The 279709-nt window shown below is 43.4% G+C and overlaps 1 protein-coding gene, 1 long non-coding RNA gene and 1 pseudogene across 6 annotated transcripts; 1 reads left to right on the top strand and 2 right to left on the bottom strand.

The window, feature by feature from the left end:
• Positions 1–57091: 57091 nt before the first annotated feature.
• Positions 57092–239418, bottom strand: KCTD1 (potassium channel tetramerization domain containing 1). 3 transcript variants are annotated; one of them, XM_030876453.2, is made up of 5 exons: positions 144363–146494; positions 101233–101411; positions 78381–78525; positions 62189–62494; positions 57092–58056 (listed from the first exon to the last, which is right to left on the bottom strand). In XM_030876453.2, exons 1-5 carry the CDS (start codon positions 146169–146171, stop codon positions 57898–57900), a joined length of 2598 nt encoding a protein of 865 aa, XP_030732313.1. In that variant the 5' UTR covers positions 146172–146494; the 3' UTR covers positions 57092–57897. The 3 variants fall into 3 exon arrangements, with proteins under 3 accessions (XP_030732313.1, XP_060166451.1, XP_030732315.1); XM_060310468.1 differs by lacking the exon at positions 144363–146494 and adding an exon at positions 239302–239418 and having other exon boundaries at positions 57115–58056; XM_030876455.3 differs by lacking the exon at positions 144363–146494 and adding an exon at positions 146520–147335 and having other exon boundaries at positions 57115–58056.
• Positions 237464–277912, top strand: LOC132598341 (uncharacterized). 3 transcript variants are annotated; one of them, XR_009566394.1, is made up of 10 exons: positions 237464–237750; positions 258905–258982; positions 259967–260329; positions 265918–266026; positions 266950–267172; positions 267623–267676; positions 268732–268900; positions 269515–269680; positions 272841–272973; positions 275785–277912. It is a non-coding gene; the product is annotated as an uncharacterized lncRNA (long non-coding RNA). The 3 variants fall into 3 exon arrangements; XR_009566395.1 differs by lacking the exon at positions 269515–269680; XR_009566396.1 differs by lacking the exons at positions 258905–258982; positions 259967–260329.
• LOC115863630 (S-adenosylmethionine decarboxylase proenzyme pseudogene) lies at positions 263479–264482 on the bottom strand (annotated as a pseudogene).
• Positions 277913–279709: the final 1797 nt, after the last annotated feature.

The raw sequence follows: 279709 nt of genomic DNA, 5'->3' as shown, positions 1-279709 counted from the left end.
AAGCTTCTCTTGCCCATCAAGGTTTTCTTACAAAGGTATTCTTTTTCAAAATTTATCCTTAATATACATTTTTAAACTTTGTTTAAAAATCCTAAAGTATATCTTACACACAAAAGAACAAACACAGTGGACCCAAGGTATTCTTCCACTCAGTTTGCAAAATGATGGCCTTGGGGCCGATTTGATCTCTAAATGTGATCTCTGTAACTCACATGGTGCTGCCAATAGTTTAATTCACAAAAATCTATATTTCCACTTCTTTTGAAAAATTAGAAGATCTGGAGTCACTAGGTGTACCGTTTGTGTGACAGTCTGCTGGAGCCGACCAGTGGCTGTCCACTTCAGATGTGGGAGCGTAAGTTCACCTTCCCTTGCCTGATCCCTTTAAGCACTGAAGTGTGAGACTCTGCCTTCAATGTTGATCTTAAGTGATGAACACTAAAAGGGGAAAGTGCCAGAAATTCTCCATCTATTTACTGTTTTTTAAGCAATTTTATTGAGGCATGTTTTACATATAAAATTCACAATTTTATCCATTTAATTTTAATATGACCGATGGAACTTTTAAATTGTTTCCTCCTGAATATCTGTAAGATTCTTCTCCTCTTAAAAGAAGCAAAGTTTAACATTCTTGTAAAGCCTATATTTCTTTTTCTTTTTCTTTTTATTGAATGAAAGATTCTTTAAATTCTCTAGCGCTTTAGTGCTTTACAATTTTCAAAAGTTTCACACACATGATTTCATATAATCCCATACTAACCCTTTTTTCCCTACTCCTGTAATGCCCCTCCCTCCTTCCCTCTCCCCACTGGTAACCACTAGTTTGTTCTCTATATCTATGAGTCTGCTTCTTTTTTGTTTTATTCACTAGTTTGTTGTATTTTTTAGATTCCACATATAAGTAATATAATACAAGTATTTGTCTGACTTATTTCACTTAGCGCAATGCCCTCCAAGTCCATCCATGTTACTGCAAATGGCAAAATTTCATTCTTTTTTATGGCTGAGTGGTATTCTGGGGTGTGTGTGTGTGTGTGTGTGTGTGTGTGTGTGTGTGTGTACCACATCTTCTTTATCCATTCATTTGTTGATGGAAATTTAGGTTTTTTCCATACTTGACAATTGTAAATAATGCTGCTATGAACATTGGGGTGCATGTATCTTTTAAAATTTGTGTTTTTGTTTTTTTTGGATATATACCCAGGAGTGGAATTGCTGGGTCAAATGGTAGTTCTAGTTATAGTGTTTGGAGAAGCCTCTATACTTTTTTCCACAGTGGCTGCACCAATTTATTGGGTTGGCCAAAGAGTACTTTCGGTTTCTAAGTAAAAATAAAAGACACATTTTTCATTTTCACCAAGAACTTTATTGAACAACATATTCACCCTTTTGCTCCACTACCTTCTGCCATTTTTCAGGCAAGTTCAAAATTCCACCTTCCCCAAACCTTTTATCTTTTTGAGCAAAGAACTGTTCCAGGTGCTTTTTACAGTCTTCCAGGGAATTAAAATTTTTTCCATTAAGAGAATTCTGTAACGACCTAAATAAATGGAAATCCGAAGGTGCAACGTCTGGTGAATACGGCGGATGAATCAGAACTTCCCAGATAAGCTGTAACACTTCTTGCCTGGTCATCAAAGAAACGCGGTCTTGCGTTATCCTGATGGAAGATTATGCATTTTCTTTTGACTAATTCTGGATGCTTTTCATCAAATGCTGCTTTCAGTTGGTCTAATTGGGAGCAGTACTTGTCGGAATTAATCGTTTGGTTTTCCGGAAGGAGCTCATAATAGAGGACTCCCTTCCAATTCCACCATATTCACGACATCACCTTCTTTGGATGAAGACCGGCCTTTGGTGTGTTTGGTGGTTCATTTCGCTTGCCCCTCAATCTCTTCCATTCCACATTATTGTACAGTATCCACTTTTCATCACCTGTCGCAATTTGTTTTAAAAATGGAACGTCTTCACTACGTTTAAGTAGAGAATTGCATGCAGAAATACGGTTGAGGTTTTTTTCACTTAACTTACATAGAACCCAAACATCAAAGCGATTAACATAACCAAGCTGGTGCAAATGATTTTCAATGCTTGATTTGGATATTTTGAGTGTGTCGACTATCTCCCGCGTGGTGTAATGTTGATTGTTCTCAGTTAATATCTCGATTTGATCGCTGTCAACTGGTCTGCCCAACCATGGAGCATCATCCAGCGAGAAATCTCCAGCACAAAACTTCGCAAACCACTTTTGACATGTTTGATCAGTCACAGCACCTTCTCCATATACTGCACAAATCATTTTTTTGCATTTCGGTTGCATTTTTACCTTTCTTGAAATAATAAAGCATAATATGCCGAAAATGTTGCTTTTTTTCTTCCATCTTCAATATTAAAATGCCTACACAAAAATTCGCTAATTTTGATGTCATTTTTTAAATGCACTGATATGACAGCTGTCACATACAGTCTAACAAAATTGTTTTGAATGAAGTTAAAGACAACTAAGTGCTACTAGAGCCATCTTATGAAAAACCAAATGAACCTTTTGGCCAACCCAATACATTCCCACCAACAGTGTACGAGGGGTCCCTTTTCTCCACATCCTCGCCAACATTTGTTACTTGTGGGGTTTTTGTTTCTTTGTTTTGTTTTTTGGATGATGGCCATTCTGACAGGTGTAAAATGATATCTCATTGTGGTTTTGGTTTGCATTTCCGTGATAACTAGTGATGTTGAGCATCTTTTCATATGCCTGTTGGCCATCTGCATTTCCTCTTTAGAAAAATGTCTGTTCAGTTCTTCTGCCCATTTTTTTTAATCAGTTTTTTTTTTTTGATGTTGAGTTGTATGAGTTGTTTATATATGTTGGATATTAACCCCTTACTGGCCATATCATTTGCAAGTATCTTCTCCCATTCAATAGGTTGTCTTTTCATTTTGTCAGTGGTTTCCTTTGCTGTGTAAAAGGTTTTAAGTTTAATTAGGTCCTATTTGTTTATTTTTACTTTTGTTTCCTTTGCTTTAGGAAACAGATCCAAAAAATATTGCTGCAATTTATGTCAAAGGGTGTTCTGCCTCTGTTTTCATCTAGGAGTTTCCTCTATGTATTCAGCCTTACATTTAGGTCTTTAATCCATTTTGAATTTATTTTTGTATATGATGCTAGAGAATTTCTAATTTCATTCTTTTACAAGTAACTCTCCAGTTTTCCCAGCACCATTTATTGAAGAGACTATCTTTTCTCCATTGTATATTCTTGCTTCCTTTTTCATGAATTAATTAACCATAGCATTGGGTTTATTTCTGGGATTTCTATCCTGTTCCATTGATCTAAGTGTCCGTTTTTGTGCCAGTACCATACTGTTTTAATTACTGCAGGTTTTTAGTATAGTCTGAAGTCAGGGAGCATGATTCCTCCAGCTCTGTTATTCTTTCTCAAGATTGTTTTGGCTACTTGGGGTTTTTTGTGTTTCCGTACAAATTTTAAAATTACCTGCTCTAGTTCTGTGAAAAATGCCATTGGTATTTTGATAGGGATTGCATTGAATCTGCAGATTCAATGCCTTGGGTAGTATGGTCATTTTAACAATATTAATTCTTCCAATCCAAGAACATGGTATATCTTTCCATCTGTTGGTGTTGTCTTCAGTTTCTTTCATCAGTGTCTTAAAGATTTCCAAGTACAGGTCTTTTACCTCCTCAGATAGGTTTATTCCTAGGTATTTTATTCTTTTTGATGCAGTGGTAAATGGGATTGTTTCCTTAATTTCTGTTTCTGATAGTTCATTGTTAGTGTATAGAAATGCAACAGATTTCTGTATATTAATTGTGTATCCTGCAACTTTATGGAATTCATTGATGAGCTCTAATTTTCTGGTAGCATCTTTAGGATTTTCATGTCATCTGAGAAAAGTGATACTTTTACTTCTTCCTTTCCAGTTTGGATTCCTGTTATTTCTTTTTCTATTCTGATTCTGTGGCTAGGACTTCCAAAATTTTGTTGAATAAGAGTTAAAGCCTATATTTCTTGAAATCTGATTTGAGGTAAATTTTGTCTCATTAAAATTTTGGCAAAAGTTTATTTAGAATTAAAACCATTTATATTAGTTAATGTCATAGTTGCAGCAAAAAACCCACAAGCAATATTAGGACATATTCTTCAGAAAAATAAGAAACCAAGATCTCAGGGGGATTAAGTTGGACTTTATACCTAGTTGTACAATGAACCAACTAAATGTTTATGACACTTTAACCTCAGCAAGCCTCAGTGATTCTACAGGAAATAAAAGTATAATATATCCTATGTTTATATATGACCTAGTAGCAGTTTTTACCTTGTTGTTTTTAGCGTTATTTTCAGATACTTTCATATGCCTTGCTGCCCTGAAACAATTTTTTTTTTTTAACATTTAGGCACAGTTTACATCTGATATCAACTTCTTTTTCTCTGACTTTTTGACAACCTCTTGGTATTTTCACATGCATTTTAGCTGTATGGCATTGGTGCAATTACGTTTTTACCGAAGTTATTCCATCAGTTAGAAATTGTTCCAAGTAGAATATATTTGCCATAATTTTCTTTGGGAAACTTTGAGAGACTGCTGTGCATGCAAGAAACCTGAAGTGTTGGGCACTGTGTACTTGGACACTGACTGGTTGGGTGAGAGGAACAGATAATGTTAACAGTTACATGTTTAGAATTTGTGTAGACTTTGCACATTGAATATTTGTGGGAAGAAAATACTTCCAAGGAACTCACTTGAAGACTTTTGACTTTGTTGGTAAAACACGATGAGAGCAATTTTAATGGCAGCTCTTCTCCTTTCAAATAATAAGGTCAGTTTGATATCTTTCTAAGTTCTCTTATAGGCGGTACTGAGGCAATGTCGCCCTGGCTGACATTTTGTCAACATCTCAGTCTTGCCTCTTACCAGTTGTGTGACCTTGGGTAAACTATTTAATCTCTCTGCCTTTGTTTCCTCATCGGCAAATAAGAGTACCTACCGGTGAGGTAGTTGTGAGAATTTAATGAATTCTTAGAACAGTGTGTCACATGTAGTAAACACTATATTTGTTAGTAACGGTGGTTGTCACGGCTGTATCAATTATGAAAGGCATAGTTCTACCTCCCACCCACCTCCAGTACTAGATTGTATTGATAAAAGTCACTAGTTGAATGCATGAACCTAGTATCTTATTTTAAATAGAATAATCTAAGCTCATGCAAAAGTCTAATGTATTGCATTGAGGATTGGAGGATGGGAGGCTAGAAGGAGAAAAGTATGATACTATAGTGGAGCCATTAAGCAGAGTAATTCTTATGTCCCTGGCTTTGCCTATTAAGTTTCTTGTAGGGTTGGAAGCAGTAATGAAGCTGTGCCGTTATTTTAAAATTTTTAATTGAAACTATTACAGATATTGTGAACAATCAAATCACGTAACAGGGCATACCAAAGTAATTCTACTCACAGACCTCCTGAGGTCCTGTGCTCCCCTCCCTAGATTCACCCACTTTTACCAGTTTCATATATCTCTTAACAGACATAGTTTGTATACATATAAGCACATAGTTGTAGGTTCCCCCTTTATTTGCATATGGGAGCATACTGATCTATCCCTTGCCATTCTCACGGTTTCATTATTCTTAATTCAATTTATACTGTGTCCCAGGCCAGGGGTCCTAGTAGAATCTTCCTGTAAATCTTTGGGAAAACAACACTGAATTTTTCCTTGAGGGATTTAGTCTCAGATTTTCTTACTGTTTTGTAAATTTTCTTATTTCACTAGAAGAATTCAGTCATACCTGAGTGTGTGTCAACAATGTTCCTCTACCAAACAGGCATCATGGAAAGCAACAAGGGGAGTAGAGGTTTCCTCTGGGAGGAAGTGGAGAGAGGGAAAGAGGAAAAATCATTTAAAGTAAGAACTGAGTATTCTAGTTGTAATTATAAAGTTTCACTGACAGAACCCTCCCACCGTGAACACTAGCATTGGAAGCCAACCTGAATTGAGGATCACTCCAACCTCTTTTTTGTAAGATTGATATTCTTCATTTAAATGTAATAAGTAGATCATAATAGGGATGATCTAAATTTGGGGTTCCTGAGAATGATCCATGAAGGAATGCCTGATACCAAAATATTCATTTGGCAAATTTGTAAAAATTTTCTGCACTATGGGGAACAAAGATGCATAAGACACAGTCCATGGCCTGGAGGGGTTTTCTAGTCAGAGAGATGGACTCTAGACACATAAACACAAAGTAGCATATACTCCTCCTAAAGAGAGGTGTAAATAGCAGTTTCTTGTAGGTGCCTTTAGAAAAAAAGATGTCACTTCCAAATGGAACAATCGTATTCAATTTCTCACAGAAGAGATAGAATTTGACCTGTGCAATGAAAGGAATGGATAAGATTTTTTCAAGTCATATGTTTTAAGGCCTTCTAAGGCAAAAGGTTGGGAAGCAAAAAAAAAAAAAAAGGATAGAGTACTTTTAGGGAAGTAAATATCTAGATCTAGTTTGGCTGATTATGAAAGTCATGTAAGGGAGAAATGGAAAATAATTTTGGAAATTAAGATAGCGGCAACTAATATTTACAGTGTCCAGAATTCATAGATACAAAAGAATATAAGTTCCCTACCTTTGTCTTCTAGATAAGTTATTTATAATTTTTATTTCAAAGTGATTATAGAAAAAGAGAGTGGTAAGAGTTCCCTGAAACCAACCCCCTACCCACCCAAAAGATTTTCCCTTGATTATAACAATGATATATTCACACTGTATAAAATTTGGAAAATAAAAGACTATAAGGAAAATGAAAAATATAATAATATTTGGTGCATTTCTTTCTATCCTGTTTTTTCTGTGCTAAATCTGTAGATAGATGTTTTAGATCATGAAGTTGATCCAGCTTTGTATCCTTACCTACACACCATCGGAGACACTAGGGAAAATGAGAAGAAACACAGCTAGGAGAATAAAACATCACTTTTTTGAGTTCTGTCTTTTCAAAGTGATGTTGAGGCCACGTTTCTGGTGCCCTCATATAGCATATGGATTTGTTTAAAACAATTTCAGTCTGCTGCACTTCAGGGTGAACTGAGAGTACCTTTTATGTCTCATCATTACTTGCATTGGGCCTCTACATGAGAAGGTAATGTGGAGGAAGAATTGCCATAATTCTCTGTAAACTATTGAGCAGATTCAAAGCTAGTGTAGGAATGTTATCCATGAAGTTTAGGCTATAGGACTGATAACTTTCCTATTTGTAATCTTAATGGAAGCTCTGCCTGAAGATGAGGGGAAGGTAAGGATTTGCTGGTTGGCTTCTTGACGAAATCTCATGCCTTCGGTTTTCATGTCCCTAAAAAGAAGTGTGAAGTTGTGCCAGCTGGTCGTCAAGAAACCTTTAAACTTTCAGATGGTATGAGTATCTCACTGGGTGCTTCCTGGGAGTTTTAATTGCTATCAAAGTAGACAGTGGGTGCCTCTGCAGCTGAGGAGAGCAATTGAATAAATGGTGCCTCATGCCCTTTGCGTGTCTTCTGCCATTATCAAAAAGTGTAAGTTGTGCATGGTGCTGGGCCAGACCCCAATCAAAGAACAATCCAAGCATCCTTCTTGAGGTGTATCGAGCTAGATGAATTTCCCACGGCTTCCAAAACAAATTGCCGCAACTGGGCTGCTTAAAACACAGTTAAATTCTCTCACGGTTCTGGAGGCCAGAAGTCTGAAATCAAGGTGTCAGCAGGGCCAAGCTGCTTCCAGAGGCTCTGGGGAGAACCTTCTTTGCCTTGCCAGCTTCTGGTAGCTTTTAATGGCCTTGACTGTGACAGCAGAACTCCAGTGTCTGCTTCCATCTTCACATGGTCTTCTCTGCATCTTCTGTGTCCTCTCCTCTTCTTATAAGAACACCAGGCATTGAATTCAGAGCCCACTCTAATCCAGTATGACCTCATCTTGACCCTCAACTAACATCTACAAAGACCCTATTTCCAAATAGGGTTCCATTCTGAGGTTCCAAGTGAACATGTATTAGGTAGGGGGACACTGTCCACCCCACTATAGGAGCATACTGTATATGATTATATATTCCTGATACTTTATTTTTTACCTCTGACTTCAAAAGTAGTCAAAAACTTAATGGTTGTTAAAATGTAAAGGGGTTGATTTTATATGTCCCTAAATGGGTATCTTAGAATCTTGTGGTCTGTCAAGATACCTGTCCTCCACTTCTCCCCGCTTCTCTCCTCTTTCAGCTCAGAAGTTCCTAGTAGGTGGCTCTGTTCTGAGAAATGTGTCTTTGATGTGGTTTAGACTGTGCCATCCTGGTGTTTACAGAAGTATATTCAAGTGACTCTGTCTTCAAAAGCCTTTTGAGATTCTGAATGCTATGTACATGTTGACTGTTCTTAAGGAAATTCTCCACACTATGAGCAAATCATAAGTTTATTTCTAACAAGCGTCAAGTATCAGAATTTTTTTATAGAAGTGAACCCAGGTCCTCTCTGCAAGAACGTCAAGAGAGTATAGGCGTACCTCATTTAATTGTGCTTTGCTTTACAAATTGAAGGTTTGTGACAACCCTGTGTCGAACAAGTCTATTGGCACCATTTTTCCAGCAGCATTTCCTCACTTCATGTCTGTGTGTCACAGTTTGTTCAATATCTTGCAATATTTCAAACCCTCCACCAGCAAAAAGATTATGACTCGCTGAAGGCTCAGATGACAGTTAGCATTTTTTAGCAATTAAGTATTTTTAAATAAAGGTATGTACATTGGGTTTTTTTTTGTTTTTTTGCGGTACGCGGGCCTCTCACTGTTGTGACCCCTCCCATTGCGGAGCACAGGCTCCGGACGCACAGGCCCAGCGGCCATGGCTCACGGGCCCCGCTGCTCCGCAGCACGTGGAATCCTCCCAGAGCGGGGCACAAACCCGCGTCCCCTGCATCGGCAGGCGGACTCCCAACCACTGCGCCACCAGGGAGGCCCCTACATTGTTTTTTTAGACATAATGCTATTGTATACTTAATAGACTACAGTATAGTGTAAACATAAGTTTTATATGGACTGGGAAACCAAACAATTTGTGTGACTTACTTTATTGTGATATTTGCTTTATTGCAGTGGTCTGGAACCAAACCCACAATATCTCCAGGGTATGCCTGTCTAGTCCTGAAATGAGAATGTGCCAATATATGGAAAATGTCAGTAACTGTTCCTTTCACAATCTGCTTCCCAAGTGCCAACTGTGGACCCAGTCCCATTAAATCAATCAAGTCAGTTGATTTGACACTGGCAGTCTCACTTTTGAGGTGGGAATCTGTATTATTGGAAAAGGAAAGGAAGAAGCAAAGCCCAGAATTACTGGGGAGAGATGCATCACTGAGGAGACTTAGAAATTAGAGAAACATCAAGAATAGTTTTATTGATTTCATCACAGATGCCACCATCAGGCATTAGCCTCTGGACCTGGGAGTTGATAGCAAGTTCTAAATCTAGAGTGCCTAACAGGCAGTTCAGGTTTTTATCAGATTTCTTTTGCAATAGAATATTGAAAAGATCCTAACTAACTTTTTAAAGAATGTGTATTTTGCCTACTGCAGCTTTCAAAGGCCATCCTCTGTCTCCTTCTTATGGATTTACTGAATAACTAGGCAAACAGTTGGCAGGGGTTTGGGGAAAAGGCCCTTAGATGACGTCTGCATATATTCTAAGCAGAATCCCACAGAAAAGTCTTATCGAGTGCAGTCTGTAAAGGTCAAAAAACAGCAGGCTGTGCCTAAAATGCTAACATAGGCTCAATCATCTACCAGATTCTCAAACTTGTTTTCATGACATAGTCTGTAGTTATCTCAAGGGAGGACTCAGATCTCAGGTTCCCCAGATTAAGTTTTAATCCATCTGTTTGATAGATGCAGAGGCAGATGCAGAGGCAGGCATGGGGATAAGGAGAGAAAGACATCAAATCAAGCAAAATGATAGGATGTTGCATCTTCTCTCTGGTTACATCTGTTTCAGTGTTACTGAGAGATGTCAATTGCTGAGATGCAGGCTAGGTCACAAAGATGAGTGTCTGCAGAACAAGAGGTAATGTGGTCTAGTCTACCACAATTGAGTACAAATCCACTTAGAATCAAGCCACTTACTTGCAGCCCAAGGTTCTTGATATTTCTAAGGCTATCGGAAGGTTAGCTAGTCCAACATTCCACTAATAAAGGAATTCCCTTCAGCATCCCTGAGGCCTAGGTCCTCTACTTGAATAGCTTCATTGATGGGGACCTTACTATCTTATCATGGAATTCATATTTGAACTATTATTTCTTTGTTTGGTCTTGGTTTGATTTGAAATCTGCTTTCCTATAATTTAACATTTGGGGCCTACATTTGTTCTCCGAAGTTACATAATAACACAGGTTTGTTGAGCACTGACTCTGTAACGGAGACTGGACCAAGCTAAGCATTCTACCGGCGCTGTCTAAATCATCACTCTCACAGTCAGAAAGTGGCTGGCTGTGCACTAAACCCGTTTCCTCCTGGGCACGCGGCTAGACCATGTTTTGAGTCTCCCTGTTGTTGAAAGTGGCCTTGTGCCTGAGGTGTGGCCAATGACATGTAGGCAGAAGTGATGTGTGACATGTCAGAGCTGGCTCATGACAGCCTGCCATGTATGACTTGCGTGCTCTTTCCCTTTCCACAGAGGCCCTGAAAGGCTCGTGAAGATGGCCGAGCCACCAGATGGAAGGAGCTGTGGTCACTGAATGATGGCTTGGAGCAAAACTGCCTGCTAATCAATGACACCCATTTTGGAATATGCACAAGTGAGAAATAAACATCTAATGTGTAAATCACTAATATGACGTAACTACCGTAGTAGCTAATTGCTAATAGCTATATATGTAATATAACTATGCTATACATATTATGATGTGTAATATAACTATAGCAGCTAAATCAACTAACCCAGATAGCTACTGCTACTATTATTTCTATCTTACAGATAACACACCGGTGCCTTAAGAGAGTAGACAATTTAGTGGAAGTCACAGAGAAAGTCGTAGAGTTGGAGGTCTAACTCCAGAGCCTACACTGTTGATCCTTACACTGAGCTGGGGGGTTGTTGTGTCTTGTTTTGTTTTTGTTTGTTTTTTAATGCTTCAGAGCTCATCTCTGTCCCATGTGACAGCACTTTAAATATCTAGGGATAGCTACCGGTGTCCTTTCCTACACTTGGTATTCCCTTCTGTCAGCTGAAGCGTCCTAGTCCTTTCCATTCTCCCCACATAGATTCCAGATGTCTCAGAATTTTCATTGTTCTCTTGGTCACATTCTACTCTGCTAAAGGCCACATTAAAACTTGGTTTCCTGTGCTAAATGCAACACAGCAGAAGGGGCTGGGGGCATCGGAGGAGAGCGGGCCCATTCGTACGCTGGAAGTCAGATGGTGGTCGTGTGAACTTGTGGCTGACTAATCACCCCAGGGCTTTTTCACCCTCGCTACTCAGAGAGTAGCCAGTGGACCACAACATCGTCTTCACCTAGGAACTTGTTAGGAAAGCAGGAGCTGAAGCCCGCACTCCAGACCTACTGAATCAGAACCTGCATTTTAGCAAGATCCCCAGGTGACTCCTGTGCTCCCTGCAGTTTGAGAAGCACTTGTCTCTCAATTGCCTCTATCAGCCTAAAGAGAAAACATTGCTATGTTCTGCTTGCTTCATTTTGTTAGTTTTGGCCTGTTATGATCATTTAAATTTGATTCTGTCACTCAGTGAGCACATCTGAGTTCAAGTGACTCAGTCAACTCTGCAAGCCATTATCCTGCTCAGCCTTGCATCACCCACGTTTCATCAGCATGCCTTCTGTGTTCATTCAGTTTGTGCATGAATGTGTTGAACAAGACAGGGCTGCTAGGAAATAATGAAGCACGTTTCTGTCTCCACCATCAGTCTGTTAATCAGCACTGACACTGCTCTGGCCGCCCGGGGTCGTATCTGACTGACGGTGCCGCTGCAGGACCCCCAGGGTCTTCACGAGCAGCTCCGGCAGACTCGCTCCCTCGTATGCACCACCCAGCGCGTGCTGGACCAGCCTGGCAGGCACCTCAAAGAACATGATGATGGTTTGGAAGGTCTTCACCTGCTAGCAGATTCCTAACCCCCAGCACTTCAGAATGTGGCTGTATTTCGAGATAGGGTCTTGGAAGAGGTAGTTACAATGAGTTCATTCAGGTGGCCCTAATCCAATGTGACTGGTGTCCTTATAAGAAGGGAAGATTGGGACACAGGCACAGGTGCAGAGGGAAGATCATGTGAGGACGCAGCAGGTAGGCAGTCACCTGCAAGCCAAGGAGAGAGGCCTCAGAAGATCCCAACCCTGCCAACACCTTGATCTCTGGGCTCCAGAATCATGAGAAAATATTCTGTTGTCTAAGCCCCCCAGTTTGTGGTTCTTTGTTACGGCTGCCTTGAGCAATCTACCACCCCATCCCCTCCCCTCTTCTGCCACTGCGTTTTGGTAGAATTGATCATTGGCTCTGGTAAGATGATCTGAGGTGGTACCTTTCTGTGTGTGTGAGAAACGTGGGCATAAAGGATGCTACCTTTAAAATGCCTCAGGGCTGTTTGCTCCAGTAACGTCCTGGGTGAAGTAAAGGATTGACTCAAAGGGCAAAATCACTTCTAGGGTTACAAGGTACAGAGGAATGTTCAAGGTGTCTGCATTCATGGGCTTTAATCAAAGCTTACTGGGAATCCCAGAATACAACACCCCTGAGGTGAAGCTTCTGGGAGAATGAAAAAGTCATCACCATACAGCACGAACTCCAGCAGCCCTGTCATCTTGTCCCCTCGACATCAGAATCCCTTTCTCTTGACTGTGGTGCTTCTGACGTTAGTGCCTCAGCTGCTCAATCCCTGCTTCTCCTGCTAACTTTTCTGCTACTGCTTTTGTTCTCTGTTGAGTGCTTTCTCCCTGCACATTTTTACATCTGGGCACAAATCTCTGTGTGTCACATTCAAACCTCCCAAGAGAGAAGAAGTGCTTAGATAGATTAACTGTTCTTCCTTTTGGATATTCATACATTTTGGATAATGATTTTGTGCTAAACTGTCTCACAGGTGACTGACTGGCTGGCCTGTAGATAGTTGCTCTGGGGTCAGGGGCTAGTCCCTGGGTGTAATGTCACAGGTGTAAAGCAAGACAAGATCCCATTCGAGGAAGCGCCCTCGGCAGTGTTGTTTACTGGAAGACGTTAGCATAGCGGGCACGCCCTTGCTACTCAGAGTGCGGTCCATGGACCAGCAGCATGGGCATCACCAGGAGCTTGGTAGATGAGGAACCTTGACTCCACCCCAGCGCTGCTCAACCAGAATTTGCATTTTAACAAGATGCCCAGGGGATTTGGATGTGTGTTATAAGTTTGAGGACTGCTCTACCAAGCCCTGCCCCCACTGATTTTTGGTAAATTTGAACTTTTCTGAATATTAGCCTTGCTTAAAACTGCATACCCGTGTGGGTCAGATCAGATCCTAGGAGTTTTAAAGCTGTGCTGAGCCTTAGCCATGCAGTCAGATTTCAGGATGAGAAGTTGAAGACCAGAGAGATTAGTTTTGCCTAAGAGCACAGCACTAGAATGCATTTAATTATGCACAATTGTGTGGGAACACTGGTAATATAAAAAAAAATTATTTTCTTATGCAACCCAGCAATACTGAGTCAGTTTCTGAGCCAGATAAACGTAAGAACTGGGCCTAAACTTATTAAAGCAATGGACGAATTAGCTGGCTGCATACATGAACTGCATTCAGAGGGGTTAGTGCCGTGGAGGGTTGAAGAGAAGTTGGAAGGATTGTCTGCCAAAGAGATACACCACCGTGCTTCCAGTTACAGGGGCCAGCACTTGGCTTGGAGAATTACTCTATCTGGTCTTACCCTCTTAGGAGAGATTATTAAAGTCTATCCCATTTCTAAGCAAATTCTCCCACATCTTTTATATTTTAAATTTCCATTTTGATTCTCATCAGAATGCCTTTGGCCCACACACATTTTTCATCTAAACAGACACCATGATAATAAAAGCACTTGCAGTAGTGGCACTGGTAGAAATAATAATTAGTACAGCATTTTAGATCTGTATGAATGAGCTATGTATGTCACACGGGTATCTAAAAAAATGTGCCATTGCAAATCTTGAAGGTTTTCCCTGATGAATTTTCCATTTGATCCATAAATTGATCTTATAGTTTAAAATACTCTTCTTAGGTTTTGTAGTGGTCACTGCTCATTCAATATTTAGCTACAGAATATCCCCTTTGCAGAGCTTTTGAGGGGGTGGAATTATATACATGAACACTCAAAGGAATGTTAGAGAGCCTGGAACTGGCATCTCGTTTTACAGGTGAGGAGAATAATGTCCATAAATGGTCAGTGGCAAAGCAGAAACGGGCGCCCAGGGGGACAGAGGTTTGAATTATCCAACAGATCGGTAGGGTGTCCCGTGTGGCTGTGAGCTTGGTCTTGGGAGCCTGAGAGCCTGATATTTGGGCATTTGCTTGGGCCGCCTGGCAAAATACTTACCCCCGTTCCCCAGCGACAGGTCTTAGCTGTGGTTCTTGCTTCCAGGTATATAGGTGTCTTGGTTGTGAGTTGGATATACTCCAATGCACTCAACCATTTTCCCTCAATGTGTAGGACTGCTGCTTTTGTCTATGGATTTCTTGCAATCATCGGTTTTGCCATGCATCCAACAGACATATATTTGGTGCCTACTGTGTACCAGGCACTGCATCTCATGCAGTGGGATTCCAGGATGAAGAAGACACGCTCCCTGCCCTGGGAGCTCCCTGCATAGAGTAAGCAAGATATCTGGGAGGCAGGTGGATGGAACACAGTGTGGTGAGGGTGAAAGATGAACCAAGTGCAGTGGGAGGGTTTTCATTCTTGTTTGCATCAACTCTATTTCTTTCACTTTCTGCCTTTTCTTTCAGTTTCTCTTCCTTCTTGAAAATGACTAAATATCAAATAGCTTAAGGATAGTAATACCTGGTTTTATTTTATCACACGTCCATTGTACCCAAGCACTGTGATGGGTACACAGAGGTGAACTATGTCGGTGACAGGTGACACACTTGTCACCAAATAGCTGCATGGGGTGTGCTAAGTGCTGGGACGGGGGGCGTGCAAGGCCCCTCCGGGTACAGGAGGAGGGCCTTCTCTGGGAGGGAGTTGGGAAAGTTTACACTGAAACTTGAAGAAGAAATAGGAGTTGCCTAGACTCCTAGGAAGAAGATTGTTCAGGCAAAAGGCAGAGGTCCATGACGTGTCTATATCTGGGGACTCGTTTGTTTACTGAGGCTGGAGCATGTACAGAATGACAGCTTCTACAAGCCAGCTCAGGAGGACAGGAGTCCACCCTCCAATAGTGGCACAGGACACACATCCCAGACTCCCCTGACTCTGGAGCCCTTTAAATGATAACACATTGACGGTACCCACACAGGCTTCCTGAGAGGTAAGGCCAGCTTGAATTTAAGCATGCGAGGCCCTCAGCTTTCGCATAGTCTCCCTTTTGCTCACCATTCACACCCACACGCCAGCGCCTCCGTCCTTGGGCTTTGGCCTTTCACACGTGGCCGGACTGGTGATGAAGCATCTCGTGGCGGCAGGCACCATTACGGAGAGAACAGCCAAGGGCTGGCTGGCTTGCTGCCCAGCTGCCTGAGCCCCTGCCTGGTCGGACCCTGGAGCGTCTTTCTGGGGGCTCCTCGGCCCACTCCCACCCTCTCCTTCTCCGTGGTGGGATTGGTGGGAGTGGGTTAGGACACAGGTCCAGGCTGTCTGCAGACGGCCTCATGTGGGACTGGTCCACTGAGGCGCCATGTGACTTGTGTTGTGGTAACAAGCAGAAGAGGTGCCCCTTCACTGCAGCCTCGGTTCTGGAAAACCCCAGGTCTGGTTAGAGGTTGGAAGGTTGAGGGAAGACTTGTGGGCCCTGGCAGCACTGGGTGGGCCCAGCACCAGCAGGGGTCCCCTCCCCAGGCACTGGCACCTGGGAGCTTCTTAGCTGCCTGCCAGGTAGTCTGAGCCTGGGGGAGGGGGTGCCTATAGAAGCCATAATTAGGGATTTTACTGTCTGTTTTTAGCTCCTCTGGAATGGAAATTCTGGAAGTCAGCAGGAGCCAAACTGGCTGGGCAGGGCCGGGCAGTGGTTCTCCTGACTGTTGATGGCAGCACAGGCCACCTCTGAGTCACAGGCACGGTGAGAGGGCTTAGGTGGGTCCTCTGGGCGCAGAACCCTCGTAAGTCATTGGAAGCCACAGCCGGCAGGTAGCTTGTGCCATGTAGATCATGGACTCTGGTTAAGCACTTTCAAACGTGTTCTGTAATAGAGACCCCGGCTGCGGCTCCTCTCCTGCTGTCGCCCCTTCTCCTCCTCTGGTCGGTGGTCGTGTGGTGTCCCAGCCATTTCTCCCCCACAGGGTTGGACGCCATCTCTCCGGCTGGAAAACCGAGAAGAGAAGATCAGTGTTTCTTCCCTTATCATCCCTCTGTTGTCCTGGGAGCGAAGCCTCTGGCTGCACAATCAAGATGGGTCGACCTGTCTTACTTCCAGACCCTTCTGTCCCTAGCCAGAGCCCCGGGTTTCCCACTCGGGCACCAACTAAAGGCCTGTTAACCAACCATGGGCTCCCTGGTCATTTTATTTTTTGTGGGGTGGGAAGACTAGATTACTGCCTAGAAGCCTAGTCTGTCCATTGTAGGAAGGGCTCTCAGAGAAGAAATCCCTTCCAAATACCACGTAGGCGGCTGACTGAGCCCCAAGGGAGTTACGTGGCGTCAGGTGTGCATTTATGGGTATGAGGGGCGAGGGAGATGATTATCCTGAGACTCGGGCAGCCCCGCTGGTGTGGCCGTCACCATCCAGGCTGGAGGATGGGCCAGGGGATGTTACCTTGGGGGTGGATGCCAGGCGGATGGGCTCACAGACCCCATGTCAGAGGCCGCGGCTCCACACGGCTCAGAAGCACGGAGGTCAGGAGGATAAAGATGCTTGTTCTGCACCTCAGTGTGGGACAGGAGGCTGGCAGTGTCCCTGGGACACACTCCTGGGAGGGTCTCCAAGTAGAGCATCCAGTCAAAGGGCAGAAGGAGGGTCACTGCGACAATCAGTGCCATGTCTCCCACTCAAAATTGGGATGGGTGGTTTGACACGGAGTTCCTGCAGCTGCTCTCTCCACAGTGTGAGAACCTGAGCGTCCCCACAGGGTCTGCCTCCAGGTCAAGTTCATGCTGCATTTCCTGGCTGCCCATGTTTCTCACAACTCACCCACCTGGATGGCGGAGGGGTCAGAGGGAGGAGAGCCAAATGGGTTATTTATGGTGGGAAAGAGGAAGAACAGGGGGGCAGGCAGATCTGCCTCCCAAGCCCTCAGTGACCAAGCAGCCTGTGCTTCTGGACACCTTCCTGCCCTCTCCGGCCTCTGTGGGTCCGTCTGTGCCAGGGGAGATGCCTACCTTGCAGGATCATTGGATGTCTCAATATGCAGATGCCCAGGGCCAGCCTGGGATGTGTGAGACGCCTAGTAAATGAAAAGGTAAGCGAACAAACAGACTTCCTACTAAAATCTGACACCCTGTAGATATTTCCTTCTGACCCAGGACAGCCTCAGCATCAATAATTGCAGCTTTCGGGAAGTTTGATGGAAAAGAATTTGTGACACCCTCCCTGGCAGGAAGCATGGAGTTTGGAAATGTGTCTTTGCACCGAGATCAGAAAGTGTGTGCGGTTCAGAAAGAACTGCACGGGGAGGGGCGGGGGGGGTGGTGTCGACTCTGCGCTGCCCCTCTGCAAGCTTCCCGTGTCTACTGCCAAACCTCTTCAGGGTCGAAATAAGCGAGATCGAGTGCGATATATGAAGCAGAACCATGGGAGTGTCTTTTCATCCTGGACTGAACAATTTCAAACTTTCATCTGATGTTTTTTCAGGGCAGGGGTGGGGAAGGGTCTTAACTCTTAATAAAAAATCAGACGTCAGCATCTCCTGTAGAGCCAAGGCCTCGGGTACTGGACCTGGAGCCTTTGAGCTCCGAGAGTTCATTGTAAACATCAGTGTGGCCAAAACCCACAGTTGAGTGCTGTTTCTGGAAAGTGAGTGGAAGGATGATTTTTTTTTTTTTAATTCAGCAAATAACATGGCTTCTCTCTGTATCTTTACTTATTACGGGCTCTGGCTTTACCAAGCCGGTCAATCTCTTTTATAGATAAATATGTACCCGTTTTATTAAAACAAAAGCCTCTTAAATGCAGATGGTATGCTTCCTGTTTGCTAGTCCTCGCAGATTCCTTGTTGCAACCGAAGCGGGCGTGTTACTTTGATAGTCGTATGAAATAACCTTAACTTTGCCTGGGGATATTTATAACAAAACATGCAGAATTATTGCACCATAAAGCCTGCTTCACTGATTCTTGCTGATTAAAAACTTTTTTTTTTTAAGACTAATGTAATAAAAACCAAAGACCCAACAGCTGGAGCTCTGAGCACAGCCCAACTGGAGCCAGCGGCTCCCCCTCCGCCTTTGATTCAAACCCTGTGCCTGGGAAGCCAGGCCAGCACGGTGGCCCCTTCCCAGAGGCGCGTCATGCATCACCAACCTTCCCGCCCCAAGTCCAGGCGAGGAATGAATGGCCTGGGCCTGGGAGGGACGGGCTTGTCTTTCTGCCACGCTGAAGGCCAGCGCCAAGTTTTGCTTCAGGAAAAACTAAGGCAGAGCAATCCCTGGTATTAAGCAAGGCCGTTGTACCTCCCCTGTGCCCTGGCAGACAGGCCCAATAGGACAGAGGCATTTTTAACTGATGGTAGGACCTTGCAAGGATAAGAAGTTGGCAGGAACTGACACAACCCTTTCTTCCTCTTTCCAAGGTGTCCATTTACTGGGTACATCCTCAAGGGCACTATGAAATCAGATCCAGTGGGGTTTTTCTCCCCTTGGCTGTTGGCCAGAATCAAACTGGTCTCATCAGACTCTGAGTGTAGATGCTACGTGCGTTAATTGGTGCGTTCAGCGTTAATCCTCACTTTCTTTGGGGACTACAAGAAGCTTTCCCATAACCTCTCCCATTGGGTGCCTGTCTTTGGGGCCCGAACCACCACCATCACACTCTTCTCTTTTCTCACTTTCCCTCATCCTTCTTCAACCCCTCCCTGGCCACCTATGCATTCACACATGCATAATTCTTAATCCCTCAGAGTCAGAGGTTTCCCTGAAGCTAGCTCAGGTGGAAAACCTGGGCTTTTGCTTTTTTAAAAAGGCATTTGCTTATTTTTGAGGGCTGACTGAAGAGAATTACAACACATTCCTCTGAAGTCCAACTGTCTGGAAGCTGGGGCCCAACAGGGATCTCTGTCCTGTAGTGGCACCTCTGGCCACCAATCGCCAATCCTGGGGGACCTTCGCTGTTTTTAATGAGACGGAATAGAATAAAAAGACTCGATTTAGGGAACACCCATGTGCCCAACCCTCACCCTAAATAAAAGGCTCTTGCCTGTGGTGTGTCCTGTGGGCTCTCTTTGATCCATCTCCTTCTCTCTCCCCCAGAAGTGATCAATCATCCTGAGGTGTGTGTTCACCATTCCCTTGCTTTTCTTTACGTTTTCATGTATATTGAGTATCTCTAACTAGAATATTCAGTTTGCATGTTTCCGGACTTTACATGATAGAATAATATTCTTCTGCAGATTCTTTCCGGCAACATCAGTCTCCCAAGAAGCATCCTTTTGGCTGCGGCTGTGAAATTGTTCAGTGTCGCCGCTCACTGAGTCCCATCGTATGGTGATATTGATTCCAAAGGACGTTTAGGTTGTTTTCACTATTTCAGACTTTCCTGCTGTGCTATGTACATTCTAGATATGTCTCCTTGTTCGAGACTTGCTCTGGAAGTAAAATGACTGGTTCTAGAATGTGTACATCTTCAGTTTTCCAAAAGTGGCTAGGTCAGTTTCCATTCTGCTCCAGTGTAGTAAGTGTACCATTTGTTTCCTTACCAACACTTGATATTGTTTTTTATCTTTGCCAGTTCAGTGAGCAGAAAATGACGGCTCACCGTTGTTTCAATTTGAATTCCCCTGTTGGTTAATGAGGATGGGTGTCTTTTAATTATGCCAATTAGCCATTGTGAAGCACCTATTGAACTATTTTGCCTGTTTTTCTTAATGGATTTCCAGGTGTTCTTTATATGTTTTGGATGTCCATCCTCAGTCAGTTATGTGTTGTGCAAATATATACTCCCAATTTTGGCTTATCATTTCACTGTCTTTGTGGTGTCTTTTGATGAACAGAAGTTATTAATTTTAACATAGTTAAGTTCTTCAATCTTTCCCATTAGAATTTGCATAACTGTGTCTGGTTTTAGGAATCCTTTTCAACTACATTCAAGTTCATAAGGATAGTCTCCTAAATTGTCTTTTAAAAGTTTAATAGTTTTATCTTTTGCATTTAGCACTTTAGTCCACCTGAAATTCTTTTTTTTTTTTAATGGTGTGAGTTCAGGGTCCAGTTAAAATTTTCCCTTCATATGGATACAGCATTATTCCACCAATTTATTGAATAGTCCATCCTTTCCATTGATCTATAATGCACCAAATTCATATCAATATTGGTCTCTTTGAGGCTCTCAGTTCTGTTGATCAGTTTGTTTCTCTCCAGTACCACACTGTTTTATGCACTATGGCTTTGAACAAATATCGATACCTTGTGATGTTAGTTCCACACTCCTCCTCCCCCATTCTTCTTCAACAGTGTCTTGGCTGCTATGCTGTCTTGTCCATGTAACTTTTAGACTCAGCTCATCAAGGTCCACAAAAGCTCTATTGGTATTTGACTGGATATGAACTAAATCTGTAGATGAGTTTGTGAAAAATTGGTATCTTCGTTGATTAAAAGATTTTGATACTACTCTAAACTGTGTTTTTAAAACAAACTTTCTAGCATTTTTTTGTTGATAGATGAAAATGAAATTGATCTTTGTATGCTGATTTTATACCCATCCAGCACCTTTGATAAAATTTCATCAATACTTATACTCTTTCTGATAGATTTTTTTTTTTTTTTTTTTTTTGTGGTACGCGGGCCTCTCACTGTTGTGACCTCTCCCGTTGCGGAGCACAGGCTCCGGACGCGCAGGCTCAGCTTCCATGGCTCACGGGCCTAGCCACTCCGTGACATGTGGGATCTTCCCAGACCGGGGCATGAACCCATGTCCCCTGCATCAGCAGGCGGACTCTCAACCACTGCGCCATCAGGGAAGCCCTCTGATAGATTTTCTAGGGTTGTTTTTGAAGACAATTGTATCATCTGCAAATAACGACAGATTTGCTTTTTCCTTTGCAGTCTTTACCATTCTTACTTCTTTTTCTTGCCCTCCTCTATTGGGTTGAATCTCCAGTACAAAATGGATTAGAAGTAGTGAGAGCGGACACATTTGTCTTGTACCCGATATTAAAAGAAATATAGACGATGTTTTACCATATGATGATGTCTGTAAAGTGATGTCTAGGCTGAAGAAGTTCCTTTATGTACTTAGATTACTAAGAGTTTTTTGTTTTTTTTAAATCATGAGTAGTACTTTAACAACTACCTTTCTTTTTACTTTGAGAAGATGACTATTCTCCTTTAATCTGTTAATGGAGTAAATTATATTAACTGATTTTCTAATATTTATGACCAACTAGGTCATAAATGATTTTATACAGTACTGGAATTTGTTAGTGTTTCTGTTTATCTCTTGTTGCATAACAAACTACTTCAAAACTTAGTTGATTAAAACAATATTCATTTTATTTTATTCATAATTTTGCAGATCAGAAATTTGGACAGGACTCAGCTCAGGGATTTTCCTGCTTCATATGGACTCCTTGAGGTCACTTGGTGGATTTAAGCTGGCAGATGGGCTGGTTTGGTGGGTCCAAAACAACCTCATTCATGTGTTTGGTGCTTTGACAGAAATGGCTGAAAAACTGGACTCATCTGTGACTGTCAATCACAGTGCTCTCATGTTGCCTTTCCACCTGGCATTCTCACGGTAGTCTTACTCCTTACATGGCTGCTCAGGGCTTCCCAGAGGAAGTTTCTAAGAGACTAAGGCAGAAGGCGGTCATGCAGTGGCACATCTACCACATTCTATTGATGAAGCACTTTTCTAGAAGAAAAGGGAAGGAATTAGACTCTACCTCTGAATGGGAGAAGTCACACAAAAAAGTGCAGTCATCTTTAATCTGCCGTCGTTAGCTAGCCGTTTACTATTTTTACATCTATATTTCATAAGTGAGATTGTAACTTTCTGCTACTGTCCTTGTCTGCTTTTGATACCAAAGTTCTGCCAGCCTCATTAAAATGAAATGGTGAGTCATACCTACTTTTCTCTATCTTAACATAATTTCAAACTAGTTTCATTTCTTGAATGTTGGTAGAACTTGCTGGTAAAATCATCTGAGCCTGGTGTTTCCTTTTTGAAAGATTTTCAACTATTATTTCAATTTATTTAATGTTTAAAGGACTATTTGAGTTTTCTATTTTTTCTTGAGTCAGTTATATAAAATTATACTTACCTAGTAATTTGTCCATTTCATGTACATTTCCAAGTTTATTGGTATTAAATCGTTGTAATGTCTGCAGCATCTATAATTATGTCTCATTTTTAATTTCTGATATTGTTATCTGTGACTGCCCCTTTTCTTGATTAATCCTGCCAGAAATGTATCCATTTTATTAGTTTTGTCCAAAAACAACTTTTGGCTCTGTTGATTCTCTCTATATTTTTGTCTTCTATTTCATTAATTTCTCATCTTTATATTCTTCATCTTTCTTTGGGTTCATTCTATCTTTTTCTATCTTCTTAAGTTGTACGCTTAGCTCATTAATTCTATTATAAATTGTTTTCCTTAGCTTCTTTGAATCACTGGTTATAAGCATATTTTAAAATTTCCAACCATTAGGAAGTTATCTTTTTGTTATTGCTTTCTCATTTAACTGCATTGTAATCAGAGAATGTGGTCTGTGTGATATCAATGCTCTAAAATCCATAGAGACATTTTTTGACTCAGTGTGTTATCACTGAAAATAACTTACATTCTATAGTTGTTTGGTATAGTTCTCTTTAAATATATGTTAGATCAATCTTATGGTGCTGTTCCAGTCTTCTATATTTGTACGTGTTTTTTGCTTTTTTGTTTTATTTGTTGTTGCTTTGTTTTGCTTTGTATTCTTTTTTTTTTTTTTTTTTTTTGTGGTACGCGGGCCTCTCACTGTTATGGCCTCTCCTGTTGCAGAGCACAGGCTCCGGACACGCAGGCTCAGTGGCCATGGCTCACGGGCCCAGCCGCTCCGCGGCATGTGGGATCTTCCCGGACCGGGGCACGAACCCGTGTCCCCTGCATCAGCAGGCGGACTCTCAACCACTGCACCACGAGGGAAGCCCTGCTTTGTATTCTTGATGTTTCAATTACTGGGACAGGTATGATAAATTTTCCTACCATAAGAGTGGATTTACTTATTTCCCCTTGTAATTGTGTATATTTTTTCTTTTATGTATTTAGAAGCTATATTTTTAGGTTACACATGTTTAAAGTTGCTCTATTTTCCCAGTAAACTGAAACTTGTATCACTGTATAATGATTCTATTTATTCCTAGTGGCGCTTCTTACCTTCATGTCTATTTTGTCTACTCTAAATTTAGGTACACCAGCTTTTTGATTAGCATTTGCCTGGAATATCATTTTCAGTTCTTTTTACTTTCACCTTTTATGTTTCTATGTGTTACCTATAAATAGCATATAGACAGATTTATTTAACTGAAACTTTGTCAATTTGTATTGATTGTGATTACTGATATATTTGCCATTTTATCAAAAGCTTTCTATTTGTCTTGCCTTCTTTGTTTCTTTTTCTCTCCTTACTTGCCTTCTTTTATCTTTTTAATATTTATTTTCTTATTTTAACGTTTTATTACAGAAAGTTTTAAACACATACAAAAATGGAAAAACCATCTCTCAGCTTCACCAAATGAATTTTTTCTCTCCTCTATATTTTCCCCACAACCCAGCATTGGATTGTTTTTAAGCAAAACAAAGCCATCATATAATTTCATTCATACATTCTTCAGTGTGTATCTATAATATTTAAGAGGTCTTTTATAAAACAAAACCACATTACCATTATTACATCTTAAAAAATAGTAACTCTTTAATATCATTAAATATCCAGTTAGTGTTCAAATTTTCCTAATTGTCTCACATACACAATTTTTTTTTTTTTTACTGTTGTATTGGTTTGCTTAAATTGGATCCACTAAGGCCCACCCATTTCTTTCTTTTTTTAGAGTAAAAATTATTTTTCTTATCTCCTTTTCCCCCTTACTAGCTTAAAAATTATATAATTTTTTCCCATTTTTTCTTACTATTCTAGAAATTCTAACATCAAAGTTAATCAGTATTTTCTCCCTCTTTCTGAACAATACATGATTTGAGGGATAGTTTAACTCCTATCAAAAAACCCCTCCTCTAATCTCAGACTATATGCTATAAGGTTTTGTATTTTGATCCACTAATTCTCTCTTCAATTGTATCCAATCTGCTGTTAAACTCAACTACTGAGTTTCATGTTATAATTATCATTTTCATTTCTTGGGTTTTTTGGTTCTTTTTCATATAGTCTCTTGTCTTTACTCATATTTAAAATTCCTTATTTTATCTTTTAAATCATATATTCTTTATCTGATAATTCCATGGGTCTGATTCTTCTTCTTATTATTATTTTTTTTAAATCCTGCTTGTACCCACTCATGCTTTGTTTCCTTATATATTTTGTGATTCTTGACTGTGAGCTGATACCTGTGGGAATTATTTGAGGTTTGGTTGATGAGTTTCTCTTGGGAAGATTTGTGTTTGCCTCTTTCAGGCATCTGGGGCACCTCCTGTCATAAATATCTTTAAACTAAATATTCAACTTGAAGTTTTTCCTTCTTCCTCAGTTCTAGGTTCACAGAGGCAAATTCTTTGCACCCCCTTGGAGGAGGGAATAGATGAGTTTATTTCTCAGTTCACTCTTACAGGAAAGATATAACCCAGTGAGTCTCTAACTTTATGTAGGGGGTGTTCTATTAGACTCCTCACCTTGATTGGGCCCTATTTCCTTCACCCAGCAAGGCTGTGAAAAACAAAATTCAAGTTCACTGTTGCAGCAAATGTCATCAAGGTAAAAGCTGGCTTTAGAAGTCTACACATCTCTCTGGTTTTTCACTTTCACTTAATTTTCAGTCTCTTGCCATTTTTCTGGCCAAACTCAACAATGCTTTTTATAGATCAGCATTGTTAATCGCTTTCCGTAAGAGGGTAGGCCAGTGTATCTCTTCCATGCTTCCAGAAGTAAAAGTCCTCCCAACAGTTACTATTCCAGTTCCTATTCCCAGAGAGCTGACTTTTGTTAGACAAAGTTTTGGGAGTTTCTAACTTCAGTAGAACAAGCCCACCTGGCTGCTTTGCAGTCTGTGTCTCCATCTCTTTCAGATGCACCCGTTTCTTCTTGACCTTGACCCCTGATCCTCTGCTTTCAGAGGCTCCTCTGCTTGCCAACCTTACAAAGTACAGTGAGACCATCTAGTATGAGTACTCTTGTACTCCCTCCTTTCTGCTAGTATGAGTACTCTTGTACTCCCTCCTTTCTGCTTTCCAATACCTCTTTATCTTATTTTTCCTCCCTACTTATTCTTTCCTTAAGTCCCATTTAGAGAATTTTTCCTCTTTCCAGGGCTACCTCCTCTGTCCTTGTTCTGAACACCGTCTTTGCATCTGGAATTCCTCCTTCTCACACACTTCCTCTGCATCTTTGTCAGTCATATTATTGCTCATGTTCTGAGGCTGAATATGGTACTTTCTATTCTGTGATACCTGTTGAGCTGTCCCTTTCCTTTTCATCCCAAATTTCCTCTCTGAACCTCAAATAACACTATATTGCTAAATGAACACAGGGCTCACACTGCCATGCAATAATTCTATTTGTTTAACTGTCATCTCTCCTACTAAACTGTGGGCTCCTTAGAGAAAGCACTGTTTTTCATTTTATCCTTATTATTTCTTACTGTCCTGAACACAATACTTTGCATATAAATGGCTCCTTGTCACTTAACAAATGAATCCCTTCTTGCCTTCTCTAGAAATCAGCTTTTCCAGTGATCTCTTTTCCTTACTCACTCTCCATCTTCACTAGATTCCTCCCTTCTCTAGTCAGACACACTCAAGTATCTGACTTGGAGGGGAAAAAAATCTCCTCCCTTGGTCCTGTGTTCCCTTTTTTATCTTTTCCCTTCCAAGTATCTTAAACATGTGGTCTATGACTTCTGTCTTCTTTCTTTGCCCTGAGTCTTTTTTTAACCATCTATAATCTGACCTCCACCCTTACCTATCTACTGAGATTACGCTCTTAAAAAGGAAAGCTTTCCTTCTATCACCACATCCTTCCCTCAGCTTTGTGTACCGATTCTGAGCACTCCTGCTGGGAAAGTGTCCCTTCCCTAGGGTGGCCCTGCAATGCCTTGTGCTCCCCCTGCCCCGTGACCTGTGACCTCTCCACCCAAGCCTCTCTCAGCCCGCAGCCTTCCTCTCTGTACTGGGAGGTCCCCTGCCTTCGTGACTTTAGCCTTAATTAATGCGGCTGCTTTTCACATCTTGATTCTGCATCTAATCTCTTCTAAATATAAAATCTTGTATCCCTAAATTCCTTCCAGACATTTCATTTACTGTCCTGATGCTCAAGATGCCTCTCTTTTCTAAATTTTTTACATTCATCTCTTCCATCACCTCCTGGGTCACTTAGGTTCAAAAATCTCAATTTAGTAATGGTCCCTCCCACTTTCTTACTCTTCTCCCCCTTGGCTCCTATCACAACATCTCTGTCCCCTCCAGTTGCTGTTACTCTGGTTTAGGATCTCTCACTCTGGACCAGTGTGCCAGGCTCTGCTATTGGCCTCTTTCATTTCTCAGCCATCTTGCCTACTATTCCAGAAGTTCCCGCCCCCGTCCCGGGATATGATGGAGGGCTCTCGAAAAAGAGTATGAATTTTGGAATCAGACAAACCAGAATCTGAACCCCAACTCCACTCATACTGGCTGGGGAATGTCAGTTTCCTCAACTGCTGTGAAAGTTGGAATTTAGTATTAAGGGAAACGATATAATAAAGTTACCTTCCATACTAAAAAAAAATTTTTTAACAGATGAATAAGCAGTTTCAGAGCAGTTAAGTAACTTTCTCAAGGTCACAGTTTATAAAGCAGAGCATAGCCTACCTATAAAGAGATTTTCACACATCTCACAGGTCAAGGTGAATATTAGCCTTTAATTGCCTTATATTAATGAGTCCATATTCCCAACATCTAGAAACAAATTCTGGACTCATCTGGTTCTTCAGGATCCAAGAGAAGACACTGACTGTGACAGGGCTGGAGCAGGTCAACACTGATGTCAGGGGCCGAGACCGGGGGTAGAAGACCAGGCTGTGTGGGGTTAGTGTGGAGGCCAGCACGTGGACACTGGGAGGAGGGCACAGTGAGGGGAGAGGAGATCATGACCAAAGGACCCCTGCCCAGCACAACTGTCACTGGAAAATGAGAAAGGATATGGAGCTCATTGTGTATTTTTATGATGTTCAGTAAATTTAATCCTTTTCTGCCTAGGGCGATTCACTCTTTATAGGGGTCCTAGGGATTTGGCCAATTGTGAGAATGTCTGGAGATATTAAAGCTCATTTTATGAGGTTGGCAGCCATGACTTTCAAACCATAAATTTCATCCTTTAAAACAATGAGAATGACTGCTTTGAAAAAGTCCATTTGATGGTGGAAAGTACAGTCATAGAAAACACAAAGACAAAACTCAGGATCCCCACCTCTGTCTCAGGCCTGGCTGGGACTTGGGTCAGCTGTCTGGGCCATGTGAGGGGCTGGACCTCCCCCGCCCCCTGCTACTCCCCCCACCCCCCGAGCCTCTGTGATGGATGCTGTGATGGAGCCAGGAAAACACCCAGGAGCGTGTACTCAGAAAGAAGGGGGAGCAAAGGAAAGGGAAGGCCCTTCAGTCCACGACAACCTCCCCTGGCTTGGCTGCCTGGGGTCGTGTGTCTGGTTTCTTCAACATGGCGGTAGCGTGGACTCAACTTGCTTGTCCCCTCCTGTGTCCGGGAGCTGTGTCTTCTCCCTTTGCTCACGTCCCTAGAGCAATGGCTTGAGGGAGCCATTCCCTCAGAACTCCGCGAATAAAAGCGTTTTGTGGTGAGTTCTGTTTTGGAAAGGATGCATGTTATTCTCTCCTTCTGGAGGTTCAATGACCACCAGCAGTTGGAATTAACTCTTCTTTAGCGAATAGCCTTCAGGGCCAGGTGACAGTTCTTGGGGTGTTCCCAGGGCCCAAGTCATGCTCTGTAGGAGTTACAGAAACTCTCACCTCTCTGCAGATTTCCACCCTGTCCGTGCTTTTTGGTGGTTGCTCCCTGGCGAGCTGGCGGGCACACTGTGGAAGAGAGGGCAGAGTCTCCTTCCAACCTGCTCACAACCAAGAGCTCCTGGTTGTTCATTTCTGAAACCCCCTTAAGTGATTTGCTTCCCCATTCACTCCTCTCTCTGACAGAAGGAGGAAATCCACTTTTCTGCACTGATGGATACTCTGTTGTTAGTTTAAAACGTAAAGTACGGTTTAGGGATGGAAAAACTTGAAGCTGTGTACTGGGGAGCAGCTTGCGTTGTTATGGCAACTAAAGCCATCAGCTGGCGTGCACTGGGCATGGGGAGCAGGGGTGGGGCTAAGCTCAGGAGCATCACGGGGAGTCCCACCCATGGCCATTACCAGAGGTCAAAGGCCACAGATAAAATCCAGGGCAGTGGGTTCACAGGGGGAAACTTGTGCCTCTGGGTGGGCATCCCACAGGGGTTATTACGAGGGCAGTGAAGACAGTAATTTTATGAAAAATCAGCCTTCCGTCCAGACCGTTTCTAACAGCTTGACCATTCTCAACCCTCCAGATTGAGGATATTTGCTTTAGGTAACTAAAGCAAACTTCTGTTGGGCAGAAGTCACAGCAGTCAACATTTATTAGACTCTCACTGTGTGCGGATGTGTCCATCTCCCCACTTCATACTCGTGGCACCACTGGGACTTGTGGCAGCAGAGTATTTTTATGCTCATTTTACAGATGAGGAAAGTGAGGCTTAGCAGGGCCGGGTCACATCCTCCGTGAAGCTGGGTAGGAAGCCCAGGCTCCCACTCCGTGTGTTCCACTTCAGGGTACAGCTTGGAGTCTTCTTGGAAACCTCCTCACATTCCAGGCAGAAATTCAAGGACCAGAGAAATAAGAACCTAAAAAAAAAATCACATCTATATTTGAAAGTTTGTTGCTTCATGTGCCGTCCACTTGGAGAGGGTCTGGGTCTCTTCTCAGCAGGGAGTGCACAGGTAGAGCCTTCTCTCCACAGGGCTCCCTCCTGTGGGACATGGAGTCTGACTGTGAACCTGGACAGGATTCAAGATCCTTTGGGGCCTCGCCTTGAAGGATGAGCCCAGGGCTTGGGGGAAAAGGGCTGTGAGGCTCCCCAAAGGAGGGTCCTCCCTGGCCCTTTAAAAACACGATTTCTTCTCTCCAACTCTACCTTCTCCTAGAGATATAGTGAGAGAAATTCTTAGGGAATCTCAGAGAAATTTGACTGGCTTTGATGTAAAATATGTGGAAGGAGACAGACCACTGTTGCCAGAACTTAAACCTTAGGTGTCGCTGCCCTGTTTTCGAGGCATTGCTGGCTCCTGACCCCAGCAGCAAGTTGCATGCCAGCCACAGGGGCAGCCCTGATGATTTACTCCAGCTGTCCCTCTCTGGAGAAGAGAGATTCTCAAAAACTTGTCTCTGAAATGTTTCTATTAGTTGAATAATTTGTGTATTTAATGGCATATAACATTTTAAAAATCTCATAAAAGATTAAAAATTATATTTTAAAATTTTCTATTTGAAGAAAAACTACAGGCACACCTTGGAGATATTACAGGCTTGGTTCCACACCACCACAATAATGCAACTATTGCAATAAAGCAAGTCACACAATTTTTTTGGTTTCCCAGTGTGCAAAAAGTTATGATTACACTACACTGTAGTCTATTAAGTGTGCAATAGCATTGTCTAAAAAAATGTACATATCTTAATTTTAAAATACTTTATTGCTAAAAAATGGGGACTATCATCTGACAGCACAGGGTTGCCACAAACCTTCAATTTGTAAAACAAAAATACCTGTGAAGTACAATAAAGTGAAACCTAATAAAATGAAGGTGTGCCTGTAAAATAGCATATTGCAAAGACAGACGAGTGCAAGGTTTTCCTGGCCGAGACTGGGAACTGCCAGCTGTTGGGTCTGGATTCATTCCCTAAGCCGTACCCACAGCCAGCTTCCCACGGCTGCAGCCTGGGCGGTCACATGGGGCCTGCGCTCAGGACCCTGGACTTGGTACAATGCTCTTTTGCTGCTGTCTTGAAATTGCGAACACTCTTTAACCAAGAGGGCCCCACATCTTCATTTTGCACTGCGCCCCTAATTATGTGGCCGGGCCTGCCTCACTGGTTCCTCATCCACGCAGAATGAGGTGTGCGCCTATAAGCTCTCAGGCCCGGCCCCGCACCCCTCCCAGGCCTCCATCTGTTCTCTGCTCGGAGGTCAGGGTGGCTCTTCCCAGCCTCAGGCCCCTCAGCGCTCCCCGCACAGGCTCTCGCTTTGCTGGGCTGACCCTGACCTGGGAGGCCTCCCTCACCTCCTCAGGTGTCCGCTCCTGCCTCTTCCCTCGTCAAGCATCCCCCCTGCCTGCCACTGGTCCAGCTCGAGTGCTCACATCTCTGTGCAGTCATCCACTACACCCACTGTGTTACACTCACATCCTGCGTGTCTGCCCCTTCCACCCCGTGAGCCCCTCCAGGAGGGCACTGGGCCCAGCCCTTCCCACTCCAAATGTCAGATGTAATGTCGGATGAATTGTTCAATGGATGACCCTCAAGTTGCCTGGCAACAGGGTCTCTGGGACCAAGGTGGGAGGGCTGTGCACAGTCTCGACTTGCCCCCTGTCTCCAGATCCTGGGCACCAGCACTCCCATCACCTCCTTGAACAGCCCAAGTCTATGTTCAGACCTCCTAGTACCCCCACCTGACTTGTCCCTCACCCTCCAAGGCTCCTTTCATGGCCAGTAGAAAGATAGATGTCTCCTCTCCTGGAGCACAGGCATGGGGCACCATGCCGGGAGAATACAGCACCCAAGCACTGGCTGCCCCTTCTCCCTGTGTGTTCCAGCCTCTGCCCCAATGACCAGTGCTATTCCCTGTGTCCATTAGCATGACCAAGGTAAAGCAGTGTTCCCAAGGTCACACAGCCAGCAAGGGGCTGAGATGGGACTTAAGCCAGGCTGAGTGATTCTAGAACCTGTGTGCTAACCCACTGTTTTCTACTTAAGCACTGTTTCTTCATCAAAAACAGCCTAAATAAACTTTGCTTTTTCACCAGGTTTCTGGGAAGGTCAAATGAGTTAATATATGCAAAAGCACTTTATAAGTTAAAAGTGCTATGCTTCCTGGTTTAATACCACCACCCCCAACTCACTCACCCCTCTTCATCCTCACATTCTTTAGTCAACAGTTGGTTTTGTTGTCTTGATCTGGGGCAGGAACGATTTCTGAAAAGCAAAGTTACTGCCATGTGCAAGGTCAAAGCTCTTTAGGTGGCTGCATTTCAGGTTGGTGTGGTGATGGGAAGAGAGAAGGCTGATATCAGGATGTCTGATTTCTAATCTTGGCAATGTCATTGTCCTTATTTTCCACCTTTAAAGGTGGGCACCATCCTTTCATTCTTGAACACTCTACTGTAACCAGGCTCTGCCAGACACTGGGGCAAAGGAAAAAAGTCTCAATTCTGCCCTTCAAGAGGTTCAGCATAGCCTTTCTGGCAACATTTGGACTGTGGTAGACCATACAGTTGTTTGCAATTATTTGCTGCCCTTCTTCTGAGAGTTTTGTTTTTCTCTACATCATTGACATTGGCTTGGGCGGATGGCTTCCACTGGCCAATGAGATGTGAGTGAAAGTGGCATTTGCCACTTGTGAGTCATTGCCTGTCTCCACCAGTCCTCTGGATCTTTTTTCTCTGCCACGAGACCAACTTGTTCCAGAGAGGGCTGCACCCTCAGCCTTGGTGCTAGAATGGAAGAAAACATGCAATTGACTTGTAGAAGGTGTGAAATGTGAGCTAGAAACATGTTGTTGTGTGACACAGATTTGGGGGGACATTTGTTATGCAGCGTAACCTAGAAAAAGCTGAGTGATACAAAAGGAAAGACGTGGGCTTTACTCTTCTGTTTCTTTGTTTCATCAGTTTGGTGATAAGAACAGTAATTCTTGTTCACTAAATTAATAGATTTTATGTATCTCAAAAACTTATTTCATTCATTTCTTGTCTTTAGAGCCTTGGAGTCCAGGACCCCAGGCAGCCAGGGGTCCAGGCAACCGGGACAGGCCAAATCCACAGAACTTCGCTACCCACTTCTCTATGGCCTTGGTGGCCCTTGGGTCCCAGGCTTCAATGTTTCTTTGCCACTCTTTCTGGTGAGTGATTGGTTTTTGTGTCAAAATTGCCCTGAGCTGCTTCCCTGCCCATGAGTGTAAGGCGGGATCCTGGGGTTATTTGGCATTCGTGTTGGGTCAGGACTTTACTTTGGAAAGAAACTCCCTATTAGACAGTCCTGAACTGGGTGCAGAAGATGGAACTGCCTGTCTACTTTCCTGGGCCCCCTCTCAGAGGGCACCCTGAGTCCCTTCTCTGTTTCATCTTCCTGTTTCTTTTGTTTGCTCATGGTTACTTTTTTTCTTTCCCATTGGATGGAACTGAAGGGACAGAGCCAGTTCCTTCAGAGTGTCAAACCTGGAAGACAGACAAACTTTTCTGGCACTGATGCTGAGTGCCTCTCACAGACTAACTTCCTGTATGATGACACTAGCCAAGGCCCGCCCTGCCTCCTGCCTTCCTTCCCTCTTTTCCTCCTTCCTTCCCTCTATCCTTCCCTCCTTTAATTCCTTCATCTTTTCTTTCATTTCTTTCTTCCAGCAAATAGTTATTGAGTCCCTATGATGTTGCAAGTCACTGCACCGGGCACTGGAGAGACTTCAGTGAATAAAACAGATCAAGAAGCTCCTCTCAAGATCCGGGGGAATGTATAGGGTGAGTGGGCAGGGAGGACAACCCAACCTGTCATTCTTTTATAGAGAAAGCTGCAGTATTGCTGTATTCTGATTATTTTTTCAGTTATTCTAAATGCAGACCTCTGGGTAGAGATGAGATGGACAGATAAGGAGATGAAGGAAGAACTGGTAACAGAAGGTCACTAGCAGTTTCTCCTGGAAAAATCTCTCTGTAGGTTTATCAGGCTGGGCCTTGGTGTCTTCTAAAGATTGGACTTAGGATGAGGATAAAAGATCATTAAGTCCAGTGCTCCCCAGAATTTCCACCAAGTGGCCCTAGGGGCAGAGCACCGTGAATCACTGTCCCTGAAGGAGACAAACTTACCGTGAAGCTGCCAGATTTACGAGAAATTTTTTTGAAATATCTTTTGTGACTTAAAAATGCATGTAATTTTTTTGCTTGCTTTTCATAACATAGCTGTTTGGTTTCATATAAAAATTACCCTCCCAAGACCGCATATTATATGATTCCACTTACATGAAATGCCCAGAATAGGCAAATCTGTGGGGACAGAAAGTGGGTTAGGGGTTGCCTAGGGCTGCCAGGGCTGGGGGAGATGGGAGGAAATGGCTGGAGGGTACAGGGCTTCTTTTTGGGGTGATGGAAATGATCTAAAATTGATTGTGTGATGGTTGCACAATCCATCAATATACTAAAAACCATTGAACTGTATGCTTTAAATGGCTGGATTGTATGTGATATGAATTATATCACATAAAGCTCTTAAAAACATAAAAAATTGTCCCTCACCATCTTCATGTAAAGTTGGCATTCCGGGAAGATAAGAAACTTGTAGCTTTTCACCAGTGGGCAAGCTGGGGTTAAGTGCACCCATTTGAGAAGTGAGATTCTGGTCCAACAGCATCAGTTTACAGATTTATAGAAGCCTGAGGAGGAGACATGACTTGCCCAAGGCCCCCAGAGTAGGGAGCAGAGCCAGGTTTCCGGAGTCCAAGTCTGGGACCACGGGGTAAGCCTCCAAATGTACTTTGCACTGAACTTCGCATTCATCTTGTTTCACTTCCCTACATCATTTACTTCCACGTCAGTTCAGCCACACGTGTTTCCCGGTCCATGTCATTAGCCCTCTTCTCTTGGCTTTCTCTGGCTTTCCACGTCCTGATGTTCCCCAAATAAGTGGCTATGCCTGTAGACCACTCACACCCACCTTCCTCAGGGGCTGGATGGGAGCGTCGGGTGGAGGAGGGGCCCCAGCCATTCTTGCCTTGGGCTCCACTGAGCCAAAGGCCAGCTCTGCCTTGGAGAAGCTGAGGGGAGTAAGATCCACTATCTGTGTAACCATGGAAGAACCAGTGGTACCTGGACGGAATCTCAGCCAGGACACTTTCATCCTAACCTGCCTGGCACTGGGCAAGCTGTGAATGTGAGCTGCTCTGATCAGATGTGAGGAGGGACCGTGTGGTAACCTGCAGCCCCCGTGGCCCAGCCCTCTCCAGATCACCCCACGCCCAGGGACCCACGTGCGTGTCCAGAGCAAGGCCCCCCTCTGCCAAGCTGGACCTTTTCAGGGAGGGGCAGCTCAGAGGGTCTCTGTAACCTTGGGGCTTCCCTTCTGTGTGCTTCTTGTATCCATTCTTTCATGAGATCTCTACAAAGGTCTTGTGGGGTGGGCAAGGCAGATATTATTTGCCTTAATTTTTCAGATGTGGAAACCAAGGCTCAAGAATGCACATTATTTGCCCAAGGTTTTTAAGCCAACAAATGAAGGAGCTGGGTCTGCTCCGGACTTCTAGGCCAGGCTATTCCACCATACCCTGAACCCAGATTAGCAGCAGCCATGGGGAATAGTGCACAAGACAGCCCATGGCCTCAAAGGACAGCGTGAGCCTTAATCATCAAACATTTGAAGACCACCTCCAGAATAGCTTCGTTTTAAATCCATGCCCAGGGTTGAAATTAGATAGAAAAGACATGAGAGACAGAAGTACCCAGAAGTATTTCCTAATAACTACCTCTCCCCTCCTCCGTTTCATGAATGCGACAGTTTGGGGGAATAAGCAGTCGTAGGCAGAGATGACAGTGTGAGATATTTCACCGAGGAGGGGTTTAACCACCATTTGTTCAGCAGAGGAGAGACTGACGCTGGAGATGACTCTAACAGGGAACTAGTCCTTACAGAGCCCAGTGAAGGAAACTTAGGAAGTTTGGGGTCTGGAGTTCTGGGGCCAGGCCGTCACACTCTCCCTGCCAGGTGAGATACCCCCTCCCCCCGATTGGAGTTCCAATGTCTTACTATCTTTTAATTAGATTCGTAAGGTTGAAAATTATCTGATTATCCAGTCCAGAATTTTTCAAGCACTTTAAAAAAGCCTTAGAATTCTTTTTTCCCAAAATAAATAAAAATGCATAAATCTGAGAAAAGCAGAGCTGAAAAACAGAAGCATCTTGGAGGGTGAGCTACCTCAAGCCCCATCCTCTAATAGTTCTGGTAGCCCTTCAGAATTCTAGAATTCCTCTGAAAACTACTGATTTAATCTCTTGTTTCACATATGGGGAGACTATCAGTAAATATAATAGTAGTCATCATGGTTATATTTTATTGAGTCTTACTGTGTACTCATCTTTTTATTCTCCCAATGGCCCCACAAGACAGGTGTTATTTTCTGAAATTATCAGAAAAGGAACTTGAGGACTCAGGACTTGTCCTAACTCAGGACAGTTAGGCAAGTTGCTTGGAGTCACCCAGAGAATGCATGGGGGACAGGAGACTTATGTCCAGGACTGCCTGGCTGCAAAGCCAGCACTGGGCCAAGTCCTCAAAAACACAGATTTCCCACTAGACCCAGACTCTGTAGGAACAAGACCTTAATGGAGACTTGACGTAGATTTGTTTTTCTACCCCCAAAAGTGCCAGCTTTCGTGATACCTACTTTGAACAGTGGAACGGCCCTGATGAGTGATCTTAGATGGGGTACGTGGCTTTTGGTGTCCTAAAGGAAGTATTGGCAGTTTGTCAGTGACTGAAAGTCAGACCAAGTTCCAAAAGTCACCTTGAAGCTGGGGCAGTAGGGGTGAGCTGCCTCCATCCCTGACACAGAATTATGTTGTCACTTGGAATGACTTCTACCTGGCAGTTGGCATTTGCACAAGGAACTTGGCATTGCAGAAGGCTAAGAACTTTGGAAGCATCTGGTCCAATGTCCTCATTTTACAGATTTAAAACCTGGGAGATGGAGTGGCAAAAAAGGAAGGGGAGGAGGAAGAGGAAAAGGAGATGGTCCAGGGAAGCCAGAGCCCCCAGCAATATGGCTGTCATGGGCTAAGAGCACCTGCATATGGGGAGAGCGCCAGTAACAGCAGCCGTGGTTCTTCCATCCAGCAACTACTGAATGAGAACCTATCACGTGCCAGGCACTGTTCCAGGGTATGGGATACATGTCTGAAGAAACATAGAGACCCCTGCCCTCGTGGAGCTCACAGCCCAGTGGGTAAGCCAGACGCTGTAAAGTCATCGCAATGGTGGCCTTCAGAGTGTGTTGACCACGCAACCCAGGAGTACAAAGTGTTTGATACTGTTCCTCCTCTGTAAGTTTATATATTTATAAATTATATACATGTGCATTTATACTATTCTATATTATGTGCATTTAAATCTATCCCTAAATAGAAAAATTTAAAGAATGAATTTGAATAGAAGTTCTAGTATTTTTTTCCCTCTCCCCAGTTGAATTGTAATAGGAATAGATTTGGAGCGTTTACTTTGGAGAATTCTGGACCAGCCACCCTATAAGCTGGGAAAGTTAGAAATTCTGAGCTCAATTTTTAGGTTATATTTATTCTGAGTTGCAGCCCTCTCTTATAATATCAGTACTTCATTCAACTTTTTTAAAAAATTGTGGCAAAATGTACATAACACAAAATGTACCATCTTAACCATTTTTACGTGTATAGTTCAGTGGCATTAAGCACATTCACACTGTTGTGCGACCATCACCACCATCCATCTCTAGAACCTTTTCATCTCCCCAAATTGAAACTCCACACCCATTAAGTATAACTCTCCATCCCCCGGGGGCCCTGGTACTCACCATTCTACTTTCTGCCTCCATAAATTTGATGACCCTAGGTCAATAATTATTTTTAAGCTCCTATGATGACTCAAGAGGTAGTTTGGCACGTGGGATTCAGTGGTGAGCAAAGCAAATGAGGTGTCCGCCCTCCAACCTCCAATAAAGTCTGCTTTAACTAACCTAACCTAGTACTGCTTTAGATCGGTGTCTTTGGCAAGGCCAGAAGGTGGGCTGTATCTAAGCATGTGGCCCACTGTGGTAGACAGGGCAGGTGGGCTGAGAAGGGGTGGGAGTGGTGAGGCTGGAATTGAGTGAGATGTGACAGTTGACCACCTGATAAAAGAGGAATACCTTCCCAAGGAATTCCTAAAAAATTGGGGGAGAGGTGGGGCTTCCTGTGTTGTGTAGGTTGAGGTTTGTATTTATCTTAATTGAATAACACAGGAAAGGTAATCCCAAAAGGCTGGTGGACATGAGAACATTCAGGTGTCATTTACTATCAGTAACCTTCAAATGACTCAGGCTTCAGGGCTTGGGACGATCAGGTTTCCAGGAGAGAGACCCGGAGAGGGATGCGGGCTATCCTCCCAGGGTGAAGCTTGGCTGGGTGGCTGAAAGCCTCCCATACTCTGCCCCTCTGCCTGCCTTTACCTTAGGATAAAATCATACATTTCCAATTACAGGGCTGGTCAAAAATCAATACAAAGTTGGGACAGAACAGATCATTTTTCTTACGGAAGTAACCGTTTTCATTAATTTTTCATTAGTGCTGCCTTTGTTTTGCTATCCATCACTGGTGGAGCCCTAGCCTGCATTTCAGCCAGTGTGCATGTTTCTTGGATTCAGGAGATAGTGGTTGATAAAGCCAGCAGGTTCCTGCCAGGATTACTGCCTGTGGAACCGGTTTACGTGACTATTCTAAGACCATTATGTTGGTTAAAATGTGCTTAAAAATACCAGGTTTCCACTCAGCAAAACTCAGTCCTAACTCTATCGTGGACATTCTGTCTATAGAATAAGGTTCAGCCTCTGTTGCATTTATTTTCAGGGGTGTATTTGTCAGTCTGTTCGTGGGCACTTTCGGCATTGATTTATGTGATGGGTCCATTTGGCTGGTGCACTTGGCTAAGGGCTGCCTTTGGGGCCTGGGGTCTTGGGTGGGGAGGGGGGAGGGCAGGGTCCTGTGTCTTTGCACATGGGCTTCCCCGGGCTTTCAATGCAGTTATTTTATTCTTCAACTCCTCCCTCATTTCCCCTAACCTCAGCCCGCCCCATCCTCTCAGAAACTTAAATATCTTCTCTATGAAGACTTTGCAACCCAGCACCTTAGCAGAATTGCTTGACCAGTAAATCTTATCCCCTCTCCTCTTAATGCTTTTCACGCTACAGTGTGTTGTCTATTCCCGTGGGCCTCCCCTAACCAACCTTGCATTACCCGAGGACGGGGCAGTGGCTTTTTATTTTTGGATTTTCAGCACCTAAGAGCACCTGGCCAATGGGAGGTGATTAATGAATGTTTATTAAATGAAAGAAATGACGGGAAGTCCTTCCTTGCTGTGTGTAAGCCAGGGTCAGAGCCCTCATTAGCAGTGGAGGTGAGGTAAGCCCTACACTCCCCCAATTGACTTATCCTATTGATGCTTAAAGAACTAAATGCTAATCCCAGCTCTGGCTAATTAGCTGTGGAACCATGAATAAGTCACTAACACTGGGTCCTTATCTATAAAGAGAGGATTCTCTTCCAGCCCTAACATCCTTAACCCCAAGAACCTCTGCCCTTGGAAAAGGATTCTCCCTGTGCTCACTCGTGCAGCTGAATGACACATAAGCCTCGGTTGCCAATCCCCGAGCTGGCCCCTGCCCAGGCCCTGGGCTGGCTCATTCTCCTTCTCAGCCCTTAGTGGCTTGTCTGGAACTAAGCCTGCATCTCTGGTTGTGAACCCAGCTCCTCAGCCTGCCCCCCAGCTTTGCTCCATCAGTTAGCTCTGGACCTTTTCCTATTTTCTAAAATGTATTTCAATATGACTAGATTTGGGATGACCACCCTCGCAAGAAACATTTTCATTACCCCAGAGAGTTCCTTCGAGCCCCTTTCTAGCCACTAGCCCTCACCCCTTTGCCTCCACCCTAGAGGTGACCACTATTCTAACTTCTATCACTGGAAACTAGTTTTGCCAGTTCTGGAACTTCACATACATGGAACCGTACAGTATGTATTCCTTTGGTTGCTCGATTTTTCATTCAACATAACTTTTTTTGAGATTCATTTGTGTTGTTGCATGTACCCATAGTTCATTCTTTTTGACTACTATATTTTGTTGTTTGAATAAATCACAATTTGTTTACCAACTCTCTCATTAGAAGACATTTGGATTGTTTCTGGTTTTGGACTTTTTGTGTTTTTAACTTCTTTTACGTTTAGCTGTTTTCCCTTAATTCCTAAATGTAATACAATCATTTTAAAAAATTCACTCCCACTTACATGTGACCTTGAGCAGGTTACTTAGGTTCTCTGAGCTACAGTTTCCTTCCTTATCTGTAAAATGGGATAATAATAGTATCTTTTTTATAAGATTTTTTTTCAGGTATTGTTTCGGGCAATAGTATCTTTTTCATAAAATTGTTTTGGGTATTTTTTTTTCCTTTCAAGGGTAAAAATTTTATTTTTGAGGAACTTCATACTGTACATTTTCAAAGAAAGTCATATAAGAAAGGAAAAAATGTTATCCTCCCCTCACCCTAGAAATAAATAAGAAGGGTATAAAATTTATTTTAAAACCATGATACTTGGAAGATTAGTACCAGAATCTAAAATGAAGAAAAAAGGGGAAAAAAGCATTTACTATATATTTCAGATTTCTTTGGTTGGGGTTCTTCCTTTGTGGTAGTAATATTTCTTCTTTCAATTCATATTACCAAAACAGTAAAAACCAGGAAAAATATATTTCATATATTCATATGAATATATACCCAAGTTATAATTATTAGGTTTATATACTGAAGCACTTAGGATACTGCCTGGAACATAATAAGCGCTGTATAAGTGTTTGCTATTATTTATATTATTAGTGAACTGCTGTGAGGATTAAATGGGTCATACTCTCTTCATAGAAACACATCTGTGATGCAAGAGTTACGCAAGGAGCATGGATTTTGAGCCTCATTCTTATCACTTACATCCCTTCTCATAAATATCATGTAAGATGTAAGCTCACTTGTAACCCTGGTATTAATTTTTTTTCACTGCAAGAATACGAGATGACATGCATAGATATGGTTCTCAAATATTCCAGCTGAAAAAATAGTAACACCCCAACCCGCTGAGCCTGTACCCTTTGCAAATACATCATTAGGAATTGCTGGTGTAGAAAATATTTCTCATAATTCTTGGTCTACAGAATGTAGAAAACAATAATTATATCAACTGGCTCGTGTTAAGGCATGCCATTTTAATAAAGTAAAAAGTTCAAAAAAGAAGAGGATCTGCGTATTTCACTCTGTCTTTTCCTTCTGGCTGCTGCCCTGGCTCTCTTTTCTTTCACAAGTTCTTAAAAAGAATAATGGACAGGGCTTCCCTGGTGGTGCAGTGGTTGAGAGTCTGCCTGCCAATGCAGGGGACGTGGGTTCGTGCCCCAGTCCGGGAAGATCCCACAGGTCGCGGAGCGGCTGGGTCCGTGAGCCATGGCTGCTGAGCCTGTGCGTCCGGAGCCTGTGCTCCGCAACGGGAGAGGCCACAACAGTGAGAGGCCCGTGTACCGCAAAAAAAAAAAAAAAAAAAAGAAGAAGAATGGACAATCACTGTCTTTACTTCCTCACCTGTGATTCCCTTCTCAGCCTGCCGTGGTCTGGTTCTGGATCCCAGTGCTCCACAATGTCTTTCTCTAGGGTCAGCAATGGCCTTGCAGTTGCCATAGCTGCTGGACCTCGCTCCAGCACTGGACATGCTCATTCTTTCTTTGAACTTCTTCCTCCACCCCAATTTCCCACCGCATCGTACACTGGTTTTCATTTTTCCTCTTGACTGTTCCTTCTGGGTCCTCTCCATGTGGGGACCATGCCCCCTCTCTACGCTCTCCCTGGGCATTGCGGGCGCTTTCTTGGCAGTCACCACGCCAAAGCCACGTGTTTAAGTGCAGCTTCTCCCCCTAGAGCCTACCCCTCCTGCCCCGAGTCTGGACATCTGGTTGCCCACAGACACCTCCCCGCCACATGCTCGAAACCAAACCCGACTGAGTGTCCTCTTTACCTGCCCTACAAACGCAAGCTTCTGCCTGGCCTCCATTGCCTCTTTCTCTTAAGGGCTCCCCAACCCTTAAGAGCCTGAGGTAGAAACTTTGGAATCATTCTTGATCCTTTTCTCTCCTTCACCACCCACATCTAATTGCTCATCAAGTTCTGTTGTTTCTACCTTGGAAATAGCTCATGAATTCACCCCCTCTTCTACCTTCCAATTGCTTTCATTTATCATAGCTCCACGAGACAGCTGGAATAATCTCCCAGTTGATTTCTCAGTCCCTGTCTGTTTCACTTCCTTCTCCATTCTGCCACCAGAAAATAGTATTTCTTAAAAATAAATCTAGTTGCATCACTCTTGGGCTTTAAAACGTCACGGATTCCTTGTTGCCTATGGCTGGTTCCCACACAGGGTGCCTGGCCCCAGGGTCACCTGGAGATAGATTCCTGGGGGCCCAGCCCAGAAATTCTGAGTCATTAGGTGAGGCCTGGATACCTGCAGTAAAAAGGAGCTCCTTTCCTAACTTCCCTAGGCGGGTCTGGAAGCTGTCTTCCCCGCACCTGCTCCTGCCCCACGGGGAATGTGCTATTCTTAGTACACTGGCGTCTTGCTTGTTCAAGCCTCTGTGCTTTGCAGCCTCTCTGCTCTGCTCGGGCTGTTGTCTCTGCCTAGAACACCCTCTGCTTGCCATTCACCCTCCCTTGTTTTCCTGGTGGGCTCAACCTACAGGCTTCCGTGAAGCCTTCTCTGACTTCCCTGGGATGAATGAGTTGTCCCCTCCTCCGTGTCCCCAGGGCAGTGTGCACACCCCCGTCAGGGCATCTATCAACCCTGCTGCTATATGAGCAGGCCACCTGCCTCTCTTGCTGGATGCATCTTCCTCAAAGGCAGGATGCCGTCTCCTTCTGCCTGTGTCCTTGGTGCCTAGCACAGTGCCTGGCACATCAGCCCCCTTTCCGGCTTGGCCAATGAGTGAAAGAATGAACGTCCCTTCCTCCTTCCCCTTTCCTACTTCAAGCACTGCTTGTTAGATGGCAGTGCTAATAGTTAGGAAAAACCCAATGTGAGTTTGTAAGTGTTGCTTTGGTTAGGACCTCCAGTTTCTCCAAGTCCATTTTGGTAAATTTTATTTCTCTTCTCTCTTTTCTTTCAGTAGCAGAAAATTAAGGAGAGATTGAGGAGGGGCAGCTTCTCAACTCTGCCACCTACCAAGGCTGTTTGATTTGGGTATCATGAGAGAACACCCCTCCCCTGCCCATGTCACTGTAAAGAACTTCCAGCCTGAAAAGCCCCACTGAGGTGGTTTCCCTAGTTGCTGGGCGGTAACATTTATTTCTTTAGCCAGCAGAGCACTGCCTTCTGTGGCCGGGGAGGCGGTGGGGACCGGGGGGTGTGGTCTCCCAACCTGGAGAAGGCAGCAACAGCAGGGGGGTCCGAGTCCTACTGAGGGTGACGTCTGGAAAAAGAAAAGCCGTCAGGAAAGACAGCTGACCCAAAGAATACTGATTAATGGACTGGCCTCATGCTGGAGAGAGAACTTGGATGGTGCTTCAGTTGGACAAGTACATCCGTGGCTTGGGGGGAAACAGGCCAGGATCACAGAATTCTCAGACCTCAGACTGGACAGAGAGTGAAGAGCTTCCTGGAGGACAGATGCAAGACTCCCACGGTACCTGAGAGGCGGGGATGAAGGACAGACACCAATTCCACGAAAGTTCACTGGGACTAATGCCAAGTTCTTCATTTGGTTACAAACGATCAACTGCTCAAGGGGTGTGGGATACCTGGCCTGATGGAAGTCAAGCTCAGGGTGGTGTCTGTTTCTTGGGCTGCACTAAGCTGGGGGTAGTGTTCACATGAAAATAACGCTGCTGGATCTGGTGAAGACAGTATGAAGGGTGGATTCAATGACTTTCATCAAACAGCGGAGGCCAGTGGACCAAGGTAAAGGTGATCCAGGTGACAAGAGCATGTTGCACCTGACCGTGGCGAGCTCCCCGTAACTGCGGCCACTTATACTTGTGCGGGGCTTCGCTGTTCCACATTCTCTTTCTTATTTGTTCCCCACACAGCCTTTGGGTATAGTTGAGACAGAGGATGATGTGCTCTTGTTAGAGCCAAAGAAACGGCACGGCTAAAGAAAGAGCATTTAAGCGACTGGCCCGAGGTCACACAGCTCACAAGTGGCAGAGCTAAGACTGGAAGCCAGGTGTTCTGGTTCCCAGTCTGATGGACTCCCTGAGTTTCCCATGATAAGGTGTTGAAGGAGAGGCTGGAAGATCATGGCAGGGGTGCCACGGAGGTGAGTCCTTCTGAGCCCTGGCTCTGAGTGTCTGTGATCACCAGGATGCCCTGTGCTGGACATCAGACTCTTCTGCAAACTGTGTTCATCACTGTGCAGATGATGGCAGGATGCAAGCAACTGACGCCCTTATGTCCCCCACCAGCCACCCGGCAAACACCAGCATGGCTGTGAGCAGAATGTTCGATGTTCGCTGCCTTTGCAGCACCATTTTCCAGTGAGTTATGTCACTTATTCAAAAGTATGATTTAATGAAATAGCTCCTTCTGCCTTTTGGAATCGTGGGTCTGGTATTAGGTCTTTACTTCAAGTGTTATTACTTCCAAATTAACTGCAAAATCAAGCTTTCATTATCTGTGACTTCCTAATTGGTGGGAGTGGCAAATCAGACAGACACACTTAGCGTAGGTTAGAAAGTGCTTGGCAATATGACAGCTACATGTAACGTGTGAGCCTTGATTGGTTCCAGAATCGCAAACCAAACAAAACAGTTCTAAAATAAATTATTGGGACAATTGGGGGAATTTGAATATTGACCCTGCACACGTGGATGTGTGCCTATGAGATATTATCCCATCAATGTTAAAGTTATTGAGAGTTATGTAGGAGTATGTTCTTTTTCTTAGGCGATTACATGCTGAAGAACTTAGGGTTAGATTGTCGTGATGGTTGCAATTTATCTTCAAATGGTTCATCAAAAACCATACACACAATGAGACCAGTGGGAAGAGCAGACATGGTAAAATGTTAACAACTGATGAATCTAAGAGGAGGGTATTATTTGTCCTATTGTTTCAACTTTTCTGTAGGTTTGAATATTTTCAAATGAAAGCTGAGGCAAGGGTGGATTAATATTGAAATTAAGGCAAATTTCAAGAAATACTTTTACTGTGTTGTAAGCCTAAAAACGAAAAGCTCCGGTGGTAAGTAGGCAAGTTGGGGCAAACCATGTTACCTCTTTTCTTTTCTTAGCAGTGTAAAGCCAGTAAACTACAGAATAAAACAAAGGCTGTTTTGTGTGGTAGATGAACTCATTTATCAGCTCATTCAGACTTGAGAGGCCGAGGGAAAGATCAGGCTTTTTTTTTTTTTGTCGGTAGGCAGGCCTCTCGCTGCCGTGGCCTCTCCCGCTGCGGACCACAGGCTCCGGACGCGCAGGCCCAGCGGCCATGGCCCACGGGCCCAGTCGCTCCGTGGCACGCAGGACCCCCCCCCCCGGACCCGGGCACGAACCGGCGCCCCCCACATCGGCAGGCGGACTCTCAACCACTGCGCCACCAGGGAAACCCGAGATCAGGCTCTTTAAGTCTCTTTTCTCCACCGCTATTCCATCACTCTGATTAACCCTATAGTTACTTCCTGATGCTTATAAGAAGAGGAGACAGCCCTACCTCCAACCAGTATAGCCAGGGTTCCAGCATGTTGCCGTACGTAAAGCGTCTTTGAAATACAAGCCATAATTATTTTTGTTTTTCTGGAAAACACTTTTAGTTTGAAAGATGTACAGAATTTAAGAATCTATTTTAAAAAATTAATTTTGAAAGTCAGATGAATTGCCAAAAAAAATAATGTTTTAAAAATTTTTTTTACAAAATATAAATTTTTTAACATAAAAGTATTGCTGTGAAGTGTTTGGGTTGCAAATGTGTAATTTGGAGGGTTATTAAACTTGTTAGAGATACTTTTATGGGCCCAGAAAAAATTTTACACAAGCCTCGCCCAACCTGTTTGTCAATCTGGTGTGCCTCTCGGAACTCTGAAGAGTCCATGGAACCTGGGCGTGACAGGTGGTCAGACCTGGCTGGAATCTGGGCTCCTTCATTGCTTTACTCTTTGCCTTATCCCTGTTATTTACTATAAGTGTCCTCTTGCTTTTTGTCCCTGATCGATCTGGCTAGGTTTATCAATGTTATTGATTTTCTCAAAGAAAACTTTTGATTTCATTGTTTTTCTCTATTGTTTTTTCTTTCTTTTTTTTGTTGATTTTTATTCTGATCTTTATTATTTTTGCTCTTCTGCTTACTTTGGATTTCATTTGCTCTTCATTTTCTAGTTTCTTAAGGTAGAAGCTTGGGTCATTCACTGGAAACCTTTCTTCTTTTCTCATATAGATGTTTAGTGATATAATTTTCCCCCTGAGTATTCTGCATTAGCAGAATCCCACACTTTTTGATATGTTGTATTTTCATTTTCATTCAGTTCAAATACTTTCTAATTGCCTTTTTGGTTTCTTCTTTGACTCATGGGTGGTTTAGAAATGTATTATTTAGTTTTCAAATATTTGGGAATTTTCTAGAGATCTTTCCGTTATTGATTTCTAATTGAATTCCATTATGGTTAGAGAACATCCTTAGTATGACTTAACTCATTTCTGATTTATGTTGTTAGGGTTGTTCAAGTTGTCTCCATTGTTACTAATATTCGGTCTATTTTCTCTATCAGTTCTTAAAAGATTTGTGTTGAAATCTTTTGTAGTAAGTATAATTTGCCTGTATCTCTCAGCAATTCTATCATTTTTTAGTTCCTATTCTATTCTACTCTAATGCTCTGTTATGTGCCAAAAAAAAAAAAAAAGGCTAGAAGTATGTCCTCTTGACCTCTTTATAATTATGAAATGACCTTTTTATCCCTGGTAATATTCTCTGCTCTGAAATCTTGTTTGCCTGATATTAATACAGTAACTCTAGCTTTCTTTTGATTGGTGTTAGTGTGGTATATTTTTTTCCCATCCTTTTACTTTTAACCTATTTCTTATTGAAAGTGGGGTTTCCTGTAGGCATCATATAGGTGGGTGATGTATTTTCATCCAATCTGACATTTGTCTCTTAACTGAGGTGTTAGGCCATTTATATTTAATGTGGTTCTTGATATGGCTTAATTCTAGTTGGGTGTTCCTTTTTACTTATTCCATTGCACTTTGTTTGCTTTTCTTCTTTTTTCTGACTTATTTTGGATAAAGTGAGTGTTTTTAATAATTTTATTTCATCCCTGTTGTCTTATCAGCTGTAACTCTTTGTTGCATTGATTCGTGGCTGTTTTAGTGTTTATATATAGTATCATTTTTCAGATATCACAATCTGCCTTCATGTGATATGATATCACTTGACAAGTAGTGAAGTGACATGAGAACCTTGTATTTCTCTCTTCCTTGTGCTATTGTCGTACATTTTACTTCTACATATGCTATAAATTTACAATACAGTGTTGTTATTTTTCCTTTACATGGTCGATTATCTTTTTAAAATATTTAAACAATAAAAAATAAAGCCTTTTGTGTTTACCCAGGTAGTTGTCATTGCCAGTGCTCTTCATTTTTTGTATAAATGCAGGTTTCCCTCTGGTATCATTTCCCTTCTGCCTGAAGGACTTCCTTCAACATTTTTTGTAGAGAGGTGTGCTGGTGATGAATTCTTTTAGCCTTTGTATGTCTGGAAAAGTCTTTAGTTTGCCATTGTTTTTGAAAGATAGTTTTACTAGGTATAGAAATCTAGGATGACAGATTATGTCTTTCAGTACTTTAAGGATGTTACTCCAATATCTTCTGGCTTGCATTGTTTCTGACAAGAAATTTGCTATCATCCTATCTTTCTTCTTCTGTTTATAATGTATCTTCATTCTCCCCTCATGGCTGCTTTTAAGATGTTTTTCTTTATCACTGTTTTTAAGCAATTTGTTTATGATGTACCTTGGTGTGTTTTTCCTCATATTTCTTTTCCTCAGAGTTCATTGAGCTCCTTGGATCTGTGGGTTGATAGTCATCTTCAAATTTGGAAAATATTCAGCCATTGTTTCTTCAAATACTTTTCAGTTTCTTTCCCCAAACTCCTTGAGAGAGACTCCAATTACATGTATATTAGGCTGACTGAAGTTGCCCCACAGCTCAGCAATGATCTGTTCATTTTGCTTTGGAAATCTGTGTTTCATTTTACATAGTTTCTATTACTATATCTTCAAGTTCACTAATTTTTTCTTCTCTAATGTATAATCTGCTATTAATTCTATCAGGTGTATTTTCCAGGCACTGGAATTTTTATTTCTAGAAATTTGACTCTGTTCTTTTTTATATTTCCCGTGTCACCAGTTAACATGTCATTCTTCACTTTAGCTCCTTGGACATATGGAATATAGTGTAATAGCTGTTTTAATGTCTTTGTCCACTGATTCTATCATCTTTGTCATTTCTAGGTTGATTTATATAGATTGATATTTCTTCTTACTATGGGTTGAATTTTCCTGCTCTTTTGCATGCCTGGTAATTTTTTATTAGATGCCAGATATTGTGAATTTTACCTTGTTGGCTGCTGGATATATTTGTATTCCTATAAATATTCTTGAACTTCGTTTTAGCATGAGGTTGAGTTACTTGGAAATAGTTTGATCCCTTTGGGATTTGCTTTTAAGCTTTGTTAGGTGAGATCAGAGCTATGTTTAGTTTATGGCTATTCTTTTCCTACCACTAAGGCATTCTGAGTATTCTAGACAATGCCCCGTTAATTATGAGGTTTTCCAGTCTGGTGGAAATAGGAACTATCGCTGGCCCTGTGTGAGCAATAGTTTTTCTAATCCTTCTACATAGTTCTTTGTCTAACCTTGGGCAGTTTCCTCAGCCACATGCACTGATCAGTACTCAGCTGAAGACTCCAGGAAGACCCTCTTCAGTTCTTTGGCCTTCTCTCTCTGTGTGCAGGTCTCGCCTCCCCATTACTCTGTTCTATAAACTCTAGATGTCTTGGCTTCCCTGGACTGCCAGCTCTGTCTCTCCAACTCAAGGAGACCACTGGCTTCTGCCTGAGTTACTTTTCCCCGTACCATGCCTGGGCAAATGTAGGGATCACCCTGGGGTTTTTTGTTTGTTTTTTTTTAAATTTGTTTACATTTTTGGCTGCATTGGGTCTTCGTTGCATTTGCATTTGGCTGCATTGGGTCTGCGTGTGGGCTTTCTCTAGTTGCAGCAAGCAGGGGCTACTCTTCATTGTGGTAAGCCGGCTTCTCATTGTGGTGGCTTCTCTTGTTGTGGAGCACGGGGTCTAGGCACGCGGGCTTCAGTAGTTGTGGCACGCAGGCTAGTTGTGGCTCACAGGCTCTAGAGTGCAGGCTCAGTAGCGTGGCCCACGGGCTTAGTTGCTCTGCAGCATGTGGGACCTTCCCAGACCAGGGCTTGAACCTGCATCCTCTGCACTGGCAAGCAGATTCTTAACCACTGCACCACTAGGGAAGTCTGATCACCCTGTGTGTTATCCACCTCTCAGACATCACTGTTCTCTGTTGCCTGATATCCAGTGTCTTGAAAACCACTGTTTCATATATTTGGTCCAGTTTTTTAGTTGTTTCATGTGGTAGAGTAAATCTGTTATTCCATACTGGTCAAATGTGGAAGTCCACCATAACTTTTAATTGGGCAAAATCCAAAGTACACATTTAAAAACCTACAGTGCTTGAGGGATTTAATATTACTAGTAATGGATTCCCTCTTGTATGCCTGTTCCTTTAAAAATAATTTACATTTAATCTAGTGCTTATGCGGATAAACAATCTCTCCAAGTGATGGGGTTCGTAACATGAAAACACAGACTCTGCCTTTTCTAGGAATAATAGACTTCATTTGTTTATTTCATCTGTCACAACAAATAATTTCTTTAGCACCCACTAGGTGTGACAGAAATAAGTCAGATTTCTCCCATTGACGATCTTAAGTTTGGCCATTCGATGTAGACATGTAAATAAATATTTCAGTATTATGTGATCAGCGCCATAGTAAAAGTACAAATAGGATGCTTTAGGACCATAAAGAAGGGTCGCCCAGCTGAAGGGCCCATGGGAATGTGGCAATAGGTAAAAGGACTCTTCAAGAATGAGGGGAAGGTGATTAAGCAAATAAGATGATAAATATCTTTCAAAGCAGGAAGACTTAAAACAATAAGACACATGGGGGAGCTAAAAGCTCCTGTATTTATGCAGGAGATGAGGCTGAGAGTTAGGTCGAGGAGAGCCTTGTATGCCATACTAAGGAAACAAGATGATTCTGAAAGCAATGAGGAAACATTGCTAGGCTTTTAACAGGGGAGTGAGAGGCTGCAAAGTGGAAGAAGCATTTGGGGGATGACACTCCCAATTCCTGGCAGAAAAACCAATTAAGATCTTATGGAAATAGTCCATGGAAGAGGAGTTGATAATATGACATTGAGAAGTGGTAGTAGGGATGGAGAGGAAGAGACTGATTTGAGAAATGTTTAGGAGATACTTTCTGTAGAACTTGGTGATCAACTAGAATGGAGAGGGCAGGAAATGGATGCCTGGTTTGGATAGAACAGAGTATCTTGAACTGAGATAAGAAATTTAAAAGGAGAAAGGACAGGGCTGGGGCTAAAATAAGTTCAGTTCTGGATAGTCAAAGGGAAACATTGTACAGACCCTACATCTGTCATTGCTATGACAGAATATATTGGAGTGATCTGATTACATCTTACTCACTTGCCTAACTAAAGTCGAATGGCAGGACCATAGCTTACTTGTCGCTGTGTCCTTGCAGCTGCCTACCCTGCTTGAAGCTCTGGAATAAGTTGGGCCTGAAGCATAGGTGATGGGGAAGCCATCAATGGATGAGATCACCCAGGGAGAGACAGGAGCCCAAGAAGAGCAGTGACACACAGAAGAAGATGTTCACACCTTGGGGTGAGAATTTGAGAAATGAGTGACCTGGCTTCACATTGCCATAGGGCTTTCCCATGGACCCCATGAAATACCACCTGCTTTGTCAGTGTTTTGGGTTTAGGTAAGTCATTTCCTTTGTATATTTTAAATATTAACACAAAAGCTTTTAGTGATTGTACGGACATATTTTGATCCATCACTTGACTATCTCTGCTTGGAAGAAAATATCTAAGGAGTGGGCAGGGGGATGAAGGATGGTTAATGCAGACTGGACAGAGGCAAAAAGCTACAGGAAGGAAGGATGTGGGGATGTGTATGTAGTTCCCCTGACTCTGGAGCTATGAGAAATAACTCTGATTTTGCAATTATGACGCCAGTAGGGAAAAGATTATATAGGTCAATGTTCTGTTATAGAAATACATCTACTCTGCTTAAAGTAAGAGCTATAACTGAATTATTTTCATGAATACGCAACCTACTTAACAGAACTCTGAATCTTCTGGTATTTATATATATTAAGAGACCACATATATGAGAATAAGACTATAGGGCAACAGTATTTTAAATAACACAATACCATTTCAAATACAGAGCAATAACGGATGCAAAACTGAAACATTAAGGCCCACCAGCAATCCATCTCCCATCATTTTCTCTTGCCAATCCAGTTGCCCATTATTGCTGACTAATAGGAAAACCAGTGGAGGGAATTCCCTGGCGGTCCCGTGGTTAGGACTCTGCGCTTTCACTGCCAAGGGCAGGGGGTTCAGTCACTGGTCAGGGAACCAAGATCCCGCAAGCCACTTGGTGTGGCCACAAAAACCAGTGGCATCAAATAGATGGCTCAAGCTGCCGATCTTTAAATGACCCTTTTGGGCCTCCTCCGTGTCCCTACTGATCTTGCTTCTTTTCCAACTAAGGTGAGGCTTCTGTGACAAAGATTTGGTTTTCAGCTTCCAGAACAGGCTTTCTGAGTCAAGTTCCAGAGCTTGAGTGGAATGCATAGCAAGCGTTGCTCTGGCTTTTGTAGTCATGTTAGTCAACAGTATAATTTCATACCTGTACTGTCTGTTCTGAATTCTGACAAGCACGATCTGATAGATTGTGAGGAGTGATGAAACACTGGGTTTCACCCTGAGACTGAGGGAGAAAGAGGAAGCTGAGGGGGTGGGGAGAGAGAGAATGAACTTGGAGTCATGGGAAGTACAGTCAGACTGAGCTCTCTGAATCTAGCATTTTTAAAGCATATGCAAAGGACTTTTGTGTTAAACTGGTTAGGGTTATAGATTCACATACCTCTTCAAACTCTGAAGGTTGAAAAATCATCATTTAAATTTCAAAGAAACTCACACAAATTAAAATATACGGGAAACGTCGGATTCCTGCACACCTGTAGTCAGCTATTTTTACACGTGGCAGATGCTGGGGTAATTCTCTCCTGTAAGGTTTCTGTTCATTGAAACCTCTGGTAGCTTGTTAAGAGGAGGTGAAGGGATTCTGTAGCTGATAGACTATTTCGGCAGGATCAGGTAGTTCTCTCCCTAATTAGGAAAGGGTGAGGGCCCTCAGGTTAAATTTCAGTTAAGTACTTCTCCACCCTCACTAACTCCATTGGAAGTATTCAATCTGGCCTTCAGATCAATGGAAGGGGCCAACTATTGTTTAACCAACATCAACGAAGTCATAAAAAGGCAAGTCACAAAAGCACCCGCAGAAGGTTCTCATCTACTATTCTTAGTCTAGGTTGAGGGACACAGTGATATCACCCAGTAATTTCCAACCTTGCCTGATCGAAATGTCACCTGTGATGGGCGTTGTTAAAACACAGCTTCCCGGGCTCTTCACTTGGAGACTGAGATTCAAGCATTGGTGGGGAGATGGTGGGGGGGCTGGGGAGAGGGACTGGAAACTGTAACTTTAACAAGTGCCTTTTGTGTGTCTTAAGAGCGGGCAAGTTGGGGGAGCTGGGACATAACCAATGTAAACTTTTATTGAGAAGAGTTGCTTGATGGTTACAAAGTCAGAGAAAACACTTCTCCTCAGGGCTTAGTAACTCCTACCCTAGAGCCAGTAAGCCAGCGACACTTTTGTCTAGTGCCTTTATGACGAACTTACTGAAGTTGCCAATGACAGAGAAAAATCATTTTTGCATGAATTAGAAAACCAGAAAGAGTTGAGTCCAAGGTATTCATCAAACGTGTGTGTGTGTGTGTGTGTGTGTGTGTGTGTGTGTGTGAACGTGTTGTTCCAAGTGTCTTGTGGAGTTTGGCACATTTTTTTTTTAACATATCAGTGTTCTCCTCTGTAAATTTGGGATAATAATGCCGACTTCCTTGAGTTTGTATGAGGACTGAAGAACATCTGTAAAACCCTGAGCACAGTGCCTGGCATGTAGAAAGCATGGAATGAAGGTAGCTTATAATCGCTATTGTTATTTATACACCAGGATTTAAATCTTTATGATCAAATGATATATGACTGAAAGCTTGCCTTAAATTTCCGTATTTCATAAAAGTCATGTTCTCACACAATTTAGTTCTGGTGCCATCGCTCATGAGTCTACCCAAATGGAATTTTTCTAGAATGTCTAAAACTGTTTTTATTATTTTCATAACTTTCAGAGCTACAGACTCTGCAGATGTCTTGCTTGGTCTGTACACTTGGGAAAAAAATGAGTTTATTCTAACATTCACAGCTAGAGATTTCACACAAAAATCTAGGTTTCCAGGTTTTCTAGAAAAGTGAGAAGTTGAAGGATACAGGCTCCTTGTTCTCCTGCTGGAGTACCTGCTGGAGTGGAGGAGGGGCTGCCCCTCTGAATGGGGCGCACGTGTTCCTGCTTGTCTGCTTCCTAATTTCTGTGACTCACCTGACCCTTGTAGGCATCTGAGTTTGTCACCCTGACACCCAAGGTGATGTCTTATTTTCTCATACATCTTTGAATTCTCAGCTCTTAACCTGGTTAGTAGTCATAAATGGATAAACTGGAGAAACAGCCACTTAACTGCCCCTCACACCGACACTGTTCCAGCCACTCCAGTCCGCAGACCCCGTAGGTGAATATCCACAGTACCTACCTCCTGTGATCCTCCAGAAGCTGCTGAATCAGGTCCACCCCCAAGCCTGGCACTCAAGATAGCCCCCAGTCCGCTGTCGTTTGCCGCCATGTTTCACATCCCAGTTAAGCCAGCTGCATCCACAGCATTCTCTGAGCCTGCTTCCTGCTTTCCCAGCTTGGAGCCTCCACCCTCCCTCTGCACCCCTTCCTTGGGAGAGCCTACCCCTCTTTCAGGTGCCACCTCCCCTGTGATGCTTTTCTAATTTCCCCAACCAGATGTGAACCTTATCATCTGGCGTTTCTACAATCGTTGGTTTGTAAAGGTGACGCCCACCCATAGTGCTTTGTACTGTGGTTAGCTGGGTACAGGCCCTAATTCTGCTGCTTGATGTGTGGGAACACCCCCCTCCCCCAGTACCCCATGGCAGAAACCACGTCACAATCCTCAGAGTATCACCAAAACCAAGAGCCCAATATACTGTGAGGGATGATCAAAATATTTAAATATAGGAATACATCTTCATTCTAAGGAGAAAATGCTGTTAACTAATCATCTACTTTCCTCATCATCCTACTACAACATGAAAACTTACTTTTTCTCAAATATTCTGTTTTGGGCCCTCCTTAGAAAGCTTAACTGAACATTAGCCTTTATCATATCATTTACTTGATGGCTTAATAGTTTCTTTAACTGAGAAACGGGGATAGTACAACCTCTAGTGTGGTCATAAGGATTCAGTGAGTTATGTGCAGGTGAAGTACTTAGCACAGTGCCTTGGGCAGAGCAAACATCAAGTGCATGGCGATTATTATTACTATGTGAAAACTCACCTAATATTTAGAAACCAGTTAAGAACTGGCTTTGCTTCATTCTACTTTTTCTAAAAATACTTCTTAGTAAAGAGCAGGTCAAAGATTATAGTTTGTGTGACTTAGACTAAAGAAATGTATTTCGCTCAAAAAAAAATGGTTATTTCAAATACCAAAGGTTCAGGCAACAGTAGCTTTTTTAAGAGTACACTTTTATAACCACCAAGGTAATGACTGATTCAGGAAAAGATTACCAATGAATGTTAAAACCATCAGGTGAAAGTGTGTTGAGGTACAGGGTATTTACAATCTCAAATTTCATCCCATAGATTGGTTATTAATTACAAAGGGACGAACTGCTTTTACATTGGAGAAATTTGGTGACTGTCACCTCAATTGAGTGGTCAGAATTACCGCCACCAAAGAAAAACCACAACTAACATGCAATAAGATCTACAATAACAAAAAATAAAAACAAAAAATACAAATAAAATTATCATCACTATTACGGGCCAAACAGACCCTTGTGATGTGATACAATGAGGAAATAACATCCCTATGCAGTATTCTTGCAAAAAAAGTTAACTTGACTCTACCAAGCAGATAAATCTAGATTGTGCAACAAACTCCAGAACAACTGACTCTTACTTTTCAAATAGACCAATGTCATGGAACACAGGAAAAGAAGGAAAGAAAGAAAAAGAAAAAATAAAAAGGGAAAATCTTTCTAAATTAGGGTCTAAAGACATTAATAATCAATGCAGCGCTGAGCCTTGATCCCATCCATCCTCTGTGGGGAAAATAAGCACAGCTATAAATATCCTTATTTGGACAACTGGTAAAGTATGGATAACCCTATATACTGGATAAACGTAGGGGAAAAAAATAAGATTGTAACTCAATTATATTTTGATTGACCAGCTCTTTCCTGAAGTACTTTGGTGTCTGGGAATCTATTCGTTGTAAGACCTAAAAACATGAACATAGGGCTTCCCTGGTGGCGCAGTGGTTGAGAGTCCGCCTGCCGATGCAGGGGACACGGGTTCGTGCCCCGGTCCGGGAGGATCCCACATGCCACGGAGTGGCTGGGCCCGTGAGCCATGGCCGCTGAGCCTGCGCGTCCAGAGCCTGTGCTCCTCAACGGGAGAGGCCACAACAGTGAGAGGCCCGTGTACAGCAAAAAGAAAAAAAAAAAAAAAAAAAGAACATAACATCTGACGTGTTTGCTCTGTTGAAATGGATTGGAGTTTCTGTAGAAAGAATGCACAACTGGGTTGTAGTTGTATAAATGGGCATAAGAGCTCAGAAGAGAACAAAGTACACATAATTCTGTGGAGTGTTTGATTGGGACAATACTAACTGCCCAGAGAGAGTGCTGGGTAAATGTTCACTGATGACAATAACCAACAGAAAGTCCCAAAGTGGGGCCCTTGCTTTATTGCTTTCAGGAAATTTTACCCACTGAGAATGGATTACCAGTAAAATCATAGAGCAATTTTGTTTTCCTTTCAGCAGACGCGGATGACCAGGCAGCCGGTGGGAGCAGCCCTGGCTGTCTCCATCTGATACAGTGGTGTGTATTAGTCGCCAATAAGGGGAAATTACACAACCACGTGAAAGCCTGGCTGGCAGTCATTAGAGTAATTCAGTGTTTGGGCTGCCTCTGTGTTTCAGGGGGGTGATTGGAGCCATTAACACCTTACCTGTAGTTTCAGAAGCCCCAAATATTTTTATTACTCGTGTCCTCAGGCATAGACTTTTTAATTTAAAAAAAGAAAGTTCAGGATGGAAATAGTGCATCACCACAGGAACATCTCTGCCTCAGAAACACATTATAGTTTACCTGTCAATCTTGTCATCATGCCAGGTTTATTTTGAGTGTCTGGAATGAGGAAGAGGAAGTAAGGAAGAAAGGTGGTGGCAGCACTGACAGAGGAGTCTTCAGAGTCACTAATACCCTGGAAAAGCTGAGGGCCTGATTCCAAAGTGGTACTGACATCTCTGGTTTCTCGCCTCTTTGGCTAATAAGAAAGTCATCATTCTGGCCCTGAGATTTTCCCCTACTTCTTCCAAAACCATTAATGCCTTACTTTTTGGATTTTTTTGGACAGGTGTTATGGTAGATTCAATTTGGCTACAACTTCTTTGGCACTCTCCCCTACAGGAGGTGTGTTTTTATCCCCTGCCCCTCCTTGAATCTGGGCTGGCTCTGTATCTGCTGAACTAACAGATTCCTGCAGAAGTGCATTGAGTAGCTCCAGGCCTGGCCTTCCGGGGGACCGTGTCTTCCTTCCTTCCTCTTGGAACCTAGCTCCCACGCTGGGAGATGCCCAAACCACATGAAGAGGCCCATGGCCAGTGGGGACTGGTGCCCCGGCCACGCCCCAGATGACATCACACGCAGGCCAATCCACACAAGAGGATCACAGAATCAAGAGAGAGAAGAAAATGTTGTAAGCTGCTAAGTTTGGGTGTGGTTCGCTCTGCAGCAAGAGAGAACTGAAATTTGTAAACTCACAGGAAGGAAGGTTTATCTTGCTAACCAATGCAGAATAACAAAGCACCCGACCTAACACTGAGCAGTAACAGAACTGTTCAGAAGGAGGGTCGACATCCTTATCCTTTAGTGGGTTTGGGTCTCAACAATGGCCTCAGCTTTTAGGCCTCTTTTTAATGTTTGACACAGAAAATTTTAAAATAGAAAAATTTCGTTTTAATACCGCCTCGCCCCAACACGTGTGTTTCACACAGACCTTATTTTTTAAACAGAGTTTATTGTATTTAATACATTATAAAATTTGAAAAATTGTAGGAAAGCAGCAGACTCAAACTGGAGCAACTCTAACAAGTAATAATTCTGGCCCCTTTGCAAAACTGATCGGTTTAAAAACAAAGTCATGTTCACATCTGTGAGGCGGACAAAAAAGTGTGACTTCTGTACAAACTACATTTAAAATTTCATGTCTAACGTCTTTCGAATGCAGTGTGCTCGTGAGAGTTGTTTTTGAAGTCCTGCCCAGTCCCCCGTCTAAAGAGAGACATGAAACTTCCATATGCAAAGAAATGGCGATTCTAAGTGTTCTTGTTTTTTTTAAAAAGGAAAAAGAAGGACAAAGGAAAAAGAAAGAATGGATGGCTGTTGGCAATGGAAACTGTAAGGAGATGCGTCCTCACTCGTGGCTTGTTTATTGGTCAGAGGCCTTGGGAGGCCCAGGACACTTCACGGCCATCACAGCACCAACTGTAGCTACCACCTTTTTTTCTTTTTTTGCATTTCCTACCTTTTGACATATATATATATATTTATATATTTTTTACACCTTGAGGATATCACTATTCCAATTGTTCCCATATGAATACAGGTGTGGTCTCTATTGGATATAAATGTGTCTTTTATTCAATTTTAGGTCCAGGACTTGGTTTGCTGTCCCAACTGCACATAAATGTCCCTTTCTTGTTTGCATTATTTGTTGTGTATGTTTTCTCCTTTTTGCATAAGAAATATGTCCACTTAGTCCAGAGGCTCTTGCTTTATCCGGATGACAGAGGGTCCACGGGGCGTCCGCCTCAGTTCCCGCCGCAGGACGTATTCGCTGAACTGAGATGAGTCCACTCCTCCCCCACAGGAGCCCACGATTTCAAATCCTCTTTGCTGCAACCTCTCAAGGACCTGTGAGGGACCGATACAAGCAGGCAGTTAGGGGTGAGCTAGGTCCTTTGGCCACATAAACAGCTCAAAGACTGTCCCCAAGTTTGAGATCATGTGCAGCTCTGGTTCATCTTATCCAGCCCTTAAATCTGTTTCTCTGCTTTCAAACAAAACTCTGGATTACAGGGCAGGAGGGAGCGAGCAAACGTTTTTAATACCTAAAATGTTCCTTCACACGCTAGCTTTACACATGCCAAGTTCATTTACTCATTACAACCACCTTGCATAATGGGTGGAGTTAGTCCATTTGACAGATGAGAAAACTGAGGCTCACTCCTAGTAAGTGATGGAATTGGGTTTCCAACTTAGGTCTCTTTGGCCTCAAATCCCATGTTTTTTGCAATGTGCAACTCCACCTTCTCTGCCGAAAGAGAGGGTTCACATTTCAAAGCTCATTGACCACTAACATATATTCGATGAGATGATAAAGACTATGGAGAGACAGTGATATTATCTGAATTTACTCCATCGGTGAATCAGCCTCAACTCATTCACTCTTGACTGGGCCATTGTTCAAATTTCCTGAAACTGAGTTAATATATTTCAGCTTGAAAGACTGATGCAATTTCAACAGCAGAAGAAATGGACTATTAAAGACAGTCGAGGTTTATCTACAGCTTTTCAAGTTTGTGGCTTTTGAAATAGTTCTATTGCCTTGAGTGTATCCAGGGAGGCAAGAATAAATGCAATGGTTGTATATGATCTGTATTAGAAAACATATCCAAAAATAAAGATGTTCTAAACTTCTCATCCAAACATAACCCATATAATCTCTGATTTTGAAATCAAATACCTAATGCCAGAAAGATCCCTGGGTTTGTCACTACTTGTCTGACACTCTTGAATGCAGGAAACATTTCCTGCAACTCTTAGATACGCAGAAATACAGGAAACTGATCTAGAGCATTCTGTTTATTTAGGAATCCAACAAATATTAGACTTGCAAATGTTCCCTGCCAGGATTCTGGATGTAATTAAATTATATCTACACCACCCTAAAGGCAAGATGACTCAATCATAACTTTAGAAAAAATGCCTGGCTCAAATTTTTAAAATTTTTGGAACAAAGTGAAATGTTACCAAATAACTCTCAAAAGGTAATTACAGTGAATCCTTACTATGTCTTTTTTTGAATTATTATTTTTTGGTTGGCTACTTTTGCATGTAATATAACCTATTTTGCAAAAAAGCTAACTAGATGAGATGGGAAAGCAAGAGTATGCATTCTAAAAATTAAAACCTCAAATGGTGGCAAATTTTTAAAAAAAAAAGTCCTTATGGGAACAAAATGAACACTCTTCCCTGCAGTGTCTACTTCTATACATAAATTCACAATGCATATGCACACCAGGCAGCAGAAGGACGCTATGAAGAAAACAATCTCTAAGTTCAGAATCAAGCACATTAAGATGTGCTTTGGTGGCAGGTGAGTAAAAAGGTGAACAGGGCTTCCCTGGTGGCGCAGCGGTTGAGAGTCCGCCTGCCGATGCAGGGGACGCGGGTTCGTGCCCCGGTCCGGGAAGATCCCACATGCCGCGGAGCGGCTGGGCCCGTGAGCCATGGCCGCTGAGCCTGCGCGTACCGGAGCCTGTGCTCCACAACTGGAGAGGCCACGACAGTGAGAGGCCGCAACAGTGAGAGGCCCGCATACCTCAAGAAACAAAAACAAAAACAAAAAGGTGAACAGCTCGCTCTCAGGAGATTTCCCCAGGAATGTAGCTTGTCAGCAAGAAGCACCCCAGCCTGCTTGGCCAAACCACTGCCTTGGAAAGGATTTTTTTTACCTTGATCAGGAGAGAAATTACAAAGGTAGAGGAAGCTGAAGAATAAAGAACTTAACTCATACCGTTTGTCTTTCAGTGTTGTTAGGTCGCTAAATTGCTAATATAAGGAAGTCCCTAAGCTTCCTCCCCAGAGGGTCTAATATGCATATGATAATTATTCAATATGATCCAATGTTACCTTGAAGATGGTAAAGCTTATTCCAGTGTAATGCAGATAGCTTATGCTTCTTGACCGTTCCTTTTTAAGCCACAACTCGTTAATAGCAAAGTTCCTTAAAGTTAGTGATCATTTGGGAATATTAAAATCACTTGGGTAGCTCTCAGGGCTCCTGTGCCTTATCCCAAAGCCTCTGAACGCCTAGAGGATGGTGCCTGCCCTCTAGATGGGGCAGGAGCTCGCATGGCCATGTCACATGACGAAGTTAATCCAGATGGAAATCCACATCTGATCAGACTCGAATGACTGGGAAACGTGTCAGGCTTGTGAATTTCTGATAGTTATTCAGTGGCCCTAGGGATGGGGCCCTAGAGAAGCAATGAAATGCTGTCTAGAGAGAGCTGGGGGAGGAGGGCAAAGGCTTTCAGGGCTCTAGAGGCTTTTCTAAATCGCTGAGGCCCCGCTCAGGAACTGCACAGGGCGGTCCAGGGTGCGACTCCGGGCCTGCACAGCCCAGGTGCCACCCGCTGCCTGCTGGGGTGTGTGCCTTCCTCTGGCATGCCCAGGGCTCAGTGTCTGCCAGTTTCCTGCTACTCTGCTCTCAGACACCTGATCACAAAACTTTAAAATGATAAATAGCTGTGAAACCATCCTCAAGAGGCAGAATGGTAGAGTGGGTGCTTCTAGTCTTGGAGTTTGGGGAGAGGTTTTGTTGGCTCAATACTGAATAAAGCCATGGACCCGTTCCAACTAAAAAGACAGAGAAAAGCCCCCAAACCCTGACTCCATTGACTTCAAATCGTTTTGAATCACACAGACCTGGAGTCAAGACCCAGGTGTGCTTCCTTTTTCTCATCAGCAAGACAGGGAATTTACAGTGCTTACCTGTTAGGGTTGGTGTAAGAAGACAAGCACGGACAACGCTTGGCCCAGGGCTGGCACGCGTCAGTTACGACGGTGACCACAATCACCATCATCTAAGGCACGTGGCCCCTCACACCTTGTCAACCAAACTTCTGAATTCTGCCCTTAAGTCTTCTTCTCCCATAAACTTCTCTATCTCAGAAAATACTAATTCCATTCACCCAGTTCCTCCATCAAAAATCTTAGTCATCTTTGCTTCTGTCCCACAACCCAGAGCCATTGTCAGAAAACCTTGTCAGCTCTACATTCAAGCTATTCAGGGCAGTCCAGTGGTTAGGACTCTGCGCTCTCACTGCCAAGGGCCCGGGGTTCAATCCCTGGACAGGGAACTAAGGTCCCCCAAGCTGTGCGGTGCCTCCAAAACAAAAAACAAACAAACAAAATTACTTTGGAACTTCCCTGCCAGTCCAGTGGCTAAGACTCCGTGCTGCCACTGCAGGGGGCACGGGTTCAATCCCTGGTCGGGGAACTAAAATCCCGCATGCCACGTAGTGTAGCCAAAAAAAAAAAAAAAAAAGATATTCAGAGTCGGAAACTTCTCAATTATTGCTTAGACCAGCTTTCTAACTGGTCCCCTTGCTCCCCCTGGTTTCCACCTGTTGCTGGAATATTCACTTTCAAATACGAGTTACAACGTGTCAGTCTCTTGCTCAAATGGCTTTCCATTTGACTCATACAAGCAAGGAAACCAAACCCCAAAGAAACGAAAACAAAGAATCCCAGAGCTCTTCCCACCCTCTGTGGGGCACTCCACCATCTGTCCCTGGGGGGACTCTGCACTACCCACCCCACCTTTACTCGCTTAAAGCCACGCTGGCTTTCCTGATACTCCTCAGTATGTCAAGCACGTGCTCCTACCCTGGGGGCTTCAGAACTCGCTGCTCCCCCTGCCAGGATACCCTGCCCTAGGCATCCTCTTCTCACTACCTGCCCATCATTTAGGTTGGTTATTGTTTGCACCCTCCCACCCCCATTCCCATAATATAATTCCCTCTTTTCCATGAAAAGAGGGCTCTTGTCTGTTTTCTTCCCTTCTGTATCTCCGGTGTTCATACCAGCACCTGGCACACAGTAGATGTTCAATAAATGTTTGTGGAATGACTGAATGACTGCTGTAGAGGGGTGAACAGTTTATGTCCCCCAACCATGTGAGGGGGTACCACATGAAGGCAAGATAACAGCATTAAGAGCAACATTCGATGCCACACAGTGTGTGACGACACTATACCTGGACTGAGTTGAGGTGACAGTAGCCATTCAGTGGAAATCTGATGACGTGTGTTGAGTCGTGATTCCAGCCTGCATTGACAGAGTTACACATCACGTCGCCGATCTCTGGAAACACTTCTTCTATCAAGGATTTGTCACCGCTGAGCGTGATCCTTTCTCCGAGGTCTGGGGCAACACGTACCACGAGGCACTCACAGGGCCTAGAAAAGCGACCGGTTTCTCTGTCCTGTTTCCATCTTTCCATCTCCAACAACATGGGCTGAAGCTGAAAATATTTTGCCTCTTCATATAACAAAGTGTAGTCCTGAAAAAAAAAAAAAAGGTATTTCACAGTGTAAAATGCAAACTTAAGGTGCCAAAAATGTCCACATATGAGAGGTGAATTTTTCACCCGTTACTTCAATAATCAAATCTGGGTGTAAATTTTTCACTTATATAACACTTTTGTACAGACTCAATTTGCATTCATTCATTCAGTGATTATAATAGAAGCTAAGGGTATTAAGGGGCAGGTGGGACCCTTCTAAGTGCTTTCATGAAATCCCCATAATTGCCCAGTGACTTGGGAACCATGTTTTATTCCCATTTTGCAGATGAGAAAACTAGGATGTGAAAGGATTCACCAAGACTTTTCTCTTTTTGTAGAAAAATGCCTTTGGGTGTTTACAGTTTGTGTCCGTGAGAATCCGCTTTATGGCCGCTGGATGGAACGCCTACATGGGTCGAGGCGGGGGAGGCATAGCTGTGCACCATTCACCAGGAGCCTGTGCTCCTTGTCAACTTCAGTGGCAGCTCCAGAACGTCTCACAGGAGGGGGAGGGGCAGGGCCATGGTGGAGGTGGGGCTGGAAAGCGGGTGGATGGGCACCTGGAGGGCACGCATGCTGTTTTTACCTAAACTTGCGGGATGGGTGATGGTTTGGGGGAGGCTGATGGAGGATGCACTGCCCTCCACCAGCCCTCAGTGCCCCCATCACAAAGTGAGAGAGGCAAACAAAGTGAGAGAGCCTCAGGCCTGGGCTCCTGAAAGACAGATGTGCAGGAAAAGAAACTAGTCCACTTCTGAAAACGCAGTCACCCAGTCTTCGGGCGTGGTTTCTTTTTCTCTTGTCTTAAAAGAAATCTATTAAAACACACACAAGCCACTGAATGGGAGGACAAAAGAGGATGACGGGGAGGCAGCAGCTTAGGAAGAATGTTATCAAGCAGGTCAATATTATGTCTAAATGTAGCTATGGCCACAATCATCTCCGGCTGTGAGGTACGTGGACACTTGTCCAGACACGCTGGTTGAGAACATTTTAATCAACCGACACGCATTTCGCCTTCCTTCCACGGGCTGGAGCTGGCAGGCGGTGCCCCGTGCCTGCAGGAGAGCCAATGCCTGAGCCCAGGGCTCGAGGGCCGCCAGAGGCCTCGGGATGGAGCATAGGAGGGCACGACTTCAGGAGAGCTGCTTTATTTGGCACTTTGCTTTTTCTTGCAAATCAACAGCTGGAACATTATTCAAGGCTTCCACAGAAAACAGAGTTGGAGGGGCAAGAAAGTATGAGTGGGTCCCTAGCTGGATCGTCTACCTTCCATGCTGAGAAACTCGGGCCAGGTGTAAGACATGACCTGGACGCTGGTCAGCAGAAGGGGCTGCTGCTTTACTCTGTCGTCTCCTAGCAACCCCATCACTACAGGAGCCTGGCTCCCTGCAGGAGAGCAGCCCACTGCTCCCATCATCTCATTTCACCTGCTTTGCCTCCTGTCTCACAGGAGATACTGCTCGGTTTGAGGTGTTGAGAACCAAGCTGCAGTGTGGTCGCTCTGAGGGCAGAACCGAGCCCCCAGACCAGCCCAGCCTGAGGGTAGGAGGGATGGAACTGCAGGTTCCTCCTGGTCAACCTGGGGACCCCACTACCGTGCCCTGGTCATCTTTGAAGTCCACCAACTGTGACATACTGACCTTAATATCTTACTCATCAAGATGACAGCTCTCAAGGAGATTTAAACAGTATTGAGAGTTACACAATACTACTGCTTTTTATTCTCCTGTGAGATTTAATTACAAATTTTAGCATGAAAAAGAATCTGGACTCCAGTGAAAAACATGCCATCAAGTCTTCAGATCTTAAAACTGCTCACAGCAGTCTTCTTGACCAACCTTGACCCTTGGAGTCATGGAGGAATCCTTTCTAATGTCACTGAGTAGTGATCATTCAGCCTCTGACTGCATGAATGCTTCCAGAGGTGGGAAGCTTACTATTTAACACGGCACAGTATTTACTTTGTTTGAAGCTGTGATTGTTGTAAATGTCTTTGTTAGAATGACCTGAATTTCCTGTAACTTCAACTTATTTGTTCTTAATTCTGCACTCTGGGGTTTCAGTGATCTTAATCTTTGACGTGTTAACCCTTCAAACATTTGAAGACAACTGTTATGTCTAAATATTATTCAGGCTGAAAATACCCAATCGTTTCAGCTCCCTTTCATTTGTTATGACTTCGAAGTTCTTCAACATCTAGTATGTACAGCTGACCCTTGAACAACACGGGTTTGAACTACACGGGTCCACTTACATGTGGACTTCTTTCACTAAATAGGTACCACAGTGCGACATGATCTGCAGTTGGTTGAATCCGCAGATGTGTAACTGCAGACACAGAGGGCCGATTAAATCATATGCAGATTTTCAACTGCGAGGAGGGTTGCCCCCCCAATCCTTGCATTGTTCATGGGTCAACTGTACTTGAATTTGTCAACATGCTGCCTCAAACCCAAACCAGAATGGAACCTAACATTTCAGATGTGATCTCATGAGTGCACTGCACCACCTTTGCTTGGCTGGACACTGTAACCGCTATGAATGCAGTCTGTATTAGTTCTCTGTTGCTGCTGTAATAATTAGCACAGGTTTAGTAGCTTAAAACAATATGAACTTATTCTCCTATAGTTCTGGGAATCAGAAGTCCAAGATGAATCACTAAGGCTGTTTGTTCTGGAAGCTCTAGGGGAGAATCCATTTCCTTGCCTTTTCCAGCTTCCAGAGGCTGCTTGCACCACTTGGCGTCCGGTCCTGCATCACTCCCCGCTCTGCTACCGTTGTCACATCTCCTCCTCTTACTCTGACCCTTTCCCCTCCTTCTTTCACTTGTAAGGATCCTTTGAGTATGTTGGGTCCACCTGGATTATCCAGGATAATCCCCCCATCTCAAGATCCTTCATCTAGTCACATCTGCAAAGTCCCTTTTGCTGTGTGAGGTGACACAGTTATAGCTTTCAGGAGTTAGGACATGGACGTCTTTGGGGGGCATTACTCTGCCCACCACACGGCATGAGGTCATATTAGCGAAAGCTGGCATCCCCACAGTCCCATTGCTCTATTCACATTCTGCTTGTTCAGCTTACAGTGAAATCCCTACACCTTTTCCACAAAGCTGCTATGGAGCTAGGTCTTCCTCATTCAGCTTTTGTGAAAATTTTTAAGTCCTCCATTATTTATCCCTCTTTAAATTACATACTGTAGGTTCTGAGTTCGTTCCAAGGTACTGAGAAAATTCAAATTCTTTCACCCATGTTCTCGGTCTCCCTCTCGTTTTTGTGTCATTTTGAACTGGGTGTCCTGTTTCTATGTGTGAATCATTTCTAAAAGTACTGAGAGGACAGGGCTACATACAGGGCTTTGTTCAGGCTGACAGTCAGCTAATAAATTAAGTCTCTGGATTGTGGCTGCCACCTGGTTATACAATCTGTAATCCAGCCCATAACTGTGGCATTTGTTAGATTCTTGTTGAAATACTGTGTGTTTGGGTGGGACTCCAGGGGAAAGGCTGGAGGTCTGGGAGGGGCTCCAAGTCACCATACTGCCAGCCAGTCCCCTTAACTGTTTAGGGCTCCAGTGTACTTACCTGTCAAGCGAGTGGAACCAATCGCATTCAAGTTGCTTCCAGCCCCGCTACTGTATGAGCCTGTGTCCGTGCAAACACCCTGATCTACCAGTTTGTCTACCATAACCCCGAAGTAATGAGACTAACAGGGCCTGGGTTACAAGTCCCCCCTACGCTGACTCTGACCTTCTCCTTCTTTCCTCTGAGTTCACAAAGCAAGTGTGTAATAATCCACTCTGAAGTCCGCCATGGACTGAGCCCCTCCCTACATAATGTTGTTCACAGCTATCATTAGCCGCTCTTGGAAGAAGAGGGGAACACTGGCCTTATCAGCCCTTTGGCCCTGCTCAGGGCGGCTCAAGGACCCTGCTAGTTAGGGGTCGGTAAAGTGAAGGATTAAAAGGGCTCTCCCGAAGGTCATCCTGCACCTGGGACGTCATCTCACAGGCCTAGCCTTGAACTACCTCAAGCTGCCAGGTGTTCTTTTACTGTCTCTTGACTATCCTGGCTCCACTTCTTCCTTTACCACCGCACCATCTGGTCTGCAGGACGGGGCCGCCGTCTGCGCTAGGGAGGGAGGGCTGGAGAACAGCTGAGCGCGTGCGCTTGGCGTGGCCATTGGCTCCCCACTCTGACTCGCCTCCCAGCATCGTCCTCCACCAGCCCGAGCACCAGAAGGGTCACCCTGTCACCATTTTCTGCACAGCTAAGCTCACGCTGGCTGTTCTTTTCATGGTAGGCTCCTTTACATCCGTCCTTCTCTGCTTCCTAACGCTCGCCTCCCGTCTCATCCGAGAACTCCCTACAGAACAGACTCAGTCTCCACGGCCACGCTCTCCAGAAGCCTCATCCTCCTTTCCTTCCTCAGTCAGGATCATATAATTTTACTGTCTACATTTCACGTTGTTTAGGGTTTATCCTGTTTCCTTTTAGGTTTTCTGGCCTTATGCTCATCTCTTCTGGTATCTCAATCTTTTGAAGTCTTTTTCCCTGAAGACTCAGTTCCTATCTGAAGACGCCCGCCTTCCTTTCATTGGCTTTTTACAAACTCTAGACGACCCAGCCTCTTGTTCCCAAGGGACGAGGTGGAAATGGGCAGGCGTTTACGGGGCTGAAGCAGGTTTGGCCCCAGTTCTTCTTTTGAAGGAAGTGAATCCAAAGCATCCGTGTCTGCTTTCAGCAAAGCAAGTCCAGAATGTTCTAGTAGCCATTACTCTTCTCTGCTCCCACGCTGACTTTACCTTCTCTCGTTAAGACAGCATCCACCCCATCTCTTGCTTAGCCTCATATTCAGTAAAAGGTTATTCACAGACGTATTATCCTGTTTAAATAATTTAACATCCTAGAATACATATTTTTAAAATAAAAAAGAATATTTTTTTTGAGATTTGCAATAATTCTGAGAGGCAGAAAGATCAAGATCTCATTTTACAGGTGAATACATTGGGCTTCCCTGAGACCTTGGAGAGAAGTACACGGAACAGGAAAGTAAATGTGCGTGGACTCCAAAAGGCAGATGGGCCGTTTTTCCAAAGCTCATTTCTTGATTAAATATTTGAATTCAGAAGACATTTTCCATACAGGGAGGAAAGTGATAAACACAGTGTATTGGTTTCCTACTGCTGCTGTCAGAAATTACCACAAATTTGGTGGTGTAAAACAGCACAAATTTATTCTCTTGCAGTTCTGGAGGTCAGAAGTCTGAAACGGGTCTCACAGGACAAAGACGGGGTATTGGCAGAGCTGCCTCTTTTTCTGGAGGTTCATGGGGAGAATCAGGTTCCTCGTGTTTTCCACCTTCCAGGGGCTGCCCACACATTCCTTGGCTCGTGGCTAACCATCACACCACTTCCTTCCTGATATCTTCTCTGACTCTGACCCTCCAGCCTTCCTCTTTCACTTCTAAGGACTCCCGTGGTTCTATTGGGTCCACCTGGGTTATCCTGGATACTCTCCCCATCTCCAAACCCTTAAACTTCATCACATCTGCAAGGTCCCTTTTGCCACGTAAGGTGACATTCACAGGTTCTGGGGATTGGGATGTGGACACCTTTGGGGGCCATTACTCAGCCTACCACACATGGCTTCTAGTTCCACAAAACCCTTGAAAGGCTTATTTCACGCTTAATGTACTTGAAGTTTCACAGGTCCTTCCATTCAAAAGGCAACTCAGCCACTCACTCATTCATTTTAAGACCTGTTTATGTGCAGCGGCCATGCTAGGTACCATGGGCACAAAGAGGGTTTTTCTACGAGGAATGCATCCAACTCCTCCCTGGAGCTCTAGAAGCTCTTCTCCCACCCGCGCTCGGGACAGAGGGTCCTGCTCCCGGGTCTCTCTGGCCATGCTTGGCTCCCCAGAAGGCAGGGTATGTATGTATCTGGGCACCTGCAAAGAGGAGGCGCCAAGAAAACGAGGGGAAATGAAAGGATTTTATATTTTACATTCCAACAGTAGCATCCATGTAGTGATCATAAACAGAAACAGATCCTTAGAAAACTTGGCTTTAAAAACGTGTTTTTTAGGGGGAGGTGGGCCATCACAGTTTTTTCAGTGTTTGAGGTTTGGGACCTCTAAGGTTCTTAATTTCCCTGGCTCTGTAACCCTCCTTTCCTCCCTCCTTTCCTTCCTTTTTTCCTTCCTTTCAATTTTCTTTTTTTAGAGCAGTTTTGTTCACAGCAAAACTGAGCAGAAGGTAGAGAGGTTTCCCATATGCCCCCTCCCCCCACCCATGCACAGCCTCCCTGGCTACCCATAGCCTCCACCAGACCGGTCCATTTGTTACAATCTATGAACTTACACTGACACATCATAACCGAAGTCCTCACGTTAGGGTTCACTAACACTGTGTGGGTTTGGACAACTGTCTGATGACATGTATCCAGCATTATAATATCATACAAGGTAGTTTCACTGCCCTAAAACTCCTCTGTGCTCCGCCTGGTCTGCTCTCCCCGTCCCCAAACCCCTTCCTTTTCTTCAAAGCCCAGGAGGACTGGCCCACTCACTCCTTTTGCCCTGCTACCACTTGGTACTTCCGGCCAGGAGTCTTCTTCCCTGTTCAGCACCATCTGAACACCATCTTCCAGCCCCTCCCGACCACTCCTTTTCCTGGGCCAAGGATGCCCAGCCCTGATGGCTACTGAAGGTAACGTGAGAGGTGGCAAGGTCCCTTCTCTACCCGGCCACTGTCTCCACCCCCCACCTCTCTGACTCTCCCAGAGAAAAGCTAAAGTGTCCACAGGTGACAATGACAGGGTGCCGATGGCAGATCCATGTGCATCTGGAAGCCACACCCTGGCGCCGCAAGTCACCGGGTCACGAGGCTGCAGGAGTTAGGGCTGCTGTGCAGGTGTGGCGAGGGCCAGGGCTGGGATGCTATCTGACAGGGTGCCGAGGGCAGAGCCCAAGGCAGATCCATGAGCATCTGGAAGCCACACCCTGGCGTGTGGCCAGGGCTGGGATGCTATCTGACATGGCGCTGGCTGCTACCTCTGGTTACTGCAGCTTATCCTGCCTCGGAGGGAGTGTCCTGGGGAGAGGGAGAGAAGTGGGCCTCGGCAGGCGTACCAGGAGCAACAATCCCTCAGCAGGGACGCAAACTCTAGGCGGCAGAGCTGAGACCGTGGGCGGGGCCGACATCCTGAGTGGGCACTCTCTCAGGTGCTAGGGAAGAAGAAACTTCCGGCGGGGGGGGGGGGGGGGAAGGTCTCCCCAGCTCAGCACTCTGCCTCCTCTGAGAAAGTTCGTTCCTCAGGAATGAGTACCTAGAAGACATGTCTGTGTTGCCGCAGCTGATTGGCTAAAGCACCAGCATCGGAGCCAAGTGGAGCCAATCAGATGGTCTCTCTGTGGAACCAAAAAAGGAGAGAGAGACCCTGGCATTGCTGGGGCAGAGCCAGGTTAAGGGCAGCAGTCTAGAAGCCCACAGACTCCCACAACCAAGGTCCTCAGAGCTGCCCTGGTGTTTCCACCCCTGAGAGAATGTTCCCACCAATTCTGTGAGATAAACGAGAATCCTTCCCGTAAATCCTTCCTTCCTCTTTTCCTTAAGCTAGGACATTTTGCAATGTCTGGAGACATTGTTGGTTCTATAACTGGGAGGGGTTGGGTGCTACTGGCAGGTAGTGGGTAGAGGCCAGGCATGCTACTCAACATCCGACAATGCATGGGACAGCCCTACCACAACCATCATGTGGCTCAAAACGTTAATACTGTGAGCCGAGAAACTCTGAGCGAGACAGGAATCATTTTTGTTGCAACTACAGGAACACAGAACGTACCCTGATTGAATGGTCACTCCTAGTATCATTAGTGGTGACTCAAACACATGTGTTTGCTAATGTGACGTAATATGAAGTACCCAACATCACTGGGGATGTATTCTCACCAAAATAGTTAACTTAACCCTATCAAGTCTTTAGATACAAGTTGCAGTTTACAGGAAATGAGAGGTTAGCGTAATGAGCTCACATGACAAAGCAACCAGACAAATCCAGATGGTGGGACATTGTGTAGGGCAAGTGGCCTGCTCTCTTCAGCAAGTCAGCATCATATAAAAAGGGACTATGCTAGATAATAAAAGGAAGGGACATAAAATAACTAGGTTCATCGAGGTCTCAGATCAGATACCAGCTTGGAAAAACCACACAGAAGGGACTTTCCTGGTGGCTCAGTGGATAAGAATCTGCCTGCCAATGCAGGGCACAGGGGTTCAATCCCTGGTCCGGGAAGAACCCCCATGCCGCAGAGCAACTAAGCCCGTGCACCGCAACTACTGAGCCTGTGCTCTACAGCCTGTGAGCCGCAACTACTGAGCCTGCATGTCACAACTACTGCAGTCCGCACGCCTAGAGCCTGTGCTCAACAAGAGAAGCCACCACAATGAGAAGCCTGCGCACTGCAATGAAGAGTAGCCCCCACTCACCACTAGAGAAAGCCTGCGCGCAGCAACAAACACCCAATGCAGCCAAAAATAAAATAAAAAATAAAGAATCCCTGGATCAAAAAAAAAAAAAAACACATAGAAAGGACATTCTGGGGGTCAACCAGGGAAATCTGAATATGGTTGCAGTATTAGAGGAAATAAAATTTTATTAAAATGGAAAGGTAGAGATATTGTCTGAAATAAGCATAGCAAAAAGACCCAGAAGCCTATGCACTAAAGTTTTAACATCGGCAATCTCTGAGTGGTGGGAATATACTGTTGAAACTTTTCTTTTTGCTTGTCTATTTTTCCAGGTTTCCTACAACGTACATATACTTCTTCTGAAATATTAAAAGGTTATCAGAAATAACTAATAGACTTTTGAACTTAAGCCAGGGAGAGGTAAGCTGGAGGCTGTCTGCTAGCAAATTTTTCTTTATCTAAGAAGGGGAGACATCTATCCAGAGACCACAAAAGATGTTAGCAACATGCAGGCACTTACCAAAGGGGTTCAGAATAGAAGCCTAGAGAGGGGTAATTTTGTGGTTCCCCATCAAAAAAGGAACCAAAGCTCTGGACTCCTGATGTGCTGGGAACTCCAACTGTGTGCATGCGTGTGTATATGGGTGTGTGCACCCACACACGCCCATGCATGCCTGGGAGTGAGCAGAAAATAGAGCAAGAGTGAACAAATCAGTATAATTAGGGGTGAGGGGAAATGAAGGGAAGTTTTATTATTATCCATAATAAAACACGGCAGAGAAGTTCTACAATCGCTTATCTAGAGAACAGATTCCAACGCCTTTCAGTGGGAGCAGCGCACAAGCAGCTGCCACTTAAGTGGTGTTCTGAAGTATGAAATTATCTAAATTGTTAAATGGGTATCTAGCTCAGACAGCACATTTGCAGAACGAGATTTTCAGGGTCGTAGGATGCTGTGATTTCAAGATTTCACGCATTTGCTCAACCCAGCATTAAATAGCTGGAGAGGGGAGCAGGTCATCAAGGAATGCTCTCCCTGCAAACCCAGTAAGAAAGATTCTCTCCACAAGCCAAATGCCGTGTCCCTTTTCCAAGGTCAGGAGATAAACTCTGCCAAGGAAGAAAGCACTATAGTGCTGCTCAGGGACGGGCAGACAGAGCCCATCTGTGTGCGCCCACGTTTGTGATTCGCACGGACTGCGGTGGATGCACCTCCATCATCACCTGTTCTTTGGCTGCTCTGCCAGGTTCCAGACTCCCTGTAATTTACAGCCTGTCTGTCACCCAGAGGTTCTGTGGGAAACATTGCAGGGCCCTGGGATATGTGAGTTTCATGTGACATGCTTTTTGTCTTTTTCCCCAAGTGTGGGCTACAGTTAAAACCTTAGGCAGTTAAAGGGTGTGTTCTGTGCTTAGAGTTGATGAACAGCAGGTCTTTCAGAGCTCTGGAATCCCAAGGGAGCACCAAAGGTACAGAGAAGCACCCATCCCAATCCTAGCCAGGGGTAGGGGGCTGGGGGTGGTGACTGGGTGAGTCCTCAAGGGATTGTCCTCTGGAATGGGCCACAGCTTATCTCCCATGCAGTTTTTCTCTCCCCAGCATCTAACCTGAATATTCTTGGAGGAAAAATAATGCCTGCCACATTTAAATGTGTTTAAAACACCTAGCTCTGTTTCTGGAACATACTGCAACTAAAAACAAATGGCTATTATCATTTTCTGACTGTAATTCCCCATAAATTGTTTTATATTCCCTGGAGTCTGCATCTCTTTTTTTTTCTTTCTTCTTTTTTTTTTTGCGGTACGCGGGCCTGTCACTGTTGTGGCCTCTCCCGTTGCGGAGCACAGGATCCGGATGCGTAGGCTCAGTGGCCATGGCTCACGGGCCCAGCCGCTCCGCGGCATGTGGGATCTTCCCGGACCAGGTCATGAACCCGTGTCCCCTACATCAGCAGGCGGACTCTCAACCACTGCACCACCAGGGAAGCCCTGCATCTCTTTTAATCATGGAAATTATAAGTTAATATATTACCCTGACAAGTAGCTTAGGATGATGATATTACATACATACATGTTTTATAATTTCCATTTAGTCCTATATGATTTTAAATGGAAGTGTAGTGCCTACTTATAGTTAGCTTCTGGTCTATGATTCTTTTGACCTTTTTCGGCTGTGTTTAAATTAATTAATACTAAGTAATTATTACGTGTCCAGCACACAATGTCCTCTAGAAAAATCTAAAAATGATCCTGTTTGTGAGACTCTTACAAAGTAGTTAAAGGGTCAGGATATACATACAAAATATCCAAAGTTCAAATATAAGGAAGTATATGACCAGGTATGAATGAGAATCTGGTTTGAATGTGAGACTCACTTCATTCATTTACTCATCCATCCGTGTATTCATTCACTTATGCCACAGATATTTACATGTTACTCTGTGCAGGGCTGAGCCAGTGTGACAGACACTGCTGGCTAGCTTCCCCAATAGCTGTGCCCAACCCCTTAGCCTTTGCCCATTTCTCTCACTGTAGAGGTTGAAAAAAAAAAATTCACTTTTTCAGCCTCTTTTGCAGCTAGGGGAGGCTCAGTTCTAGCCAATGAAGAGAACCTGGGAATCTTCTGACAAGGACAAAGTCTTGTGAGTTATAAGCCTTCTGTCCCCTTTTCCTGCCTTGAATGAGGATGTGATGCCTGGAGCTGTGGCAGTCACCTTAAGACCCTGAGGTGACAAGCCTGAGGCCAGAACGTCAACACTGAGGATGACAAAACAAAAAGAGAGAGTCCTGTCCTTGATACCATCACTGAGCAGATACCACTGCCAACAGCCATGGACCTCTGATTTCTTACGTGAGAAAAATAAATCTCCATTAGTTTAAGGTGCTGTTGATTGGCTATTTCAACACTTGTAGCTGAAAGCATTTGCTAACATACAGCTGGGTACATAGCGCTAAACAACAGAGACAAATAATTACAAATACACTGTGTGTGACCACGGAGAAGCAGGGATACAGGCAAATCTAAGCTAGAGTAGGCACACGATGGCTTAGTGATGAATATGATGAGCCCTAAGTGACAAATTAAGGCCAGGGAAAGAGCAGCAGACAGAGTGGGCTGCTCTGAAGGGGAACAAGAAGATGGTGTGGCACATGTGTAGGTTAAGAGCCGGGTGAGGTAGGCAGGGCCTTGTGCGCTCTGACGGGGATGTGCTGCTTTGCTCCATGAACAAGGAATGGGAAACTCCTGCAGAGTTTGAAGCAGGAGCAAGTCGCTATACACGATGTTTTTTTAAAAGTGTCCCTTGGTGAGGGATGGGGTGGGAGATGGAGGAGTGGGAGAGAGAGGAGGGCATAACTATAAAAGGGCAACAGGAGGGATCCTGGCCATGATGGAAATGTTCTGTACCTTGACTGTGACAATGCTGACATCCCAGTTGTGAGGTTATAGTATAATTTTGCAAGATGTTACACTGGGGGGAACTGGGTAACACAGGATCTCTCCATTATTTCTTACAGCTGCATGAGAACCCACCATGATCTCAAAATAAAAAGTTTAATGGAGGGCTTCCCTGGTGGCGCAGTGGTTGAGAGTCCGCCTGCCGATGCAGGGGACACGGGTTCGTGCCCCGGTCCGGGAAGATCCCACAGGCCGCGGAGCGGCTGGGCCCGTGAGCCATGGCCGCTGAGCCTGCGCGTCTGGAGCCTGTGCTCCGCAACGGGAGAGGCCACAACAGTGAGAGGCCCGCGTACCGCAAAAAAAAAAAAAAAAAGTTTAATGGAAATAAGTGTCTCCCGGTTTCAACATGGAGAGTGGATGAGAAGGGGTAAGGGTGGGAGACGGGACACCAATTTTGAAGGGACCCTGAGTCATCCAGAGAGTTGCCGGGCCTTGGACTAGGGAGGGGGGATGAGAGGGGTGAATTGATTCGAGAAGTATCCGGAGGGTACTCTAGGCAGAGCCACCGATGGATGGATGTGGGAGGGTAGGGCCTGGAGCAGGACGGTGGATTCTGGCATTTTCACTGAGATGGATAGGACGCAAGGGGAGAGGAGCGGGTTTCACGGTGCTGGCGGCGGGGAGGAGGCGGTGCCCCCCCGCCCCCCAGCTCCTGGGTGGGCAGCTCGTTTAAGGAGCCAGTGAACTATCCAGGTCACTGTTCTGAGTGGGCGTCTGGAAATGCAATCACCTTCAAATAGGACTAAAGGTGAAATTTCTCTCCTCCACCCACTTTCCCACTCCTAGTGCCTTCCTTCTAGGAAAACACCAGAGAGGAAGGAAACCTTGGCTCTCATTCTTTCAGCCCTTTCTCTACTCGCCGATTGCTCTCCCAGCCCTAACCCGGGAGCCAACGCCTGCCACCCGAGGCGCCGGGTCTGATGAGAGGCTGGGGTCCCAGCCGAAGCCCCGCCCACGCGCAGCAGGCCTCTCCCCCTCCCCCACTCCTTCCTTCCCTTCTGTGCCCAGTGCAGGACTCAGCCCCGCTTCGCATGTCCACGTAGGGCCTCTGCCTGCTTTCTAGAAGACTTCCCTCCGAGCTCCCGTCCGCTGCAGCTGGTGTGCGAAGCGGCCGGCTGTCAACTCTGCAGCTGGGGGTCCCTGCAGCGAGGGCCCCTCTGTCTAAACCCGTCGGCTCGCTCTGCCCTCGTGTCTAAGCAGGTGGGTCCCCAGCCCTAGACTGAGGGCTGCAGCCCGGAGAGTCCCCTGCGGCTTCTGCGGACGATGCTCGCAGATGAATGGCGTGGCACGAGGGGAAGGCAGGAAGGGGCAAGTAGAGAGAAGAGTGTATACGTTGAAGAGCATCCTTGAACACCGTCTAGGAAGGCGCCGTATTAGAGACTCGCAATACGTTTTCCTTCCTAAGTTGGAAGAGACCATCCTTGGTAAAGTTGCCGACTTTTGCATTTAGGAGCCACGTTGCACAAACCAACTTCCAATGTCTGTAAACCCTGGAATCCTGCTCAGCACTGTGAGAGGCCCGCTCTGAGAGGCCCCCGGGAACCCCCAACTGGCTGGGGAGCAACAGAGTCACAAGAGTTCCTCCGATTCATTCCAGGGTTGCGGGGAACTGCACACACTCGATACAGTTATTATTCTCTTATTTTTCTGCCAAATGTATATTGTTTTCATGTAAGAGAAATGCATACATGATATGACCCTTCTACACTCTCTTTTCCATATGGCTAGTCATCCTTGGCCCATACCCTACAGGTCAAAGCCCTGAAGGAGAGGATGGATGAGAGCCCCCCCCGAACCCCTATTAATTTGGGATCTATTCTTCTAGATCTTTTTCTATCTATTTACACATACATACCCATACGTTTTTACATAAATAGAAACATACTATACATATTCTGCAACTTAATGCTTTCACTGAAAAAAATCTTGGTGATTTTTTCCCCCATACATCAACTAATCCACAGTATGAATAGTGTGTAATATTTGTAACCATCTGCCATTGTTGAACATTTTTTGTGTCCAATTTTTACTATTACAAATATAATTATAATAAACATTCTGTGTACATATATTTTTGCATATTTATGTGTTACTTCTAGAAGATAAATTAATAGACATGGAATTGCTAAATGAAAACTAAATTAAAACTACCACTAAATTGTCCTCCAAAAATGTTTACTAGTTTTCACTCCCAACCACACTGTATGTTCCCCAATACTATCTATATATTACCAATTTTTTCATCTTTGCCAATCTGATGGATAAAAGGGGGTATCTCATTTAAGTTTTGTTTCTTTGATACTAGAGAGATTGAATATCTTTTCAAATGTTTATTGGCAATTTCTATTCTTTTCTTTGAGAAACTTTTGTTTACATTTTAAAATGTTTTCCATTGGGTTGTTTGAATGTTTCCTACAGATTTTTAGGAGCTCTTTTATGATGGATATTAATTTTTCGTTGCAAATATTTCAACTAGTCTGACACTTGTCTTTTATTTGTATATGGTGTCTTTAGTTCAACAATTTTTTTCTTTTTTTAAGGATGGCTTCTGGGTAGTAAGTCTTGCTTAAGTAGACTGCCTCATTGCCTGAAAATTATACTTTTGGAAATTCCTTTTTATTTTCTTCCAATACTTTTTATAGCTTTAATTTTTATGTTTATTCCTGGAATTTTGGTGACCTTATGACAGAGATAGGGCTCTGGCTTTACATTTTTTCCAAAGGTCTTAGTGCCAATTGTCTCACTGCCAATTACAGACTATTCCTTTCTTTTCCCACCGATTTGAAATACCACCTTTATAATATATCAAATTCCTACATACACACACATCTGTCTCCAAACCCTGTTTTTCTCCATTGATCTATGTGTATAATTTAGCCCTATCAGGATCACACTTTCTAATCACTGTAGCGCTATAGTATGTTGTGATGTCTGGTAGGACACATCCACTATTGCCCACCATTACTATCACCACCAAATATTTTTTAGCTCTTCTTAAGCATTCTTTTCTTCTACACAAACTTTATAAATGGGTCATGTTTCCTTTAAAAAAATTGTGACTTAAATGGGTTTGCACTGAATGTATAAGTTAATTTGGGCATAGCTGACATCTTTACAATATTGAAGCTTCCCAACCAGGAACAGAGAATGTCTCTTCATCTATTCAATTCTTGTTTTAAACTTGTATGTAGAGATTTGCAGTTTTCTTAATCAGGCTTTGCATATTTCTTAAGTTTATTCCTGGGTGTTATAATTTTTGTTGTTACTGTTAGTGGTACATTTTCCCATTACATTTTATAATTGGCTTTTGCTCTTCTATTGGTAAGCTATTGATTTTACTATATTGACCCTGAATGTGGATGCTTTAATGAGTTCTTTGTTAGTTGTAATAGTATTTAATTGATCCTTTAGAATCTTCTATTTAGAGAAGTATTAACAGTTGCAAAGATAACATTTTTGTATACACCCTTCTAATATTAACATTTTCTATTCGTTCTTGTCTAATTTCATTGCCTAGAGTTGCCAGCACCATGTAGGACTAACTTTAACACTTGTTAGTAACTTTAAAAGGGAACGCTTCTAAAATTTTACTGGTAAGTATAATTCTTCCTTTAAATTTCTGGGAGAAAAAGTCTTTATTAAGCTAAGGAGGTTTCCTTTTATTCTCTACCTAAGACTTGTCAGAAATAAGCTTTGAATTTAACCAACTTATTTTCAATCTATTAAAATGAGTTGTAATTCTATTCTTCACATAAAAGCTGTCCTCTTTCGGCCATGTAAAACTTTAATGACCATATACTCTATTTCATTAAGACAATACAACCATGTCAGAAACCTCTGATGCCATTAGAGTTGGTGTATGTTAAAGACGTAGAACTGGAAATATTTTTTGGAGCATATCAAAACAAAGCACGTATTTATGCTGTTGGTAATTTAATATGAATCCCTCACCTTGAAATCATCAGGAATGAGGAGTTTTGATGTTCGTAGAAAATTCAAGATATATCTGAACATCTGTCCATCTCTGTCAATGAAATAGTGCTGTTTGAGACTGTCCAAAACAATGGGCTCTGTACCATCAAAAAGTCTTCCGATTCTGTGATAGGAAAGAGGGAACAGTGAAGACAATTAGAATCAATTGTTCGGCCGCTAAGACTGAGAGCTACTGTTTTGTGTCACTGTCAAAGGTAGCACTTTTGAAGATGGCAGTCCGGGAAAATCACCCACTAAGTAGTTACGGCTCTCTGAGAAATACTGGCCCCTGCTTGATAAATATCTCAAGACCAGACAATTCAAAATAGTCTCAGCCTTTCTCAAGTAAATTCTATTATTCAATGTCTTTTACCTGTAAAGAAGATGTCCTGACATGGTGATTATGGCTAAGTGCTTTCATTGTAATGGAAGATCATGTCTTTCCCTCTGTGTTACTTAAAACAACCCTCTCTGCCATTATAATATATATATATATATATACATATATACACATATAAATGTATATATATAATTGCTCCAAAGCGTCTTTTAAACAGATTCTACAAAAAAAGCAATTTTGTTTTTAAGAAATCTGTTTTCTGAGCTTTCCCTACCCATGACTCCCAAATTTTCTAAAAATAAAGCAATGCCTATATGCTAACATCTACATTTAATTATAAAAAACAATAATTGAGAATATCACTCATCTAAGAGAATATGTTTTCCATTAACAATATGCAGTCTAGTTTCCTAGGTCTCAGCAAAAATCATCTGTAACAGCCAGGAATCGTTATAAAATATAAACATTTGACCACCCAAAAAGTATGACCTAGTGCTGAAACATAAGTGGCTATGGGTAATTTTTAAAAACAGGAATCTATAATATGTTTTTCCTCTTTACAGTAAACATTTGAAAAGTGTGCTACAGTTAAAGCATTTTGTATCCATTATCATTTATCTGTTTAAGGAAGGCTGAAACTATACACTTCAGTATATACTCAGTTAATAGAAAGCAGTCACATCTATAGTATGAACAGGTAGAGTGTTGGCTAATGACAAATAAATATCCTGTATCAGAAAATAGAATTTACACACTTGAAATCTCTTCCTTTGCCAAGAGGTGCATTTGATTTTCATGAACAGTGTAGGCAGGAAAATGGTTCCATTTTTTAAGAAAAGATTTTGTAGAACTCATGACAAGTCTCTCTCTGATTTGGAACACCACTTTATTGCTTTGATGATGATTTTGATTTGAAGATGATTTTGAAATTTTCTAATCTTATTGTTGAAATGGGACAGATGTAATGGTAAATCGACAATTCCATCCCTCTTAAAATACAACAAACCAACCAACAAATAGGAAAGCTGCTCCCTTCCCTCCCCAAAAAGAAAGACTTGTGAATCTGTTTCAATAACAATCTTTGAAAGATAATTAGAAAACTCATGTCCTACCTGAAGGTAGTAAGCGCAAAGAAGAAAGCAACTAATTAGTCAGATCGTATTTTTAAAACTCAATGTATTTCTCTCAACTACTATTTTCATCCAACTTTCCACGAACTGAAGGTGATCATCCAGGGTGTAGGTTACAACCATCCTGGGATTCTTGCACCACATGCTACCTTGTCATTCATTTCTCATAAACACATCAATCAAATGGTAGACTATAGAAAGAAGAGGCAGCGAAACTAAAACACATTTTGTCACGCATTTATACGGTTTCCAGGACAGTTTGGTGCAGGATGGGAAAGAATAAGACTTCTTTGCCTATGATGAAAACATTCTACTCTTCACTGTTAATGATAAATTTACAGTTGACAGGGGAAGAAAAGGGAACTATATTTATTAAGTGTTTTCCAGATAACTTACACTCACCTAAGCACTTTATGTATGCAACAAATCCATTATCCTCCTTTTAAGATGAAGAAATAGGCTCAAAATGATGAGTAACTTGCCCAACTAGTTAAGTAGCATTGGGGGATTTGGGCACAGTCTGTTTGATCTTAAAGGGGCCTCCCTACAATGATTGGAATGAAAAGAATTACCACTGCTGAATGAAAGCTTTCGGTCTAGAGTTTTCATTTCTACCTCACATTTGTTCAGCAAGAGTTTTATAATGAAATCCAAGCGTGTACACTGATTATTTTTGTGGCCTGAAGTAAATTAATATCAAAGATTACAAGTCACTTCACTAATGAGATGAAAAGTAAATATTTTATTCTTAAATAAATCCCAGGCTTTTAATTTTTAAATACTCAATTTCAAAATCTAGACTTGGAAGGTCGCCAGCACAGAATGAGTGATTAAATAAATCTTCACGGGCTTCCCTGGTGGCGCAGTGGTTGTAAGTCTGCCTGCCGATGCAGGGGGACATGGGCTTGTGCCCCGGTCCGGGAAGATCCCACATGCCGCGGAGCGGCTGGGCCCGTGAGCCATGGCCGCTGGGCCTGCGCGTCCGGAGCCTGTGCTCCGCAACGGGAGAGGCCACAACAGTGAGAGGCTCGCGTACCGCAATAAACAAACAAACAAACAAACAAACAAATAAATAAATAAATAACATAAATCTTCACGGAGTGAATGGGTAAAGCAGTGACTGAGTGAGGAGGGGAATGAGGCTCCGCCAGTTACTAGCTGTAATCTGGGTAAATCAACTTCTCTGCGTCTCCATTTCTTTTATAAAGGTACCCTTTTTCTCAGGGTTGATGAAAAATACAGAAAGAGTCATGGCACGCTCAAAAAGAACACAGCAAAAGCAAGTACCCCAAAGGAGCAAACGAAAACTACAATGTCTACGAAAACAGTTCTTAGAAGCCTGCGGGCACTGTAGGGAACAGGACTGAAGGAGTAAAAGGAAGAATCTTGGCTTAAGTGTACTGATACAGAGCTTTCCAAGACAGGAGAAACGTGTTGTGTAAGCGGCTTTTAGGATACCATCAAAACAAAACAAACAAAACCCACCTCCAGCAGACAGGGGAAACTGCGCATAGTTGCAATCAGAAGCGCCTTCAGATCTGACTTGGATGACGTAGGAAAAGAGGCAAAGGAAAGAGGAGGGAAATCTGAAAGGAGACCCAGCGCGGGTGGGGTGGGGGCGGGGGGGGGCAGGGAGGTGACTGCGACCTCTGGGCGAGGCAGTGGGAAAAATGGAGCCTGTAGGTGGAATCATTCAAGCCGAAAGGGGGTGAGAAGCTGGAAGGACTGGACTCCCCGCGTTAGATGAGAAACCCACCGAAGCCGCGGAACCTGCGTTGGTCCGGAACCTTCGCTTCGAGCTTGCGCCAGGCTGGGGAGGGCGCGCTCTGCGGACCAGAAGGTGGGAAGGGCGTGGCCTGAAATTGGTGGGAAAACCCTCCCGCCTTCTGCGCGGGGCGGAAGGAGCTGGAGAGGAGGAGGACGGCGGGATCGGGAAGGAAGAACCCGTGGCCACATGAATGCACATTCCTGGCTGCGGTGAAAGGCCCCTGGGAGAAGAAAGAGTCCCTGCGTTTGGGTCAACAAAGGTTTGAAGTAATAAAAAGAGACACTGCTGCAGATTTTTGCTAACTTTAAAAAGAGGAGGTTTTGAATTTGTGAAAACAATGCGGAAAGACAGGGTGGTGCCAGTGATCGTAAAATGGGGTCCTGGGTCTGTTTCGAGATTGAATGTGCTGTGGAAAAGCATTGTTTGGCTAAGCAAATAGAGGGGAACATCGACACAGGCTGTATTTCTTGTGGACATATGAATGGAGTTACAAATCAACTGCAGTGACTTGTAAACTCTGGTGCCTGAAAACTATGTGGAACTGATTACAGTTTGCTAACCTTGGAGAACATTCCTGTTTTTCAACTGACCAAGACCAAGCTTGCTACGGATGATGTACAGCTGCTTTTTTGTTTTTTAACACTCATTGAACCAAGTGGCAATGCAGGGAAAAACTTCCTTCCACAAGTTTATTTTTTTGACATGTATTTTTTAACATTCTACTTTGGACAGTTTCAAACTTTATGCCAAAGCAGAGAAAATAATATAATGAACCCCCATGTGTCCACCCAGCTTCTAAAGCTATCAATTCTTGTCCAGTCTTGTTTCACCTGTACCTCTATGCCTCCCTCTCCCCCTCTGGAGTTTCTAAGTAAATTGCAAACACACTTTTTTTTTTTTTTTTTTTTTTTTTTTTGCGGTACGCGGGCCTCTCACTGTTGTGGCCTCTCCCGTTGCGGAGCACAGGCTCCGGACGCGCAGGCTCAGCGGCCATGGCTCACGGGCCCAGCTGCTCCGCAGCATGTGGGATCTTCCCGGACCAGGGCACGAACCCGTGTCCCCTGAATCGGCAGGCGGACTCTCAACCACTGCGCCACCAGGGAAGCCCCCATACTATCATTTTTATCTGCAAATATTTCATTAATTAAAAGAATTATAAAGGTTCACTAAAAAAATGCATTAACAGATATTAAAATACATTCCTCTTTTTTGCTTTTTAGTATTAACTCTGTTGACTACTTTTGTTTATGGTGGAAATAATGCAGCCCAAATCTCCAAGGAAATTAAGCTCCTTTTGGTGGAAAGTTAGTCTGCTTCCTCACTGTGGCTCCCCCTCTCCCTGGCATTAAAGAATGGTCTTAAATAAAAGAGAATATAGGGATAGGACCTGACTTACCTGACTTAGTGTGAATCAATCACTGAGAATTTTTTCTTGTGTAGTCATTCATTTAGAGGACCTGGTTTCTCTAATTTACCGTGACTCAGTTCCTTAAGAATTTCTCTTTCCTTTTTTATTGTGTAGTCATTCAGTTATTCATCCATTCTTTCCACCAATATTCACTCAACCTGGCCATGTGAAATACAGGGGACGCAGTGGAGAATAAGCCACACTCTTGACTTTTGTGGAATTTAACAGTCTGTGGGGCTGGGAATTGCAGGTCAAGTGCAGTGTGATTGAGTGCGCCAGTGGGTATGCAGAGTGGGCTATGGCAGTACACAGGGAAGAAAAAGAAAGTCCACTGGAGAACCTGAATGATATGCAGAAGTTGGCCAAGTACAGGGGTGGGAGGTAAGGTTAGATAAGAAAGGAGAGGGGTAGGGAAGATACAAAGGCTTGAAGCTGGAAAAAAACAGACATGTGATTACTCTCCACTGGGGCCAACTGAAAAATGAGGCTGGGGCAGCAGAAATCAGCTTAAGTCAGATCACAAAGAGCTGTGTAAGCCAGGTCAAGGAGTTTGGATTTGGTTCTGAGGGCGATGGGGACTGATGTCAGGCTACGCTCTCAGCGATGTTAAGGAGAAGAGCTCCTTTAGAAGTGAGACAATCAAAACACTGAAATCACAGCTCCTCACAGATGCAGCTTGTAACTTATCCAAGTCCTGCCTCCTTTGCTTTGCTTTCGACTGTGTCATTTGTATAGAGCAGTGCTTCTTAACCCTGGCTGCACAATGGAATCACCTGGGGACCTTTTAAAAAATACAGATGCCCAGTGCCACATATTCTGATGTAATTATTGGTCGGGCTTGGGACCCAAGCATCTGCATCTCTTAAAAAGCTCCCCAAGGAAGTCTAATGAACAGCTGAGTTGAGAACCAGTGCAAAGGTGGATGAGCAGAGACACTAGAGAGGAGCAAGTCGACGTCGTCGACTGGAGATGCTCTCAGTTAGTCATTCTGTCACTCTGAACTGTCACAGCACTTTTTCTTAAATAGCCAACCACACTTTTAGAGGTGACAATCTCCAGGATGGCCTAGATCAACGTCCCGTTTTACAAATGGAGAAATGTAATGCTCTAGGATGCACAGGTGGCCAGACAGACAGCTGGCTGTAAACCCTCCATGCTGCCCCTGGGGGGATGGGCAGAAGACGGTCACATTGAAGCCCATGGAGGACACCCTCCCACGAGTCCACCAATCAGTAGCATGTTACTTTTCTTAAAAATCTGATTTACAGAGTACTTTTCTATTGAATAATTTTGTTTTCAGAAGCACTTGTGGCTTCATACTTTTTCATGTCTACTAACTCAAGTTAGTAGATTGCCAACCAATTTTCTGTCCTAATATATATACCTAAGGAAGATGGTGAATGAGGTAGAGGGCTGGGTGAAGGTGTGTGTGTTTGTGTTGTGCAGTTGCGTGTGCGTGTGTGTGTGTGTGTGTGTGTCTGTGTTTGTAGGTGTGGGTACACAAACGAGAGGTATGTGGGGAGCTGTCACTGTAGTGGAACCTGGACTCGGAACAGCAGGGAAGGAAGGAGATGGGGACAGAAAAGTCAGCATTGCAACCAGTGGGTCCCCTTCCCTCCTTTCTGCTGAGATGGGAGAGGAAGGATACAAAATGGGTGGAAGGGAAGAGAAGTGCTAGGTTGATATCTCAAACTTTTTGAAATGTGAGGGTTCAATGTTGTATTCTGTTTTTGCATATATATATATATTTAAATTTATATTTTTGGCTGCGTTGGGTCTTCGTTGCTGAGCGCGGGCCTTTCTCTAGTTGCGGCGAGCAGGGTCTTCTCTTGTTGCAGAGCATGGGCTCTAGGCGCGCACGCTCTAGGCGCATGCCGCGTAGTTGCAGCACGCAGGCTCAGTAGTTGTGGTGCATGGGCTTAGTTGCTCCGTGGCATGTGGGATCTTCCCGGACCAGGGATCGAGCCCGTGTCTGCTGCATTGGCAGGCGGATTCCTAACCACTGTGCCACCAGGGAAGTCCAAGCATATATTTTTAAATGTCCATAATAAAAAGTTTTTCTTAAAAAAAGGGGGAGATTGGGGCTTCCTGCAGGAGGCACCCCTGTGCTGGGTCTTCAGGATCACCAGGTATAAGGGGAAGGGCACAGGGCCTTGGAGAAGGGATTTCAGGCAAGAAAGAGCCTGTTGGGTGAGGTGGGCAACACCAACAAGTGAGAAGCATGTCTCTCAAAGGGTCAACCTGAGCAGAGCATGTGAGGCCACAAGAGCTTGGCCGTGGTGCCTTCAGTAATATCTCGGAAGCCCCTGGATGTTCAGCTCTGACTCACAGGCCTGGGTTGGAATCCTGGCTTTACCATCTTCAGGACCAAATCGGTTTGAGTTTTGATTTCTTCATCTGAGGAATGGGATAATACCCTGTCCAAAGAATTCTTACGAGGAATAAATGGATGTCTAATACGAGCTACATTTACCGAGTGCTCCACATGCAGGGCACAGTACTGAGCCTTCACAACAACTCTGCTAGGTAGACACCATCACCCTCGTTTTACAGGTGAAGACACTGCAGCCAGTCCACCAGCGCTGAGGCAGTGGGACTGCAGAGCCCAGCTCAGGGCCACTCCCTTACTGCCCAGTGGTCGCTCTGCCTCTCGGTTAAGCCTGGGCTCCGTAAATGTTGACAGATTTTCATCCTTTGGAGATGACATGCAATGCCCAAACAGAATCCGATGGTATATAAAATCCTGTTGTGCATCTTAAATCGGAAGACTTTTTATTTCTTTGGCTGTGCCCCCGGGCATTCGGGATCTTAGTTCCCATACCAGGGATCCAACTTGCGCCCCCTGTGGTGGAAGCACGGAGTCTTAACCACTGGACCACCAGGGAAGTCCCGGAAGACAACTTTTTACATCACCTGGTCCTGCTCTTTGGTTTGAGCAAGTGTCTGTTTTAAGATGATTTCTAGGGCAAAGGGCTACTTTTTAAGGTCAGTCCTGGATCAGAGCATCATGGTGTCCCATGGGAGCCCACTTTGGTATTTTCGGCTCCAGCGGTTTCTGTTTAGGCTTCCCCTTGCTTTCTCTGTGGGCAGGCAAGCCCGCACGTGTGCACCAGTCAGCCCCCCAGGTCACCCCCACTGCTCCCAACGGGCTGTTCTATATTTGGAGGTATTTGTGACACACTCCTTTTTTCTCTTGACTTAAAACTCTAGAATATGTTTTCCATTTTACAGTAATAATTACTATTCAGAGAAAACATGTTATAAAACGTTTTTTGAGTTTGTGTTAGGCATTCTGCTAAAAACTCTATGAATTATCTGCTTTAATCCTCACAGCAATGGTAGAGTATTTACAGGTGATACTTCGATGTTAGTGATGGAGAAACTGAGGCGCAGAGCCACCAGGTCACTGCTGAACTATGCAGCCTCCCGTCCTGGAAGAGGGAGGGCCAGCCCAGCCTCGACACTGTCTCCGACTCTCAGTGTCCGTCTGTCCCAGAACACTTGCTCCTTTCCCACTCAGACACCTCCTGCCAACCTTTCTGCATCCTGCAGCTGCACTCCAGTTTTCTTGTTTCCAGTTTCTTGTTACATAAGCAAACTCTTTTGCATGTGTTCCCGTTGAATTTAACTTATTTTTGAGTGACTGTTCTTATTCCTGGGATTCTGAGTTAGCCCTAGCTGTTGAAGGAGTGCCTTCCTATATGATGAAACATTCCTGACTCTTCCATTTGTGCCCTCAATCTCCCTCATAAATGGCATGAACTCAGCCCATCCCCGTGTGGCTGTGCTCTCCCAGCGGCCCCACTCTCTCCACCATACTTTGAGGCTATCAGTAAAAACAGGATGTGGAACGGAGCCTGTCCCTATTTCCTCTGGTATCTTACTATCCCAGGCTGTTGGGACTGGCTTACAGGACGTCACAGCAGTCCTTTCAAATAAAATCATCCTATTAATTATATGACACTCGGAGAGGGCTAGGGCGAACCCAGCTGTTTCTATTTTCAATTTAACAATTTTTTCCTACTTGTAATGGAGCCAGCAAAACAGAAGTTTACAGGGAAGTATTTACATATTTTGCTTAGTACCTAGAAGTGAAAAAACCAGAGGCTTCACACAGTGCTTAATATAAAAAGAAAGGACAAGAAAAATATAATTTACTTAAAGGCGAGGTAAATGCTTTTTGAAAACCTAACAGAAGATGTATGGAAGAAAGTAAGTGAATCTATACTGTCTCCTTTGTACCCCTATCCTGCTACACACACACACACACACACACACACACACACACACACGTCACTACCAACACCATTCAAGAGTCTTATGAGTATCATTCAAATACTCAGGAGTATTGAAAGGTGGTTGGATGAATGAAAATGAATTATTCTGTCACTGTATGACTTCAGAGTGACTAGGAGGCTTAAAAGCACTTTCAGAAACTAGGCTTTTGAGTTTGAGATGACGAAGACAAAGGGAGGAGATTTAGCCCCAGGACTGTGAGTTATACCTCCTTAGAAGAAGGAAAGAAAGTTGCTAATTGGACAAGAGTCATGTTTACAGGGCTTCAGAAGGATCTACACATTTGAAAGAATATAAAAAATGTCCACCCTACCCTTTTGTTGGAAACACCGTCTAATTGCCTCTTCAAACCACAATGCACGTTGTACCTGGTTGGCTTTGTACTCTGAGAAGCGTAAGATTTCGAATTGATGTCGCAAGATTATTTACATAGTCACCAAATCAAAAGTGACATGTGAAAAATATGAAGTTTGTATCAGCTCGTGATTCAAAGACAACATTCTCGGGTGTGTGGGGTTGAGAAATAAGGAAAGTGGCTGTTCACAGCACCTGCCTTTGGCTGTACCACGGTCAACGATGTGCTGTCACAGGTGTGTGTCTTGTGCAACCGTCCACGCCCTTCTGGGGCTCAGGCTTGGTTTACCACAGTTTAAGAATTTACCCAAAGGCATCAAGCCGACTCGCTGGGCGGTGGGTGTATCTATCGATGTTTCTTCCCGTCCCTTCCAACAAAAACCAGAACCAAGCCCTGAGCTGCAAAACATTTGAAGAAACAAAAGTATCCCAGCTAACGACAAGAATTTCTCATGTTTCTTCTTCCTTTCTGTGATCATATAGAGAACGGGACAGACTGCAGGAGTCATTTGATAACCATTTGCTTCCCCTATCTTTTGTTCACATAACTTTTCATTTGCAAGTCCTGAGTGAAAGTACACTAAAGCCAAATCTGCTTTTACAAATAACTACTCTCTCGAAGCTTTTGCGTCTACATAAAGGATTACAGATGGGTTCTTCAAGAGCCTGTCAGGACGTGTGTTTGGAAATACAGGCTGTGTCGTCACTGTTGGGTTTCTGTGATCGTCACAGATGTCTGCCAGCGTGGAGACCAGAGCTTCATTCACACTGATCATGGCTCCCCAGGTTTGCTTCGCTGTTATAACCTTTATTCTGGCCCATTTTAACGTGTCCAACAATTTTCTCTGAATTCCACCCTTCATGCCACCTTGTTCCTTCTGTAACGTATCATCAAAATGGTGATGTTGTGATGAAGTACCTCAAGTACCACTAAGATCATGAATCGGCAGGATACACTCAAAAGATCCTTCTTTTTTTCTTTGACATTAACTCTCTTGCACCGCTTTGAGACTAGAAGGGTTTTCATTTTTTAGGTAAGCTCTGAAGCTCTCAGGAACTTCTAAGCTGTTTTTTAAAAAAAAAAAAAAAAATCAAGTTTTGGAGGGGTGGCAGGCACCTAGCCAAGCCCTAATGAGGCTGGGTGGGAGTTACGGAGCACGTTCAGCTCAAATCATGGAAACAGGTCTGGGTGAGTTCAGATTCACCTCTCGGTTATGAAGCCCTCTGAACCTGGTGAGTTCCGCCACTGTTTGAAAGTGGTGGTTAGCTGTTACGCACAGTTGTAATTTACCTTCTGAATATGGGGAACACAATAAGAAAAGGTGCACAGGGGTAAAAATAATCATTACCACCAAAAAAGATAAACAGCGAGGTCATTACTAAGCAAATCGACACATGGCATTTATGTGGCAGCAGGAAGCCATTATCCAAGTGACTGTGTCATTTCTACTGACACTGAATCTTGATTAGATTCAGACAGTCCAGCAAAAAACTGTTATAATGGTGGGACTGAAGAAAGTTTTGGGGTTTTTTTTAACTTTTTTTTTTTGCAAATGGAATTGCCACCCAGTTGGAACTTCTGGGTGTCTGCCTTTGGAGTATGACCACATGAAATGCATATGCCTTGTAAGAGCACAACTGACTTCTCATCCCTCACCACCTCTCACATCCCTCATCCTCCCACCAGGACCACCCTGGGCACATTAGAAGCCACACGTCAAGCATTAGGCACCCACTTCAGCTTGCTATTTTGGAGACAAATCGTTGCTACTTTCTATCTCCAGGCACCTTGAGAGTAACCCTTCAGAAGCATAATATTGATAATTCATCAACTTGAGTCAATAAGTCCTGCATTTCTAATGAAAAGAAATGGCATTTTAATGGGTTATTTATATACTGATAATAGAACAAACTGGCAGACATGGCAGACGCAGTGAAACGGACTCTTCTAAGACCACAGCTCAAGTTTCAGCAGAGGGCATCTGGGTGTTCGGTGGACCCATAAGGGAGCCTTCAGTGTGACTTTCAGAGTTTTAAGTCCTCAGAGTTCACATGCAAATTATAACATCATGTGATTTTGTTTTGAATAAATGCTTCTCTTCAGAAATTAAGGGAGGGGAAGTTTATTTTCTGCATTGGCTTAATAAAAAAGACTCCCCCAACTTGAGAATAACTTGTGCATTGTTTTATTCCAGGCAAGAATACACACAGCATAGACACCTCGCTGTATCCTGCACAGAGAGATACAGAGAGATTTCATCTCTCTGCAGAGTAGACCATAGCGGTCTGGGAAGACGGAATTAAGAGCTATATGGTAGACACAAGCTCTGGGGTGTGATATTCGGCCCACAGAGCTCTCTACATAGCCAAAATGCGGTTTGTCTTTTGGAAATTCACCTAAAATTAACGTTGGTTCTCATTTGCCATAAAAAAGCTCTCAAACGAAGCCCTCAGCCAGAATCAGAGTTATGTGACCAACAGAAACTACAGGATTTAAGGAACCAACGTCACAGGAGATATGTGAGCTGGGCTGTGGAAAATAACACTGTCCATTTTAAGCCCTTCTACTGGACCTGTTCTCAAGAACACAGTAAAGTGGAACATATTTTTCACATATTAACCTTGTAGGAAATTACCAGAATCTTCTACGAAATACCTATGAATTAACTTTTTCGAACAAGTAAATAGAACATATAGTTTATTATCAAAGTACTTCTTGTATGATGAGGCAGGAAACATGAAAGTACAATAACGAACACAGGGCAAAAACAACGCTGGCGTTGCCCAGTGACACCATTTATCACGACAGATCAAAATGAGCACAGTCCGTATTATTGTCCCAAGTGCTGAGAATCCAGCCAGAAGCACTAAGAAAAGCCTCGCTCCAACACTGTGTCTCTAGCCACACCACCGCTGTCCCCGCCATGCTGCAGGGGGATGCATTGCTGCTTCACTGCCCTCCTCTGCAGATCTGTGGCCCAAACTCGGAGATGCAGGCGGATTACCTGGATGCCAATGAAAACTGCTCATTTCCCTCACATCCTGGGATACAGATGGCGGCCGGAGACAAGGAATCTGCATTCTTTCAAGCATCTGGAGATGATCCGAGGGGCTCAGGGAGGAGGGGCTCAGTTGGAGGAAAACATTCTGAAGGCAGGTGTCACCCTTCTGTTAATCTGGCTCATTGGTCTCTGGGTTGTGACTGGATTGATGTATTCCCTTCTCCTTACCTTTTCCCTTCAGCGTAATTAGCCTAGAAAATTCCTTTCTGGTCTCTCTCTGCCTTGAAGGAAAAAGGATGTTAATCTTTGCTGCCCAGATTGGACTAGGCTTGCCGTTACGATCTGACATCACTGTTAGCACCTGATGATTCAAAATGTTTGACCTTCACACTGCAGCAGCCCTGTGATGGCTGAGCTGCTCCAGGTCAGAACAAAACTCACTCAAGTCAACTAAGCAAAACTCATTCAACATTCGACCAATATTTATCAAGCATTGCCAGGCACAGTTCAAAGCACTGAAGACTACTGGTAGATGTATTATTTGTTTTAAAACTTAAAGCGTAAGCTTAGAGGGCATGTTTTAGAAATAAATTTAAAACTTTTTGAAAACAATTTTTCTGATTGGTGCAGGCACGTGTGTTTTGTGCAGTGGTGTGAACCTGCGATAGTTTGCTATATCGCGGGGCACTCGGGTCCGCTGCTCCAGTAGCAACGGGAAAGGGAGGAGGCCAGCAGAGAGGCGGTGACTAACACATCAGTGGACCTAGATGCCCCTAACCTGATTAGCAGCCCTACGTATCCTGGCACCCGGTAGACCACTCCTTCCCGTGGGCACAGCGTGCTGGGGCCGAAGCTGGTCACTGAATGTTGTGCCAATGATTTTCTCTTCACAGGTCAACCCAGTGGCCATAAGCAGGTGGCAAGATCACTGGTCCAAGGCCAACTTTGTCCCTTGCTGTGGGATGACTGTGTGCACTGGACATGGGGGCATGAAAAAAAGAGCTTCCTGAAACCCACAGGCAAATAAGAACAAGATTCATTTATCCCATTGCCCAGTCTAAGGCGGTGCTTTGCAGACTTTTTAAAGTCATGACACACATAGAAAATGATAGCACTGTATTTGTATGACACTGGACGGCAGGAGACCAGGCCGGGAGCTCCGGCACCACGGGGGTGGCAGGGCTCACACATGCCCCAGCACTGACCCAGAGTTAGGTGAAGGCCACCTGGAGAATAAAATAGCTTGAGATATTGTAGAAGAGCTGTCCCCTTGGCTAAAGCTCACCTTTAGAACACAGTTCCAGAAGGTGGGAAGATGGACTGCATAGCTGAACACGGGAAGCGTTAGCAAATCCCATGCCCAGGTCCAGACCAATGAAATCAGAAACTTTGTGGGAAGGACCAGGTTGTTTTTTGAATCCCAGTTGATTCTAACATGCCCCCAGGATTGAGAAGCATGGCTATAGAAGAATTAAAAAACCAAGGCCCTGGAGTCAGAGTGGGAGTTGGAATCCTGGCTCTTCCCCATTTGCCGAATAAGACTGAACACGTTGCTGAGCCTCGTAGAGCTGCGTGTTCTTATCTGCAACAGCGCCTCCTATAAATAGCTTATGGCGGCGCACGAATGATATAGGGAACGAGCCCAGTCCAGCTTTAAACGTAACTTTCTATTTTGAATAGCTTTATTCAATTACTTGAGCTTCATTGTTTTGAGGATCTGGCCTCTGGGTACAGAATCTTACCCAGTAATTAATCCATATATCAAGCAAACTTGTGAATGTCCCCTGTGCCAGGCCCGATACTAGGTACCAAGAACACAAGGATGAGAACTAAGTAAGAAAGAGTTTTTCAGGAAGAGGGTTTCTAGCTAAGCTGAGGCTGAGTTCTCGGCAAGTGAGAAGTTAATAAGAATCGAGAACGTGACTTACAGTCCTGTCCTGAGTTGTTTCACGCTGAATACCCAGTGTTACTGCTCTGCCATCAAAGGCACCAGCACCATGTGGGGGGCGCAAGGGGGCCCTCACCTTCCTGGTCTAAGGATCAGGCTAAGGGAGCCGCCGGCCTTGTTACTGTTTACCTCCAAGGGCCTTCTGCCCACATTTATTTTAACATCTGTTAACTCCCTACTTTGGTCAACACCAAATCTAACTTCAGTTACCACCGACTGCAAAATTACAGAAAATGTACCAGAAACAATATCACGGTTGGGACTTCCCTGGTGGCGCAATGGCTAAGAATCCACCTGTCAATGCAGGGGACACGGGCTCGATCCCTGGTCCAGGAAGATCCCACATGCCGCGGAGCAACTAAGCCCGCGAGCCACAACTACTGAGCCCGCATGCTGCAACTACTGTAGCCCGCGGGCCTAGAGCCCGTGCTCCACAACAAGAGAAACCACTGCAATGAGAAGCCTGCACACCGCAACGAAGAGTAGCCCCTGCTCGCAGCAACCAAGACCCAATGCAGCCAAATAAAGAAATAAATAAAATAAAAAGAAGTGACATTTGAACTGAGTTAATATCAAAAAAAATATCATGGTTAATATAACTAGCAAGGTGATCTGAAGATGATGGTCTGGGCTGGAGCTGTTCCACACCCATAGCCCAGACAGTAGACTTCACCCTGTACTTCCCTCCTGCTGAGATGAAGGGTGAACATATGTATTTGCCACACATCAGATAACAGGAGGTGAATCACAGAACTCAGAAGAGGCCGTTGATAAGGCGTGACCTGTGATACTGAAGCAACAACAATCTGCTTCTACATCAACTCTAAAATGTAAACTAGATTTTGTCTTGAAAATGTAGACGAACTAATAAAGATGTATCCTGAGGAAACAAACCATAGAATAAAATTATCTTTAGACTTAACACAGGAAGCAAACTACAACCCAAGGCTATTCATCCCGTTTTATTTTTCTTCCTACTTTACTTACTACCAACTCAAATATTGTTAATTGATTGTTTACTTGTTTATTGTCTGTCCTCTCCTGCCCCCAAGTAAACGACAAGAGAGCAAGGACTTTTGTTGGCCAGTGTACGCCCTGGTTGACAAGGAACACAGAATAAATCTGTAGAATGAGAAAAACGAACATGACAGGGAAAACTACAGGCCAGTACCTGTAACATGGCTGCATTTTTCTTTAAATGATTGTCGAAGATAAGACTTGATGAGCTAGATTACTTTAAAAGCTAGGCCCATGTTGTGCCCAAGTGGCAAAGAAAGTTTGCTGAATCTGCCAGCAGTGCAGCCTAAGTTACTGAAGCTGGACTTTCAACACTAAACAGAAAATCCAGTTTCATCGTTTTGAAAAAAAAAAAAATCTTTTGAAGCTGGTTTCATTTACTCTTTGCCTATATAAGTGAGGAGCGGTTTTGGAAAAGCATTATTGTAAGATGAAAAGAAGAAAGAGAGCAGAGGAAAACTTGTCCCTATAATCCTGGAGAAACTTTCCATTTTTCATTGGCCAAGTGCTTTTCCTCCTTTTAATCCCTCCGTAAACTAATTTTCTTTTTTTTTTTTTGGTTTTAAGATCAACCAGTCAGAACTGCTCACCATTAGACTGTCCTCATTGTATGCATTTCCACAGGCGTTTTCCCAGCAGCAGGGATACGTTCTCTTTTTCCATTTGTGCTGAGACTATATATGCCAGGTTGATGTCCACTCATCTAAAAACCCCCAATAACCTATTCTGTGATTTTTTTTTAAAACTTGAGATAGATACTGAATTATAAATCATGCTGATCTAAAGAGCAGGTCATAATAAAAAGCTTTGTATTCAGTGCCATGCAATCATTCTGAAAGAAAGTTCAGGGAACTGTTTGGCCAGCAAACAGGATGCATTAATTTGGGGGCATTTTTGTTGAGATCCTGAAGCGTGAGCCTGTGTGATGACAACGTGGGACGCACCACGTGTGTCTAGGGACCGTAGCGTGAACTGGAGCTGTGAAGTCAAAGCCAGAGCACAGAACCCCCAGCCCTGACACGGGATTACAGAAAACTCCCGGGGCTGGTGCACAGCAGTTACTCGGAAATCCAGACATTAGAATTCAATTGTCCTGAGCGTGCGGACCAACCCCTTAACGTTGCAAGTGCCCCACTTTTCCTTCAGTGCAGCTCCACGGAACCACCCTGGAATGGCCAGCACATCGGGGGTGAAGCCTGTCAAAACCAGATCTCTACTGGCAAGGCACACATGCCTGGCATCGCCATGCTGAAGCTCCAGATACACACACCCCTTGGGTGGCCATGGGTGTCGACCGCAACGTTGAAAGCTGAGTCTCTTGAGTTTTGCAATTACCTACATATGCCAGTGTGCTTAGTAACCGCTGCTATTTAGGAGAGACCAATTCAGCATAATCTCCTTGTGTCGGAGTTAACTCATGTACTTGGTTTAAAATATACAAAAGCTCTGTCAAGCAGGCAGATTGGATGGCTCAGGGGATTGTAACAGGAGACTGTGTCTTTCACCTCTAGGTTAGTAGCTCTTTTAGCTAAGATCCCTGCCTCACTGCCACCCCATAGGTGTGGTTAACCAGCAGTATCTGCCCACTTCTTGGTTTAAAAAGTCCACATCTGAATAACCATCAATATAACTGCTGTTAATATTGTTTTCATTCGAGGTGACAGTAAATGATGACACAGACCTAACTTTGAACTCAGACTTACGTCTTCTTTTAAAGTATAGAACATTTCTTTAATATCACACACACGTGTGGCTAAGAAGATATTTCACTGTCAACAGTAGGAGATTTTAAAGAGGCCATGTACTTTGGTACCAATATTACTTACTTACGACAAATTAGATACCTAGATTTTTTGTTACCAATGATGTTAGTGGGTACCTTGGATTTCTGAGTCAGATATGATCAGGTCTGTCCTTAAAATTTGGGGGGCTCAGGGCAAGAGTACAAGTGAGGTCCACCTCCCATATGTCTAGATATTTACAACTTAGAAATCAGGGTAACAAATTGTTAAATATCTTCTATCTTCTTTGTATATCTATTTAAAAATATATATATTTTTGGGTTTACTTATTTGATGTAAAATTATTGCAGGTCTGAACTGGGTGTTTTGTTTGGTGACGGCAATTCAAAATAGCAACCAAAATTGGAGACTTGTAGGCTCCCCTGAAAGGGAACAGTGTTTTTCACTGAGGTGGTGTGGCTCAGCCTCTGTCTCATAAACACTTCCAAAGAACTGTTTTGCATCTCACACGAAATGTTGGTAAAGACAGACCACACCACGGATGTATGCAGTACTTCAGTTAATTTGAAGCCTTTATGTCCAGTCCTGTTAGCTAAAAACAACTCAATAGGCTTCCCTGGTGGCGCAGTGGTTAAGAATCTGCCTGCCAAGGCAGGGGACACGGATTCAAGCCCCGGTCCGGGAAGATCCCACATGCCGTGGAGCAACTAAGCCCATGCACCACAACTACTGAGCCCACGTGCTGCAACTACTGAAGCCCGCTCGCCTACAGTCCATGCTCCGCAGCAAGAGAAGCCACCGCAATGAGAAGCCCGCGCACTGCAACGAAGAGTAGCCCCCGCTCGCCGCAACTGGAGAAAGCCCACGTGCAGCAATGAAGACCCAACGCAGCCAAAAAAATAAATGAAATAATAAATAAATTTATAAAAAAATAAAACCACCCAGTAATGGAAATGAATAACAACATAAGTAATTAACCTTGTTGTAAAATATAAAAGTCAACTTGCATATTGAATCCGTACTCAGGGTGTACAAGCCAAAGAAAAGAAAAAAATAGGGCATGTGGAGGCACAGACAGTGGAACCGGGTAACCTTGCTAATTAAAGAAATGAAGATCCAAATGTATTTTCTTTGGTGGAATGGCCATTATGATATAGCATGGGAGATTCATTAAGTAAGAGGCCTATGTTCAGTTGGAGGGACCATACAAAGCCATATGGTTAAAATCAGGACCTCTTAGGAAAATCGCAGCGTTTCCCGTTTCACTGGTCTGGGGCATTGCCTTTCATGGCCTTTTGATGCTTTGCAGGTGCTTCTAATGTTTAGCTGTGTGGTCCAAGGTACCACTTTCTGGGGACAACGTTCTAAAGGTAGCCTTTAGCCCAGAGGACAAGAAATAGAAACAGAATAAAAAATCACCCACAATATTTCAAAATGGAGTAAAGGCCCTTTGCAGGACCTTTGAAATTATAGAAGGACACTTTTAGGATCACTTGTTACAAACAACTTAGTACTTTTACACTACGAATCTCCCCCTGAAATCCTAGAAAAGAAAACCAAGGAAAAGACCCTTTTCCCCACTGGGCTACACCAAGGAAAGTGTGAGCGAGAGAGGAACCAGGGTGCTCCAAGAGGGAGAGGGGGCAGGGAGTGGTCCAGTAGGATGAGACGTATTCAAGACAACCAGAATCTAGAGAGCTCAACTTGGAATTACTTGGAATTCTATGGTCAGGGGCAACCTAATGTCCTACAATTTATCCCCAAAAGGTTGATATATATGAGAGATTTTCCCAGAAGCTGGAAGGAGCATCTGACATCTGCAGAAAAAGCATGAAGAACTATTTCTTCCCTATATCTTTGACTACTGAAAGTTGTGGATGGGTCCCATTAAACTGACTGCTGCTTTGAAATGAACATTTAATTTCTTTCCAAGCACCCCCCCGCCCCCTCCCAAATCCAAGAGGAAGCAAAGCAACACACGGTGGTCCATTCAACATCCACAGCATTGTTTTCCAGCCAGTGTCATCTGCTTTAGGTGTAAGCAACAGAAACATAAATTACTTGTAGGGCTTGTTTCCAAAAGTTTGGACATAGGCTTAAAAATATCTCCTAACAAAAAAGATGATCTTGGGATAGCTTGGCAGTTCCAAGACAGGTGGGGACATTAAAGGTAAAGGACCAGGGCTTCCCTGGTGGCACAGTGGTTGTGAGTCCGCCTGACGATGCAGGCGACACGGGTTCGTGCCCCCGGTCCGGGAAGATCCCACATGCCGCGGAGCGTTTGGGCCCGTGAGCCATGGCCGCTGAGCCTGCGCGTCCGGAGCCTGTGCTCCGCAATGGGAGAGGCCACGGCAGTGAGAGGCCCGCGTACCGCAAAAAAAAAGAAAAAAAAAGATAAAGGACCAGAAGGTGCAGGCAAGGAGGCCCTTGAGCCTTTATAAATCCAGGCAAGTATCCAGAAGTGAGGCTGTTTCTGTGGTCTAGGAAATGAAGGAATGGGATATATTTGGAGTTTGGAAGGCAGTTGGAAAAGAAACAATTGCTGGGTTTGGCAGAAGATTAAGTATAAAGGCAATACAACGTGTTGGGCACAGGGCCATGTCGTGCTTTCCATAATCACATTTAATCCTCCCAATAACCTTGGAAGAAGACGTATTTGTGTCTATTTTACAAGACAGAAGACAGGCACTTAGAAATTGAACCTATCCATGGCCAAACAACTATTAAATGGGAGCGTCAGCATTCAAACCTGGGACTAATGAACCACATATTATTTTTCATGTTGCTCCCAGGACACTGGGAGCACAGAGGTGACAGCGAAGCATAGAGAAAGGTCAAGAAAGAAAGATGAACAATTTTATCTTTTCTAATTAAGTTGGTGAAAGAGAAATTCAATTTATGATGCGTGTAAGCATCAGGTTTCGGGAGGGGGAGGTTTAATGAGATTTTTTTAAAAATCTGTGCATATATATAGTTCAGTGCTGTGCAACAGCAATAAAGAGTGAGACACGTCTGTAATTTTGTGTTTTCTGGTAGCCACATTAAAAGAGTAAAAAGAGGGGCTTCCCTGGTGGCGCAGTAGTTGAGAGTCTGCCTGCCGATGCAGGGGACACAGGTTCGTGCCCTGGTCCGGAAAGATCCCACATGCCGTGGAGCGGCTGGGCCTGTGAGCCATGGCCACTGAGCCTGCGCGTCCAGAGCCTATGCTCCGCAACGGGAGAGGCCACAACAGTGAGAGGCCCGCGTACCACACAAAAAAAAAAAAAAAAAAAAGAGCTTAAAAAGAAACAGGTGAAATTAATTTTAATATATTTTATTTAACTCTATTATTATTTATACGACTCAATATATTATCATAGTATCACTCCAACATGAAATCAATATAAAATTTTTGAGATATTTCACATTTGGGGGGCACTAAGTCTTTAGAATCCAGTGTATATTTTACACTTAAAGGACATTTCAGTTTGGACCAGCCACACGTCAAGTGCTCAAAGCTGCACGTGGCTAGTGGTTCCCATATGAGACAGTACAGATACCGAGAGTGCTGAATCCGTACTGAGATCCATGAAACGCGATGCACGTCTCAGGGGGAAAATAATAAGGGACAAAAAGGGGACTCTTAGAAATACCCATGGAAAGATGGCCTGAGGAAGGCTCTCCAAAGGAGACACTATCAGAGGTCTTTAATACTGCCAAGCATCGACACGAGTGAAATGGCAAATGACTTGCGAGAGAGGAACTGAATTTACAGAGTCCCTCACTGTCTATCTTATATCACTGCCAATACGCCAAGTGACACCGGTGAGCTTCACAAAAGCCAAAACCCTCGTGGGCCTTAGGCAGTGGGAAGAGACCCACCCAGCTGCAATGAGCACGAGAAAACCTACCATTTATACCACATGCAAATAGTGTAATGACTAACTTCCCTCCTGTATCACAGTCTAATAATCAGACTGAAGGAAAAGGCCGCCAGATCAGACCAGTGCATTCTGCTATCGTCGAAACTTGCTTTTTGACTTATGTTGGTTTGGTGACTTGCCCCCTAGAATTAAGTGTTCATCTGAAGAGGCACAGTGATTTTCTATTGTCGATGTTGGTGTTAGAAGGTTAGAAGGAATGGAAATAGACTTTTTTTTTAAAAAAAGAACCTCCTTATATAACGATACTCTTAAGAAATACAACCATCATGTAACAATTTTGTAGCATCCAATAACAATGCATTTAGGGAGGGTGGAGACTCAGTAATACTAACAACTGACTGATATGATCATTTCATTTTAAAATATACATTTAAAAATTTTTTTTTATTTTTTTGGCCATGCTGCACAGCTTGCAGGATCTTAGTTCCCTGAGCAGGGATAGAACCCATGCCCCCTGCAGTAGGAGCATGGAGCCCTAACCATTGGAACGCCAGGGAATTCCCAATATACAGGTGTTTTGGGTAACTGAATTTATAACATCTGCTTTTTAAAAATCATTTCATGTCTATTGTAGAAATGAAATCTGGAAATTGAGAGGGAAAATATTTCATCTTTTCTCAACCTTCACATTCCTTCATAAAATATCAGATAGTGAAGTGAGACTAACAAAAACCACAAAAGCAGTCTTTGTGCAGTTATGACAGTGATTTGTATGTCAGTGCTCTCTTCTTAGGCTGTAAGTTACCTGATACCTGTCATATTGTAGGAGGTTCTCAGAAATGCAAAGAGTGCTTTTCTGAAGCCCAAGTGCTATGTTTCCATTCCATTTGAGCAGAAACAAGCAGAGAAACACCCTTTCTCCTGACATCAGCCTACGTGAGCTCATGCCTCTTCCTCTACCCACCAGCCGAGTGGCCCGAGGATAAATTCCCTAATAGGATCTGCCTCAGCCCCCAGATCTAGGTGGAGCCAGGAGGGGTGTCTTGGGGCACAAAGTAAATTGTTTCCTTGGAAACTCCTTTAGAAAAGGCTGGGTGGCAGGACTTCCCTGGTGGTGCAGCGGTTAAGACTCCACGTTCCCAGTGCAGGGGGCCCGGGTTCGATCCCTGGTCAGGGAACTAGATCCCACACGCGTGCCGCCACTAAGAGTTCATATGCTGCAACTAAGAGTTCATATGCCGCAACTAAGGAGCCCACTTGCTGCAACTAAGGACCCACCTGCCGCAGCTAAGACCCAGCCCAACCAAATAAATAAATAAACTTTTAAAAAAGAAAAAGAAATGGGTGAGTGGGGCGTGGGAGGGGAGTTCTCATCAGTGTGGTGTACACGCCCATTTATAAACCACTCTCCCCCTTCATACCCTTTTCCTATTTGCTTATCTGCCTCGAGCGTTCATAACTTCCACTGCCCTTCATTTTTTTTTCAAACAAGGCTATCTTTCTGTACTTCTGCCAACTGTTCTAAATATACTGCCCTACTGATAAGAGTCTCTCTTTTTTTTTTTTTCTCCAGTTCACAAGTTGGGCCAACTATAAAATTCTAAGACTCGATAAGAAAGTGTGTTTTAGAAGAAGAGGACAGAAGAAAGGTCAGGGGTAGAAATCATCATCCTTTGTTTACTACGCTGAGAAACGTGAAGCTCTCAGAGGAGTGAAATATCACAGAACCCCATTCTCAGTGACACTTTCACACGTACTCGGCTAATCTCTGGATCAAACCCTGACTCGTAGGAGATTTACGGTCATGTCCCAGAGCTGCCTCCATAACAGGTGGCCCACATGATGCTTTCACGTCCTACCCCTGGCCCTGGCGAGGCTGCACTGCTAAGCTGGTCAAAGGAAAAACAGTTAGATCATCAAATACATGCACTCTGGAGCGTGACTTTGCGGCTTTTCGGATTACCTTGATTCGGGGTATTTGGTGAGGGTGGCCAGGCTGCTGGTGTACATGTGGCCGCCCACGTCGATGTGGACGGGTGCGTTGGATTTTGTGAGTTGTGCTGGAGTAGGAATGCCTTGGTTGTTCAGTGGAGATGCAGGAGATCTAGTGATCAGAGGTCTTGACATATTGGGCCGACTGTCCTATAGAGAGATAAGCAAGTTTAGACATGTCTTCTTTTGTGGAGAGAAAGGAAACCCATACATCCTACAGAAGAAGCCAGTGACTAGTGTTGATATTCGTTTGGCAATAAAATCTGGAAGATCAGCAAGCTCTCGCTTTTGTTGTAATGAATATCAAAAAGCCCCCCAACTCTGTAACAAAGAAAAGGAAAACTTCCCATGCTCGGAATCAAGGAGCTGAGCTAATGTTCATTTCACATCATCCCACACACTGTGATGGCTTATTTAACTAATGAATTCTCACATTTAACAACTGGTTAATGGCACGTGGAGAACTACTATTCGTTCCAAATGAAAAGATAACACTTAAAACAGTCCACTCTAAATAAAATACATATGCTTTATCCTTCTCTTGGAAAACGTCCTTACTGCTGTGGGCTCGGGACAAATTCAGACCTTCGGCACTTGGGTTCTGCAGAATGTTTTCTTCAATTTCTATGTTCCAAATCAGGAAGAAGAGGACATGACTGGTCTAGCCACCAGCTCACATACTCAAAGCAACCTTGCAAATAGGCACCAGAAGTTCATCCGTCAACAGATGAAAAAAAAAAAAATCAACCCACACTCCACCCATCTGGTTCCTGTTTCTCTCCCTATAAGACTATGGAGCTGAGGACACTTAGAAAAGAATGTCCCCTCCAGTGATTAAGCATGTGCTTGGGAGCCATGAGCAAGCCGCTCTTCTGCATGCTGGGCTCCTGGAAGAGATCAAGTTCCCAAGGTTGGGCTGAGGCAGACGTTCGTGTACAATGTGCTGCCCCACAGGCAACGGTACCACAGGAGCAAACGGAGCATCACGTGACGGCAGCGAGAGCGTGCTAAAGGAACTGTACTCTTGAGAAAATAAAATATGACATCCTTTCCATGGATACAATATAAATATTTCAAACACTATTCAGACATGGTTGATTGCTTTTAAATTAGAGCCCGAACCACAGACAAGTCAAGTCAGGTCTCTGGCACTCAATGAAGGGGGTCAAGTATTTAGAATCTACGATTGAGGAATAAGCTAAAATAGCACTTATGTCTGAACTCTGCTAGGCGAACGCCACAAGGATACTCGCAGATTTATAACTTAGCCAGAGATTGTTTGCAAACATGCAGACAATGTGTGGTAGCGCCAGTGATAAGGCATAATAAAGGGATTTTGAGAAATGCCTTTGATGGAGATTACAAACGGGAAGTCATCTAGTTTTTGTGCATAAAGCCCAGCATGATGAAATATAAATTTGCAAAACATCCCAGATTTTATGATCCGAAACAGCTTTAGGAGTTACCTGGGGCACAACTGTTAGACAAGTTAGCATTAACCACACGTCCAGGCAAGACTGGGAACGCACGTGCTTCCTGAAACTCCGCATCTACTGTGAACGGGGTGGTGATGGGGCCTTTACACAAAATATTGACCACCTGTGTGGTGCTTTTCTCCAGGCTGAATTAAACAGAGCTCAGGAACAGTCATAGAAAAAAGAGCTAATGTTTTATTTCTTAAATTGGGTGGTGGGTTCGTGGATGTTCACTGTGTTACCCTTATACATTCCTGTATATTTTTAACAATGCAAAATAGATATTAGAAAACACAAGGGATGTTTGTAACACAGAGAGAAAAGTGAAAGAGGTACTGGATAGGGGAAAAAACTAAAAAACAAGGACACAGTTGGTAGGAAATATAAAACAGTTAAGGCTGGGAAATATTCAAAGTAGCATTTTAAAATTTGGGTGTCAGAAAATGCATTTTTCCTTTAAAAATACAATCATATAACCTCAACTTTTAAGAGCTACGTACTACCTGACTTCCTTTTAGAAAATGATTTCTTGGCTAAAGACACACACACACACACACACACACACACACACACACACACACACACACACACACACACATCCCCGTCTCGGTTGCAATTCAGTCCATCACAGCACTGCATCTTCTGTAATAGTTTTTCAGTTGGACACATTCTATATCCTGCCTCTGGGTGCTCGGGCAAAAATGAACAGTTCTGCAGGGTTAATACTGTAGTTAGACTGTGACCTCACTCAGCAGCTCTAACTCTGTGAGGTCTACGGAGAAGGAGGAAAAAGTGAAAGCATAACTGATCGGTTGAAGGATTCCTGATTTCTCAGAATATATACCATGTACGCTGAAAATCGTGTATGTATAGATCTTACTAAATTTAACATTAAACCAGTGTTTCCTCAGTTGGGGGGTGAGGGGTAGTGGGGGGATTAACCCTTAAGGGCAAGGAGGAAGTTTCCTAATGGCTTGGCTCAGGCAGACGAGTAAGACTTTTTTTTTTAATTGAAGTATAGTTGATTTACAATGTTGTGCTAGTTTCAGGTGTACAGCAAAGTGGTTCGGTTATTTATATGTATACACACACACACACTTTTTCAGATTCTTTTCCCTTATAGGTTATTACAAACTATGAAGTATAGTTCCCTGTGCTATACAGTAGGTCCTTGTTGGTTCTAGTAAGACTTGTCGTGTTATAATTGGTCCTTGCTGAGCCTTCCTACCTCTTCTCCGAGGCTCTCTCTTCCCATCCTGGGAGCTTTCTGTGTTCCGTATTTGTCCCGTTGGTTAGATCATTTCTAAAGCATTAACTGTTCTTAGCTAATGGAGTTAAGGGTTTCCACTCAGTATTTTCTGCACTGATGCAGGCTGAAAGAATGCATAGGCTGGGCTGGGGGAGCATATTTGGGCCGGTGGTCTTGGCACTTGTAGGAGACCCTCGGATCTATTGCATCAACTCCAGATGCTTCAGCGACACAACTCTGGCCACCTCCTCCCCTCACCAGTGACCGGAACTGAGACTTTCTCTTTTTTATCTATAGATGCTGAGGTCCCGGATGGGATGCCTGAGCCTACAGAAGCCACTTCCCTCCCAGCCTAAGGATGAAGCCAATGCCCAGGAAGGCTGATCTGGGTCCTCCCTGGCACTGCTGAGACACCAAATCAACCAACTCTCAGCCTCCAGTCTCTTGATTTCCTGATACTTGGGAAAATAAGTTCATCTTTAAAGCTGGTCTGAGTTGGGATTTCTGCTACTGATCCTGATTCCTACCCTTCCTGGATACAGCCGCCTCCCCAAGAGGTCATTCGGCTTGGTGAGACTTGGCCTGTGATGCCAAGAACAGCTGCCTGCTGCCAGACGCAGCAGAATTTTCTATCATATTATCGCCACTCTTCAACTACACTTGCCCATTTTTAATTGCTCGCCCAGCACCATCTCAGTTTGTATATGTCTTTTAGCATCTCACTTTGGATGAGACGAAAACCATGAACTTTAACCAGAGAGAGTGCAAGCGTCTGGATGTGCCAACATCACTGCTGGAGAAACAGCTCAGAGCACTGAGGTGTATTCGGAAGCGCGGCCAGACAGAAATGCGTTTCTGCTAATCCCCCTTCTGGAACAGACTCCTCATCCGGGTGGTGGGCTGGGGGAAGGAACCCCACTCTAACATTAAGTTACTGGGTTATTGCCCCTTCCTTGTGCAGCCCACTGTTCCTTCCCTCCATAGTACCAGGCAGTGTCCCCGGGGATGGGCATACACGAGCGGACAGGACAGGCTGGTCCTGTTCAGTGGGAGAGAGAAGCCAGGAAACAGGTAGGGGAAGGCCAGCAGTTTACTGTGGCAGCTTAACTGCAGGGATACATAACCCAGTCTTGGGGGGCTGGGAGGTGGGATGTGGAAGGCTCCCTGGGGACAGTCTAAGCTGAGATCTGATGGATGAGAAGTCAACTCACAGTGGGATGCAGGAAGGAGAGCACATGGTATATTCTAGAAATTAAAATTTCAGTACACTGTGAGAATTCTTCCACTTGTTTTCTTCCCAAGTATGGAGGGAAAGTGCAGGAAACAGAAGCTTGTAAGACAATGGTCTGAGGACCACAGAATTAAATGGTAACTTACAATGAAAACATAAGTAAACCCACCATAACATCCTTAGGAAGGGAAAAGGGGAAGAGGAAGAGCAAGGAAGCTCATAGCCAGCTTTCTAAACAGCGCTGTCCAACAGAACTTTCTGCAGGAATGGAAACAATGTTCCGCATTTGCACCATTTAGTAGGGTGGCCACAACCTCATGTGGCTTTTGAGCCCCTGAAGTGGGGCTAGGGCAACTGAGGAACTAAATTTGTAATTTTAAGTTATTTTAATCAATTTAAATTTTAAGGTAGGTAGGCCAAGTGTGGCTCGTGGCTGTCATATTGGACAGCAGAGTAAACTCTACTTGAATTTTTCTTAATCTATGGACGCCCAAATCATGATAAACTTGAACTTATCACTCAGGGAGAAGCAGGGACATTTTAAAGTGAGTACAAATGGTCTATGACTGCCCCCCCACCCAAAACATGCATTTCCCTCTCCCCTTCTAACAGTATTTCTTCCTATTTTACTGATTTTATGAAAATAAAAGAGATTAGTAACCACACAGTGGGGATGCTGCACACACATCTCTGGATCTCGGAGAGCCAGTCCGGAGACATAAAAGCACATCCCGAATGACTCCCTTCCCCTGAGGTGACAGACAGCAAAAGGAATCTGTGATGACAAAGCTCAGAACACTGGCCACCTTTTCTGGGGAGTGGGGGGTAGCTGGCTAGGAGGGGATAAGAACAAGCCTTCTGGAGAGCTAGAAAAGTCCTGAATCTTAATCTGGGAGGTTAAACAGTTGTACATGTATGTATGCCTAAGATTTATTCACTTGACTCTTTTTTTTTTTTTTTTCGATGTGGACCATTTTAAAAGTCTTTATTGAATTTGTTACAATATTGCTTCTGTTTTATGTTTTTGGTTTTTTGGTCAGGAGGCATGTGGGATCTTAGCTTCCTGACCAGGGATCGAACCCGTACCCCCTGCATTGGAAGGCGAAGTCTTAACCACTGGACCGCCAGGGAAGTCCCCTATTCACTTGACTCTTACATTATACTTAAAAGGAAAATAAACCAAAAATAGTCTTGGAAGAAACTCCTCCAATCAAAACACTTTCCTGTTCAGATGGTTACTCATTTAAATTTCTGTGAAATACAGTCTTCTTTTAAAAGCCAAAAAGACGTTTATTATTCCCTCTCGTAGGATTCACCAAATCTGACTCTAATACCCTGACATGAAACAGCACCTGACATTCTATTTCTAATTCTTCTTTCCCTCATTTCTATCCTGTAGAGATTTTCCAGGCATGTTGATCAGTTTATCTTTAAAATTTCCATTTCCCAGCTGCTTTCAGTCTGCGGCTTCCTTGTAGCTTCATCATCTATCTCACCTATCCAGCAGAGCGGCAATGATTTTGGGGGAGGGATTTGACTTCAGGCATCTTTCAAAAGAAGCTAATGAAAACTTTGCCTCCTAAATCTAACCTTGCTGTGTGCTGTTCAAACAGGAGCCCCAGGGGCACCGCCTCGAACAAATGAGCTAAAGTTTAAACTCAAAGTTTTAATGACTTTATTTGTTAAGAATGTATGCTCCTGTCTCATGTCACGTTTCACTATCAAGTAGGACTATATTACCTCTATCACTGGGAAAAGAAACAGGTTTCTTAGGGATACTTCCAGAAAAGCATGTCTATAGTAAAATATTTACCTATATTATTTGATATTATAATTCATAACATTCAATAGAGCAGCGAAGGAATTCAACACAAATCATAACTGTTCCACGTATTTCAGCCTGAGTTTAAAATACGTGTATTTATATCACACACACTCTCACACACATACTCAAGTAGCTTCTAAATTATATGGAATGCATGGAGAATGGAGTGTTCTGATTGATTCTGTTTTCTGATAGTTGGCCAACCATTTAGGCCATGAGCCTGCAATCAAAGTGTCTTAGACCAGGATCCTGATTCCTAGGAAGGAAATCTGTGATTACCTTGGGAGGGTTAGTTTAGAGCTGACACAATCCTGTTGGACTCACAGTCAAGGTTTTTTAGAGAGAAACATCCCTTCACTGACCATAGTTACTCAATCGGGTAGTAAGACTCTCAACCATAATGCCAACATATTTTGTAAGGGCCCTCACTGTTCCTTCATTCAAGTAGCATTGATTGGGCTCCTACTATGTGTCAAACTTTATGGTCTCTTCTGACTTTAAATAGCAGAATGACCCTGGAGAGAGAGAGAAAAAGAAATCTTTTCTTATAATTTCATATAGGTTTAAAAAAAAAAACCAACCAAGCCCTAGCATTACTTCAGAATTGAAGATTGTTTCTGTCAATCTCTGAAGTCAGCAGAGAATTAGGCTGAAAAGTCTTCTGAACATCCAAACTTGATATCAAATCTTCCATTCACTTTATTCACAGGAACTCCCTTCAAACTCATAGATCCTGCTTACTCTTCATTCAGAGACGCATAACAAGTGTGGTCATTGGTTTTCTAGCCTATACAAGAATCATCCAAAATTAAGTCATCCCCAGGTCAAACCCCAGACTAACTTAGATTGGAAAGTATATAATATATTGAAGAAAATTTTCTGCCCAAATATGGTAAAGAAAAACTTTTTTTAAAGGTGAGACAAATTTCAAAAGTTTATATAGCTGGGAAAAAAATCACCTACACAGAACACCTCAAGTGTACAGGAGAAAGAGCCCTGGTTTTGGGAATCTGAAGACCTGGTTTGAGTTCAGGTTCAGCCTTTGTGTCATCTTGGAGAAGTTACCAAACCTGTGGAACTCTAGTTTCCTCATCTGTAAGACAGGATGAATCTTCCCACCCCACAGAGAGATAAAGCTGGCAGTGGGTGAGATGTTTGTGAAGGCATACGATACAGTGCATGGCACAGAGAAAGACAAAGGAAGTTTCTTTCCTTCTGCACGTGAAAAATGAAATTTAATACACCAGTACACCCGATGTACAGAGAAGATGTCTGTGGATCCAGTGAGAAGTATAGAGAAGTTTTAAAGCAGTTGAGGAGGTAAGACCCATGGGTGAGAAAGGCAGCGTTTTACACTGATAAAGTACTACATAGTGGGATACAGATAAATAAAAACAAAATAGGACAGAGCATAACAACATGTGAGTTACGTGCTTTGGACAAAACCTATAAAAGGAAGTAGAGAATGAGATCATCCCAGTAGGTTCATAAATGAAATGGCACTTGAGCTGTATTAATATTTTTTTCAGATCAAATCTTAATTTCACAGATTAAAATAAAACAGAAATAAAAAATAGGAGACTTCAAAGTTGTTTCAAAATGACTAGCAACTGTGTTAAATTAATCCGCAATTACTTCCTAATCTGAAAAAGCAAAATGTTACTCTTCTTGCCTTGGGCCAGGAGTAGGGGTTACTATTGTTTATCTATTTTAATGCACAATCTTTGCCAGATATGGAGTGAGTGCCCTCAATGTGCCTTTTTCCCCTCCAGTAATGAAATACACATCCAAGAAGTTCCTGTATTAGATTATCAAGCTGGGACCATGAAAAGAACAACCATTTGCCAAGATTTCTCTGTTTTTTTTTTCCCCCAAAAGCAAAGCGAATTTGTAAAAAGGGAACATTTTGATAGAATTTTGCTGTGTTTATTATAGCTGGATTAATTTTTAAATTAGATTTCTTAGATATTTTTAAATGTACTTAAAACATCACAGAGTATTTTAAAATAGACATTGTAGCTCAACTATGGATATTACTGCTTTTTAAAAATTAAAACATAGCATTAAAGCGAAAGCAGGCTCCGTCACAGTTCTATAGGGAGAGGCCACTTTTTGCAAAAACATGTGTATGTACCATGAAAAAATTTGAAATTAAATGCACCAAAATATTAGTAGGGGGCAGGAGTGGGGGATGATGTTACAAGAAAATTTTGTTTTTGTTTTTTTCTCTGGTGCTTTATGGTGTTGAACATTTATTACTTTTGAAATTAAAAAAATATTATTTTAAACAAGGAGAAAAACAGCACTAGTTTGCTCAATCAGATCCATTAGTACATACTCTTGGCACACTATTATATCTTACTTTCATAATCAGCTTTTTTTGGACGTTTTTAAATGAAGGACTGAATGAAGCAATACAGAAAATTAAATGGGCCTCAGGTCACGGTAAGCCCATATTTAGCTGACACAAGCCCATTTAGTTTGATCCTGAAAGAAAGGGGCAGGGGCCTATGATTTCCACACTCTTGGGAGCTATCTGGTCATCTGTGCCCTCCCCTAGGTCCCCTCCATTCCCAGATCTAAAACCCAGCAAGATGATAAAAGCCGCACACGCACACCTCCTGTGTTTCCAGAAGTCGCTTCTGCACCTGCTTTCTTGGAAGGAAGATGCAGATGGCAGCAAAGGTTGACAGTGAAACAGTACCTGACACTCAGAGAGGGCCTAGTCTGAAACCAGAAACCTCTGCACAATGTTAAGTATTATCGCCATTTCACAGAGAAGGAAGTTGACTCTGAGGTCAAGTGGCTTAGCCTATAATTATCTAGTAATGAATTTACTGTGATATTTTACACGCTAGCCATTGTGTACCAGGATACGGTTACCACTCTCTACTACGAGACGATCCATGCCCTGGTTTTCACAAGAGAAGGGAGAGATTTGTGTTGCTCCACCCACATTTTTCCACTTGGTCTGTTTTGGGATGAAGACAACTGGCTGGAGAGTTTGAAGGATGGATGGTTAGTGGTCAGGCACAAGGCAGGAGCCAGCTGGTCTAGGAAGTGGACACCTTCCCCCCAGCTCCTGACTCTGTTTCCCCGGCACAGAAAATTGGCATTTCATTGATTGCTCTAACTGCTAGTCCTAGATGTTACCTACAGGACACATCTGCCTCTAAATAAACAATAAGCTTGACTTACTGTTCTCTTCGATGTGGTCATAAAAATTCCTTGTCCGGTAGAGTGTCAAAAGCTAAATGGGTGCCTTCTAACCTTAACTGAGTCCTTAGAAATCTCTTAAGATGCCTATTTGTTTGACCTTTATGAGAAACACTTTTTCTTTTGTTTTTGGCCATGCCTTGTAGCATGCAGAACTTCCTTGACCAGGGATGGAGCCCGTGTCCCCTGCATTAGAAGCGCAGAGTCTTAACCATTGGACCACCAGGGAAGCCCTGCTCGATGTTTATGCATTAAAAAATAAAAAATTAAGATACACAAATTTGTAAGTATGCTGACTTACTCTCATTTACATAATAGGTGTGTTCAAAAAGCTCATTTGCTCACTTGTTCATTCGCTGAGAAAATGTTGGCTCGCTAACCTGTTTTGTGCCGGGCTAGGGTACTGTGGAAGTGAACAATTCAGGGAGTGAGAGTCTGATTTAGGAATAAACCATATACACAAGGAATTCCTGATGACACGAGAGCCCCATGTAAAAAAAAAAAAAAAAAAAAAAATCAAATTATATTTTAAATGTCCCGAGAACTACTTAAGCGAATCATTTGGAGGGCAAACAATACTTTGGTACAGTAAGGAATGAATCACTCTTGGTTTTATGAGCCCAGAGTACATTATTTTTAAATAAGACATACCTGTTAGTTAGTAATTCCACATTACAAGGATCATACTCCTAATTTTCGACCCAATTACCTTTTAAAAAGGAAACCAGTCACAGTGTTTCTAACAGTGCTGACATCGACCGAAGTTTCTAAACTCAGAGATGTTTTCCTGAGGATGTGACAGAGTGGAGGCCCAAGTTTTAGTCTGAGCTGTGTTACTGATGAGTTATGTGGCCTTGGCAAATTATTTCATTTCTCACTTCAGTTTTCTCATTTGTAATAGATGCAATTGAACCAGCTGGTCTATAGCGCTTTTTTCAATCCTGATTTTTTAAAAATAATTCTATGATTTTTAAAAATATAAACCATAGAGATTCAAATGTTTTAAGAAAGTTAGCATTTTAGGAGGTCAGAATTGGAATTCAAAATTCTTTTGAAAGAAAGAAGAACTGGTCATGAAATGAAAGGCATTCCAAAACTATGAGGGCAAAAAAAAAAAAAAAGAAGAAGAAGCCAACACAGAGAGATTTCTTAACAATCATAGCATTTTCTGTAGCTGATTAGGAAGATTAAATTTGAATCACTACTGCTTTTTATTTGCCTTCACTGACAGGAGGAAATGGCCAATAAAATATGGTGCTTAATGAGCAGAATGCCTACTTCAGAGATATTCTTTCCTTGGTGCAATATTTTACTGCAGTCTTGTTTATATATTTATAAACAATACTGTTGTAAAATACTAGAGTGGTCTGAAAGCAGCTTATCTGAGATTCCCTTATAGAAGAGAAAACATTTATCTGAGTGATAGAAAACAAATGCTTTTTAATATAGTAAGAATCTCTTATAAGCAGAATCAGTGTCATCTTTTCAAAAAGCCATATAGAATAATTTTAAAAAATCGGGGCAATTGAGAGTAACAGTCTCGAGGTTTCCACGCTAGAACCAATGGGTGGCGTGTCATATTGACAGGCATGCCAGAGGATGAGTGGCTTGCCAAAAATGCTTCTCCCAGGTGACACCTCGTGCCAGGTGGAATATTTGTCCTCAGAAGATGGAGACGGATTCTGGCTGTTTGGGTCATCCTGATTCTTAGTTCCATGAGTCCCTGGTATGAAGTAAGAGTGGAGGTGACTCTAGGGATGCTCTAACTCTGCCCCTGATGACGTGGTTGAAGCCGGATCTGGCAGCAGCCAGCTGTGGCCAGTGACCCTGGGAGGCACAGCAGTGCCTGCAGCTGAACTGCTGGTCCTGGTATGAGAGTTGTTTCTCGGGAAATTTTAGAGAGGACATTGATGAAACCTCCTGCTTAGGAGCAGATGGGTGAGGAGATAGCACCGAAAGCACAGACTAAGGAGAAAGTGAATGAGCAGTAAAGGCAGCAGCAAGGCAGTCACCCTCCTCCGGATTTTATTGCAACAAGCTATTCCTTACAGTTTTCGCACGATAAAGGAGGAGACGTCTGTGTTCTTGGAGAAGTATCTTAAAATAAATACCAACAAGAGTAAAAAAACTAACTTTTTAAAGATCAACCTGATTGGCAAGAAAAGTATGGTACAAAAATGGAAATGCATTAGAAAAAAAAATCATACCTGGAATTTACATAATGCCTTATGCCCATGAAGCAGTTAACTTATGAGATCCCAGAATTCCAAAGACCTTATGAACAATCACAACCCATAAGCCTTCCAAAAGGTCCAGAGAGGAAGGAAGGAAGGCCGATACTGTCTTTTGCAAAGAAGAGAAACTGAAGCAGGAATATTCAGATGGCCCAATAGTTGCCCGAGGTCATAAAGAGTTAGTTGATTAAAAAGTCAGAAGCAAAATATTCCAGGATCTAAGCTTGCATTTTCCCCTCTCAAATGTGCTGCCTCGGTCTGGGGCAATCTGGTAGCGCCTGACCCACTAGGACTTGGATCAGACTCAGGTGGTTGGGAAATGAGGAGATGAAACTAGTCCAAATCACCCCACTCTCCGAACACACACACTTTTCTTCCTGTCTCTATGGCATTTCCCTTTTCATCAATTTCTCTTCCCGTCTCCCTCCCACGTCACTGGCCTTTTCTCCCTTCCTGCCCCTCCTCCATCCTTTCTTGCCCTCTTGTTTGCCTGCAAGCAGCAGAGAGCACTGCACTGGAGCATTTCCACTTAAGGAAGTGCAACGTGCAGCAGAGTGCCTTTGGTAGTCTTAAAAGCCCCGGTTTAATTTTGTATATTAGATGGTTATTTAACCACAAGATGCTATATAATGCCACGGCAACGGAGGGGGTGGCGGAGTGAGGAGGTGGGTAACGAAATGTCGTCGAAGGGGAAAAGCGGTCGCCATTACGGCAGCAGGAAAAGAACAGAAAATAGCCCAAGAGCAGAAGCCAAGAAGAAATGAGGAGACAAGGATGGAGGAGGGGCAGGAAGGGAGAAAAGGCCAGTGATGTGGGAGGGAGGCGAGAAGAGAAATTGATGAAAAGGGAAATGCCATAGAGACAGGAAGAAAAGTGTGTGTGTTCGGAGAGTGGGGTGAATCGGACTAGTTTCATCTCCTTATTTCCCAACCACCTGTCCACTTTTCTATTCAGGAGGTCAGTTTCTAACGCCCGGCTGCTGGCCCACAGGTCCTCTTATTTATTCCACAGTAGATCTTACTTGATCCCTCTAAGTGGGGAGCAGCGAGAGAGGTTTGCGGGGAGGGTTTGAAGCGTTCTCTAGGTCCTACAGTTTGCATTGGTCTCCTTCCTAACCAGTCTGAATGATCCCACTATGTACTGCTTCCTTCTGAAGATTGTGGAGATGAAGCCTAATTTTTAGAGAACCAAGCAGATAGATCCTTGACCCCGATGGAAAGCTGGCCCCATATATGAGCTTGCAGATCAACGGCTCCAGCCCGCAGGATGGAAGATCACAGGCATCAAACGAAAGCTTACAGCCACAATAAGAGTGAAATGAGGGGGGTAAGCACGGCCCAGTTACTTTTCCTACCAACCCCCCACAGTACTTAATGAAATACTTTTTTATTTTTGCACACAGTAGAAAATGAATAAACAGTACTGATGATGATAAAGCAAGTCTATAAGGCTCCATAATTGAGGGCTCTGCTCGCCTTCCGGTAAATGGCCTCAGTGATTTCTCCCTTTGGGCCGGGGCCCCAAACACTTTTGGATTTGTTATTTACCCATCCCATTCATCAAATAAAAAAGAAAAGACAAAACCCACCATCCCATGGTGTTAATAGGCATAAATGTCAATTAAGGAAAAATTAAACACTAATGAGGCGATAGGGATTTTGTGGAAATAAAGTAAACGCATACTTCCCAAGACAGAAGCTCGATGCGGCCATACTGCACAATAAAACCACCGGCGCCGGGAGGAACCTCGGGGGTTAGCAGTCCACATTCGGAGAAGCAGGGCATGAGGAGTCTTGGTTTTGCTGAGGTTTACATAAAATGACAAGGTGGCCAGCTCTGTGGGGGTGATTCTGGGTTCCTGCAGCTCCGATGTACAGACTCAGGGTCAGTGGGGTAAGGCTGGACAAGAGTAGAGAGTCAAATGCCACCAATTCCCAGTCCAGGGTGAAGCGTTTCACAAATGAGATGTACTCAAAGTCACCCCTGGAACTCAACCAGGCTACAGGTTCCATGGGGATCGGAACTGTTTTGCTGACAGTCTCCAGCACACGGCCCGGCATTTACCAGGCACTAATAACCATTTGATGAATAATTTAATACTGAATTCCAGGAGGGGCTGGGAAATGTGGGAGCACCATGGCTGCTCTAACCATTGAAGGGACTGGAAACCACTTTAGTATAGAGAATAGAAGCAGAAGGGGAAACAAAAAATGAACCTGGGGCTGGAACAGGCAGAACGCTTCAAGCAACATAATAGAGCAACATAGAGCCGCACGTTATTTAAACACAGACACTATGAAAAATGTTACGAATAACTTAGGTGAACGTTTATTCGGTAATAGAATAACATTTTCAAATGAAGTAAAATATTTTACAGTATAATCTTATGAATTGACAGCTATTCTTTCTAAATTCTATTTAGAAAAATATTACTAACACATCAGCAATGGTGCACAGAGGCAGAATGGAATGGAGGGCTCCAGGGCCAGAGCGCTGGGCTTCCTTCCTAGTCCCATCACGTGCCTGCTGTGCGATTTAACCACTCTCTGCCTCAGTTTCGCCATCTTTAACAAGGCAATAATAATGCTTTTTGTGATTATTGTGAAAAATCAATAATTCATGTATAAGAGTAGACAGTTATGAAAAGCATTTACCTAGTGCCTGGAATATAACCTTTAACAGAAGTAAGCTATTTTTTTTTTCTTTTTGTGGCAGCACCTCACAGCTTGTGTGATCTTAGTTCCCTGACAACAGTTCAAACCTGTGTCCCCTGCAGTGGAAGCGTGGAGTCCTAACCACCGGACGGCCAGGGAATTCCACAAGTAAGCTATTATTTTTTATGATGGTTTTAAAGATTTTACAAATGATGTTATTTCTAAAGGATTTAATGATTATTTTAAGAGATACTTACAAAATACCTGTCTACACATATGTCGCTCATACAACCTTTCTCATTCCCTCTGTTTAGTGGTTCTGAACTTGCTGTGAGGTCCCAGCTTACATTATACTGTATAGTATGCAGTACTATCCAAATACCCAGAAACTTAAACTTTACAAGTAGTATCTTTTCTGCTAAGAAAAGCGAATATACTCTAACTGATACACATAGTGTATATTGATGAACTTCTGATATTATTAACTGACAAGAATAGTAAGCAGTAAAAATTCATTTTTTTCCTGCTTTTAGTTTATTTTTCATTACTGTATCACTTTTACTACTTTATTCTCAAATCTGTTTAAGTACAACTTCTAGCTCAACGAAGACACTTGGCTAATGAAAACTTGCCCGACTTTCACAATTACGTTATTTAAATCCCACAAGATTGCTTTTCACATGTCTTCAGAAACTCCTCACTCTGATGAGGGGCTTAGTTAGCCACGACCTAAAGAATTCCCACGTGAATTAAGTGCCCTCACACGTAGATAACATGCCTCCTTCTGCAGCTTGCATGTATGACAAACAAGCGAAAGATGAGAGTCTGGTATGAGAGTGATGCTAAAATAGTAATTACTTGTTTGTAAGTCAGTCCAGTATTGTACGGGAAAGTGTTATGTTGAAACAAATAAATATTCTAAATCTTTACATTTAAAGACGTGCTGGCCTTCTAATGGAAATCCCAAACTAAAAGGTAATCAAAGGAAGTTAGTAATAATGGGGAAGATGATCTCAGTATTAATATTCACTCAACCATTTATATAAAATAATACTCAAAATAAATTTCACCAGTGGAATTATTTTATCTGCTTATAATGTACTTGATAGATCTGTCGCATGTAGTTGGACTACGGAAATTAAAACGTTAAATTAAGCAGTGACTACCACGTCTCTCTCTAGATAAATAATAATAAATTTAGTTGGATGATAAAAAAGGAGATAGGAGGTAAGAAATTAGCATCCTTGAAATGTAAAAAAAATAACCATCGTGGAGAGGGACTATGGCTGTTCTAGATAAAAGTCTATATACTTGGAGCTGTCATTTGTTACTGTTAATTTAAAAATCTGTAAAAAAGCATAAAAATCAATTCAATTCTCTCTCTTAATGAGACAGCTCTAGCAAGATCCTATTCACTGTACCTGTTCTAATTAGCATGACTATATCCTCACTGTCAACTCTGACAGTACGCTTAACTAAATTACTGTTAATCCCGAAACATGGGATCATATTTGAGGTAGCAGCTCTAAAACAGAATTTGTACATTACTACTTTGATAATAAATAGCAAATGACCTCAGGGCTGGAAAAGAGCTGGTATGCGATTGTTTTCCCCAAAAAGGGAAACTGAGGCTCAGGGACACTTGGAGACTTGCTCCAGGCCCACAGCTAAGAAGCATCCGGTGAGCAGGGCTTCAGCACGGCTCTTTTCTCTCTGCCATCTCCCCAGAGAGAAGTGGCACCCTTGGTAACCTTGTAAAACTACGTGGAAGTCACAGGCTATCCCGCCTAAATTATTGATGACCAATAGCATTTGTTGAGACGCCACAACAGACCTCAGGTACCCCCGCGGAGGTTATTAAGTGTAATTCTTTGCTTTTTAATTGCCACTTAAGCTGAAATTACCACCTCTTCAAGATGGATATGAAGATAATTCGGAGATTTAGTTGGAGGTGGGTGTCAACACACACGCTAATTGACCTTAATTCACACGCATTTCAAAAGTGATATGAAGGGTAAGGGATGAGGAAAATATGACAAATTAGAACTCAAAAAAAAAAAATGAAAATGACTGCTAAAAAGATGGTGTCAGCCAGTTCCATATATTTTTTTTTTTTTTTTTTTTTTTGCGGTACGTGGGCCTCTCACTGTTGTGGCCTCTCCCGTTGCGGAGCACAGGCTCTGGACGCGCAGGCTCAGCGGCCATGGCTCACAGGCCCAGCCGCTCCGCGGCATGTGGGATCTTCCCGGACCGGGGCACAAACCCATGTCCCCTGCATCGGCAGACGGACCCTCAACCACTGCGCCACCAGGGAAGCCCCAGCCAGTTCCATATTTTAGCTCTAAAATGTTTAATACGTCCCAAACAAACTGTAAGGTGAGTAACTTCAATATGTATGCCTATCAACGTTTACTCCAGCCTGGCTGGCACGGGAAATGCTGAGATGGGTAAGAACAGTCCTCGTTTTGAACCGGCACAATGTTACAATCTCAGTGTTGGGTTGGCATTGCCCCTGTTTTAATTTCCTAAAGGCTGGAAGTTTGGAGAGCTCAGTTCAAGTGCTCCTGCCATAAAATGAGGAGGCTGAACTTCGGGGGAGCGCCCACATTTGTTCACGTGGAACCTTTACTTTTCAGAAGAGAGCTTACACTTGAGTTGCAGTTGAAAAGCAGAAAAAGGCAGTGCCGCTGGGGGAGGGGGGAGAGGGAGGGGCACAGGACCACCTTCTGTCCACCAGGCCCACCCCTCCCTGGGCCCTGAAGGGGAAAAAGCTTGGGCCTGGATTATCATAGAGGGGCTCCAGCTGTGACAGCCCCTGAGCCCACTAATAACCATAGTGACAAGGAGCACTTGGGGGCCCTCACTGTGTGCCAAGCACTATACCCAACACGTGACACGTACTATCTCACTTAATCTTTATAATGACCTTGTGATATTTCACTAAAATTGCCATGACAGGGCTTCCCTGGTGGCGCAGTGGTTGACAGTCTGCCTGTCAATGCAGGGGACACGGGTTCGAGCCCTGGTCTGGGAGGATCCCACATGCCACGGAGCAAGTAGGCCCGTGAGCCACAACTGCTGAGCCTGTGCGTCTGGAGCTTGTGCTCCACAACAAGAGAGGCCGCGACAGTGAGAGGCCTGTGCACCGCAATGAAGAGCGCCCCCCACCTCGCCGCAACTAGAGAAAGCCCTCGCACAGAAACGAAGACCCAACATAGCCAAAAATAAATAAATAAAAATTTTTAAAAAATTCTCCTTGTAAAAAATAAATTAATTAATTAAAATTCCATGACAGCCATATTCCAATATTCTGACGTTCGACTTCCCTCAACTAAACACATTTTCCAGGTAGCAGTAATCAAAGACAAAAAAAAAAAAGCACCAAGAAACTGCCTCTTTTATAAATGAAGAAAGGAATACTTACTTCACAAGACTGATCTAAGGATTTAATGAGGGTATAAGGTCTCTAATAAAGAACCACAGGCATAGTAAGGAAATAATGTTTTTTTAAAAAGATCTATCCACATTGTGCTCCATCTAGCTACAGAATTCTAAGGGCTGGATTTATAGTTATTAAACACTCCTACACTAGATTCCTGCAGATTAATGGTTCACTTCAAAAGCAGACACAAGCAAAAAAGCCAGCACAGAAGAATATATATACTGTAAAATTTCATTTATGTGAAAGACTAGAAAAGATACAACTATAACTAATCCACAGTGGCAGGAAGCAGACCAGGGATCAGTTGCCTAGGGGCTGGGCTATGGCAGGGGGCTGACTGGGGAGGGACCAGAGGAAACTTTCTAGGATGTTGGAAATGATCTGTATCTTGAGCTGGGTGGTGGTTACATAGGTGTATACACTTGTCAAAGCTCACTGAACTTACACTTAAACTGGATGCGTTTTGTTGTATGTAATCCCACCTTAATAAAGGTGATTGAGGGACTTCCCTGGTGGTCCACTGGTTAAGACTTCGCCTTCCAATGCAGGGGGTGCAGGTTCGATCCCTGGTTGGGGAGCTAAGATCCCACATGCCTCAGTGGCCAAAAAACCAAAACAAAAAACAGAAGAAATATTGTAACAAATTCAATAAAGACAAAAAAAAATGAAGGTGATTGAAAAAAAGTCGTTCCAAGAAAAAAAGAAAGCAAGTACAAAATTTCACAACCAAATATTTAGCCAGATCTCTTTCCTCTTGCACGTTCTCAGTGGGACTGACCTACTATTTTGGTGTTGAGGGTTGAATTGTGTCCCCCAAATATTCATATGTTGAAGCCCTAACTTCAGAATGGTACCTCAGAAGGTGACCTTATTTGGAAATAGGGTCATTGAAGGTGTAATGAGTTTAGATGAGGTCAAACTGCAGTAGGGTGGGCCCTAATCCAGTATGACTGGTATCCTTAGAAAAAGGGGAAACTTGGACACAGGCAAGCACACAGGGAGATCCCCATGTGAACACGAAAGCAGAGATCGGGGTGATGTGACTATACAGCCAAGGAACACCAAAGATTGCCAGCAAACCACCAGAAGCCAGTAGCCCTCAGAAGGAACCAGACTTGCCGATACCCACCTTATCTCGGACTTCTGGCTTCCAGAACTATGAGATAATATATTTCTGCTGTTTAAGTCATTTAGTTTATGGTACTTTGCTATGGCAGCCCTAGGAAACTCAACTGTAATTTTCTCAAGCTTAATCAAATCTTGATGGCATCTATCCCCCAGACAAGAGTCTACCAGACTCTGCTGAACAGCAATCTGTGTGGATCTCAGGAATAATAAAGGTTAGTGTTTTCTGAGCACTTACTATGTGCCATGTGCTTTATGTGAGTCAACTCACTGAACCTCTGCAATGACCCTAAAGTAAGAATTAATATAACACCATTTTCAGACAGAGAAACTGAGGTTTAGACAAGTTCAGTAATTTGGCCAAGTCACAAAGCCAGTAAGTGGCTGAGAACTAAAGGAGATTTCAAGCATCTCCCACAGCTTGTCCACTGCTCCTTGAATCAGAAAATACTAGTGGTGGCTGATAGCCATGTGGGTATCTTTTGCAGTTTCTAAATTGTTAAAGTTAAAATTATTTTAAATAGTACAAATAAATTTACAGAGATGCATTTTTTTTAAAGTTGCAAAAAAATTACATTTTCCCTGGTGACGTAGACTTGTGTTTCCCAAAATGTTATAAAAAGTAGTAGTGCTGGGCTTCCCTGGTGGTGCAGTGGTTGAGAGTCCGCCTGCCGATGCAGGGGACGCGGGTTCGTGCCCCGGTCTGGGAAGATCCCACATGGGCCAGTGAGCCATGGCCGCTGAGCCTGCGCGTCCGGAGCCTGTGCTCCGCAACGGGAGAGGCCACAGCAGTGAGATGCCCCCATACCGAAAAAAAAAAAAAAGTAGTAGTGCTAGTTATCCCAGGTGGGGGAAGATGATGAGTTAATTCAAATAAATCTGGAAAACACTGAATTAAATAGGTGTCCTTACATAGGGTTTCAAGATGATGACAATGTTCCCCCAAATGCACCTGACTTGGAAACCTGACTTTTTAGGAAACTATTGTAGAACCAGTGTTTCCCTTCATTTCCTCTGTGGAAAGTCCACTGTGTACAATGTCTTACTTTCTGTTCGAACTTGCTATGCGATTTGGCTATTACAAGACTCGATTTTTCCATCTATCAAAGGAGGATAATAATGTTTTACGGTCACAGTGGGTTGTTGTCGGGGTCAAATTATATAATATACATGAAAGGACATTAAAATCTGAACAATCATAAGCTTAAGGCAAGCCTTGAGTGGTTTTATGAAAAATCTTACTTACCTGCATTTAACCCAGTTTTTGAGTTTGGAAAAAACGTGGCGGGGAGATCTTCCTTTACCTACTGCTGATTCTTCTTTGCTAATTTAAGAAAAGCTGCCGGCAGACTGGCAAAGGCCATTTGTGGAAGAAGGATAAAGGTTTAGGTGATGGAACTGTGGCTGGCCCCATTCAGAACCACTCCCGGGCTCCGGGGTCTGCCCACTCTCACTGGAACCCAGCTGTAGCAGGGTGGTTCTAAGCAGGGAACAGAGTGGAAGCTGCAGTCCTGGAACTCCTCGGACAAACAGGATTTGAGGGCTTCAGGAGCTGCACTGGACACAACGCTGGGGGGCAGGGAGGCATTAACTCACGAGCTTCCCAGCTGCTGCCCTGGTGGCTTCTAATGCCCCTAGGGGCTACCAGGAGATGAGGCGCTCACCCTAACACCTGTATGAGGACACTGGTCCTCACCGGCATAGACTGCCTGCTTTCCAGCAGGGGGCCTGAGGACAGCTCCCAGGCCCACACCTCCACTTTCTCGTGGACCACATTTGCCTGCTATAGGCGCTAAGATAAAGGCACTCACAAGCAGCTCAAACACTTTCAGGTTTTGGTGAGAAAGAGGAGAGAAGACTCCAAAAGATTCCCCAAGAGTATACATAACCAGGATATTCAAGGCTCTGTTTTCTTTCCAGAACAATCTGTCTCTACAGATAGAATGAGCTCCATTGTACTGTACATATGATTTTCATTTTTTCCCTTAGCAATGATTTGTATTACTTATGTGAACCCCCCAATTCACTCATGCTCAGGAATCAATACCCCAATGACATTATTCCATCTTCTTTCTATGTTGTCTGATTTTCCCCCAAACCTTTAAGTAGCTGTCACGCACCCAAACGTTTAAGAAAGCACTACCTTTCAAAACACGTATGGGATGCATGCAATATATTTGAATATGCATATTAAATGGCTGAATCGTAAGAATTTGTAAGAAAATGTAACGGTGGCCGTCTCTAGAGAGGAAAGTGGGGAACCGGAAGTCAGGAGTAGGACGCAAGGCCCTTTTTCATGGCATATTTAAAACATTTAATATGCGCATGTGTTAAATTATAAAACATTCCTTAAATTAAGAAAAGAATCTAAAGACACAAACCACATATGCCCTTCCAGACTTATTTGTTAGAGCCACGGCTTTGACTCTTCCCCAAACAAAATGCCTTGATCTCACTGTTTATACGTACTGCCTGGATAAACTCTGCCCAGAAAGGTCCTCTGGAAAGAATGCTGAATATCAAGAGTTCATTTCCCTAAAAAAGATCCCTCTCCTATAAAACCCAGCCAATACCAGCCACTCTTCTCCAGACCCGTCCTTTGATGAGGCTGGCAAAGAGCAGAAGTACCCAAACAACTTTTAAATCTTGGCTTATTTCTCACCAGGCATCTCTTTCTACCCATAAGGACTTTCCACGAGGCCTCCGGGGTGAAGAGGAAGATTGGGCTAGCAAAACCTTTGCAGCTGGGTACTTCAGTGTGCCAGGCCTTGTGCCAAGCGGGGTACAGACACCCCTGCATGAGGCAGCGCTGCTAGTAAGCATGCCGGACAGATCACGTGCAGTTTAGAGGTCAATAACCTGCTTCAGGCCGCAGACACTGCACCAACGCACGTGCGCTGGTCCGCTTTGCAATCTGCTTCGTCCTGTGCTAAATTCTGGGACATGATTACCCTGTATAAGCCGGTGCCCCTATCTCCCCACTGCCTCCAGTAAGGCCCAACCTACTGTCCACCTCATTCCCTTCTTGGCAACCCAGAATTAAACTAAACTAACCTGCACTTCCCAAAGATTTTCCAAAACTTTTGCACACGCTGTTCCCTCTGCCTGAAACACTCTTCCCAGGGTGGGTCTCTTTGTGCCCCATCTAAGTAGGCCCACGTGCCCATAACCACCTGTCATGTCCCCAGGGTTTCATGTTCTGTAGAACATATCCGACTATATGCTACTATATTGCTACTATATCCCATTTTCTTGTTGTTACCTATTTCCCCTTTTTGTCTGTCTCACCCCCTAGACTATATAAGCTCAGGAGAGGCAGCGTCCTTGTCAGTCTGACGGACAGTTGCCCTTTCCAGGGCCCGCGCAGCACCTGTGGATAGGTGTTTAAGCGTAGTTGAGAAATATGCAAACAATTTAGGTATCTCTAAGCTCCACCCCCCGCAGGGCGGGGCCCTCCGTTTACACAATCCTGGATGCTGGAGACCAGTCTTTGAGAGCATTTTCCTCTGGGTGGGAAGAAAAAAAATCCAAGAATGCACATAATTGCGAGTTAGCCAAACGTGAGGAGAGACCATCAAGGAAGCAGCCCTTCCTGGACACTTCTGGGCACCGGGGAGCGACTGGACGAGGGGGACCGTGCCTCACGTGCACGATGAACCTCCGGGGGGGCCTCGATTCATGGGCTTCAGGAGATCTGGGGGGGACCTTCCAGCTCTATGAGGCTGTGGTCTACACCGGTGTTCCCAAACAGGGCACCGTGCATCTTCTTGCTTCTAAATAGTTCTGGGTGTTTTAGTGAGTATTAGAATATACAGCTAGCACATCAAACCTGTGATTTCATGGCTACTGTCACTTGGGATGAGTGTGAAATAGTCAAGGGAAAATGCCAGGTAAACACGAACACTGGCGAAACGAGAAACATCAAAAGTCACAACGTCCTTGCATTGCGACGTCGGAGAAGCCATCCCCGCTTTACAGCCCCACCCCGTCTCCTCCAAGGCATCCAGAGGGATGTTGGAAACTGAGGTGACCTGGGTAAAGCCTTGGTGATGGAAACACAATGCGAGGATCAAGAAGCTTAACGCCCAGGGGGCTCTTCTCTGAAGCATTGGTATTTTCAGTCCAATTCTCCCTGCACATTTTGGGATTTTTTTCCCAACAGTTTTCAAACCGCTTAATTTACAATGACCGGTTTCCCTAGGCTTTAAAGCAACATATTTTCTGCACAAAGTAGCAATGAGTAGAAAGCAGAACGCTGAATGCTAATGCTTTAACTCCCTAATCCCCAAACTACCTTTCTCCATCTCTTAAGGCCCCTGCTGCCAACATTGTTGCCAGTACCTTTAAGAAGCGCTGCTTCTCTGCTTCTCCTCTGGCCCTTTAGGAACAGAAATCTACTCTGCAAAGACTCAGGAGAGGCCCACAACACTTCCTCAACTGGCTGCCCTGTGGTGGTTTGGGAGGGTCAAGGGCGAATCTTTCTGCCCTCCTGGCCACCCCGCAAAGAAACAGGGAAAAAGAAGTTTCCTTGAAACGTTAACTACAGAGAGCTTAAAAAGTAGGGCAGGGAATACTTGCAGAGAGGAGAATAAAGCCGGAATTAGATGTCATTGCTTTAAAATCATAATTCCAGGTCAAGGACTGAATTTTTCTTTTAGGTACAAAAGTACTCAAAACCCAAACAAAGCTGTTATTAAGGTTCTATCAAGATCTTCAGAAGGAGAGACTGAAAATCTAATTGCTATGCTTACACGGAAGAAGAAGTCTGCAGACAAGCCAACAAACACACATGGAAATAAACAGAGGGGAGGGTGGGATGAACAGGCAGAGCACAGAGCATTTTTAGGGCAGTGAAACTACTCTGTGTGATACTACCTGGTGGATGCATGTCATTAGACATTTGCCAAATCCCACAAAATGTACAACACCAGGAATGAGCCCTAATGTACACTATGGAGTTTGGGCGCTCGGGAGGTGTCAGTGGAGGGTTACCAATTATAACAACGTACCATCAATAGTGGGGCAGGCTGTACTGTGTGGGACGTGGTATCCGTGGGCACTCTCTGAATTTTCTGCTCTGTTTCCTTGGGCAACTAAAACTGCTCTAAAAAATAAAGTTTATCAATTAAAAAAAACAAATTTAAAAAATTACACTTGCTGCAAGTCACGGTAATTTTTCCCCCAGAAAAAAGCCAGCGAATGGAAGCCTGAAATCTAGAAAGTCTCTCTGCACAGGCACAATACTCGACATCAGTTCAAGTGATGCCGAAAAGCGCCCATCTTCATGCTATGAAACTTGAGACCCAGCATGTTCATTCCCGTGCAACTTGTTCGTTCCCTCCCTGGCTGAGAAACATTTTCGGAGAGTGTTCCTTTTTTTTTTTTTTTTTTCAGTATGGGGGCGTCTCACTGCTGTGGCCTCTCCCGTCGCGGAGCACAGGCTCCGGACGCGCAGGCTCAGCAGCCATGGCTCACGGGCCCAGCCGCTCCGCGGCATGTGGGATCTTCCCGGACCGGGGCACGAACCCGCGTCCCCTGCATTGGCGGACTCTCAACCACTGCGCCAACGGGGAAGCCCGAGTGTTCCTATTTTATCTAGCTTTCCTTTCGATAAAATGGGCCCCTACCTTGAATGTGATCCTCCACTTTGTCACTGACTCAATTAAAACACAAAGGATGTTCTCCGGTTGAATGAGGAACGCCCTTGAAGTGGGAGCCAGGATCTTTTAGGACCAGGATCCCAGACTCCCTGGGGAGCACGCTGGGCCAGATGAAGGAGGAGGGGCTTTGAGGGCCGGCAGGGGAGCTGAGGTTGCAGTGTCATCTGCGTCTAACCTGGGTCAGTGTTTTCCTTCTGTGATTTTAGAAAAGTACATAAAATATTAACAAGACCACCCCAAACCAGCCACCTCATCTGTCCTCGGGGACTCCCCCCGTTCCTGCTATCGACTCCTCCCCATCAGCATGTAAACATGCTCCTGTGTCTCCCATGTTAAAAATATATAAAATCTCCCACAAACCCGTCTCCAGCCCCAGCTCCCTCCAGCTCCCGCTCTCCTGACCCCTCTCCTGGACAGTCAAACCTGAAAACAGCCCAGCTGTTCCCCTTTCCTCGCCTCTCTTCCCTCCCTCGGGTCCCTCCATATGGCCTCTGCCCCCTGCCCACCACCTCACAGAACTGCTCAGCAGAGAAGCCAGAGGATGTACACCGTGGTCTCGTCTTACTGGCAATCTCAGCCGCGTTAACAAAGCCCACTACTCCCTCTGGTCCCAATACACTACAACCTACCAGTGCCCTCCGCCCCCCTGGCTTTATGCCAGCAAGCCCCTTCTACCCAATATTCAAGTTCCTTAGGGCTCTCTTTTATTCTCCAGCTAGGATTTCTTTTTAAAGCAAAATAATCCACCCCAAGTGGCTTCAATTATCATCCACAAAGTGGTGAACTTCCAAATATTATCCTCCAGACGACTTTTGCCAGACCTGTTTATCTACCTGCTTAGCCAACATTCCCCTCGGGTGTCCCAGAGCCTCTCAAATCCAACACCTCCCAAGCAGAACTTACCATCTACCCCCAGGTCTCCCCCCCGCCAGGGGCCCCTGTTTCGATATGTAGCACCACCATTCACCTGTCCATCACCTGAACTCCTGTCCCCCCGACACCGACTTCCATGTCTTGTGGAGTACACCACCCATATATTTCTGGGAACAATCTACTACTTCTCCCCCTCCCGCTACTGCTACCTTAGTCCCTGGACACCGTCACCTCTCCCTTGCTCTAGTTCCTCTGCAATCCAAGGTCCACATCTCTCAACCAAAGAGAACTTGTTAACAAAACAAAACAAAACAAGGCAAATAAGTTGAATCCTGTCCTGCTTATAGCCCTTCCACAACTGCTTACAGCCCTTCCACAACTGCCCAGACCACAGATGAGGTTTGAAACCTTTAACACGGTCTAGATGTCACAGCGCTGGAGCCGAACCCTTCAACTTTCTCTTTCACCCCTTCCCCATCACTCTATGCACAAAGCCCACAGACTTCCTTTCTGTTCTGGAATATTCTGGAATGAACCATGCTCTTTCCCATCACGGGTGTTTGCTCACACACCTCCCTGTGTCTACCACGTCGCTCAGATCAAACTCCTTCTTCCCTTCTCTGTTCTCTCTACACCCCCTTGAAGTGAAAACTAAGAGTAAAGCCCAAGGGAGAATAAGAACCAAGAGAAATAGGTAAGTTGAAAAAAAGCACCAAGAAGGAAAAACAGACAGTTTGGTTTATATCCCTTTATTAACTGTACTTTGCCCTCTCAGACAGTATTCTTTAAGTTTAAAAGAAAACGTAACCCAAGGAGGTTGTGCCTAAACCAGAACAGATATAAGTCCTCAAACGGAATTAAATAACTGTGAGGGCACTGATTTTATTTTCTGTAACTGTGATCAATCAAAAGGCATCTGGAGTCCACGATCAAATCTCATAAACGATAAATGGGACTTCCCTGGTGGCACAGTGGTTAAGAATCCGCCTGCCAGGGCTTCCCTGGTGGCACAGTGGTTAAGAATCCCTCTGCTGATGCAGGGGACACGGGTTCGTGCCCCGGTCCGGGAAGATCCCACATGCCGCAGAGCGGCTGGGCCCGTGAGCCATGGCTGCTGAGCCTGCGCGTCCGGAGCCTGTGCTCCGCAACGGGAGAGGCCACACAGTGAGAGGCCCGCGTACCACAAAAAAAAAAAAAAAAGAATCCACCTGCCAATCCAGGGGACTCGGGTTTGATCCCCGGTCCAGGAAGATCCCACACGCCACAGAGCAGCTAAGCCCGTGTGCCTCAACTACTGAGCCTGCGCTCTAGAGCCCTCGAGCCACAACTATTGAGCCCACACGCCACAACTACTGAAGCCCTCATGCCCTAGGGCCCGCATGCTGCAATTACTGAGCCCACGTGCCGCAACTACTGAAATCCTTGTGCTCTAGGGCCCATGTGCCGCAACTACTGAGCCCACGTGCCGCAACTACTGAAATCCCTGTGCTCTAGGGCCCATGTGCCGCAACTACTGAGCCCACGTGCCACAACTACTGAGCCCATATGCCGCAACTACTGGGGCCCATGTGCCCCAACTACTGAGCCAACACACCACAACTACTAAGCCCACGTGCCGCAACTACTGAAGCCCCTGCGCTCTAGGGCCCACGTGCCGCAACTACTGAGCACACACGCTGCAACTACTGAAGTCTGTGCACTCTAAAGCCCGTGCTCTGCAACAAGAGAAGCCACTGCAGTGAGAAGCCCGCACACGGCAATGAAGACCCAACGCAGCCAAAAATAAATAAAATTGAAAAAAAAAAAGAAAAATGGTATTAGTGACAATAGTCATTGATATTTCCTAATACAGTACATGATACATCCTAATATTGATAGAATTAACATAGGAGAGCAAGAAGAGGCAGAATAACCACAAAAGCCCAACGTAGACAACTGGACAGACAGACAAGCAAAAGGAACTCTTTTCCCTAAATCCAAATTACAACATTGACCCCCTAAAGTTGGAGTCCCCTAAGAATTTCGCAGCTGTGCACTGTCAACTCTATAATTTGAGCAAATACTACACACTGGATGATTCTACGGAATCAAACGGATTCCTTTGTAAAAGGGTTTCTCTCAGTTGTTATGGGGTTGGAGGTTGAGCCAGGGAAAGGCAGAGGAGAAATGAGGGCTCTGGGAGAAAAAAAAAAAGAAAGAAAAGAAAACCTGAGTAGGCCTGAGGTGGAGAGGTGAACACTGGTCCAGACCTAAGGCACAGAAGGGGCTGAAGTCCAGGTGTGGTGACCTAAGGGCAAGTCCATCTTCGTCTCGCCCCACCGTCATCCCCAGAGGGCACAACTCACCAACCAGACCTGCACCTCTACTAGGACAGCACAGCAACCACTACCGCATTTAACCCAGCTGCTGATTTCTTTGGCTGTATGTGATCCCTGTCGTGTGCTAAGAAATCAACAGAAGGGAACAAACTGCTTCTGCAATATATGCAGGACAGAACACGACTTAACCTTCAGGGCACTGTCTTAATCGTCTGACCTTCAGAGCAGAGCACAGTGCCAGGCACACAGTAGGTGGGCCACACATATTTAAGGAAACTTTTTTTCCTTATGTGCCATTGGAGGAGCTTTTTATTTCTAACCTTCACAGCTGAAGAATCAGTTTTCATTTTTTCAAATGAGAGTAAAATATCTAGACCCGTTCTGCTCAAGGCTAGGAGGGCAAAGATTATAAACTCACCTTTATTGTTATTACAAAATATTTTTATTCATTTCTACAAATACTTTTGAGCACCTAAAATGTGCCAACCACTGTGCCAGGCACTGAGAATAGAGCAGTGAGAAAAGGAAGCAACGTCCCAGGAATGGTCCTTATGCAAAGGGTCCATTGAATAAAAATCATGAAAATGTTAACTCTCACTTTTAAAAATATTCAACCATTAGTTTTTGAGAGGCTACTCTGCATACAGCAAATAAAAGAGAAAACAACCCTAAATCAGTAAGAAAATTTCAACCGCAGGTTGAGATACATTAAATCAGATACACAACTTTATACATCACATTAAGTTGAATATTGTAGAAAAAGACATACATCCTTGAAACATAAATCCCAACCAGAAATGGCAACAGACACTAGAAAGTATACCAAGGTATGGTTAAGGTTAAACAGCCTGACCCAATAACGGAATTCACATCGAGGACAAATGAGGGCTCCAAAAAAGAATTCACTCAGTGTCTTTCAACTGCGATCTAATTTACAAACATTTGATTTGTAAAATTTTGATTTGCAGACATTTTTGCCACGATGGAATCCTAGGTTCTTAGGGCAGGAGGGATTCTCGAGATCACCTGACCAGGTATTCCGGTAATGCCCGTCTCATCAAGAAGGACTTCTCATAAATTGGTTTAGGTAAGTTAGACTAACACCCAGTGAGGTGACCGCAGTAACCAGCAGCCATGCCAGGTGATCTCACTCTCAAATGCTAATCCCACGATCCTTCAGCATCACAAATATGGACTAACAAGTGCCCACCCATGTTGATATTTTCTTTTGATTCCATCAATAATACCTTGGCTGCTTTCTAGTATAGAAGTGGGGAGAAAAGCACAGATTTTCTGACAGATATCCTCAGTGAGGCAGTGTGGGGAAGTGTGTCCCTGAGAGAAAGACCCCGGTCCTTTGAAGGCATGGGAGGACCTTGCCCGGGATGGGAATCAACTGAATAAAGTCTGAAACTGTCGCATCGTAAGGGTTACACATAACCTAGCAAGTGAGAACTGGGGCTTTGTTGACCAGCAAGGAGATTCTGAGCCTATGAATAAGGAGCGCTTCCTGACTCTGGATCAGATTCTGCTACCCATCTCTCTGGCCTTCCGTATCCTCTCCCCGCCTAACAAGCTGAGGTGCTCAGATGTGCTGTCCACCCTGAGCTCTTAAGAAACGATACTAAGGCCTGTTCTGCACCTCTAACCTTACCATCCTAACATTGGGTTGGCCAACACGTGCGTTCGGGAAAAACCCGAACACACGTGTTGGCCAACCCAATATTCTAGTTCGGGAAACTGTAAGTCTGATTTAAAAGTGCCCACCTGTACCTGGAAGAGTGGACGAGACCAGTCACGGGTCCATCGGCTCTGGGCTCATGCAGAGGCTCCTCTGGGATTAGGAGAGCCCCTGTGCTCAGTGTGTGTGGCCCACTCCTCTGTGGGTGGGACCCAACTGATTCAGTCACTTCAGTCTATTTCGATGATAGTTTTGTTGGTTTTAATGTCTCTCTCCCCCACTTGAATGTCAAGTCTATGAGAAATGAGACCTGTCTTGTTCTTTACTGGGTCGTCTGTGACTAGCACATAGTAGGTACTCAATATTTGTTGATGGGAATTCCCTGCCGGTCCAGTGGTTAGGATTCTGCGCTTTCGCTGCTGAGGGCCCGGGTCCAATCCCTGGTCAGGGAACTAAGATCCCACAAGCTGCGTGGCGCAGTCAAAAAAAAAAAAAATTAATATTTGTTGAATAAATGGTCAAGTGAGAGCCCTGGGATACGCCCTGAGTTTGCCATTTACTAACTGAACGTCCTGGGGCAGGCTACTTCATCTTTCTAGGGTACAAGATTGTTATGCGATTGGATCGAATCATGTATGCTGAGTATGTACGGTAACAAGTTCCACACATATGTGTTAGCTCCTGAATGGATCATGGGGACGAATTCTTCAGGAATGAGATGTGTATCTTTAGTAAAGGCAATGCATTGAAGGCTAATCTTCTAATTATAATTCGTACTTCATGATGCAAATAATATTTACTGACTTCATTTCTAAACATGTTGGTATAAACTAAATTAAGACTAAAATGTGAAATATTTGATGATTTATGTCAGTTGAGCAAGTACTTTATTGCCACATCGGAAAAGAGAGTTAAAAGCATGACATAATCTCTCTCAAATTAGCACTTTGACACAAAGAGTGCCACTGTTCTATTTAATACTTGCCAGAAAGTTTCATATTCTTTATTGTATCTGGATGAGATATTTTCTGGTTGTAAAGTGGCCATGAGAATGTTTTTTAAACTATTATTAAAAAAAAACAAAAAACAAAACCTGCAATTTATCATCTGGTCACATGTATTGTTTTTAATGATAAAAGTTTAAAAGATCTCAGTTGCATATTCTATACGATTAAGATATTTTGTTTATTCAAATCAATTTAGAATATACTTTACTGGAATCACGACATTCTAATGAAAATTATAAATAAAAAGATCAATTTCTATAAATTTACTGCTTATAATTAAAAGAAATCAAATTGTGTATTTTTTAATGAGATGGATAATTTTATTGAACACTGAAGACATATTGTCAATACTTGTAAGTCATTTCAACTTTTTTCTAAGATCTACTTAAAAGGTAGTCCAAAATTAATCTGTGAAACATTTTATATATATTTAAATTAACCTCTTCATGGTATAAAGGAGAGAATAAAAGCTTGCAGATTTAATTTTATTTTTATACTTCAGTGAGTTACACACTGGCTCAAACAGGAATACCTAGAATTTAATACGCATTTTTCTCTTTTATTATTTGCCTTTTGGTTATTGTTATTTTGTTCTTATCATAGATGTGGGTCCTCCAGCTGGTTTCTTTGCATATTTCCATTCTTTCACCTGTGTTTATAAATATTTTGTGGGGTTTTTTTTTTTTGGATCCACTGTCTTAGCTTTAAAAGAGAATATTGAGGATCAGCTGGAAATTGTATACAATTCCTCTGCTTTTCCTCTAGCCTGTCAGCAATCTCTAACCAACTGAAGTTTTTTAAAGCTGTCAGTTATTAAGCACTTACTATGGGCTTTTACCACTCACAACTGGAGTACAGTCAGCCCTCCATATCCATGGGCTCTACATCCACACTTTCAACAAACCGCAGATCGAAAATATTGAAAAAATCATTCCAGAAACTTCCAAAAGGCAAAACTTGAATTTGCCATGCACCAGCAATTATTTACATAACATTTACACTGTATTTATAATAGTATTTGTGTTTATAACTATAACAATACATTGTATTTACAACTACTTACGTGGCATTTATGTGGTATTATGTATTGTAAGTAACCCAGAGATGATTTAATGTATAAGGAAGGGTGTGTGCAGGTTATATGCAAATACTGCACCATTTTACATACGGGACTTGAACATCTGCAGGGGTCCTGGAACCAATTCTCCAAGGATACCGAGGAACAAATGGATTCCCATTCTTCCCATCTAACAGCTGGGAAACTAAGTAACTTGCCCAAGGGTAATTCAGAGTTATTATTCTCTTAGCTTTAACTTGGTCTACCCTTTGGTAAGTCTAATTAGAACTGATGGAGAATGCTGAGTTTGCTCCAAATGTCCAGTAAGCTTGGAGGTACCTTGGCTACTTCCCTCCCCTTTAACTTTTCTGATCCTGTGCCTTTTCCCTGTCTCCTTTTTGCTCCCGTGTCACAAAAGTATCCTTGAAACCTTGTGTTATCTGCTGTCACCAGCGAAAAGGGCTACATGTCAGTGGTGGCCACTTCCCAGCGATGTTCTTGCAGGGAGAAGTCGGGTGGCCCCAGGTCGGCAGAGCCCGGGCAGCTCGCCTGTGCAGTCTGGGTGGGAGCTGGCGGCCAAGGGCTGCTGTGAGGAAGAGCCTCCGTGCAGCCTGTCGTCCTGTGCCAAGAGGTACAGACGTGCCCCATGAAGCACCTTAGTATCATTAACATCTTCCATTTGCTGGGCACTCCACTGTCATTTTTATTGGTTCTTTTTACTAGCCATACCTGCACCAGAGCTGTGTTCAGTTTTTGTTTTAATTAAGTGCTCTGGCTGAAGTGGGAAAGACCGAAGGCCTTGGGGAGCTGGTCTTCAACTGCCAACCAGTCAGGGATCAGACGGAACCGCGCAGCTCCCCGTGGGGGTCAGCCCTCAACCACTGCAGAAAGGGTTCCGGGAGCTTGGGCTTCACTGTAAGGAAAGATGCCCCAGTCAGTCTGGCTAGAGCTGTCAGCCACTGACGTCTGGAGCCTGTGCTGGGCCATTCTATTTCACCCTAATCCAGAATGTTCCCTTGGATTTTCCTAAAATACCAAAAGCATGAAAATCACACTAAGCCTCTTTTAGTTTTTAAAAGACACATCCATCTACATGCTTGCGCTTCAGGGTCCTTTTTTTTTTTCTTTCTTTCTTTAATGCCTAACTGCACTGCTTTTATCACTTCAGCTAGGGAATTCCCTGGCGGTCCAGTGGTTAGGGCTCTGTGCCCTCACTGCCGAGGGTGCGGGTTCAATCCCTGGTTGGGGAACTAGGATCCCACAAGCCACACAGTGCAGCCAAAAAAACCAACAAAATGAAACTTCACCTATAAATGACAGCCCCCAAAGCAGCCCTGTATAAGAGGCCTGGACCTGGACTTGGAACTTCACTCCTCCGTGGTGAGGTGAACCTGAGAAACTGCCTACCCTCTCTGAGGGTCCGTTTTTCTCACCTAGGATGGGTATAATCCCAGTGCCTCCCCTCCCCCTTCAGCTTGCTTATACTGTGTGGACAGAGTATCACAGGAGTTAGCACACATCGGAGTTTATCTTTCAGGTTACTTGTCTGCCCCCTCCACGAGACTGAGTCCTCCAAGGACAAGGAATTTATCTACGTCAGCACCATCTATCTAAGCCAGTACCTGACACTACGAAGGGCCCTGCAAAGCTTCCTTAGAAATGAAGTCACATACAAGAAAGCCATTTGCAAATCGTTAAGCACTATTCTCATGTACCTTAGTAATTGATTACTCATTGCATGGTCCCGGACTCGAGATGTGACAGAAATACTGCTGGGTACCAAAGGAGCCAGGCTTTAGTAACTCAAAGAGCTGGAACTGAAATGTAAACTAGGACACAGTACCAGTTCTGAACTTCTTTGGGTTATTGCGTAAATACTCAGTCTTAAAACACGTGGATTAACACAGGGTGAACATTTAGAGGGGCTGATATGGAGAGAGATGTGGCAGCCTACGTCGTGCTGGGACATCTAAAATTGTATACTAAGGCCTTCCCAAGAGAGATCAATGTCACAGCAAGGCAAAGGCTTACATTTTGACAAGGCAAGATTTTATTTCTTCTGAGTTTTTACATTTTCTCTTCACACACTTTTAAGGCTTAAATGTTTAGTCTCCCAGTTTGGTCGGGCCACCTTCGGTCCCATTTCTTAGAAAGTAATACACACTGTTTACTACCCAGGCTTTACTTGTGAACAGTCATTAGATGGTACAAGACCCTCATCCTCTCCATTGGGTCCTCCTTCTGACTTGCCCCAGGTATGGCCACTGTCGTTTCTCCAGCATCTTCTCTTAACTATTTCTAAGTTATTCTTTACCTCCAAATTCCTGCCCTTGCACACAGTAAGTGCTCAATAAATGAATCCTATTTTCAGAGTTTTTCTGTATAGCAGCAGTCTCCTTCATCTTGACTTTTCTCAGATCACCACTCACATCCCAAGAGGTGGTTCTAACATACATCACTTGAGATTGTAGTTAAATGCTATGAATAGGATCTAGGATTCCATGATCCTCTTCTCTTTTTTTTGCGGTACACGGGCCTCTCACTGTTGTGGCCTCTCCCGTTGCGGAGCACAGGCTCCGGACGCGCAGGCTCAGCAGCCATGGCTCATGGGCCAAGCCGCTCCGCGGCATGTGGGATCTTCCCGGACCAGGGCACGAACCCGTGTCCCCTGCATCGGCAGGCGGACTCTCAACCACTGCACCACCATGGAAGCCCTCTTCATAAGTTTAAAAACATAAACCTGAGAAACATACCTTGAACGTTACCACCCCACCCGTAAAATAATCCTGAAAATAGTGAAATCACCAGCACTATGAATATCCTACTGTTAATTATAAAAATTCAACGTGTGAATGAATACCACGTTGAGAAGAAAAGAGAATGAAGCTAGCATAATCCGTTTTCTAATATTCTTGTTACACTTTTATTTAGGTCTGTGTGTTTCTACAGCAACATGCTTTCCACTGTAAAATAAATTTTCTGCCAGTCTCTTTTTTTCTGGAGTAAAAAACGATGAGATATTTGTTCAAGATGGAAAGAAAATATCTAAAATCTATTTATATATAACTTTGTCAGAAAAAAATGTCACAAAATAGAAACCAACATTCCAGATGAGCTGGCTTAATGAAATTAATAGAATTATTAATTAAAGCTACTATTAGTTTATTTAATATAATTCTCAAACCCACAAACTTATACTACTGGGAATATGGTGGCTGAATACTGTGATTATTTGAAAAGCAAACGAAATTAGAGGTGACAGATCCCTGCATCATCACAGCAATTGTTTCTATTTTATACGAGTGCTCGTTTTGTCAAACTAAGAACAAGTCGGAAGAGGTCATTAACTGGTCAGCAATGCTGCATCAGAATACCAACCAGTTACCCTGATTCTGCAGCCTATTCAAAGCATATATTAGTACACATCAACTTCAAGTAAAACTTCTACTGATTTTATATAGTCTCCAAGACAGAAGTCAAGAATTAGAAAATTAAAAAAAAAAAAGAATTAGAAAATTATAATGCAATTATGCATTAGGGAAGTACAAACAATATACCAGAAGATCTAGCCAAATACAGGCCCTACTTCTAGAATACTGGAATTAAAATTTAAGAAAGTCATTACAAAGAATAATGCTAGTTAAATGCCATTGAACTATTTTTACTCTTTTTATACGAAATGTACAAATTTCGGAGGGGGGGTGACAGTGGCAGCGGTGCCTCTTACTACCTTATCTAAAACACTTGAACATTCTCATCAATATTGCCATCATCTGTTTAATACTTCCAGTATATTTTCTCAACGTCTGTTTACTTAAAGTTGTATGGAATGACATAATAAGCAATACAATCTGAATTACACCCCCCCCAAAAAATTTACTAAAGTCATTGCCATGACGACCTTCATGATGTTTTAAGAACCCCGGTATTATGACTGCTCCCCTAATCCCAAACCATTCCAAATAAAATTTACTCCTGTGAAAAGCTGTCAATCTCCTTGTAAGCCAACTTTTGTGAATCCCCTGGAGTTTGGGCAGCAATTATGCCCCTCAGAGAGCGCCTCCTACCCCCTCTAGCAATGGGAAGGGTCTGCAGAACAAACTTAGAAGAAGCTGTGGAGCTGAGTATCAAAGGAAAGTAGAGGGGAGAAAAACCAGCTTTGGTATAAAGCATCCACCTGGATGGGCTGTCTGAGGTGACAGTGAGAGGGAGGGGGCCTGGGCGAGCCACACTGCCAGAGGCCTCCTGAGACTGCCCATCTCCTAGGAGACCAGAGGGGGTGCTACTGGCCCAAGGCAACAGACGCCCCAGAAGGAGACACGGCAGAAAGGCCCCTGTGCAGCACCTGGACGACCTATTCACAAGAGAAACACTGAAGACGGAGACTGGGACTTTGTCAGCAAGATCAGCCGTTTTTCATACGTCAAACATTCTGGGCTAAGATAATAAAATGACAGAAAATGTTCATCGACCACTCCTGTTTTAAGCACTTCTTAAACAGTAATTCATTTAACGCTGATGACCCTAGGAGGTGAGTATGACCACTGTCCCCATCTGACCCAGGAGGAAACAGAAGACCACGTTGGTTCTGGGCAGAGCTGAGCTTTGGCCCCGGCAGTCAGGCCCTGGAGTCTACTCTTAACATGTTCTATGTGATGGGGCTTCTCAAAAGAGGCTGATACTGTCCCCAGACTCGTCAGAGGCTGGGACCACACACAGCACAATGGAAGCATGTTAAGCACTGGAAATATTCTTCTGTGTTCCCAATTTTTTTTTTTTGCTGTATTTTAACAGGTTTGCTCTTCTTAAGTTGCTCCAGGAAAGCACCTCAGGCAGTGATAAGAATCTAATGTTATATCATCTTCTCTTTAATGGATTCTTTTATTTGAACAGCTAAGAATTTTGGAATCAACAGACCATGGATTTAAAAGCAGACTCTGAAATCTGACAGTTCTGGACTCAAATCCCAGCATAGTCACTAACCAGTTGTTGGACCTTCAGTAAATTAAGTCAACATCTATTAACAGACTCCTCCTTTGTAAAATGGAAATAATAACCATAACTCCTTGAAGGACTGTGTGAGGATTAAAGGAGACCAAGTAGCCCACTGCTCCTGAGCGATGCAGAGGCTCGGTCGGGGACCGCTTTAAAGCCCTCTGTTATTCATGATGACATTCCACTTCCTAACTACAGAGTCAGTTAGAGGCTGGGACAGTTGACATCAGACTCTTCAAGGAGGGAATCACGTTTGTCTCTGGACTGCAGCCCAGTAAAGTGGAAGCCTCGGGGCCACACACTCCCTCCCTTCACTCCTGCGTGGATCTGGTCCAAATGTCCATTCCCTGACCCAGAACAGTGAAGAAGCCAGGATGGTGAAAGAGTTCACCTGTGTAAGTTCCTTAAAAACCACATGGCAGGGCCTTCCCGGGCAGTCCAGTGGTTAAGACCACGCTTCCAATGCAGGGGGTGCGGGTTCGATCCCTGGTTGGGGAACTAAGATCTTGCCTGACACGCCGCAGCCAAAAAAACCCCCAAACCAAACTACATGGCAAAAGCCACAGCAAGTTTAGGTATCAAAACGAATCCACAAGCTGAAGAAACGTGGTGGAAAGAGCCCTTATGGGACCTGGTGCTAAAAATAACAGTTCCCTTTGTCTTGTGTTAAGAGAGGAAGGATGGGGACTGAGTGGTGAGACCGCGGACTGAACCAGGTGAGTTACCCTGGACTGGGGACATGTAGTTAAAACTAGAAATTGATAATTACAAGCTTCCAAACTAGTCTTGACATTCGGTAACCCAATTATCACAAAGGAAGCAACACTTATCTCTGTCATTCTCCAGCATTCCTTTCCAAATTCCTCTTTCTTCCCAGAAGCCTACAGCCTAACCTCTCTTAAATCTGTCAGCCCTTTGTAGGTAGCACATTTTTGCCTCCTTCCTTACAGACCGGATCAAACCGCCCATCTGCCAGGGTTCACTGCCAGGTGATCAGGGGAAAGCAGTAATTCAGGGTGTGAAGGAGTCTAGACACTCCCAGGAAAGGCTTGCATTACAAAGATGAGTTTCAAATGTCTATACTCAGGTGGAGATGGGGCTGGTGATGGGGGAAGAACTGAGTGGCCCTGGACGGTGCCCGGGGCTTCCCTCCAAGGCCTCCCCAGGTTCCCGCAGTTTCCCAGGGTTCCAGAAATGGACTCGACACAGGAGACCCTTACCGCCCCCCCATCCCCGCTCCTTCACGCCTGTGGGACTTCCCTGTACTCCCCCCCACCGCACCCTCTCCTCCCCGCTCCCCTCCCCCCCATATTAAAAACACCCGAACTAACTACCTGGAGGGCCCACAAGAGCTGAACTGTTTCCAGTTGCTAAACACAAATCGCAAATCTCAGAAAGTAGTGGGTTTCCAGAAAAAGGAAGTTCCCACTGGGGTTTGCAAAGCTGCCCGAGAGCAAACTGCTGTGACAAAAACTACAATTAAAGCTCAGACACTCTGGCCTTCCAATACTGGAAGACCACTTCCATTTGTTTTGAAAATTTGTTTGAAAACAAACTTCCATTTGTTCCCACTTCCATTTGTTTTGAAAATTCTGTGACCCAAGATGCGGACAAATTTAGGATAGGATATGAATAAAAAAAAAAATTCAGTCACAAAGGAAAGTTTGCTGTCAGATATAAATGGATCTTTTTTTTTAAGGAAAAAAAGGCTCCGTCAGATTGTTATAGCAAAAGCTGAAAGGAAGAAAGTCTGACAGTAAAAAAAAAAAAAAAGTGTTGAACAGAATTACTGAAAACCTAAAACACGTCTAATTAGGTTGGGCCTCCTGTAGTCTGACAGGACGCGCTGGGGTCCAGTGTCTAGTTCACAGCCCTGGGCGCTAGGTAATATCCCCTCACATGCAGGTTCAATCCCAGCCCGTAGGGGATATTAGCGAGATATCCTGAATGGCTTAAATGCCCATTTATTTCTAGACCATATAGAAGCTCAATCTCTGTTATAAAGACTCGACACCATTCAGAGACCATCCTCTCTTGAAAGAGAAGGCAAAGAGAAACTTTCACAGATCTGGAAACCCAAAGGGCCTAAAACTTGACAAGTTCATCTGTTTCCCTTGTGATGTTCATGCAACAAACAGAGAATCACTTCAGCTTGGAAGCCCGTCCTCTGCAAACCCTGACCGAGGGCACAAACTGAATCCTGTTCCTCTTGGCACTACTTAGCAGGTAGCAAGAGGTTCAGGTAACAATGGTTGAGCTGAGGGACTTCCCTGGCAGTCCAGTGGTTAAGACTCCTTGCTCCCACTGCAGGGGGCACGGTTCGATCCCTGGTCAGGGAACTAAGATCCTGCATGCCCTGCAGTGGGGCCAAGAAAAACAACAACAAAAAACAATGGTTGAACTGAATTCAGCTTCTTTAGAATATTACTAGTGTTAAATAAAAATGTTTATCAGCACAAGGTTTCAAATTCTAAAGCTCCATTTTCTTTCATTTTCATTTATCAAAGTCAATCAATCTCCCTTTTTGGACCAATTAATTCCCACTACCTATCCCCTATCTAAATTCTCCAAAGAAGTCTTTCAAATAGCATCCTGACTAATCGGTACAATGCAGTGAATGATCAATCAAGAGAAGTAAAAAAGGTTCTAGAAATAAAAGTTCTAGAATACTAGTTTACGTCTGGTCCTGAGATTTTCAACATACGTAACCACAAAGCAACTCCTATACCGATTCTGCTTTTGAAGGGGCAGTGGAGATGCCAAAAGATAACTTGAAAGTGAACTTATTAAATCACTGAAGTGGAGCTTTGGCCTAAATCAAGGTGAAAACCTAAGAGGTCTCACGCACAACTCACAGTCCTATTTGAAGAAGGGGCTCTTCTTGCTTGAAATCCATCTACAATGACGAGAGGATGCCCTTATAGGTGACATGTGTTAGGGGAACCAGATTTTAAGTCAGGGTTTACGTTCGAGATGAACGGCATCCACTTGCTCCTTTGGTGGCAAATACTTCACTTTCTATTTCCTGGATCAGATATGAGAGATAGTGAGCTGACATATATGTAGGTTCATATCAATTTAAAATAATACACCTGAGTACTCACTGCAACATGAACATGCAAGAGTAAAACTACAGATTTCTTTCGCCACCTTTTAACCTTCTTTATTTTAATCTCGTTTTAATATTTAATGAGGCCAAAATCTTGCCAATGAGACTACTTGCCAAGTGGAAAATGATTAGTTTATAAAGATTCCTGGTACCCAAGCCAAGATAGTAGGTGCTCAGTAATTGTTTCCTGAGTGAATGAAAAAAGTTCCACACTTATGTTAATGCCATTTAGTTTCTTCACCAATTTGAACTTTCTGTAAAGGAGAGCAAACATTCCTGCATCAGAAAAAATAATACAGCCACAAAATATTATTAAAAATCAGGAAAATACCCATTTTAAACAAGGTGGTTAATCCTAATTGCTCCAGATAACCTATAATTGCCATAGCTGTTAAACACACTCTTCTGTCACGTTTACAGAAGTTTGATTCCATCTTTAAGAAAAAAAAAAAAAAGTGTATCCCTCCTGCCTAGTCTCCAAATTCAAAATAAGATTTTGGTGATAATTTCAATAATACAGAAAATGCATGTTTTTTCTAGTAAGTAGATAGAATGAGTATTCCTTCTCCCTTCCCACGTGACAGCACCTGAATGAAGAGTGGTTTCCCAAGTGCTATTAGTATCCGGCTTCTTCAAAGGCAAGGTCATGAACCACTGGGCGTGCCTCACAGGGAAGCTGCTCTAATTTTCATCTTGGAGACTCTAAGGACAGACTCTGGCCCCTAGTGAAGTCGATGAAACAGAAACACTGGACGTGCACCACCAACCCCAGAATCTCTCCACTAATAGATTTCCTACTTACAGGATTCCTTAAAAGTATTTCTGGAAGTAATCTGGGTTGGGGTCAAGTACCTCCAACTGAAGGCACCTTTGTCACAAGCTTACGAACGCTGCCAAGTATACTTTAGGTATACGTTAGGGAGCTAATTTTCACATTTTCGTTTGGTACCAAGAAAGGTACAGTCCACAAAAGCTTTAGCAACAAAACTATGATATTTAGAATCTAAACTCCTACTAGTATTCTTTTTTCTGTAAATGATAAAGACTAAAGTTACAGATCTCTATCATCCCACCTAGGCTGAAGTACTGTTGACTGAGGCAGGAAAAATGCTACATTTTCATGCAAAGAGAACAGCTATGAAGAGGTAGGATATGGGACGTGCTAAGCCTTTAAATACCACGTTATCTCCACCTGGGAGCTAGATGTTGTACTAGCAACTGGATCATCTTAAATCACAACAGCCTTGGGTGGGGAGGGGCGGGAACTAAAACCATCCCTTACTTTGAATACAGACCTTCAAGAGAATTCCTGAATGAACCAGTTAAGGTAACCAACACAACCACCAAGCCCTCCACCCACTCCAAAACCAACTAAAACCAGGCACTCCACGAGTGAAAACATCACCAATTCCATAATCTTCATTAATCCTTGAGTGCATTCATTTTTCAACCAGTCCCATAAGTGATACACTTATGAACACCCTCAAGAAGTAAAAACAGTAAATGCATTGATAGTAACAGGCTCTTCATTTTTTTGAGAAACTCGCAATGTTACAAAAGAATCAAACATCGGGGGGGACTGTGGCCTCAAGTGGTCCTTAGTGGAATTCAGCGCCACTCCACCGGATGAGGGTCTAGCCTGTATTAGACAGCCTATGTTTATAATTAAGTGATAATGACCGAAGTTCGAGGTACACAGGGCATTTCCTGGGGATTAATGACCAGCCAAAGGAGTTGCCGACCTAAAGCAAAGCCTCCGGCCAGTAACCCCAGCCAGTCCTTAATCCCCAGGAAATGCCCTGAACCTCAACAGCGATTTTAGTAAATACAGGAGGAAAAAGTTTAATATCAGCTTTGTACTTAAATTAAACACCTGTTTCATACTTAGAATGCTCAGACTTCATAAAGTGAGTTCTACAGGAGTTACTAAAGAGTTCCCTTAAACTTCTTAAGGCTGATAAAAAAAAATGTTCACTCTAACATTCGTGAAAGCAAAGAGGGCAACTTTTTGTAGTGTTTTAACTGCAAGAGACTTAGCTAAGATACTGTTTGAGAGGCATAATGATAACATAACCAACATATGGACCCTCAAATCTACATTTAACCTGGGAGTTACCTGACAATCACTCAAGAATAAAAGAATCAGTGTTCAGGTTTACAGAAATGATTGATCTCACTCAGTTAAAATGAAAGACTGTGACAGAGTGACTGCAATTCTTAGAACAAAACCAAACCAACTAAACAAACCCCCCTAATCTTTCGTGGATCTCATGTCATTATTCTATGTGACACTGGTGTCAAGAAACCAGTAGACAAATGCCAGGGGACAAACTGCTTCATTGTTAAATTCAAGCAGATAGATACTTTAATAAACTCTCTTAGGCTTTTAACTCTTAATTAATCAGGTGCTACTTGAAACCAGGGCATTTTAAGGGTTTTTACTTTATCAGAAGAATGTGATCGTTTATTTCTGCTTTCAAAGAAAAAGCAAACCCAAATTCTCCAAAGAGGAGAAAGAACTCTCCTGTCCATCCTTACAACGCCCTACAACCACCTCCTGGTCTGTCAGAAACTACCGTGCACACTACAAGTGCAGAAAGCCACGTAAGCCTCTGGTCTCGTGTATTTTAGAGAACTTTGGTGTTTATAGTACCTTTCACAGCCCCTTTCTCGGTTGGCCTTGAGGCTTGCTGATTAGCAAGTAAACGTTTGAAAGGGTCAGTGTGTCCAGAACTGGAATTTCCACTTTGGAAAAAGCACAGAGGTACCTGACATCTGTTCCTTGAAAGACCTGCACTACACCTCCAAACTTAGAGCTGAAATTCCTACTTCTGCTTGATGGCAGGGAGGGCAAAGCTGTAAAACCCCGTGGCTACTCCTGCCTGGAAAATAGAGCAGAGTCCCCAAGGACCTCTGCGTTCTGGCTCCTACAGCACAGTACCCAAAAGATGAATACAGTTTTAATAATATGAATATATTCCTCCAGGAAAAATAATAAGACAAGCATCCAATCGAATCCCCAATCTCCACCCAGATTTCTAAGTGCTTAGAAATAAATATTTTTTGTGTGAAAACTGTTTCCTTATCTTTGTTGAGGATATTTAAGTCCAGAGAGGTGAACTGACTTGCCCAAGGTGGCTCAGCTTCTGGGCTAGCACTCCTACTTTGGTGTTCTTTCCACTCTACTGTGTTGTTATCTCAGTAGTCTATCTTCCCACCACTTATCTGCCCCCTAGACAGAGAGCTCCATGGTGCTAGGAAAGACAGCAATGTTTCAGTGCCCACTCTGCTGGGCACCATGAGGCACACTCCAGTTGGGAGCCTGGCTGGCAGTGGACATACTACCTTTCCATAACTTTAACAAGTGACTTTCGTTTATGAAAACTACATCCCAAATGTTGCTTTACATTCAACTACACCTTATGGTATAAACTGGCACTCAACCGCTAGTCTCTCCAAAACCCGCCCCTTTACAGTAAGTAGGATTGGCATGTTTTCTTTTTAAATAATTTATAACTTTTTCTACCTTCAAAAGTTAGGGCGAATATGTAATACCGTATTTTAATGGTTATTTTATTCAAAGATATTTTAAGTAACTGCTCCATTTATATGCACAGTATTCCTGCACTCTTTGCCTTATAAACTCAGGCATTCAGTGGAGAGAGGCTGCGAGGGTTGAGCTGACCCTCTTGTTCTGAGAATTTTGACGTTTTCAGCGTTACTGCGCAGCAGGGATTGTTAGGTAGCTTGCCCTCTCACAGCCTTTAAGGTTAGGTGTAAACTGTCCTGAAAAGCATCGAGAGAGTTAAGCTTCTAAGGGTGAAATCAAATCCGACTCAGCATATTTGCTACTTTGAAAAACTTCCCCCCAACCCAGACCTGAGTTAGCACAAGTTAGTCTCGAAGTGGTACCAGAGAAACATTTCATGCATAGAGTTTGGTTTGGTTACCTGGGTGGGGGAAACAATAGCAGGTGAAACTACTGTGGGAGAATTGGTGCTTCTGTGCCCATTGGCTTCTGGAAGAAGAGGCAGGGGGTCGTGTTTCACGGAAACCACCACCACCGCATCCACAGGCTCCGAGGAGGGGCGGATACAAAGTCTTTTAGGGGAAGAGGGGCCGCAGATTTCCCCCGACCCGAACACGGACTCGTACAGGGCGCGCTTGGGCGCAGCCTCCGATTTCACGTCGGGCCCGACCTGGCTGTCTCTGGGGAGGATATAGGTGTTCCCCAGCGAGGGCGGCTGGGGGCGGTGGTGGTGAGAGGGATGGGTGGGGGGATGGGGGGAGTGGTGGCGAGCCGCCCCGTTCAGAGCCTCGGCGTAGCAGCCCTGCGGGGCGGGCGAGCCCAGTTTGGTGCCGATGCCCGCGATGCTGTTGAGCGTGGCGATGGAGACGGCGCCGATGCAGTGGTTGGTGTAGGTCTTGGAGAGCTTGGCCGCCTTGGACAGCATCTGCATCCTGGTGCCCAGCAAGTTCTTGCCGATGGCTTTGTTCTCGTACCAGGTCACATCGCCCTCGCTGCAGTGGTCCCGGGGCCGCTGGAAGAACGCCTTGCAGAGGGGGTTGCGCTTCGACAGGTACTTGACGAAGCTGGCGTAGGGGCAGAACTCGGTGCCCGTCTCGTACATGCGCGGCAAGTTCTCCTCGTCGCTGCTCTCGGCGCGCTTCTTGCTCCACGACGACGAGCGCGACTTGTGGTAGGGCCCGAGGGACTTGAAGTAGACGAACTTGCGGCCGTCCTCGTCCATGGCCAGCCCGAAGGAGTCCTCCTCCAGCTCGCGCTGGTTCTCGCGGCCGCGCGTGCAGAAGTACATGCACGTCTCGAACCAGACCTTGTTGAGCAGCCCGAAGGGCGTGTTGGTGCTGAAGACGCTGGAGGTGTAGAGCTTGCGCAGGTCGGCGCGCGTGATGGCTTGCTTCTGCACCACCGGCCCGGCGCCCTGCTCCTCAAGCTTGCGGATGACCGCGGCCAGCGTCAGGTTAGCGCTGCGCAGCTCCGGGTCCTTGGTAAGGTCGAGCGTGCGGCAGTACGGGGGCTCGTTGAGGTAGCGGTTGAGGGAGCTGCGGATGCTTATGAGCGACGACTTGCTGTAGAGCTGGCCGCTCTTGGAGCGGGCCTCGGCGTAGAAGGAGCGCAGCACGCGGCACAGCGCCCCCTTGTCCATGGTCTCGAAGTCCGGGCTCTGCGCCTTCTCGCTCAGGTACTCCCGGAAGATGCGCACGGCGTAGCGGGTGGCCAGCCGGGTGTTCTCGCTCAGCCGGGCCCGCTCGGGGCGCTGCAGCACGTCGGGGTCCAGCTCGGCGCCGTCCCCAGGCGGCCCGCCGCGGGCCCGGGGCGCCAGCAGCCGCGGCGGCGCCTCGGGCTCCAGCGCGGCGCTCTGGTCCATATTGATCATATGGACCGGCTCCGGCTCCAGCTCCTCCCCGGCCGAGTCCTCGGGCTCCAGGGGCTCGTCCCAGTCCAGACCCATCTCTTCCTCCTCCTCTTCCTCCTCCTCCTCCTCCTCCAGCCCCCCACCTCCGTCCTCCTCCTCGTCCCCCGTTATCTGCACCTCCTGGATCTCGTCCTCCTCCTCCTCTTCCTCCTCCTCCTCGCCCGCGCTGCAGTAGTGCGGGCGGCCGTGGCGGCGGCCTCGGCCCCCCGCACCGCGCTCGCCCTCGCCCCGCTCCCCATTGTTCTCGGCGGCGGCGGCGGCGGCGCTGGCGCTGCCGGCCGCGCTGGTGTTACAGTCCCCGCTGCCAGGCATTCTCGCCATATTGCCGTCTCTCTGCCAGTCCTCGGGCAGGGCGCATGCGCTATATTGGACCGCAGCGCTGAGAGCTTTTGTGTTTAATGACCTTCAGCTACCGGGAGGCAAAGCCGGGCTCTTAAAGGAGCCGCGCTCCAATTGTCAGTTCGGAGCGCTGCTCCGGAGGGGCAGCGGCGCGCAGGGGATGGAGGGGTAGGGAGGCGGGGGGTAAATGAGACAGGGAGAGCGTAAGGACCGAGGCTGGCTGGACCCTCTTCCTCCCCCACCTCTCTCCCCACTCCGAAGAAAACTTTGAAGGGAAAAAAAGGAAGGGGAGGGAGAGCTGTCGGTGGGGGTGAAACACTCCCAACTTACCCTCTGGCTGAGTGGCGCGCGGGCCCGGGCGAGAGAGAGAGGGAGGGCCGGCGGGAGGGAGGGGCAGCCGCTTCTCTAAGTAATGCCCGAGGAGCAGTGCCCCTTCCACCGCCCCCTCATTGCCCCCCGGAGCCGGGGGTTCCGGGAGGCGGCAGCACCCGGTGGGCCGCGGATGCTACTTCGAGAAGCCTGTGTCTGGGGCCGCCCGGAGCGGAGCGGAGCAGGCAGGTTAATGAGTAGGGTGGAGGAGGCACGGCGGGGCCCCGCACCCTCTCTGCGCCCGCGGCCAGGGCGCAGCGGGCGAGGCTTGGGAGCGGGATGGGGCTGCCGGCAGCGGCGACTCCCCCACCTACTTGCTGCGGGCGAGGCGCGGGGGCCTGCGGCCAGCCGCAAGGCTCCCAGCTCCCTTTCTGACTCTTGCAAAGGAGCGAAACACGCCCCACGTCAGCCTCATCCCTTTCGACTTTTCCAACAGCCACTTTTAAGCTGTCATTAAAGACCGGGGGCGCTCCCCGTAGGTCTGGGGCAAGTCCGCGCCGGTCCAGTCAGCCTGGGGAAGGAGCGAGGAAGAAAGACTGGGAGGGGCGGGTGGGAGGGGAGACGCGGGAAGAGGCGCTGGGGACCCCAGGGACCCCTCCCCACTCGCCCAGGCCACCGCCCTCCTGCCTCGGAGCAAACTGACACAACTCCCTCCGGCGAGGCGCTCCACCTAGTTGGAGCGAGCAATGCCGGTCCCTAAGATCCGTCGGGCAGGAGGGCGGAAAAAGTGAACTTGGGTCTCGGCCGCCCCCGCCGCCGCCACAATTCCGGCAATTGGGATCCCGAGCGTGCTCTAGTTCCAAGTTTGCCAGCTGCCGTTCGTTTGCCCTCAGGGCTGCGCTGCCTTCGGCGCGCGGGGGCGGGCACCTCCGAAACTGGAAAGGCGGCCAAAGAGCTCGCCCGGGTCCCGCTTTCCCATCGGAGACACTGTCCCACTTCCAGCCAAAGGCCCGCCCCCGGCGCGCCCAGGCTCCGGGCACGTCCTCGTCACCGCCTCCAGGTCTCCCAGGGGCAGCGCCCCCAGAGCCTCCGGAGGCCTCGACTGATTTCTTTGGACGTACAGCCACGGCCACCTACGGATTTCGCCCTGTATTCTAACTTTCTCCTCCTCGGGCAGTCTGAGTTTCCCCCCGGCGCGCTAGTCAACTCCGAGTCCCAGGGGCTAGGGGAACCTACGGAGTCAGGTACCAGCAGCGCGCGGCCCAAGCCGGCCAGCCTGTGCGGCTGCCTCTCCAGCTCCTCAAGGGCGTCCTCGGATTTCCTTCCGAGTCCGAGTTCTCAGCAGTTCCGCTGTGAGAGTCTTGTCAATTGCCGGTCCCCCGAGGACCCCCTCTCCCCGGGGCCCTCTGTCTTGCTTTCAGGGCAGTTTATAATTTTGCGCATCAAAAGTAACCCATCTGTCCATTTGTAAGAAGGAAGGAAGGGAGGGAGGGAGGAAGGAAGGAAAGAAGGAAGGGAGGAAGGAAGGGAGGAAGACTAGGTCTCTGGGCCGCATGGGCGTCTAAGTAGGAGTTGACTGTCTCCACAGCGATGAGTCCTCGCTCTCCGTGTTCCTCCTCGGCCCTGGACGTTGCCGAGCTTTGGGGAAACCGTGCCAGGTGTGAACAAGTTAGAGCAAGTCCCTGCCTCGCGGGCCCCCTCCCGCTCGGGGAAAGACACACACACACACACACACACACACACACACACACACACACACACACACACACACACACACACACACACACACACACACACACACACACACACACACACACACTCACTCATCCGTCCTCCTCTCCGCAGAGACCAGTCTCGGGACGCGAGGAATCCGGAGGTGGCATTCCTCGGGAATCGTCCCGGAGGTGCGGCCCGCTTTGTTCAAAATACATTGTCCCCCGGAAATGTGTACAAAGGAGCCCAAGGCAGTAGGCAGCTAAGTTAGTCGCATACGCGGGCCCGCGCACACGAGTTGGCACACACCAGTAGCACCGGCTACTTCCGGAAGCCTCTTTGTCCCGGGATGTTCCCAGGTTTTGGGGCCGCCGGAACTCTCCGGCGGGGCATTTCAGCGGTTCTGAGAATTCAGGTGGGCGCCCGGCAAGTTACCTACCAGGGGCTGCTCCCCGGCGGCCCTCACCGCCGACGCAGTGAACCTAAGGGCCTCGTTGGCTCGGGGCTGCGCTCCCGGCTCGGCCTGGGGACTCGGACCCACATTCCAGTCCAGGAGTGAAGCCGCTTCCCAGGTCTCCCCACTTCTGCAGGCGGCGGGGGTCCCCAGCTCCCTCCTCCCCGATTCCCCTCCCTGCTGGGCGAGCTGCTTTGAATTGCTTGCAATTTGCCGAAGGCAGTGTGCTGGGTTGGACGCTCCGGGAAACAAAGCAACCAAAAACAGCTCCCAGTTGACGTCAACTTATTTCCAGGAAAGAAAATGGTTTTGTGCTCCCAGGACAAACCTCCCCCCTTCCCCCTCAGGGCAGGTCTCTACTGGCAAAAGCCAGGGGGCGGGGTTGGGGAAAAGCAGAACCAAAAAACCCCAAGCACAAATAACTTTTTAACGGAGTTGGAAAAACAGCAGCTTCAGATGCTGCCTGGATATTTTGCAAACAACGGGCAGGACCCCCGCTAATGTTAGAGACGAAAAAACGCACCTTGGGAAGTACGCCCTGACTGATTATCGGGCGACTGTGAATCTGCTTCGTGGCACCAGCTCCTGAAACGCTACCAGAATTCTTTCCCCGTAATGATACTTCATCAAATATTGGAAAAGGCCTCTTCAAGTTAGTACCTACAATATTTACCAGGAAGAACACCCAGGGAAACCAAGCAATTATAAACCTGTTCACCTCCCCCCCAAACACACACACACACCAACGCTCCCCACCCAAATGTTGCTTAATTTTTAAAACCCAATAACACAGAATTACAGTTGAGTTCATACAGCAGTTCAATTCCAGCTTTAATAAATGGTTCCTTAAAAACGTCCTGTCGTTCCACACACTCAATTCCAAACTGACAGAATCAAAAGAGCTTTCTTCTAATTATTTTGGTAGACAGGCAATATTGGTTATCTTCTGCCTATCAGCCCAGCCTGATTCCTCCACTTTGAGTTTGCCTATCATGAAGTCCCTTTAGCTCACCACTTGAAACTGACAGCTGTCCCTCACTCCTTTGCAAGGACAGTTATTTGTTGTGTAGCATAGCTTCTGCACATATAAAACACGTATCTTCTTTATATAAAAATGATCCCAGTACTGTATGGCACACTGATTGCAATGATGTAACTGTCAGAACTCTTTACTGTAAGCGACCCTAAGAGGTTTACAACTTCAACAATATGCTCCACATTTTTTGTCTCTTTCATTATCATTATAAAGTACCATCCGTGCTTCTCCATTTCTAAGATTACTTGAAAGTAGTGACATGGTTATTCTGGAAGGAAAAACTCCAAATGTTTTTTCCTCATTTTATAACCCCCCCTACTTACTCCCATTCAGTTCACACTTTATGAAAGGTTACGCCATAAAGAAGCAGATTCAGCTCTTCCTCCTCTTTGATTGCAGCCTTCTGACCTCATCTGTTACATAATTGATGTAGTTGCTTTTGATGTTTCCTCTCCTAAACCGATATACCTGTGTAGTTTAGGCTGGTGCCGGGGACGTGGTGAACACTCCAGTTGTTTTTCATGAATGAATGCGTGAACAGGATCTGTGTTTAGTTAACCCCTATTTTAAGGAAGGAACATGTAGGGGGAAAATCAGAAATATCAAGCATCTGAACTTCTATATCAAAAAAATTTCGTAGGATGAAAAGTAACTATAAGGAAACATTACTGTTTGCAATAATGTTTACAAGTTAAAATGAATGTAATGCCTGCTTTGGTTTAATATTTTCCTGCCATTAGTTCCCTCTCTAGAGGACCACATTATAGGCAGTTATTGGAGGAGCAAGGGACCAGGGAAGGGAGGTAGCTATGTATCAAGAGATGAGAGTTGGGGAGGATTTAGATGGATAAATTCAAGAAATTTTGTGGGCTCTTGAGGGCAGAGGCCAGAAAAAGCATTTAGTTCCTCGTCTAAGTCATGTTTTAGTTCATCACTGTTTTTAGTTGTCACTTTTAAGTCATGCTTTCTTGATTTGATTACTAAAAGATTCATAAAGAACTTTGGAGGTTAAATATGAATTCAAATTGAGGCTGTTTTGACATGTCTGTTTCAGAGTATTACTACTAACTTCTGTTGAATTTAATCGAAGATCGTCTTGAGTAATGTTTTTTTTTGAACTCAGATGAAAATAGAACCCATGTAATCTAACTCCACGAGGTGGAAGAAAACTCAATAAGAGCAGAAACTGTGTCTTATTTATCACTTCAACTCCGGTTCATTTCCAGTACAGTTCCTTCACATATTTTAGCAGAGTAGCAGGTACATAGTAGACACTCAATAAACATACAAATATTTATGTGTGGGGAGAGAGCTAACCACCACAAAAGGTCACGGAGCAGAGTGCTTAAAAATTGCATCTTTGAGTTTGAATCCTAATTTGGCCTTACCAGCTGCCCTCATTATTTTATTATCTTGGATTATAATAATAATGACCCCTAACTCACAGGGTTGTTGTGAGAATTCAATGGGTTAATATGAATAAACGTAATACAGTGTCTGGAACATCGTAAACATTCAACCGTTAGCTCTTAGTTATTAAGACTCTAGTATTTTCCAGGCTTGATTATAAACAAGAAAACCAAGGCCAGAAAGGCTCACAAAAGTTAAGCCACTTCCCCAAGGTCTCCCAGGCCTCCTTAGGGCAGGGAAGTTTGGCTCTGTAGCCCAAGCTTAGCGGGCCACATTCAGTTTCTAGAAACCAAAGGATGCAAAAAATAAAAATCTTCAAGGGAACAGTTTCCTACCATTAAAATACTTCTGTGTGTCATTTGATTTGGGAATCTTGGAAAGCTAGAACAGTACCAAGCCACGTCCTTGGACTGTGAGTACAGCAGAAATAGCCTAAGACGCTGTCACCTTTGTCACTTGGCAACAAAAAAACTGGGATTATTTTTCTGGGCTATTGGAGGTAGAGACCCATTTGTGTCTTAGCAGAAATGATGGTGAAGATTTTAGAGGCAAAAGGAACGCCCACAAACTCAATCAGACTAGAATTAGGTGTTTTCTGTTGAAACACCCTGGGCTGTCCTGCATAAATCTCCTGGGGGTAAGGAGGGCTTTACCTATTTTTATCTTTGATGTTTTGTCAGAAAACAGGTCAGAGTGAACTTACCTCACAGACTGGCAGGAGTAGAATTTTTAGTTTCTAATTGCCACCTGGTAACTATAATTCTTGATCTTTCCAGCTAATAATCACCTACCAGTCTCCTACGCTGTTTGTAAAACGAATAATGTATGAGAAGAATGCAGTTTTGCATAAGAGAATCGTGTTTTTGTAGAGCTTAAAAGTGTGTTGTTATTTCTCTTTGTTATAATATGATGACAATGAAACTCCCCTTGGCTAATAAAGAAGTCAAACCTAAAGGCTGTCAAAGTTAAGTCAAACATAAAATTAATAATGATAGTCATTTCTTTCTTTATCTTCTAGTCATATATATTTAAAGGGCATGTAGGACTGAAGTGGATGTTAGTCCTAGTATTAAATAACATTTATTTCAATGCCATTACAATACTAATTAAGGTGGAAAAGGAGATAAAGATATGTGTTAATGTCATGTAACTAATACATGTATTTTACATAATGGAAGAGCTATTTACAGTTGTCTCAGAAGATAAAATATTCCTGAAACTATTAGCTACATGTCAAAAAAGTAACCTATTAAATTAGTAGAAGCAAAACAAAACAAACAACAAAAATGTCAAACATCACTCTACCCCCAAATGTTGATATGAAAATGTTATTCTTATATATTTTTATTGTCAATATCAGTTAAGATAGCCTTTTAAGAAAGCAAGTAGGCAACCTTTCAAAAGCCACAAAAACGTTCATATTCTATGACCCAGAAATTGCTTCTGGAAATTCATCTTAAGAAATATGTAATTGTGTTTTGGTAAAGTTTGGTTTATTGCATCTGGACCACTCGGACAAATGAGTTTTGCAGTATACGTCATAAAGTGTGCTCTAGAGCTACATTTCATCGTGTCTTGGGCACTGACCTTTGTTTATAGACATTTAGAATATTTGTTGAATGAACAACAAATATTCAACAGAATATTTGTTGAATGAAGGAAGGAAGAAGTTCAATAAGGGTAGAATCTTGTCTTCTCATGTTCTATAGCAATGCCAAGCACCCTTTGACAAATAACAGTAATGAAGGTGAAGATAAAGTATATGAACTAAAAGGGCAAAGCAAGATACATTTTTAAAGCTCATATTTCAATATCTTCATGACTTGGAGGAATTTTAAGGACCAGATTTTAAAGCTCTAGATATCAGAAATTAGTATCTAGGTATGTCATGGCAATTCACAGGACGTGCTGAGGAGTAGGTATGTACCTGCCCCGTGGCTGTTTCTAAATGAACTAAAAAAGAAAAAAAAAAATCCCCTTTTAAATACCCAGAAGCACTAACCCACATTTTGAACTAATTGACTTACTTTTTCTTAGGAAAGCTTAATTTAACCGATAGGGGCACATGGGTTTATCTGAATATTTAAAGAAGCCCTGGGATGGGTTTGTTCTAGTTCTTTAATTTGATGCTGGAAATCCAGGCTTTGAACCTGATGTTAGAAGACTGCCTTGGAGAGGGGTGGGGAAACAGGAAACATTGTGACTTTACCCCTCTATTTTAGGATCTAAATTTGTAGAGCCAGGGCATGGGAGATACCAGTACAGAACTCATCATTCTTGGTGTTTACTCTTCCTACAATCTGTGCTTAGATTAGGATACCCTGGGGGTTACATGTTGTCACTACTCTAAATAAAAACAGACTCCTCTGACTGTGATAGCATCTGTTTGTTTCACTATCCTTTCTCTCTTTACGGCTCATTGTTACTTTCAAGTAAACAACAACAACAACACGGCAAAACTGTGGTTTATCATTCTTTCCTGATTGTAAAAGCAGTGGGTCTTCAGGTTCAGAAAGTCTAGAAATCTGGAAAAATGTATATGCACCCTATTTCGTTCTCGTTGAGGTTCAGAGAGTGCTCGCTGCAGGTCTGGTTTTTTATATTAACACTCTCAAGTCATTCTCATGAATATGTGTGAGCATTGTTCCCAATTTCCAGATGAGTAGAAACCCAGAGAGTTTCAATAACTTGCCCAACATCACACAGCTAATGGGGTTCAGACTTGAGCACACACACTTTCTTAATCCACCAGAACAGGTCCTTCAGTTCTGTTTTCCATTGCCCAGAAAAAAACACTCTTTTTACTCGAGTATATTTCCATGAACTTGATCTTATGTGGTTTTCTGTTTAAGTACTACATATTTCAAAATCTATAATTCAAAATATGTAATCAGTGGATTTTTGGCAAACTGCCAAGTACATGCTACGAGGCAGGATAAGCAGAAGATTCTCTCCAGGAACATGACTGGCCTGACTGCAGGGAGGGGTGAACCTTCAGTAGGTCCCGGTGGTCAAGAGTTTTCCTTGTGCCTTATTTCTATCTGCCACAGAAAAAACACTTCTTTCTTTCTTCCCTTTCATTTTTGGCTGCGTTGGGCCTTCGTTGCTGCGTGTGGACTTTCTCTAGTTGCAGCGAGCGGGGGCTGCTCTTCATTGCGGTGCGTGGGCTTCTCATTGTGGTGGCTTCTCTTGTGGCGGAGCACAGGCTCTAGGCACGCGGGCTTCAGTAGTTGTGGCTCGCGAGTTCTAGAGCGCAGGCTCAGTAGCTGTGGAGCATGGGCTTAGTTGCTCCGCGGCATGTGGGATCTTCCCGGACCAGGGCTCTAACCCCTGTCCCCCGCATTGGCAGGCGGATTCTTAACCACTGCGCCACCAGGGAAGTCCCTGAAACACGTTAACTTATTCTTTATCCAACAGTGGGAAGTTGAGTTGGACTCAGACTCTCACTTCAGATCTTTTTTTGCCATCCATATAGTAAGTAATACACATAGAGCCTAGCTTTATTTTATTTTATTTTTATGTATTTTTTATTTCAAATTTATTTATTTAAAAATTTTTATTTTATATTGGGGTATAGTTGATTAACCATGTTGTGTTAGTTTCAGGTGTACAGCAAAGTGATTCAGTTATAGATATACATGTATCTATCCTTTTTCAAATTCTTTTTTCATTTAGGTTATTACAGAATATTGAGCAGAGTTCCCTTTGCTATACAGTAGGTCCTTGTTGGTTATGTATTTTAAATATAGTAGTGTGTATATGTCATTCCCAAACTCCCAATAGAACCTAGCTTTAAATGATCACCGAACAGCCCAGGAAAATCTTTGCTCTGGCTACTGTTCCCAGTTCTGTGGGACTGTGGGCATTGTAAGACTTTTTGTGCCTTAGCACCATGCTTTAATGGCTCACATGCTTTCCAAACTCATTATTAATTTAGCTTTCCTAGAAGTATTTGGCTTTTGAATTGAAAGCCTGAAGCAGTTCGTGAACCTCAGAATGCATCAGAATCACCTAGGGAACTTTTTTAAAATGCAGATTCTTGGTGCCAACTGCAGAGATTCTGATCTACTAGGTCCAGGATACAGCCCAAGAAGGTATATTTTTAACACACAGCTCAGATAATTCTAATACTAATCTGACCATGCTTTGAGAAACACGGCCTCAAAAGCTAATATAATGTAGCAAGCAATAAAATAATTTCCTCTCTATAGCAATGATTACTAAATCATTTGGGGGCCATAATTCATTTGAAAATTGAATGGAAGTTATGAAACCTCTTCCTCAGAAGATGCACATTCACACTGAATTCTGCCTACCATTTCGGGAGGGTGGGGGCCACCTGCATTCTGAAAACGCTGTTGCGTGGTCTCCAGCACCATCTGAGTACTTTTCCTCCCCTGGTCAAGTCTTCATGGCTCCTTCCTTAGGTTAGTTTCAAGTCCAAATGCCCTATAGTCTTGCCCCAGGCTAATTTCCCAATGTTCTTCCTTGCATCTCCCTACGGTGAGTCCAGCCCTCTGTTGGGGAGGACTCCAGAGAGAACAGTGCTGGAGATGTGGCTGGGAGTCCCCAAGACATTGATCCTCGAAGTTGAGTGTGCATCCGAATCCCCCGGAGGGCTCGTCAAGATAGATGTCGGATCCCGCCCCCCATCCTTCCCATGTGTCTTATGGAGCACGTCAAGGCTGGGACCCAGGAATGTGCACGCTCCCGGGTGCGCAGATGCGCTGGTTCCCAGACCCCACTTTGAGAACCACCGTCCTAGGAGAAGGTAGATCAACATTTCTAAAGGGAAGAATCAGCGCAGGAAGGGAGGAAAGATGGGGTTAGAGGTTGAAGGCGTGGAACGTGGTGAGCATCCCTGAGCTGACTGGGCAGGATCAGGGGGGAGGGAACCTCTCGTATGACTCCTGTGATTGAGCCTATAATGGGAGAAACAGTTAGGAGGCTTGAACCAGCCCTAATTACCAGCTTCCTTTCCGACTGGGAAACTCCTCTTCTCATCCCCTCTGCTGATCTAACTTGTCTGGATTCTTTAAGCGCCACCTCCAAATCCTCCTTCCCCATGAAGCCTTCTTTCACCCTTGCAGCTTGAAGCCAGCTGTCCCTGCTTTTGACGCTCCTGGCTGAGCCCTTTCGTCAGTGCCACCCACGGGGCTATTGCTCTGCTCGTTGGCTCTGAGTCGCAAGTTCTCAGGGTTGCATTTAGCTTTTCTTCCTTCTACTCTCATTTCTCGGGGGTTTCTTCTCTTTGGGAGGCTTCCCAATGCACAGTGATTATCAACGTTGGCTACACCTTAGAGTCACCAGGGGCAGCTTTTAAAAAGTAACAACGCCACTGAATTATTTGAGGGAGAAGGGTCAGCCCTCACCCACCGCCGCGCTCCCAAGAACAGAGCAAATGTGCAAATTCTAATAAGTGTTCAATTAAGGTCATGTGGGTGTTCAGGTTCTCTACTTCTGTGTACGTGGAACATTTTCTCAGTGAAAACATGTGCATCAATGCCATGTCCTCGTCCCTCCTGCCCCCCACACCGACCCATGAAAATAAAAACACCTGCAGGCAGGTCTGTGGTCCCTAGAGACCCTTGTAGACTCTGGTTTTCTGTCTTCAAATGACTTCTTTTCATCCTTCTTTAGGCCTCTCCTAAACTGAGGTGGTTCTTGCCACTGAGCGTGTGTTAGAATCATCTAGAAAACTGGCAAAAAATTTTACTAATACCTAGATCTTTTTCTAGAGAATCTGATTGACTTGGTCTGGGAAGTGGCCTGGGCATGGGGAATTTTCAAAGCTTTCCAAGTGATTCAGATGTGCAGCTAAGATTGAGACTCACTGACCTAGACTGGGAGACCCATTCATACACGTCCATTCGGAGGCCCTTAATATGAAGCCTTGGGATTCCTGGGTGGTCTTCAGGTGGTCTGTGAACTCATAGAAATTGTATGCAAAATGTTCTGTATAGGGACATCTGTGTATTTTCCTACAACAAGGATTCATAGCTTTCCGCAGAATCTAAAGGGGTTTATGATTCAAAATAGTTGAAGAAACATTCATATGGATGTGGAGAAATGAGCACATGCATGCTCTGTTGCTAGAAGTATAAACTGGTACAGTGTCTTTTGAGGACAATTTGGCAGTAGTTATCAGCATGCAAAATGCACATCCCTTTCAACCTAGCAATTCATTTCTAGGAATCTAGGCTGCACACAAAGAGAAATGTACAAGGATGTTCTTGAAGCATTGTTTGTGATAAAGACGCATCAGCTACAATCTAACTCTAGAGGTGGATGGTGAATAAAAAAATTTATGTCTCCATAGATTCGTAGGTTCTGAGTGGAAGGATCTCCAAGACGTTTTCTTAAACAAGTAAAGAACATTAATGTAAAGTATGAGTTCATTTGTTGCAAAAACTGAACTAAAATGATATATGCACATTTTACGAATGTACCTAACAAGCCTGAAACCAAAATAATGATCTTCTTACTACCCACCGCCCCCCCCATTCTAGATGTTTCAGTGACACTGCTTGGCATACCCCAGACCTTTCTAAAGGATGCTGCTTTGCTCACAGCCACTGATGAAGGGACAGATTTGTCAAGCCAAGTATTCATTCTGTCACGTGACCAACAGCCTTAACAGATTGGATCAAGGATAGGTCCCTATACAACCAATCCCTAAGCTACCTAGAAGCCAGCATTGAAACTCCTGAGCCAAACTATCTCTCCAGGAATTATGATGAGAGTAAGTCAGCCAGCAGGGAGAAGACAGACCATTGACGCAGCCCAGTCCTGCTCGTGGAGTGAGCATCTGCTGAGAGCCCGGAGCTGCTCTTTCTCCAGACTCCAGGAGGGTGACCCTACTGGAATCCTGACCTTGGGTTTCAATGAAGTTCCATTTCCATTACAAGCACACTACATCCCTACAGTTCATCACCCCTGACTTAATTTCTCTTGCTTACAACCAAGAAATCCTATCTACACCTTCACCCTCTGCCCAGGTCCAGCTCCCAAACCTCAGACTCAGAAAGTCACCACAATTCATCCTCTAGCCAAGATTGCCACCTAGACCACATCCCTTCCCCCTCTTCCCCCTCCCCTTTGTGCTCTGTCTCACTCTCCACTTCCGGCGAAGCCCCAGGACCTGCTAATTCTAAGTCACCATTTGCTTTAAATCCATCTTCATCCAAGTGTGGATTAATTGTCTTTCCCTCTATATCAGTCAGTCCAGGCTGCCATAACAAAATACCACAGACCAAGTGTGGAAATTTATTTTCTCACAGTCCTGGAGGCTGGAAGTCCAAGATCAAGGTGCCATCAGAGTTGGTTTCTGGCGAGACCTCTTCGTCCAGGCTTGTAGACTGCCGCCTTCTCGCTGTGTCCTCAGCTGGCTGCTTCTCTGTGCATGTGTGGAGAGAGAGAGAGATGGAAATCTCTGGCGTCTCTCTCCCTCTTCTTATAGGGACATCAGTCCTATTGGATTAGGGCTCCACCCTTATGACCTCATGTAACTTAATTACCTCCTTAAAGCCCGTATCTCCAAATACAGCCACACTGGGAACTAGGGCTTCAACATATGGCTTTGGGGGCACACAATTCAGTCCATAATACCTTCCAAAGCTGCTCTTCCTTATACTTCTTGTCTCTGCAGTGCACCCGAGCTAGGAACCCAGCGATCACCATCACTGTTCCCTCGTGTTATCCGTCTCATTCAGCCCGTGCTCTGCAGTTCCAATGCCTTCATCCTAATCCAGGCATCTCCTCCACAGTTCTGTGATTCAGGGAACAGAGTAGAAGCCAAGACTGAGGCAGTGCCAACCACGGAAAAGGGAGCAGCCTCCACTGGAGTCCAGGCTGGGATTAGTGCCTTGTCCATAGATGTCCACGGGATACCTTTATATCCTTTAACTTGGCTTATTTGTGTAAGCTTCTCTTCCTTGAAAACCAAGAAATGTGAGTGGCCCCCCCATTCCCCAATACCTGCCTCCACCCTCCACCTACCAGGAAGTAACTTTTTTTTTTTTTTTTTTTTTTTTGCGGTACACGGGCCTCTCACTGTTGTGGCCTCTCCCGTTGCGGAGCACAGGCTCCGGACGCGCAGGCTCAGCGGCCATGGCTCTCGGGCCCAGCCGCTCAGCGGCATGTGGGATCTTCCCGGACCGGGGCACGAACCCATGTTCCCTGCATCGGCAGGCGGACTCTCAACCACTGCGCCACCAGGGAAGCCCAGGAAGTAATTTTTTGAACACACGCTTGTCTCTTCTCCCGCATACCTTAGCTCCTCCTCCCTTGGCCTCACGTGTCTTTCATCCCCTCCCCCAGTGGCTGAACTCCCAGAGATCTTTTGGGAATGATTTCACATGTTGCCCCCTCTTGGAAGCCTGCCGTGACTCAGCAGGCTTGGGTTTTCTTTCTCTGTATCAAGAGAGTGTAGTGTGGGTGTGAAGTGCTTGGGCTCTGGTGCCAAACGACTCAGATCAGATTCTGGCTCTGCTGCTTACCTGTTATGGGATCTTGGGCAAAATTCTTCACCGTTCTATGCCTGTGTCTTTGTTTGCAGAGTGGAGGGTTGTTGTGACATTTAAATGAGTTTATATGGGCAAAGTGCTCAGAACAGTGGCTGGTACACTGTAAGTACTTAATAAATGTGAGTGTTGATGGTGACCCTGCGCAGGACCTATGGCCCCGTCTACTGAGTGGCGAGCCTTCCAGTCTCAACTCAAGTCCTCCCAGGCACCTTCTCTGACCCCCTACGCTTCCTGGTATTTTGGACAGACCTGTGGTTTAGCAGTTGCATGTATTATGATTGCTATTCTCTCCTTAATCAGACTCCTTGCCTTCATTAAAAGAAAGGAGCTTGATTCTTTTATTTTTAACTCACTTTGCTTGGCATAGTTATGGCACATAGAAGATATTCAAGAGGTGTCTGTTGCATGTATTATAATGAATTTAACTTAATATGAATTTACTTGGCTGCATCACCCATTAGTCTGTGAGCTCCCTGCACTCATTTTACTCTTTGAATAAGGAGGGGCGGTGAGGCATAGGTTAGAGTGAGCGTGGACTCAGAGCTAAACAGCCCACTTTAAATCATGGCTGCGTCACTTCCGAGCTGTGTAACCTTGAACAACTCACTTTTCCAGTCTCATTCCAATGAACATTACCCACATCCACAGCCTGGGCTCTAGCTCAGTGCCTTGTGCCTAGCTCTGGGTCTTTGCGCAGCTCCGCTCTGCCTAGGATGCCTTTCCCTCCTACTTGACACGTTCCCACTGATCTGTACTTACCTGACCCAATTCATGTCTTAGAGGCTTTTATGAAGCCATCTCTGATCTCTGTTCTATGCTGATACTTGCATATTCTTTTATTGTCAGAATAATATCTCCACAGAGAGGCTCCAGTGTGCCTATATGTGTGTGTACTTTTTAAGAACAGTCTTAACACCGTCATAGACTATATAATATCTATTCAAAACAAGCCAAAAGGCAACATCACAGAACATCAAAAGGAAAAAGAGATACTTGTAACTGTATCCTAGAATGATATGCTAATGAGAGTCAGGTCTGCTAAAAAAGTTAGACCAATTTTCTTGAAAGAGTAGCTATTTTGGGAGTAGATAAGAGGTAAGGAGGTGAAGAATTCATTAATATTGGTCCGATCCTTTGAAGATAAAGACTGCCAGGTGAGCGTGCTAAGTATCAGTTTACTATATAATTAGCCATCAGATCTGTTCCAGATCACCTCCATCTCTGGCAGACTCTCACTTTATTTCTGCAGACAATTGAACTCTTTCATTCATAACCTTTCCCTTCATATGAACATGGTTCTAAGGGGACCCATCAAAGCGCTTGGAGATCATCAGCTGAATCAGGTTGCCTCTATATATTATGTTATGGAAATGAAATCTTTATCTTCCATTCTGTTTTTAAAACAGGAGGAAGCAGTTCCCTCTCTGAATATGGAGCAAGACTTCTCAGAATATACTCAGGACCTTAGGTCCCTGAGAAATACAGAAAGCCCAACAAGAATGTCTAAAAGTACATTAAAGTTGGTCATTTCCATCTGCAAGAACAATTTGCACTCCTTTTTCCAGTGACTTTCATTTTGTGGGCATTGGTTTGATTCTTCTGAGTCCCAGCTTACTTTTTTGAATAAATTAGACTATCTTTAATTCGCTGCTTGATGCTTTTGTGGGGGTGAGCGTTCTTTGTTTCCAGAACTTCTTCCCTGTGGGATGTTAAGTGTTAGTGCCAATTTTTTTTTTTTTTCAAAAGAAAATGGAAGAGTCAGGTTTAGCACTGAGGATTAACTCAGCAGTGGTGGCTAAACCCTTTGAAATCATTAGATGAAAGGCAAAATTAGATCTGCACTAAGTGTACATGTCATTGCTGTTTTTGTTATTATTGTGGGAATTTGCCATTTAAAGAGTATTTTATTACTGAATAATTTTCTCTCCCGATTTCTGACATCTTAAGTTCTATTTAGGAAAAATATGTTTCTTTCACAAGTATTCTTTGCACTTTGTACCCAAAATAGCTTTTTATCTTAGTAGTGTATGAACCCTATGGGATACAGTCTGTGTCTTCATTTCCTACCCAGTGCCTAACATAAAACCAAGCACATAGTAGGGACCTACAACCACTGGTTGAACTGAATTGAATCTGAATGACTTGCCATTTTGAAATGTGATCAAATAGCTGTCATTAAATGTTGTTTCCTCTTCCATTAACTCAACTCAGAAGTTTGGCATTTTAAACTATTTTTCTTCCTGAAATTCCAATTTTCAAGCTTGCATAGTCTGTCCAGGGATCCCAGCGCTATATCTATGGCCTGGGTAGGGAACTAGGAAGCCAGATTCCACTAGGACAGCTGCATCTGAGTTTTCTCCCTGGCTGCACTTCCAACCCCCCTCCCCTCCCATCCAGGTCCACACCTGCACTACAGAGGCACCAGACCAGTTCCACCGAGCTCCTTCTGGCTGTTCCAAAACAAACCAACAAAAGCTTGCCACTGCGGGTGCACTGCCGGACTCTGAGTTGGTTAGCAATTCACTGAGAAAGACAGCTCTGAAATTGCTCCTGCCTACAGAGGGTGACAGTGGGTATATGTAGAGATTTCCAACTCCACGAATCTGCTGGGGAGGTCTGAATTTGCATTTGGGGGAGGGAGCTTGTTCCTGGAGCGTCTGCAGGAACATTCTGCTGGAGCAGCCTCTGTGCCGAGATCCACAAGGCTGGCACCGGGGGTTTCACCTGGACTCTGCAGGCTCTGTGGTCTGCTTCCAAAGTCACAGCCCACACAGCTGCCATTGCCCGTGGTGGCTTGCAGAATCTTAGACAATAATCCCCAAGTGCTGTTTTGGAAGCAAGATCTTGAAGGGGAGATGGTAGGGTTGTGACGAAGCCATCTGTTCCTTTCCGCCCAGGAATCTGTGCCCCTGTGTCCTCGGGCTGGTCAGGCAACAGCTTAGATGTTGGTGCCACAAAGGGCCACTTCCTGAGGCAAAAGATCAAGGGAACGTTTTCCCTGCTGCAGGAGGCCCTCTGGGAGCCAGGGAAGAAGGGGAATGACTCAGAGGCTCTCCTGCAAACCCACTGTCTCCCAGTGGAGTTCAAATGCTGTTGAGGTTTCCCTTGACACCAGTTGCCTAGTAGTCCACAAACTATTTTTACAAAAGATGTATCCAAACATCAGTGTCTCTAGAATTGGATGGTTTCTGCTCATCTCTGTGTAAGGATGAGAAATGTCCAGGCATTTCTCATTGTTTCAAGAAATGAGTTACTAATGCTAAAATGTGAACATTGGAAATTTGTTTATATACAAGTTACATAACTGCAACCCTGGAATCTATTTGCAATTCCAGCGTGCTCTCTTGAGAGTAAGGGGGCAGAGGCATTGTCATAACGCCAAAGGAAGACTTGTCTTAGGGGTGATGAGAGGGAACTGCTGTTGTTTTAGAGACACAGATCTAGTACTTCTCCGTTGAAAATACCCATCATATCGGGCAACACAGCGGAAGGGGTACAAACTTCCAGTTATAAAATAAATAAGTCACGGGGATGTAATGTATAGCATAAGGAGTAGAGTCAATAATGTTGTCATAACTTTGTATGGTGACAGATGGTAACTAGACTTCTTATGGTGATCATTCTGTAATGTATGAAAATACCAAATCACTATATTGTACACCTGAAACTAATATAATATTGTGTGTCAATTATAATTTTTTTAAAATCCATAGCAAATAGGAATTGAATACACATGTTGAAGATGATGATTAAGATTTCGTCTAATCTACGTAAAAGAGCAGTTGTCTGTGTGTGTGTGTGTGTGTGTGTGTTACGACCCCATGAGAAGAAAACCAACAATGAAGTGATATCTTTTCAGAAACATATTGTTTATGAAATCAAAATCGAGATAACCAAGGCCTTACTTTCTTAAACATTTGTAGGATTTTAAGTTAGAATATTTTAGATCGTTTTCTTCTCTGACCACCTGAAAATTCATTCTGTACCTGTTTCCTCTCTACTTAATAAGGCATGATTAACAGATTCCAAAAGGTGGTGCTAAATGAAACCCCAAATACAGCAGAAGTAATATAAGTAGAAATATCAAGGGGGAAAGAGTAGAGAAGTTAACAATATAAATGAACCAGCTCATGCGTTTTTAAATGATTTTTTTCCTTCAAAGTAAAAAAAAAAAAAAAGGAGGTAGGTAGGTAGGGTGTAAAGGCAGTCCATTTGTATACTCATTCCATCCAAAACCATTACACCATAGAATAATACAAGTAAAACATAGAGTAATTAACAGGATCCATTGAGAGTTTAACCAAGGCCAACACTGGGTTTGCTCCCTATTAATTTGTAACTAATTTGCTGCCACTGATATACTTTTGAGACTGAGCTCAATAGAATGGACGCTGAACCCTGGGAGCCCAGCAAACGGCCCTGATATCTTCTTGTGCTAAAGGGGCCTTTGCTGGTACTGTTGAAAAACCAAAAGTTGCATTCCAAATGTATCTTCTTTGTGAAAATACAAGTGTTATTTTTCTTTTCGACATAAAAATTTGCTTTGGGTTGGGGGGAAGAGAGAGGAATTACTGTTTAACATTTAAAAAAGGCAATTAGCCTGTTCATTGATCCCACCTCCATTGCATAAACAGCATTTTATCATACGGAATAGACAGAGCTGAGGTACCTTTAATAATGTGTCATTGATCTTTGTCATTGATCTTGTCTTTGTTAGAGTTTACAAAGCTTTCATATGTTTTTACTTTCATATGTTTTTCAGTCAAACATACTTTCATATGTTTTTTCTCATCTCAACTTCACAACAAAGAATGGAGTGCTTTTTTTTTTTTTTTAGTTTTTTGGGGGGCCATGCCCCGGGGCATGTGGGATCTTAGTTTCCTGACCAGGGATCGAACCCGTACCTCCTGCAGTGGAAGCACAGAGTTCCAACCACTGGACCGCCAGGGAAATCCCAAGGAGTGCTGTTGTTATTCCCCACTTGACATAGAAGAAAACGGAGGCAGAGAGCATTTAAATAGTTTGCCCCCCAAAATTATTTAACCCAGGTGCAGTGGCCCCAGTACTTCGATCCCAAATCCTGTATTCCTTCACTACTACAGCTACCACCTAAAAAAATTACAGCATCCCGTGGGCTCTGAGAAATAAGCTTAGCGCTTTGAGCAGAGCTTCACTCAGTGATAAAACCCACTCAAGATCTCTTTCTTCTTGACAATTCACAGCTCAAATGTCAGGGAAAAGGAACACTTCCTACCCCTCTCGCCTTTCTCCCGCCCCCGACAGCACTCTTCTCTTCAATTTAGGCTGTCAGATTCTTCTTGCAAAGCATTTGGGACTCCAATCAGGGAGGAGAGGGCACTTTGCCTTGATTCCCATGGCAATGGCAACTAAACTTGCATTCATTGTTGAGGGGGAAGTAAGGACACAGATTATTCACAAAGAACAGAAAATTCCCGACTCACCTCTGGTTATGAAATAATTCCTCTAACTGGATCTCAACCCTCTCCTGGCTCAGACCTGAAATCACCGATTGGAACTTAGTTTTGGACAGAAAGACATATAGCTTATAAAGTTATTCACTCACAAATAACTGAGTAATATATTGACTGAGAAACTAAATTCATTAGATATTAGCAGTCAATTAAGGAAAAGATCATGGAGATTTGGCAGCAAGGTCAACCAAAGTCACATGCGAGTTAAAATTATGGGAGAAGCCAAGGGCCCATGAGTCAGAACAGACAATCCATGTGCAGTGAGAATTTTTTTTTTCAAGATTTTTTTTGATGCGGACCATTTTTTAAAAGTCTTTATTGAATTTGTTACAATATTGCTTCTGTTTCATGTTTTGGTTTTTGGCCGCAAGGCATGTGGGATCGTAGCTCCCCAGCCAGGGATTGAACCCACACCCCCTGCATTGGAAGGCGAAGTCTTAACCACTGGACCACCAGGGAAGTCCCTGTGTAGTGAGAATTTAACTTCTCTGAAACCAAAGATCCTTGACAACAATACTGAGAAAAGACATATTAGTAAAATCACTGACCCACAATACCAATCAGGCTGTACTCACATGCTAGGTAGTAAAGCAACTCAGTTCCAAATAGGGTGAACTAAATACACTTTTGAATAACCCGGGAGGGCTTCATGGAGGCGGGGAGGGCTTTGTGTTACTCTTCCAGGAAGTGTTTGCTAAGGTCACTGTAGATTTCATACTAGGGAGTGACACAAAGAAAGCTGTGTTCAGGGAGTACTAATTTTGTAGGAATGTGCAGGGAAATTTGGAGGAGAAAGATGCTTAGGAGAAGCAGAGATGAGGAAGGGCAAAATCTGAGGAAGATTGCAAGGAGCAGCTTCTAGAACAGACGATTGATTAGAAGGAATCCAGTGAGGACATCTTCGTCAGGGGAGCTGGGCTCTAGCATGAGCGCTTCTCCCTATTTATGATGTGACCTCTGACTTCGGGCAAATAATCAAGTCTTTCTGGACTTCATCTGAAAATGACTAAGTTGCCTTCTTTCTCTAACAAGAAAGAATTCTATGATTCTGGTGATTCACACCTTGCAGACAGGGAAAATGGTGCTTCACTTGACTGAAATGAGGAAATTCGAAAAAAAGCTTCTCATCAAGGGGACTGTATAACTCCAGTCTGTCTAAGAATGTTCTAGTCTTACTAAGATTATAACTCTCAATTACATTCTGAGGATACCCTGTAGGCTCTGAGCATATCGTTCCATTACTCTGTGGGGATGGCCCAGTCATTGGTAGCTCCTTCCTCTGTCAGGATGTCTTAATCATCCTCTGAGTAACTCCATTACCTGCGAAGATGTCCAGTCATACTCTGGGTATAAGTCCATTACGCTCTGAGTGGGCTCCAGGCACTACCATGGTTCAAAGGATATTTTTGCCAGATGAAATTTCCAAATTCTTTGCTTCTATTGCTACTAATCATAAACTATTTTTACTGTTGAATATCCATTGCATCGAAAATTCCCTGGCTTTCCTTTACAGAATGTAAGGGCTCAACAGTAAATTTTCAAGTAACCACTGAATATGAAAACAAAAATTCTTTCTCTCACTGGTTGGTGGGCAGGGACTGAGTCCCATTCATTTGTGCAGTAACAGGAATGAATATTGTTGAAGGGAGGAATAAATAAATGAGTGACAGAGATCTGATATTCCAAAATTTGGGAAAACTGGCATAACCTTAACAAAAAGAGGAGACACAATCAAGAACACTCCATGTTGCAGTTTTTAAAAATGCCCACATCTGAATGAAAAAGTTAACGTTATATATATTGGTATTCTGGAATCATTTATGGTGATCATGCGTATTAACTGGCAGTCATAATATAACCCAGAAAAAAATGACAGGATAGGGGCTTCCCTGGTGGCGCAGTGGTTGAGAGTCCACCTGCCGATGCAGGGGACACGGGTTCGTGCCCTGGTCCGGGAAGATCCCACATGCTGCGGAGCGGCTGGGCCCATGAGCCATGGCCGCTGAGCCTGCGTGTCCGGAGCCTGTGCTCCGCAACGGGAGAAGCCACAACAGTGAGAGGCCCGCGTACCGCAAAAAAAAAAAAAAAAAAAAAAATCACAGGATAGCAAATGTAAGCTTTGCTAAAACGTACCTACATATATAATGTTCCATATTGTTGTTTTTTTTTTTAAAAAGGGCATGAAATGTTTGATGTAGTAGCCAAGAAGAACAAATTAACTCACTGAGTGAGTTTACACTGAACGCAAAATAGTAGATGGTACTTAATTCTGCAACCATTAAAAAAAAGCGAACCTCATGCTAGTGGTAAGGTTTTTTATTCTTAGCTGGCGCCATTAAAGAATGACAAATGAGATTTCTCTCTGTGTGAGAAAATTATCTCAGGTAATTCAAAGAGAGTGAAGTCACAGGCATGGTACAAACCAGTGCGTGAGTCAGATTATACCAAGTTCTTTTTATTGGTTCTGGGTGGTAATTTATTAGAGCCAGAGTTATCAGAGGGCCTAAGGGATGTCACATCAGGATGACTGTGGCAGTACGGTGCTCCTATTAAAACTGATCAGGGGACTTCCCTGGAGGTCCAGTGGTTAAGACTCAGCACTCCCATTGCAAGGGGCGTGGGTTCGATCCCTGGTCTGGGAACAGCATGCTGCAAGGCGCGGCCAAAAAAAAAAACAACAACAAACAAACTGATCAGTGTGCGGGGTCACAACACAAGGAAGGCGGGAACTGCGAAGTGGGATACGGATTGATACTGATGAGCCTTTTGGGTTAGGGCTGCCAAGCACTCCGGTTTTCTTCTCTTTAAAATGTCTTTCAGGGCTTCCCTGGTGGCGCAGTGGTTGAAAGTCCGTCTGCCGATGCAGGGGACACGGGTTCGTGCCCCGGTCCGGGAAGATCCCACATGCCGCGGAGCGGCGGGGCCCGTGAGCCATGGCCGCTGAGCCTGCGCGTCCGGAGCCTGTGCTCCGCAACGGGAGAGGCCACAACAGTAAGAGGCCCGTGTAACAACAACAAAAAAAAAAAATGTCTTTCAGTCAACCACACTGCAATTGTTTATTCAGGAATGGTTCAGTATGCTGGAGAACTCCGAGGTACTAAATAAAGTAGACCACAGTCTAGGCAAGGAGTTCCCATTTTTGTTGATTAAATTCAATTTCAAGATGGTTGTCATTTCAGATCATATCAAGCCAGCGTAGGAATTGAAACAATATTGGAAAAGCTCAAGTAAACAAAGGCCCTCCTCAAAACAGCTTAGGTTTGGAGGAAATGATTTTATTTTATCTTAAACGTGTTACTAAGTTAAAGGTTGATTTTCTAAGATACGGACCATGCAAATGTACTGTTAGCTGATTCATAGATACTGGTAGTTCTAACCCTATCAGACTCAATGCCTCCTTTCTGTAACAAATATCTTGTACCTCCTCCTTACTCTTCTGATGCAACACAAGTCATAGATACTATAACCTATCTACACACAGACTCTGAAAAATTATACTGTGAGTACTAGAGTAGTCAAATTCATAGAGCCAGAAAGTAGAATGGTAGTTGCCAGAGGGGTAGGGGAAGGAGGGAAAGGAGAGTTATTTAATGCGTATAGAGTTTCAGTTTTGCAAACGAAAGGAGTTTCATGGATGGATGGTGGCGATGGTTGCACAATAATGTGAGTGTATTTAATATCACTGAACTGTATACTTAAACGTAGCTAAGATGGTAAATGTCTTTTACCACAATTTAAAAAAATATCACTATGTTGACCTACTTGTAATGTACAAGAGAAATAAAGGGAAAGTAATTCATTTTGAAATTATACAAATAACAAAAAGTTAATGCCTGGCCACAACTATGTTAGAAAACATAAGGAGTTGGTTAGCAGCTGGCTATCCACAGAATCATCATGATGTGAGTGGTACAGATTCGGTCTGATATGTGCGTTTCCAGAGCAGTGACGCTGAGGATGGCATTTACCAAGTGGTGAAGGACTCTCAGGAAGTTTACAAAACAAAGCACAATTTTCTCTTGATGTATGTGGGAATTGCATTTTGGGTAAATTCAGCGTATTTAGAAGCATGCAAAGATACATTGTGTTTATATGTAAAACAACTTGGATCCTTGGATAATTATGAGCAGATTTTTCACTTACATATTGGGTTGTGAAGGTCACAGGATAAGTCTTTGTGGTTTGAGACTGTTCCTAGAACTGCAGGACATCTCCCATCCCTGGCCCCTGTTCACCAAATACCAGTAGTGCCCCATAGTCATTGTGACAACTGAAAGTCCCCCCAAATTTCATCATGCCTCTTCTGGACAGCCACTGACAAATGCTGACCATCCTTTGTGCCCCAGACCCAGTCATGCTCTCACTGATGTTGTCTCAAGATTTCTCTTTCCACTATGATTTCCTCCTTCTTGGAGCTCATAATTCTTTTTTCTCTTAATGATCATAAGTAATAAAATGGCTTTTAAGAGCATTGCCCAATTAGCTGAAAACCAAATAATAGAGAATCTTAAATAAACACTCTCCTTTCTACTTTTATAAAAGACGACCAACAAGCCAATATCAGATATTGGTTCTAAAAATTAATTCTTGGTGCACGTTGCCAAGGGACTCCTCACCACTGGCCTTTGGGCAAGTGCAGTGACCTGAAGTACCTCCAGTCATTTAAGGAAGATTAACTCAAATTCAAAATGGGTCTGAGTTAACACAAACTTTTACTGTTGTCTCTTCACTTAAAAAAAAAAAATCATAATTCTCAAGAATGCAAATGCCCTGCAGTCAGGCCTTCTCCATTTTCTTGTTTCTCACAGTGCCTCCCATGTAGCCTTGAACCCAGAAAGCACTCAATAAATATTTATGAAAATGATTAGAATTTGCCCACGTAAGATATTTATAGTCACTACCAATATGAAATTAAGCAAAACACCCTAGCTTCAATTCCTCCAGACAGAGGGAACTGTAATGTACGATTCACTTTCAAGTACATCATCATCTTACAGTCAGTGAAGACAAACATGGCTTCATGGTTGTGATGAAGATCAAAACTCTTCATGCAGGTATTCTGCCAGTGATTTCATTGCAGATAAAATGAACTAACCTGAAATCTGCAGATTAATTATGCCAGATAGCCTCACCTCATCACTTCTTCATTCCCAGGATAAAACTATTTCTCCTGGGCCCTACAAGAAACAAATTCGGCTAAGGCAAGCAACTCCCAATTAGAGTGATATCTTTGCTGCGGAAAAAAATAAATAAACCTGTAATTAAATTTTGCAGGTGCAACAATCCTGCCACCGCGAGCCATGGAGGAAACCTGTGAAATTATCCTGAGCAATTTTCCCTAGTGTAATTTGGAAATTAGCCCACCTGGAGACATAAAGGCACAATTTCCTCTGCCATTGTCTTATCATGTTTATCTTGTCTTAAACGCTGAGACTCCTGTTGCAAAAAGAAACAGGTGTGAACACTGAAATCTCAGCAACAGAGTCAAATATTTCAGAACTTTGAATTCCAGGCCCAATGACTTTCTTGGTGGCTTTAAAGATCAGAAAAGCCAAACGAAAGTACTGCAGGGCATAACTAACCTGCCGGAAAAGCCTTGCCGATTGTGGCGACTTGGATGCGCGCGCAGACTTGAAACACTAAGTGCTGTGCCAAGGCCTGCCTTCCTTGGAAACCACACGCGCCGTGTCCTGAAGAACTAGGTGTGCGTGCGATCAGCGTTCAGGAAACACTTGTTAACACCAAATTCTGTGACCACCCCCCTGAGCAGGACCACTTGTAACTTTCCTCTCCATGTCTTCAGTGGCGGAGGGAGGGGCCTGATCTCAACACCAGAGGGAAGCCAGAAACGGTGTGGTCTGTTTTGTTTCTCCGAGTACCTGTCTGTTGTGACTTGGGGAAATGGATTTTTTAGCCTCAGGCTCACCATCTGTAAGAGGAGAGTCTTTATTTGCAGAAGTGCTTTAGGATCTTCAAAGGGAAGGCTCAACCATTAAGAAAACATTTGTTCGTGTTTTAGGCTGTGCTGGTCACACCTCATCGTGGGCCCCAAATTTCTCAGGGAGTTTGGAGCACTTGGAAATTTGAGAATTTATCTTCTCTCCCTTAGACCCTCCCCAAAGCCTCACTGAACACACCTATTTTGGGGTCATTGGAGCTCCTAAAACAGAGCCAAGTGTTGAGGCTCTAATGTCAGCCATGGCGATATATGGAATCACCCTGCTGTTGGCATGGCTTGCTTGCTTTTACTTCATAAAAATACTAACGCATAAAATACCTACAGAAGTGCACCCTCCATGTGTGCCTCGACTCTCATACACCTGTCCTCCCTTTGGACGTCCTCACTTTCAGGAAGCCTTACTAACACTGCCCCTCCCCCCTCTCCCCCCATCCATCTTTAGGGTCGATATCCCTTTTATACCCTTCTTCAGCATTCTGCCTACATCAAAGCACTTATCGCCATATTGTAATTGCGTGTTTGTTGTCCTTTGAGCCATTTGACTATGAATTCCTTGAAGGCAAGAGATTGTATTTTTTATTGCCCTTTCACCTGTGGTTAGTACAATGCATAGCCCACGGTAGGAATTCAGTATATGATTTGTTAAGTGGACGAATGGATACATACGTGTGTAGACCTATATTAATATATGTGCTGCCGAAGCGAGCACAGTAGACCTATATTAAGATTTTAATGTATTTTTGCCATTTTCTTGATTAATGTATTCATTTTAATAAATTGTTTTTGAGCTTTCAAGAGTTACAGAGGCCCCTGATAACCATTTCAAATAATTCAGAAGTATATTGAGAGGAAAATGTGATTCTCCTTTCATCTCTTCTCATCGATCCCACTCCATTCCTCCAGTGAAAACCACTGTTATGGATTTTTCTTTGCATTTATAAACATATGTTTAATATAACAACAAAAATATTTTAACACAACAGGGTTATATTTCAGGTATCGTCCTGTGTATTGCTTTTTTTCTACCTAATATATAAAATATCTCATTCTTGTTTATTTTTAAACTCAGAATATTTCTTTGTTCAGGTATTTACCTTCTTATTTGTTCATTATAAAAATGTTCAGTATACTTGCTTGAAAAGTCAAACAGTTCAGAAGGCATAAAATGCAAAGTAAAACTGTCTTTATCCTTTTGGCCATTCCATACCTCAGAGGCAAACACTTGTATTTGTGCTTAGTTTTACTACTTTTGGTGGTTATCCCAACAACTCCAAATTACTTCTTGATTTCTCAACATTAGATAGTATCTATCAACTCCTTGATAAGAAAGTTGAGGAATTTAGTGCTTTCACTCCATCTCATTCCCCCTTCCACCTCCTGATTTTCTTTCTGTCCTTGTGTTTAGTTATTTTAGCGGTTATATTGATTGCCTTATATAAACTCCTTAAAATTCTGTCTTGCTGCTTGAACCTTAGACAGCAACTACTGGTATTCTGCTGGTGCTCGGCAGATGTTAGAGCATCTGTACTTTCCTCCCCCTCCACTCCTTCAAATGTCTCTCACCTACAGCATTGCTGTCAAGGTCTATGATGTTTATATCTGGGCTTTAATGGTTTCCATTTCTCCTGTACTCTGCTTTTGGCATCCAGAAATTAAATGAGACTTTTTATCTGTTAATAACACCTATCTTGTTGTTAGTTGTTAAAAACCAATTCTTTTGGGGATATCTTTTTTTTTTTTTGCGGTACGCGGAGCTCTCACTGTTGTGGCCTCTCCCGTTGCGGAGCACAGGCTCCGGACGCGCAGGCTCAGCGGCCATGGTTCACAGGCCTAGCCGCTCCGTGGCATGTGGGATCCTCCCAGACCGGGGCACGAACCTGCGTCCCCTGCATCGGCAGGCGGACTCTCAACCACTGCACCACCAGGGAAGCCCTTAGGATATCTTTTTTATTGTTTCGTGGGGCTTGGGGAGGTAGCAGAGATAAATACTTGGCCTGCCATCTTGAACTGGGCTCTTTTGAATGCAATTGTTTCTTTCAGATAAATTCATTAGCATCTCTTAACTCTAATTGCCCGTAAGTACAATTGTGTATGTGATTTGAATTGTGTTAGAAAGAGTTTAAGGATTTGGAAAGATGTCAGTCAAGATTATTATTTCCATGCCATCACTGTACTCACCACAGCTTCTCCTATTTATGTCTACTTTGCTTCCTAATAAGCAATAACAGCAAAGCTCTTCTATAAATAATGATGCATTTTTCCTCTTCCATAAATCACTTGGACAAACTTTGGTAGCATCATGTTGTTTATAAAAGACCTGAACTGGCTTTAATGCAGCATAGTTACACTAAAATTAAAACTCTATTGAGAATTCCCTGGTGGCCCCGTGGTTAGGGCTCCAGGCTTCCACTGCATGGGGCACAGATTAGATCCCTGGTTGGGGAACTAAGATCCGGCAGCCAAAAAACAAAACAAACAAACAAAAACAAAAACAAAACAAAACAAAAACTCTACCAAGGAACTGAACTATTGTCACCAGTTTTTCTTATGTCCTGTCTTCCCAGGTAGATAGTAAACTCTTTGAAGAATCACAAAGAACTTTTTTGTTGGTTGTTGCTTTCTTTTTATTTTATTTTTTTAATGAAGTATAGTTTATTTACTATTGTGTTAGTTTCAGGTGTACAGCACAGTGATTCAGTTATATGTGTGTGTGTGTGTGTGTTTCTTTTCCCTCGTAAGTTATTACAAAATATTGAGTATAGTTCCCTGTGCTATACAGTAGGTCCTTTTTGGTTATCTATTCTGTATATAGTAGTGTGTATATGTTAATCCCAACTTCCTAATTTATCCCTCCCCCCCCCACGAAGAACTTCTGAAGCTGAATCTTATTAATTTTGGGGGAGGGGGCTGCACCGTGCAGCTTGCGGGATCTTAGTTCCTTGGCCAGAGATCAAACCTGGGCCCCAGCAGTGAAAGTCCTAACCACTGGACTGCCAGGGAAATTCCCAATTTTTATTTTTTGTTTTAATTTGAACCTAGCAAAGTGCATGCCGTGTATTTGGTGTTCGACTACGTTTGTTGAACTTAATTGAACTGATTCAGTAGATTCTCCACTGCAGACTTCTGGCCTCTATGCCATGCAAATAGCAAGACTTCACCCATTTCTTCCTTAGGTCACTGTATGAAGGAGCCCTTGAAATGACTGACAGATTCCCTTTTAATCATAATTATACATGACTTCTCTTCCCCTTCTTAGTATGCCAATATTAAATGCAACAGGGAAACTGATTTCAATTACAGTGGATGCCTTACCCTTCCAGTTCATCAAATTACACACACACCACTTCCGTGGAGGTTATCCAGTGTAATTCTTAGTTCTGGGGAGCATGAACAGGTTGCCAATTACTCAAGAGTGCTCATTAGGAATTAGAAAGCAAATATAATTACCACATGCCAATTGCATAGGAAATAAGAATGCCTTTCAACAAAGCCAGGCTTATTTTATGTGTCCCCTATAGCTCCCACAGGATCTGTTCTTACTTGTTTTTTTTTTTTTTTTTGCTCCACCAAATACTGAATACATATGGAAGACAAAGAAATAGGAAATAAGAAACATACTAGACCACAAACTCCTTATTTGTCTAATTCCATTGTACCTCCAGCACCGAGCTGTGCACACTGTAGGTGCTCTAAATGTACTATTGGATTTTTTAAATACCTATAGTAGAAATAGAGTAGAAAGGAAGTTAATTTTTTTACAGTATGATTTTTCATGCCATCACAAAAAAAAAAAAAAAAGCATCCAAAGGCCTGAATATGCTAGGGTGGCATTTACATTTATAAAGAGTTTTCGAGTTGGAAATTACTTTTTTTAAAATATGAATTTATTTCTTTATTTTATTTTTTGGCTGCGTTGCGTCTTCGTTGCTGTGTGCAGGCTTTCTCTAGTTGCGGCGAGCGGGGGCTACTCTTTGTTGCGACGTGCAGGCTTCTCATTGCGGTAGCTTCTCTTTGTTGTGGAGCATAGGCTCCAGGCATGCGGGCTTGGTAGTTGTGGATCACAGGCTCTAGAGCACAGGCTCAGTAGCTGTGGGGCACAGGCTTAGTTCCTCTGCGGCATGCGAGGATCCTGGACCAGGGCTCGAACCCGTGTCCTCTGCATTGGCAGGCAGATTCTTAACCACTGCGCCACCAGGGAAGTCCCTAGAGTTGGAAATTACTTTAGTGATTAACAATCTACTCCCCTCCCCGCCACCAAATTTCACAGTGGGTATGGATAAGGCTCAGTGTGACAATGTGACTACAAGGCCAAAAAGCCCCTTTCCTAGGTTTATGCTCTACAATCTCCACTTGGCTACAGTCACCCTGTAGGCAAAGACATCATCAAACATTACTCTTGTATCTGCCCTGGACCTCACCTGTATTTACTCCCAGTTAGTCTCCAAAAATGTCTTACACACTTGGCAATCACAAGCTATTTGGTGATAGGTAATTGTTTTATTTTTTGGCATGAACTTAGGAACTAATTAAATTGGACAACTGTTTTGCAAATGACTATAGAGAAAACCAAACTGTACATTTGTCTTCAATAACTGTTGTCTGGAGTGTCCAACCTGATTTACATAAAGTTTACTTAGGGTTTTCTGTACTGCTTCCTCTAGGAAGCTTAATTTTCTTCTTCAAATTTAGTTGTGTTCTACTTAAGACATAAATATTATATAGAAATATTTTAGAAAAGAGATTTTCCCATAAATTACATGCAAAAACCAGAAGTTATTTCCCGTCATCAAAATTTCATATTCCCAATGATACAAATGAACTTATTTACAAAACAGAAACAGACTCTTGGACATAGAAAACAAACTTATGGTTACCAAAGGAGACTAGGGGAGAGAAGGATAAATTAGGAGTTTAGGATTAACATATACACGCTACTATATATTAAATAGATAAACAACAAGGACCTACTGTATAGCACAGGGAACTCTAATATCTTGTAATAACCTGTAATAGAAAAGAATCTGAAAAATGAATATATATATTATATACTGAATATAATGTGTGTGTGTGTGTATATATATACTGAATCACTTTGCTGTACACCTGAAACTAACACAACATTGTAAATCAACTATACTTCAATTAAAAAAATAGGTGAGCAAGACAAAAGAAACTTCATATTCCCGTTCTTTATTATCATGCGAAAACATTCAGTAATGATGAAATAGTCCAGAGCCTGAGAACAATAGGTAGGCACCGAAGTGCTTTGTTTTTCACTATTAAACTGAAAGGAGAAAAGCTAAGCAGGGGCCCAATCAGAGAAATTGCTCTGGTTTTCTCCTTCAAGCTTAAGAGTCAAAACAAAGCACTTAGTTGCCTACCTCTTGTTCTCAGGCTCTAGTTTGGCCATTTCTGAACTATTTCATCATTGGTGCTTAGGTCTCTGGACAAAGCGAGGAGTGTTGTCTATCCTTTGAGTCACGGAGGACGTGTAGGACAATAAAGAAAGTGTGAGCTGCCACCATTTTCCCCTCTCCTCCTCTATCCGGCTGTCTGGAGATACCCGCCAACAGTAACATGGTCCTCAATGATTCTCTCTGAAGCAGATAAGTTCCATTTATAGCAAGACTTTCTGTGTTTATGAGAGTTCCGGCTCCACCTGGCCAATGGCAAGGGAGTGACTTGCGAGGAGAGGTGATTCATTCAGTCAACAAATTAGTACTGAGCACCCACCACATGCCAAGCCTGTTCTAGGTTCTGGGAATCAACAGCGAGTAGGGCAGGCAGAGTTCTGCCCTCTTTCTGGTGGGGGAGGTGAACAAGAAACACGTGAATATATAATGTACTGTCAGGTGTCAATTGTATTCATTGCAACAAGCAAAAACAAAGCAAGGTTGGTGGATAGAGATGAGGGGAAACAGCTAGGGGTGGGCAGGGCTTGCTTCTGGAAAGGAAGGACCCTGGGGTGCCCCGTGGCCACAGGTCTCAATGAGCAGTGATTCCGGAATGAACCTGGCACCTTGATCATTTAATCAGATCTACATTTTAGTAGGGACAAGGCACACTATGATAACCAACACTGCAGGAGGAACAGTGGCTGGGAACAGGCCTTTGTTTTCTGCGGTTGAGGATGTGATTTATTACTATGGTTATTACTACAACGATTGTTCTTACCACTGTTGGCTTAGAGCAGAGATCAGCTAACTATAGCCCATGTGCCAAATCCAGCCCACTGTCTTTTTTTATGTCTGTTTTATATGGCCATGGGCTAAGTTTTTTTATTTTTAAATGCCTGGGACAAATTTTAAAAATATATTTTGTGGGCTTCCCTGGTGGCACAGTAGTTGAGAGTCCACCTGCCGATGCAGGGGACATGGGTTCGTGCCCCGGTCCGGGAAGATCCCACATGCCATAGAGCAGCTGGGCCCGTGAGCCATGGCCGCTGAGCCTGCGCGTCCGGAGCCTGTGCTCCGCAATGGGAGAGGCCACAACAGTGAGAGGCCCTCGTACCGCCAAAAAATATATATATACATATATATATATATATATATATATATATGTAAATGATGTGAAATGCAAATTTCAGCAGTCATATTGTTTATGGGAACAGCCATGCTCATTTTTTAAGTATTGTCCATGTCTGCTTTTATGCTACAACAGTAGAACTGAACATTGTGATGAGACTGTATCACCAAGCCTAAAGTCTTTGTGATTTGGCCCTATAAGAAAGTCTGCTGACCTCTGGTTAAGAGTATGGGCTCAGCAAGGAACTGACTATAATGTTTATAGTATATGCTAAAAAAAAGAACACTATAACCATGAGAAGGAATGAGATAAATCTCTATCTATTGCTACAGGAAGATGTCTGTGATACGTTAAGTAAAACAGACCGAAACAATTTGAGTGCAATACATTTGGGTTCTCCAGTAGTCCTTGGTCTGTTTTGTTCACTGTTGTATCCTCAGTACCTAGAACCTTGTGATCCATGGAACACTCCCAGTAAATATTTGTTGAATGAATAAATGAATGAATATAATGCAACATCTAGGGAGCTACAAAAGAAAAGATTTATAACTTTGGCTACATAAAAACTTAAAAAATAAGAAATATACTTTTTGCATGGTGAGACCACCATGAGCAGTCAACAGACTACTGGTAAACCTCAAAAAAAGCACCAAAAAAAAAAAAAGCACCAAGAATCTATTCCTTATTGAACTCCTACAAATCCATAAGAATATCAACAACCCAATAGAAAAGTTGATGAAGAATATTAACAGGCAATTCCCAGAAAAGGAAACAGCAAATCGATGATCAAGCTACTTATAAGAGAAAAACAAATTTAACTAAAAATTTCCATCTTATCTCTCAGCTAATTAAGACACATTGTACTAGTGGAATTGTAAACTGGCAAAGCTTTCTAGGGAGTTCAATTTGACATATCTAACCAAAATTTAAAGTGCATATCCCCTTTGACCTATTGACTCTAATTCTAGAAAGTCATCCTGTAGAAACAGTCACATTTGAAATGATAAAATTACACAGTTTTAAAAATTTCAGCATTGTTTGCAATCCCCAAATATTGGAAATAACCCATCAATAGGAGAAATAAATGAATGTTCAGGCTAAAAAATACCAGGCAGCCCTAGAAAAGAATGAGGCAGCTTTTCATGTAGAGATATGGAAGGATCTCTAAGTTATATTAAGGGAAAAGATATAAAGAACATGTATAGAATGATACCAGTTGTTTAAAAAAAGAAAAAAAAGAAAAGAAAAGGATTTATATGGAGTTCCTTGCATAGACTATCTCTAGAAAAATACAGAAGTGGTAACAGTGGTTGCCTTTGGAAAGGGGAACTGTTTGGCTGGGGAACAGGGAGGAAGGAAGCCTCACTTTTACTTCATACCTTTTGCTCCTTTTATATCATATTTAATAAATGTAATTAACATTGAACTATGAATTGTATGAATTTAATTTTGAAAAAAATAGCAAACATACATAGGAAAATCTGAAAGAATGTATACAATTAACATTATAGGGAACTTTCACTTTTGAATTATGTATTTCTATAATGTTTAATAGTGGATAGATAGTAATAGTGGATAGTAATTTAAAAAATAAGTCATAATGAAGATATAAGACAGTGAAAGTGAGCATGGGCTTCTATTTATTCAAGTACTAAATCATAAATATGTAAATCGTATTCAGAGTATATTCATATACTCTGAATACGATTTACATATCATCTAAAATATGTAATCTGGCTCCATGTGACTTTATTCTATGCAAGTGGGTACTATCTAACGCATGCTGCTTTATCTTATAGGAATTCACAAGCACTTGGCTGTTGATACATTGAATTAAAATGGATAAAATTTCTCTCATCTGATCCTGTTATGTCTCAATCTTTGGCACAACAAAGATACAGTGAGGTCACCCGTCAGTCACGTCAGCTATTATTTTGATTACATGACATTTTCTTAACGGTTGTTTTAGGAAATTTAGAACTATCCTTTCTGTTTAAGAAAAGTTGTCGGACTTCTCAGTCTAACAAAATACAAAATCAGCTCATAAGGATCCTGGGGGAAGCTTATGATAATCCCCCTAACGGTGTCTACTTTCTCACCATACAGGACAGCACGCCGCCCAGTTTCCCTCCAAAGGAACATCAGGCTTTCCTCAGTTTTGAGTTTAGCTTGTTTTTTACATCCTCGAGTTGACATGAGTCCAAAGATCAAAGGGCAAGTCCTATACAGTGGCCTCTCTGTATTTTCCAGATGCCAGATGGGTCTGGTACCAGCCCAGAAGGTTGAGATCATTCCTGGTCTGGAAGACCAGGATTCTGAAGCAATATTGGGATTGGAGGGAGAGCTATAATGGGCCATCAGTATCCTGGAAATATCCTAGGACAGAAATTTCTTGGAGTGGATCTACCTACGTTGTCCAGTAAAGTAGCCACTAGCTTTGACATACGGCTAGCATAGACTGAGATGTGCTGTAAGTGTAAAATACACGTGAGGACTTAAGGCCAAAAAAAGAGCCCCAGCTCCCATATGGGAAGAGCTAGGGCTCTTCCCATGGTGTCTGCGTGGAGTTCTGAAGTTGGGAAAGAGCTTAGTGAGGGTGCACTCTGTGTGTGTGTGTGTGTGTTCACTAATGACCAGTGAGAGACTAGTTTGTGTTCATAAGCTCTCTCGGTATTTGCAGAGTGACCACTATTTACCCACCACTCAGCTAGTAGTTTGAAAAGAAGCCCTGGAGGAGGGGAGGGTATCCCCTTTCTTTATCTGCCCAGAATACTTTTCTTTAACATACTCATCCCTGTGAACGAGGGAGCAGACACAGAGCCCAGGATGGGCCAATCATGGTACACTCGCCACAGTGACTGGTCCGGGGATGGGCATGTGACCCAAGTCCAACCAATCAGGAGGCTCCTCCAGGAGGTTTCTGTAGAAGCTGAAGAAACCCTTATCACTTCTCACTTGTGAGGAGCTGTCCGTTTGTGACTAGGAAGTGGCCAGCAGTCATGTTCCCAGCCAAACAGGGAAACGTGAAGGCATAATGTTCAATGGAAAGCCTTGTGAGTTGCAGAGAGGCCTGACTGGGTATGAGTCACAAGCCAGTCCTGGGCCCATTCATGCATGAGGTCAGCTTCATCATTCTTGTGGTTTGGTTACAGGAGCCAGAGCTTCACTTTTCACCTTTCAAGTTAATTCACTATGTGTTTCTAGCACTTGCAATAAAAAGAAACTGACAAATATAGATTTATGGAAAAACAAGACATGGGTGCTGCCCTCAGAGAACTTATGATTCATATGGAAATATAGGGACAGTACAGAAGAAAGTACAAAATATACTTAAGCATTATGTCGCACTTACTGCACAGCTACCTGTGCAGTGGCTAAATCTACTGTCAAGTGTATGAAGAATGTGCTAGAGAAGACAGTTGAGTGGTTTAGAACAATGGCCATTGTTTCGTTTCCCACAGGACTCAGAAGTTTCTAGCCCTTGTTTTAAGCAATTTCACATTCTGAAAAATAGTAGAATGAAGTGGAAAGAACACAGGTTTCAGAGCCAGACCTGGGATGAGATCTGGGTTTGCCACTTCTCAGCTACATGATGAGGTCAGTTTTGATGTCTTCATCTGGAAATACCACCCTGACTCAAAATGCTTAGGACAATATAGGAACCTGCTTTCCAACCTGCTAAGTCTGGAGGGAGGTAGGGTAACTTCGAGGCTAGTGAAGCCAGTGGCTCAATCATGTCATCATGGGCTCTGGTTCTTCAGTCCCTCCACCTTGTCATTTCAGGTCACAAGACGATGCACTTATTCCAGGCATCACATCCAAGAAACATCAAATCCAGGGATTCTGTCTTTTCCAATGCCCCTTTAGGAGTTTGAATGAAAGCTTTCTCAGAACATCCAACCCAGGACTTCCCTGGTGGCACAGTGATTAAGAATCCGCCTGCCAAGGCAGAGGACATGGGATCGAGCCCTTGTCCGGGAAGATCCCACATGCCGCGAAGCAACTAAGTCCGTGCGCCACAACTACTGAGCCCGCACACCACAACTACTGAAGCCCGCTTGCCTAGAGCCTGTGGTCTGCAGCAAGAGAAGCCACTGCAGTGAGAAGCCTGCAACGAAGAGCAGCCCCCGCTCACTGCAACTAGAGAAAGCCCGCGCGCAGCAACGAAGACCCACCGCAGCCAAAAGTAAATAAATAAATTTATTTTTAAAAAAATACAGGAAGAACTTCTAACCCCAGCCCACCTGCCCTCTCATCTCATTAGCCAGAAGAGTCACATGTCAAGCCCCAAGCCAATCACTGAAAAGGGAACAACCCTACTCTGATGGTTTTAAATTAATCAGGACTTAAATTTGAAATGTGGGCTAGGACTGCCTTCCTCTGAAGCGTGTAAGGGGTGGGGTGAGGAGGTGTGTTATATTTTCATCACAACTGAGGCTTCTGACCTAACTGCAAACCATCAGCAGAACCGGTAAATACTCTTGAGTGTCTGGTCCAAGGCTCCCCTCCGCTGAGCCCGTGTTGGGGGGAGACAGGGACAGGAAGACTTGGAAGGGAGGCACATCTATGGGAGGCTACATCACAATTAAAGGCTCCGACTAGACTCCTGGCTGCGGGACTGGAGCTGGGAGAGGATAGGATGGCAACAGAGAGATGGGGCTCAGACCTGGGGCTCAGCGTTTGAGTCTTGCACCCTGGGCCAGCCAATTGGCCACGTGAGGACACTGTGAAGAGTGAAGGATTAATAACAGTTAGGACTGAGAACTTTACTATATGCCAGGCATCCTGTTAAGCACTTTTCAAGGATGATCTTGTTTAACCCTCACAAAACCTCTATGTGGTTTTATCACATCTACATTTTACAGAAACTGAAGCTTGAAGGAATTAAATAACTGGAGCAAAGGCACACAGGTGTGAGCAATGGAGCCATGCTTTGAACCCAGTAATGGGATCCCAGAGCCCTTGTTCTTAAGCACTGAGTTGTCCTGGTTTAGGAAGGATGGTGATGAGCCTGCAGTTTCTACCATTCCTCCAACCATCCATTCAACAAATACCTGTGAAGTGCTCACTAAGTACCTCACAGGAGACAGAGCGGTGAGCATGGTCCCTGCCCTCAGGGAGCTTAGTTTTCAACATATAATCTTTAGTGTTTATAGGACATCTAATTGGAGGTGCCCTGAGTCAGAAAACTGAGAGCAGGATAGAGTCTGAGCTGGAGACACAGCTTTGGAAATGTAGTTAGGCCACAGCCAAGACAACAGAAGATGATTGTATGACAAATACTGCATGGTATCATCTATATGTGGAATCTTAAAAAAAGTCAAATTCATAGAAACAAAGAGTAGAAAAGTGGTTGCCAGGTGCCAGGGCGCTGGGAAAATAGGGAGAGGTTGGTAAAAGAGGACAAACTTTCAGCTCTAAGATGAATAAAGTCTGAGCATCTAATATAGAACATGATGATATAGTTGATAACACTGTATTGTATAATTGAAATTTGCTAAGAGAGAAAAATGTTCTCATCAAAAAAACAAACGGTAAATATGTGAGGTGATAGGTGTGTAAATTAGCTTGATGGTGGGGATTCTTTCATAATGTATATGTGTAACAAAATAACTCGTCACATTAAATCACACTATAAATATATAACAATTTTATTTGTCATTTATACCTCAATAAAGCTGAAAAAAAAGATTGTGATTAAAAAAAATTCTGAAGTGATAAGTGATTAGGGAAAGCCCTAGAAAAGCCATTTAAGTGTTGTCCTGGTATTTTAAATTATATTCTTAAAAAAAATCAATATTCATATATTATTAGCACCAAGTTTCTGAAATCTTCAAGGAAAACAAGTCATATAAAGTCTTGCAGACTTTAAATAAACTTGAATAAAGTTATCAAAGACATGGCAACAATGCTTTCAAAATACCTTGGTCATTCTAGGAGTTACTATTAATGGTCTACCTTTTGGCCATTCCCCTTTTCTTGCTAACAGAACCCCAATTTTATTCTGATATCTGGCGACCATCAGATATCAAGGGAGGTTGGGCCCCTCCCTGACCCTAAAGGACCAATCTTGACTGGTTTAAGCCCAGCAGGGTGATTCCATCCCCTTGACAGTTCAGATACAGGCACACAAGGCAATTCTGGACAGTGAGATATGACAAGATGTTTCCTGGGGGAATGTTATGCATTCCTGCTGATAAATAGTTACATGGGAAGAAACAGCCTCTTTTCCCACTTCATGTAGTCATTCTACATGTGATACCTGGATCTGTGGCAGCCTTCTTGTGACCACGAGGGAAGCTGATCTGAGAAGGCAGAACTGAAAGCAGGCAAAGCTTTTGTTGTTGAGTTGCTGAATTAGCAAACCCTGGAACCACCCAACCTCTGTCCTTCTTAAGTGACAATACATTTTTCTTACTTAGAAATGTATTAGATCATTTTTGAGTCTTTCATTATTTGTAGCCCAAAGCATCCTAAATGACATGATTGCTTATAATATATTGCCCTATCTATTTAGAAAGGTAGCTGATCAAGCAATACCTTAAAAATATACATTCCTTTTGTTTTAGCAAGGTTTCTCTTAGAAAATATAAACTCAGTCAGGCTTTCTTTTCTGCTTCTCTGATACCCTTGTACCTGCTGAAAAATGAATAGATATTTGCAGAGCAATGTTAAAAGGTTACATGATGCAGCTGCAGATATTCAGCTATTTAGTTACTATTTATGTTCCTTAACAAGTGAAAATTGCCTTCATGCATTTTTGGTAGTTCTCACTCCAGAAATCTGGATCTATTATATCCATTTTGTCATGTGTGCAATAGATTTTGGCCAGATCCCATGTTTTCCCTTTTACAGGGACCAATTTTAAAAGAAAACAATCTAATTAATGATTAAAAAAATGTTTTTTCCACGTCCAACAGTCCTGATGGTAAACTCCAAGTCATTGCTGGTTTATTTGACAGACCGGGAAAGCTAACTGTTGATATCCACACTAAGGGGAATATAAAGATCAATGGTTCTGATTAAAGTATATCAAAATATTTTGAAAAACTAAATTATCTTGCAACCTCCTTTACCTGTCTTTAAAGGCTTATTTTATCTTCTTTCAGCAAATGTACTTGAAGATGAAAACTAAAGCATATTGCCCAAGGCCTTCCAGCTGGGAAAGGAGAGGCCCTGAACTGGGACTGAACTCCAGGTTCACCTGACTGCAGAGCCCAGACGCACCCCAAACTCCATCCAGCATGCTAGAATTACCCGCTTGCCTTCACCATGGTCTCCTGTCTACAGAAATTGTAATAAGTAGCAAACTGTTCAAAAGGTACAGAGAAGGAGAGGGTAGAAGAAAGAAACTCCATAATCTCCATGCCCAGTAATCAGCTGTACTAATTCTCTAGTTACCCTTACATCTTATCTATCGAAAGCAATTAAATAAAGATCCTGGGACAATGAATTATTTTTAACATTAGAGCCTAAAAATCACACACTTACACAGTAACCATGACTACTGGTTACTTTGTTACTCCAGTAACAAAGGATTAAGCTCTCAGTTTCTATCTATTAAGAGTGGAATTATCTTCATTCTTAAAACCCATCCTTTAAAAAAATCTCTTATATTACAAAAACTTAGAAACAGGGTCCCCCCCCTTGCACCCGCTACCTTGGCTGGAAAAATGATTTAAATAATTCTTCAAAACGGTTTAGTTCTTCATTGCAGAACACGTTTAGTTCTCCTGCAATGAAGTAAATGAAGATGCCTGTGGTCCTGTGAGACTGAAACATGTCCTTTTCAGAGAAAAACATGAAAAGGATAAAATCTCCGAATTCCATGGTTACCTCGGGAGTGTTCATTTACAATATTTCCACGGCTACCATATCACCAAGCTGTAAGGGTTTTGTGCCCATCATTCCGTGCTTACCAAACTCTAATTCCCTCCTCAACATACATTTGGGGTTTCTACCTGACATGTTACTCTGTCTCTACTTGGACAAGCCTCCTAGGGGGATTCACCACAGTCCATTCAACATGAACCATCATGGTGACCTTCTCTACTCCAAAGAGCTTGACCTTGACCTCCACTCCACTTCAGCAAACCACCCCAAGGTCACACCCTTGAGTTTGTCTTCACTGGAAACTGCTCCAGCTCTGAAAGCTTAAACATTATAATCTTCTTTTCTCTGCAACTTCCTATTTTCTAGTTTTCTCATGTCCATGGAGGGAGCTGATATAACGGGCAAATAAAACAATGAAACAGGGCTTCCCTCGTGGCGCAGTGGTCGGGAGTCTACCTGCCGATGCAGGAGGCGCGGGTTCGTGCCCCGGTCCGCGAGGATCCCACGTGCCGCGGAACGGCTGGGCCCGTGAGCCGTGGCCACTGGGCCTGCGCATCCGGAGCCTGTGCTCCGCGACGGGAGAGGCCGCGACAGTAAGAAGCCCGCGTACCGCAAAAAAACCCAAAAACAAACAAAAAAATAAAACACGGGTTTGGGAACCAGAGAGAAGAGGGTTTAAATATGGGATCTACCACTTGCTGGCTGTGTAGCCTCAGGCGAATGACTTTATATTTCTGAGCGTCACATTCTTTATGTGCGAAAGAGAAAATTCCGATTTTGCAGCATGGTGATGTGGGTTACAATCCTGGGACTGAAAGCACCAAGCAAGACACTTAGTTGGTGCTCAGTAAAGTTGGTTTCTCCCCTCCCCTTCACTCTCTGCAGTGCTCACACCTACAACTTTCTTCTTTGATCTCAAAGAGAAGGCAGGTCCTGGGACCCTTCCAGTCTCTCATCCCTCCCTGGGCTTCAAAGTCAGTCATTTTATTCACTCTCTCCTCTGATGTCTCACCACCTGGTCCTGGTTAGCACTTACCCCTGGGAAGATGCCACACTTCCATGGCTCACTCTTGCTTCCTGGCTGCCGAGGGCATTTAGCTAGGCCAGGAGGTCCTAGGCATTTCTGTGTTTTGAAGCTTCTCATATATTTATTAACGGAGAGAGGGAGAGAGAGGGAGAAAGGGAGGGGTAAAGGGAGGACGAGGCGGGAGGGGAGGAGGAGAGTAAAGCGGACGGAGAGGAAGAGCAATAGGAGACAGAAAAGTCCAAAGATTGTGGACTATTTAAATGTTTACATTTTGGGAAAATACTTCCTCCCTGGTCCAGAAACCCCATTAACATAACAAGTGGCCATTTATCAACTAGGAGGATTTGGAAGCAGTTCCTCCTTTTCTGTCCTCCAGGCATTTCCCTGTGCTCCTTCAAACCACCACCTTAAAGGGGTTGCTTCCACCCACTCCAACTGGGGAAGGCCTAGGTCAAGTGCTGCCAGTGACAGCTTAGGTAAATTTGCCTAAAAGACATCAGGAAGCTTATTCACCTGTGGCTGTATGCTGCATTCCCCGACAGAAGTGTATTCAGCAGTAAAGGTATAATTTTAGCATCCATATGCTGACTCTTGTGGTACGCGGGCCTCTCACTGTTGTGGCCTCTCCCGTTGCGGAGCACAGGCTCCAGACGCACAGGCTCAGCGGCCATGGCTCATGGGCCCAGCCGCTCCACGGCATGTGGGATCCTCCCGGACTGCGGCACGAAGCGGTGTCCCCTGCCTCGGCAGGTGGACTCTCAACCACTGCACCACCAGGGAAGCCCCTGACTCTTGTTTCTTAATTGATGCTTAGTAGTCAGGTGAAGACTTCTAAGTTCCCTTAAAAATCCTAAAGTTTGTATTTAACAAATTAGAGTTTTTAAAGTATTTATTTATTTATTTATGGCTGCATTGGGTCTTCGTTGCTGCGTGGGGAGCTTTCTCTAGTTGAGGTGAGCAGGGACTACTCTTCGCTGCGGTGCTCGTGCTTCTCATTACAGTGGCTTCTCTTGTTGCGGAGTACGGGCTCTAGGCGTGCGGGCTTCTGTAGTTGCAGCACGTAGGCTCAGTAGTTGTGGCTCGCGGGCTCTAGAACGCAGGCTCAGTAGTTGTGGCGCACGGGATTAGTTGCTCCGTGGCATGTGGGATCTTCCCGGACCAGGGCTCGAACTTGTGTCGCCTGCATTGGCAGGTGGATTCTTAACCACTGTGCTACCAGGGAAGTCCCACAAATTAGATTTTTTTTTTCACAAATTAGATTTTTAATGTTAAAAACATAGTGCATTATGTGGTGATCATTTTGTAATGTAGAGAAATATCGAATCACTATGCTGTGCACTAGGAACTAACAGCGCTGTAGGTCAGTTATACTTCAAAACAAACAAACTCACAGCAAAGGGGATGCAGGAATCGGATGAAGGTGGTCAAAACGTACAGCCTTCCAATTACACAATAAACAAGTACTAGGGATGTAATGTACAGCATGATTAATATAATGAACACTGCTGTACGTTGTAAGTTACATATCGTTAAGAGAGTAAATCCTGAGTTCTCATCACAAGGAAAACATTTTTTTTCTTTTTATTTTGTATCTATATGAGATGGTGGATGTTCACTGAACTTACTGTGGGAATCATTTCATGATGTACGTAAGTCACTTATACAGTGCTGTATGTCAATTATATCTCAATAAAACTGGAAGAGAAAAAAACCCTGGCACCCCCCCCCCCCCAAATATATACACATATCGTGCTATCCACATGCTAGATAAATTGAAACAAAAATCGCAGTGTGGGACTTCCCTGGTGGCACAGTGGTTAAGAATCTGCCTGCCAATGCAGGGGACACAGGTTTGAGCCCTGGTCTGGGAAGATCCCACATGCCGCGGAGCAACTAAGCGCATGCGCCACAACTACTGAGCCTGCGCTCTAGAGCCTGTGAGCCACAACTACTGAGCCCATGTGCCACAACTACTGAAGCCTGTGCACCTAGAGCCCATGCTCTACAACAAGGGAAGCCACTGCAATGAGAAGCCCGCGCACAGCAATGAAGAATAGCCCCCGCTCACCGCAACTAGAGAAAGCCTGCGGGCAGCAACGAAGACACAACACAGCCAAAATAAATAAATGAATAAGTAAATAAAATTTAAAAAAAATCGCAGTGTACTCTAGGTTCTCTAGGTAGCAAGATCTGGAAGACTGCAGCACAAACACTGTTGAGTGAGTATTTCAATCCTGCCAGTGTAACCTCACTGGGATGGCTCATTGTCGTGTCCACTTGGCTGGGCTGTGGTACTCAGCTGTTTGGTCAAACACTAGTCAAGATGCTGGGAAGGTATTTTTTAGATGTGATTAACGTTTAAATCAGTGAACTTTCAGTAAAGCAGATTATCCTCCATAATATGGGTGGGTCTTATTCAATTAGTTCCTTAAATGTAAAGACTAGACGGAGGAATTCTGCCTCCAGACTGCCTTTGGACTCAAGACTGCAATGTCAACTCCTGTTGAAATTTCCAGCCTACCCACCAGCCCCTCACAGTCACATGAGCCAATTTCTTAGAATCTCTTTCTCCCTCTCTCTTTCTCTCTTTCTCCATCAAATTGGCTCTATTTCTCTGGAGAACCTGATTAATACAGACCCTGTGTATAACTAAAGACATAAAGTCTAAATTTGAGGCTCTTCATGATGATGTCAGGCCTGTCACAGGGTCTTCCCCCTCCCCGCTTCCCTATTCCTGTGATAGGCTCTGAGCATCTGTCCATTTCTCATTTCCGGCTTCAGCTCAGCCCTCAGTTTCTTTAGGATTCCTCATTCCCTGCTGTGGCAGGAGCTGCTAGTGTACTGCCAATAACCTTTCTCCATTCTTCAGTAGAAACAGAATCCTTACTTTTTAGGTGAACACGGCCATCTAGAATAAAGACTACTTTTCCAAGTGTCCCTTGCAGGTCTGAGTTGCCATGTTACTATGTTCTAGCCAATGGGGTGTGAGAGGAAGTGGTCTGTGCAGCTTGCGGGTGCTGTCTTCCTTCCTCCTTCTTTTTGGCAGAATGCAGATGTGACGGCTCAATTTCCGTGGGGTGACTGGGACAATCAAGCCATGCACAGGGGAGCACTCACACACAAGAAGCCTGGGTGTCCAGCACTGTGGCAACGTCACCTTCCTTGAGCTCAACACCACTGGACACCTTGGGCTTCCGTCTACTTTTAATTAGACCCTCTTAGTTCCAAGGTTTATGTTTTTTGTTTTTTGGAGGTTTTTTTGGCTGTGGCACGGGGCTTGCGGGATCTTAGTTCCCCGACCAGGGATCAAACCCATGCCCCCTGCAGTGCAACCATGGAATCCTAACCACTGGACTGCCAGGGAATTCCCCAAGGTTTATGTTTCAGAAGAGACACCTTTAATATTAAAGATGCAGTGTAACCTAATCCTAACTATTGTACCTGTTAAGGGATTTCTAGCAAGAGAGTTTAGCGATTAAACAGCTCATGCTTTGAATTCAGGTAGATCTACGTTTAGATTCCATTTTGTCTCTGAGAGTTGAGTGACCTTGACCAAGTTGCTTTACCTTTTTAAGCATCAGGTTCTTCTTCTGCAAATTGGAGATAATAATTAATATCCAACTCACAAGGTTGTTGTGAAGACTAAATTAAATCGAAGTGCCCAACACATAGGAATGGTTTAATAGATAACAGGTAGCCATTGCTATTGTTTTTACTACTGTTATTATTCTCCATAATGGTTGTTTTAAACATTCTTCTCTCTTCAAGCCTCGATCTCCATCTCTCGCACCCTCACTCTCAGGAAGTAGAGGTGGTCGTCTAGAGGGAGAGGCAGATTGGCGCACGTTGTTGGAGCCCAAGCAGGGTTGAGGAGGACACATCCAGAGAGAGGAAGCCTGAGATGGAAGCTAGAGCCTGGAGTTGGGGCAGGAGGGCAGCTCTGCAAAGGAGTGACCTGGTGTAGGTTGTCAGAACCTGAGCAAGGTGACAAGGATATCCGTGTGGGAAGGGTAGACTGCCTTGAAGTGCTGAAAACTGAGAGGAGCGTATCTATGCAGGGTTGGGCAGTAGTGGTGATTGGATATTGATTGCACAGAAGGGACTGATCACATAAGTAAATGCATTAAGGATAATGGGAGTTGATTCTCACCATCAGAGAAGGGAGGTAACAAATATGGGAAGGGAGAAAACTACCCTGAGATGAGGGATTGGCTACATACTTTTTAAAAAATTAATATTTTTGGCTGCGTTGGGTCTTTGTTGCTGCATGCGGGCTTTTCTCCAGTTGCGGTGAGCAGGGGCTGCTCTTCGTTGCTGTGCATGGGCTTCTCATTGTGGTGGCTTCTCTTGTTGTGGAGCATGGACTCTAGGCATGCGGGCTTCAGTAGTTGTGGCACGCAGGCTTCAGTAGTTGTGGCTTGCGGGCTCTAGACCGCAGGCTCAGTAACTGTGGCACATGGGCTTAGTTGCTCCATGGCATGTGGGATCTTCCAGGGCCAGGGCTCGAACCTGTGTCCCCTGCACTGGCAGGTGGATTCTTAACCACTGCACCACCAGGGAAGTTCCGAGATGAGGGATTGGGAATGAAGGTACCTGTATAATCTCACGTTTTTCAACATAGGTAGATACAGAAATAAATATAGGTACAAATTATGTGTGTGTGTGCATACATGAGTTCCCTCTTTCTATTGAGACTGTCTGGGAGCAACACCATTCCAGTAGTAATGAGCATACCTAGCACTGAGATCTTGGCCTCTAAATACTATTCGCAAGTGCAAGAAACCAGGACTCCTTGGAGAAATGGCTGATTACAAGACACTGTACCCATTAATAGTCAGTCCCCATTCTCTGATCCTTCCAGCTCCTGGCAATCAATAACTTGCTTTCTGTCTCTGTGAATTTGCCTGTTCTGGACTTTTCACATAAGTGGAATTAAACAACATATGGCCTTTTGCGTGTGGCTTCTTTCACTTAACAAAATGTTTACAAGTTTCCTCCATGTCACAGCATGTATCAGAATTTCATCTGTTTTCATGGTGGAATAATATTCCATTGCACGGATAATCCGCATTTTGTTCATCCATTCATTAGCTGATGGACAGACATCTGGATTGTGTCCACTGTTTTCTATTATGAATAATGCTGGTATGAACATCTGTGTACAGGTTTTCGTGTGGACATGTGTTTTCAATTCTCTCGGGCATATAAAGTTGTGAGGTCATATGGTAATGTCATGTCTTTTTGAGAAACTGCCAAACCGTTTTCCAAAGCAGCTGCACCATTTTATGTTCCCACCAGCAGTATCTGAGACTTCCAAAATCTCCACATCCTCACCAACACTTGTGATTGCCTGTGTTTTTGATTATAGCTATTCTATTAGGTGTGAAGTGGTGTCTCATTATAGCTTTGAATTGCATTTCCTTAATAACTAATGTTGAACATATTTTCATGTGCTTATTGGCCATTTGTGTATCTTCTTTGAAGATATGTCTATTCAAATCCTTTTTCCATTTTTTGATTGGTTTATTTATCTTTTTATTGTTTTCTTAATCTGTTAACTGTTGAATTGTAAGTGTTCTTTATATATTCTGGGTACAAGTCACTTTATCAGATTATGATTTATAAATATTTTCTCCTATTTCGTGTGTTTGGTCTTTTCACTTTCTTGACAGTCTCGTTTGAAGCAAAAACATGTTTAATTTTGATCCAATCCAATTTACCTATTTTTTCCTTTGTTTCTTATGCTTTTGGCATCATAACAAGAAATCACAGCCAAATCCAAGGTCACAAAAATTTAGTTCTGTGTTTTCTTCTACAACTTTTACTGTTTTATTTCTTACATTTAGGTGTAAGAGTTAACTTGTATATACGGTATCCTGCATATGGCATGTATATAATTTCGTGTATGGTATGAGGAAGAATACCTTTTGTTTAATGTTCTCGTAACATTCTTTTGCATGTGGATATCCAGTTGTCCCAGCAACATTTGTTGAAAAGACAATCCCTTCCCGTTGAATTGTCTTGGCAATCAATGAAATTCAATTGACCATAAATGTAAGGCTTATTTGTGGACTCCTAATTTTATTTCATTGATCTATATCTTATCCTTATGCCAGTAACAAACTATCTTGATTACTGGAGCCTTGTACTAACTTTTAAAATCAAGAAGTGTGAATCTTCCAACTTTACGCTTTTTTCCCTATTCTGGATCCTTTGCATTTTCACGTGAATTTCAGGATGAGCTTGTCAATTTCTGCAACACAACCAGCTGTGATTTTGACAGAGATTGCATTGAATCTGCAGATCAATTGGGGGAAAATTGCAATTTTAACAAAATTAAGTCTTCCAATCCATGAACATGGGATCTTTCCACCGGAAAGAAAATTTCCAATTTTGTTGTGCAGACTTGTTTCAGTGTACAAGTCTTATGCTTCATATGTTAAATTTATTACTAGATATTTTATTCTTTTTGAGGCTATTGTAAATGGATTCTTTTTCCTAATTTCATTTTCAGATTGTTCATCGTTAGTGCATACAATTGATTTCTGTATATTGATCTTGTATCTTGCAACCTTGCAGAACTCATTTATTTTGATAGTTCTTGGTGAGTTCCTTAGTATTTTCTATATAAACGATCATGTCATCTGAGAATAGAGAGCATTTTACTTCTTCCTTTCCAGTCCAGATGTTTTAAATTTATTTTCTTGTCTAACTGCCCTTGCTAGAACCTCCAGTATAATGTTAAATAGAAGTGGTGAGGGCAGACATTCTTGTTTTGTTACTGATTTTAGGCAGAAAACATCCGGTCTTTCACCAATAAGTATATTGTTAAACTGTGGCCTTTTATGGATGTAGCCATAAAAATTTTATGTATCAAGTTGAAGAAGTTGTTTAGTGTTTTTATCATGAAATGGTGTTGAATTTTGTCAAATGATTTGTCTGTGTTGGTTGAGATGATCATGTGACTTTTGTCATTTATTCCATTAATATGGTGTATTACACAATTGACTTTCACATGTTACACCGAGCTTGTGTTCTTGGGTTAAATCCTACTTTATTGCGGTTCTATATGTTTCTGGATTCGTTTTGCTACCATTTTGTTGTGGAGTTTTGCATTTATATTTATTAGGAATATGGATGTAGTTTTCTTCTGATATCTTTATCTAGGTTTGGTATCAGAGTAATACTGGCTTCATAGAATGAGCTGGGAAGCGTTCTCTTTTATTTTTTGGAAGTGTTTGTGACACTTGATATTTATTTATGCTTAGGTAAAACAAGCAAATGCTACAAAATACATATCAAAGATACCAAAATGTTTTTAGCATCAGATAAATCTTTTCAGGTTCTCATCACACAATTCCTCTTCCCAGAGATAAAGACCTTTATCGTTTCTTCCTTAGGCATTATAAACTTATCATCTGCATGATAGAACTCATGAACTTCCCTCCTCCTGGCCTAATAACCTCACAATTCAAACTTTAAATTCTCCTTTCCACATCTGTATCAGTTCATATTAGGCTCAGCTGTGAATAACAGAGACTCTAAATAATATATAGAAGCCTAAATGCGACAGTGGCTTATTTGTTTTTCATTTAAAAGTCAGAAAGTGGGCAGGCAACCCAGGGGATAGTTTGGTGGCTTCATTCAATTAACTCTTTAGATACTTAGGTTCCTTCTAGCTCACTATTCTGCCATTCCCAGGTGCAGCCCTCATCCCTTATCTAAAATGGATATTTGCATTCCAGGCAATAACATAAGGGAAGGAAAAAAAAGTAGGTAAGGGGCAAGCCTCAAGTGTCTTTTAATAAAGGTTCCAGGAAACTGCTATATGACACACGTGTTTTTTTGTTTGTTTGCTTGCTTTTAATTTTTTTTGGCCATGTCAAACGGCTTGCAGGATCTTAGTTGCCCGACCAGGGATTGAACCCTGGCCCTCAACAGTGAAAGTTTGGAGTCCTAACCACTGGACTGCCAGGGGATTGCCATGACACACCTGTTTACATCTCACTGACTAGAATATATTCACATGGTCTCCTTTAGCTGCAAGGGAAGCTGGGAAATGTGGTCTTTATTCTGAGTTGATATGGGCTCACGAAAATTAGGAGGTTTATTATTGTGGGAAAAGAGGAGAGATAACAAGTAGTTCCTACCACACATTTAATCTGTCAATTCTGTCCCCAACATTTTTCCAAATTTGTCCCCCCACTTTCTTCTTCATTCCTCCTTCCCTTGTATTAAACCCTAGTCAATTCTCACCCATATTACCACAGTAGCTTCTTTTGTGTTGTTGTTTAAACTTTTTATTTGAAAATAATTCCAAATTTACAGAAAAGTTATAAAAATGAGGACAGCACATTTCACTGAGATTCACTTGCTATTAAGATGTTTAAAATTCTTTTTCTGAAACACAATGCCTACATTGTGGCCCTTTACCCTAGAATACTTCAGTGCATATTTGCTAGGAATGAGAATATTCTCTTACAGAACCAGAGTATTGATCAACTTTGGTCAAGTTAGCATGGATTAGGTACTTCTATTTAAGGTACTGTCTGTATTTCAATGTCGACAGTTAACCCAACAATAATGTCCTTGATTCTTTCCTCCAGGGTGGGGTGCAGTCTAGTGCCACGTTTTCCATCTAGTTATTGGGTCTCTCTTGTCTTCCTTAACCTGAACACCTTTCATAGCCTTCCTTTGTCTGGTGTAACATTGACAGTTTTGCAGAATAGATTTCACCCACCTTTAGAAACTAAGACAAGCTGTCTTCATTTCGTGCTCACTGCCATTTCGTCGTGGTCAGGAGGGAATTCAGTATTACCTAGGTGACATGGTAACTGGCTCAGGGTGTCCCTCCTGGAGGCACCCAGTTCGTCTACCCCTCCCTGGTGGTGTTGACTGTGATCACCCCACTCCATCAAGGGGTTGTCTGATTTCTCCACCACATGAGTACTATTTTTCCCTTTGCAACAGTCTGTGAGGAGACTCAAGGACGTTTCTCTGCCACTGGGAAGCACCAGTCATAGGGTGGAGGGAAGTTCTTCCCTCCCTTGGGAACGTGAGGAGCGTGGGATTTGCGCTCCATTCACCTGTAACTGGAAACTCTGCCTGCCTCTGAATTGTGAGGCTTGCAGATGTCACAGGGTGATCCCACAGTAGCTGCTTCTTCTTTTTAAAAAATTTATTTATTTATTTTTGGTTGTGTTGGGTCTCCATTGCGGTGCGTGGGCTTTCTCTAGCTGCAGTGAGCGGGGGCTACTCTTCATTGCGGTGCATGGGCTTCTCATTGTGGTGGCTTCTCTTGTTGCGGAGCACAGGCTCTAGGTGCGTGGGCTTTAGTAGTTGTAGCATGTGGGCTCAGTAGTTGTGGTTTACAGGCTCAGTAGTTGTGGTGCACGGGTTTTGTTGCTCTGCGGCATGTGGGATCTTCCCGGACCATGGATCAAACCCATGTCCCCTGCATTGGAAGGCGGACTCTTAACCACTGCGCCACCAGGGAAATCCCCCACAGCAGCTTCTTAACTGGTCTTTCCAACTCCTGTCTTTCTTTCCTCTAGAAAATTGTGTATTATATTTCTTCTAAAATACAGATGTAATCATGTCAATTGCACGATAACTTTCTAGTTGCCTTAAAAATAAAAAAATCCAAACTTCTAAATGTGGTTTACTTCTGAATGAAGTCCTTTTAGGATCTAGCTCCAGCTTACAACTTCAGCTTTGGTTCGTCTCATTCTCTACTTGAACTTCATGCTCAAGCCATACCTAAACCCTGGCTTTCTCCTGAGTATACCACATCCTTTTACATCTTAGTAACTGTGGTAGATTGATTACAACACTTTTTAACACTTTCTGCTTACAACGTGACTTTGTAGTTCTTCTCATCAAGAGATGGGGGCTATTTCCCCACTCTTTGAATCTCGGCTGGCCTTGTGACTTGCTTTGGCCAGTGGAATATATCTGAAATCACTGTGTGCCAGCTCTGAGCCCAGGCCTATAGAGCTGCCTGTGCACTTCTGCTGCCTCTTGGCTCTGTCTCTGCCATTAGAACAAGCCCGGACTAGCCTGGTGGATGATGACAGCCCAAGTGGCGTGATGCTGAGTCATCCCAGCCAAGGCTGCTTCTGCCATCCAGCCCTCAGTCAACCTGCCAGTTGACCTTAGACCAGTGAGCCAGCCCAGCCAAAATCAGCCAAGCCACACTCAGATCAGCAGAATGGCCTCACTGACATGTAGACTCATGAGATGGTTCTGTTTTAAGCCACTGAGCTTTGGGAAGGCTTGTCCGTAATGTTCATGTGGCAATAGCTCAAATATACAGTGCTTTGCTTGTGCTATTCATTTCCTTGAAAGGCCTGTTTCTTGAGTCCAGTAATCATCTAAATTCATCTATCAAGACGCAGATCAAATATAATATTAAGTGGGAATGCTTCCTGTCCCCATCTGGACAGATCTAGCCACTTTCTTTTTTTTTTTCTTTTTTTGCGGTACGTGGGCCTCTCACCGTTGTGGCCTCTCCCATTGCGGAGCACAGGCTCCAGATACACAGGCTCAGCGGCCATGCCTCATGGGCCCAGCCGCCCCGCAGCATGTGGGATCCTCCCGGACCGGGGCACGAACCCACGTGCCCTGCATCGGCAGGCGGACTCTCAACCACTGCGCCACCAGGGAAGCCCTAGCCACTTTCCTAATAAGCTTCACACCTGTGTTATAGCATGCAAGATATAGTTGCTTGTTCTCACATCCATCTTTCCTTTAGGCTGAGCTATGAGGGCAAGGATGACCCATCATAAGATGTGTACCAAAAAAATTTGTTGCATGAGTGAATAAACAAATGCTAGAGTGTTAAGCATATATAATTCTTTCTCTTTTCTATTTCTTTCAAACTATAAAAATGCTTTCTTTTTTGCCTAGGTCCTTCCTTCTGTGATGCTTCCCCCAAATTCAGTCATTTATCACATGTCAGCTGATGCGTTTATGCCTCTTTTCCTTTCCACAGGTGGCTTTTAAGTCTGTGCAGTGCCATATTTTCCTCAATTGGTAATTTCCCATATTGGACAGTCATGTACAAATACTCTCCGAAAACTTCAAATCCTTAAAGTTTCTCAATTGCTCAATTGAATTGTCAACTATATTCACCACACACCCTCATAAATAGACTAAAAATGTACACATTTGCTTTTTTTTTTTTTTTTTTTTGCGGTACCCAGGCCTCTCACTGTTGTGGCCTCTCCCGTTGCGGAGCACAGGCTCCAGACACGCAGGCTCAGCGGCCATGGCTCACGGGCCCAGCCTCTCTGTGGCATGTGGGATCTTCCCGGACTGGGGCGTGAACCCGTGTCCCCTGAATCAGCAGGCGGACTCTCAACCCCTGTGCCACCAGGGAAGCCCACACATTTGCTTTTTTTAATAAATTTATTTGGTTTTCATTGCGGTGTGCAGGCTTCTCATTGCGATGGCTTCTCTTGTTGCAGAGCACAGGCTCTAGGTGCATGAGCTTCAGTAGTTGTAGCATGCAGGCTCAGTTGTTGTGGCTTGCAGGCTCTAGAGCACAGGCTCAGTAGTCGTGATGCGCGGGCTTAGGTGCTCTGCGGCATGTGGGATCTTTGTGGACCAGGGATTGAACCTGTGTCCCCTGCATTGGCAGGCGGATTCTTAACCACTGCACCACCAGGGAAGTCCCCACATTTGCTTTTAATGTCCCACCGTGAGCTTCTTTAAAAGTGATTAAAAGTCACCCTGTCTGTTTGCTTTCTCATCTGTTTTGCCTCACTGATTTTCTAAGTGAGAGTAGTGATGGTTGAGTAAGTTGTTCTAACCACAGGTTTATTGGCAACTAGGTAGGATTTTGTGACCTGTGGTTTCCAATTCTTTACGTTTCACCCCATTCCTTCATTTGTTATATGCCAGTTGGACATGGGTTGTCAGTCCTTAGTGCAAAATGATAAAGTTGTGACAGAATGGGCCTGAAGAAAGGCATGAAAATGATCCTGCTGATAACTGTAGCATTGCTGGAAGGAGTCTGGGAGTAGATACCAGTCCACATCCGAGAAGGACTTTTGTGGGCTGTTCTTCTTCTTCTGTGCTGCCGGCCCAAACCACTGCCCCATTCATTACCCATGACTGTATTTTACGTGTCAGACCCCAAACATCTGGACACATAAGTAATCTCGTCCTATGTCTTATTATGCAGGGATGCCTTTTTTTTTTTTTTTTTTGCGGTACGCGGGCCTCTCACTGTTGTGGCCTCTCCCGTTGCGGAGCACAGGCTCCGGACGCGCAGGCCCAGTGGCCATGGCTCACGGGCCCAGCCACTCCGCGGCATGTGGGATCTTCCCGGACGGGGGCACGAACCCGTGTCCCCTGCATTGGCAGGCGGACTCTCAACCACTGCGCCACCAGGGAAGCTCCAGGGATGCCTCTTTGACTTTACATTGATCACAGTATATTTAATTATTTTGAAGAAGGAACTCTACTGGCAAGAAGTGTTCTGTGTGCCTCTTGTAAGATCTGATTTCACCAGAAACCTTTGCTGTCACAAGCCAATTGTTTCTGATGTCAAAGTTAACAATCATTTACAAAAAAATACAACAATAGCATTTAATGCCTTTCATCAAACCAGACTGTAAACACTAATTAGTTATACTCCATTGTATTCTGGTGAGGCTCAGTAAATTATGATGCTTGTTTTATAGATACTGAAACACAGACAGGAGATGAGTGACTTGCCCAAGGCTGAGAAGATGATGTCAAAATTGAGGTGATGACTCTTGTGCCCTGTCCACTAGACCTCTCTGGATTCATAGGATAAATTTTTAAATAGTACCAAGACGTCATATAATGCAATGAAAAAGTCCTGCCACATCAGCCGTTGCATTTTTGTCTGATATGTTTAAATACAAATTTCTAAGCATTCAATATTTAAGAAGAAAAAAATTTAATGAAAAGAGGAAACATCTTAAGTGCCTGGCACTAGTGCATCATGGCCTAATTCTCTCTAAAGGGCTGTGATTTTAAAGTGAATTCAGCTTCTGCATCCCTGGTACAGTATACCACCATGCTGGGCGGATCAAGCCAACTGCATTGAAGCAAAAGGCTTCTTGCTCAAGTACCAAGTTCAGCCCTCAGGAGGTTAATGGGGCCATATTTCCTGGTGATGGACCACCTTATCTAAAAGTGGGATCTCGCTAAGAGTTGAAGGATAGGGATGCCTCCCTGTACATAGAGTTCTTTGCTCTTTAAAATTTGGGATACAATTTACTTTTTAAATCATGGACTGATTTTCTTCCCATTAAGATTATTTCTCAGAATGGTATGGAAGCCTTGCTTTTGAGCTCTAAATGGGGTAGTTTGGATTGACTCCAATGCTTAAACTGTTAACATGTCTGCCAATCTAACCACCAACAGGATATTCTGCTCTCTCAGTGGTTGAAATTCTAGAAAAAGCCTTCTAAATGTGACTTCTACAAGCATAAAACTAATTGCCTTTCATTTGGGATCGTTCATGTAAATTCCAGAGGCTCCAATGACATAAACTTCTAAAATGGTATTGCCAAGAGTGAGCTAAATTTCTCCTCTAAAATACATATAAGGAGTCAACTTGCTGTTTCGGTCTGTAAGCTGCAAAATGGGGATATTTGCACTATGCCCACCTTGTGAGTATTTTATCTACTAAACATTGAACAACTCATTCAAAAGTGCTTTATTTAAAAATTTGAGAAGCCAAGAGAATGAGGCATGACATAAGATATGTGTGGTTCCTGTCCCTATTCACCCTGTAACCCTATGTATGAGTAAATATAAATGTACATTGGAGAGTGTCAGGGAACGGAGGGTAGAGTAATCAAAGATGATGAAGCGTTCCTTAGCACTCCTCCCAGGAAGAGGTGGGGTCTGTTTTCCCTCCCTTTGAATCTGGCCTGGGCCTCTGCCCTGCTTCGAACAGAAGTATGCTACTGCAGAAACTGCAGGACTTCTGCAGCTAGATCAAGAAGGCTTGCAGTTTCCACCTGGGTTTTTTGACTTGTTTGTCCTTGAGATGCTCCGTCTGAGAACCCAGCTGCCATGCCGTGAGAAGCCCAGACCATCTGAAGGCACCCCAGCAGCCAGCCCTCGCTGAGCCTCCCGCCGTGTAGGGGAGCCAACTTGAATGCCCCTCATGACCCTCAGGAGGAACCAACCCTGCCCACACGACTTCAGAGTTCTAGCCTTTAGAACTGTGACCCATGCATTTCTGTCAGCAAAGCCACCTGTTTGTGATACTTCGCTAAGGCAGTGCTAGGAAAGTAATACCTCCTCCTTGCACTGTGCTCTAGAAACTCTTTCAAAGCAGGACACTGCAACAATCATAGGGTAAGTTTCCCATCTCTCAGGGATCACAGTCCTTTGTTGTCTGATAGCCAGTGTCTTAAAAACCAGTGTCTTTGATTTTTTGCTGTTGTTCAAAATGGAAGGGGAACTCTGGTCCCCTCTTAGCTGGAAGCAGAAGTCCTCATTCATTTGATTCTTTTTTTTAAAATTTATTTATTTTATTTCTTTATTTTTGCCTGCGTTGGGTCTTCATTGCTGCGTGTGGGCTTTCGCTAGTTGTGTGCAACAGGGGCTACTCTTCGTTGAGGTGTGCACGCTTCTCACTGCGGTGGCTTCTCTTGTTGCAGAGCACGGGCTCTAAGTGCGCGGGCTTCAGTAGTTGTGGCACGTGGGCTCAGTAGTTGTGTCTCGCGGGCTCTACAGTGCAGGCTCAGTAGCTGTGGCGCACGGGCTTAGTTGCTCTGCGGCATGTGGGATCTTCCCGGACCACAGATCGAACCCGTGTCCCCTGCATTGGCCGGCGGATCCTTAACCACTGAGCCACCAGAAAAGTTCCTCATTTGATTCTTGACTGCGTGGTGCCCACTATCACTTTTTAATATTCTTGTGATCATATCCTTGCCAATGGGATCACAACCCTTGAGATGAGAGGCCACGTCTAATACTTCTTTGTACCAACCACAATGCCTGGGCTAGTGCCCCGCACACAACAAAAGTGCAACACACATCTGAGTTGACCGGCATATTTTTGGTTCCTCGAACTCAGCATACTGAGGATTGACTCATGATGGAAAATCAATAGATGTGAAATTTCTTACTCAACTTGCTACTTTTAGTGTGTGAAAAATAGCCTAAACTGAAAATATTTTTGTTCCTATCTTGTTGTCAAAGAAGTGACACTCTATTTCCTTTCAAAATTAACAGCCACATACATTAGAGCACAGAGCTGTGGAAGGAATTCTTGGGCCCAAGCCACACAGACTGTGAAGGAAAATGAACAGCCTGTCACTGCTCATCTGGATTTCCAGTCTATCATTTCTGTTTGTCTCTCAGCTCTTTTCAAAGAAGGATGGAATGCTATTTGGTACCCAAGCTTTCCCGGACAAGGGCATGAAAGGAACAACAGGGAATCAGATTTTTTGGTTTCTTTCTGGAGATTCAAAAATAACTCATTTTTGGGGGGCTCCCCTGGTGGTGCAGCAGTTAAGAATCCACCTGCCAATGCAGGGGACACGGGTTCGAGCCCTGGTCCAGGAAGATCCCACATGCCACAGAGCAACTAAGCCCATGCACCACAACTACTGAGCCTGCGCTCTAGAGTCTGTGAGCCACAACTACTGAGCCCACGTGCTGCAACTACTGAAGCCCGTGCACCTAGAGCCTGTGCTCTACAACAAGAGAGGCCCCCGCAACGAGAAGCCCTCGCACCGCAACAAAGAGTAGCCCCCGCTCGCGGCAACTAGAGGAAGGCTGCACACAGCAACGAAGACCCAACGCAGCCAAAAATAAATAAATTAAATAAATTTTTAAAAAACCTCAGTTTTTTTTATTGTAATGCTAAAGGAAGCTGTACACTGAGAGGTAAAGATACACAAGAAACTGGTCTAAGATTTTCCAAGTATAAACTGAATTACATAGCTTTAGATTCATGGCTTTAATATAACATTTACAAGGCAGGCAGGAATTTCTGTCCCACTTTCAACAAAGAGAAAAGAGGCACTTTTATATGACCAGACTGCTGACAGAATGTGTTAATAACAAAATTTTGTACATTTATTCAAGAATCACCAAGCAGGTCTCTACCTCAGGGCCTTTACACTTACTGTTCCCTCTGGACTGTTCTTCTCCCAGATTATCTATCTACAAGGCTCACTCCTCCACGACATTCAAGCCTATTTTCAAAGGTCACCTTCTCAGCAAGGCCTTCCCTGATGACTCTATCAAAAGAGCATTTCAGCCCCTCACTGCTACTCCATGTGACTTGTTTTTTCACTTACCCTGCTTTATTTTCTTCATTTACATTTATCACTCACCATCCGACAGTCAGAAAAAAGTATGTATGAGTACGCATACATGTTGATCCAACACATAAGCATTTATTTATCGTCTGTCCCCTGCCTGGCTAGGCTGTAGACTCCATGAGAACAGAAACTTTTTCTGCTATGGTCTCAGCATCTAGAACAGTGTCCGGCCCACAGTATGCATTCAATAAATATTTGTTAAGTGAATGAACAAATATTTGCTGCTTTCCTACTCTGTGCAAAAGCACTGGAGGGACTATGGTATGAATCCCCCCAATCCCTAGTTTTGGAGACTTCATCTTCCAGGAGGAAGACAAGCACAAAACCCAGGACTATGCTACAAAGCAGAAGGATGGATTAAATAATGTATTTTGGAAGCAAAAAGGAAGGAGGCAGAATGGCTTTGAGATGACCCTTAACAATAGGAGTTTGATGGGCAGAGAGGGGAGGGCTGGGGAGTCCATCCTGAAGACACAGAGTGAGTCCTAGGCATTTGGAGTCCTGGCAGTGGCAGGTCTGTTTTCCTTCGGTTTGTGAAGAGGTAGCAGGAGATGAGGCAAGAATGCAGGTTTGGGGGCCTGATCATGGAAAGCCAGCAAAGGCTTTTGAATTTTATCTTAAAGGCATTAAGTAAGGTAGGATTTTTTTTTTTTTTTTTTGCGGTACCCAGGCCTCTCACTGTTGTGGCCTCTCCCGTTGCGGAGCACAGGATCCGGACGCGCAGGCCCAGCGGCCATGGCTCACGGGCCCAGCCGCTCCGTGGCATGTGGGATCTTCCTGGACCGGGGCACAAACCCGTGTCCCCTGCATCGGCAGGCGGACTCTCAACCACTGCGCCACCAGGGAAGACTGTAAGGTAGGATTTTAAAACCATCTTCAGCTAGTCCATCTCCTATCCAGGAAACCTGGGTGTTTATCAGCGTACCACTGAACCTGAGCTCATTCATGTGGTGACTATGCTTATCATGACACCCTACACATATGTACTGACACATTTTCTCTCAGCAGGGATACACCATGAAAGTGTGGCACCATGTAAGCGTAATTAAGGGCTTTCATTGGCAATTTGCTCATTGATTTATTTACTTTTTTTTTTTAAATAATAAACTTACCTTACATGGGATCTTCATTTATGTTTTGGCATAAAAATGAACCCGGCATTTTCTCAAGGAAGCCTCTGGATCTGGTTACATGTGCCCAATGAATTCCATGCAATCGATGTAAGAAGGACTGAACAGTGAAGGGGGACGTAAATCATAGTATTCTCCCCACCTAAGCAGGGAAAGATTATGAGCCGATGGAAAATGTATAGACTCTCAGAGCTTTGTCAATAACTTCCCATCCCTTCCCAACCCCATCCAGATCAAACCAACCCCACCACTTTATAGATGACAACCTAAGCTTCAGCCCGGTGGAATGGTGGGGCCAGTGGTGCCCGGCTGCTCAGAGGCTGAACCAAACCTGAGTCAGGTCAGAACTCTTTCTCCCCTCATCTCTGTGGCTCAAGTGGGTTATGTCAGAGCTACTGGAAACCACAGCACGGATGCGATCACTTTTCTAGTCTGTCAGTTTTACTCAGAGTTTTGGGGAGGGGACCGTTAGTGGAGCAGGAGAGAGAGTTAAATAATTTAAGAAATTAGTAGTATTGAGCATTTTAATGTTCAGATGAGGACCTATTTGATTAGGAGTGCAAGATCTACCTGGGTTTTAAATCTGGATCAGGAGATGTCTGCTTTGGATAGGCTCTTCCAGGCTTACTACTCTGTCCCTTTAAAGTACTGGTCGCTTAAAAAGTTTGAGATTGAGTATCCTACTCCACTGTGACTGGAACTGAACACTCACCCTCCTATTTTTAAATGGGAGTGTTTTTGTTGGATGGAAACAAAAGGAAATTCCAGGGATACGCCCTGGACTCTAAAGAAAACATGACAGGGGACCTCCCTGGCGGTCCAGTGGTTAGGACTCCAAGCTCTCCCTGCCGAGGGCCCGGGTTCGATCCCTGGTCGTCGGGGAACTAAGATCCCACAAACCACACGGCGTGGCAAGAAAAAAAAAAAAGAAAACACTGCAGCACTAGCCTATAGCAGTAGAAATTGAAATCATCAATGTTTTTAATTGTCATGGAAGACCATAATGTAAAAAATTTTTTTCTTTCTTTTGTCCTCTTCTTTTCCTAGTTGGACCTCAGGTGCTGAGTTGAAGTTAGTCGTACTCTTCAGTTCTTGGCTTACCATCGTGGGTCTGTGCCAGGCCCTCCCTCCATTGGGTGACCAGTGCATTGATTGAGCACGTTTTCTCTCCATCTCCTCCCCCATCACTCCTCCCACCACAGACCACCTTCCTCAGGGGTTTTAAGATGTGCTTCTTTGTTGTACGCCTTCTTGCCAGACGTGGATTATGGATTGTTGTTTTATATGCCTATTTCTTTTTTGCACTCTGTATTATTCCTTCAAGGTCCATCCATTATATTATGTCTATGTCTAATCCATTACTTCTAGAGCAACCTAGAACTCCACCATGCCTTACTTATCCATCCTCCCAGTCATGACCTAGAGAATGCCTGGTGGGAACTCAATCCAATCCAATACAAAATTCTTTGTATTTCACCAATGTGGAGAACAAGCAAAACTTGTCCTAGTATTATTAGACTGTTATGTATACCCTGCCTGACCTTGACTTGGTGCAGGGAGGAAGGGAAAGAAGGTGGGAATTGCTGAGTTTGTCTTTCTCTGCTCACTTAACACCTTTGAGTGGTGGACCCATGCGTTGTAAACCAACTGGACATCCCAAGATAATCTTTCAAGGTCATTTCTCCAGACTGAGTCCATTCAAAAACACTGCTCAAGAAATAGATTATGTCTGGAGTACTGTTAATTCAGGGTCAAGGAACAGGCATTGCAATAACCCACAGAGCTAGTTATATCAGCCACGAGGAATGTATGCTGTCAACCATTGTACAAAGATGCCTATCATAGCTGAAGCTTCTCAACATAATTCTCTCCCATGCTTTGTCCAGGGAGGAAAGTCTTGCAATAGGGTAACTAACAATTTAGCTTTTGAAATGTGATATGGGAAAGTCAGGATAAGTAAGTAAGTAAGTGTCTTTTGGTCCACTGGATACTTACAAAGCTAAAAATATGAGAAACCAAAGAGGATAATGTTTTATAAATAATGAGAGCTATTTTAAGGAGCCAACAATATAATTTTAATGTATTTAATTTTTCAAACGATGCCACAGTCTCCTGTGTGGCAGAGAATGGTTTTGGCCTTTAGAATGTGGTGTCCAAGTCTCCCATATGTTGGTTGTAATTGAACCAAAAGTTGGATGAAGCAATAATAGGGTGTGGGTGGAAAAGAGAACTTAGCTTAATGTATTTGTTTTTACCCCAAACACTGTAGCTCTGAGTTTGGTGTTAAACAATGAGGGACAAACAAGGAGGGAGGGAGAGAAGAAAAAAGAGAAGAGAAAGGAAAAAAAAAGTAAGAAAGGAAGAAGGAAAGTCTATGTGAACTTTTGAAATATAACCCTCCTCCACACAGTCCAAGTACCTAGTGCTTCTTTGTGGACTGGTTCCCTAAGTCTGTGTATCAAGACTGCGTTAATGAAGGAACAAACCCTGAACTTGGATGAACAAGAAAACCTCAGTTAAGAAAAATAGGTTGTGCCACTCAGAGCCATGTGACCTTGAGAAAATTGTTTTTTTTCTTTCTAAAACGTATTTTTTCTCATTGGTACAATAGGTGGGACAACTATCGTACAAGGGATTGTGCAGACTAGGTGTGCAGACTAGGTGAGTGCCCTCGGAAATTTTCAAGTGTTATACAAGTGTGAGGGATTCTCACAGGTTCAGAAGATATACCTTCATGGAAGTTAACTGAACGGATTAGGGAGATGAAGCAGCCTACTTCGTTTGGTCAATACTCCTTTATGATAAATTACGGTGTCTACGTGATTTCAGACAACGCTGCCCAGTGGACTGGAGCTCACGCCCCAGGAACTGAGTGTATTCCACCTACCACCTCTAACCCCATCTTTAAAGGACCACAAATCAAGGACTCAAGGAAACACATTATCAAATAAACAATGCCTCTATCTTCATCTTTCTCAGACACTCAGATCCTCTGACAAAGATAAATGTGAATGGAAAAGGACCTAAAGAAATGTTTCAGGAATGACCCTGTGTACCCATTCTGTTAGGTCCTATACAGGACTCGGTGTGCTGCAGATCCATTTAGTGTTTCAACTGTTTTCCAAATCATGATTGTCATTATTTAGAATTAAAGTATAGTTGCGTTTCTATTGACGTTGGGAAGTTATACATAGAAGAAGGGCATTTGTTTGGATGCTGACTTTTCAATTTTTTTTTAAGAATATGAAGGTCAGTATTTTACAATCCTCCATGAAAAGCCAGTGCCTACTTCTTCTTGCCATAGATGGGCGTTCTATACATCCTCTGCTCTCCTTGGATTCTTGCACAATTATTGTCCAGTTGCCATAATTAGCACAATTGATACTAATTTTCAGTACTAGAAAAAATTTAGCCTATATATGTTATAAATATATGCCTTTGTTGTTGTGATATTGTGATTTGTGAGAAATATATATTTGGTCTTCGTCCCCGTTTCTGGCACTTAGCCTGAAACACTTGGAATTTCGTAAGTGATGAGAACAATAAGGGTGTCTTTTGTTATGACAATGAGGTGACTTTGGGGCCTCACCTAAGGATGGGGGCTGGTTGCCACGAGAACAAACCATGCGATTAGAGGGGTGACACTTTCTCGGAGGGGAGAGGGTCTGGAGGTTGAATATGTCACCGGTGGCTAATGACTTCATCGATTATGCTTATGTAGTGAAGCCTCCAAAAAACCCAAAAGGATGGGATTCGGAGAGCTTCCGAGTTGGTGACCATGTGGAGATGCTGACAGAGTGGTGCATCTGGAGAGACGAGGATGCTCTGTGCCCTTTTCCCACATACCTTGCCCTATGCGTCTCTTCCATCTGGCTTGTTTCTGAGTTATATCCTTTTATAATACACTGGTGACCTGGTAAGTAAAATGTTTCTCTGAGTTCTGTGAGCCATTCTAGCAAATTAATCTAACCCAAAGAGGAGGTCGACAACCTGGGTTGTGACTAGTGTCTGAAATGGGGGGAGGTTGGGGGCAATCTTGTAGGACTGAGCCCTTCATCTGTGGGATATGATGCTATCTCCCAGTAGAGTTGAGTTGAATTATAGGACACCCAGCTGGTATCTGAGAGTTGCTTGTTGGTGTAGGGAAATCCCCAAGCCCCACACATTGGAGTTGAGTGCAGAACCTTCTAGTTGTTACAAACAATTGAATTCCTTTTAGATAAGAAATATATCAGATGCTACTTGTGTTCCTACTCCATTCTTCCTGTTAGACTGTTTCCTTAACAGTTGTCCTGAAGTATTGCTTATTTCTTTACTTGACTTTTTTTTTTTTACTTGACTTTTAAAATAGATTTTACTTCTGATTATAAAAAGACTGTATGCTCACTTTTGGAAATTTAGAAATAGAAAAGAGAAGAAAATGAAAAATTCCCATACTATTACTTCCCAGCAATACGACTGATAACACTTTGGTGCATGCCATCTGCCTGTTTGTGGAGGTGATACAGATGTGATGTGGTTGATACTACAGGTTTTCTAAAGACAGCCATTTCTCCCCATTTTCATTGCTTTTAGAACTTGGTTGTGTTCACGTTTTTTCAAAGCTATGTGCTTGAAGGGGGCTGGCTGGAGCCACTCTCAAGTCTCCTGTTGCTGGGCCAACGATTGCCTTAAGGCCTGGGTGATGGGACCAGAGAAGACAGCTGCAGATGGGTGGAGGCTTGTAAAATGGAAGCATGGGAGGGGCACTCTGACGGGGGCACTCTCTGCATCTTCAGGTCATCAGGGAGACAATGTCAGCACCGCGAATGGCAGAATGGAGGAAGGAAGGGCACCTCCCTTCTTGATGAGCCACCAAATTCACAGGTTCCAGAATGACATCTCTGGACTTCCTGTTTTGTGAGATAACAAGTGGCTGTCTTGTTTAAGTCACTTTTAGTTGTGTTTCTGTTACTTATAGCCAAAGTCATCCTACCCGCCATGCATTCACTCTCTCAATAGTATATTGTGTGTACTTTCCTTGTCATAAAATAGTCTTCAAAAGCAGACCCTGCAAAATTGGAATGATTGGTTTGCTTCTTTCGCAAAGGACTTTGAGCTCTTTGAGTGCACAGATTAGGGGTTTCGTTGGTTTTTTTGTTTTGTGAGTTTTGTTTTGTTTCGTTCGTTTTTGCCCTCAGGCTCAGACCCTAGTACAATATCTGGCACAATGCAGGCACTGAGATTTTGTGGAATGAGGAGATTGATGACCAAAAAGCCACCTGACAGTAGGTGACAATTATTGAGCATGGACATAGAGTCCTCAGCTGCTCTACAGAAAGCTGTGCTTACCAAAGTCACACTGGGCCTGCATTTGCTGAAGGTAAATCTTAGGGAGAAACTACAACATGTTTACCTGAAACTGTGTGATGATCAGGATCAAAACTGAAACCTGAATATTAAAAGAAGAGAGAAAGGTCGTGGTGTGACTTCGTGTGCTGGGTAGCACTCATCCTTATGCCCATGCCTCACTGAAAAAAGAATTCTTCACAAAGCTGTGTCTAAGTATTCATTTTTAAAAAAGATAAGGTTTATGGGCTTCCCTGGTGGCGCAGTGGTTGAGAGTCCGCCTGCCGATGCAGGGGACACGGGTTCGTGCCCCGGTCCGGGAAGATCCCACATGCCGCGGAGCGGCTGGGCCCGTGAGCCATGGCCGCTGAGCCTGCGCGTCCGGAGCCTGTGCTCTGCAACGGGAGGGGCAACAACAGTGAGAGGCCCACGTACCGTTAAAAAAAAAAAAAAAAATATATATATATATATATATGAGGTTTACTAGTTTGGATGAATGTAGATGGGCCCCCTAATAACTGCTCCCCTCACCCTTTGTCCTTTTCTTCTCAGAACAGCAATCTTGCCAGTGACCACTTGTTCTGTACATGCTTTCCCTGTTAGACTGACTGCAAGCTCTGTGAAGTCAGAGACCACATTTGCCCTCAACCCCTGAATTCAGCACTTTCTAGTTCCTCCACAATTTGTTGAATGATGGCTAAAAACTGAGGGGGGAATTCAGGTTCACACAAAAATCCAAGTTGTCCATGAACTGATTCTGTAATTTGGACTGTAGATGGAGAAACGGGAGAAGGAGGGTTGATGTGTGGGGAGAGGAGGACCTGAAGGCAAAGGAAGAATCCCAATTTCACCCCCATCCCCTGTCAGCTGTTCTAACAAAATGCACTAATATGAAATAGGCACAAGGGGGCAGCTCGGATAGGCAGTGAAGGCCAACCTGTTGAATTTTTAAAAAGTAAATTTATTTATTTATTTTTGGCTGCATTGGGTGTTTGTTGCTGCGTGCGGGCTTTCTCTAGTTGCGACGAGCGGGGGCTACTCCTTGCCGCAGTACATGGGCTTTTCATTGCGGTGGCTTCTCTTGTTGTGGAGCACGGGCTCTAGGTGCGCGGGCTTCAGTAGCTGTGGCTCTCGGGCTTAGCTGCTCTGTGGCATGTGGGATCTTCCGGGACCAGGGATCGAACCCGTGTCCCCTGCATTGGCAGGTGCACTCTTAACCACTGCGCCACCAGGGAAGCCCCTTGTTGAATATTTTGATCCTTGGTAATGTTATTTTTTAATAATATCTGTTAATCCAGAGTTGGTTGCAAATTCACCTTCTTTTATTAAAAGGCACTGGAACAGCCAAATCTTTCTTTTACAGTGTCATCGGGCATTCCAGAAAGCACATTTAATCCATGTTAAATAGGAACAAAATACTCATTTGAGGGTCCTCGTTTGCTTTCTGTGGCTCGTTGTAGGAGAATTAAATTGGTTCCAGAAAGGAACCAAGAAGTCCATGGATTTTTTTCAGGCAGTCAGTTCCCAAGGCTTGACCTACACTTTTGTACTGAGCATGGAGTAATGAAAGGTCAGTGAACTGTAATTAAAAAAAAAAAGATTCTAGTCCAGGTTTTCTAACTAGCTGTGTGGATTTGAGTAAGTCATTTAGCATCTCTGGGACATATTTTTCTTATTTGCAAAATAAAAGGACTTACTAGGGCCAACATTTCTCAATCCAATAAAACTATGGATTGCAAGCTATCTAAATTCTCTACCAAAGGCCACAGGAGTAAGAAAAAGAAAGAGGTGGGGAAGGCAGAGAGGAATCAAGTCCTGATGAGCTATAGGGGGAAAAGCAGAGGAGGCGAGTGGGCTTGGGCTGAGAAAGATGTGCCTCGTTTGGGGAAAACCCTGGGCTAAGGTCTCTTCAAGCTCTACATTCTGACCTTCTAGTACTTCCTACTTTATATTTTCACTTAGAAGTCTGCCAGAGCCTCTGCTTGCCCCACATCAAAACCGCCATCTTCTCCCCATAAACCGTCTGTCTTTTCCAGCATCCTCGCCTGGTGACAGCCCACTAAATTCCCTCCTCCTCACCTAGACCTAAACCCAGGCATCCTTCCCATCCACTGACCCTAGAACTAAAGTCTGGTGAGGGAGGACAATAAGGGGTTAGTAAACACATAGGCCATTAAAAATGGTCGTAAGTGGGTTTCCCTGGTGGCTCAGTGGTTGAGAGTCCGCCTGCCGATGCAGGGGACACAGGTTCGTGCCCCGGTCCGGGAAGACCCCACATGCCGCGGAGCGGCTGGGCCCGTGAGCCATGGCTGCTGAGCCTGCGCGTCCGGAGCCTGTGCTCCGCAACGGGAGAGGCCACAACAGTGAGAGGCCCACGTACCGCAAAAAAAAAGTGGTCGTAAGTTCTATAAAGGTAAAAAAAAAGACTCAATTGAAAACAATGCTCGCGCACGCCCGCGAGCACGTGCCTGTGAGAGACAGGGACCTAATTTGGGTGGCCAGAGAAGGTTTCTCTGAGAAGGCGACATTTAATCTGACATCTGAAACAGGAGGATGAGGGCTGCAGAAATGGGAGAGTGAAATGTTTGCAGGGGCCCTGGGGCTGGAGAGGGGATGCCCGAGGAGCATCTGGAGGTGAAAGAAGGCCTGGATGACAATGGGGTAGTGAGTGAGCAAGACAGGGACCAGATGTAGGTGCAAGAGGCACACGGGGCCCTCCAGGCCAACTAGGGACAGTTTTGTTCTCAGGGACATGGCAGGTTATCTTTCATTTAATCCTCTTATTCATCATCTATATCTAAACAGTCATCAAATCTGGTTAATCTTTTGTTCTTACTTCTTTCCTATCTCTTACATCCTTTCATATTTAATTCTAGACCTGATTTTGATTGTAATTCCCTATGTAACATCTCTATGCAAGATTCTTTTAAAGAGTGGAAATAAATCTTCATATATATATTTTGAACAGCTTTATTACACATTGATTCGAAGTTTGTTTTTAGCAAATACCTTTTGGTTGACCAATAACTTTCATGGGCCTAGCCAGGCTCTGGACACGCAGGCTCAGTGGCCATGGGTCACGGGCCCAGCCGCTCCGTGGCATGTGGGATCTTCCCGGACCGGGGCACGAACCCGCGTCCCCTGCATTGGCAGGTGGACTCTCAACCACTGCGCCACCAGGGCAGCCCCTGACCAATAATTTTTTATTGGTAGGGTGTGAACGCACCTCTTGTAGATACACGCACGCGTGCGCACACACACACCACACACGCACACACACACACACCACAAACACACACACACACACACACTTTTATTAACAGACCTGATTTGGATCATAAGGACAACTCAAAAGTTCTAAAGGAAGCAGTCTGCATTTGGGGGAAAAAAATAGCAAAAAAGTATCTGAGTGATTTCTTAAGTGGTGAAATCTCCCTTTTTCTTGAGTTTTAAAAATAGCCTAAATGGAATGTTACTCAAATTTCTACAAGAAAACATACCTTTAGGCTGAGAGACAGCATTAGAAATTTCATCCTAAAGAATTATTTTTTTTTGGGGGGGGAAATGGGGTGGAGTTATAAGAGCCTCAAGATAGAGGCTTCTAATTAAATTGCCCTCTCAACCAGAACTGCAGAGTATACGCTATAATCACCACAATTCAGTTTAAATCTGGGACGGAATGATAATTTTGTTAGTTCAGAGGTTTTTAAACTATGGTTCATAACTGCTGGAGAGTTTGCGATGACATTCCAAGGTTCTGTGAGGCGTGTGTATTTGCTGGGGGACCAGGGGACTTGCAGCAAATGAATAAATAAGGAAGATTTCACAGTCTCAGGAAGTTTAAGTAGGTCTCAGATGAGATGAGATCACGAAGATGATCAGGAAGTGCTGTACTTGTCTTTCTGACTTTGCAGATGACAACAAACCCACGACACATTATTAAGGAGGAAGTTTTGAGTCCTTTTCCTACTATGATGCATTTGCCCTTATTTACCTGCATCCTTCATCCCAGTTCATCTGCAGTGTGGGCTTAGGAAATAAAAGCTGATGACTGGAGTAGTAAAGGGGAAAAGGATAAGGTAGGTCCAACCCACAACAGTAGCCTCAGCCTTTCAAGTTAACCCACTGAGCTAACCAGTCACAGGCAAAACAAATCATTCATTCAATCATCTTTTTTTTAAGTTGTATATTTTTAATAAATCTACTTAACATTACATATTTAAGACCCAGTTTCCCTTAAGAATTTAAGCTCAACTCACAAATCTCAATATACTATGTTTTTATAGTTGATTTACAATGTTGTGTTAGTTTCTGCTGTACAGCAAAGTGAGTCAGTGATACATACACCTATATCCACTCCACCCTTTTTTAGATTCTGTTCCCATATAGGTCATTACAGAGCATTGAGTAGCGTTCCCTGTGCTGTACAGTAGGTTCTTATTCATTTAACAATCTTGATTGAGTGCAAGGCGCTGGGTGAAGGGGATACTGAGGCAGAAAATGTGCACAGGATCAAGAAGCTTACATTCTTGGGGGAGCAGACGTTAATGGATAAACATACAGGTAATATGTTAACTAAAACTAAGAACTAATAAGAGCTGCGATAGAAATGTCAAGGTTTACTCACAGCACAGAATGCGTGGACTGAGTCTAGCTGAGCAGTGGGCCCAGGAAAAATTGTCCTGCTTAAGAGCCATTTAAACTGGCATCTCGGGACGTCCCTGGTGGTGCAGTGGTTAAGACTCCGCACTCCCAGTGCAGGGGGCCCGGGTTCGATCACTGGTCAGGGAACTAGATCCCACATGCATGCCACGACTAAGAGTTCACATGCCACAACTAAGGAGCCCACCTGCTGCAACTAAGACCCAGGGCAACCAAATAAATAAATAAGTAAAATAAAGTGGCATCTCAAAGATGAGGAGGAAAGTTGACGAGGCGAAGTGCTGTGGGATCAGCATTCCAATGAGAGGGAATATTGTGGGCAAAGTCCCCGAGGTGGGAAAGAGCTAGGCCCTTCCAAGGAACCAAAAAGGAGCCCAAGACGTCTAAAGCTGTGGTTCCCGAAGTGCGGCCCCAAAGAGACCCTGTCAGGAAGTCGGCAAGGTCAAAACTGTGTTCATAATAACACTGAGATATTTGCTATTTGCTTTTTGTGTGTGTGTTGACATTGATAGGAATGGTGCAAAAGCAAGGGTGGGTAAGATTGCTGGTGCCTTACAATAATGAAGAACACTGAATAGTCCCCGCAGTTAGTTTTTCACTGCCGCACACTCGCTTTAAAAAAGTGCCTGTTTGCTTAAGAACGTCCTTGATGAGGCAATACAAATTATTAGTTTTATTAAATCTTGACCCTTGAGTACAAATCTTTTTAATATTCTGTGTTCAGAACTGGAAAGTATGTAGCGAGCACTCCTGCTGAGCACCGAAGTATGAAGGTTGTCTCACGACAAAGCTTCGGTGCGACTGAGTTTTGAGATGCACTCGCTACTTTTTCAAGGAACGCCGTTTTCACTTGAAAAAATAATTAGCAGGCAAACCATGGTTATTAAGACGTGGGGGACTGGCAACCATTTGCTTAAAACTGAATGAAGGATGCCTATCACTTTAAGGAAAGCAACCGACATATGTACTTGTTGCCAATGATAAAATTCAAGCTTTCATGTGAAAATTTTAGAATTTTGGAAGACTCCTTCCTATCTGCTACTGTGATCTTGATATCTTCCCAATACTTATAAATACTTTCTGATAAGATTGATGGTGATAATATTCCAGGTAGCTGTCAGACAGTATAATCTCTAATTCTTCCATGGAAATTTATTAAAATGTCCTTTGTGGAAAACTGTATTATATTTATAAATATAGATACAAAAATTCTAATTGGAATAGAAGCAAACACCATGTCAATAAACCAGTTAGCGTTTACTCCAAGAATGGAAAAAGTATTTTAATATCACAAAATTGGTTACCATATTTTTCCTTAAACAAATTAAGGGAAAATTTAATATGACTTTATCAATAGATACTTAAAAGGCATTTGATTCAACATAGTAGATATTCCTAGTCAAACTCACTAAAATATGACTACAAGGAAACTGCTTAAATATAATAAAAATATTTCCACAAAAGCCCTCCACCAAATATCTTAATGGCAACATTAAAACCATTTCATTTAAAATCAAGATCTAGACAGGAAAGCCTGTTATGACAATTTGACTTTGTCTGGGGAGATCTAGTGGATGCAATTTTTAAAAATGAATAACGGAAATAAATACTTGAAAAGAAATGGATACTAGGTAGTTTTGCTGATGATATGAATTTCCAAGGGATCCTCTTTTCTTAAAGCACTAGGATTAATAAGGGAATTTAAGAATCAGAGGATATAAGATAAATACACATAAAATATTAGCTTTTATTTATTCTAATAATAAACATGTAGAAATGGAAAAGGGAAAATATTTTATTCATAAAATAGTGAGCAAAAATATCAAGGAATACAGTTAGTAATAAAGGCACTAATCTTGTTAAGGGTCACAAAACAAAGTCTGAACAAATGGAAAGATAATACTGCCTTCTTAGATGACAATGTGAAATATCATAAAATTATTAATTCTCCCCCCAGATATATAAATATAATACCATTATAATTACAGTTGCTCAGGTTTTCTTTTCTTTTTTTTGAGTCAGAGAGGAGACTGGATAAATGATTTTAAACCTTATATGAAAGAATAAATGTTCAAGTGTATAAAAAAGAACAGTAACGGGGAAATTGCCTTACCAGACATCAGAGTATATTATTAAGCCATTATGAAATAAACATGGTATTCGTATGAGACTGAGAAATAGGTCAGTGGGAAAGAAAAGAGAATCCAGAAATAATCTTGTATATGAGAATTTAATATATATTATACATCAAAAGCGGTAGTTCAATTTAGTGGGAAAATAAAAAAATATTTTTAAAAGGATACCAGTATAACTGCGATCCAACAGAAATAAAACAAAATTCTTATTTTACACCATATACCAAAATACATTCCCCAGAGATTAATCTTAGTAGTAAACAACAAAACAGAACAAAATATTGCCTTAATATCTAGGAGACTTTGTGTACAATCTAGGGACAAGGAAACCATAACAAGATTGGAAAACCCAGAGACTATAAAAGATATATCTGTCACATTAAAAATGTATATGGTAAAAGACATAAACAAGTTCACAACTCAAATGATAGATTTGTGAAAAAAATACTTGTAATAAGTATTTAGTTTATATAATACTTATATTACTTCATATAGTATAGAAACTAATTATGTGGAAATTAATTACATAGAAATTAATATAGGGATTAATTTAACTTATATAATATGGAAAGCTTTTATAAATTGGCAACCCAGTAGAAAAATGATCAAAAAATATGAAAAGGCAATTTATAGAAGCACAAATCCTGATAGGCAATAAACATACAAAAAGATGCTTGAATTTACCATAGTTGAGGAAATGCAAATGAAAGTAATAGTAAGACATCACTTCATGATCAGCCAGTCAAAATTAAAAACAACTACAAAATATGTGACTGGTGGGAATGTAAATTTTACAGCATTTGGAGAAAGAAATCTAGCATTATCTATTAACATTTAAAATATACATACTCAAAAGAATAGGTAAACAAACTGTGGTTTATGCATACAGTGGAATACTACTCAGCGATAAAAAGGAAGGAACTACTCTACATGCAACAACATGGTTCAATCTTAAAACCATTATTCTAACAAAATAATCCAGACACAAAAGAGTCCAGACTGTATGATTCCATTTATGCCAATTTCCAAAACAGGAAAAACTAATCTACAGTATTAGGACATATGTATCAAGATGCTTCATCATAGCACTATGCAGAGTGGTAAAAACACTAGGAAGAAACTGAATCCTCGTTAATACAGAATGACTGACTGAATCATGGTAGTCCACATCAAGGACTAGTACACAGACAATGAAAAAGAATAGAGGTATGTGTACCAGTTGGCTTGGAGGGGTTTCTACAAGGTATTGTTTATAAGCAAGGGGCAGAAAAGCATTAACAATATAATCCCATGTTCGTAAAACAATGACTCCACCCCCATATCTAAGTGTGTATCCATGTATATACCTGTGATGTAGTGTCTGTATCTCATTACAGGAATACAAAGGAAGATACGGAAGATACGTATTAGGTATGTTAACGTGAATTAAAAGGGGTGGGGAATGGAAGGAAAAGAGGGAGGAAAGGGCATCAAACTAAAAGACAAAAGAATGAGCTAAAAACAACAGTATATATGATTACATTTGTTCATTTGTGTATTTAAAATTTATATTTACAGAGGACTACTCAAAGAAAACGCTGTCCATCTTGCACATATTTTAAATTTGATCACTGGATTAAACTCGAACTTTAGAGCTATGTATTTGGACTACATCGTATCAGTCTTTATTGTCACTTGAAAGTAAAGTACATTGAATTGAACTTCAGCCCTCTCTATTTTACAGAGAAGAAACTAAGCTGTAAAGCTTAATTGACTTGCCCAAACAAACACAGCTGGGAAGTGGCAGACCATGAATTTGAACCCAGGCAGCCCAACTCCACAAGCCACATGCACAACTCTCAGTATTTGTTAAATGCTTTCTGACAGTTTAGGAGAAGTGAGTGGGACATTCATCTTAAGGAACAATTTAAAGGGGTGCTGAGAGACTCAGAGAGCAGGAGAAATAATATTTGAAAAAAACGTGAAAAATAATCCACATTGAACAAAAACATCAAAATTTTAAATAAAGACAGGATCCCACCCTGAACTTGCCTCACCCTAATCCCAGCCCCACTGGACCTTGTCTTTACTGAAAAATTTGATACTTTGTTCATGATACATATGTTTACATTAATTTTGATTAATCACATTAATATTGCATTGGAATATTATTTATCTTGATTATTGAGGGTTTTGATATTTATTTACTTTTTTTTAATTTGATTTTTTTTTTTTGCGTTATGCGGGCTTCTCACTGTTGTGGCCTCTCCCATTGCGGAGCACAGGCTCCGGACGCACTGGCTCAGCGGCCATGGCTCACGGGCCCAGCCGCTCCGCGGCATGTGGGAGCTTCCCGGACCGGGGCACGAACCCGTGTCCGCTGCATCGGCAGGCGGACTCTCAACCACTGCGCCACCAGAGAAGCCCCTTTTATTTTTTAATTTAGTTTTTATTTTATACTGAGGTATAGTTGACTTACAATGTTGTGTTAGTTTCAGGTGCTGTAAATGTTTTTGGTGCCCCCTTAAATGACGATGAGGTAAGTGTCATCGTCAGTCATGCTGCCCCCCCACCCCCCCATCCACCCCTGTCTGAATACGCGGCACAAGGAGGTACCTCTTAAGCTAGAGCAGTGCTTCTCAAACTTGTTCAAAACTACATTCGGACTCGGTGCTCGGTCAGTCTGGGATGGGGCATCAGAGGCTGCATTTCTAACAAGCTCCCGGCTGATGCCCGTGGTACTGGCACGTGGATCTTACTTGCTTTGTGTGGTACGGAGCTGTCGGTCAGGGCACGTGGTGAGTGGTCAGAAAGACTAAAATGCACCAAAATAATGAAAGAGCACTACCCACCAGCATCACTGTGAGCATTTTAATCCTTACGATAGCCCTGTAAGGTGGATTCTGTTATGCCAACAACCCACCAGCCAAAACCCACCACGAACATACCTCTAGTTGCACAAGGATTTATTCAGCTTGCTGCAAGCTGAACGCACACCCAGGGACCATGTGAGGGAGCTGGAGGGGTTTATTATGGGATCTGGTCTTCCACTGGGGGAATCTCAGGAGGGTTAAGGGCTGGGGCGCCAGTTCTGGCCTGGGTGCCCTCCAGGCACAAGAGCAACTTGATGATTGAGCACCTTGTAATTTTTTTTTTTCTTTCTTTTTGGCCCAGGAAGACAGAGGGTTAACATGGATAGAACCGCCATTACAGAGGAGTAGTTGGTCAGAAGAGGGGGGCATTAATTCTGTTTGTGTCTGCAGAGTGTCCTTATCTCTGTTTTGTGTCACGAGTGACCATGTTGCTGGTTTGTTCCAACATAGTCATGGAGTGACCTTGTCTGATTATTGTTTTTATTCTGCGAGTGATGTTTATGTTCCTTTAGGAACACTGCAGCCAGTGCTGTCCAGACCTGCCCAAGCTGGGCCCCCTTCACGTGGGAGTAACTTCCTTGGGATTTTCTGAGTCCCTGCTGGTGTCCGAGACCGGCCAGGGCTGCAGCGCCATCACCCCCGGGGCGCCCTGAGCCTGGCCTGGTACTCATGTTTCTCCCCTTCAGAGATTCACCCTGTGACTCTGCCCAGCTCAGGGAACATCCTGACGCCCTGAGATGCTCGAGGACTCATGCCCACGTAGTCATCCGTGGCCTGTGTGTGGACGCCTGTCCCATGAGGGCAGCCTAGTGAGCAGATAGTTCCCATGGGCTGATACAGCATTCCTTCTGCAGAACTGTGTGAAACTTAGCTGTCAGATTTGGAGTAACCTTTTTTTTTTTACATGTAGTGTTTTATTTATTTTTAATGCATATTTTAATTATTTTAATTAAAAAATTTTCAGCTCTATTGAGGTGTAATTGACAAATGAACTTGGAAGATATTTAAAACGTACATCGTGATGATTTGATATATGCAGACATTGTAAAGGCATTCCCCCATCTACTTAATTGACACATGTATCACCTCACATATTTCTCTCTCTTTTTGTGAGAACATTTAAGTTCTCCTCTCTCAGCAAATTTCATTACACAAACAAGCGTTCTCGACGACAGTCACCATGTTATACATTAGACCTTCAGACCTTATTCATCTTATAGCTGAAAGTTTGTGCCCTTTTACCAAACTTTCCCCATTTCCCCCACCCTATCCCCTGCCCGCCACACCTCCGCAACCACTTTTCTCTGTTTCTATGAGTTTGACTTTGTTTTTTAGATTCCACTCAAATTGCTTATATAGACGGGGTCCCACAAAATATATTTGCCTGGGGCTCCACACATCTAAGGGCTGCACCCATCACAGCCTAGCCAGCAGCTGCCTGGGGCCATTTTTCACTGTCTCAGTTGTTGTTGCCCCCATTACAAAGAAGAGGCAACTGAGGTTCACAGAGGTTAAGCAACGCCCCAGCGATTCTCCGGCTGGTGGTGGTGGTGCAGCAGGGACGTGGACTCCGGTGTATCTGCTCCTGGGGCTGGTGCTCCAAACCACACCCTCCCTCGCCCACCCGCCAACTGCGAGGGCGCCTCGGATGAGTCCTGCCCCAGTGACTGTGCTGACGTTTGGAACACTCCCACGCACCTACGGTCACCTAATCTATGACAAAGGAGACAAGAATATACAGTGGAGAAAAGACAGCCTCTTCAATAAGTGGTGCTGGGAAAACGGGACAGCTACATGTAAAAAGAATGAAATTAGAACATTCTCTAACACCATACACAAAAATAAACTCCAAATGGATTAAAGACTTAAATGTAAGACCGGATACTATGAAACTCTTACAGGAAAACATAGGCAGAACACTCTCTGACATAAATTGCAGCAAGATCTCTTTTTGATCCCCCTCTGAGAGTAATGAAAATAAACACAAAAATAAACAAATGGAACACTGCTTCTGCTTTTCAAATCCCTTAAATGGTTTAAAATTTTTTTTTTTTCCCCTGCGTGGTACTCGGAAATCTCCCTGCATCTTCCACGTTTTGCTCCTTTGCTCCTTTCTCTTCCCGACTGCACGTCCTTTGAACTGATACTGTTAGGGACCCCCATCTGTGCCATCTGAGCCCCAGTCCAGGTTCGTCACAGGACTATAGAAACTCTACAGAGTTAACCTGGGTTCCTGTGAACAGCAGAGATTGTGAACAGCTCAGGATGTTTTCTCGAATGGCACGGGGACTCTCCAGATTGCTGCGGGTGGTGCGGAGGTTGGCTGTGAGGAGGAGGTGCCTGCGTGTGGGCAGGAAAGAGAGGTGTGTTAAGTCTTCTATTATGGGGTCCGTCCATCTAGGGTGGTCACCCTCCCCACTGCCGGTTTCAAGAGCTAGAAACAGCGGGGAGGTGGCCCATGACTAAGAGGCTCCGTGTTCTTTCAGGACAGAGAGGGAGCCCTGTCGCTTCAGTGGGATGAGGCTTGTTTTCTGCCGTTGGAAGAATCTAGAACACAAAACTATTAGGAAGGCTCCTCTGTGTGAGTCCAGTGTTGAGTTTACCTTAGAAGCAGTGTCCGTAATGGAAACAGCATTGTCTTTGGCGTCTGCTGACCTGGGCTGGAATCCCAGCTTTGCCAGTATAGTAGCTGTGCGACCCTGTGAAAGTTACACAAACCGTCTGTGCCTCAGTTTTCTCATCGGAAGAGTGGGGATAATAATTCCTTCCTCAAACAGTTGTTGTGAGGATTGAATAAGATGATGCTTGTACAGTGCCTGGTACAAGGGACACTGCAGCTCTTATTATTCTTTTTATCTTATGTGGTCTTCTAGAGGACAGTCTGAGATCACGGGCTGGCTCTCCCTGGTGTCACTTCAAAAAGTTGGGGGAACATCTCCCACGTATGTGTAGCCAGTTTTGAAAAAACAGTTTCAAATCAATCATCCATCTATATGTCCAAACCTTTTGCATCCAGTTTCTATTTCCAGCCTGTATCATCCCTGCACGTAATAAAGTTCAAAAGCTCTGCAGCCTGCTATGTAAAACAGAAACTTCTTTCACTTCCCCAAAAGCTCCCACTCTCACAGCTCAATGGCGAAGGGGTCCAAGTTCACTGTCTTCCTAACCTTCATCATTTCCTAGACACTTGAACATCATCTTCTTCCTTTTTATACATTTTATTTATCTCTCACTTCATTTTTTCGGGTAACCTTAAGACTTTCTTAAAGTACACTTGCAAGAATACTCCAGGGCTGAGTACACCTTCCTGTTTTCTTTAACACCCCTGGTGTTTCTGTTCTGAAGGTGTTTTGGGGGCCATTTAGGGTGTGAAAGGCTTAGATAGCAGCCCTCGTTTGGGGTCAGATGTATCTAGTTTGAATCATATCGCTCCTGCTTAGCAGTCAGCCATGTGACCAAGTCCTGTCAGTAAGGTGGGTTGACATTGGTACCTGCCCAAGGCTGGTGGGGGTCCCTGGGCCCAAGCGGGGCAGGGCTTGGCAGTGGGGGGCCCTCGGCAGGAGCCCAGGACCGGGAGCGGCAGGGCCAGTCCACCTGAGAGCAAAGCCTCATCTCATCTTTCTGGCCTCCCCACATTTTCCACTTTGCAAACAATTTTGCCTTCTTCTCTTTCTAAAATGGGACATTTAGCATCTTGTCCTTTGACTCAAAAAATCTTCAAAAATGCCCTCCTGACGAGTCTTGTGTGGAGAGCTCCGCCTGGAATAGCCTCACAATTCCCTCCTTCCACCTGTCTTCAAACATCTGGGGACCCTGCAGACATCTGGAGATGTCAACAGGACTGCGACCCAGCCCTCAGACTTGGGGAGCACTCGCTCCAGTGGGCGGGGTGTGATGCTGTTGGGTAGCCCAGAGTTAGAAACGGATGCCTCCAGGGGAGCTGAGGTCTGAACTGTGTCTCTGCCGGTGAACAGGGGGCTATTGGGTGTGTCTGAGTCACAGGAGATGAGAGTCCCCTGGGAAGAAAGGACACAATAAAAAGAGGAGATGATGGCAGGACACAGCATTTGGACACAAAGAAGGCTGGAGAGGCTGAAGCCTGGGGTGATGGGGGGCGGTGGGAGTGGAGCTTAGGTGGGCGGCGCAGGACTCCCAAGGCCAGCCTGGGGCTTTGGGTTGTAGACTGTGGATGGTGGGAGGATACTGAACAATCTTAAGCAAGGGTGTAACATCGTGTAATTTCCAAAGACAAGATCAGATTAATGGTCATAAAAGGATGTCATGGTTATCACAGAGCGTTGGAAAAATACAGAAAAGTAAAAATAAGAAAATAAAAATTTAATGGCCCAGAGATAAACATGGATAACATTATCGTATTTACTTTTTATTCCTTCTCTCTCTCTCATCGTGGCTACTGTGACCGCGGGCTAACTGCACCAGGCGTGATGAGACTTGCATGGAGAGCTTTCCTCACGTAATCTCACCACAACCCCTTGCTGTAGACAGAGCTATTCACAGGCGAGGAAGCGTTAAGAAGCTTCTCTGGGTCTCGTGGTCGGTACCTGGCAGAGTTGGACTTTGGACCAGACTATGGGGCTCCGGCCCCCGAGTTCTGAACCCCTAAGCTGCTCGGCGATTACACAGTCGACACACACACACAGGCACAGAGAGAGGTGAAGTTTCCTTTAAAATCGAGTTTGGCACCCTGATTTTCTGGATTGGGGTTTTAAAAAGAGTTTTGGTGAGAGCCTGAAGGAGCTGTGTGGGTGGGGAGCGGTTCAGAAAGTGTGGTGGCAGGGAGACAGCTGGACGGAGCTGCAAAGGTCACGTGAAAGATGACGAACAGGGGTGACGCAGCAAGGGTGGGCGCGGGGGCGAGGATGCACAGGGAGACCTTTAGGAGGTAGAAATAACAGACCTTGATGACTCAGAGCGTGTGTGTCTGCGTGTGTCTAGGCGGGAGTCGAGGGAAAGGAAGGCGTGAAGGAAAATCATGAAGATTCTTTACTGAGCACCTGGGTGGGAGGGAGAAGCGTTTGGGAGACCAGGAAGGGGATGAGCTCCCCTTGAGACCCCGTGAGAGGGTGCTGGCTGCCGGATGGGTGTGTTTGCCAGGCAGTTAGGGGCAGAGGGGGCAAAACAGAGGGGCGTCGCTGCGCGTTCGTACTGAAGTCAAGGGACGTGAGGTTCCCTGGGAAGAAAGGACAGAATAAAAAGGAGGCATCTGCAGAGGAAGCTTGGGCACATGGGCAGAGAGGACAGCAGGGTCAGATGGTTAGGTTCCAGAGTGGTCAACACTCAGAGACCACAGAGCAGGATGGGATGAGAACAGGAAAAGGCCACTGGAGCCACTGCTCTCCTCCCCAAACCCCAGTTTCGGGCCAACCCCTCAGCAGCCTTCGAAATTATTTTTGCATACTCATCTCTGGTTCACTTTACTGTCCCAGCCTGTCGTGCTGGGCCTCTGCGTCTCTAAGGCCTATTTACACTGTCACCTCCTCCAGCAAGCCTTCCCAGCCGGCTCCCCTGAGCCTCCAGCTCTCTGTTCACATGCTCCCCCTACAAGCGCAGCCCCCATCATAGATCTTGTTTCCCCCAAGATTCCAAGCATCGGGGGCCAAGGCTCTGCCTTCCTTGGAGCCCCACAGTGCCTGACAACAAGGCGCTGATTAGTTAGATGTTCATAGCCCACAGCAGAGAGAATATTATTTTAATTGTATAGCTTGGAGTTTTGAAAATACACTTTCTCTGCACCAGAAGCTCCTTTGCCCTTTTCAGCTCAGTCCCAACTCCGTGGATTCTTCCCACGGCAGATTCTTCCCTGTTGGCTTGGCATTTTGTTACTTGAAGGCTCAGAGGCAGCCCGGGAGCTGAGACAACTTCTGTTCACTTTCCTTTTCCCATTTCCCCGCTGCTGTGTGTCACAGTCGCACCTCGATCTTCCTCACTCCCAATTTATGTCATCCCCTCATCCTAGAACCTACGGTGCCTTCCTTCCCATGTGCCATGTTTGCCTAACCATTGGACTCTTTGTAACCAAGTAACTCTGATGAGGTTAAGAAGGGACTAGTCTGCTCTATGCCCCTTCTTTTGGCACAGAACTCAGCCATATTTCACCAGCCCTCTAGGCAACTATAATGGGTGGCAGGTAACAGATCTCCACCGAGAGCTTCACAACTTCATCTTGAGTTCCTTCAAGACTCATAGGTTCCGTGTAAAGCCAGAGAGGATCCTCACTCATATGGTGTATATATGTGTCTATAGGTGTGCGTGTGTGTGTGATGAGCCACAGAGATACTTAGGATGACAATGGTGTTGATAATAATAACTACCATTTTCTGAGCACTTACCACATGCCAGGCATTATGCAAAGTGCTTTACAGACATTGTTTCACTTAATCCCCCCTTCCCTGACTGCTGCTCTTCCACGCCCTGTGGAATCTTGGGGTTACTCTGAAATCACTGCAATGTTAGATACGAAGTTTTGGCTTTCCCTTTGCGGATGTGATGGGAGCAGACCCAGGAACTTTCCATGAGCAGCACGGAGGCTTTGGAGGAAATCCATGCAGCAGTGAGTGAGATAACCTGATCCTGCCTCAGCTCCACCTCTTATCACCTTTCCCTCAGAGAGAGTGACTGGGGTCTGGAAGCCACAGGTCGACTTGAGGAAGTAATGACATTTGACTTTCCCCCAGAGATCCAGTGCCTGTGGGGCATGTGACTGTGACAATATTCCACTAAATAAGCAATGTGTGATGGAATTCTAATTAAATTTAAAAGAGAAGACAGAGTTCAGGGAAAGTTTCCTTAAGAAGAAGAAACCACCTTCCCAGTCTTGACTTTTAAACTTCCAGTCCTACTTAGGGCTATTACCATTTCAGTTGGAAAGTGGCAGAAAACCAACAGTGTTCATGTAGAAAAATACAAAATCGAGCAATCACTACTCCCTATTTCCTTAAATTGTTTGCAAAAACATTCAGGTGAGGAAATAAGAAAAAAGGGAACTTCACTGAGAAATATGATTACGTCTGGGGGACAAGCAGAGATTAAATCTGGTGTTTAAGGACAATTAAGTGTCATGAAGAACAGGAAGACTACAGACGTTCTGATCCCAAGAGACGTTAAAAATAAAGCCTTCTAGAACATCCTAGGCTTTGCAACACTGTTCCATTTTGAAAAGACACAGGAGCACGCACGAAAATAAAAGGTGATTTGAAAAGTACAACCTGCGAGGGAGGAGAGGCAGGAAGGAGGTGTGAGTAGCCAGATTGTGGTAGGTGGGGTGTGTGCAGAAGTGGCTGTGTGCTGGCGGCGAGGGGAGGCGAGGGAGGCAGAAGCATGAAGCAGGGAGTTTTCTGTTTCACGATGAAGGATGGCGCCTTAGTCAGCTCAGGCTGCTATAACAAAATACTATATAGACAGGGTAGCTTAAACAGCAGAAATTTATTTCCCACAGTTCCAGAGGCTGGAAGCCCAAGGTCAAGGTGCTGACTGATCTGGCTTCTGATAAGGGCTGTCCTCCTGGATAGTAGACAGCTCCCTTCTAGCTGTTGCTCACATGACTTCTTTGAGCTCCAGAGGAAAGAGCGAGCTCTCTGGTGTCTCTTCTTATAAGGGAACTAATCTTATCAGATCAGGACCTACCTTCCGACTTCCTTTACCCTTAATTACTTCCATAATGGCCCAACCTCCAAATACAGTCTCATTGGGAGTTAGGGTTTGAAACTGGGAATTTTGGGGGGACACAAACAGATGGATCGTTTAGTGGTTAAAAGCTAAGGGGAAGGGGCCAGTGGAGAGAGGAAGAATCAGACACTGAGGAAGGGACAGTGGGAATGGAAGAGATGCCTCAGAGAGCCACGGATGGGAGTTTTGGCGTCAGGGAGTGGATGACTTCTCAGTAAATCATAAGGCCAGTTTTCCTGATAAGCGGGGATGGGTTTGTAATTTAAGAAGAGTAAAAAGACCCAGAAGAGCCTCCATGGGGCAATGAGATAAGAAGTGAACTGGGGGGACTTCCCTGGTGGCGCAGTGGTTAAGGATCCGCCTGCCAATGCAGGGGACATGGGTTCGAGCCCTGGTCCGGGAAGATCCCACTTGCCACAGAGCAACTAAGCCCGTGCGTCACAACTACTGAGCCTGCGTGCGTAGAGCCCGTGCTCCATGACAAGAGAAGCCACTGCAATGAGAAGCCCACGCACCACAACGAAGAGGAGCCCCCGCTCGCCGCAGCTAGAGAAAGCCCGCGTGCAGCAACGAAGACCTAATGCAGCCAAAAATAATAAATTAAAAAAAAAAAAAAAAGTGGACTGGGGACTGCCATGCAATATCAAAGGGCCAGCCACACTGAGATAACACGATTGCTCCAGTGTCACCTCTTGATGGAAGTCTCGCTTGACCACCCTGTTTTAATTTTCTGCATAGCACTTAATCGTATCTGGTTCAGTTCTTACTCACCCTCGATAGGATGTAAACTCCATGAGACCTTAGACTTTTCAGCCTTGCTTGTGGCTGTATTTCCAAAACTTAGGGTAGTGCCTGGCCCAGTAAAATCCCAAGAAGCCTCGGCTGGCTGAATGATTGTGTAATGGCACCAATGAGAAGAATTATTTGACATTCTACCAGTGTCACCTGGACTCCCAGGGTCCAAAGTGTGGCAAAAGAAAGGTTTCCCAGGACTGAGTGTTGGCAAGGTGGAGATGACAGAGAGGGCAAGACAAGGGAGAAAGTAAGGGTGCCAGTGAGCCTGGGCTGGATAAGGAGGGAGAGATGACGAGGAAGACAGGGAAGATCAGAGAGGTGGAAAAGAGGAAGTGGGGGAGCGTCCAAAGCAGGTTGAGTGGGCGTCAGTAGGAGGATGAGATACTCTGGTCAAAAGGAGAAAGCTGAGTGGGAGACTGCCGAGTTGGAGAGGGGCCGAGTGATGAAACCGTCCTAGCTGTGTCCGCGGCAGGTGGCTGCCAACAGGAAGTGGAAGGTGGGAGGTACTGAAGTGTAGCCATCGAGGCACCAGGGAGGCACCCCGTGCTGCAGGAACAGTCATTCTGAGCTGATGGGTACCAAGAGAAGGAAGCGCTCTATGGTCAAATAAGTTTAGAAAACACGAGTTAAAAACGGACTTCTACAAAGAAGTCTTCTACAAAGACTTCTACAAATCTTTACAATACTTAAAAAGACTTCAAGAGAAGGGACGTTGTTTCCTAAATTTACGCGACTGATGAAGCCTTTTTATTTCCCTCCGGGAGTATCTCTAGGGTCGACTGTTTCCAAGAACAGAGATTCTCAAGCTGCGGTCCCTAGAACGGCAGCATCAGCGGCCTTTGGGAACCTGTTAGAAATGCAACTACACAGGCCTCACACCTGACCTGTCTAATCAGTAACTCAGGGTGGAGCCAGGAATCTGTGTTTTAACAAGTTCTCCAGGCGCTTCTGCTGCGAACTGAAGTCCAGAACCACTGAGCTAGAAAATACTTTGGAAAAGACTGATTCATGTTCATAATTGGGAAAGACTACTCATTAAGGGTTGCATTCGGTCACCACATCAATGCTGAAATAATATAGCAAGACGGCAGAAGTTGAAATGGAGAAGAAAATGTGCACGTGAAGACAGCAAAATTTAATCCTAGCCTAGTTACAAGTCACATCAAAATATTAATAAAAATGACTCTGGATCACCGACTCCTTTGGATTATTCTTTCTGTTATGTCTCTCCGTTAGCAGGAATCAAGAGCTGACTCCTCACCAACATACTTTGTCAAGTTGTGTGAGGGAGCGGGAAAGAAAGAGAAACGAATTTGAAATTTATTTCCTTGTTTTTCCCCCTTCTCCATCCTTTGACAGGGGTACCAAAAAGTAATTACGAGGCCAAAAGGCAGACAGCAATGAAAAAGGAGAAGAGAAGATACATCATATGGAAACTGGGTCATCAGCTATTGAATCACCCCAAAACTGAGCCTAAGTATCTGTGTTATATGTGTGGCTATATAAACTCATATTTAAAACTGATTTTAAAAGCAATTGTTTGCAAAGAGCTTTAGAAATAGATCAGCTCAGAAGCACTTTGTGCACTTCCATAATAAATGGTTATTGCGTTAACGTAGAAATTTATCAAAAGGTGTAATTTTCAAGTGATAAAATGTGTATCTGTCGTACTCCTTAGCAGAATAATTTGGAAACAGGTTTACCATATACTTAAAGTTTGCAGAAGGGCTGTCAAAAATAACTCGGATATATGAATGCTTCAACTGTACAATGAAAAAACAAACTATGACTATAAAAGGATTTGGGTGCATCTTTTCAAAAGAAAAATTTGAATCTAAGTCTAAATCTAAAAATGCATTTGACTCAATTTTCTTTAAGAGAGAAAAAGAAACAAAGAAGACCCCTTGAACAATTATGCAGAGCCGAATGACTGAGATTTTGAGAGCTTTAGCTAGAAATATTCTTAGTTTCTAATGCATTTAGACATAAAGACAAATCAGAAATGAAAGAATAACATGCAAAGATCTGCATGAGCACAAAGGCTTATTTGGAAGAAAAAACATGATAAGAAATGTCCCTGATTTCTTAAGGTGGAAGTTTGTAGAACTTCTATCCTATCTTTCACTTACTCAGCCCTGGCTCAGTGCCCAGCGATATACATGACTGGTGGGGTCCCCGTGACACCACTGATCGTGAACTCTGTGGCTGTTTCTACAAATGATCACCACTGGAGTGGTGATCCTGCAGTTCTTATATAGCTAGTTTGACTTTTGCAACCTTAGAATGGTCCACTTCTCAGATATTTTGGATTTTTGAAACACAGTACTGTCAGCCACTGAGGAAGCCTTCATTCTAAAAACTTGGCCCTCATTCTAAAGGAGCTGTCTGTTCTCCCAAACTTCATTTGAGCATCTTACAGAAAATAGAGTCCAAAGTCACTATATTCTGGTTTCTAAAACCTCTCTTCCGTCCCAGACTTGGAATGGCGTTTCTGATCAGGGAGAAGCTGAGTGAGTTCATGTTGCAGGTGAATTTCTTTCACCATTGTGAGTTCCTGGAACTCACAGGCAAATGAACTGTGCTAAGAGCTGGCCCTCATGTATGAGAGGAAGGCGATGGCCATTTAGCAAAGCACCTGGATCTTCCTACCTCATAAAATAATGAGCCATGACTCTCAGCAGAGGAAAGCAGTGCTAAACAGGAGTGGGACCAACCCCAATCTTTGCTGGCCACTCACCATTTCTGAAAAGGATTCCGAGGCTATAAATACCTAAGGGCCCTGATGGAAAATTTAAAGGAGAAGACATTTAACATTTTTCCACGTGCCTTATCATATACAGTTGGAACGTAGCCCCATACACTTTCATTGTTAATTTCTCTTATCTCTAAATCACTGTGACAGTTACAGTGGGACTCACCACTTAGTGCTTTAACATATTACAGTCTCACCATTAATTTGTTTTCCTGTGTTTCTTACACAGTGGAGCACTTTTTTTCTTCATTTGATAAGGTGGGGCAAGTAATAGAGTGGCATCCACCTTCTAGGGCGGCTGAGAGGCATCAACATACGTGAAGTTCCTAGCATAGGGGAAGCACTTAATAACTATTGGCTATTGGTAACAATCATTATTGACAAGAGACAGTAATGCCTGGGAGCTAAAAGCAGACTCTGAAGCCTGAGTGCATCCTTCAAATGCTAGTTCTCCCACTCACCAATATGTGACCTTGGGCAAGATACTTAAACTCTCCCTGCCTTGATTTCCTCATTTCAAAAACAGGGATACCAAGAATACTGCCCTCTAGAATGATGGATGAGGATTCGATGAGATACTATGTTGTAAAGTCCTTGGAATAATGGATGAGGATGCGATGAGATACTACATTGTAAAGTCCTTGGAAAACAGCCTGGCACGTAGAAGCGTTGTACTGGTGTTACATATGTAATTCTCACAACAACCCTCTGAGGTGGTTGTCGGTATCCTTATTTGTACAGATAATAAAGCCAAGGTTTAGGGTCACACAGCTAACGGTGAGTCCACAGTTTTAAGCGACCCAAAAACCAAAGCTCATTTCACTACCGTACCTAGAGGATTACACGTGGGTCTTCAGTTGCACATAACACTTCCATTCCTTCTACTGATTTGCTTTAAGCAAACAAAACAGACTCTGTACTTATCTGTGGGAGTGAGTGGATTCTAACAGACCCCGGTACCTGCTTTCTCACAGCACAGGGGGAAATGGGTAACTCCGAGGTGCAGATTCTTCCAGCTGCCCAGTTATTCCTGCGGAGGAGCCGAGGGAGGTTTTTAAAGTTGTCTCAGACTTCCTTTTCCACTGAAGGTGGGGCAATAGCGAGAAGCTAAGAGAAAGACCAGAGGCTATTCCGAGAACTGGCTTGTGAATGTGTGGCGCTGCCATCTGCTGGATGGAATGGGTATCAGACCAGTTCCGATGTTTTCCTTGCTGCGTAATAAACAGATTCCCTGATTCCCATTGTGGGTTCAGAACTTAGTGGTTTCATCATTTCATAGCATCAGTTCTAGATGTCTGCATATTTTGGAAAGCTCATGACAACTGCGCATAGAAGGACCTTCATGTGAGTCATCAGAAGGTAAACCGACGACATCTTTGAAGCAATGTCCTAGTTAGCATGAATACTTCTCCGGATCACATTTGGTCTGCTCCCAAAGGGTCGACCTAATTGGTTAGGAAAAGCCCATAACTCTTCGGCAAGGGCATCTGGCAGAACCTGGACCCTCCTGTCAAAGGCAAAAAGTACTTACAGGGAAGTGAAATCACCAGCTGGTTTTATTCTTGCTTTCGCTGAAATTCTGTGTTCATGTTACCCAACAATTATTTATCAAGCACTTATCCTGTGTGCCAGGAACTGTGTCAGGAATTGAGGAAGCAAAGATGAATAAACATAGTTCCTGCTCTTAATAATAGTATAGGAATATTTTCTGAGTGCTTATTATGTGCCAGGCATGTACTTCCCATAAAATCTAATTCAAACCTCAGAACAACCCTAGAATCTATTATTATCTCACTTATAACTGTCTCATATTATTACCTCATTTATAGTGACTATTACTATCTCAATTACAGCTCAGAAAACTGAAGCTTAGAGAGAATTAATTAGTTTATTCAAGACAATAGAATTAGGAAGAGTTGGGAGTGGCATTTGAACATGGGGTAGTGGTAGTAGGTAGAAGAGAGAAGTGTCGATAACATGGACCAATGTAGCCTCCCACCCCCCTCCACACAGTATGGATCTTCTGTTTCACACACATTTTCTGTTCTATAAGCAGATTTCCAGCAAAGTGAAAGTGCTACAAAACTAACTGATGATAGGAGTAGATGCTTTGGGAAGATTTATCAGGAAGAATATCCCTTCCTCTAGCAAGCATTTGAAATCTATCTAGTTAACTTTCTTTTCAGTTCATACCTCTCCTTCTTAATAGCAAGACCTGCATCGTTGTCAGTTCTCATTGGATGAAAAACAAATCCGTATATTGGTCAGCATGACAGAGACGTGAGAGGGACGGATGTGCTCAGCACGAACTTGGGAGCAATTCAGATGTCTGACAGCACCAACCTCAAACTGCTTTTTATTTTTTCTCACTCTTGGTGTTAGAGGGAGGGTGCTGGTGGGGAGATGACACCAGGGTGGGTGTCGGAGTGAGGGAGGGAAGAAGAGAGGAGAGGAGGAATAGCAGCTGGTGGCAGAGAAGAAAGCACCTGTGAAAGTGCTAAGATGCTATCTACTGGACAGAAGGAACCAGGAGTGTGGAGGACCAAAAAAGTGCCTAATGGCAGGTTAGGGGCTTGTTGCCAGCCTGCTGGGCTACAATCCCTGCTCTATGCCACTAGCCTAGGCTTTGACCTCAGGCAGGTCACGTGATCTTTCGAATCCTCAGTTCTCTCACCTGTGAGCTGGGGTTGCCGCACAGGGTTGTTTTGGGGGTTCCGTGAGGTAGTTCAGACTGGCCTCTGTTACTTGTAGCAAGGGGCCAGAATTTGGGGGGGGGAGGACCTTCAGAAAAACTGCACTTTAGGGTTGCTTGATGCTACTTATTTGCACATCAGTTTGCCATATGTACTCTTATTTTTCCTCTCAAAAATCCTATAAGGCAGGTTGGAGAGATATTAATCATTCCCATATATACAGAAGAAATAGATCCCCAGGTGACTTGGCTAAAGTGAAGATGTTTTTCCAACCAGAGCCTGCCCTCAGGGCCACCCATAGGAGAACCGCCAAGAAAAGTATCTTATGGAATTGCAATTGTATCTCAAACGCCAATACGGAGAGTGATATTCAAATTGTTTCCTGGAAACAACTAAAACCCAAATTTCTTGGAAATTTCCTAGAAGGAGTAGAACCAGAAAGGGGAAAAGCAATTATAAAGCATTCATGGAAGATTTTTTTCCCCAAAATCCTCTTTCTAATAAGTTTTGATGTTGAAAGAAAACCTGAATGCCTCATTTTAGATTATTTTAAAATTAATCAGGGTTTCCCTGGTGGCGCAGTGGTTAAGAATCCGCCTGCCAATGCAGGGGACACGGGTTCGAGCCCTGGTCCAGGAAGATCCCACATACCGCAGAGCAGCTGGGCCTGTGCGCCACAACTGCTGAGCCTGTGCTCTAGAGCCCACGTGCCACAACTACCGAAGCCCGCACCCCTAGAGCCCGTGCTCCCCAAAAAGAGAAGGCACTGCAATGAGAAGCCCACGCACTGCAACGAAGAGTAGCCTCCGCTTGCTGTAACTAGAGAAGACCCGTGTGCAGCAACAAAGACCCAACACAGCCAAAAAAAAAAAAAAAAAAAAACCACAAATAAAATTAATCAATTATCCATCAACTAGTGCTCTTTTGGTGTTGAGTAATCACCAAAATACTATTTCCCTATTGTTATACATGTCTGTGAAGCCAGATGTGAGGGGAAAAGTTTTAGAAAAATAAGAACAAATGGAAAGAATGGACAAGATATTAGAAATACCAAAAACAATGTCCACTTAAGAAAAGTAAGAAAATGTTGCATTGAGACAAGATTAGCCAAGCATCAGTACAAAAAGTTAGAGACATGGGAAGGACAAACATACTAAAATCGAACTAACTGGGAGAAGGCAGAGCTGAGTAGGCTCAAGTCGGACCAAACAAACTTTACTGTGTTACGGTCCTTAAAAGTTTTTTTTTTCCAATGAGTGATTCAGAATAATTGTGCCAGTTATTTGTATGTAAATGGGCTTTTAGAAAGCATGACTGAGCAGTTCATTTTTATAGTCATTTAATTTATGTTTATAATATTTTTAAGCACAATTAATTTGAACTATAAGGCACAGACCTGATTTTTGTTTCAGAAGGTTAAACACTGGCCTATTCAAATGATGAATTCCAACTTAGCTGGAACTGGAGAAATGAAACTTTGCGGTGCAGTTCATAACTGAAAAGGCATCTTGGACAACAGGACAAGAGCAGGGAGATCAGTGCCTGACACACTAGGTGCCCCATACACGACTGGTGAACAAATTCCCATTGAATTCAGTTACACAGGATGTGAATGAGGCTTGCCATTACTCCTCATTCTGGCTACCAGAAATAAAGTGAAAAACACAAAATCTATGCAGTCTGCAGAATCCCAGTGGCCATTCAGCTATTAACGTGTCAGAAACCTAGGTGTCCACTTGACATCTCTCTCTCTCTCTCTCCTTGTTTAGGCATCACCAATCCTTTACTACAATTTCACTTTGTGAAACTGTCAATTTCACTTTGTAACTAGATCTCCCATCCCTCTGTTGCCCCTGCCACTGCCCTAACCCCAGCTGTACAGTTCTCTTGCCTGGACAACTGTAATAGCGTTCCAAGGGCTATACTTCATCCACCCTGGGCTCCTCTATTCACTGCCCACGATGACATCAGAATTATCCTTGCAAAACACAAGTCTGATTATGTTACTGTTGCCCTCCTGCCAATACTGGCCAAGCCCCTTCACTCTGCTCTTAGAGTTAAGACTAGAGGTCTCTCCCTGCAACCTGCTCTCTCATCACTTCCTCTTCCCTCTCTCAGCTCAAGCTAGTTAATCCTTGAGTTCCTCTCCCTTTGTCATGCCTCTCCCTGCTTGGCAAATGCCATTCCCTCTTCCCTCTGCCTGGAACTTACTTCCTGTTCTCTCTCTGCTTCTCCTGCCCTGCTTCTTCATCACTTACTTAGATCTCAGTCTGTAACACTTCCTTCAGAACCCTGACCCCAGTCTTGGCAATTTTGCCCCCTTTGGTTAGTTTCTTTTCCTTCGAAGCACTATTCTCTGTCTGTTGTTCAACTGTTTGATTAACGTCTGTCTCTCTAGCTGAATCACCAATTCCAGGAGACTGGGGACTCTGCATACTTTTCCTCACCATCGTGTCTCTCTGGCATCTAGCACAGTGCCTTGCATACAGAAGGCACAAATAAATATTCGTTGAATGAACGAACTTGATGAATACTGGCTTGTTATTCTTAAAGGATAATCTCTCTGTTTCATTCTCTGCACGATTATCTCAAACCAAAGTCATCAACAAGCATAACTGTGATTTACATCTAGTACGTTTTTATGAATGACAAACCAGAACACTATTACAGTGCCAAAGAAAACTGAATTGTTTCACACTTCTGCATTATTTTTTAAAAACGTTTCCTCACTTCTGCATGAGTTATTAAAATAAGCGTACATGCTTGCATCCAAACATTTCATTTTTTCCCCCAAGATGGTTCATCCTAAAGATAAAGAAAATAAAAGCTTCACTTGCTTGGGAGATTATAAATTGCAGTCCCAAAGAAGGTTCAGAAATGCGGTTTAAGATCCAACTAAATAAAAGCCTTGGTGAGGGTAATTCCCTGGCGGTCCAGTGGTTAGGGCTCTGTGCTTTCATTGCCGAGGGCCAGGGTTCTATCCCTGGTTGGGGAACTAAGATCCCACAAGTCACATGGTGTGGCCAAAAAAAAAAACGCAAAAAAACCCCCCAACAAACAAAACAATAAAAGCCTTGGTGAACTGATGGTTCACAAACAAACATCCTTTGAATGACTCAAAGCAATGTAAATGAAAATATCTTAGCAGAAAACAACACATTTCAGGATTAGAAAACAATCATTCTGATTTTAGAAATGTCAAGACAAAAAAGCATTTGTGCAAGCAACTTACTCCTAAACCTAGAGGTAAATGAAAGTTTAATTCTCAGAAAGTTCTCCAATATAATACATCTTTTGCTAATTACTTTTACATTTAAAACCAAATTGCTCTGGATAAATAATTGTATGCCAAAAGGTCCATAATGCTATTCAACAAATTGAATAATCTGTTTTCATCATCATGTAGTAGAAGTCTCATTACAGTAACTTTCCTAGTACTTAGGTGGTATAATCTGTACAATAATTACTGAATATTCTCCCAAAAAAATACCTCACATCAGAGTAATGTAAATGGCCAGTAAATCACTATTACTTAAATAAGTCTGAACCAAGCTATCATTTCCCACCCTACGATGCATGCCCTGGCAAAGAATTACAAACATGAATATCTTACAGCTAGAAGAGAGACCTCTAGTGTGTGTCAGAGAACTTTATATTGGGCTTCAGGCAAAATTAACACAGTAAAATCACTGCAGTCATTTTGAATACTGTGGTGGGAGATTTTTTGCCAACTATCATTCACGCTCGATTCATTTCAAACTTCCTTCCCAGCAAATGTATGATATTTTTGCCTAATGAGTGATTTTCTTTTTATAAACATAAACCAATGAAGTTTTCTCTGGGATGCAAAGTTTTAAAATTCAACCATCACCTTTGCAACCTAATTACTAAACACGAAACCTACTGTCATCAGAACAATTGCTAACAATTCTTTCCATTCAAGCAGCAGCAGGACTCCTGAGCCTAACTGTTGTAGTCAGTGTGCAGTCTTCTGAACACCAGCCCCTCATGGTACTCCAACTGCCACACAAACATAAACACAAGGAATAGATCGGCACATTGCCCATTATCCGGGAGACAAATGGATCCACCACTATTTCAAATTCACCAAGTAGATTAGGGATTAGTTTCCAGATTCCCATATATGCAGGTAAATGCCTTGATGTAAAATCAGATTTAATGAATTATTCGATGGCATCAGCCTCAGCCTTTAAAACTCTTATTTTCTCCTTTTCCCCATCAAAAACGCATTTGAGATACACATAGAAAATGTTTCTCTAAAAAACACACACATACACACAAAACAGGAGGTCTCTTAAGGAGTCTACTGCTGAGAAGGTAAAAGCATTTTGCTCATTTTTAATTTGCTAAACAATCCAAGCATGCTTGGACCCAGAGGGTATTCTCAAATAAACTTGTATCTCTAGCTGCCAGCTTAGTTGATTGAAAACAGAAGGCAAACGTTTCTTAAAGAATGAGTATGTTAAACTGTTACGTCTCTCCCAGTTCCACCACGGACACACACACACACACACACACACACACACACACACACACACACACACGTCAAGGATATGCTTGAAAGCAGTGCATTCTATGATCTTAGAGGTAATGCAGCGTTTGTACCAAATTACTTCTGCCCACTGCGGTGCCCCTCTGAGCGAGGAAGCCAATGGCATAGGGATACTGGACAGTTCCTGCGTGCCTTTCTCCACGCACAAAGCCGACATCCAACTTTGCTCACTTAGTTGGCTCCCGCCCAGCCGGCCCCCGAAGCACAGTCACGGTGAAAACATTTTGATACCAGAAAATCATTTCCACGGAAGTGCAAGTGTTCGAAAGCACAAAGGCAGATACCATCGACCCGCGCTAGCTAGCAAGTTGCGGTACTCGGGGCGGCGGCGCGGAGCACGCGTCCAGGTAAGGGATTCCTGCACCACGGCTCCCGTCTCCTCTTCCTGGATGTTTTGGGGGCTCGACCTCACTTTTCACGCAAATTCACCAGAACGCGCCCCCCACCCGGTTCACTTTCCAGGAGGCGCGGACTCTATTTTCCAGTTAAGTCCCTCTGGGGGGCGGGCGAGGAAGCACACTTCACAATTTCAGTAAAGAAGGGCGGCGGGGCGGGTGGGCTGGCGGGGGGTGGGTGGGGAAGGGGTCAGAAAGGAGCCAAACTGCATCCCTCCCGCCCACCTCCGTGCCCCAAGCGCCGGTTCAGACGGCGGAGAAGGGAGGCGGCCAGGAAACTCTGTCCCTTTAAAGGAACCTCGGCCGCCAGAAGGGGAGGGAAGGATGCGGGCTCCGGACTCTGCGCTGCAGGCACCGCGGAGCAGAGGCGAGCGCTGCAAAGCCACAGCCATTACCTGCAGCGCTCACATTCTTCCTCCACCCCGGCGCCCCCTCCCCGGTCCCCGCCTCCCAAGGAGAGTTCTAATCCGGAGCACGTGCCATGCCCTTTATCAGGGGAGGAGGTGGGGAGGAAGAGGAATGAGAGCTTTTTAAAAAATAAATGAAACGTTTGAACCCAAAGCGGGGGGGGGCTGGAAAAGGGAGGGGGTGGTGGGAGGGGGCTTTAAAGGCACCCGGGTGGGCGGAGGCGGCGAATCCGGATCAGCCCGGCCGGAGACGGACGGCGGACAGCGCTGGGCACCCGGCGCGGCTCACAAAGGGGAGCGGCGCGGTCCCGCCCGGGTACCGGGGGAAGAAATAACCGCCCCGGGACCCAATCCACTCGGCAGCCACAATGGCGTCTTTCACGGGGTGTCCGGGGGCGCCGCCGAGGCTGATGCGGGGAGGCGCCGGCGGTGCCCCCTGGCAGGAGCGGAGCCGCGGGCGCCGCCGCCCCCGCGTACCCCGAAGGGCCCAGCGCTCGGCTGGGGGCGCTCCGGCCGGCGGCGGCGGCGGGTGGGGGCCCGCGGCGCTTGGAGGCTCTCGGCGGGGCCGGTTTGCGGGAGCGGAGCTCGGCGCAGGGGAAGAAAGCGACGCGCGCGGTTCGGGCGAGGAGGGCGGGGGAGGGAGCGCGGGGGGGGAGCGCGGCTGCAAGGCAGCCGCCGGGGAGGCAGGCGCGCGAGCGGCGGGCGGGCGGGCGGCACTGGCACAGGCTCCGAGAGCCGCGACCACTCCGCTCCAAGAGCCGGAACCGGGCCCCCAAATCCGGAAGCCCGGCCCTGGCGCGCGGGCCGCCGCGGCCCCGGTGGCCGCGCCGCTCCTGCCGCCTGCTCCGCCCCGCTCGCGCCCGTTCCCTCTCGGGGAGGAAAGCCGAGGAGCAGCGGGAGCAGCCCCGGAGGAGGCGGCTGCCGCTGCCCCGCCGCCGGTCCGAGCGGCTCCCGAGCCGCCGCGGCGGGCTGTGTGTGTGCGAGTGTGCCGCGCTCTCGCCCCATGCCTGGCACATGCGTAAAAGCGAGTTGCGCCCAAAGTCCCAGCCATACCCTCCTTAGCAAATAATAACAAACCCAAACCGTCAGATCTTACCTGAAACATTGAAGCACAAAGTCTCCCTCCAAGTCCCCTTTTCCTTTTCCTCTCCCCCCTTTTCCGATTTCTCTCCCAGCGATCTGCTCGGCTCGCCACACCAGAGAGAAATGCAATAGCTTGGCTAAGGTAGACAGAACAAAATACAGAGAAGAGTTGCTCCAGGGCTTTGAAACCCCTCAAGGCAAGGATCAGGATACAATTAGCTCATGCCTCTACCTCCAGTCTAAATCAATCTCCAAAATAAAACTTAAATCAAATTAACTGATCACAGGGCAGACAATTGATCTCCTTCAAAAATAAAGCTCTACATAGACGTATAGATAAATATACATATAGGAAATTTTTTTCCAGATTTTTTTTTTTTTGGTGGAAAAACAGTCTTATTCCAGCCTCCAACTTCCTTTTTACCCGCCTCTTGCACAGAAAAGCTGATTTTAATCGTTGTGATTAGTTTTGATGTAACGTTTCCGCAGGCGATTTCTGCAAATGGATGGAGTGTTTCTTTGCCAAAAGAGGGAAAAGCAGCAGATGATGATAATTATAAGGATTGTTGGTTGTTTCTTTTTGTTTGTGTTTAGGGCTCTCTCTTCACTTTCTCAAGATGACCTGACATTGCTGTTACACTAAGGTCGCGCAACTTGTTGATGAGGAACACCGCCCTTTCTGATCAAAGGATAGGTGATAATTTGGCAATAGAGCAGCACATTTTTGGTTCCTTTGGCGACATAACGTCCCAAATGACGTGGATAAAAATAAGCACATGCAGTCTGCTTTGCCCCAATCAAGTCTGAATCAGCGCCTGGGGGTGATACACAAACTCATTTCAAATGTTCAACCATGCAGAATTGCAAAAAGATTGAAGGAGTTACACTGCATTTTTTTAAATAGCAAAATTAAAAGAAAACAAAACCTACATTAGGTGTAGCCAAGGACCTTACATTTAGGTTTATTTGATCAACCTTGTAAACATACCTCCCCTGCTCCCTTGTCTTTGCTTCCTTCCACCTGGTATCTTTTATGGGGGGGGGGGTGTATAATTCCATTATTTGTTCAACAGAGCTAAAGAGACTCTAACATAAACACATTTCCCCAGTTGCTACCCTGGTTCTGACCTCCCCCACTCCCCGTCACTTCTCCTTCCTCTCTGGCTCTTTGTTCAAAGAGATTGTGCCCGAGCCAGTCGTTATCTTAATTCTTTTTAGTTAGAGTGGGATATTTGGTTTTAACTCAAGGATCACCTCCCATTAGTGTTATATCCACGCAGGATACTTTTTGAAATGGTATTTTTTTTTTTTTGAGCACTTCACAGTTCATTAATTCAAAGACTTTGCTGACATTTCTTATGAAAAAGACCAGGCTGCAAGGCCAAGGATACTAAAAAAAGAAAGAAATGGAGGGGGGACCCTAAATAGAACTAGACATGTTCTGCACATACCTGCAATTGGCAGGATTTCACAGGAAGTATTTTTTAGCCATCATTTTACCTTGAAGGTAGTAACTCCTGAGATACCATCAGGAAAGGGAAGGGCCAAGCTTTTAAAAAATATAGTTGATGAGATCAGTTCTATCATGACATGAGATTAATGTCATCAGGAGAATCAGGGGTATTGGTAGACTGAAAAAAGAAAAAACATAACAAGTTCCCACGACATAGGAATCTGGTTTGAGAATATCAATACCCTATAAAAAGAAAAAAAGGGTGGCTTACAAAACACCCCAAAACAAAATTATGCTGTTCTTTGCACATTCTCTTTCAATCTCCCCATCTCCCCCTAACACACACACACACACACACACACACACACACACAGTTAGATAAAGTCTCTGATCTGCAATAAAAATTTTTTAATGTCTACAAAACCCCAAATTCAATTGAGTAAAAACTTTGTTCTTGCCCCCAGATGGCTCTAAATGTTAATATAGGAGAACATGAGAAGAAAAGACACCATGGAAGAAACATTCTCAATTCACTGATATGACTTAATGCATTAAAGGTGTAGCCTAGAGTGACTTTTAACCCAAGTCTGGAGAACTGTGTGTCATTATCCTGGAATGTGAGAGCTGGGAAGACCCTTTGTGGGAGGGCATGTGGTCCTTTGCATCATTTTACAGATGAGGAGAGGAAAGCAGCTTGCCCAAGGTCATAAGCCAGCCACTGACAGGGCCAAGACTAGGCCACAAGAGGCAGGACAAAAGAAAGGTGAATGGTTATCCCCCTCCCCCGACCACACTCACCTTGAGAAACCTCACAGCATTCCAAATGCTGCTGACATGGCTTAAGCCATATTTTCGGAATTCCCTTCCTGGAATTGTCCTAAAAGCCTATTAGCTTGTTCTTTTTAATATCTCTGATGTCAACAAATCTTTGCCCTTTGATGTTTAACTTTGGGAAACAATGCCTCTCCCCCCACCCCTGCCCAACCAAAAAAAAAAAAAAAAAAAATTAGTACCAGGTCTGGGGAATAATAAGTGAATGATGAAGACAGTTTATGCTCTTTAGAGTCAAAAAAGAAAATATGACTAAAAACAATGATGCCAGTTTTTTTTATTAGCACTTGAATGGATTAAAGACAATTCTCAAAATGTTTTAAGCAGTAGAATTCCTGGGGCTTTGTTTTCCAGGATAGCTACTTGGAAAGGAATAATATTTATTTGAGCAAATTGAGGTCTGAAGTGTTCATTTTTAAGATGTTTTCTTACTTCAGAATGACATCACTCACCAAAAGATGCACTTTTTGGGCATCAGGTCAGTGACATTTTAAAGTGATCCAACCTATTCAGTTGATCCCTGAATTTGTGGTAATCCAGTGGCAGATAGCCTGCAGAGGAAGGTCTTATTTTCTTGTGGTGAGGGCCTTCATGTTCTTGTATTTTGAGGGAGACTCGAAGTTGAGACTATACGGATTCAGAGTGAAAAGTTATTTTGTCCTGTGCAATATAAACAGATGAACGAATGTCACAACCTTGAAATCAAAGATGATGAGAATTTATTTTAAATTTTAAAATAGATTTTTAATGAAATGGCACGTGAACAGCAGGGTCCATGTCTTGCCAAGTATAGGATCTGAACTTACTGATTTTATCTCAATCAATCCTGCAATCATAACATTACCCAAAGTACTTTTTATCTAATTAATAAAACATGTGCAAGTGAACTTCTGCATTCTGTGATTTCTACAGTGTGGTTTTTTTTGTTTGTTTGTTTTGGGTTTTTTTGCCAGTCATTAAGAAACTGGGAAAAAGAGTATATTAAAAATCCTTCCAACCTTCTTTTTCAATAAATAGTTGAAGCCAGACCAGCAGCCTAAAAACCATCAGCCATATGAAAGACAGTGGCAATGAAATTGTCAGCAAGGAAACAATCAAAAAGAAAACACAGGCCTCTGTTTCCGTCTTCCGGGGTCTCACTCTCAGAATGAGTTCCACCAGTTTTTAAAGGCATAAAACAACGATAGGATAGTTTGAATTGGAACCAGGAGCTTGGTAGAAAAAAGTTTAGCACTAGGACCTCTGGGGAAGAGAAAACGAGATGTTCTGTAAGGGGAGCGACGGCCTCTTCTAGTATTAACGTGGGGACAGCTCGTTTGGTCGCCTCGTGTTCACCAAACCCTCATATCGCAAGTTTGCACAGAAATCATGGCTTTGTCCAGGGGTAACCCTGCGGGACAGTCTTGGTGGCCGTTTGGCAAGATGTGGACATTAGTTGCTGAGATGAAACGTGAAATTGAAGAGCCCTCCACTGAAGCAGCCGAACACCCAGATCAAAGTTAAAAATTCCATTGCACTTTCCATTAGGAAGAAGAAAGGAGCCTCAGCGCTTGGGTTCAGCCTGGACAGGCATGGATATCACCGCACTTTTCTCCCTTTATGTCACTAAACGATGATATTTCCATCATTGCTCCAGAGGGATCCACCTATAACTACAACGACAGGCCCTTTAACACAGGAAGCAAATTATGTTCTTTTATTTTATCTTTGAGTCAGTTTTTTGGAGGAAATCACCTGTTTTTTATCAGCCAACCTGAAACTCCCCATAACACTGTGGAATGCACACATTTTCCTGGAGTTGAATAGAAGCATTAACAAGCTCAAACAGAATGGGTTTGTGATTCCTGGAGGTTTGGCTCCAACCACCACCTGTTTATAATTAGCCTCTGGAAACAGATTAGCTTTCTGTATCACTGTCCACATTAAGAGTCTGTATATCTCAGTTTCCGAAAAGATAGATCTTCTCACAATGGCGGATCTGCTGACGGGTATCAATTTCATCTCACCCATGATTCCGAATAGAAACAGATAACAAATCGTCGTACTGAGGCCCTTAAATCAGTTTGGTCTTTTACCAAAATTCACTGGTTAGAATCTCACATTCTGAAGCAACGCAGAGGTGAATGCAAAAATAAAACTTAAGCGTCATGGAATACCCTGACCGCCACTTCGTCTTATTTGATAGAAAAATACATTCGTTGGCAAGGAAGCCGATGTGTAAAGAAGAGAGTTGGGAAGCACCTGTATTCATCACTGACCTTCAAAATTCTTTGCTGGACAGTCACATTGTATATTTCAAATAAATAATTGCAAGTAGGTGCTATGATTCAGAGTTACAGTCGTAGCTCTGCAACTTTCAGTGTGACCTGATCCTTTGTTTCTGTAGGCATAAAATAGGAAAGAACGTGCCCCACTTGAAGCCTTATTTTGAGGTTAAATGGGATAGTGGAAAGTATTTAGAATTGTGCCTAGCGTGAGTTCTCAGTAAATGATAGCAATTATGACCCTTGTGATTTATAGAAGTTGTTGAATAAATAACATACTCCATAGCAAAGTATTACTGTTTAAGTTAGTAGCACAGAAGGATATTTTCACAATGGGAAACACCTAATTTATTGAAATTGTTGTGGCTGATCTTTCCTAAAGATTAATAAATTTCATTTTATTATTTCATCTAGAACCCACACAGGCACCTCACTTTTTCGTGTAAAATAATGGGGGAAATGAGATTTTCTCCAAGGGAAATTAGCTAGGAAACATCCTATGTCAATGGTGCTGCTCACGAGGGAAGACTCTTTTCGTTCCTTTGAGGATCCTTGATTTTGACAAGACTGTCTCATGCATAGACAACAGTTAATTAAGCATTTTGTATAATTGCTTGTATAGGAAAAGGGACTCAGCTAGAATTCTGCCATGAAGCTCTTTCTTCATAATTATTTGCTTCTTGCCTTTCAGGAATTACAGAATCAGTACAAGCAAGTGCTTTATAAACAAAATTAAAAAAAAAAAAGTACAGTTTGGAAAATCAGAAGAGGTGAACTTCAGGGCTGATTCACATCTTTAAGAAATGGTCCAATCAGTCAATCTCATCGTATTACCCAATTTTCTACATTCTCCAGTTTATGTATATTCTTCTTTCCCAAGCTGTAGACCATATCATTTTCAGACTGTTCCATAGTCCATCCATTTTAAAGCTACGCAATGGTTCTTTTAAGGAAACATTTTTAAGAAGGTAAACATTTCATTAGATATTTTGTTCCATGTCATATTTCTGCGCCTCATAGTAAACTAGCTGGAATTGAAATTTTCCTCTATTTGCAGTGTGGTACATCTCATGCACAGTCCATCCCATACAGAACCACTTAGCTTTGCTTCACTGTTCTTCTGTCTGAACCAAGACTGTTCATGAGAAACCCCGTAATACAACTGAGGCCCCTCGGGGGCACCGTATACATTTATGTAAAGTTATCTTTTTGTGCATCCTCTGGGTGTCAGAACATCTCAACTTTGCTAACCATAAAAATTCTGCCTTAAGCACATTACTAACTTTAAAACTCTAATGATATGGATGTCGTATTTCAATTTTTAAGAAACCTTTCCCTGCTCCGCCCCTGAAAATGACCCTATAAAACTTATCCAGTGGAATCATCCTATGATTAAAAACAACATTTATTTAAAAGAAAAAGAATCGTGAATATGCTTTAGTTGAACACAAGCAAACCCAAGAACAACAACAAAAAGTATCTGGTCAAAAAATAGTATCAAAAAGTATCTGGTCAAAAGATAATAATTAAACAAGAAGCAAACATGACTCTTCAAGATGTGGTAAGAGCCACTATAAATAAATTGCTGCGGGAAGCAAGAATTTGTGTACTTTCTTTAAAGTTATCAAAAGAGAAAGCAGTTTCTAGAGTCCTACTGAACATAAGCCTGATCCATTAAAGTGGGCACCGGGAGGTGGGGAGCAAAGCCACAGGACTATTCAACATGGGGGTTTAAATGATTTCAACATTATTCTTAATAATAACATTAATGATAGCAGTGATAAGAAGCAATTATGAATGATGGGAGGGAACTTCAATTGTGTAAAGACCATCTGGCTATGAGAGACATGAAATTCTAAAATCCTCAATCTGTCCCTCTAAGGTTCCTCTGTAGATAATGGATATCTTAATTTTTTAAAAAGGAAAAAAAAAACAACAACCCGTATCCATTGTACCAAATGTACAGCAGTTCCTGCTGAGAAGACAAAGCCTGCGTGTCTCTTTTTTTCCCCCAATTGTTGCCCCTAACAGAACAAAGGCTCTGTGAAAGGGCTTAGAAGATAATGATAGTAACTCATCAGTCTTTTCTGTTATTTTCTTGTTTCTGAAGATTTTTGATCAGTAAAGCATTCTGATCATCTTGTAACTCCTCATTTCCCAAAGTCTTGGGGGGCGGGCAAGAATTTCCCAGGTGTTCCTCCTACAGTAAAAATCCTACTGAGAGAAATTTTGGGGGTGGAGTGGGAGGGGCGAAATCTTTGGTCTGCAACAAATACCCGATTTAAAACTTATCTTTATGTGGGAATGAGAAATAACGAGAAAGAAGAGGCATCTAACTCAGAACCTGGAACATGGTCGGTATTAGTATATCTGTCATTTTCTTTTTATTTCTTACATCTAGGGTTTACTATTTTTAATTTTTTTGATGCTCTGTCATGTCAAAATACCATAGGGATCAAAGGACAAATATTATCTGATTTCACTTACGCGGGGTACCTAGAGTGGTTAAATCCATATAGACAGAAAGTAGATCAGTAGTTACTGGGAGCTGGTGAACAGGACGGAATGTGGCTATTGTTTAATGGGTACAGAGCTTCAGCCTGGGAACATGAAAAAGGTCCAGAGACGGACAGTGGTGAGAGCTACACAATAACGTGAATGCACTTAATGCTACTGAACTGTATACTGAAAAATGATTAAAATGGTAACTTATCTATATTTACCACCACTACCTCAACAAAAAAGAAAAACTATACAAGTATCTCTTTACCAACTCAAGTGTGAGCTCAGACCACCTGACCATTCTGTACCCAGCTCAGCGAAAATGCCCACGTTCACTGAAGATTCCTCCACTGTGCTATGAAAACTTGGATATTCTGAGTCAGGTCAAATCCCTGGAAATTGCTGAATTTTCCCAGGTTTTTTTTTCCCTTTGGTAAATCCTACTTAAAGAAATTTTTGGGGGAGGTGGGAAAGCCTCAATCTTTGGCCTGCAAGAAATACATAATTTAAAATTTATCTTTATGTAGTAAAGAGAAATATCAAAGAGAAAGCATCTGTGTCTGAATCCTTGGAATTATGTAGGCAAAACAGCCTGCTGTTTGACAGTATTTTAGATGTGCCCTATATGTTTGTCATTCTGTAGACATGGCCTTGTACCTTGCACCTTGAAAATGCAAAATCTAAAACAGTTTGCAGATTAATGAAATAATTAAGTAAACGGAATCCTTTGCCTTGCATTATGGATGGAATGGAAGTTGAGGGCATCACAACTGGATGCCTTGTTTTGTTTTTAGAATTCATGAAACTAAAAATCCGTGTCTTTATTTTTTAATTTCTCTTGGGGTTGGGTCAATCACATATGCCACAGCCTTAGTTTTCTTGCTTCTTTCCTTGTGGCCTCCGAAGATGCTTGGATCTGTCCATTCAGCTTAAACACCCACTTCCTTTAGCCTCGTAGTAATTTGTTATAGTTTTATTGGTGCCCTTCTATTTCCCAGAAATGAATTTTTTGTGTCTGGAAGCAATTGCAAAAGAAACCTTTAGATTTTAAAGAGTAAGAACACAGCTTTTTCCTGTTTTCTTCATTTCCTTCTTTATATAGCAGTGTCACTCATAAGTTTTAAAACTATTCAACCTAAAAACTTGTCTTCAATCTCCATCTTTTACTCTTTCCTGTGTTTTCTCTGGAAGGAATGTTGGTGCTGATGGGAGAGGGGCCCATCACAATCACATTTAGGTAAGTGCCTTTTCGAGACATTCGACTCTTCCTCCCAGAATTGTATCATGAGTCTCCCAGAAGCAAAAGGGAGAACCTTGAACAGAATAGAAGTTTCTTCCTCATGTTTGGGCCAGAAAGAATTAAGCCTTATGGAAGAGATGTAAGACAAAATTTTAAATTGATAATGAATAAATTAAGGGACAGACCCAACTCAAGCAGCCCACATCTCTGCAGGTTTATGGGAGCAGGATTGGGGTGGAGTGATGGAGCATGAATAAACCTACCTCTCAGATTTGAGTCTATATTTCAATCTACAATGAATCTAGCCTTAACTAACTCTGCCATTATTCCACCCTAAGCCTGTTGGTTTCCCTTTAAGACTTTCCTTTCTTTCTAACTTTCCTCATTCAGACTGAGACAATAAGAAGTTATATTTGTACAATTAACCAAACACTGTCACCTCCATTATGTCCTTTGGCCCTCTCAACTGGGAGTGTTTGCCCAGTTGTACTAAAGATGAAGAAAGAGACAGTCATGTAGCAAGAGGAAGAGGCTTCTTCTGACTCCAAGACCAGTGCTCTCTCCACCAGATGAGAACTCGCATTTGTCTTACTCATAACCAGGCATTTTGCTCTCAATCTGGTCTATTCTGTACTCATCTCTGGTTTCTTAGACTCAAAACAGGCTCTTGTAGGAAATAAATATAAACTGAAATAGCGAATGAGCTTCTCAAATAATTTGTTCTATGCCACAATATTCAGCAAGTAAAACAAGAGAAAAAAGTCAACCCATTTCTTTATCCATAGGCTAAGCTCCTGGTTTGAATGATGAAACAGGAAAGTGACTTCTTCCTCCTCTCCCTCCTCCTTTCTCTGTCTCTTTTCTATGAAGACGTTGACTCTTGTACTTTCTCTGCTGTCACTCCCCTTGTAAGGTCTCCTGAGATTCTGTGATGATCTCTCTATGGACAGAGGCTGCTTCCTGGGAGGAATTTACCTGTTCTGATACATTGGTGGGCTGGTAGTCAAATATTTTGCAAATATTTTCTCTCATTCTGAGGATTTTCTTTTCGTCTGGTTTATGGTTTTCTTTGCTGTGCAAAAGCTTTTAAGTTTCATTAGGTCCCATTTCTTTATTTTTGTTTTTATTTCCATTTCTCTAGGAGGTGGGTCAAAAAGGATCTTGCTGTGATTTATGTCATAGAGTGTTCTACCTCTTTTTTCCTCTAAGAGTTTTACAGTGTCTAGCCTTACATTTAGGTCATTAATCCATTCTGAGTTTATTTTTGTGTATGGTGTTAGGACGTGTTCTAATTTCATTCTTTTACATGTAGCTGTCCAGTTTCCCCAGCACCACTTATTGAACAGACTGTCTTTTCTCCACTGTATATTCTTGCCTCCTTTATCAAAGATAAGGTGACCATATGTGCGTGGGTTTATCTCTGGGCTTTCTATCTTGTTCCGTTGATCTATATCTCTGTTTTTGTGACAGTACCATGCTGTCTTGATTACTGTAGCTTTGTAGTATAGTCTGAAGTCAGGGAGCCTAATTCCTCCAGTTCCATTTTTCTTTCTCAAGATTGCTTTGGCTATTCAGGGTCTTTTGTGTTTCCATACAAATTGTGAAATTTTTTGCTCTAGTTCTGTGAAAAATGCCACTGGTAGTTTGATAGAGATTGCATTGAATCTGTAGATTGCTTTGGGTAGTAGAGTCATTTTCACAATATTGATTCTTCCAATCCAAGAACGTGGTATATCTCTCCATCTGTTGGTATCACCTTTAATTTCTTTCATCAGTGTCTTATAGTTTTCTGCATACAGGTCTTTTGTCTCCTTAGGTAGGTTTATTCCTAGGTATTTTATTCTTTTTGTTGCAGTGGTAAATGGGAGTGTTTCCTTAATTTCTCTTTCAGATTTTGCATCATTAGTGTATAGGAATGCAAGAGATTTCTGTGCGTTAATTTTGTATCCTGCTACTTTACTAAATTCATTGATTAGCTCTAGTAGTTTTCTGGTGGCATCTTTTGCATTCTCTATGTATAGTATCATGTCATCTGCAAACAGTGACAGTTTTACTTCTTCTTTTCCAATTTGGATTCCTTTTATTTCTTTTTCTTCTCTGATTGCTGTGGCTAAAACTTCCAAAACTACGTTGAATAATGGTGGTGAGAATGGACAATCTTGTCTTCTTCCTGATCTTAGTGGAAATGGTTTCATTCTCATTTCATTGAGAATGATGTTTGCTGTGGGTTTGTCATATATGGGCTTTATTATGTTGAGGTAAGTTCCCTCTATGCCTACTTTCTGGAGAGTTTTTATCATAAATGGGTGTTGAATTTTGTCAAAAGCTTTTTCTGCATCTATTGAGATGACCATATGGTTTTTATCCTTCAATTTGTTAATAGGATGTATCACATTGATTGATTTGCGTATATTGAAGAATCCTTGCATTCCTGGGATAAACCCCATTTGATCATGGTGTATGATCCTTTTAATGTGCTGCTGGATTCTGTTTGCTAGTATTTTGTTGAGGATTTTTGCGTCTGTATTCATCAGTGATATTGACCTGTAGTTTTCTTTTTTTGTAACATCTTTGTCTGGTTTTGTTATCAGTGTGATGGTGGCCTTGTAGAATGAGTTTGGGAGTGTTCCTCCGTCTGCTATATTTTGGAAGAGTTTGAGAAGGATAGGTGTTAGCTCTTCTCTAAATGTTTGATAGAATTGGCCTGTGAAGCCACCTGGTCCTGGGCTTTTGTTTGTTGGAAGCTTTTTAATCACAGTTTCAATTTCAGTACTTGTGATTTGTCTGTTTATATTTTCTATTTCTTCCTGGTTCAGTCTCAGAAGGTTGTATTTTTCTAAGAATTTGTCCATTTCTTCCAGGTTGTCCATTTCATTGGCATATAGTTGCTTGTAGTAACCTCTCATGATCCTTTGTATTTCTGCAGTGTCAGTTGTTACTTCTCCTTTTTCATTTCTAATTCTATTGATTTGAGTCTTCTCCCTTTTTTTCTTGATGAGTCTGGCTAATGGTTTATCAATTTTGTTTATCTTCTCAAAGAACCACCTTTTAGTTTTATTGATCTTTGATATTGTTTCCTTCGTCTCTTTTTCATTTATTTCTGATCTTATCTTTATTCCTTCTGTTAACTTTGGGTTTTGTTTTTTTTTCTTTCTCTAATTGCTTTAGGTGTAAGGTTAGGTTGTTTATTTGAGATGTTTCTTGTTTCTTGAGGTAGGATTTTATTTCTATAAACTTCTCTCTTAGAACTGCTTTTGCTGCATCCCATAGCTTTTGGGCCGTCATGTTGTCATTGTCATTTGTTTCTAGGTATTTTTTGATTTCCTCTTTGATTTCTTCAGTGATCTCTTGGTTATTTAGCAGCGTATTGTTTAGCCTCCATGTGTTTGTAATTTTTATAGTTTTTTTTCCTGTAACTGATATCTAGTCTCATAGTGTTGTGGTCGGAAAAGATACTTAATACGATTTCAATTTTCTTAAATTTACCAAGGCTTGATTTGTGACCCAAGATATGATCTATTCTGGAGAATGTTCCATGAGCACTTGAGAAGAAAGTGTATTCTGTTGATTTTGGATGGAATGTCCTATAAATATCAATTAAGTCCATGTTATTTAATGTGTCATTTAAAGCTTGTATTTCCTTATTTGTTTTCATTTTGGATGATCTGTCCATTGGTGAAAGTGGGGTGTTAAAGTCCCCTACTATGGTTGTGTTACTGTCGATTTCCCCATTTATGGCTGTTAGCATTTACCTTATGTATTGAGGTGCTCCTATGTTGGGTGCATAAATATATATATATTTTTTTGCGGTACGCGGGCCTCTCACTGTTGTGGCCTCTCCCATCGTGGAGCACAGGCTCCGGACGTGCAGGCTTAGTGGCCATGGCTCACGGGCCTAGCTGCTCCGTGGCATGTGGGATCTTCCCGGACCGGGGCATGAACCTGTGTCCCCTGCATCGGCAGGCAGACTCTCAACCACTGCGCCACCAGGGAAGCCCCCAGCTTTCTTTTGATTTCCACTTGCATGGAATATCTTTTTCCATCCCCTCACCTTCGGTCTGTATGTGTCCCTAGGTCTGAAGTGGGTCTCTTGTAGACAGCATATATATGGGTCTTGTCTTTGTTTCCATTCAGCCAGTCTATGTCTTTTGGTTGGAGCTTTTAATCCATTTACTTTTAAGGTAATTATTGATATTTATGTTTCTATTACCATTTTCTTAATTGTTACGGGTTTGTTTTTGTAGGTCTTTTCCTTCTCTTGTGTTTCCTGCCTAGAGAAGTTCCTTTAGCATTTGTTGTAAAGCTGGTTTGGTGGTGCTGAATTCTCTTAGCTCTTGCTTGTCTGTAAAGGTTTTAATTTCTCTGTTGAATCTGAATGAGATCGTTGCTGGGTAGAGTAATCTTGGTTGTAGGTTTTTCCCTTTTATCACTTTAAATATGTCCTGCCACTCCTTTCTGGCTTTCAGTGTTTCTGCTGAAAGATCAGCTCTTAACCTTTTGGGGAGTCCCTTGAATTTTATTTGTTGCTTTTCCCTTTCTGCTTTTCATATATTTTTTGTTTTTAATTTTTGATCATTTGATTAATATGTGTCTTGGTGTAGTTCTCCTTGGATTTATCCTGTATGGGACTCTCTGCGCTTCCTGGACTTGATTGACTATTTCCTTTCGCATATTAGGGAAGTTTTAAACTATAATCTCTTCAAATATTTTCTCAGTCCCTTTCTTTTTCTCTTCTTCTTCTGGGACCCCTATAATTCAAATGTTGGTGCGTTTGACGTTGTCCCAGAGCTCTCTGAGAGTGTCCTCAATTCTTTTCATTCTTTTTTCTTTATCCTGGTCTGTGGTAGTTATTGCTACTATTTTGTCTTCCAGGTCACTTATCTGTTCTTCTGCCTCAGTTATTCTGGTATTGATTCCTTCTAGAGAGCTTTTAATTTCATTTATTGCATTTTTCATTATTGTTTCTTTGCTCTTTAGTTCTTCTAGGTCCATGTTAAACGTTTCTTGTATTCTCTTCATTCTATTTCCAAGATTCTGGATCATCTTTACTGTCATTACTCTGAATTCTTTTTCAGGTAGACTGCCTATTTCCTCTTCATTTGTTTGGTCTGGTGGGTTTTTATCTTGCTCCTTCATCTGCTGCATATTTTTCTGTCTTCTCATTTTGCTTAACTTACTGTGTTGGGGTCTCCTTTTCACAGACTGCAGGCTTGTAGTTCCTGTTGTTTTTGGTGTCTGCCCCCAGTGGGTAATGCTGGTTTAGTGGGTTGTGTAGGCTTTCTGGTGGAGGGGACTGGTGCCTATGTTCTGGTGGATGAGGCCGGATCTCATCTTTCTGGTGGGCAGGACCGCATCTTGTGGTGTTTTGGGGTGTTTGTGAACTTAGTATGATTTTAGGCAGTCTCTCCGCTAATGGGTGGGGTTGTGGTACTGTTTTACTAGTTGTTTGGCATAGGATGTCCAGCACTGGAGCTTGCTGGTCGTTGATTGGAGGTCTTAGCGTTGAAACAGAGATCTCAGGGAGCGCTCTCGCCGATTGATATTACGTGGGGCCAGGAGGTCTCTGGTGATCCAGTGTCTGAACTCAGCTCTCCCATCTCAGAGGCTCTGGCCTGACACCTGGCCAGAGCACCAAGACCCTGTCAGCCACACGGCTGAAATAATAGAAAATGGATTTATTCTTCCTCATGTTATCACTTCCGTTTATTAGGATTTTCTTGTCAACAACTCCCTTGATGTTGTTGCTTCAGGCATTTGTTCGCTCTCACACACTGGCCCATTCCTGCATCCAGCCACTGACGTCAAGTGCCACTCTTACCCGATTCAGCGTTCCGTCTTCCGAATTTGTAAGTTTAATTGCCTCTCAGATCCAATCTATTATTTATCTATAGAGATAAACTAAAATCCAAAAGACAGAGTTTAAAGCGAAATCTAGACTTTCCTTAGGATTATGCACAAAGGAGTATAGCTAGTATATGAATCTCTAACATTGTAACGAATGAAGAATGATCCTCTCCAACATGGATAAAAATCCCCTGTAGATTTCCAGGATCCCAGCCCTGAAAAGGCTCACCCAGCAAATTTGTCATGTGATGGTGAAAATCTGTGTCCAAAACTGTCATGTAAGGACATTAAAAAATTAGTTATAATTAACAGACAATATTATATTTGTTTCAGGTGTACAACATAGTTATTCAACATTTTTATGCATTATGAAATGATCACAGCAATAAGACTGATCACCATACAAAGTTGTTCCAATATTATTGACTATATTTCCTAATTATACCCCGTGACTTATTTTTTTATTTTTAAGACTTTTTGGACGTGAAATATTTTTTAAAGTCTTTATTGACTTTGTTACAAAATTGCTTCTGTTTTATGTTTTGGTTTTCTGGCCGTGAGGCATGTGGGATCTTGGCTCCCCAACCAGAGATCAAACCCACATCCCCTGCATTGGAAGGCGAAGTCTTAACCACAGGACCACCAGGGAAGTCCCCACCCTGTGACTTATGTACACTTCATCACACACAAGCATTGCTGATCTAACTCATCGCCTTAGAGGAGGAACATTTAGAGAGCTCAGCTAAGTCCGTGTTCTTTGGCTTGCGGGATCTTAGTTCCCCAACCAGGGATTGAACCTAGGCTACAGCAGTGAAAGCACCGAGTCCTAACCACTGGACCGCCAGGGAATTGTCTAAATGTCTTGAACTATGTATTTGTAAGAGGTTAAGGAGAGGACTTTGAAGTTGCCCTCCACATGAATTCAGTCCTCTGGGGGAAAGAGTTTTCCACAACCACTTTTGAGTCCCAGTCTGCAGCCAGTAGTTGGCAGATTTGGCAGGTTACTGATTCTATTGAGAATCCAAGGAAACCAGGAATCCTCTCTCTTCCAATAAGAACTCACAAAATTTTCTGCATTTCCTCTGCAGGGGTGCTTGTCCCCTTGCAGCACATCTGTAGACTCCAGGTAAATTATATTGTTCTTGATCCTCTTCCCCCCAGAGAGGCCCTTGCTCATTATTAAAGAATCATATAATTTCATATAATTTCATACTTAAAGGGGACTTCCGGGATCATGTAATTCAATCAAACTTTTTTTTTAAATAGTGGGAGAAACAGAAGCCCAGGGAAATTAGTGACTAATGTCACACTGGATTAAAACCAAGCTATCTAGATTTAGTTGAAGGTTCTTTCGATGGTCCTCATTCCCATTTGTCTAGGAGACGTAACTAATGAGAATGTGGTCAAGCTGACCCCATTTTAACTTGTGGAATTTATTATTTTTCCTCCCACAGTGTTTACTGGGTAACACTTTGGAATCCATTGAGGCTGAGCATGTTTTTAAGAGTTTACTTGAGTAATAAAAAAAAAAAAAAAAAAAAGAGTTTACTTAGAGAATTCCCAGGTGGTCCAGTGGTTAGGACTCGGTGCTCTCATGGCCAGGGCCCCAGGTTTGATCCCTGGTCGGGGAACTAAGATCCCGCAAGCCACCCGGCGTGGCAAAATAAATAAATAAATAAGTAAATAAATAAAAAGAGTTTACTTGAACAACGTCTAGTCCTAGTGTATCATTTCAAAACCAGAAGCCCCAGGCCCATAAATCCAAACTGCACTTGCTCTTTTTCCCAGAATGTTTTTATGTAAATCTCCGGGGTTTGATCAGGATGTTTGGTTGTGGAAGGTGAAGTGATGGGAACGCAGAACTAGATTACACCAAGCTGGACTTTGTGGGGTTGGTTGTGGCAGCCATGGGGTAAGTGCTGAAAGAAGATAAGGAGACGAATTAGTGAAACTCCAAGACCAAGCTACATGCCTCCTTCTTGGACATCTGAGAGAGGCATATGTTGCAGCAAAAAGAACACCAGCTTAGTGGCCAAAGTCGGTTCTGTCATTGACTAGCTGTGTAGCCTTGGTCAAATGAACTTGTGTACAGCAGTTTGCTTATGTATAAAATGGGAGTCATTAATCCCTACCTTGCAGTTGTGTTAGATGGATAAGAGATAACATATATAAAGTCCCTGGTAAGTAATACATGTGCAAAAAATGCTCATGTGTATGTACATATATATACATGTGTATGCCTGGAGTGTGTGTGTATATATGGGGTGGGGTGTATGTGTGTGTGTGTGTGTGTGTGTGTGTGTGTGTGTTGGGTTTCAAAGGGAAAAAGCCAAGGCTTTCTATTATAAAGTCTTGTTTTTTGTTTTAAAAACAGGTGACACTCTCTGAAACACAAATTTCCACAGTTTCTAGGGGTATGTGAGTTTGAATGTGAGCATTGTCATGGTCTATTCGTTCTTGCTTCACTCAAACATCACGGAAACAAGCTGAAAGGGAAATCGTATGTCTTCAACGTATCCCTCACCTTTCAGAATATAGAAAGCAAACAAAACATTCTCAAAAGTTTTTGTCAACTCATTAAGTGTTAATTAAACATTTTATTTCCCCAGTACAAAATGGAGGGAAAGAAGTTCCAGCCAACGGTGTTTACTGTCTAGTTGGGAAAATAATGTTTTATACAGTAAACAACCAGAGAACAATACAAGGTGGTATGCAAGCCGTTACCAACTAGCTCTCGTTTCAGAAGAAATGGTCCTAGGGGCTGGGTTTGGCTTGGAAAGGCATCTTGGGGGGCTCCCTAGGGTAGTATTTGAAAGTGGGCTTTGGAGGCAGCAGATAGGAATGAGTCCTGGAACCACTACCAGTAGTTTTTGTCTGGTCACTAAATTCTAATCCTTGATCACCTCATTTGCGAAAAGAAGAAAATATTTGTTTCTCAGGGTGTTTTAAAGATTAAACAAGATAACATACAGATCACTAAGCACAGACTCTGGCACATAGTGAGATCAACAAATCGGCTAAATAAGTGTGTTTCTTGTTCAAGGTGAATCTTAAAAAATCACAAGAGTTGTCAAGGATGTGGAGAAATTGGAGCCCTCGTGCATTGCTTGTGGGAATGTAAAATAGTGCAGCCGCGCTGGAAAACAGTCTGGCAGGTTTTCAAAATATTAAACGTGGAGTTACCATATGACCTAGCTATTCCACTCCAAGAGAAGTGAAAACATACATACACACAAACTTGTACACAGACATTCAGACTATCATTATTCTTAAGAGCTCCAAAGTGGAGACAACCCAAATGTCCATCCGCTGATGAATGGATGAACATAATGTCGTGTAGCCACACAGTGCAATATTATTCAGTAATAGAAAAGAATGAAGTACTGATACACGCTAAAACATGGGTGAACCTTGAAATCTAAGTGAGAGAAGCCAGGCACAAATATCACATATCATATGATTCCATTTATGTCAAACGTCCAGAACAGGTGAATCTTCATAGAGATCAAAGCAGATTTATGGCTGCCAGGGGATGGTGTGTGGATGGTCCTGAGAAGAGAATAACTACGAATGGATTTTAGTTTCCTTCTGGGGGGTGGTGGTTGCCCAACATTGCAAATGTACTAAATGCCTGTACACTTTAAACTAGTGAACTATATGATATGTGAACTATATCTCAATAAAGCTGTGGGGGAAAAAAAAAGAGGTGAATCTTAAAAGACATGAGGTATTTGGACAAGTAGAGAGAAGCAAGCTGACAGAGCAGAGGAGACACAGACCATGTGATCGGAGCAGCTGAGCCGTGGGTTGGAGAGAATTTGGGCGGGGGGGGGGGGCGGGGACGCCAAGGTGGGTCGTTTAACATCACGTATAATAGTTCAGAGTCAGCCTGCGATGCAGTCTGAGGCCTCCTTGGGGTGATAGGAAGGGCAGAGAAGATTGAAATTTCCAGATTTATCGGAACGTAGCATGGATTGGAGTGAGCAGGGGGAAAAGAAGCAGAGAACTGTATTAGCTGCTGACAAAAGAGGAGACGCCTTCGTGGGTGTGTGTGTTCAAGCTGTGGCTGGGTCCCAGGTGAATACTTTATTTAGTCTGTGAAGGACCCACGGTGGTCAGAGCCGGGCCTCTTCGTGGCTGCAGTGCGCGGTGCGGCCCCTGGTGGGCGCTGTGGACCGGAGCGGATCAGCCTGATGGGGGCTGCAGGGTGCGCGCGGAAAGAGCCTCCGTCCTCCCTCACAGTCCGTCTTGCTTTCTGTGAAAATTGTCCCTGAGGTAGGAAGATCCTCATTTTCACTACAGAACAAACACAAATACGGTATTTCATATCTTCTCTGCCATTTTCACCCTTCCCTGTTATTGGAAACTCCCGCCCCCAGTCTTACCTGTAGGATTCTGTCTTCAAATGTGGAATGCTGTTCCTCCCCTTACCAAACCCTCCCTGTCTGTCTTTTCTTTCTTTTCTTTTTTCGTCCTTCAGAATTTCACGATCTTTCATTTTATTCGTCAGTTCTTTTGATTAGCGATGGTAATAGGGCAGAAGAGGGAGGATTCTTCTGTTTCATTAGTTTCCGATAAAGTGTGCGGTTTCTCAAGGCTGCTTTCATAAATCTACACTTTTGTGTCTAGCAGTCTCCCATTTCCCTGTCTCTTGCAGACTCCAGTTTTGCGCCCAGAGGCACGGAGACCTTGAGCCCTTCTACACGGCGCCTTAACTCGCCCCCAGCTGATTCTGAACGTTGAGTTTCTCTTTGCCTTTCAGCTTGCTATTAACCATTTTCTTCTTATTCCTGGATTTTGCCGTTTTCCCTCAAGTTCACTGTTATAGACTTTCTCTTGGGAGTCACCCTCAATTACCACATCAAACCTGGCTCTGGTGGGGATCCAGCTGCCCACTGTACCCGGCCTGTAAGACGATGAATCCTCTCCTCCTTGTATGATCCCCAAGCAAGTCATACTGAGAAGGAGTCGTTCATAAGGCATCAGTATATCACCTCCCCGGTGGCACCTAGAATGCTTCCTAGGGAAAACCCCCAGAGAATCTTTGTTGTTATTATTATTATTAGTTTTAACAACTCAAGTTATCGTTCAGTGACTCGGTGTGCGCCTATTTTGATAATGTTTAAAGGAGTCTTCCTGATGATTGAGCTTTGAGACGTAATGGCTTTTTTATTTTTGTAGCATTTTCCCCTATGAGACATATGCAACTTGGGCTGTTGAGACTGGGGAAGGGGTGAAGGGGTGAAGGGTGCTTGTTCCTGGGTAGCAAAAGTCATGGTAAGTTGCTACCTTGGGCTTCTAGAACAATCTTCTTTATTCTGTGGGGAACTCTCCCCTCCCATCCCTCCCTCTCTCCCTCCCTCCCTTCCTTCCTTCCTCCCTTCCTTCCTTCCTTCCTTCCTTCCATTTACCTTCTTAGAAGCATGACTGTTGCCCCTCATTTCCTTTTAACTGGAAATCAAAGTGTCTTTCTCATTCTTAGGCTTTCTTTCCCCTTATCTTCCTCTCTGCCGGCCCCAACCACTGCATCAAGACTCTGCTCATTCTTCAAGTCATCCAGGTAAGCTGAAAAGTCAACCTCTGCGTTTGACTCCGAGCTCTTACAAAGGGCGTTCTTTCCAGAGATGCCTGGCACTACTTCCCAGTCCCGCAGAACAGCTTAGCCTCAAACCAGCGAGAAGTTTTTTTCCCCCCATGTTTCAGTCTATTCCAAGTGTATACAAAATATTCGGGACTTTCCTGGAGTTTTTAGGGCCTGAGAACATTCTGGAGATCTTGAACTTACCACTTGGGTCCAGTATATAATCTGTTGCAGCTGTGAACATGACCCTGCTCCTAGACCCTCAGGTCAACCAGATGTCCCTGCTCCTGGGACCAGCAATGATCTCAGAACACCTGACTCTGAACAGTCTTCTCTAAACCATCTCCCATCCTGGATTTCTGAGAATATTGCTGTTCGTCTCATCTCATTGATTCGTTCTTCTACTGATTCATTCTTACAGTCAGTACCATACACTACAGTAGTCATACACTACCAAATATAAAATAGATAGCTAGTGGGAAGCAGCTGCATAGCGCAGGGAGATCAGCTCAGTGCTTTGTGACCACCTAGAGGGGTGGGATAGGGAGGGTGGGAGGGAGACTCAAGAGGGAGGAGATATGGGGATATATGTATATGTATAGCTGATTCACTTTGTTATACAGCAGAAACTAACACAACACTGTAAAGCAATTATACTCCAATAAAGACGTTAAAAAAAAAAGGTAATATGTTCATAGTTTCCAGAGATAGAATGTAGACATCTTGGGGAGTGTGGCATTCTTTAGCCTACTCCACATATGATAAAATTTGCATTTAAACAATTGATGGAAGAGGAGAGAAGGGAGTTAGGGAGGCCAGCTAAAAGACTGATTAATATTTCAGATGAGAGATAATCAGGTCACGGACTCAGACAGTAGGGAGAGAGAGGTGGCATCCCACTGAAGATGTTGGAAGGTAGACTCACTCTCAAAGCTTCATTCTGAGCATTTGCTTTTCTAACAGTGCCCATGGGACTGGCTCTTGAACCCACATGGAGTAGGATGCCCTGGGGAACATCAACATTCAAGGGGTGGTGTGAGAAGGAACCCCAAAGACAGAGCCCATGGATTCAGAGAAGTCAGAAGAGTCCCGAGTGAAGATGGTGTCCTGAAGCCCCCAGGTGAAGACGATTCTAAGGAACATGTGGTCGAGAGAGGAAACGAAAGATGCTGAAAACTGCCCATGGATTGGGTTCTCCGTCATCGGTGTGCGTCATGAAAGCAGTTTTGGTGAGGTCGTGGGAGCATAGGGCCTCCACCACCATCTTTCTCCACGGCCTCTGCATACACTCCGGGCAGCTACATTTGTCTAGAAGTGTGGAGCCAGGTGCGTGGAGATGGGCAGAGGCAGGGAACACTCCCTTTTAACTTCAGCAGCAGCCGTGCTGTGTGATTGGCGCTCAGCCATGGGCTCGCAGTTTGTGGGCCTGCTCTTTGCTCTGGTTGTGCTGCCATCTCCAACACGAGAGCTTATTTTGGGACATGCAGAGTATTTATTTGTAAAGATACAAAACAGCAAACAGCCTGAAATAACGGGTCTCATGAATATTCTGCAATTGCACCAGCGGTTCCAAGAGGCCCAGCCTAGTTGACTGAGGGAAGGGGCTCCAGGGTAAAGACTGATGTCCACTTGCTTCCTTATTCATTTCACTCTTCCACGGGTTTCTACCGCATATAATTATTTTCTCTTGGTGTTATATTTTATGTTATCTTTCCTCCCCCGAGTGTTAGAAACAGATAGTTTTCTTTGTTTGAAGTGTCCATGGACCTAAAATTATGGGATTGTATAATTCAGTAGTAAATGCCATGCATCTTAGACTACATTAACTTCTGCTGATTTATCCTGATATGCTCTATTTTGATGTCTTTCTATGTCTCTCTCAATAGCCATCTACCCTTTTAAAGTGCAGTGTTGCACATTTGTTAAGGCTTAAATTGGCTAGCTTTTTCACCTCTGTATTCTGACTCCACCAATGGAGACTTCACCCAAGCAGCAAGCAGATGGCCACAGAATCATGGTGAGGATTTGTGCAGGAAAATACTAATAAGAAAAGAAAGAAAATAGCCCTGGAAGCCAGTAAGTTCTGTTTATTCACTGACAAAGAAGTGGCTATTTAAAAATGGATTTTTAGGGCTTCCCTGGTGGCGCAGTGGTTGAGAGTCCGCCTGCCGATGCAGGGGACACGGGTTCGTGCCCCGGTCCGGGAAGATCCCACATGCCGCGGAGCGGCTGGGCCCGTGAGCCATGGCCGCTGAGCCTGCGCGTCCAAAGCCTGTTGCTCTGCAACAAAAAAAAGGATTTTCAGGAAGGAAAAAACATCAAGTAAAAATAAAAGTTAATTTTAGAAATTTTAGTTTAGATTGAAAATTGCTGGTTTGCTTATTAATTTTTTGTTCAAGAGAGACTTTATTTATTTTTGTCACTAGACAATGAATTAAGCAAACCTTTACTGAAGCTTAAATTGTGGTACAGAAATACATTTCCACTGATTTAAGTCCAACACCATGAAGAGAGAAATTATGGCACCAAAATTTTCCCTCCTCTATCATACACACTAGGATTAATTTAGATTACTATCCAATCTATAGCTTTCATTTTTCTAGGCTTTGTTCCATACAAATTTGTGCAGTTTTTCAACATTAAATAGAAATCTTAAATCTATTGGGTGGGAGAAATCAGACCTCAAGCCAATAAATGTTCATCAAATCTACTGGGACACTGTTCAAGAACAAAATCCACTTTGATCATTGGTCCTCATAATAGCCCCAAAACGTTAGGTACTGTGCGCTAATTACACAAGCGGACTGATCCATTGATTGAAATCTTCTTCAATGAAGCTTTGAATCAACAACATGTTTAAAAGTCAAAAGTGTTCCAACCACTTGATTTCAAACCAAGTAGAATTTATGTTTAGAAACACTAAAAAAAAAAGTGTTTCATTTATAAATACGGAAGGAACAAAAACATCACAGCATCAATCCAGAAAGAATCAAAAATTGTTTGAGGACAAGAAGAAATACAAAACTGAGTCAGCTTTGCTCTTTTCTCAGCTGCTTAAATGTCCATATTAGCAAATACAGCTAAAAGATGCCAACTCTTTTAAGCCTGTATTTCTAGTCATTTCCCATTGACCATTTTGGAATTTTGTATCTTATGTTTTACGGATAGCACTCTGCTTCACTGTGTAGTATGTCTGTATGACCTGAACAGTTCTCATTCATCACTTGATGCTACTCCATGGTGGAAGAAATACCAGTAAGAGGAACCGTCAGAACACTATCACATGCATCACAAAGTCACAGAACTTTCTTAAGTCACAAGATGGCAAAGACATCGATTCTGCCTTGAACCAAAGTTTATGGCATATCATTAATAGAAATTAGTGGAAATGGCTACGAAAGTAAAAGTTAAGGTGAATCATCTGAGCTAACTTGACTTGTTGAATCCAATACAACCTTTATCTTAAATCTCCTTGCCAAAAAATGTAGCGATAATTCTTTTATACTACTACTTAGCAAGTTAATAAAGGCATGGTACTCATGAGAAGCTAATCTCATTTAATGGGGGCCATAGAATGGCATACAGTTTCCACACAGTTCTGCCAATATTCCCTAGTATCAATCTATACCTTCTTTGCTAGTCAACACCAGCTTATTCCAAAAGAGCTCATGGTGATGAAAAATGCCAAACTCCCTTGACCTTAAAAGAAAATTAAATCCAGGGTCCATCCCCCCATTCCCCCTCTGGGGTGTAAGGTTAGTGTAAACCCACAGTGTAACAGTGTATTGCTTTGTGGAGGGGCTGTGGTTGGGAGGGAGACACCATGGTGATGAATGAATCAATTAAAGTAACACAAGTATAGGTATCAGTGAGATAGTAATACACGAAATGGATAACTGCAGTCATTTTTGTAGAGGACTCGACTCGTGGAAGAACTTTGATTGGTGCTGCAAAAACATCTGTATGAAGTAGAAATTGGTTTCAATAACATTAGTAGAGAACATGTTCTAGAAAGTGGAGGTAACTGGATGCAAAATCCTGGTAGCAATTGAATAGAACAGTCCCAGATGGCTAGGCTGAGGCCAACACTTAATGAGGACGAAAGCCTTGTCTGTGCGGAATTTTGGATGATACCTGGAGAAATATTACACTGTGAATAAAGCAAATTGAATTATTTTCACAAGTGTTGTAAAGTTTCAAATAGTAAAAGGTTTTCTCTACATGACTTCAATTTCACAGCAAGAGTGGCATAGGATACCTGAACGCAGAAGAGAGCATTCATGCAAGATATCTAACTACTTGACATAATAATGTATACAAATCAAAATGATTACACTATCATTACATCTAGGGCTTTCTGCAACTACAAGGTGGTGGTTATGGAAAGCATGGCCCTTGGTATCAATAACTAAAAAGCAGCCACCGCCTTCTTCTGTGTGTGTTCTCTTTTTGCTTTTTTTCTTCATTTTTCTTAATCAACTCTGCTGTTGTTGCTGCTTCTTAGCAAAACTGGTAAAAACAAAATTGTAATCACTGAACACAGCACTCTGGCAATCAAGACGTTTAAAACCTTCCGTCTTCTGGGGCGAAGAAAGCACTGTGCAACATTTAGAACTCTGATTTACAAACAGGGTGGTCACAAATTTTCCTGGCTTGAAGACTTCCATAAGTTTCCCGATCAGGTCATCACAGGAGGTCTGACTTAAGTTTGTTTCAAAACTAACATAAGAAAATTCTGGTTCTGGAGTGATGTGAATAGTCCAATAAGTTCCATCCAATTTCATTCCATTCATTGAATACCCACAAGGATTGAACAGTGTGGCATCAATGACAGAACCTGGTATCAGGTCACGAATTCCACTCTCACGAGTGACATCCTTTGCAGTAACACCATCTTTCATGTAGAACTGGTCCATAACTGCTGGGTCAAGCTCACTCATCAGAATTTCCAGGGTTTGATCTGGCGGACTGATTACCCGACTCTCTGGGGAATCCAAAGTATACAAGTACCAACAATCAGAATTGATGCGTCCCATACGATATGCTGCTCCTTTGGGAGAATTGCATTAAGAAACTCTGTTTCTTCCCGGAAATTCTGGTGTGGGTACCCTTGGTGAAAAGGCTTCGTGAAATTCTTACCAGAGTAAAAGAAGCTTTGAACTGAGTCAAACCCCTTGTAATCCCCAGCAAGTTTCAACAGGGGAACCAGTGCTTTCAGCAAGAGGGTGGTACCACATGTCTTCAAAATGAAACGTTTCTTGGAGACAAACATGCTACTCTCACTGAGTACATAAGCTTCCTGCTTGTCAGTTTTTGTCACACTTATGATTGAACATTGCACATCCTTCAGAAGTATTTCCCACTCGGATCTTGGGATGGTGCGAAGATCCCCAGATCCTTGGTTTGCATTGGGTTGCTGCCTGGAGAACCAAACCTCCAGCAGCTTCTTGGTCCCTTCAGAAAAATGTGCATCTTCCATCACCGTGAGACTAGCAAACGACCAACAACTACAGAAAATCAACTAAATTAAATCTCTTCTCCCGCCACTGCGGATTGTTCCAGCTGTGTTACTAAAGTTCAGGTTCCTTTTTTGCTATAATCTTATATTAACTTATTTTTTAAAAGGGTTAATAAAATTTTCCCGGCTTTTTATCTTTTCTTTTTTTGGTGAAGGAAAGTTGAACGTGAGTCTTTTGGAAATAGGGGCAGATACAGCTCAGTCTGTTGTAGTCTGCTGTTTCCCCGTAAGAGAGAGTAGAGCAAGCGCTAGCTAATGTCACCAGCCATACTTTGGGAGCTAAAGAAAGACTTTTAGAATCAGAAAGATAACTATTGCTCAGCCATTCAACTTAAAGATATTTAAGTGTTTTAGTTGGCTTATAATCTGATTGTCAAAGTTTAAAACATTTTTTTTAGTTAAAAGAATTTTAAAGCAATTTCCTCTACCCACCTTGAGATTGATATATTCTTTTCTATTCTCCTTGAGTGGTATTTAAAACAATTGGATTTGAGGTGCATGGACCTAGAGTCTGTCATACAGAGTGAAGTAAGTCAGAAAGAGAAAAACAAATACTGTATGCTAACACATATATATGGAATCAAAAAAAAGGTTCTGATGAACCTAGGGGCAGGACAGGAATAAAGACTCAGACTTAGAGAATGAACTTGAGGACACGGGGAGGGGGAAGGGTAAGCTGGGACGAAGGGACAAGTGAGAGAGTGGCATGGTCATATGTACACTACCAAATGTAAAATAGATAGCTAGTGGGAAGCAGCCGCATAGCACAGGGAGATCAGCTCGGTGCTTTGTGACCACCTAGAGTGGTGGGATAGGGAGGGTGGGAGGGAGGCACAAGAAGGAGGGGATATGGGGATATATGTATACATATAGCTGGTTTACTTTGTTATACAGCAGAAACTAACACAACATTGTAAAGCAATTATACTCCAATAAAGATGTTAAAAAAAAAAAAAAAGGGCTTCCCTGGTGGCGCAGTGGTTAAGAATCCACCTGCCAGTGCAGGGGACACAGGTTCGGGCCCTGGTCCAGGAAGATCCCACATGCCGCAGAGCAACAAAGCCTGTGCGCCACAACTACTGAGCCTGCACTCTAGAGCCCGCGAGCCACAACTACTGAGCCCACATGCCACAACTGCTGAAGCCCACATACCTAGAACCCGTGCTTTGCAACAAGAGAAGCCACCACAGTGAGAAGCCTGCTCATTGCAACGAAGAGTAGCCCTCGCTCGCCGCAACTAGAGAAAGCCCGCGCGCGGCAACAAAGACCCATTGCAGCCCAAAATAAATAAATAAATAAATTTATTAAAAACAAAAAACAATTGGATTTGATGTTACAGTCATTCTATCATTAGAACACTGGATCAAATAGTCCTTTCATTTCATTTGCTTCACAGATGATCACCAAAAAATACTCTTGTCATCAAGGCCTTATAGGTATCTGTGGGGTTCTGTCCACCTGGTACAGAGTTGGCAAGTTAAAGAAGCAAAGGAAACCACACAGTGGTGAGTAAATGAGTTTGTTTATGGTGTTTGTATTGTGGTTGAAGCAGATAAATGGCTAGAGAATAAGAGTTACTTCCATTGACTGGGAACAGACACTGTGGCACGTAGACTTCTGTGAATTCTGCTGGGGCTAGCTACTGGGTCAGCCCCCATCTCTCTAAGGAGGTAGAGGTTATGATCTTTTTCAGAAGAGAGATCTGAAGTTCAGGGCTGTTAAGTAAACTATTCTGGGTGACACAAATCTTGTATTTCATTGAATTTCAGATGTCATCGGTTGTGAGACCCGCTATGATTTTATGTACCCCTAAGAAAACAAGAAGTACTCCTACAGCCGTAGCACAGTGATTATTTTATGCCTTAGAATTTTGATTGGAAAGGTTCTTATACTTATTTTGGCATTGATTTCGCGCCTATGTATCTCTTGTGCATATGTAGAAAGAAAACTAAAAATGAAGTAAATTGGCTAAGGAATGTACAAAACTTCATTTTCAGAGTGTGACTCATGAATTATTTTCCAACTCGAAGTCTGCAATATTCATGTTTTGCTGTGCAGGCTCGTCCTCTGTGCCATCCAGAGCATGGGTGGTGTAGCATCTCCTAAAAGGTTCCTCCACGACTATCTCTAGAATTCCCTTCTGGGCCGTTCCACGAGTTTTATGCCTGTCTACAGGCAATGACTACTATGGCCCACGACTGCTGGCCGGCAGCGATTCTAAGATGTATTTTGATTTCAGAAATATTAAAATGTGGGTAAAGATGCATCTTTAGGTTCATACTGAGGTCTGTCTCTCTCTTATCCTGGACACGAAGGAGGCTTTTGTCTTCTGGTTCCAGAAGCTGATGTTTTACTCCAAAGGGCAGGAGCGGGTGCTGGGTTGGATGTGCACTTCAACTTCTTCAGCTCCTTGCCTGTCTCTCACTAGATCGCTCAGATCTCCTATGTTCCCTTTCAAACCTCTGAGGAAGGCATCTGGGTGAACCTTTGCAGGAAAAGGAAAATCCAAACCCAGTAAAGAACTTGTTCTGGACTTGTTCCCTTTCAACCCTCCCTGGTGATTTCAGGGGAAGTTCTCTGGAGCACACAATTCCATAATCGTCGACATTTCCAGGATATGAAGATTCTGCTGCTCCGTTCTGAGCAAAGAGGTTGGTTAAGAAAATTGTTATGTTTTCCAGGTGCAGAGGACAGTCGCTCTGAGGAAGGGACTGTTCTGAATCTTCTTGGGATGCTTTAACTGGTGTTCGTAACCTACTGCTTGTAGCTAAGTTGGGCTGAAAATACCATAATCTGTTGGGGGAGAAGAAACCTCATGTCTGTAGGTTTCAGGGGATAATCTACATCATCATAACTCAATCTTAGCACATAATTCAATCTGCCTGGAGAGGTGATCTCTTTGCCTAACACCCAGAAGGATAGATCACACTAAGGAAGGTCACCCAAGATGCTCATGTTCTGTGCATGAAAATGCATCTCTATATATTTTCCATTTTGCCATTTCCAGTTTTGACTGCCAGAGTTTGTTTGATTGTTTTATGTTTGGGCAGCTAGGGACTGAGATATTTCTTTTCTGTTTGTTTCTCCAACTCTTTTTACAGTTTAACAAGTCAAATACAAATCTCAGGGGACTTCATAAGCCTCGTGATGGTGCCGTGAGTAGCATCCCATTATTGATTGCAAATACTGCATTGAAATGCCTCGGAAGAGCCCCAAACCAAAACTTTCAGACGCCTGAAGCTCTGAGCCTTCCAATTAGGCTGAAAGTTTCCCTTGATAACCAGTAGTGCTGAAGCTTTTAATATTGTTTTGGTCTATCCGTTCTCAGCAACGTTTTCTAGTTATGAAGGCCAGCGGATCACTTGATGTCAGCGAGGTAGCTCATCCGACCCACTTGCATGCTTTCTGATCAAATATGCTACCTGAAAAAAAAAAAATCTTCAGCGTCACGTAAACTGATCGTAATTGGGGGCAATTCTTCTTTCCCCTCTTCAATGCTATATCCTCCTGTGCAGCCTATTTTGCATCCAGAGATACATTTGAAAGTCGAAATCCCTTAGAGCTAAATATTCTAAACTGACAGAAGAATTTCTAGTGGCACACCAGCCTGAAGCCATGTTTTTATGAGGACATCACTTTCTATTTCTAAGCTTCAGTGTGCACTCTTGCTTCCTTATTGCTGGGAGCCATGCCGCATCAACTTGCCTCCCTCTCAGCTTTTAATGTTTTTTTAATGGAGTCCAGTTTTCCACCTAAGTTATGGCTAGCCTTCTGACAAACCGTCAGACACCCAAGTAACCAGAATGGAGGTGTCCAGATGTGACATGGGGGGAAAAGGCAATGGTAAACTTTCATGCCTTTGAACAAAACCATCTTCTAAGAATTCATTTTTACCTGGCCTCTGGGTTTGCCATAAGGCTAAAAGGGGCTTAAGAACAACATTTAAACAATTAATACGTGATCTGAAGTCTTTTCTTGTAAGCCACAAGCTAAAGTCATCATTTCTCAATCTGGCTGCTGTGGTGAGTGTGTTGCCTGCACAGTGAAATAGCAGCACTGCTGCATTTTTTTCTCAAGCACAATATTGCTTGTGGAGCACTGAAGTTAGTTAGCTAATGGAATAAAAGCAAGCACGCTTTGCAGGTAGCTGGTCATTTAGAAGAACTTAAGAAAATAATTGTAAATTACAATGAATGATGAATCATTGCAGATGCAAATTCATCAAGGAAGGTGGCATTTCTGGGATAAAGGAAGAAGTATATGTTTTGAAAGTCAGCAATTTGGGTGGCTTTATCTCTACAACTCGGAAGACATTTGCAGAACGTTTGGTAATTAAATACGCCCTCAGCTGAGAAATAATGCTCTGAGTTGTCCTGCAGGTAAGTAGAAGGTAAGTGTTCTCTCTTACCTGGGTTTTAAGAGCTCTGCTTGGAATCACGTGGGTGTTCCAAGTATATACAACCTATACAATAATATGAGTAAATGTCCTGGCTAAGAAACAGGCAGAATTCATCTTCCTAGAGTCACAACTGCTCAGTCTTTCTTGGGATTCAGAGTTCAGCTCAATATCTTCCCCTCCCCCACGGAACCTTCTTATCCACATTAGCCCACTTTGTGTCATCATCTTCCTTTATTTTTATTTCACCAATCATCGTCTGAAATGATTGTCTTCATTTGTTTTCTGGTTTGTTGATGCCTCTGCCTGGTAGAAAATCGCTCATTGAGAGCGGGATGTTGTTACCTGTCTCCTTCACCACTGATTCCCCAGATCCTAGAAGCAGTGCCTGGTACATTGCAGGTCTTCAATAAGTAAGGAATGAATGAATGAATGAATGAATGAAAGCAGAATTCTGACTACAGTATAGTTCCAAAGAGAGTTATAGAACATTGGATGGTTCAGAAGCTGGGTATGAGATAGGGCTGTATATGATGTCTAAAATGTAGTCTAATGAGGTCAGGGATTTTCTTCTTTTTCTTTTTTTTTGCCCTGCAGCTTGTGGAATCTTAGTTCCCCGACCAGGGATTGAATCCGGGCCACCATAGTGAAAGAACAGAGTCCTAACCACTGGACCGCCAGGGAATTCCTAGGAATTTTCTTTATACTTGAAAAGAATCCCTACGACATCAGGCACAGCATATGATATTTTATACTGTTGGAGGTGGGTTAATGCAGAGGTCTTGGGGAGATGACCTGGTGTTTCATTCATTCCAGGGCTGTTATAGGGGATGTGCTGGGAGGGAGGGGGTTCCTCTTAGAGTGCTCACTGACTTGGGGGCGGGTCGCAAGGATAAGACCCCCTCAATAACAATTTACCTGGATTAACAGGGACCATCCCCTCCAGTGTGGAAATTCCTTGAACAAAGCTGGAAATTCCTTGAATAAAGCCTTTTTCCTTGGACAAAGGATAGATAAGTATTTTAGCAATCGATTAATATTTTGGGTGCTTTCAGTTAAACCAGTCTTTGCCGCCTTTTACATCGGTAAAAACTGTTCTTGCCAAAAATGCAGTTTGGCTGATGGAATCTGATATTCATTAGAAAGATTAGTAACTTAAAGAAAAGTACTTCTTTGAATTTGATGTATTTTACAGGAAGGGGCCTAGTTTGATGTTGCCCAGCTTAACTTTTCATCCAAATTGCCCTTGAGGAGTGTTTTTTAATCTGATGCATTTTTATCCCTATCTTCTGAAGTGGCATTTTTTTTTTTTTTTAACGGGAGGATAGAGTAACATGGAAAGCAGCTTTTATTCACTCTAAGGACAACAAACACACATACAACCAAGGGCGGGCAGAGTTAGTCTCTGGGTACATATATTAGCCTAAGGGTGTCATGGGTGCCTGTGTGTTCCTCAGGAAACTCTTTAAAAATAATTACCTTGCGATTAGTATCTGATGCCAATGGTATATTTTCACTTTAAAAGTCAGAGGTCTTTATTTCCTTGAGACAATGAATGAACTTCTTTTCACCTTGTTCCTCGTTGCTTTTCTGCCTTTATCTTAATATAGACACACTCACCCAGACACGCACGCTGGCCGACTGCCCCCTGCCAATGGTAGATCTTCCAGTGAAACAGTTTCTCTTCATATTATAATTCCAGTCTAGTCAAATTAGAAATACCTACTTATCTCCCTTTTATATTTAAGGTGTATATTCTCTTCCAGGTGGTGTATAAACAGAAAAGTGGTATTAACATTTTCTTATGGATTCTATCTAATGCTTCCGTTGGGTCCAGCTAGCAGTGGAAGCCAGCTGGAGGATGAGTTTACAGGTTTAACTAAATGTGGGAAACAGAGACATGAAAGTGCTCTTCCCAGCTAAAGCTCATTAATAACATTTTGGTCACGTTCAAAGACTTCAAAAATGAGTTTGGGGGCAATTTGGGGTCCAGCCTTTAAGCACCAACCACTGCCTGTCTCTCCTGTCTCTCTCATCACTTCAGTGGTTCCAAGAGGACAGTGGATAATGTATGGCCGGTGGCAATGACTGCATTGTAAACCACATATGCAAAAGCCATAATAGATGGCTTTGATGTCCAAAAGCCACAGCCCACCAATCCGAAGTCAGAGTGACGGGTTAGGAATTGTCAGTCTATCGTTATTGGCTTTGCAAAAATAAGGAGCTGGGACGTCTCTGGAGGTCCAGTGGTTAAGACTCCGCGCTTCCACTGCAGGGAGTGCGGCTTCGATCCCTCGTCAGGGAACTAAGATCCTGCATGACATGGGAAAAAATAAAAATAAATAATAAATATAATTATTTATTTATAATTATATATTATATTATTTATAATTTATTTATAATTTATAATAATTATATTATTTATAATTATTTATAAAAATAAATATAAATAATAAAATAAAATAAAAAAATAAGGAGCTAATGAAATCTGCTTCTAAGGAGGGACATATATGTCAACGGACTATATTGGAAAAAAAGTTTATGTAAGTGTCCCACAGTATTGGACTTACTTGAAGTATTTCATACATGTTTTCTAAAATAGAGACATGCAGGGAAAAGAAGGGCGTGCCTGGGAAGCTGGTAGGGTCAGTACTAGAGTTCTCAGAAGGTAAGGTACCGCCTGCTAGAATTTGTCCTTAAAGTGTTTCATTATGTTTCGCCCTGAAAAACAGGTGAGAGAAGGAAGAATCTGGAACAAGGGAGAAGGGAGGAAGAAGGATGGGGATCACGAATATGGCCAAACTGGATTCTCCTCTGTAACTGGGGAGGAAAGGGTTCCCTTAAGAAGCTTGCATGTCATATTTAACTGGTTCCTTCCTATAACATCTTGACTTAATAAAGAGACAGGCAAAAGGAAAAGAAAAGAAAAATGAAAGAAAGAATCCGCAGCAAGACAATAAAAAGTTTCCCCCTCACACCCACCACCTTGGGCGTTTTGCCTTTGTGCCTCGTGGCTTACCCACTGAAACTCATCAGTTTTTGCTTTTATGCTGGAAATGCCCCAAAAAACATTTGAAGCTTGCTAGCCACCCCTTGGGGTGAGAAGGTTTCACAACGTGTCTCCAGGGAAGCCCAGGGGGCCAGGGTAGGGGAAGAGGTGTCCTTCTCTCCCTCGTGAGGGAACAAAGGACAGAACCTCAAAGTTCTTGCCACAGTGTGTGACCTCGGGGCCGAAGGCAAAACATTTTGTCTCTGGGTCCTAATGATATAAGCTCCCCCGGCTCTGCAACTGCGCTCTATGATGTGACCCGAAAGCTTTGATGGAATTACTATTGCCTTTTCTTTCTCTGCCCAGCCATTTATTATTCTGTATATTTTCAGGAGCTGTGGGAAACTTTCATAACCAAGCCTAAGCCAGGCGAAAACTTGTCCTATTTGGAATTTGTAATGAAGTCAAAACATGGCCTGGATTTTCTGAAAGGCTCCTTTGGCGGCCTGTGACAGCCCTAGGGCACAATCAGACAGGGCTGGAGAGGGCCTGGGAGCAGATTTTGTTACCAAGAATAGGACAGAACAATATTTGCTTCCAAAACACTAGGGCTGCTATTTACCTCTCAGCTGGAAGAAGGGAGAGATAAATGCAGATTTCACATAAAGTGCAAATACCAATTCTTTCATTTCTAATTTTCAGGATTTTTTTTTTCCCCTTAGCTCCCTCTAAACAAAAGGTTAGGGAGAATTTTTAGCATATTTGATTTCCTGACCTAAGGGAAGAAATTCTTTATTTCAGAACTTTTGACCCCCAAAGAGCTGTTACTTTGCCTGAAAGGCTGAATAAAAATTGTTAGACATTTAAAGCAATTGTGGGTATTGAGACTGCTTTCTTTTGTGCACTGTGCCTGTTGGTGTGTGTCGGATTGCAGGGAAATGCTATGAAAAAACCAAGTTTCGCTCAGTTTGGATGGAAAACTTTGCCTACTTTTCAGAAGCTCTCGCAAATTATTTACAGGCTTAAACCTGATCCCTCAAGAGGAGCCTCAGTCCCTAACAAAAGTGGTAAGTGGTAAGATGTAGTTCCTAATTTTTATTTAAGTCAAAGGTTAATAGTACAAGGGGGTTTGGTCCCTGAGTGTTTCAAGTTAATGTTTATTTTTTACCATCGTTTAAAGAATTTCCTAAGGCCCTTATTTCGCTGCTGAAAGCAGAGTAAGAGAACTCAGATTTCATGCCCCCAGGCTTGAATAAAGGACTAAAAACAGCACAACATTTGCATCTACTTAACAATCTCGGTTCTAAGAGCCCCCTCACAGTGAGAGGGGGAAACCGTATCTGGAGGTGAAATGAAGCTATTCGGAGATATTTGCCAAAAAAACAATTCAGAGAAAGATAATCATTGTCAGAAATGACCTAGGAATTCAAGGCCTTATGATTGAAAACAAAAAGCTGAGGAAGGTGCGTTCTCTTGCTTCCCCGCCTGCCCAGATATCAATGAATATCAGCTAAAGGTGGCTGGAGAACCAATTTCATGCATCTACTGTACGAGGAAATGAACTGAGCCGAGGGCAAAAATAAAATTATACAAATGTTATTATAGGCTAGCTTGCTTCTGTCCTAGTTTAATTCAAATTTTAGTGCTGCAGGCTTGGCTTCAGGCATTAGCCTTCCTGAATCAATCAACATTTGCTTACATCTAAATTATTAGGGGAGCATGTGACTTTGTTTATTGTATAAATTATACGCAAGGTTAAAGCATTAACTGTTCAACCGGTTTTGTTCATTCACCTCACCAACCCTCCCCCGCCCCAGTCAGCCCTCCCCCAAATAGGAAAGAAAAATCTGAAATTACGAATCTTTTTAGACAAACGCAATAACAGAGCCGCAAAGTCTTGTGAACCTGAGGTTGTCGGCTAAAAGTGGGATGGGAGACAATCTTAATGGTTAGAAAAAAGGAAAGAAAGCCCAAGAAATTGTTCACAAGAGCTCTGAGAGAGTGTCTGCACAGAGTGAAACCGCGATATGGTAATAATCGGTTAAGTTGATTAAGACAGCCAACCAAATGGGGATGATTTAATACAAAACTGAGAAAGCCTTTTGGCTAGGGTTTCAGTAGGCAAGGAATTTCAAACTATATGGCAATGCTGGACTCAAACTTTTTTTTTTTTTTTTTTTTGCGGTACGCGGGCCTCTCACTGTTGTGGCCTCTCCCGTTGCGGAGCACAGGCTCCGGACGCGCAGGCTCAGCGGCCATGGCTCACGGGCCTAGCCGCTCCATGGCATGTGGGATCTTTCTGGACTGGGACACGAACCTGTGTCCGCTAGCCTCGACAGGCGGACTCTCAACCACTGCGCCACCAGGGAAGCCCGGACTCAAACATTTTTATTGCCTTTATCTATTAGAAGACAAAGTTAAACAGAGATCCTCTGGAAAATGTATTTAAGAACAGGTCTTTTTGTTTTTGTTTTTTGTCTCTGCACATCATTGTGAATGCTTCCTGAAAGCTCACTCGTACATGTTTGGGAAATAAGGAAGGAGCTTAATAATTAGACAATTTGACTTTCTAAGTATTTAGACAAACTAGATACCAGGTGTGTTCTGCTTTGAGAACATTCAATTTAAGTGAATATCAAGGGTTCAAAGTAGACAAACCAGAGACAATTATTTGCTTTCCAAAAGGTTCTTCTTTCTATAAGATCATCCACAGTAGGCTTCCCACAGTAATAATTTACAAAATTGTAAATTGAATTCAATAGAAGATTAAATCTAGTCTTTTCCATCAATGTGTGTGTATGTGTTTCTTTCTCAAAACTTATAGAAACACTGCAAGTCAGAAGATTTTTGTATAGAATGATGCTCCGTCATAAATGATTCGAACGTAAGGTGTGTTCAAGAGGAGAATCAATTTCCCATTCAGCCAACTCCTGATTCTTTCTGTTTGCATCCTAAATTGGGCTTTGAGATCTTGGACGGTGGTTCTCCAAAAGTGATCAGTGGGCCATCGTCCACAGAATCACCCAGGTAGCCCAAGAATCTGCTGTGTAACAAATGTCCCTATGATTGGGATGCACAGAAACTAACATTTGAGAACTTCTTTTGCAGGACCTAATATGGAAGTCAACAGTACCGCTCTGTCTACTCTTTATTTCATGTGGTTTACATGCTCTCCTCTTCATGGTGTCCCGGAGCTCAGCCCAAACTAAAACGGGCTCCCAACTGTAAGGCCTCCCAATCCCTGACCTTCTTTGCTTGGTCAAAGGCATCTTTGAAGCATACTTATTCACTCCGTAGTAGATCCTGATTTGTATCGAGACAGTAAGCCTATGAAAAATCGCCACACATAACTACAATTCTATTTGAAATAATTTATCAGATGTAAAACTAAAATTGCTTTCCACCTAATCAGTATTTTTAAGAATTAGCTTAAAATTTTTAATACAATTTTTAAAGGTTACACTCCATTTACCGTTATTACAAAATATTGGCTATATTCCCCATGATGTACAATACATCCTTGTTGCCTATCTTACACCCAATTGTTTGTACCTCTCACTCCCCCACCCCTATGTTACCCGCCACCTCCGGTAACCACTAGCTTGTTCTCTGTACCTGTTAAGTCTGCTTAAGAAACAGCTTTTTAATAGCAGCATATCAGAGTGTAGAAAGCAGAGACTTTGGAATCAGACAATCCTGGTTTCATTTTCACCTTTATGGGATGTTTGGCAAAACTCGAATGTCTCCGAGCTCAGTTTCTTTGCCTGTGATGTGGGAATAATACATTGTAAATAGGCTGGGTTGGAGAGAAAAATGAACAATATGCAAGAAGTGCTTGGGATAGATAATAATTATTATCATTTACCATTTCCAAATAGCTGTCGAATTCACAAGTGGTGCACATGAAAAGGAGAAGCAGTGGACAGCTGGGACACTCGCTGCTGCTGAGGAAATATTGGGGGATTCCCGAGGTGCACAGAAAACTGCTGAAAACTGCTTACTTCCTGCCCAAACCTGGGGCCTGTGAGACCTCTCCCAGAGTTCCTTCTGGGAGGAGACAGAGAGAGAAAGACTGTGTAGGAATTCCAGAGGGAAGCCATCCCAGATAACTGCTACAGCTAGTATTCTCCCAGAGACTCCGTGTTGCAAGACAGCAAATTTACCTAGAAATTCATGTGATGAAAACTTTGCACAGGAAATGAGAACGTTGGGCCCCTGAAGACAGAGGGGCTAATAATTCTCTAGTATTTAGTGTAAATTTTTTCATAAAAGAGATATAACAGAGCAGGATACAGAAACGGCTCAGCAGGTGAAATAGACTTCAGATGATGAAATGAGAATAGAATACAGGGAAAGGCAAAAAAGACCTCACTTAGGGTTTCTACAGTTCCCTCACTGAGCACCACTGAATACCAGTAACAATAATGATAATGACAACTTTCTAGTGGCCTAATCCGGTGGAGAAAGTAATAGTCACAGTCACAGAATGGTATCTTCATTCCTGCTTAGAGATGTTATACTATATATTTTCAAGTGTGTTAGATCATTTAATCATCATATCAAGCCTGTGAATTTGGTTTTATTTTCAGTCTCATTATCCTGCGAATATCTTGGGAAGTGTTTATATCTTAAGTTATGAAAAACACCCGTTGAATCCCACATTGTGTGTGAAATATGTCTCCATAACAGAGATTTGTTTTTTGCCCAGTTTCCACTTACTATTTTTAAGGTAAAATGATAATCCAAATTCCCTTTGGGAAACCACGCATTCTCAGGCCACATGGTTTAAAAGGTATCATATCCAACCCTAGCAGCAGGGCTGGGTGCTGATTGGCCTAAGGAGATCAGCATGCTACTTTCTCCTTGGTTACAGAGGTGGGTTCACCCACGGGCTGTGTGACCCAATCAGAGCTATGTACAATGAGACTGCTGTTCTTTCCCAAGGGACCTGAACCTGGAAACACGTGGACTGGTGCTACTGTTACCACCTTGCTAACATATGTAGACCCAGAGTTAGGCCATTGAGTGGAAGAATGCAGAGCCCAGTTGAGAGATGGGCAAAAATGGGTCTCGATGACAACAATGGAGCCTAAATCAAACCATTCTGGAAGAGAATCCCATTCTGGACTTTTTAATTAAGTGAGCCCATAAATTCTCTTATGGCTTAAGCCAATTTTGGTGGATTGTTTTCTCCTGTTCAACAGAAGAGCAGCCTAATTGGGGAAGGATCTCTTTCTACCATTCTGTGCCAGGGGAGTTATAGATAGAGCTTGTCCATTAAGAGGTTATTATGCAAAACAAGGACAAAAATGGAAAACTGGCACATTATGGGCAATTTTATACTTTGAGAACATTTAAAGACGATCTCCCCAACATAGAGCACATTCTGGAGAGTTGCTAGTTAGCTATTCTGACATTTGTTCTTCCCTCTTAAACTCCTGATTGTAACTGGTCATATGACTAACTTTTAAAAAAGACTGGCAGATGCCTTTGTGATTCAATGTGGCCGTGGGACTAAACTCTAGCCAATGGGATTTAATTTAGGCAGCTCCTCCAGGTAATTTTCTTAAAAGATAGCTGGCATGTACCCTTTGCCTTTTTTTCTTTCTTCATCCTGCTGCCTGAAATGTGGATGTGATAGCTGGAAATCTAACTACCATCTTGTACTGTGAGGCCGGGGCTCAAATGGCAGAGCTATGAGCTGAAAGGAGCCTTGGTCCCTAAGGACTTCAGGGAGCAAGCCATTTAACAGACGTCGTTAGCCTACACCTGAATTTTTACTTGAGAAAGAAATAAAGCTCTATCTTCTTTAAGTCACCGTTAGTGTCAAGCTTTCTCCTATTATTTCTTTTTTAAAAAAATTTATTTATTTATTATTTATTTTTGACTATGTTGGGTCTTCGTTGCTGTGCGCGGGCTTTCTCTAGTTGCGGCGAGCGGGGGCTACTCTTTGTTGTGGTGCATGGGCTTCTCGTTGCAGTGGCTTCTCTTGTTGCTGAGCACAGGCTCTAGGTGTGTTGGTTTCAGTAGTTGCAGCACACGGGCTCAGTAGTTGTGGCACACGGGCTCAGTAGATGCGGCTTGTGGGCTCTAGAGCACAGGCTTAGTAGTTGTGGCACACGGGCTTTGTTGCTCCGCGGCATGTGGGATCTTCCCAGACCAGGACTCAAACCAACGTCCCCTGCATTGGCAGGCAGATTCTTAACCACTGCACCACCAGGGAAGTCCCTCTCCTATTATTTCTTGATGGTAGTTCTAAGAATATGTTTTATAAGAAACTAAATTATATTTTCAATCTCTTTTTGATTATCCATGAAACTGAAAATGAGTACAGTTAAAGTATGCAAAGTCCAGGGCTTCCCTGGTGGCGCAGAGGTTGAGAGTCCGCCTGCCGATGCAGGGGACACGGGTTCGTGCCCCGGTCCGGGAAGATCCCACATGCCGCGGAGCGGCTGGGCCCGTGAGCCATGGCCGCTGAGCCTGCGCGTCCAGAGCCTGTGCTCCGCAACGGGAGAGGCCACAACGGTGAGAGGTCTGCGTACCGCAAAAAAAAAAAAAAAAAAAAAAAAAGTATGCAAAGTCCATAAGATGTTGATACAGTCTTTCAATATATATTATATAAATAATTGTAACCATATTCAAGTTAAGTTCAATGCAAGCCAAAAGGATTCAGTTCTTCCCACGTGCCCAGTGCTGTGCTAAGCCAGTGGGGTCGGTCAATGATAAAGATGTGAATGTAACACACACACACATTTAATTTAGAGTCACAAACCAATTAAATCACGTGTTCGAAGATAAAATTTTGGAGTATTTTAGGAAGGGAATGAGAAGCAAGGTGTTATGCATATTGCAGTTTGGATAAATGTTGTGTATAATGGTATAAATACTGCCTGAGAACCCCTGTCTCACAATAGCGGTGATTCAGATTCTGCAGGTATTTGTCAGGGCTGAAATTAATAAATTACATGGAAATCAATGCATTCAATTCTGTTTGCCCCACAGAGGTACTTTACATTGCTGGGTGAATTTGAACAAGAGTAAATATTTTTCAACTTTAAAACTGGGAAGCTTAATGAATGTCATGTAATCGATGAAGGATTTTAAAATAGTTTTCTTTAGTAATTTGTCCATAGTAGATAAATAAAATATCTATTCCATGCTGAAAGACACTGAGGCAGAAAAAGAAAACGGAAGAAGACCATGGGGGTTGGTAGTGGGAAAAGTTGGGAATAGCATCTGTATCCCTTTAGCTTGGTGACCACCATCTTGGTGACTACTATACCTTCATAAATGGGTGTTAGTGGCGGATATGATTTGTTTGGTTGGTGAGTATTATTTTCCAAGGTGTGCTGGAATTTCTGGAAGAGTTAAGTGTACCCTCGGGTGTGAGTACTGCAGAGACATAAGAGGAGAACAAGACAATACAGATGTATCCATTTGCCATTGCTGTATAATGAACCACTGTAAAACTTAGAGGCTTAAAACAACGACCATCTATTTAGCATATGATTCTGGTGTTGGCAGTTTAGGCCAGGCTCAGTCTTGGTTGTCTTGGTTTACTCTTCCTCATGTGTCTATTGCAACACCTGGGTCGACCAGGTGAGTTTTCTGGAGGTTGGCTGACTCTCCTCCACCTGGTCTCTCATCCTCTCGAAGGCTATCATGAGCTGATTCCCACAACAATGGCAGAGTTTCCGGGCGGAAACACATGAGGCCTCCTGAGGGTCCGTCTTGGTCTAGTCTTCCGTTACATCCACTGCATGCTTACTGGCCCAAGCCATCGACGAGACTAGCCTGGTGGAT

The sequence above is a fragment of the Globicephala melas genome, chromosome 13 (assembly GCF_963455315.2).
Source record: "Globicephala melas chromosome 13, mGloMel1.2, whole genome shotgun sequence".
In the NCBI taxonomy this organism is placed as follows: Eukaryota; Metazoa; Chordata; class Mammalia; order Artiodactyla; family Delphinidae; genus Globicephala; species Globicephala melas.
Note: the sequence above shows the minus strand (reverse complement) of the source record. Positions and strands in the feature narration are given on the sequence as shown.

Coding starts and splice junctions, on each gene's coding strand:
- KCTD1 (XM_030876453.2), bottom strand. CDS start 146,171: ATGGCGAGAATGCCTGGCAGCGGGGACTGTAACACCAGCGCGGCCGGC. Junction 78,526..101,232: donor ACCAAATACCCCGAATCAAG/GTAATCCGAAAA, acceptor TTCCTATCACAG/AATCGGAAGACTTTTTGATG. Junction 62,495..78,380: donor TCATTCCTGATGATTTCAAG/GTGAGGGATTCA, acceptor TTTTTTTTTCAG/GACTACACTTTGTTATATGA.